Source organism: Phacochoerus africanus, chromosome X (genome assembly GCF_016906955.1).
Source record: "Phacochoerus africanus isolate WHEZ1 chromosome X, ROS_Pafr_v1, whole genome shotgun sequence".
NCBI classification, from domain to species: Eukaryota; Metazoa; Chordata; class Mammalia; order Artiodactyla; family Suidae; genus Phacochoerus; species Phacochoerus africanus.
Window position 1 is genome coordinate 45,831,234 of NC_062560.1, and position 243,793 is coordinate 46,075,026.

Genomic DNA, 243,793 nt, shown 5'->3' on the forward strand with positions numbered 1-243,793 from the left:
TTCAACCTCAGTTATAATAAAAGAAAGGCAAATTAGGAATAAATTGAGATGTTATAAATATATGACAGATTTGCAAAGATTTAAAAAGGTCTGCTAACTCATCACAGTGATGAGGATGACAGAGAGATAGTGTTTGTAGCTAAGGGGCACAGCTTCTGTGTAGAGCAATTAGTCAATATCTACCAATCAAAATTACAAATTCAGGAGTTCCCCTCGTGGCTCAGCAGAAATGAATCTAACTAGTATCCATGAGAACGCAGGTTCGATCCCTGGCCTCACTCAGTGGGTTAAGGATCTGGCATTGCCATGAGCTGTGGTGTAGGTAGCAGACACAGCTCGGATCTGACGTTGCTGTGGCTGTGGTGTAGGCTGGCAGCTATATCTCTGATTGGCCCCCTAACCTGGGAACTTCCATATGCCACGAGTGCGGCTCTAAAAAAAAAAAAAAAAATTACGAATGCATATATTTATACTAAGCAATTCCACTTGTAGGAATTATCCTACAGATATACTTACACAGAGGCAAAATGATATATAAGGGTATTCATTGCAACATTAGAAATAACCTAAATGTCTGTCAATAGAGGACTGGGTAAATAAATTATGGTAATGCTATACAATGGTCTAAAATGCAGTTGTTAAAAAATAAACTACTTATATGGAATAATTGTCGAGATATGTTCAGTGAAAAAAGGCAAATTGCAGAACAGTAAGTATGAAATGCCACCATCACATGTGAATGTATTATCTACTCTAAAGACGCAGTTTCGATTATGTTAGGTATATATATGTACCTACTATTAACTTCTTGTCCACAAACTTGAGTGAAATATATACAATTTTATTTCAATAATTCAACCTAATTTCTGTCCCTGAGCCCCCATTTCAGGAGTGATACTAGCTTGGCCTTATTTCTATCTACCACCAAGATGGTGCCACAATCCTGATAGTTTATTTATTTATTTATTTAGACTTATCATTATTCTATTTTTAGAGAACAAACAGATCCATTTTTTACTTTATAAAGATTATATAATTTTCCCAATAAAGGCCAAATTAATAGTTAATACACTATATAATAGAGAATGCCCATTAGCAAGCATGTAGCATGTGATAAACAGCTTTTCTTTTCTAATTTTTTAAAATTTAAAAATTTTTATTTTATTTTTTTCTTTTTACAACTGCACCTGTGGCATATGGAGGTTCTCAGGCTAGGGGTCAAATCAGAGCTGTGGTTTGGGGCCTATACCACAGCCACAGCAACATCGAATTCGAGCCGCATCTGTGACCTCTGCCACAGCTTGTGGCAACACCAGATCCTTAACCACTGAGCGAGGCCAGGGATTGAACCTGCATCCTCATGGACAGGATGTTGGATTCTTAACCTGCTGAGCCACAACTGGAACTCCTTTTTTAAAAAATTGAGGTATAATTGATTTACAATATCATGCTAGTATCAGGTCAGCACAGCAATTCAGTTATACATATTATATATATATTCTTAAGATTCTATTCCTTTTATAGGTTTATTACAAACTATTGAGTATAGTTCCCTGTGCTATACAGTAGGTCTTTGTAGTTTATCTCTTTTTATATACCATGGTGTGTATATGTTAATCCTAACCTCCAAATTTATCTCTCCCCCCGATATTTTATTTATTTATTTACCTATTTATTTATGACCATACCCATGGCATGCGGAAATTCCCAGGCCTGGGTTCGAACCCAAGCCACAGCAGTGACAATGCTGAATCCTAACCGATCAGCCACCAGGGAACTCCCCCCTATATTTTAGATAGGGCCAGGATATCAGAGATTGGCAGCTAGTCCTCAATCACCTGTCCACATAGTTTGCTGCTGAGTAAATCTTGGGCCTTACAGCATGGAGCCTCATGGTTATCCAATGTGTCCATGCCATGTTTGGGACATGTAACTCTTTCATAATGTTGCTTATTGTACCATCTGCTGAGATGCACCACACAGCAACACAGATAAAATATGTATGAACATAGTTCCCATCGTGGCTTAGAGGTTAACAAACCCCGCTTGCGGGTTTGATCCCTGGCCTCCCTCAGTGGGTTAAGGATCCGGAGTTGCTGTGAGCTGTGGTGTATGTCGCAGATGTGACTCAGATCCCACATTGCTATGGCTAAGGCCTAGGCTGGCAGCTACAGCTCCCGATCGGACCCCTAGCCTGGGAACCTCCATAAGCCATGGGTGCGGTCCTAAAAAGACAAAGAAGACCGAAAATATGTATGAACATAGCTGATTAGACAGATATATAATCGCCTACTATGTGTCAGGCACTGTACTGGGCACTGGGAATACAGCAGTGAACAAAACATGAAAATCCCTGTCTCCATGGAGCCTATATTCTTTTTTTTTTCTTTAATGGCTACACCTGTGGCATATTGAAGTTCCCGGGCCAGGGATTGAATCCCAGCCACAGCTGAGATCTGTGGCAGCTGTGGCAATGCCAGATCCTTTAACCCACTGAGTGAGGCCGGGGATCAAACCCGCATCCTCATTGACACCATGTCGGGTTCTTAACCCACTGAGCCACAGCAGGATCTCTGAGCCTATATTCTAGTGGAAGAGAAGATGCCTACCTCTGGTCCTTTTATGAGGAGGCTGGCACAGAGGTTGAAGCCCATCTTGCCAGTGGAGTCATAGACAGAATTTGGTGGTTGGTAGGAATGAGAAGTGGGACTGAAGACAGGGGAATGGATTATAAATATATCTATGGAATAGATGAGCCTGTCGCCTGCCTCCCCACCCCAACCCCAAATACACAAAAGCAGCCCAGCAAAAACTGGAAGGCTCTTTTATAAAGATATTGCGTCACTAAAGGGCTTGAATCACATGGATGCGATGAATCAGAGGCATGGGCTGGGAGGGGAGTGTGGGGAGGTATCGGGAGCATTTCCTTGGGAAAAGAGTATTTTCTCACTGATATTTATTGAGAAATGCTGATGCTTCGTGATTATAAAAAAAACAGATTGACTTTAGGTGTTTGTTTTTTGTTTTGGCCGTGCCTGTGGCATGTGGACGTTCCCAAGATCAAACCTGTGTCACAGCAGTGATCAGAGCCACAGTGACAATGCCATATCCTTACTCGCTGAGACATGAGGGGACTCTCTAGTAGTTTATTATTATTATTATTTTGTCTTTTTTTGTTGTCTTTTAGGGCCGCGCCTGTGGCATATGGAGATTCCCAGGCTAGGGGTCTAATCAGAGCTGTAGCCGCTGGCCTCTACCACAGCCACAGCAACGAGGGATCTGAGACACATCTGCAACCTACACCACAGCTCATGGCAACGCCAGATCTTTAATCCACTGAGCAAGGCCAGGAATCGAACCTGCGTCCTCACGGATGCTAGTCGGGTTCGTTAATCACTGAGCCATGCGGGGAACTCCTATTATGATTATTTTTAAATTCTCTAAACACCCCTTTATTTATTTATTTATTGCTACACAGTGCAGAAAGCTGTTCCCATCACCCTTGCCCTTGATAGGACATGACAAAGATAGAGATGTTCTCCTAGAACAAATAATATAATTTGAGACAGATTATTTGATACAATAAACCTATATCAAGGAAGTAGACTGCTTTATAGCACTTTTCAACGACAGCCAGCCCCCTCAAAATATGAGTGGTTACCAAAAAAAGGAACCAATTCAAGGGAGTTCTCCTGTGGTGCAGCAGGTTAAGGATCTGGTATTGTCCGTGCAGCGGCTCAGGTCACTGCAGTGGCATGGGTTCAGTCTTTGGCCCAGGAACTTCCACATGCTGCAGGTGAAATTGAAAAAAAACGAAAAAACACAAAAACCCCAAACCCCAAAAGGAACCACTTCAAGACCTACGCATTTAAACTAGGGGGAGATGAGGAAAAGAGAAAGGAACATAAACAAAAGGCAAATGAAGAGCATACGCAAAGAGAAGGTTTACCAAAGAAACACTGGAAGGGAGTTTCCACGGTGGCTCAGTGGTTAACAAACCTGACCAACATCCCTGAGGACGCAGGTTCAATTCCTGGCCTTGCTCAGTGGGTTAAGGATCTGGTGTTGCCATGAGCTATGGTGTAGGTTGCAGACGCAGCTCAGATCCCGAGTTGCTGTGGCTGTGGTTTGAGCCAGCAGCTGTAGCTCCCACTAGACCTCTAGCCTGGGAACCTCCATATGCTGCGGGTGTGGCCCTAAAGACACTGGAAGTATCACAGACATCATGATGGTATCTAAATACCACAAGGTATCATGATGGTATATAGTTCTTATAGGATCATGATGGCTCTTTAAGAAGAGAACAATCAGGAAATAACAGCGTCCGAAGAAGATATTCAAGACAGCAGGAGAGTAAGAAAACAAATTTATAAATTTCAAGACAAAACAGAAACGAAAACTAAATCACAAAGCCACATTAGAAGCACACAAACCCCACAACTGAAAAGACAGAAACGTGAAAAGGCACGAGGAAATCACGCCAAACGAGGTAGAAATGATCACTAGTACAGTGATTATATAGAGAATTACAGCTGATAAAGTACATGAAGCTGATGTGAGAAATCCTTCCACCCACCTCAGATGCATAAATGCTAGATGCCTGTCATGGAAACAAAGTATCTATAGCCATGTTTAGAATCAAGAAAAGGAAATCTCCAAGCACCAGAGACAAAGAGGGAAGGGCGAGCTAGATCCGTGACCCTGAGCTGAAAACGAAGGTATCACATTTTGGCATACACCAGAAGTGATAATGAGAGGGAGGTCTGGGGACCCCTGGGGGTCCCCAAGATCCTCTCAGAGGTCTGCAAAGTCCAAACTATTTTCACAAGAATCCTGAGATTTTCTTTGAATTTATCACTCCCATTTATCACTCTCTCCATCAAGCATTCAGCAGTTTTCCCAAAGCTGTGTGACCTATGATACTGCAACAGATTGATGCAGAAGCGGATATGAGAATCGGGCTGTCTTCTATTCAGCCAGACAGAAAAGAGATTTGCAGAGATGTAAAACAATGAGATTACATATTTTGCATATTGTGGAATATACAGTTACTTTTCACTAGAAGTATAGTAATTGCGTAACATGTAATGTGTTTCCAGTACTATTTTAAATGCATGAACAAGGTAATATGTAAATGCTGAATCATTTTAACTTCTCTAATAGCAAATACCGATAGATATGGTACACATACACGAAAGCTCTTTTAAGATGTTGAATAATGGTTAATTTTTATTATAAAATTAACATATAGTAAAATTGACTTTGTTGGCATACAGTTTGATAAATTTTAACACTCGCGTAGGCTCAGGCAACCATTACCATAAACAAAATAATAAAATAATAAAAATCCAGTTCTATTACCCACCCCAACCTCCCTTGTGCTATCTATCCCTTTGTCACACCATCCTCCCACCCCTAAGCCCTGACAACCACTGATCTGTTCTCTGTCACTATAGTTACATCTTTTTGATAATGCCATATAAATGAATCATACAATATGTAACCTTTTGAAACTCGCTTCTTTCCTTCCGCATAATGCCTTTGAGATCCATTCAAGTCGTGGGGCGAATCAATAGTTCATTCCTTTTTATTGCTGAATAGTACCACAGTTTGTTTATTCATTCACTCGCTAAAGGAACATTTGGGTTCTTTCCACTTGGGGGCTGTTACAAATAAACATTCATATGAACATTCATATGCAGGTTTCATGTCAACCCTTCTCTAAGGTAAATACCCAGGAATGGGATTGCTGGATTATGTGGTAAGTGTATGTTTAACTTCCAAACTGTTTTCCAAAGTGGCTCTACCATTTTGCATTTGGAAGAGCAATGTAAAAGCCTTCCAGGAGTTCCCGTCGTGGGGCAGCGGAAACGAATCCGACTAGGAACCATAAGGTTGAGGGTTCGATCCCTGGCCTTGCTCAGATGGGTAAGGATCTGGCATGGCCGTGAGCTATGGTGTAGGTCGCAGGCACGGTTTGGATTCTGCATTGCTGTGGCTGTGGTGTAGGCCGGCCGCTGCAGTTCCAATTCGACCCCTAGGCTGGGAACCTCCATATGCTGTGGGTGTGGCCCGAAAAAGCGAAAAATAAAAGAATAAAAGAGTTCCAGCCGCTCTGCATCTTTGCTAGCAATTGGTTTGGTCAGTATGTTTTATTTTAGCCATTCGAATAGGTGTGTAGTGGTTTTAATGTGTATTTTCCTAATGGTTAATGATGTTGAAAATCTTTCCATGTGCTTATTTTCATGCATATATCCTCTTTGTTGATGTGGCTGTTCAAGCCACTCGGCTATTTTTTAAAATGGGGTTTTTAATTTTCTAACTGTTGAGTTATGAGGGTTTTTAAATATGTACTGGATGTGTATATATATATATATATATGCTGGTTTTTTATAAGTGCACATCCTTTGGCAGATGTGGGAAATGAAAATATTCTGTAGCTCCCCTTATCATTTTGTTAACGGTGTCTTTCACAGAACAAAAAAGTTTTGGTTTTGGTGAAGTCCAACTTATTTTTTTTTTCCAACCGATCATGCTTTTGATGTCACGTGAAAAAACACTCTTTACCTAACCCCAGGTAAAGAGTTTTCTCCTATTTTCCTGTTAAAAGTTTCATAATTTTATGTTTTACATTTAGATCTATTTTTGTTTTTGAGTTAACTTTCATATAAGGTATGAGGTTATGGTTGAAATTCATTTTTTTGGTACATCTAAGTCCAGTTGTTGCAATTGTCATTTGTTGAAAAGATTATCCTTTTTCTCCAGTGAATTGCCTTTACAACTCTATCAAAAATCAATTGGTCAGCAGTTCCCCACGGTGGCTCAGCAGTAACAAACCTGATTAGCAACCAAGAGGATGTAGGTTCGATCCCTGGCCTTGCTCAGTGGGTTGGGGATCTGGCGTTGCCATGAGTTATGGTGTAGGTCACAGACACGGTTTGGATCCTGAGTTGCTGTGGCTGTGGTGTAGGCCTGCAGCTGCAGCTCCAATTCGACCCCTAGCCTGGGAAGCTCCATATGCTGTGGGTGCGACCCTAAAAAGACAAAAAAAAAAAAAAATCGGTCATATTGGTGTGGTCCTACTTCTGAACTCTCCATCCTACGTTGATATATGTGTGTGTCTCTTCACCAATACCACCCTGTTCTGATTTCTGTAACTTCAAAGTTCAGTTCATACTAAGTCTTAAAATCACATAGTATGATTGTTTTAACTATTTTCATTCCTATGTCTTTTCATATTAATTTTGATAGCAGTTTGTCAATACTTGCAAAAACTATTGCTTGGATTTTGACTGGAATTGGGTTAGATCTATAGATTAATTTGGGAAGAACTGGCATCTTTACGTGATAGGTCCCTCCATTTATTTAGACCTTCACTGATTTCTTCCATCAGCATTTTGTAATCTTCAGCATAGACTTTTGGCTTTGGGGACTTTGAGTCCACACCCGGTTACAGCCGAAGAAATAAAATGGCAAACTTACCGAAAATTCAGTGATACTACGAAACTCAGTCTTCCAAGATCTACTCTATAGAGTACTCAAATAGCTGTTCCATGCAGTCTGTCCGGGTTTTACACCTGTCTTTAGTGGAAAAGACAGGTTGGAGTTGTTTACTCCAACTCAGCAAAACAAAACGGTAAATTTTTTAAAGTGTCAATAAGATCTGAGATGGAAAAGTTTGAGAATCGTTGCATTTTAAGTACTGAAGTTATAATAGTCTCTCAGAGATGGAAGCTGAGGCCCCAAAGCAGGAACTGACTCCTCTTCATTAAGCCATATGCCTTTTCACACCAAGGGAACTTGTAAAATTTCACCTACAGGACCAGAAATATGGCAAGGAAGCTCACTGTTTGTCCAGGACAACAGGTAGAAAATAGTCATCTCCAAAAAAAGGGCATATAATGAATAACTTCAAAAACATTAGAGATGTTTAAAAAAGCGATGAAGCCAAGAGAGGCAGGAAAAGAGGGGTGGAAAGAAGAAAATACGATTAAAAGATAGCACAGGGACTTTCTCTTCCAAATCATGATGGACTGAAAGGAACTGGGTTTACCATCTTGCCTTAAACGACTAAAAAGAATGGATAAATGACATAAAACAATGGTTTTCAGACATTGACCATCAGGCAGTAAAGGACACTGATCCTTGAGAACAAGGAAACAAACAAAGTGAGCCCTATGATTACCTTCGCTTGCTGCCAGGAGAGTTTTCAGGTCACAGCACAGGCAGGGGGAATCTAAACAGACCTGAGCGTCTCCCTAAGTCAAGAAGACTGAGCTGAAAATTCAAGGAGGACAAGGTGATTAGATTCACAGGGCATCTGTACTGGGGTGGGGTTGGGGAGAGAGAAGGGGAGAGAGACAGAGACAGAGAGGGAGGGGCAGAGAGCAGGAGAGAGCGCAAACTTGAATGCTCTGGAAATACGTAGTAGGTTTTCCTAGAGTCTTCAGCTGAGTACCGATCAACACATGTATGTGAGGAAACTACCAAGGCCAGGAAATGAATTACAAGGAATGAGCATGGAGAACAAGTTTTTCAGGGAAAAGAGGGCTGGGAAGAGTTCATATTCCCCAGATCCAAAGTAGAAACATCTCGTGATACATCGTGCTTCGGGTAGAGTACTCAGAAGGGTAGTGCCACAGTAGAGGACATTATTAGCCTTAAACTGCTGTTCTGGGAGATCCCGTTGTGGCGCAGTGGTTAATGAATCCAACTAGGAACCATGAGGCTGCAGGTTCGATCCCTGGCCTTGCTCAGTGGGTTAATGATCCGGCGTTGCCGTGGGCTGTGGTGTAGGTTCCATACGCGGCTCGGATCCAGCGTTGCTGTGGCTCTGGCGTAGACTGGTGGCTATAGCTCCGATTCGACCCCTGGCCTGGGAACCTCCATATGCCGCGGGAGCGGCCCAAGAAATAGCAAAAAGACAAAAAAAAAAAAAAAAAAAAAAGAAAAGAAAAAAAGAAACTACTGTTCTGATCTGTTGGAGAAAAACTAAAATTTCCTGCCAGGCCAGGAAATCCTCTCCATGAATACAGAGAAGAAAGAAAATAGCTTTATTATTGAATAAGCACTCAGCCAGACTGTGATGCATTACAGGCAATCTGCTAATGAGATTGGAAAGAAAGAAAGAAAGAAATCCCATTCTTATGTATGCGATGTATCTATTACATACATGTTTTTAAATTATAATGTGTCCTTATGTAAGAGGACTTGAAAGTACTGTTTGCCACACATTCTTTCTTAGTTCATCCTGAGTTCACCTGGTAATTGGAGTAGCCGTCTGTGTTAGTTAATTGCCTTTATCTAAAGGAAAAATACAGCTTTTCATATCTGTATGACAAGCAGGTGCTTACAGCTTAGGGCAAAGCACCTAGACTAAACTCTCAGGATGACAAAGAAATATAGGGGCGCTATCTTTCTTGATGTTTACATTTCAAAGAGATAGCTCCCAGTCCCTTCAGAAAAACATTTTTGGGTTATAAGGCTAGCAAGAGTCTTATTAGTCCTTATTACATATGCATCAAAGCAAGAGGATGGATTTACAAATATTAGGTTTCTCAAGGAAAAGAACTCTAAGAAAAGGGAGAGAGAAAAGGTCTCTTTCCTTTTTGGCAATAGGGAAAGTTTAATTTTATTTTTATTTACCCTTCCAGATTTTACCTTACAAAGATTAACAGCAACCCTCAAAAGGATCAAATTCTTTCCAAGTAACTTAACTGTATCCCAGAAAAAGCTAAAGACCATTAGAAGACATACAGAAAATTTAGTACTAAACAAGAGAAAACTCACAATGTTTGGCTTCCAATAAGAAATTACCAGGGGGAGTTCCCGTTGTGGCTCAGTGGTTAACGAATCCGACTAGGAACCATGAGGTTGCGGGTTCAATCCCTGGCCTCGCTCAGTGGATTAAGAATCTGGTGTTGCCATGAGCTGTGGTGTAGGTTGCAGACATGGCTCGGATCCTGAGTTGCTGTGGCTCTGGCAAAGGCCGGCAGCTACAGCTCCTATTAGACCCCTAGCCTGGGAACCTCCATATGCCGCGGATGTGGCCCTAGAAAATACAAAAAAAAAAAAAATCCTCAGTTAAAAAAAAAAAAGAAATTACCAGGTATGCAAAGAAGTGAGAAAACATAATCAAAGGCAGCAGAGCCAGAAATGTCACAGATGATAGTTACTAGACAAAGCCATTAAAAAAACCATATGTAGAGAAAAAGATGCATCTATTAAGGAAAGAAATGGAAGATATAAAGATCCACAGTGAATTTGTAGAGATGAAAATATATGCCTGTGATATAAAATACACTAGATGGGATTAAAAGTAGATTAGAGACTCCAATAAAAAAGACTAATGAACTTGAGGACATAGCCCTTCAAGTGATTCAAAAAAGAAACACAAAGAAGAAAAGCCTGAAAATAAATAAACAGAACATTAATGAGCTATGGGACAACTGCAAGCAGCTTAATTCATGTGTGATTTCCAGGAAGGGAGAGAGAAGAAGGCAAAGAAAAATTATTAGGAGAGAAAATGGCCCCAAATTTCCCAAATATGATAAATCTATAAAGCCATAAATCTAAGAAACTCAATAGGCTCAATCTATAAAAAACATAAAGAAAACTACATGAGGCACATCAAAATCAAATTTCTCAAAAAAAAGTGATCAAGAAAAAAAATCCTAAATGATACCGGAGAAAAGACATACTGTATACGGAAGAACAAATATAAAAATGATATATATTTTTCATCAGAAACCATGAAAAGCAGAAAAGAGTGAAGTGACATCCTTAAGGTACTGAAAGAAAAAATTGTCAACATTGAATTCTATACTCAGCAAAAATATTTTTAAAAATGAAGGAAAAATGAAGACCTCTGCTGACAAATAGTACCTGATATAATTAATCACCAGCAGAACAGTACTGCAAGAAATGCTAAAGCGAGTCTTTTAGGCAGGAGGAAAGTAACAGGTGGAAACCTGTATCTACATAAAGAAATGAAGAAACTGAAAAAGGAAATTATGGGGGTAAATACAGTTTCTTTTTCTTATTTTAAAAATTTATTGAATAAATCATCGGTAGCTTAACGTAAAAAGGAAACAATGTATTATGGGCTTATAACATATGTAGAAAAAATATGTATGAAAACAATTGCACAAAGGCAAGGAGAGGGGACGTGGAAGGATGCTGTTGTAAGGTTCTTATACTATACACGAATTGTTATTACCTCAAAGCTGACTGTAATAAATGAAAGTTGTACATCCTAATACAATCAATAAAGTAACACAACAAAAAGTTATATTTAACAAGCCAAAAAGGAGATAATGTGGAATCAAAAAAAAAAAACCCTCATTAAGCTCAAAAGAAGACAATAAAAGAGGAAAATGGGAACAAGGAACAAATGGGATAAAGAAAAACTGCCAGATGGCAGATTTAAATATGATCATATCAGGAGTTCCCGTCGTGGCTCAGTGGTTAGCGAATATGACTAGGAACCATGAGGTTGTGGGTTCGATCCCTGGCCTTGCTCAGTGGGTTAAGGATCTGGCGTTGCCATGAGCTGTGGTGTAGGCTGCACATACAGCTCAGATCCTGAGTTGCTGTGGCTGTGGTGTAGGCTGGTGGCTACAGCTGCAATTCGACCCCTAGCCTGGGATCCTCCATATGCTGCGGGTGCAGCCCTAGAAAAGACAATATATGATCATATCAACAATCACATTAAAGGTGAGTGGTTTAAACACCCCAATTAAAAGACAGAGATTGCCAAACTGAATTAAAAACCATGACCCAACTATTTGTTGCCAACAAGATATCCATTCATTTTATTTTAATTAAAAAATTTTTTGAAGTATAGTTGATTTACAATGTTGTGTTAATTTCTGCTATACAGCAAAGTGACTCAGTTTTATATATATATATATATGCATACATACATGCATATACATACATACATACATACACACACACATATATATATTCTTTTTCACATTCTTTTCCATTATGGTTTATCATGGGATGTTGAATATAGTTCCCTTGTTTATCCATCCTATATATAATAGTTTGCACCTGCTAATCCCAAATTCCTAACCCTTCCCTCACCCATCCTCTGTGTCTGGGTGAGAATCTGTTTCTGTGTTGTAGTATGTTTATTTGTGTCATATTTTAGATTCCACATATAAGTGATATCATATGGTATTTGTTCTCTTTCTGACTTACTTCACTTAGTATGATAATCTCTAGGGCCATCCATGTTGCTGCAAATGGCATTACTTCATCAAGATATCCATTTAAATATAAAAACATACAAAAATAAATATAAAGATGCAAATATATTAAAAATAAAGGGATAGAATATAATGTTCTGTCTAATCAAAAGGAAGTTGGAGTGGCTATATTAATGTAGGACAAAATAGATTTTGGGTCAAAGAATTTTACCAGAGATAGAGTGTCATTCATAATGATAAAATGGTCAATTTATCAAATAACTGAACTTTGATTTTTTAAATTTAAATTTTAATTTTTTTGACTTATTAGGGCCGTACCTGCAGCATATGGAGGTTCCCAGTCTAGGGGTCAAATCAGAGCTGTAGCTACTGACCTACATCATAGCCACAGCAACGCTAGATCCGAGCCACATCTGCGACCTACATCACAGCTCATGGCAACGACGGATCCTTAACCCAATAAGTGAGGCCAGGGATTGAACCTGCATCCTTATGGATATTAAGTCAGATTCATTTCTGCCGAGTCACGATGGAAACTCCAAGTAACTGAACTTTGAAATGCATAAAGTAAAAACAGCTCTTCAAGAATAAATAGACAAATTCACAAATATGACATTTCGACACCCCTCTCTCAGTAAATGATAGAACAAGTAGATAGAAAATCAGTAAGACTATATAAGACTTAAACAAAACTATCAACCAACCTGATGTAATTAACAGTTATAGAATACTTCACCCAAAACAACAGAATATGTATTATCAAGGATCATACAGAATATGAACAAGACACCAAATTTTGAGCCATAAAAAGTCAAAATATATTTAAATGGATTCAAGTAATACAAAGTATGTTTTCTGACCATAAATAAATTGCAAATCAATAACAGAAAGATATCTGGAAAATCCTAAAGTACTTGGAAACTAATACACCTATAAATAACCCGTGGAGGAGTTCCCGTCGTGGCGCAGTGGTTAACGAATCCAACTAGGAACCATGAGGTTGTGGGTTTGATCCCTGGCCTTGCTCAGTGGGTTAAGGATCTGGTGTTGCCATGAGGTGTGGTGTAGATTGCAGACATGGCTCGGATCCTGAGTTGCTGTGGCTCTGGCAAAGGCCAGCAGCTACAGCTCCAATTAGACCCCTAGCCTGGGAACCTCCATATGCTGTGGGAGCAGCCCAAGAAATGGCAAAAAGACAAAAAAACAAAAACAAAAACAAAACAAACCCATGGGTCAGTGAAGAGAAACCACAGGGGGGATTAGAAAGCATTTTGAAGTGAATGAAAATGAAAATATGACTTATTAACTATTAGGGAAACAGCAAAAGCAGTGCTTAGAGGAAAACTTATAGCATTAAACATTTGCATTATAAAAGAAGAAAGGTCTCAAATAAGTGACTTAAGGAAGCTAGAAAAAAGAGAAGCAAATCAAAATACATTAAACAGAAGAATAAAAATAGTAAATATTAGATCAGAAATCACTGTAATATAACAGAGAGAAAAATCAATGAAACCAAAAGCAGGTTCTTTGAAAAAAAAAAGTCAATATAGCTAATAAACAACTATTCAGACTAAGTAAGGAAAAAAGAGAAGGTATAGTTTACATGAGTCAGGAATGAAACAAGGAAAAATTACTATAGATCCTAAACATATTAAAAGGATAATGAGGGAATATCATGATTAACGTGATACCAATAAATGCAGCAACATGGATAAATAAACTGAAAGACACAAACCACTGAAGCTCATTCTGGGAGAAATAGGTAACATACATAGAACAATAACTAATAAGAATTAAATTTTTGTTTACAAACCTCCCCCCAAAGTAAACTCCTGGAGAGATGGTGTCACTGACAAATTTTACAAAACATTTATCAAAAAATACAAATCCTATACAAACTCTTCCAGAATATAGAAGGTGAAGGAAGACTTTCTAATTAATGTGGGCAGCATTACTCTGATAGCCAAATGAGACAAATAAATTGAAAGAAGAAAACTATAGACCAGTATCCCTCATGAACATAGATGCAAAAATTCTTAAAACTTTAACAAATAATCTATCATGAATAAGTGATTTTTTTCCAAGACTACAAAGAGGATTTAATATTTGAAAACCAATGTCTTTCACAATATCAAAAGATGAAAAAATAACAAACCATAGGATCACTTCAATAGATTCAGAAAAAGTATTTTACAAAATTCAACATCTTTTCATAATAAAAATTCTTAGCGGGAGTTCCTGTTGTGGCTCAATGGTTAGCGAATCTGACTAGGAACCATGAGGTGGTGGGTTCGATCCCTGGCCTCGCTCAGTGGGTTAAGGATCTGGCGTTGCCGTGAGCTGCGGTGTATGTAGGTCGCAGACGCGGCTTGGATCCTGCGTTGCTGTGGCTGTGGTGTAGGCTGGTGGCTACAGCTCCGATTCGACCCCTAGCCTGGGAACCTCCATATGCCGAGGGAGCGGCCCTAGAAAAGGTAAAAGACGAAAACCAAACCAAACCAAAACAAAACAAAAAAACCAAAAAAACTCAGTGAACCAGGAAAAGAAGGGAATCTCCTCTGTTTAAGAACACCCACAAAAACCCTACATGTAACATCATACTTATGGTGAAAGATGGAATGCTTTGAGGCCAAAACCAGGAACAAGGGAAGAATATCTATTCTCTGCTTATATTCATTATTTTACTGGAGGTCCTAGCCAATACAATAAAACAAGACAAAGAGATAAAAGGAATGCAGAGTAGAAAGGAAAAGATAGGCGTTCCCATCGTGGCTCAGCAGTTAATGAAAGAATCAGACTAGCATCCATGAGGAAGCAGGTACAACCTCTGGCCTTGCTCAGTGGGTTAAGGATCTGGCATTGCTGTGAGCAGTGATGTAGGTCTCAGAGGCGACTCGGATCTGGCGTTGCTGTGGCTGTGGCTTAAGCAGGCAGCTACAGCTCCGATTGGCCCCCTAGCCTGGGAACCTCCATATGCCAAGTGGGTGCAGCCCTAAAAAAATAAAAAAGACAAAAGACCGAAAGAAAAAAAAAAAAGAAAAGGTAAAATTCTATACTCAGATAACTCAGATAACTCAGATATACTCTATACGATAGTATACATAGAGAATGCAAGGGAATTCACGAAAGAAACTTCTAGGATTAATAAGTGAGTTTAGCAATTCTGTAGGATAGAGAGATAAAAATCTAATAAAATATGTGCAAGATCTGCTCATTGAAAGCTAGAAAACATGGCTGAAACTATAAAAGACATAAACAAATCAAGAGGTATCTTATGATCGTGGATCCGAAGACTCAAAATTGTTAGGATGTCAGTTGTCTCAAAATTGATCTCAAGATTCAAAGCATTCTCAATCAAAATCCTAACAGAATTTTTTACAGATTGATAAGCAGCTTCTAAAATTCATATGTTCATTCTAAGAACCTAGAAGAGTCAAATACAATTTTTTAAGAGACATGCAATTGATTCCAAGGTCAGATCCTATCTTTATTTAAAGATTTATATTTTATTCAATATCAATTGTATGTTAATTTAGATTTTTAAAAAATATCACAATAAGCCACCATTTGTTTCTGAGGTTTTGGTGCCTGCTAAATTTTTTTCCTAGGTTTTTTTAAGATAAAGTTGACATATTACATTGTGTAAGTTTAATGCGTACGATGATTTGATACACATATTCAAATACACTTTTGAAAAGAAGAATAAAGTTGGAATACTTACAACAACTGACTTCAAGACTTGTAATAAAGGCACAGTAATCCAGACAGTGTAGTATTGGCATGGATATTGGTAAATAGATCAATGGAACAGAATAGAGAGTCCAAAAATAGGCTCACAGAATTGATTTTTGACAATGATGAAAGGCAATTCATTAGGAAAGGACAGCATTTTCAACAAATGGTGCTCAAATGATTAGATGTCTATATGCAAAAAAGTAAACGTTGATGCCTGCCTCTTCCCATTCATAAAAAATTAATGCAAAGTGGTCATAAACCTAAAGCTATACAATTTCTGGGAGAAAACACAGTAGAAAGTCTTTTTTTTTTTTTTTTGACCTTGAGTTAGGCACATATTTCTCATATATAATGCCAAAAAAGAATAAACTGGTGGAGTTCCCACCATGGTGCAGTGAGGCTAGGGATCGAACCCGCATCCTCATGGATACTAGTCAGGTTTTTAACCAGCTGAGCCGCAACGGGAACTCTCTATATATGTTATTTTAAGTAAAATACTGGTTTTAGATTTATTCCTAGGTACCTTATAGCGTTTTTCCTTAATATTGCAGCAGTTCGGGTTGTTGTGGAAGCATAGGTTCCATCCCCAGCTGGGTGCAAAGGGTTAAATGATCTGGCTTTGCTGCAGCTGTGGCATAGGTCGTGGTTGCAGCTCAGATTCAATCCCTGGCATATGAAGTTCCGTGGGTGTGGCCATTAAAAATTAAAATAACATATATATATATAAAATACCATTTAAAATTTCTTTTTCTCCCTCCCCCTTTTTTGGGGTCTTTTTAGGGCCTTACCCGCAGCATATGGAGGTTCCCATGCTGGGGTGGAATCAGAGCTGTAGCTGCTGGCCTACACCACAGCAATGCCAGATCCAAGCCACATCTGTGAGCTCACAGCAACACTGGATCGTTAACCCACCGAGCGAGGCCAGGGATCGAACCTGGGTACTCATGGATGCTAGTCAGATTTGTTTCTGCTGAGTCACAATGGGAACTCCCCTTAAAATTTATTTCTATTTCATGATTTATACTTTCGTCTTCATTCAATCAAAATATTGAGTACCTACTACGCACCCGGCACTGTTGTTGTCAGGGCTGTAGATGTAATGATGAATGAAACAAAGTTCTAGCCTTCATGAAACTTACATTGTAGTGGGAGGAAGTGATAACAAATAAAATAAGCAAAATACATAGCCTTGTAAAAAGTGCTTGAAGAAAATATAAATCAAGGGGATTGATATTTTAGAAGGAGTGGTAGAAGGGAAGGATAAGATGTGAATAGAGGCCCAAATGAAGGGAATATCAGGTAGGGGTGGAGAAGGGAGGGAAAGCTTTCCAGGCAGAGAGAGCAGCAAGTGCAAAGGCCCTGAGGTCGAAAAGCATGGCAGGTCTAAAACAGCAATACAGAGTTAGCACCTCTAGAGGAGAGTTGTGCAGGAAACAGATCATAGGGCCTTTCCTGTAAGCCATGATGAGGTGTATGGATGTTTGAGGAAGATGGGGAAGTTAATGGAAGGTTTTGAGCACAAAAGTAGCATGATTTGATTTGTGTTATAAAAGGATCACTTTGACTTCTGTGTTGTGAGTAGAGACCAGACATCTTTATCCATCTATCTGCTGATTCGACATTTAGGTTGCTTCCATGTCTTAGCTATTGCGAATAGTGCTGCTATGAAGACTGGGGCGCATGTACCATTTTGAATTATAGTTTTTTCCAGACATCCGCCTAGGAGTCTTATGTCTTACGACAGGATACTGAAGATAGTTCCCTGTGTTATGCAGTAGGTCTTTGGTCGTTTATCCATCCTATATATGGTCGTTTGCACCTGCTAATCCCAAACTCAGTATTTTCCTCCCCCCACAGCAACCACAAGTCTGTTCTCTATGCCTGTGAGTATGTTTCTTTTGTAGATAGGTTCCTTTGTGCCATATTTTCGGGTCCCCATATAAGTGATAGCATATGTCTTTCTCTTTCTGACTTACTTCACTTTGTGTGATAATCTCCAGGTCCATCCACGTTGCTACAAATGGCATTACTTCATCCTTTTATATGGCTGAGTAGTATTTTGTTGTATGCATATATACCACACCTTTATCCATTTATCTGTTGATTAGACATTTAGGTTGCTTCCACTTAGCTATTGTGGACAGTGCTGCTATGAAGACGGGGGTGCATGTATCTTTTTGAATTGGAGTGGGCTTACTGGATCATACGGTAGTTCTATACTTAGTTTTTTGAGGAATCTCCATACTACTGTTCTCTCTAGTGGCTGCACCAATTTACAGTCCCACCAACAGTGTGCGAGGGTTCCCTTTCCTCCACACGCTCTCTAGCATTTGTTATTTGTAGGGAAGTCATCAGCATATTAATGGTAATTAAAACCAGGAGACTAGGTGAACTCGCCTGGGGAATGTTTGCAGAGAAAAGAAAAGAGGAATAAGAGACCTCGAGTAAGTAGTTCAGCAGCATCTTAACCATTCTGTTCTTATGCAATTACGTTTGTGGATCTAAGTAGTGGACTCTATTTTTTCCTATTTGGCTTGGTATTTTCTACGTTTGTCAAAGTTAGTGTGTGTTTCCCCATGGTTTGCTTGTTTTTTGCTTTTAGGGCCATATCTGCACCTTATGGATCCTGTGTCCTCCAGAATTATAGTCCTGATTTTCCCAGGACGATGCCAGCTTATACATGGTGTGCCACCATCCTGCCCCGTTTACCTTGTCATTCTCAAAAACATTCCAGATTGGATGATAAATTATATAGTCACCTTCTCTAGAACTCAAAGTCTTCAGCAAATCCCCCTGTATCCTTTCCTTGTTTGCTAAGCATTTCTCTCACCGTCTTTTTTCGGGGGGTTGGGGTATACCCACAGCGTGTGGAAGTTCCCAGGCCAGGGATTAAACCTGTGCCACAGCAGCAGCCTGAGCCACTGCAGTGACAATGCTGGGCCCTTAACCCACTGAGCCACAAGGGAACTCCCCCCTCGCCTGCTTAATCTGACTGAAATCTGGATCTACTCAAGGACCTTACAGCCCTCTTAGGTGATGGTTATTTTTATTCCAACAGCTGGAGGTCCATCACTGCTATTTTCAAATCATTCTTCCTTTCTCCTCTGGAAAAAGCCCCATCTTTGAATTTCCTGTCACAGAATGTTTTATATATAATATATATTTTATAAAAATATATATTTTAGCTTCTGTCTCACTGTAACTCTCTTCAATTAATTCTACCAACGCTCTGTGATTTCAAAATCTCAATACCTGATCCTTCTAACATCCTAGCCTCTCAGTGCCTTGAAATCCTCTCTTCCAGTTTTGTCTTCCACCCATTTTGTCATTCCTAATAATTCCCACCCCTCTCCTATATGCCTGGAGCGGAACATGGCTGGAGAAAAACACAAAATGACACTCTCGCTTTAAATTCAAGACCACGAATCTCAAGTGGGCACTTAATGTTGCCAGGAAATCACATAATATTATCCTAGTCCATTTACTCTCCCGGTTTCCTAGACAACTATTTCATACCTTCTTCTCTCCCTTCAAACCTCGAACACCTCCGCACCCGTCCTCACTCTCAGCTCCTGACCTTGCTTCCAATTTCACTGAGAAAACAGAGGCAATCTGAAAACAAAGCTCACAAATTTCTACCACTGCATCTACTTACCTACATATGTATTCTAAATCTACATATGTATTCTGTCCTTTCTCCTATGACTGTGGATGAACTGTCCCTGCTCTTAGCTGAGGCCAACCCCTCCATTCCTGCTTGGGCAACTCTCTCCTCTCTTGCCCCTCAAGCATGATTTTTCTTCTACAGGATCTTTCCCATCGGCTTCAACCATGCTATGATTGCTCCCGTTAAAAAATTGTACACATCTTGGAGTTCCCATTGTGGTGCAGTGGAAACGAATCCGACTAGGAACCATGAGGTTTGCGGGTTCGATCCCTGGCCTTGCTCGGTGGGTTAAGGATCCGGCGTTGCCGTGAGCTGTGGTGTAGATCACAGACGAGGCTCGGATCAGGTGTGGCTGTGGCTGTGGCTGTGGCTGTGGCGTAGGCTGGTGGCTACAGCTCCGATTCGACCCCTAGCCTGGGAATCTCCATATGCTGCGGGTGTGGCCCTAAAAGGACAAAAAGACCAAAAAAAAAAAAAAAAAAGGCAGAGGGAACTCTACCCAATATTCTGTGATAACCTATATGGGAAACGAATCTGAAAAAGAATGGATATGTATATGTATTTCACTGAATCACTTTGTTGTACAGCAGAAATGATTACAGCAGTGTAAATCAACTATACTTCAATACAATTTTTTAAAAATGGAAAAAAAAAATACAGAACTCGTCCATCGCACGCAGCTCTCCACTCCCTGCTCTCCCTCCCGTTACTCCTTTCTAGTCACTCCCCTTCCATCACCAGTCCTCATCCATGGCAACCACTAATCTCTTCTCCATCTCTATAATTTTCTCATTTCAAAAATCTTCCGTCAATGAATTCCTGTAATGTGTGACCTTTTGAGATTGCCTTTTTACAACCCACATGATGTCCTTGAAATCCATTTAAGTTATTGCATTTATCAGTCGTCCCCCCCCCCCTTTCCCCGTTTCCCTGTTTTATATAAAAAGGGGGTGGGAAACAGTACACCGGGGATGGCAGCTTCCCTGGGTCTAGAAGTGGGTGGTGACACCAGGGTCTCTGTCAGGTCGGCCAGGACAATGCTGGGCATGGTGCTGACCCCCAGGCCAGCTCGCGGGCGCTCAAGGGTTCCGAAGTGAACACAGTGGTTGAGTAGCTGGGGAGAGAATGGTCCACACCATTTTTGTAGGACGTGACAGTCCACGCTCTGCATCCATTTGTCGTGGGGTCGAGGCAGCTGCTGAAGCCCAGGGCCACCATCCAGTGTGACAAATCAAGTGTGCCACCATCCAGTGTCTCCCACAGCACTGATGTTCTGCTGGGCCCCTAGGTGGCCCTCCACGCAGGGCCCTCCAGGTCGTGTTTGCTTGGGTGCCCACCACAGCAGACACAGGTCCCTATCACTCTCCTTGGCTTCTGGCAGGTACGGGTAGACCATGAACTTGCAGTCTTGGGCAGACACACTGAGTCTCAGCTGGGCACTGTCCATGATGAGGTCAACACTCTACACCTCGAGGGGCTTGTCATCCTTTTAGCGGAGGCTCAGAGTCTTGTCCTCCTGGTAGCTTAGCAGCAAGATGCTTTTCATGAGAGCCATGGCCAGGATGAAATGCTTTGCATTGATCATCTGGTGGAAATACAGTTGGGTGCCAATGAAGGCTGTGCCACTCAGGTTGCTGGCCCGCAGGCTCTTCTGGCTGATGGCCACCTTAGGTGGCAGTTGCAGTGACACAGGGCAGTCATGACCAATCCCTTCTGTTTCTTCTCATATAGGACCTTGAGCTTATTCTTGGTCACATGGTAAGTGTATGTTTAATTTACTAAGAAAACAGTAAGAGTTCCCATCGTGGCTCATTGGTAACGAACCCAACTAGTATCCATGAGGAGGTGGGTCTGATCCCTGGCCTCGCTCAGTGGGTTAAGGATCTGGTATTGCTGTGAACTGGGGTGTAGGTTGCAGATATGGCTTGGATCCCGTGTTGCTGTGGCTGTGGTGTAGGCAGGCAGCTGTAGCTACAATTTGACCCCTAGCCTGGGAACTTGCATATGCCGTGAGCGTGGCCCTTAAAAAAGAAAGAAAGAAAGAAAGAAAAAGAAAGAAAGAAGAAAGAAAAGACAGCAGAGATAGGAGGAATAGAAGCCGAGGGTAAGGAAGGAAGTTACCTCCCTCCCATCCCTTCCTTGCCTGCCGTCATCTTCCGTCCTTCCTTATCCTACGGAAGAAACAATATTTTCCAGAGTGGCGGGAAAATTTTACATACCCACCAGAAATATATGAAACATCCAGTTTCTCCACATCCTTGTCAGCATTTAGTATTATCACTTTTTTTAGCTTAGCAGTTCTAGTAAGTGTCTAGTGGTGTCTTGCTATAGTCTTAATTTGCATTTCTTTAAATGCTAGTGATGTTGAGCATCTTTTTAGGTGTTTATTTACCTTCTTGTATCCTCTTCAGTGAGATGCTTCTTCATGTTTTTTACTCATTTTCTAATTCGATTATTTATTTTACTGCTCAATTTTAAGTGTTCTTTATATATTCTATTCTTTTAGCACTTCAAAAAAGTTCTACCACTTCCTTCTGACTTCCACGGTTTCTGATGGGAAATTTGCCTTCACTCAAATAGTAAGGTGTCATTTCTCACTTGGTGCTTTCAAGATTTTTTTCTTTGCCTTTTCTTTTCTTTTCTTTTCTTTTCTTCCTTCCTTCCTTCCTTCCTTCCTTCCTTCCTTCCTTCCTTCCTTTCCTTCCTTCCTTCCTTCCTTCTTTTTTTTTTGTCTTTTTAGGGCCACACTGGCAGCATATGGAGGTTCCAGGCCAAGTGTCGAATTGGATCTGGAGCTTCTGGCCTACATCACAGCCACGGCAACACAGGATCTGAGCTGCATCTGCAACCTACACCACAGCTCACAGCAATGCTGGAGCCTTAGCCCACTGAGCAAGGCCAGGGATTGAATCTATGTCCTTATGGATGTTAGTCAGATTCGATTCTGCTGGGCCACTATGGGAACTCCTGCCTTTGGTTCTCAAAAGTTTGATTATGATGTATCTTGGTGTGGATTTCTTTGGGTTTATTCTGTTTGAGGATTTCTTGGCTATTAGAGCTATAGGTTTATGTCTTTTCCCAAATTTTGGAAAATTTCAGCCATTATATTTTCCAGTTCTAAAATTTTCATTTGGCAATTTCTATCAAAATACCCGTGACAGGAGTTCCCTGGTGGCCTTGTATTTAAGGATTTGTCATTGTCACTGCTGTGGCTTGGGTTTGATCCCAGACCAGGAAACTTCTGGATGCCATAGGCATGGCCAAAAAAAAAAAGCAAAAAAAAAAACCTGTAACATTTTCCACAGACCTAGAACAAATAATCTTACAGTTCCTATGGAACCACAAAAGACCCCCGAATTGCAAAATCAGTCTTGAGGGAAAAAGAACAAACTTGAAGGTATAACCTTCCTAGACTTCAGACTATACTACAAAGCTACAGTCATCAAAACAGTATGGTACTAGCACAAAAATGGACACATAGCTCAATGGAACAGTATAAGTAAATAAACCCACACACCTATGGTAATTAATCCATGACAAAAGAAGCAAGATTATACAATGGAGAAAAGACAGCCTCTTCAACAAGTGGTGCTGGGAAAAACAGACAGCTGCATATAAAACAATGAGATAAAAACATTCCCTTGTATACAAAAATAAACTCAAAATGGTTTAAAGATCTAAATATCAGAATAGAAACCATAAAATGCTAAGACGAAAACATAGGCAGAACACTCTTTGACATAAATAATAGCAATATTTTTTTGATCGGTCTCTTAAGGCAAAATAAATAAAGGTGAAATAAATAGGACCTACTTAAATTTAAAAGCTTTTGCACAGCAAGGGAAACCATGAACAAAATGAAAAGACAACCTACAGAATGGGAGAAAATATTTGCAATAGATGTGACTGACAAAGAATTTCTAAAATATACAAACAGCTCATACAGCTCAATATAAAAAAAAATAAACAACCCAATCAAAAATCGGGCAGAGGACCTGTATAGACATTTCTCCAAAGAAGACATACAGACGGCTCACAGGCACATGAAAGGATGCTCAACATTGTTAGAGAAATGAAAATCAAAAACCGCAATGAGCTATCACCTCACACTTGTCAGAATGGCTATCATCAAAAAGCCTACAAGTAGAGTTCCCATCATGGCTTAGTGGAAACGATTCTGACTGGCATCCACGAGGACGCAGGTTCGATCCCTGGCCTCGCTCAGTGGGTTGGGGATCTGGGGTTGCTGTGAGCTGTGGTGTAGGCTGGTGGCTACAGCTCCAATTCGACCCCTATCCTGGGACACCCCATATGCTGTGGGTGCGGTCCTTGAAAAAAAAAAAAGTCTACAAGCAACAAATGTGGGAGAGGATGTGGAGAAAAAGGAACACTTATACACTATTGATGAGAATGTAAATTGGTGCAGTCGTTATGGAAAACAGCACAGAGGTTCCTCGAAAAACTAAAAATAGTACTACCGTATAATTCAGTAATTCTAATTTTCGGTACATAGCCAGAAAACAATGAAAACACTAATTTGAAAAGATACATGCATCCCAGTGTTCATAGTAGCACTGTACAATAGCCAAGACATGGAAGCAACATAAGTGCCCATCAACAGATGACTGGATTAAAAGATGTGCTGTGTGTGTGTGTGTGTGTATAATAGTATTCAGCCATAAAAAATAATGAAATTCTGCCATTTGCAGCAACGTGGATGGACCTAAGAGAATATTATGCTTAGTGAAATAAGTCAGAGAAAGACAAATATTGTATGGTATCACTTATATATAGAATCTAAAAAAATACAAATAAATGTACATGCAAAAGAGAAACAGACAGATATAGAAAACACTTGTTAGCAAAGGGAAGAGGGAAGAGGGGAGGGACAAATTAGGGATATGGGTTTAACAGATACAAACTACTATGTCTACAGTAGATAAGCAACCAGGATATACTGTGTAACACAGGGAAGTAGAGCCATTATCTTGTAATAACCTATAATGGAGTATAATCTTCAAAAATACTGAATCACAGAGTTCCCGTCCTGGCTCAGTGGTTAACGAATCCGACTAGGAACTGTGAGGTTGAGGGTTCGATCCCTGGCCTTGCTCAGTGGGTTGAGGATCTGGCATTGCCCTGAGCTGTGGTGTAGGCCGCAGACGCAGCTTGGATCCTGTGTTGCTGTGGCTGTGGTGTAGGCTGGCAGCTACAGCTCTGATTAGACCTCTAGCCTGGGAACCTCCATATGCCACTGGAGCAGCCCTAGAAAAGGCAAAAAGACCACACACATACACAAAAAAATACTGAATCTCTATGCTGTATACCGAAAACCAACATAACATTGTAAATCAACTATATTTCAGTAAAAAACTGTACTAAGGATAACATTTCCATTTAGTTCTCTTTTTTTTGTCTTTTTTTGCTATTTCTTGGGCTGCTCCCGCGGCATATGGAGATTCCCAGGCTAGGGGTCCAATCGGAGCTGTAGCCACCGGCCTACGCCAGAGCCACAGCAACGCGGGATCCGAGCCGCGTCTGCAACCTACACCACAGCTCATGGCAACGCCGGATCGTTAACCCACTGAGCAAGGGCAGGGATCGAACCCGCAAACCTCATGGTTCCTAGTCAGATTTGTTAACCACTGCGCCACGACGGGAACTCCTAGTTCTCTTTTACATCATCTATTTCTTTGCTGAGACTTTCCATTTTTTCATTCACTTCAAGCCTGTTCAGAGCTGCTCTTTGAAGCATATTTACGTTGAATGTTTTAAAATCCTTCTAGGAGTTCCCGTCGTGGCGCAGTGGTTAACAAACAAGACTAGTATCCATAAATACACGGGTTCCATCCGTGGGTCAAGGATCTGGCGTTGCTGTGAGCTGTGGTGTAGGTTGCAGACGCAGCTTGGATCCCAAGTTGCTGTGGCTGTGGTGTAGGCCAGCAGCTGCAGCTCCAGTTCAACCCCTAGTCTGGGAACCTCCATATGCCACAGATGCGGCCCTAAAAAGACCAAAAAAAAAAAAAAAATCCTTCTACTATAACTCCAACATCTGTGACATAAGTCTTGATGTCTCTCGGCTGATTTTTCTTGTGTGAGATTTTCCTGTCTCTTGCTATGATATTTTCATTTGTATCCTGGACATTTCTGATGTTATGTGATAAGACTCTGGATCTTATTTAAATCGTCTGTTTCACTGACTTCTTCCGATACCACGATACCACGTCAGAAATGAGGGGCGGTCTTGCTATCACCAGGTGGAGGTGGAAGACCGTGTTTCCTACCTTGTTTTCACCGTGGGGCAGGAGAGGCACCTGTTCCTATTGGGAAGGAGCAGCCACTGCAAAAAGAGACCACAAATGCACTGATCCCATTTCTAAAGGAGGAACCTTCTCTTCCCAGTCATGTTCTTTACTCCACCGGTAGATGGCGCGCATTCCACGCGATTAGATTTCAGCGCGAGCCCTTCAGGGCGGCCCTTCTAAACCGAGCCTAAATGTAATCAGAACCATTCTTCCCGAAGTATGTACCCGGCTATTTGCATTCACCATTTAGTTCTTAGCTCAGCTTTGTGGACAAGCTATCATTATCCCCACTTTCGAGATAGGGAGACAGGCTCTTGCTCAAGCCTGGATTCCAAACCAGCTCTCTGATTCGGGAATCTCTGTTCTTTCCATCACCCCATCACACTGGGCTGTCTTTGGGAAAGCCCAAGGCAAGTTTCTCTAATGGGTGGAATTCTTAGGCGGATCCCTTTGACTGGAGGGCTTTCTTTTCTTTTCTTTTTTTCTTTTTTTTTTTTTCTTTTTTTTTGGTCTTTTTGCTATTTCTTTGGGCCGCTCCCGCGGCATATGGAGGTTCCCAGGCTAGGGGTCCAATCGGAGCTGTAGCCACCGGCCTACGCCAGAGCCACAGCAACGCGGGATCCGAGCCGCTTCTGCAGCCTAACCACAGCTCACGGCAACGCTGGATCGGTAACCCACTGAGCAAGCGCAGGGACCGGACCCGCAACCTCATGGTTCCTAATCGGATTCGTTAACCACTGCGCCACGAGGGGAACTCCTGGAGGGCTTTCTTAATGCCGCTGCCATGACGTGCAATCGGAGCCAGAGACTACTTTGGGCTGTTTCAGAGGAGGCAAATCACTTAATCTGCAGGCCTCATCTTCCTCTTTGGTCAAATGGGAATGATAAAATCTGCTCACCTTAATTCTGAAGGTGGTGTGACAGAAGGAGGGGGAGAGAGATGTGAAAACACTCTGCAAGGGAGAAAACACTCTGAGAACGATGCATTCAACCCAGCATTTATGGAATGCCTCCTAGGAGTGGGCACGGTGGTGAGCCTGTGAGGCAGGGCTACTCAAAGTGTGGGCCGTGGCCCAGTGCCAGTCCACAGACTGTTTCTTGCCAGTCCGTGGCCACAGTTTTGAGAGAATATGTTTCGAAACCCTAAGAAAAATTTGACAGAGTCACTGGATGTCTGTTGCGTATAATCCCAAAGGAATTGGGCTTTTATTGTGTATGTGAAAGGTTTTGAGTTCAGTTTTCTAGTAATGCATTTTCCTTGCAGTTTATAAAAGGATTGGTACACGATGGGTGTGGGGGCAAATGGTTCTTTGCCACAAAGAGTTCGGAAAGATCTAGCTGTGCCGAATATAAAAGAAGTATAGGACAAGGCGCTCTCAGGGTAGTGGGTGAACGGGCATCACAGTGGTTCTGAGAAACCACCACTAGTCCATGTGCTTCCACGTACGTGGAACAGAAGGCTATAGAGAGTAGGGACCTGCAAATCCTCGAAACTGCACTGTAAACGAACTCGCATATTTGCCCTCCTTAGATTCTAGCAGCTCTAATCTAGATAGAACTGAACTGCTCTCAGACAGATGGTGATCTGATATGGAATTTTTATTTCTTTTTATTTTTTACTTTTTAAAAATTTGACATGTCATTGGAGTTCTCTTCGTGGTGCAGTGGTTAACGAATCCGACTAGGAACCATGAGGTTGCGGGTTCGATCCCGGGCCTTGCTCAGTGGGTGAAGGATCCGGCATTGCCGTGAGCTGTGGTGTAGGTCCCAGATGAGGCTCGGATCTCGCATTGCTGTGGCTCTGGCGTAGGCCGGCGGCTGCAGCTCTGATTCAACCCCTAGCCTGGGAACCTACATATGTTGCTGGAGCGGACCTAGAAAAGGCAAAAAGACAAAAAAGAAATTGACATGTCATTGATTTACAAGGTTGTGTTATTTCTGCTGTACAGCGAATTAATGTGGTTATACATATATATATAAAATATATATTCTTTTTTCATATTCTTTTCCATGATGGTTTATCACAGGATATTGAATATAGTTCTCTGTGCTATACAGTGAGACCTATATATACCAGCTTGCATCTGCTAATCCCAAACTCTCACTCAATCTCCCCCGCCCCTTGGCAACCACACGTCTGTTCTCTATGCCTGTGAGTCTGTTTCTGCTTCATAGATAGGTTCATTTGTGTCATATTTTTATATCCCACTTATTAGTCATATCATATGGTATTTGTCTTTGGCTTCACGTAGTGTGATAATCTCTAGGTCCCTCCATGTTGCTGCAAACAGCAGTATTTAATTCTTTGAGTAATATTCCATTGCATATATACACCTCATCTTCTTTACCCATTCTGAGTAATATTCCATTGCATATATACACCTCGTCTTCTTTACCCATTCTGATATGAGATTTTTAAAAAGTAAAATTTCTGAGAAAAACATTTGTCAAAAATTCTGCTGAGGAGTTCCCGTCGTGGCGCAGTGGTTAACAAATCCGACTAGGAACCATGAGGTTGTGGGTTCAGTCCCTGCCCTTGCTCAGTGGGTTAACGATCTGGCGTTGCTGTGAGCTGTGGTGTGGGTTGCAGACACGGATCGGATCCCCAGTTGCTGTGGCTGGCATAGGCTGGCAGCTACAGCTCCGATTCGACCCTTAGCCTGGGAACCTCCATATGCCACGGGAGCGGCCCAAGAAATAGCAAAAAGACAAAAAAAAAAAAATTCTGCTGAGTCCAGTGAGAGAACTATAAAGACTGAGATTTTTAATTTTTTTTATTATTTTTTTTTGTCTTTTTGCTATTTCTTGGGCCGCTCCCGTGGCACATGGAGGTTCCCAGGCTAGGGGTCCAATCGGAGCTGTAGCTGCCAGCCTACGCCAGAGCCACAGCAACGCGGGATCCGAGCCGCTTCTGCAACCTACACCACAGCTCACGGCAATGCTGGATCCTTAACCCACTGAGCAAGGCCAGGGATCAAACCTGAAACCTCATGGTTCTTAGTCGGATTCGTTAACCACTGCACCACGATGGGAACTCCAAGACTGAGATTTTTTAAAAATGTTGTCTTTTTAGGGCCACACTCATGGCATATGGAGGTTCCCAGGCTAGGGGTTGAAACAGAGTTGTAGCCTCTGGCCTACACCACAGCCACAATACCACCAGATCCAAGCCATGTCTGCGACCTACACCACAGCTCATGACGTCAGATTCTTAACCCACTGGTCAAGGCCAGGGATCAAACCTGCATCCTCATGGATGCTAGTGAGATTCGTTTCTGCTGAGTCATGATAGGAACTCCCCAAGACTGGGATTTTAAAAATACTAATTCTTAATTTTTTTTTTATTGACGTATAGTTGATTTACAATGTTGTTTTAGTTTGGGGGTATAGCAAATTGACTCAGTTATATATATATACATGCACACACACACACACACACACATATGTATATACACACACACACATATATTCTTTTTCAGATTCTTTTCCATTATAGGTTATTATACAATAGCGAATATAGTTCCTTGTGCTATACAGTAGGACCTTGTTGTTTATTTTATATATAGTAGTTTGTACCAGATATTTTATTTTAAAACTAGTATCCCTAGGGGCTAATATAGTACCTGGCACAATAGGAAAGGCTCGAACTAAATGTGGAAAAAAGAGTTCCCATCGTGGCTTGGTGGTTTAACGAACCCAACTAGCATCCATGAGGGCACGGGTTCAATCCCTGGCCTTGATCAGTGGGTTAAGGGTCTGGCATTGCCGTGAGCTGTGGTGTAGGTCACAGACGCGGCTTGGATTCTGCGTGGCTGCGGCTATGGCTGTGGCTGACAGCTACAGCTCCGGTTCGACCCCTAGCCTGGGAACCTCCATATGCCGTGGGTGTGGCCCTAAAAAGTAAAAAAAAAAAAAAAAAAAAAAAAAGATGTGAAACAAATAAACAACAATACCAGAAACATTCACTTACTACTTTACATGGCTATGCACTCACATAACCATTTCAGTCTGGATTTGCAATGACAATTTCAAAAGTAAAGATGAAGCTACTTCAGTATTTACGATAGCCAAGACTCGGAAGCAATCTAAATGTCTATCAATAGATGATTGGATAAATAAGATGTGGTGTGTGTGTGTATACCACATCTTATGCACACATACATACACACAATGGAATATCACTCAGCCATAAAAAAGAATGAAATAATGCCATTTGCAGCAACATGAGTGGACCTAGAGATTATTATATGCAGTGAAGTCAGACAGAAAAAGACAAGTATCATATGATATCACTTATATGTGGAATCTAAAAGATGATACAAATGAACTTACAAAACAGACATAGACTCACAGACTTAGAGAACAAACCTGGTTACCAAAGGGGATTTTTTTTGGAGGGGGAGATAAATTAGGAATTTGGCAAAAGGTGAAAGATTTATATGATCTGAAGAGAAGAGGAGTTCCCGTCATGGCTCAGTGGTTAAGGAATCCGACTAGGAACCATGAGGTTGCGGGTTCGATCCCTGCCCTTGCTCAGTGGGTTAACGATCCGGCGTTGCCGTGAGCTGTGGTGTAGGTCGAAGACGTGGCTCAGATCTCATGTTCCTATGGCTCTGGTATAGGCTGGCGGCTACAGCTCTGATTAGACCCCTAGCCTGGGAACCTCCATATGCTGCGGGTGCAGCCTTAGAAAAGACAAAAAAAAAGAAAAAGATCTGAAGAGAAACCAGAGTATTAAATTAGGAGTTTGGAATTAACATATACATGTAATACGCATTATATGTTATGTATATACATATGTTATACATACCCATATATGTTATATATATATAACACATTATTTATATATATTATATAATGTATATGGTCTTTTTAGGGCCACACCCATGGCATATGGAAGTTCCTAGGCTATCGGTTGAATTGGAGCTATAGTGGCCGGCCTACGCCACAGCCACAGCAACATGAGATCTGAGCCATGTCTGCGATCTACACCACAGCTCGTGGCAATGCTGGATCCTTAACCCACTGAGTGAGGCCAGGGATTGAACCTGTGTCCTCATGGATACTAATTGGGTTCATTACTGCTGAGCCACGACAGGAACTCTGGGATTAACATATAAAATAGGTAAAGAACAAGGATCTACTGTATAACACAGAGAACTAGATGCAATATCTTATAACAACCTATAATGGAAAAGAATCTGAAAAAGAATATATATGTGTATGTATGTATAACTGAGTCATTTTGCTGTACACCTGAAACTAACACAACATTGTAAATCAACTATACCTCAGTATTATAAATGGTTTAAAAAAAGATAAAGATGCTTTAGACATTGACAGTGTAGCTACCACCATGACCTATTGCTCTGGAGATTTTTCTTTTGCAAAATTAGCTCTAAACTTCTATCTTTTGGGGAGTTCCCATCATGGCTCAGCAGAAACAAATCTGACTAGGAACCATGAGATTGCGGGTTCGATCCCTGGCTTCACTCAGTGGGTTAAGAATCTGGCGTTGCCATGAGCTGTAGTTTAGGTCGAAGATGTGGCTCAGATCTGGTGTTGCTGGGGCTCAGGCATAGGTTGGCAGCTGTAGCTTCGATTAGACCTCTAGCATGGGAATTTCCATATGCCACAAGTATGGCCCTAAAAAGCAAAACAATAAACAAAAAAAACCCCTACCTCTTACTATACAGAGAAATTCACTGTTTTATTCTCTCTTTATAATTAACTTTTAATATCGCATTGTGTTTACTCTTTACTTTGTAAGGCGGGAAAGGGCTTTTGACCCGAAGTCTCTTGACCACTCTGTGGGGCGGGGAGGGACATTTTTTTCGAGTTTTACCAAAGAAGGGGAAGAGAGCAGAGGGTCTCATTAATGTCGGTTTATGTACACACTTTTGGCCAGATCCACTTGTGACCATGTGCACACACTTTTTGGGCACCTGGCTAAGGTTCTCACGGGGAAGAGAACAGAGTTAACAGAATCCATACCTCCTGATTAAATTATTAACTTTGCCTCATTAGCACCACACTCTAACCACTTCACTTGGGGAGGTACAATTCTCTAGGCATTTATTCCTCACCGCATAAATAACTCCTGCAAAACTTATGGATCCAGAGGAAACTTCTTAATCATCATCACCATCAATAGTAGTACTAGCTCACATTTATTGAGCGTTTAATCTTTTCCAACCACTTAAATCCATTAATACATTTTCTCTGTTCATTTTACAGATAAGCAACCTGAAGAAGAGTGAAACTTGCATGAGGTGACACAGCTAATAAGGGTCTGAGTCTGGTCGGTTCTGAGCCCAGGAAGTCTGGCTCCAGAGCCCACTCCCATAACTGGTTTTGTTTTGCAATTCGCAAACGATAGAATATTCTTTTTTGAAGTGTACTCCTGAAGGCAACGAGCCCTCCAAGCTGTCGGCGGTCAGTGGCGACACCACGTGGTAATCTCGGTGTACTGCAGCCCTCGTAGTCTTCATAAATCACTCCCGCCCAAACTCTTCCAAATAAAGCTATATTGCAGATAAAGCCAGTATTTGCTCGCTCTACAGAGGTAGCTTCCAACCAGATTGCCATCCTTCGACCTTATTTTTCTTCTTTCATAGGAAAAGGTGTCTTTTCCAAGCTTAGCTTGTATTTTCCATCTCATTTCTATTTTTCCACGTATTTTACCGCATTGTTTATCCCCTCCTTTTCTCGCCTCTTCAATTGCTGTTTCATCCTTGGCTCTTCCTGCTCAATCTACAAAGAAGCTCTGATTTCTCCTATCTTGCAATGACAAAAACACATCTCTCCTTGAACAATTACCCCAGATTCACCTTCTTAAAAAAGAGTCGCCAGGAGTTCCCTCTGTGGTGCAGCAGAAATGAATGCGACTAGGATCCGTGAAGATGGGGGTTCAATCCCTAGCCTCGCTCAGTGGGTCGGGGATCTGGCGTGGCCGTGAGCAGTGATGTAGGTCGCAGGTGTGGCTCGGATCCGGCATTGCTGTGGCCATGGGGTAGGCCGGCAGCTGTAGCTCTGATTTGACCCCTAGCCTGGGGACTTCCATATGCCGCAGATGCCACCTTAAAAAAAAAAAAAGAAAAGTGACCGATGTTAACTAGACTTATTGTGGTAATCATATTGCAATATATACAAATAGTGAGTCATCAGCACACCTGAAACTAATATAATGTTATGGGTCAATTATACTTCAATTAAAAAAAGGAAGCCTTCCTATAAAGGAACTACCTTGCTCAAGAACCTTCATTATTTTTCACTTTCTGAGTTAAGTACAAATCTCAGTTCAACGTTCAGGATCCTCCAAAATTGGGTTTCAATTTACCTTCTAGTTACATCTCCTACAACTTCCATACACTTCTTTATCCTAAGATTCCACTACAGAGGACTACTCAGAGGTCCTTATACGATTTCCTGCCTGAATATCGTTGTACAAGGTGTTAACTCCAGCTGCATTTACCACCATCAGAGGACTCAGCACAACCTGCCCTGAGTATTTCTAGTTACCTGTGGCTCTCCCTCACCCACCCACCTCTATACCATGAGGGTCTGACGGCAGAGACTACATGTTACAAGGTGAGAAAGTAAAAATTCACTTGGACTGAGAAAGCAAAAACCTGGCCATTCATCAGGCCGGAATAACAGACACAGATAAAACCAGCTGCAAATTGAACAGGGAACAACAGTTCTCCCAAAGACATGCTGCTGCGGGGAGATAACAGCCTCCTATGTGAGTGACCATCTTGTTTTTTTTTTTTTTTTCCTTTTATTCACTGAGAAACTTTGTTTTCTACAATCACAGACTATCAGGAACCTTGCTGCTTGAAATGGTATCTGTGAGACTAAAACATCGCACCTTTGTCTGGAGGACATAAGCTTCTTGGACCCAGGGAAGCAACCTTAATTTCCAATGCAGGTGCAGAGCTTCAGATAAGGGGTATTTGGAGATGACATTCCACCTCTATCTTTACTTTGTGGTTCCCAAGGAAACAGGACTCTGGGTTCACTTCCAAGTCCAGACCTGCCATTGACCCCTCCACACAGCCCTGCTTTGAGCTTACGAAAACAATGCTTGGTTTAAAATTCACTTAAAACCCTTCCCCCCAATACCATAATGACTCCTGCTTTAGTGAGATGCTCTGTGGTTTCTCTGGTGTGCAGTCTCCCTTGTTGCCGAGGGTCCAAAAGCCTGACTTTACTGATTACAGATTTGTCCTTGGTGGCCTTGTCTTGACTGGGCTAGGATAGAGGTTTTGTACCCCTCACCACTTAGCTTGCCCAACATAGGTGTTCAAAATTGTTCCCTACAGTAGACCCTGAATTAGAGTACTGGGGGTCATCTGGAGTAATTATACACGTTCCTGTGTCAGTTCTGCCAGTAAATAATTAGTTGGATCGTGTCAAATAGGTCAACGCACCCCACTGGCCTGTTTCCTCCAATCCTAGGATAAGGGGCTTTGGAGTCAGGGAGACCTAGGTTGGAATCTCAGTTCTACCTCTTACTAGTCCTGTGATTTCCGCTTTCCTGAGCCTCTGTTCTGTAATTATTAAAATAGAGACAGGAGTTCCTGTTGTGGCGCAGCGGAAACAAATCCCACTGGGAACCATGAGGTTGTGGGTTCGATCTCTGGCCTCGCTCAGTGGGTTCAGGATCTGGTGTTGCCGTGAGCTGTGGTGTCGGTCGCAGACATGGCTTGGATCTGGCGTTGCTGTGGCTGTGGCATAGGCCGGCGGCTGCAGCTCCGATTAGACCCCTAGCCTGGGAACCTCCATATGCCGCAGGAGCGGCCCTATAAAGAGAGAGAGAAAAAAAAATGGAGACAATACCAAAAATTGCAGTGTAGATTTTCCAGTGTTACTGAGGATCGAGTTGGCTGTTAACACGCATCCCTATATTTGATCACTATTCCTACTACTACTATTATGTGAGCTCGGACACGTTACTTAACCTTTCTGTGCCTCCGTTTCCTATGAATAAAAGTGGAGAAGTAACAGTACTATCCCAGTGGGGTTACTGTGTGCATTACATGAGATCAAAAAAGGTAAAGGGCATCCAACAGTGTCTGGCGTATGGAGGTTCAAGATGAGTGAGCTAATGTAATTAGTATCACATTTCTACTACTAACTATTCTGTGAGCCCAAAGCTCAGGGCCGTCACTTTCGTTCTAAGAACAAAACCCCCCAATATGGATCGCAGGCCCGAAACTGAAAAGGAGCATTTCTTTTTTAAAGGCAATTGATACGCCCACCACTGAGTTAGGCCCCGCCCAGTCCTCATTAAATATGGCAGCGAGCAGGGCCGACCTACTGCGGCTGCGCGCGCGGAAACTCCTCCCAGCACCGTTCTCGTGGCCGCTCTCCCCGCCCTGCTGCCTCCCCCGCGGGCATCACCTAGTCCCCGCCTCCCACCTCCTCCCCGCCTCCGCCGAGGTGTGGGGAGAGGGCTGGCCCGGGCGCGCACGCGCAGACCGCGGCGGTGCTTGGCCGAGCCTTGCGAGGCGCCTGTCACATGAGCCGCGCGCCCGCTCCGCTCCCCCTCCTCCTGGCTGGGCTGTGAATGAAGCTCTGCCGGCTACGTGGGGCGCTAGCTCAACTCAGTGTCCCGGACGCCAGAGCCGACTGAGCGCTCTGCCCGCCGGCGGCGGACACGGGCTCCGCCGCTCCGGACCTCGGCGACAGGTAAAGACAAACGGGCTGTCCCTACCCCAGCAGGTCCTTGGCGGGCCGCTGGCCCCCACCCACCCTCGGAACACCCCCTGGGCGCAGCGACACAGGGGAAGCGCTCCCCCACTGGCTCGGCCCACGGGAGATGGGGGTTCCCCGTGCCTGGCCGCCGCCTCCTGGTACTCGGAGGAGTTAGACCGGCCAGTTCTAGCCAGTGCAGGGCGGCATCTTCCAGGGAGCCCAGCCCTGTTCTCCGAGCCAGGGTCCCTGCGCTGTCCCAGCGAAGTTTTTTCGCGGAGCCACGCCAAGCCCGCCCCGCTTTTGAATGGGGGAGGTTAGCTCCAGGCATCCCCTTTCCAGGACTGGGGCAGGGTGGCTCTGGCTGGTTAAGCCCTGTCGAGGCCCCGTTCTTATCCATCCTGCCCTGGACTGGCAAGTTTGTGTGGGTCGTAGCGAAGCGGAGTCCAGACTCTCAGAAAAGTGGTTGCTGCGTTTTCCTTTTCCCACTTCGCTCTCCAGACTTTCCAGGCTTGCGCTTGAGCGCCTTCGCCCCAAGGGGAAAACTTTACCTTCACATCGATGCGCATTTTACCACATTAACGTTTCAGAGCAAATCATTTTCCTGGAGTGCCAAGTGAAGTTGTACGTGTGCCCGTGTGTTAACGTCAGTTGTGAGCTACCCCGAATGAGGGAGGGGAATCCAGATGTGTGGAGCATAACAGGCCAGTAGGAATCTGCTTTACGTGAACTTCATATATTTATTAGCAACTACTTGGGCTTGACTTGCGAAATGTTAAATTCTCCTGCTCCCACGAGGTGCAGATCAGTGCTTTATCACTGCACGCTAAATAAGAGAGGAAAAAAAAAAAAAAAAAGACAAGTCAAGACAGACTGTCCCTGGTTCCAGATAAGTCATCAGAGCGCTTTTTTTTTTCCTGGTGAATTCATCCTGGGACTTTTGTGAGTTCCTACTTTTCTTGGACTTCTCTAGCCTTTCCTTATCCAAAGCACTGTCATTCCTCTGTTGGCTTTTGGGGATGAGTGTACACTCTCACACGTTTGTCCTTTAAAGAAGGCATTAAAAAAAGGCCAAAATGGGAGTTCCGGTCGTGGCTCAGCGGAAACGAATCGGACTGGCATCCACGAGGACTTTGGTTCGATCCCTGGCCTGGCTCAGTGGGTTAAGGATCTGGCATTGCCATGAGCTATAGTGTAGGTCACAGACGTGGCTTGGATCCCGCATTGTTGTGGCTGTGGTGTAGGCCAGTGGCTACAGCTCTGATTGGACCCCTAGCCTGGGAACCTCCATATGCTGCCGGTTCGGCCCTAAAAAGGCAAAAGATAAAAAAAAAAAAAAAAAAAAGCCAAAATGATGGCTTTTAGGTTCGCATTAGTCTTAGGGAAGTATGCCTTAGGGCTTTCACTTGGGGGGGGGTGGTGGAGGTGTTGCTTTTGTGAAACTTATGGAAATAGCAATCTACTTGGAACTTCAGGTCAAAAAAAGTGAAGACTTTCTTAGGAAAAAAGCCAATTGGCTTGTATGCTACATAAGGAAGACCAGTTTACTAATGAAGAACTTGTTTAAATGGACAAGCAAAGGGGTTAATGCATTAGACTCCTGAATCAGATGGAGTCAGACCTTTCATTTTTTTCTCTCCCATTCTGAGCGCCTTTCGGAGCCTCGCAGCTTTTGTCCTAAGACTGAATTTGACATTTTAAAAATCGGGATTATCTGAATTGCTTTGGTTTTACTTAAATTAGTATTCCATGAGATTTTTTTTCTTTTCCTTTGGTTCTTTTCCTTTCTGATTATAAGAGCCGTCTAGGCTCCCTACAGGACACTGGCGAAATGTGGGAAAATATATTGAAGCGGAGAGGAAGCACCACGACCCAGAGGGCTTTGCTCTTCACTTCTCATTCTGTCTTCTTTCCTTTCTTTTCCTCTGCGAGATTGGTTTTAAGACTTCCATCGCAAAATTTTCCTCTCCTGTCTACAAACTTTTTTTTTTTTTTAATGTAGAGTTGGGTGTTGGGGGTGGTGTTGGGAGGGCATCGGCTATCACGCGATTCATTTCCCCAAAGTGTGGCACTTCCAGGTAGGAGAGACACTTAATGATTATCTCATCCAGCCACCCTGCCTTTGAGATTCTGAAATGCATTTACTGAAGATCCAGTGATTCATGCAGAATCGGACAGCAGTCACTGGCCGTATTAACCGGCTCCACATCTCCTCATTCTTCTTTCAGCAATACCTCGCTGCCTAGACGGAAACTTGACACTGTCTCGATCCGCTTATCTTTCCAGAGAGGTCCAGGAGATACTTTTCAAGGATTTGAATGTTTTTTTTTCTGTCGATGTTTTCAGGTTCTGAGCTGGAACACCTTGCCGAAAAACCAGACGGCACAGCTGCTCGTCCATCTACGTCCCAGTCAAGCCTGCCTACAAAACTGGGGCGGGGGGGCGGTCTGGGAAACTCTGAGCTTGTGACCCCAACGTGGGAGAGAATAGGATCAAGATGGCCATGTGGCAAGGTAAGAAGTTCGCACGTCTTCCTCTCACTGGTTTTTTCCTCCTCTATCCTCCATCCCAACCCAAACCCCCAAGCCCATGGCAGGCCGCCAGCCAGCTGTTTCTTTAATTTAACCCTTTGTCTTCCCCAGGACAAAGCATATTAGTTTAAAAGGAGTTGCTGCTAGCTGGACGTTCAGAGTATTTTAAAGTAGGGGTGGAGGGATGTGTGTGTGTGTGTGTGTATGTGGGGGGTGTAGGTGTAGCAGGAAAATGTAGCGCCGGAAGCATTTTCAAAGAACTCCCTTCATTCGAACATGTGCTCCTGGGAGGTGATATGTAAGGAGACAGAAGGTGGTTTTTTTTCCTTTCTCTTTTTCTTTTCTTTTTTTTTCATATTTTTGTTTCTTATTTGTTTCTGGCAAATTTCTATCATCAAGTTCTCCAAGGTGGGGGAGTCAGATGTCAGCACTTCCCTGGCTTCCTCTTCCCAATGGAGACTTGAAAGCATATTTAATGTTATAGTGTTTATATTTGATGATAGAAGGAAAATGCCTGTTTTAATACTGTGGAATGACCTCAAAGCAAAGCTCAATGATATCTTGCCTGATGGATTCCATCTCTTATGAACCCATGAATTCTTAACCACATGCAAAAAAAGTTAATTTTTCTTTTTGCTGGGGTCGGGGATTGGGCCTTTTGGGAGAGTAGCAGAATCTCCAGGGGTGTGTGGGATTTTGATGTTTATCAAAAGGAAGTATGGGAGTTCCTGCTGTGGCACAATGGGCTCGGCGGTGTCTCTGGAGTACTGGGATGCAGGTTCGATCCCCGGCCCGGCACAGAGGGGTTAAGGATCCAGCTGTCACAACTACGGCTCAGATCTCTGACTCCTGGCCTGGGAACTCCGTATGCCACAGGGCAGCCTAAAAAGAAAGCAAAATTAAAAGGAGGTCTGGGTTTAAGAAACGGTAGGCAAAAACAAGAACAAAAAGAAATGGTAGACAGACACTACCCAGATTGGTCTGTGACCCACAAAAGGTTAAGGACCATTTAGATGGAGTAGAATGAAAGGAGCTCGAATGTCTGTAAATATTCAACAAGTAGGTTTGTTGGTGGTCAAATGTATCTTTTAAAACTGGCTCCTGTTGGTTATGGTTTGTGACAAATATTTTTGATGTGCGCCGTCAATTTAAAGATACTCATTGAAATGAGGTTTGGCCCCATATGCCTGCTTTTTTTGCGGGGGGGGCACACTTTTTTTAGGGCGTATGGAAGTTCCCAGGGGAGGGATCCAACTGGAGCTATAGCTGCTGGCCTACACCACAGCCACAGCAATGCAGGATCCTTAACTCACTGAGCAAGGCCAGGGATCAAATCTGCATCCTCATGGATACTAACTGGGTTTGTAACCCCCTGAGCCACAACAGGAACTCCCCCGAGTGCCTGCTTTGACTCCCCCAATGGGCATTTATCAGGAGCAGTTTGGATATTCTTGTTTAAGTCCTGAGACATTCTTTCATTCGACAAGTAGAATGCAGAGATGGGTAAGGTGCAGAACCCTAGAGGGTTCCTTGTCTTATGGCGGAGACATAGTTATAAACAAATAACTGTGTCGGGTTGAATAAGTGTTAAAATAGGGAGATGCGCAAAATGCGATGGAGGGCCAGAGAAAAGCGAGATGGACGGTGAGTTTTGAGCTGGGCTAAGGAAAATGAGTGGGAGTTCGCCAGATGGGCAAATGAGAGAATTGCGTTTTGGGCAGACAGAGAGGCACTGTCAGGGGAACTTGCAAGTTGCTCTGTTGGCCTCATGTGAGGTATGTGGGCTGCAACCTCAGACAAAGCAAAGAAGGTAGTCGGAGGCCGGGTGATAAAAGAACCTTACATGTTCGGAGTTCCTGTCGTGGCTCAGTGGTGAACGAACCCCCCTAGGAACCATGAGGTTGCGGGTTCGATCCCTGGCCTTGCTCAGTGGGTTAAGGATCTGGCGTTGCCGTGAGCTGTGGTGTAGGTCACAGACATGGCTCAGATCCTGCGTGGCTGTGGCTCTGGCGTAGGCTGGTGGCTACAGCTCCAATTTGACCCCTAGCCTGGGAACCTCCATATGCCACGGGAGTGGCCCTAGAAAAGGCAAAAAGACAAAAAAAAAAAAAAACCCTTACATGTCCTAGGAAGGATTTTATACTTTATCCCAAAGACAGAGATTCTAAACAGGGAAATAACGTAATCAGATTTTGTTGGAGGATAATTTCCTTGGCAGCAGTGTTGAGGTGGGATTGGAGCCGGAGAGAATGAGAGCCTAGAGCCAGCTGGGAGGTTTCTGGCAGAGCCGTTTCAGGAAGAAATGCTGAGGGTCTGAGCAGAAGCAGGAGCAGCAAGGCTAGACACGTTCTGTGACTGGATGTGGAGGGGGAACCTAGCTTGGGTTGATACCCAGTTTGGGCACCTGGGGCCGGTGGTGCCATTCACTGAGATGGGGAACATGGGAGGTGGCGAGCAGGGCATGGGGGCGGTGGGAAGTTAGTGTGCCTAGTTTGGTCTGGCCTGTTTTGTTTGAGACCCCTTGCAGGCTGTCAGGCCGATGTTTAAAAAGATAGCCCTCGGCGTTCCTGTCGTGGCACAGCAGAAACGAATCCGACTAGGAACCATGAGGTGGCGGGTTCGATCCCCGGCCTCACTCAGTGGGTTAAGGATCCGGCGTTGCTGGGAGCTGTGGTGTAGGTCGCAGATGCGGCTCAGATCCCGTGTGGCTGTGCCTGTGGTGTAGGCCGATAGCTGTAGCTCCAATTGGACCCCTAGCCTGGGAACCTCCATATGCTGCAGGTGTGGCCCTAAAAAAGCAAAAAAAAAAAAAAAAAAAGACAGTCCTCAGTGTATGGAATTGGAATTTGTGCAGGTGGGGAGCTAAAGTTTTTGTTTCTAATGATGCATAAAGAGCTGGTGTTTTTTTTTTTCCCTCTGTTTAAGGGGAATGTCATTAGTAGTTAATAATTTATTTTATAATGAAAACATTTTAATTCTTAATAAAATATCATAATTTCTTAATAAGTAATGTATTCTGCTGTCTCAGGCCCTGGAATCTGATCGGCTTAAAAATTACACTGGAGGAGTTCCCAATGTGGTGCAGTGTGTTAAGAACCTGACTTCAGCAGCTTGGGTGACTGCAAAGGCACGGGTTCAATCGGTGGCCCGGTGCAGTGGGTTAACAGATCCAGTGTTGCCGCAGCTGCAGCTCGGATTCAGTCCCTGGCCTGGGAATTTCCATGTGCCTTGGGAATGGCCATAAAAAAATTACACTGGAGGAAAACAATTCTAGCATCATTAAAGAGGGCAGTATTCCACACAAGTAGCTGCAGCTCATTCCTTGATTCGTGCAACCTCTGAAGTGACAGGCATAGTACAGTGATGGTTTGGGTGGCAGTATGGTGGAGTGGTTAAAAGTACGGGTTTAGGAGTTCCTGTTGTGGCGCAGTGGTTACTGAATCTGACTAGGAATCGTGAGGTTGCGGGTTCGATCCCTGGCCTTGCTCAGTGGGTTAAGGATCCGGCTGTGGCTGTGGTGTAGGCCGGCGTCTATAGCTCCGATTCGACCCCTAGCCTGGGAACCTCCACATGCCACGGGTGCAGTTCTAGAAAAGAGAAAAAGACCAAAAAAAAAAAAAAATGCAGGTCTAGGTTCACTTTCCGTTGGTTCCATCACTTGGTAGCTGTGAGATCTTGGGCAAGTCCCTTCACCTCTCTGTGTCTCCGTTTTCTCCTTTGTAAAATGGGGATAACAGTAGAACTCACCTTATAAGGTTGTTCTGATGATTAATTAACTTAATATTAAGCAGAGCACTTGGATCACAGTATGTGCCTTCTAAGCGTTTGCTCTTAGTATTAGTAGTAAGACGTTTTGAATGTTGTTCAGCATATAATAAGTGCTCAGTAAAAGTTAGCAATAGCAGTTATTGTTCCCGCTATTCCTATTACTGCTATGATTATTATTATTATTGGCTCTAACTTGAAGTGGGACTCAGTAAAAGCAATAGCTGTTATTGTTCCTGCTATTCCTATTCCTATTCCTGCTATGACTATTATTATTATTATTGGCTGTAGCTTGGAGTGGGGCTCAGTAAAAGTTAGCAATTTTTGTTCCTATTCCTATTCCTGCTATGACTGTTATTATTATTAGCTCCCCCCTGTTCTGTGGGGGGGGGATATCTCAGGTTGTCTTTAGAAGGTCTGCCCTGTAAGCAGTCTGTTCGGGTGTTTCGGTAGAGGTTTAGATCTGAAAAGATCCTTAGAAAACATCTAGCCCAGCCCCTAGATGCTAAGCGACATGTCTGTGGTCAGAACAGGTTGGTGATGGTGATAGGACTAAAACCCAGGTCTCCTGATTCCCTCTTATCATTTTCATTCTGTAGCCTCATGGAAGAGGGAACGTGTGGGTCTGTCCCCAGCTCAGGGAAGCGCTGAGTCAGTCTCTGGAGCTGGTAGAGGAACTCTAAGAGCTAAGAGGAAGCCAAGCGTCATGGGTCTCTAGGGTCGGTGCTGTCTAGCTCCTCCGTGGAGAATTTGATCGGAATCCCCATACCTCTTAAACATGGCCAGCATTATTATTTTTGACTTCGATTGATGGAATCCTCTAAGACACTTCCTGGCCACTTGAAACAGAGTGTACTGAGCATAATTTACTATCTTTGAGAACTCAGGGTCATCATTAATAACACCAGTGTTATCAGTCTGCTGGTCAAGAACATATTGAAGAGAAATCTAACCAGTGTGGGGTGGGATGAGGGTGGAGACTTGTGTTGTCAGGTGTCATTTCATTATACAATTAACATCAAGCACTAGTTGTGTACTGGGCACGAGGGCTGAGCCCTATAGGTGCAATGCTCAGTTAAAAAAATAGATGTGAGGAGTTCCCTTTGTGGCTCAGCAGTTCACGAACCCAACTAGGATCCATGAGGATGCAGGTTCGATCCCTGGCCTCGCTCAGTGGGTTAAGGATCTTGGCATTGCCCCGAGTTGTGGTGTAGGTCGCAGACACGGCTCAGATCCTGTGTTGCTGTGGCTGTGGTGTAGGCTGGCGGCTACAGCTCCGATTGGACCCCTAGCCTGGGACCCTCCATGTGCCACCAGTGCGGCCCCAAAATAGCAAAAAAAAAAAAAAAAAAAAAAAAAAAAAAGATATGGGCTCTACTCTCATGCAACTTACCGACGAGGATCAAGGTAGCATTTCAAATTTATGAAATGCTTTATTTAACAAATGTGCTGAAGTAATTTGGAAGAATGATACCAATGTAAATTTAGAAGGGTTAAAATAATGTTACTTAACAAAGGAGGGGCGGTGCGTGGGAATTGCCTTTTAAAAATATTCCTGCTCAGGTCTCATCCCCCCCAAATTGTGCATCAGTCTTAAGACCTGAGCATTTTAAAAAAGTTCCGTAAGCAGTTTTGATGTGTAATCCTGTTTGGGAACAGCTGCATTAAAGAATTAAAAATTAAAAAAACCAGAGAAATGATAAAGAACTCAGAATATAAGAGAATTCTTATGTAATCTTGGGGTAGGGAAGATATTTGCATGCATAATATGAAAGGTAGAATAATAAAGAAAAAGTTTAATATAATCAACTATATGAACATTTAAAATTTCTACCCAAAGCCATAAATAAAGTTAATGAGAAAACTAGAAACAATTGCAAAAAAATTGCATTATCCTTAATATATAAAGAATTACAGCACAATAAGAAAAATGCAGGTATTCTACTAAAAAAGTATGCGAAGGATGGGATTATGAAAATACATAAGAAATCCAAACAGCTAATAAACATGAAAAAAAAGTTCTGGAGTTCCCATTGTGGCTCAGCAGTTAACGAACCTGCCTAGTATCCATGAGGATGCAGTTTCAATCCCTGGCCTCGCTCACTGGATTAAGGACCCGGTGTTGCTGTGAGCTGTGGTGTAGGTTGCAGATGTGGCTTGGATCCTACGTTGCTGTGGCTGTGGTGTAAGCTGGCAGCTGCAGCTCCGATTGGACCCCTAGCCTGGGAACCTCCCTGTGCTGTGTGTGCGGCCCTAAAAAGACAAAAAAAGGTAGAATGACCCCATTTTAATATATGTGTTGTGTCCATGTCTGTTTCATATAAAGAAAAGTCTGAGGGGAGAGACATAAAAGTATTAACAAAAATTATGGTTAACTTCATTTTTGCTTATTTGTATCTTCCAGTTTTTCTGTACATATCATGGGTTCTTTGTCAATTTTTAATAGTATAATTTCGGAAGGAAATATCAGATATATGTACACAGCTTTATATACGAAGGTGTTTATAAATAGTGAAAAACTGAAGACATAATTTCCGTAGTAGGGAATGTGAGTAAATTCTGGCAAGTCCACAGAGTAAATTATCTGGCTATTAAAAGTCAAGGCCGGGAGTTCCTGCCATGGCATAGTGGGATAAGAATCCCACTTCAGCGGCCCCGCGGGTGCGGTGGGGGAGCTGTGGAAGTGCAGGTTTGACCCCCAGTCTGGCATAGTGGGTTAAAGGATCCAGTGTTGCCATAGCTATGCCGTAGGTCACAGCTGTGGCTCGGATTCAGTCCCTGGCCCGGGAACTGCCATCTGCCATGGGTGTGGTCATTAAAAAAAAAAAAAAAAAGATCAAAACCTATGCTGAGGAAAATCTTCAGGATATAATGGAATAGTAAGGGGCTTATTCCATTTCTGTCTTTTCAGTTTGAGTGTGGGTTTATGTATATTTCTGTGTGTTTACAGGTTACGCATATACCTGTAATGATAAATACAGAGTGGATGGCTGTCCCCAGGTAGCAGGATACCTTTATATTTTTTTCGCTTTTTATACTTTTATTTTCCAAATGTCATACAATAAATACGTATTGCTTTTCAATGAGAAAACCAGTTATTTGGAAATGAGGTAGAAAATAACAGTGACTTCAACAAGGAGTGAACGGTGTGGGCACCTGGACAACTGTTTGGGCCTCTCTGTGCCCCCCTCTGCCTCCAAATTAAAAAAAAACAAAAACAAAAAAAACAAAAAAACAGCCAGCAGCCAAACCCCTGAGGGTTTGGTTAGAGCAGGTTTTTTTGTTTTTTTTTTTTTTGCTGTTAACACTTCCTCAAGTACTCTTGCAATTTTTGGCTGTCCTCTCTCTGCAAAAACCCTTTGGGGAGTGAGATTGGGGAAAGGGAGAGTGTACAGAAATGGGGAAATTACCCTTAATCTCGTATGGGGGTTACATAATAAGGTGAGGCGGCAAAGTGTGTCCGAATAAGTGTGAAAGTAAAACAGTTGCAATGAGAAACTGTTCTGTTGGCCTCAGATCCAAAGGAAGTATATTTTGACCTTGTGGGTTTTTTTGGTTTTGTTTTTGTCTTTTTTTTTTTTTTTTGCACATCACAGTGTATTTGTAAACACCGTGGTGATTTAGCTACCACTTGGGGGCCACGGGGAGCATCACGAAGCTGTCAGTGAATTGATGACAGAGCTTCATTGTGTGGCTTGATAGTTGGACCACGGTCACCTAGGAAAAGCCATCTGGTCTTGCTCTGGTGACCAAAACGTTAGTATCGGCGTGACGCAAACAAAAAGTCCTGTTGTCAGCACAGGAGTAAAGAAGCATGGAGTTTCCATCGTGGCTCAGCGGAAAAGAACTTAACTAGTATCCATGGGATTGTGGGTTTGATCCCTGGCCTCGCTCAGTGGGTGAAGGATCGGGTGTTGCCGTGAGCTGTGGTGTAGGTCGCAGATGCGGCTTGGACCCTGCGTGGCTGTGGTTGTGGTGTAGGCCAGTGGCTGTAGCTCTGATTGGACCCCTAGCCTGGGAACCTCCATATGCCGAGGGTGTGGCCCTAAAAAGCCAAAAAAAAAAAAAAAAGAAGCAGCAGCAGAACCCCCACTCCCCTCCTTTTCAACGCAGTATCCTCATCCACAGCAGGTACCAAAAAATGAGTTCTTGGTCTCTCTGCATCATTGCCCGTTCACCATGCCTTAGCAGGGCTGAATTGGGGTGGAAGGAATGGATTATGAGGAAAAATGTTGAGTAGGGGGGTAACCCAAAACAATCTCTGAGAAAAATGTTCTTTAAGAGCCAGCCGTTCCGGCCCAAGCATGGAGTGTGGAAGAAACATGGGCCTTGGAATCCGATACACCTGGATCTGAACCCAGCGCTGCTAGTTGGTAGCCAAAGGTACCTAAGCTCCAAAAGCCTCTATTGTCTCATCTGGGGTCAGGTGTAGTCTCTGGAGGCAGACTCCCTGGGTCTGTATCCTGCTCTGTCACTGCTAGCTAGTGGCAAGTGAGTTCATCCCTGAGCCTCACCCACTTCATCTGTAACATGGGTTTAATCTAATCAGTCCTGAAAGGGTATATGGCACCTTTCTGTACTCTTTCTTACAATTGCACGTGAATCTACAAATAAAGTCTTTACCTCAAGGAGTTCCCACTGTGGCTCAGCAGAAACGAATCCGACTAGGAACCATGAGGTTGCGGGTTCGATCCCTAGCCTCTCTTGGTAGGTTAAGGATCCAGCGTTGCTGTGAGCTGTGGTGTAGGTCGCAGATGTGGCTCAGATCTGGCATTGTCGTGGCTGTGGTGTAGGCTGGCAGCTGTAGCTCTGATTCGGTCCCTAGCCTGGGAACCTCCATATGCCGCTGGTGCGGTCCTAAAAAGAATAAAAAATTAAAAAAATAAAATTTTGCTTAAAAAAAAGAAGAAGAAGCGAACAAGGACTTTGTCCTACATAACAGTAATAGCATTTGCACTCAAGGAATTATCATCTATGCGGTAATTTTTTTTTTTTTTTGGTCTTTTGTCCTTTTAGGGCCGCACCCACGGCACGTGGAGGTTCCCAGGCTAGGGGGTCTAATCGGAGCTGTTGCTGCTGGCCCACACCACAGCCACAGCAACACCAGATCTGAGCCAAGTCATTCATCCAACAGTTTTTTAGCCTTAAATGGAGATCTTTACCTGAATGGTTGAAAAATGGTAATTTTTCTAAGTTTATCATCCCCTCACCTCTGCAGTGACCTGAGCCGCTGCAGAGACAACAGCGGGTCTTTAACCCACTGTACCACAGTGGGAATTCCTCACACCTCTTTTTTTAATGCTGGAATTCATCTGTATTGAAGAGTTCCCCCACATTTAAAATTTTTATTTTTATTTAACTGTAGTTGATTTATAATAATTGTGTTGGTTTCAGTTGTACAGCTTCAGATTCTTTTCTGTTATAGTTTATTACAAGAAATGGAATATAGTTCCCTGTGCTATACAGTAAATCCTTGTGTATCTGTTAATCTCAAACTCCTAATTTATCCTTCCACCTTCTCTTTCTCCTTTGGTAACCACAAGTTTGTTTTCTGTGTCTCTGAGTCTGCTTCTGCTTTGTAAATAAGTTGATTTGTACTATTTTTTTAGTTTTTTTATTTTATTTTATTTTTTCTGTCTTTTTGCCTTTTCTAGGGCCACCCCTGCAGCATATGGAGGTTCCCAGGCTAGGGGTCGAATCAGAGCTGTAGCTGCCGGTGTACATCAGAGCCACAGCAATGTGGGATCTGAGCCGCATCTGCAACCTACACCACAGCTCACGGCAATGCTGGATCCTTAACCCACTGAGCAAGGCCAGGGATCGAACCCACAACCTCATGGTTCCTAGGCGGATTCCTTAACCACTGCGCCACAATGGGAACTCCTGTACTATTTTTTTTAGATTCCACGTATAAGTGATATTATATTTGTCTTTCTCTGTCTGACTTCACTTAGCATGATAATCCCTAGGTCCATCCGTGTTGCTGCACTTGGCAGTAGTTCATTCTTTTTTGGCTGAGTAGTATTCCATTGTGTGTGTGTGTGTGTGTACCACACTGTCTTTATTCATTCATCCATCGGTGGGCATTTAGGTGGCTTCCGTGTCTTGGCTATTATTAGTAAATGCTGGGGTGCGTGCATCTGCTCGAATTAGCCTTTTCATCTTTTCTGGATGAGTGTCCAGGAGTGAGATTGGTGCATCGTATGGTTAACTCTATATATTTTCAGTTTCCCAAGTACCACCAACAGCGTAGGACCCCCACATTTTTAAATTAAGAGAAACAAATTGCATCCCGAAGATACATGCTCATTTTTTTTTTCTTCTTCTCTTGGGCGCATCTTCTTTTTTCATTGTGGTAAAATGTATAACCTAACACTTGCCATTTTAGCTATTTTAAAGGGTACAACTTAGCGATGTTTAGTACACACACAATGTTGTGTCCCCCCCCCCCCCGGCTACCATCTAGTTCCAGAACATTTTTATTACTCCAAAAGGAAATCCCCTACCCATCATCGTCATCTCTACTCAGAGGATTACTGGGAGGATGAAGTGAGTTAATATCCATGGATACAGTCTTTGAACACTGACCAGCACTTGTGAAGCACTCACGAATGTTAACTTTTACTATTATATCCTTTTCTTTTTTTTCTTTTTTTTTTGGTCTTTTTGCTATTTCTAGGGCCACTTCCTGAGGTGTATGGAGGTTCCCAGGCTAGGGGTTGAATTGGAGCTGTAGCCACTGGCCTGCACCACAGCCACAGCAACTCGGGATCCGAGCCGCCTCTGCAACTTACACCACAGCTCACGACAACGCTGGATCCTTCACCCACTGAGCAAGGCCAGGGACCGAACCCGCGACCTCATGGTTCCTAGTCAGATTCGTTAACCACTGCGCCACGATGGGAACTCCTTATATCTTTTTAGATATTATAATATTTACCTCATATGGTGGTAGACGAGAATGAGAATCACCAAAATGCCTAGTCTGTCGTGGCTGTTCTGATTGTATTATACTTGTGACGGAAAAAAAAATCAGCATGCTCTTGAAGGAATTTCTTTCTTTTCTTCCTTCCTTCCTTCCTTCCTTCCTTCCTTCCTTCCTTCCTTCCTTCCTTCCTTCCTTCCTTCCTTCCCTTTCTTTCTCCCTCCCTCCCTCTCCCTCCCTCTCTCTCTCTCTCTTTCTCTTTTTCTCTCTTTCTTTCTTCTTTTTAGGGCTGCACCCGAGGCATATGGAAGTTCCCAGGCTAGGGGTTGAATCGGAGCTGCAACCACCAGCCACAGCCCCAGCCACTCGAGATCCGTGCTGTGTCTGCGACCCACACCACAACTCACGGCAATGCCAGATCCCTGACCCACTGAGCGAGGCCAGGGATTGAACCCGCATCCTCGGGGACCCTAGTCGGATTCGTTTGCACCGCGCCACAAGGGGACCTCCTTGAAGGCATGTATTTAAACTGGAAGGGATCTCTGGAGGTGATCCGTTTGCAGCGTCTCATCTTGCAAAGGAAGAAACTGAGACCCAGGGAGACTCCTTCTGGGTCATGCAGCTGCCACATGGGGCAGAGAGCCAGGAGTAGGCCCTGGGCTCGATCTTCAGAACCAGCCTGTCTGCCTGTGCAGTCCCACCGCGTTACACTGCCCACCCCCCCCCCCCCCCCGCCCCCGGCTTGGCTAGTTTATAATTTTTTTTTTTTTTTTTGCTAAATCCTAGTCTTTCCTTACTGTTGATCTCCTTACTTTATTACTTCTTTGGAAAGTTTAGTCATTTTTTTTTCTTCCCCCCAAAGAATTGTTTTGTCATTGAGGCTTCCAGGATGTGTTTATTTTCTTCCTGTGCCTCTGTTAGCATTTTTTGAAATAAACTATAGGTTCTTAGGTTTTAACCAGAATTATGATTCAAAGCTTCCTGTTTCACATAACGCTGTCCTGTGTCTGGCGGGGGAGGGGGGGGCCTAGAAAGTCTCACTGCGGGTGGCAACAAATGCCAGATTCTTCTGCTTCTTGGTACCTTCTGCTAACCTGCAGGTATTTATAGACCTGTGGTCAGACCAAAGAAGCTGTTGGGGAGTTAATAGGATGAGGTAACCCCCTTAGAAATGACATATTTTCATGCTTTTCAGCCCAGTACCATTCAGGGGTGAGGTAGCATTTTATTGTATTTATTTAGGATTTCTGCCCTGACTCCTTCCATGAAGAGCAACACAGAAATTGCAACACGGGAATAAATCCAGGACAGGGACCATCTAGTGGCAATGAAATAGATGTTGCCAGACGGGTGAGATGCTCTGAGCACCGAATTTTTCTTTTTCTTGTTTTCTTTCCCTTTTTCCCTCCCTCTTCTTTTTTTCTTCTTGCCCCCCCCCCCCCCCCGAAGACATCTTCAGGCCAACAAAATTGTCCAGATGTAGAGGAACCCTTGGCCTTGTCTAGCCTAAGGCTTCTGGTCCTTCCTCTGGCTTCCCTTAGCCTGGCCTGACGGGTGACTACGTATGACTCAGCGCTGAGTGTTCCCAGGTTTGAAATCGTGCTCTTTCCTGTTTAGCTCAAGAGCCGTGACAGGCAGGTGGGCAGAGGAGTGGTCAGCACCCAAGTGCCCGACTCAGCCAAGGGTGTCTTTCCTTTGGCTCCTGGACCCTGGGAATAAGTAATAATAATAGACCCCCTTCCCCTTATTCGTCGTATTGAAGCACCGAACCACCATCCACCCAGATATCAAAGCCAGATGTCTGTGTGGCATCACACAGCCCTTGCTCTTCCCCACGTGCAGTGCCCCCTTGGTGGCCTAGGGCATAGCAGGAGGTCACATTCCTGGCAGACATCTACTTCCTTTGCAGCCGTCAGCTCAGAGGTCGGCTCTTCTCTCTAGCCTTTCCTGAAATCTTGCCCAGCCTCTGGGAAAATTCGCCTTTCCTTTTGTGTGTTTCCCTGCTCTATTGTGTATCCCTGGAAGGCATTGGCTGTATTTGATCAGTACTTTCATTTCGGTGTCTGATGTGTGCCCGGCACTGTGTTTTGGGTACGTGTGTTGGGTAGCTGCTGGGGGTATCGTGGTGACCTCTGAAGCCTTGCAGTCATGTCGGGGAGTTGGAATGCAAACGAAGAAATACACAAATATTTTGTGATGAAGTGTTGCGAGTGCTCTAGGATCCCCTGAGAAAGACGAGTAATTTATTAGAGGGGGGATCTGCTAAGACACGATGAGTTTGGCTGCGACTGAAAGATGAGCAGGAGTCACCCAGGCGAAGAGTTGGGGGCAGAGCATCCCAGGCAGAGAAAACAAAGTGGAAATCCCTGAGGTGGAAAGAACCTGGATTCTTCCCCCACGTGGCCCAGTATGGCTGTCTCATAGCAAAGGAGGTATAAAGGGACACGGGATGAAATCGGAAGCACGGGCAGGGGGCTGGTCACACAGAGTTTTGTAGGCCCTGTAACCATGTATCCCAAGGGTGGTGCGGAGGCTTTGCAGAAAGATCAGACAGGGTAGGAGATCAGTGGACGAGAGAGGAGTGCCTCGTTCGCCTTCGTGTACCAACTGTCGAGCAGAGAACACCCAGCACATACTATGTGTTCATCCAGCCTTTGTTTAGGGAGTAATACTTGCCTGGCCTCCCTGCCAGGGTTGCCGTGAAGATTACCTAAGGTGAGGGAGTTCCTGTCGTGGCTCAGTGGTTAATGCATCCGACTAGGAACCATGAGGTTGAGGGTTCGATCCCTGGCCTTGCTCCATGGGTTAAAGATCTGGCGTTGCCGTGAGCTGTGGTGTAGGTCACAGACATGGCTCAGATCCTGCGTGGCTGTGGCTCTGGGGTAGGCCGGTGGCTACAGCTCCAATTGAACCCCTAGCCTGGGAACCTTCATATGCCGTGGGAGCAGCCCAAGAAATGGCAAAAAGACCAAAAAAAAAAAAAAAAAAAGATTACCTAAGGTGAGATATACCAGCGTGCTTTGCAGAACGTAAAATACTGAACAAGTGTTAATCCAGATGTAATTCACCTGATCCTATGTAGGGATGCTTGCAGATGTTCACTATCATTGGAAGAAAAAAAAAAAAGCCAACCTGATTATTAAACGAGTAAAATCTCTCAACCAGCTCATTCCCATGCCATGAATGTCCTGACATACTGATTTCTCACATATTCAAAGTGCGCCTCCATTGCCGATGCCTTTAACTAATTATGGGTGGTGCATGGAAACTCCCTGATAGCACAGCCATCATGCAGCACTCCTGGTGTTAGGGTTGATTGTGTTGCCAGGAGCAGTATAGGTTCCTCTTCTTTGCTGAATCCCTCAATAAAAATCGCTGAGCAATTCGTTATTGCAGAGCTGGATGAATTGTGAGGAATAGCACCCTCTGATTTTGCTATTTGGATGGGGGCAAGGCTAATCACAGCAAGATGTGGCTCCTGCCAGCTGTGGCACTTGGTTTTCTAAACTGCGTTACAGTAAAAGATGTAGCAAAATCATCAGCACGCTGCTTCTTTTGGTTCCTTCTTTTTAGGGCTGCACCTGCGGCGTATGGAAGTTCCTGGACTAGGGATCGAATCGGAGCTGCAGCTGCCGGCCTGCGTCACAGCCACAGCAACATGGGATCAAAGCCACATCTGCAGCCTATGCTGTAGCGTGTGGCAACGCCAGATCCTTAACCCACTGAGGGAGGCCAGGGAACGAATCCGCATGGATACTAGTTGGGTTCTTAACCCACTGAGCCATAACGGGAACTCAGGACGCTGCTATTTTTGTGTTAAATATCTAGTTCCTTATTTGAGCTGCAGGAACTTCAGACCCGGTGATTGATTTATTTTACTTTATTTTTTACAAATTTTATTGACGTATAGTTGATTTACAATGTCGTGTTAATTTCTACTGTACAGCAAGGTGATTCAGTCATACACACACACATATTCATTCCCATATAGGTTATTACAGAATATTGATTTCCCTGTGCTATACAGTAGGTTCCCTTTGATAAACCATTACATGTACAAAAGTGTGCGTTTGCCAGTCCCAAGCCCTAACCCGCCCCTCTCCACCTTCACCTTTGATAACCGTAAGTTTGTTTTCAAGGTCTGTGAATCTGTTTTTGTTTTGTAACAAAGTTCATTGGTATCACTTTAAAAAATTCCACACATAAGTGATATCATATATTTGTCTTTCTCTATCTTACTTCACTTAGTATGATAATCTGGGTCCATCCATGTGGCTGCAAGTGGCATTACTTCATTCTTTTTTATGGCTGAGTAATACTCCATTGTACCACATCTTCTTTATCCATTCCTCTGCCAGTGGACATTTAGATTGCTTCCATGTCTTGGTTATTGTAAATAGTGCTGCAGTGAACATTGGGGTGCATATATCTTTTCTTTTTTTTTTTTGTCTTTTTGTGGCTGCACCCACGGCATATGGAGGTTCCCAGGCTAGGGGTCTAATTGGAACTGTAGCCGCCAGTCTGTGACACAGCCATAGCAATAGCAGATCTGAGCTGTGTCTGCAGCCTACACCACAGCTCACGGAAATGCCAGATCCTTAACCCACTGAGCAAGGTTAGGGATCGAACTCGCATCCTCCTGGTTCCTAGTCGGATTCGTTTCCACTGTACCACGATGGGAGCTCCATATATCTTTTCGGATGGTTTTGAAACCTAGGCAGAACACTCTTTGACATAAATTGTAGAAATACCTTTTTTTTTTTGCTTTTTAGGGTTGCACCCGCAGCATATGGAGGTTCCCAGGCTAGGGGTCCAGTTGGGGCTGTAGCTGCCAGCCTACGCCAGAGCCACAGTAACGCCAGATGTGAGCCCAGTCTGGGACCTACACCAGAGCTCATGGCAATGCCGGATCCTTAACCCACTGAGCCAGGCCAGGGATCGAACCTGCAACCTCATGTTTCCTAGTTGGAATCGTTTCCACGGAGCCACGACGGGAACTCGAGAAATAGCTTTTTGGATCTACCTCCTAGAGTAATGAAAATCAACACTAAAATAAACCAATTACACTTAAAAGCTTTTGCACAGCAAAAGAAACCATAAACAAAACGAAACGACAATTCACAGAATGCGAAAAAATACTCACAAATGAAGCGACTGACAAGGGATTCCTCTCCAAAATATGCAGACAACTCATGCAGAGCAATACCAAAAAAAATCAAACAACCCAACTGGTGATTTATTTATTTATTTATTTTGTCTTTTTGCTATTTCTTTGGGCTGCTCCCTCGGCATATGGAGGTTCCCAGGCTAGGGGTCTAATCAGAGCCGCAGCCACTGGCCCACGTACGCCAGAGCCACAGCAACGCAGGATCCGAGCCGCGTCTGCAACCTACACCACAGCTCATGGGAACGCCAGATCCTTCACCCACTGAGCAAGGGCAGGGACCGAACCCGCAACCTCATGGTTCCTAGTCGGATTCGTTAACCACTGCGCCACGACGGGAACTCCCCAACTGGTGATTGATTTAAAGCTCCCTTGCCCCCGCTCTCCCTCGCCCCCGCTCTCCCTTGCCCCCCGCCCCATGCTTCATTATTGGTGGGAGTGTCAATTGTTAGAGCCCATTTGGAGGGCATCTTGGAAGCCCTTAGAAAGATGTAAAACACGTATTATACCTTTTGTTCTGGTGCATAGAGTCTGAAAAGGACCTGTACAAAAGTCACTTGGAACAAGGATGTTTGTTGCGTTGTTGCCGTGTTTTCACCATCGATCATCACGATGTCCATTATGAGAGGCTGGTTAGGTTAATTAATAATGGTGTAGGTGCCCCTCGGAATGGAGTTCGTTAAAAAGAGTGAGGTACAGGAGTTCCTGTTGTGGTGCAGCAGAAGTGAATCTGACGGATATCCATAAGGATGCAGGTTCGATCCCTGGCCTTGCTCAGTGGGTTAAGTATCCAGCATTGCTGTGAGCTGTGGTGTAGGTCTCAGATGCGGCTTGGATCTGGCATTGCTGTGGCTGTGGTGTAGGCCAGCCGCTGGAGCTCCAGTTGGACTCCTAGCCTGGGAATCTCCATAGGCCGTGGGTACGGGTCCCCCCCCCCAAAAAAAAAGAGTGAGGTGGCTCTCTCTATAATGACAGAATGATGTCTATGATACATCTTAGGTGGGAAGAAAAAGGTGCAGAATGGTATTGTATGATCCCAGGTGCACAGCAGAAAGAAGGGGAAGGTATAGGATAGATAGATATAAGCTTGTAAATATGTATTCTTACACATGCATGATATTTTCTGGAATGATGCAGACAAAGCAATTATCAGTTGTTACCTTGTGGATTAGGGACAGCTAGGGGTTTTTCATTTTCACTTGACACTTTTCTCTACTGCTTCACTTGTTTACAACAGGCCATAATGCCTGTGAATAATAAACTTTTTTGCTTTTTAGGGTCGCACCCACTGCATATGGAAGGAAGTTCCCAGGCTAGAGGCTGAATCAGAGCTGCAGCTGCCGGCCTACACCACAGCCACAGCCATAGCCACATGGGATCCGAGCCTCATCTGTGACCTACACCACAGCTCACTGTAATGCCAGATCCTTAACCCACTGAGCAGGGTTAGGGATGGAACCCGCATCCTCATGGATCCTAGTCGGGTTCGTTAACCAGTGAGCCGTGAAGGGAACTCCCAAGAATGAACTTTAAATAAAACCCATACCTCACTCAATTGTTTTCTTAACACAATTATTCTAAGAAATAAAAGCTGTCATTGTAGTCAAGGTGAGAGGTCAGGTCCGAAGCACAGGAGGCAGAGTCTGGGCAAATCAAAGGCCTCAGAAAGCTAGTAGGGAATTATTGTGACCAAGAGGCTTGCGGGTGGGGCAGGGATGTGTGTGTGGTTTTTGTTTAAAGCTTAGTGCTAAGAAAATGAGATAAAATTAGGTCAAAATTGTGATTTTTGTTAGGGCTTTTTACTTTTTCTTGAATGAAGCAATTTTAATTATGCCCTTAGTTTTGATCTGTGGGTATTTTAATACCCAAGTTGCAGAGCAATTGTATTCTAGGCCCCAATTAAACAATTAAGTGTCTCAGTGTCTGGATAAATAGTTGTTGTTCTTGTTCAGCTTGTTTAAATATTGTAAGTGAGTGCCAGGCTACAGTTTCTCGAGCTTTTTGCTTAAGGACCTGAGGAGGAATAAACTACAGTCTTACGTTTGAAGCAGGGAAGATGTAAGTTGCCTATATTTGCATAATCAAGTTTTGATTAAATTCAACCCTCAGTGCTTCAATGTCGTTTTGGCCCCCTCTCTCCCCCACCAAAAGAAGACTTTTGCCTGAGATACAAGAAGTAAAAGGAGGGGAGTTCCCGTTGTGGCTCAGTGCAAATGGATCCCTGGCCCCGCTCAGTGGGTTAAGGCTCCGGCGTTGCCATGAGCTGTGGTGTAGGTTGCATACACAGCTCAGATCCGGCGTGGCTGTGGCTGTGGAGTAGGCTGGTGGCTACAGCTCTGATTTGACCCCTAGCCTGGGAACCTCCATATGCCGTGGTTGTGGCCCTAAGAAGACAAAAAACAAAACAAAACAAAAAGAAGTAAAAGGAATGTGGAGCTTCATGTCCCCTTGATTTGGTCTAATGACTAGGTTCCTTCACTCCGTGCTGTGCGTGTGGAGACAGAGAGTGACTAGCCCGTCTTAAACCACCCTGGTTCTCTCATATTTGGAATTTTCATCAGGAGATAGATGGTAGAGACTTAACAATGGATTAAGAAGGAAGACAGGTTTCACTCTGGGATGTCTGTCTGTCTGTCTGTGTAGTCGGGCAGGTGACAGAGGCTGGCGTGAGGGAAATGGCCAGGAAGGAGAAAGGCTAAGGAATGTCAGGCCGTCGATGGGCACAGACGGGCTAGAATCGTAAAGAGTGTAACTTTTGAGAGAAGTTGGCAGCCATTGAGCATGAGGAGCTGCCTGAGTTGTGGCTTTAGGTTGAACCTGGACCTGGACCTGGAAGTTCTGCTTAGAGCACCAGACAAGAGGATTCTCATCTCTGCTGGGGAGCAGAGAAGCTGTTAGAAATGGCCCCAGTGTGGGAGTTGCCGTTGTGGCGCAGTGGTTAACGAATCCGACTAGGAACCATGAGGTTGCGGGTTCGATCCCTGGCCTTGCTCAGTGGGTTAAGGATCCGGCGTTGCCGTGAGCTGTGGTGTAGGTCACAGATGCGGCTCGGATCCCAAGTTGCTGTGGCTGTGGTGTAGGCTGGCAGCTAGAGCTTGGATTCGACCCCTAGCCTGGGAACCTCCATATGCTGCAGGAGCGGCCCTAGAAAAGGCAAAAAGACAAAAAAAAAGAAAAAAGAAAGAAATGGCCCCAGTTTGGACTAGGCGTAAAGGAGGGAGGACCTGGGAGCAGAAACAGACATCCTAGGAAGACAGGGGAGGCCCCGAGTGACATGTGGGCTGGACTTTGTATCTGCTGAGAGCCCTGAGTTGACTGCCCTGTGTAGGGTATGTTGCTGAGAAGCCTCACGCTATCGTAAAGTAGTCTGACTTGACTGAGGTCGAGGAAGAGAAGAGAACAAATAATAACAGCCTTCATTTGGAGTCCCCACTGGAGCCCAACGGGATCGGTGACGTCTCTGCAGCACTAGGTTGCAGGTTCGATCCCAGGCCCCAGCACAGTAGGTTAAGGATCCAGCGTTGCTGCACCTGCGGCGTAGGTTGCAACTGCGGCTGGAATCTGATCTCTGGCCCAGGAACTCCATGTGCTGAGGGACAGCCAAAAATGAAAACAAAACAAAACAAAACAGCTCTCATTTATCCAGTACTTCTTGTGTGTGTTTTCCATGTGCTTTATATGCATGTTGAACTGGTAATTGGCAGAGCCTGGATCCAAAGCAGTGTGGCTCTGGAGCCCTTGCCGTCATGCTAATGAGCACGTGAAATGACCTCAAGGGTGTAGGAAACACAGAAACAAACAGCCGATGGCTAAGTGCAGTGGAATCCTGTGGCCAAAATTCTGGCTTCTTCCTAAAGTGATGTGGTGAGTATCCCTTGTGTGAAAGACACTGCGAGGTGTCACACGTGGGACTGAGAGGACTCGGAAGTGGACACTGTCCTCCCCATAGCTAACCTCTGAGGAAGTTCAAACATGTGCAGAAATAACCCAAGCTGGTGTTACAGCCCCATGGTCAGAGGGGTTTAGAATACCGTAGGAGGAAGACAGAGGTCAGGAGGTGGCGTGTGGGTTGCACCACGTGGTACAGGGTAGGGTCTTCTATAGTTTTCGATGTTGGAGATGCGATTTCAGGCAGCAAAGTAGGAGGTAGCTTTGAGAGAATGAGAAAAGAAAGCATCACGCCAGGCCTGTTAAAATGATCCGCACTGTCTCATTCAGTCCTCATAAACAACCCTTTATGGACTAAATGCTTTTTTGTCAAAAATGAGGACTTTTTTTTTTTTTTTGGTCTTTTTGCCATTTCTCGGGCCGCTCCCGCGGCATATGGAGGTTCCCAGGCTAGGGGGTCTAATCGGAGCTGTAGCCACCGGCCTACACCACAGCCACAGCAACTTGGGATCCGAGCCGCGCCTTCAACCTACACCACAGCTCATGGCAACGCCGGATCCTTAACCCACTGAGCAAGGCCAGGGACCGAACCCGCAACCTCATGGTTCCTAGTTGGGATTCGTTAACCACTGCGCCACGACGGGAACTCCTGTTTTTTTCATTTTTGTCTTTTTCTAGGGCGTCTTCTGTGGCATAGGGAGGTTCCCAGGCTAGGGGTCGAATCAGAGCTGTAGCTACTGGCCTACACCACAGCCACAGCAGCGCCACATCCGAGCTGCGTCTGCGACCTACACCACAGCTCTCGGCAACGCTGGATCCTTAACCCACTGAGTGAGGCCAGGGATCGAACCCGCAACCTCATGGTTCCTAGTCGGATTCGTTAACCACTGAGGCACGACGGGAACTCCGGAAATGTGAGTTTCTATTAGCATTCTAGACTAAGAGAAGATCTGCTTCCCCACACACTTGATTTATTGGCTTATGATCCATCAACAAACTATTTTAACCCTCTTTTGCCTCCTTTACTCCTCTGTAAAATGTACTGTTGATCTTTGCCACTGAAAAGCCCCTGGGGAAAATAAAAAAGTTGAGCTTGTCTGAATGTTCTTTTTTGTCTTCCATATTTTCAGAATTTGAGAGCTTGTGCTCAAATTTAAAATTGAATCCCTGTGTTGAATACACTCACTTTTATGTTGCATCGGCAAATGGTAATCATAATGTTGATAAGGATGTGTTGTTTCTCTTTTCTGAACTTCTGCCTCTGTTGCTGCCTAAAGGTAACCTAACTACCAGATGAATTCTAACACCCACCTTATAATATCTTTTTTTTTGTTTGTTTTTTTTAGGGTTGTACCCACGGCATGTGGAGGTTCCCAGGCTAGGGGTCAAATCAGAGGTGTAGCTGCCAGCCTACGCCACAGCCACAGCAACTCGGGATCCGAGCCGCCTCTGCGACCTACACCACAGCTCACGGCAATGCCAGATCCTTAACCCACTGAGCGAGGCCAGGGATCGAACCCACATCCTCATGGTTCCTAGTCAGATTCGTTTCTACTGCGCCACAGCAGGAACTCCAAATATCTTATAATATCTTTTCTATCATTGCCTGAAACTGCTTTTTTTTAATTATTTTTTTCCTTTTTTAATTCCTTTCTCAGTTTTATTACAAAGTGTATTAAACTGTTTTTAAAATTCTTTATTATGGTTTAACTTTTAAAAATGTTTATCTTAGCTCCCCAGATAGACTGGAAGATACTTGAGGGACAGGAGCGTACATGTTTGTAATTCCTTAAATAGAGACACCTAAGAAATGGTAATTGATTTAATTTGACCAGTTTGTATGGTACAATAGGACTGCTCCTCCTTTTTTTTTTTTTTTTTTTTGTCTTTTTAGGGCCGCACCCACAGCATACGGAGGTTCCCAGGCTAGGGGTCTAATTGGAGCTGCAGCTGCCGGCCTACACCATAAACACAGCAATGCGAGATCGGAGCCACATCTGTGAGCTACACCACAGCTCATGGCAACGCTGGATCCGTTAATCCATTGAGTGAGGCCAGGGATCCAACTTGAGTCCTCATGGATACTAGTTGGGTTCTTTATTGCTGAGCCGCAGTGGGAACTCCTGCTCCTTTTGTTTTGTCCATTGTACGTTACTAATATGGCTTCAAGAAGTATTGGGTTTTTGGCAGCTATATCTTACTATGAGCCCAAGGCCTACTTCTTCTCCAAGTATGTCTCTGAGTGTCTCTCATTTTAATTGTTTTTATTTACAAAAACCTTTCTGTCTAGGCTTTTACTTAAACATTAATGTAGTTAAAATTTTATTTCTGGTTCATCTTGTTAGTTTTAGCATTATTATCATACACATTTCATAAATCTCTTTATCCAAGTAATCAATAAAATATTGCTTGGTGTATTTGTTTTCTCTTGCTGCATAAGAAATTACCACAAACTTAGTGGCTCAAAACAATACCCATTTATTATCTCCCAGTTTCTGTGGGTCCTCAGTCTGTCATGGCTTGGCTGGGTCCTTTGCTCCATTTTTCAGGCTGCAATCAGTGCGTTGGTTGAGACCACAAGTCTCATCTGAGACCTTGGGATCCTCTTCCAAGCCCACATGGCTGTTGGCAGAGTTTAATTCTTTGTGGTTGTAGGATTGAGTCCCATAGATCCCAGGGGCCACCTGTAGTTCTCTGCCACATGGCCCTCTCCCTAGCACTTCACAACATAGCAGCTTACCTCTTCGAGGCCGGCAAAGGATGAAGTCTGTATGTCGCCACAGCAAGAAGGAATCATGCATAATCATGGAAGGGACATGCCATCATCCTTGCTGTTTTCTATTGGCTCGAAGCTGGTTGCATGTCTCTCCCATGCCCAAGGCGTGGGGATTATAGACGGGCATGAACACCAGGAGGTCGGCATTGTTGGAAGTTGCCTACACGTGTCTGCTACGCTTGGCATAGAGCTGAACGAGACTAATTGAAGACTTGCAACTTATCATTAAGCCATGAATGGCCACTTATTGGGTAAGGCTGCTCTAAAGCTGTGACTCTAACTTTATTGTCATGCAGTGAATGTTTTTTTTTTTTTTTATCTTGCTTATAAGGCTCTAATGAGAGGTAATGTTCCATACTTTGCCCAATATCATTCAGCATGTGGGGCCTTCCACTGAGGCAAAGAGCGCTAGAGCTGCGGTAGAGCTGGGGAGATGGAGATTTCAGTTTGGATGCCTTAGGTGTCCAAGTAGAGATTCATCTCCCCTGGGTCTTGGGGTTTAGGAGAGGGTTTGGGCTGGACTGGAGAGCTGGGAGTCTTCCATGTAAAGATGGTGGGCGTGTGGGTGTAGCTTGAGAGGGGAAAGGTACCAAGGATGTTCTGGGGAAACCCAGGTGCCGTGAGTGAGTCCTCTGACCTCCTACTCGAACAGCCCAAATTGAAAAGGGAATAAGTTGGCCAGGAGTTCCCGTTGTGGCTCAGCGGGAACAAATCTGACTAGTATCCCTGAGGGTGCAGGTTCGATCCCTGTCCTCGCTCAGTGGATTAAGGATCCGGTGTGGCCGAGAGCTGTGATGTAGGTCACAGACACAGCTCGGATCCTGCATTGCTGTGGCTGCGCCACAGGCCAGCAGCTACAGCTCTGATTGGACCCCTAGCCTGGGAACCTCCATATGCCACGGGGGCGGCCCTAAATAGATTTAAAAAAAAAAAGAAAAGAAAGAAGTTATCCAGCTTCAGAGGACAAGTGGTCTTATTTTTGTTTGCTTCTGTCTTCCATCCCACCCCTTCCTGTCTATCCCAGGTACCACTTCTCTGCTACCCTCCCATCCTTTTCTTCTGGTATCTTTTCTCCTTTTCCACCAGACCCATTCGCCACACCTTCCATAAATATGTTGTGGTCTCCCTTTGCTGTGCCCTCTCACTGCTAATACCTATCTCGCCTGCCACCGAACCTTTCTGGGCCTCAGTTTATCTCAACTCTTGAGCATCACACAGGGCGTCATACAGGGAGAAGGCTATGATGGCGAAGAAGCCTCTTGCAGATCTAAATTCTGTTCTGCCATCTTATTTCCCCCCCCCCCCTTTCCCTTTTCAGTGCCGTTGACAGTTCAGTTCCTTTTTGAAACTTCCCTCCCTTGGCCACAGAGCTATTGTACTCTCCTAGTTCTCTTTCTGCCTGCCTCTCCTGCTGTTGCCTCTTTGCTCTTGCTTCCTTCTGCCCCCCCTAATTCTGTCCATATTTGGGAGTGTTGCGTTCTCTGCCTTTTCTCCCTTCTCCCCGGTGAGATTTTTGTCTTCTCTTCTGGCTTCACCTCTTTTGGCTTTTAATTATGGAAGCCACCCATGATTACGTGTTGGTCTTAAAAAAAGGAATATAGAAGCATCAGGTCTAAAAAGCAAAAGTCCCCTTTCAGCCTCTTCCTCAGAGGTAACCACTCCTAGCACGTTGATGTCCTTTCTTCCAGGTGTTGACTCCCAACCCCCTGAAACTTAGCTCTAAACTCTCCTTTTTCATCTATGGCCGCAATCAGAATACCCTTAACCTGGATGCTGTACTCTCAGCCTATCAAAATGAGCTATAGCCGAATGACTTCGGGCATGTGGTTGATGTGATTCTTTCTGTGGTTGTTTTCTCTTCTGGTTCTTTCATGTCTAATGTGTATTTATTTTTGTGTCCCCATAGCATTAGAGATATTCCATATATGTTTGACTGGGCCTGTCATTTTATGGCTGATGAGCTCTCATTACGACTCCTTCCCAGTTTGCTTATATATGCAGACCCAAGGAACTAGAATAACCCTCTGTCAAAACTTTATTTCATTTATTTATTTATTTGTTTATTGTCTTTTTACCGCTGCACATGCAGCATATGGCAGTTCCCAGGCTAGGGGTCAAATCAGAGCTATCGCTGCCGGCCTATGCCACAGTCACAGCAATGCAGGATCCTTAACCTCCTGAGCGAGGCCAGGTATCCTCCCGGATACTAGTCGGGTTCATTACCGCTGAGCCATGGTGGGAACTCCCGTCTGTCAAAACTTTAGATGAGGAGTTCCCTGGTGGCCTAGCAGGTTAAGGATCTGGCATTGTCACTGCTGTGGCTTGGGTCACTGCTGTAAGCAAGAGTTCCTTCCCCGGCCAGGAACTTCTACATGCCATGGGCATTGCCAAAACAAAAACCAAAAAGAAACTTTAGATGAAAAAGTAGATGTCTGGGTATAGGGACTAGTCATTGGGAACCAGAACATGTGAATGGGTAGGCGAGTCAGAGGGAGCATGGAGATTTGTTGGAGGAGAACAAAGTGATAGATGGATAGTACCTTGGAAACGATGATCGGTAAATTAAAGCCAGGGCGCGAACATGAAAGAAAAACATCATGGGCTCTAAAACTTAAACATCTTAATCTAAAATATTAGCCCCTGGAATTGCTATTTGTGTGAAAAGAAAAAGATGAAGAAGATGTATAGATAAGCACTGGCATGTAATGGGTCAGTTTACAAAAAAGTATTTCCCCCTTTCTGTATATTACATGCAAATTAACTGCCAAGGGTTTGCCTTTTGAGCCTCCAGATTGCCGGTAGAAGGTGATTACTTCGCGTTGTTTTAATGAGGCTGCATCCTGAGCAAATGCCACACTGAAAACTGCAGGCTTCATTCCAGAGGAGCTGAGTGAGGGGTCACCATTGGAGAGGATCCATAATAGTGGTTCTCACCTGGGGGGCCGTTTTGCTCGTCTGGGGCTATTTTTCAATATGTCCGGAGGCATTTTTGGTTGTCACAACTGCGGGGGAAGTTACTGGCATCTGGTGAGTGGAAGACAGGGAAATTGCTAAAGATCCAAAAATACCCAGGTCCCCACCCCCTCCCTCCCCAGCCCCCCAACAATGAATGCTCCTACCCAACAGCAGCGCTGAGGTAGAGAAACAGGGAAATTTGGGGTTGGGAGAGATCCACCCCGCTTTGGGTTTATGCTGATGTCCTGTAACACTTCCCCTTGGCGGATATGACGATTGTTCAGATTGCGGTGATAGCAGTATAAATATCAGATGAATGACCCTTATTTGCTTTTCTAGCTATTCTCATTGATTGGCTATTAAAGGAGATTATCCCCAAACTTTGTCCATATGCATTTTTTTTTCAAGGGGAACTTATTGCCAGCACAGTTAAAGAGAGAGAAACAAGAATGCTAAGACCCGATGCAATTTTATCTTGAGTTGTTGCCCTGGTGTCCTGCATTTCTAATTCTTAATCTCAAATACTGCAGGTGACCTTATCTTAAACTGAGATATAGCTCAGGAGTTTTAAGTGTGCTACCCAAGGTCACATGATGTTATGTAGTCGTAAACCCTGAGCCAGAAATTGAGTCTCTTGATTTCCAGGCCACTGTTCCTTCACTTCTGCCATCACTTCTGTGTTGCAGCCTTTCCTGAAGAGAAGAGTCAGGTATGTCAAACAAAGATCAATGGTCTTAGGTGCTGGACATTTCGTGAATTTTTGCAAGAATATTTAACCTCACCGATCATTTAAAAAAAAAAAAAAGGCAAGAGTTCCCATGTGGTGCAGTGGAAACAAATCCCACTTGTATCCATGAGGATGCAGGGTTGATCCCTGGCCTCGCTCCGTGGGTTAAGGATCCTGCCTTGCCGTGAGCTGTGGTGTAGGTCATAGACATGGCTCAGATCCAGCATTGCAGTGGCTGTGGTATAGACGGGCAGCAACAGTTTGATTCGACCTGCTAGCCTGGGAACATCCATATGCCATGGGTGTGGCCCTATAAAGCAAAAAAATAAAATAAAATAAAATAAAATAAAAGAAGAATGAAAAGGCAAAAAAAAAAATTTTTTTTTTTTAAAGTCACAAAAATACCCCAAGCTAATGCAGAGCAAAACTCAGGGAGTTACACATTTTCACCAATTAACATGGACACGGGGTTGCACAAATGGGCAGGGGAGCTTAGAGGAAGCGGTGGAGGGAAAGGACCTTTAGTGTGACACAGCTGGATGGCATTTCTCTAGCTACCATTTTGAAGAATGTTGCCTTTTGGACTGACTCCCAAACTCCATTTGGCTAGCACGTTGGAATTTTAAATGGGTAAAAAATATGATTTTCCGTTGTTTCCAGCTGCCCTGCATGGTTTAATAGATGCGTATTTAAAAGGGAATAGAACCAGCATTGATTTGCTTTATGAACTTAGGAAATATACTTCCTTCCTTCCTATGTTCAGTTCCTGCCTATAGTAAATGGAGGATGTTAGCGGTAAATTTATTGAGCCCTTACAATTTGCCAGGTACTGTTCTGAGCCCTTTTATACATATAACACTTCAGTACAACTCTATAAGGTAAATATTGTGATTCCCATTTTAAAATTCAGGAAACCGAGGGAAAGTGAGGTTAGGTAACTCTTGTTCTTCATGGCTAATAAGTAGGGCCTGATTCGGATTGAGATATGCTGTCAATGGAAAATAACCCACTAGATTTCCAAGTATTAGTGTGATAAAAAGAATATAAAGTATCACACTAATTTAAAAAGTAATTGGAGTTCCCGTCATGGCACAGTGGTGAATGAATCCGACTAGGAACCATGAGGTTGCGGGTTCGATCCCTGGCCTTGCTCAGTGGGTGAAGGATCCGGCGTTGCCATGAGCTGTGGTGTAGGTCGCATACACAGCTCAGATCCGGCGTGGCTGTGGCTGTGGTGTAGGCTGGTGGCTACAGCTCTGATTCGACCCCTAGCATGGGAACCTCCATATGCCGCGGGAGCGGCCCAAGAAATAGCAAAAAAAAAAAAAAAAAAAAAAAAAGAGGCAAAATTGGTGACTTGGATCTTGCCAGCGAGGAGCTTATTATCTAGTAAAAGAACATGTACGCACAGGACTCTACATAAAATCATATGTGATCGGTGGTAGAAATCACGGGCTTAGAATCTTAAGAGGACGAGTAGTGATTTGCAGCTGTGGTGAGGAGGAGGGCAGGCTTGGGAAGGAGGCGACATTTGAGCTGGTTGGAGAAAGATGGATGGGATTTTAACAGATGTCCCCTCTGTGTGCAAAAGGACATGCAGAAATTGGTGACAGTTCATTGAGCTGGCATGCTTTTCCGCTCACCAAATGGAGGCTCTGCGTGGCACAAGATGGATGGAGAGTGGTCTGATGCATTGAAATGGGGGTTTGCTAAGGATCCGTTTATGTTGCGGTGCCTTCCTTGGCAGAACCCTTGCTTGCACAGACCTGGAAACTTCCACTCATAGAACAGCTTAGCTATCTGAGTCTTTTCATTTCTGGTCTCCCGGATTAGCCAGAGAGCAGGTATTGCTTAAGCACATAGTTTGTGCCTGTGCATATCTTTTTAGGTATGTATAGATGGGTGGGCAGGCAGACAAGTTGTTTTAAACTGTGGTTGCAATGGGCCAGCCTCAAAATTTAGATTTAGCACGAATTTCTTCTTCTTTGATTTTTTGTTTTGCTTTTTGGGTCTGTGCCTGCGGCATATGGAGGTTCCCAGGTTAGGGATCAAATCGGGGCTGCAGCTGCAAGCGTACACCACAGCCCAGCAACACCACATCCGAGTCACGTCTGTGACCTACACCACAGCTCACGGATCCTTAACCCACTGAGCGAGGCCAGGGATCCAACCCACGTCCGCATGGATCCTAGTTGGGTTCGTTAACCACTGAGCCACGACGGAAATTCCCCTGAATTTCTTCTTATAAATTGTCATCTAGTCTCTCCAGCAAATAATGGCAGCTCCTTCCATGGGGAGGATTAAGTAAGAGGGTAGAAAGAGGCCAGAAATGTTATTCTACCAGAATGTTCTCTACCTTGAATTGGAAGAAGTACAAAAAAATTTCCCTTACCCCCCTCCCCATACCACTGTGTTCAATTCTGTCCTGTCCTTCCCCTTACCAATGGTGCACCACATTGACAGGTATGGTTTTGTGTGGGAGTTATTTGGCATTAAAAAAAAAGAGAAGACTATGGGTGGGTGGGTGAAAGAATATTGCTTTTAAGATAAAATCTCGAAGCACTCTGTAGTCTTAAGTGGTGGGGTCCCTCCACCCGGTACCTGCAGGGCCTTTGTCTTCTAGGTGGGTTTTTTGGTTTGTTTTATGCTAATAGAGTTTTGCCCCATTAATGTAGAAGATGCTGCATTGACTCCTTCCTGCTCTCCAGCGGAAACCATACAGTTTGCTGTTTTTCCCTTTTGTAGAATCCTAAACTGTTAAAGCTACCCAGGGATACTCTTATAGAATGTTAGTGTAACTGAGCCTCTTAGAAATGATAATCCATCTCTTGTCTTAAAAAAAATTCATTGGTTTTTATTGTAACCGGTTTTTAAAAATTAGAAAATACAAATAAGGAACAAAGAAATTTTGCATCCCAAATTTTAAAAGAGGGAACATTTATTTTTTGGTCTTTTTTGGGCTGCACCTGTAGCATATGGAGGTTCCCAGGCTAGGGGTCTAATCGGAGCTACAGCTGCTAGCCTACACCCCAGCCACAGCAACGCGGGATCCAAGCCGCATCTGCAACCTACACCACGGCTCACGGCAATACCAGATCCTTAACCCACTGAGTGAGGCCAGGGATCGAACCCACAACCTTGTGGTTCCTAGTCGGGTTCGTTTCCACTGTGCCACGATGGGAACTCTGAGAGAACATTTTTTTTTTTTTTTTTTTGCATTTTATGGCCGCACTGGCAGCATATGGAGGTTCCCGGGGTAGGGGTCAATTCGGAGCTGTAGCTGCTGGCCTACACCACAGCCACAGCAACACAGGATCTGAGCCGTGTCTGCGACCTACACCACAGCTCACGGCAATGCCGGACCCTTAACCCACTGAGCGAGGCCAGGGATCGAACCCACAACCTCATGGTTCCTAGTCAGATTTGTTTCTGCTGCTCCATGATGGGAACTCCAAAAGAGAGAACATTTTTAACACCCACATGCATAGCCTTCTAGGTTGTGTGTGTATCTTTAATGCAAAAATGAATTATACCACTTTATAAACCACCCTTTTTCATCCTTATGTCATGGACCCGTTTCTGTATTGTCAGCTCTTCATCTACAATAATATTTTTTTCTGAATACCCCATTGTATTGATGAACCATGATTTATTTAAGCAGTCCCTTGTTGGACATGTAAAAATTGTTTCTAGTTGTACCCCGTCATTACCAGTGTTGTCATGAACATCCTCAGAGTTAAATTGTTGTCACATCCTTAACTGTTTCTTTGGTATAAATTATAACAAGTAGAATTGGGGAGTTCCTGTTGTGGCTCAGTGGCAATGAATCAGACTAGTATCTATGAGGACATGGGTTTGATCCCTGGTCTCGCTCGGTGGGTTAAGGATCTGGCGTTGCTGTGAGTTGTGGTGTAGGTCACGGACACGGCTCAGATCTGGCGTGGCTGTGGCTGTGACCTAGGCCAGAAGCTGCAGCTCTGATTCAACCCCTGGCCTGAGAACGTCCATGTGCCACAGGGGCAGCCTTAAAAAAAAAAGTAGAATTGGACAGATAAGAGAATAACGTTTGATCAGTTTACACTCTTGAACTCTTGCCAATCTTGTGCATTATCATTTGGAAAATATTTGTGAATTTGATACATCAGAAGGGCTTTTTGTTGTAGCATCTAACTCGAGTGAGGTTGTATTTCCTTTGTGTGCTTATGTGATTGGTAATTCCTTATTGGGTTGTGGCTTTTTCACATATTTCAGAGTTATTCAGTTATTAAGGAAAGTACCTCTGTCATCATGTTGCATGTTGTTCTTCTCAGTGTTGATATTTGTTTTATAATTTTTGTTTAATGTCCACCAGGTTTCCATTTTTCTGTAGTCAAATGTATCAGCCTTTTTGTTTGTGGTTTATAAGGTTTTTGTTTGTTTGTTTTTGTTTTTGTTTTGTTTTTGCCTTTTAGGCCTGCACCTGTAGCATATGGAGGTTCCCAGGCTAGGGGTCGAGTTAGAGCTACAGCTCCTGGCCTACACCACAGCCACAGCAACGCGGGATCCAGGCTGCATCTGTGACCTACACCACCGCTCACGGCAATGCCAGATCCTTCACCCATTGAGGCCGGGGATCGAACCCACACCCTCATGGTTCCTAGTCACATTTGTTTCTGCTGTGCGATGGGAACTCCGCTTTGTGGTTTGTAAGTGTACCCATCTCTCACCACAAGGCAAGGAGCTCTAAGGGCCAAGATGTGCCCTCCCAGAACTCCTGCTGCTCAGAATCCCCTGCTCATCGGCTTCCAGGATGCCAAGGGCCTCTTCCCTGTGTCTGTCCTCCTCGGGGGGGCGGGGGGGGGGGGGGGACTGTGCCATAGGTGTGAGCTCTCCTAGGTCTAAGGGCTGGCTGTTTGGTGGGAGAAATGTGTGCGTGGAGCTTGGACACGTGGAGTGGTGTGTGCATACGTATATGCCCAAGGCCCCTAGTCGTGTAGGGAGGAGTAGAGTCAGGGGAAGGGGGAGAATAAAAAGGGGGGCTGTGAGCCAGCGTTTATAGTCTAGTCTCTGGCTTTACAGATGTCACAGTAATATTTATGCTTTTAATTACAATTCAATCTGGAATCCACCTGGCCTTTCCTTTGGGATGAGCTGTGAGGTCAAAAACGAACTCCCCTCCCTCAGATGTTGCCCCTCTTGTTTTTTTGTTGTGGGTTTTTTTTTTGTCTTTTGTTTTGTCTTTTTGTCTTTTTAGGGCCGCCCTCATGGCATATGAGGTCCCCAGGCTAGGGGTCGAAATGGGAGCTACAGCTGCCGGCCTAAGCCACAGCCACAGCAACGCTGGATCCGAGCCGAGTCTGCAGCCTACACCACAGCTCACAGCAACGCCAGATCCTTAACCCACTGAGCGAGGCCAGGGATCGAACCCGAAACCTCATAGTTCCTAGTCAGATTCTTTTCCGCTGTGCCACGACAGAACTCCGCCCCCTCTTGTTTTATACATGGGGAAACTGAGCCTTAGGTTGTCATTGTTCTAGAGTTGGCAGGTTGACTGGTGGCAGGGCTATTTTTTGGCTGCACATGCAGCGTGTGGAGGTTCTGGGGCCAGGGATAAAACTTCGTGCCACAACAGTGACCCAAGCCACAGCAGCGACAATGCCAGAGCCTTAACCTGCTGAGCCACCATAGCAGAGCTGTTTCATGCTCTTTTTCCCCCCTTTTTTGGCTGCCCTGCAGCCTATGGAGTTCCCAGGCCAACACAGTTTCAACCTATGTGCAGCTGTAACAGTGCTGGATCCTTAACCCACTGTGTTGGGCTAGGGACCGAACCCATGTCCCAGCGCTCCAGAGACATCACCGATTCTGTTGTGCCACGGTGGGAACTTCCCGGCAGAGCTGTTTCTTAGGACCAACAGACTAGTGCTCATTCCTTTGAGACCTGGGATTGATTGCCTCTGGTCTGGTACTAACTGGCCTTTCACGTCTTGTGTAGGACAGGTTTCTGATCAATCCCACCCACCCATCGTCCACCCGCAGCCCCCATCATTTTGCCCAGCTAGTGGCGTTTTCTGGGTTCCAGCCCTTGTGGTCAGTCCATACAGACCTTATACTCCTTGCAGGCTGACCCTTGCCCCTGCTTATAAAGCAGTCAAAACGCTACAGCCCTAGTCGCAACCCCTGGTCCTTAAGCTTCAGCTTGAAACCAGCAGGTGGGAACGCAAATATCTGTAGAAACACAGAAAAACACTTTTATTTTACGGAATTGGCGTGGTTTGTTTTTCTTAAGGCTTCCGATGAGCTATTCAGTTACCCCACCCCTCAGTTCCCTTGAGATGCCATAAGCATAGCCATTGGTTACAGTCTGAGATAATTTGGCTGCTTCTGAATACAGGTTGCTTATTGCGATGACCTGGGTTTATGTTGCTCTCTGTCTAACTTATTTTTTCAGAAAGTTCTCTAGATTTGACTCATTTTTATCCTGTCTCTGCTTTTAAAATCATGTACTGCATACCCCAAAGACAGTTCAGCCTAGCAACTATTAAAGTGACTTTCAACATGGCACTTTTTTTTTTTTAAATCTTTAATGAAGGAAAACCCTACTCTCTTTCCCCAGAGGTGGAAATCTCAATTTATGTTCAAGCAGAGAAAACTTGTTAATTAAAACTGTCAAAGTGTAGTGAGCTTTGTGACTTTAATATATGTTTCATCTGCTGATGGGGGCAGGGACAGAAATAGGAAATAGTTCCCAGGTCCTTTTCCGAGTCAGTTGTGGTGACATCAATCTTCGCTTAGGTCTTCAAACCGCACATTTTGATGAAGCCAAAACTGATCGGATTGAGTAGAGGACTGTACCACTACCTCTAAGGTCTGTCTTAGTTCTTTGGGTCTTATATTGCTGCCTTCGCTCCCCAACAACCAGCTTTAGAGCCTTAGAGCTAGTGTTTTTTGTTTGCTTGGCTTTGTTTAATGTGCTTGTTTTCAATGTAGGCATCACAGACAATGGGTAAGCTCTTTCAGTTACTATGTACGTTGCCCTGTGCTATTTTTCTCATTCATAAATCTAGGATAAGACCTAAATTATCGAAACATGGTCAAGGAGTTCCCTTCCTGGCTCAGTGGTTCACAAAGCTGACTAGGAACCATGAGGTGGCGGGTTCGATCCCTGGCCTCACTCAGTGGGTTAAGGATCCGGCGTTGCCGTGAGCTGTTGTGTAGGTTGCAGACTTGGCTCAGATCCCGAGTTGCTGTGGCTGTGGTGTAGGCCAGCAGCTGTAGCTCTGATTCGACCCCTAGCCTGGGAACCTCCATCAGCTGCAGGTGGGGCCCTAAAAAAAAAAAAAAAAGAAAAAAAAGAGGAATATGGTCAAAATACTCTGCAAGAAGACAAAGGAAAAGTTTTAAACTGTGGTTACAGTGGGCCAGGCTTGAAATTTAGATTTAACACGAATTTCTTCTTATAAATTGTCATTTAATCTCTCCAGAAAATAATGGCAGCTCCTTCCATGGGGAGGAGTAAGTAAGGGGGTAGAAAGAGACCAGAAATGTTACTCTACCAGAAGCTTCTCTACCTTGAAGTGGAAGAAGTAGGAAAAAAATAATCCCCTCTCCCCTCTCCCATACCACTGTGTTCAATTCTGTCCTGTCTTTCCACCTGCCAATTGTGCATCAAATTGAGGGGTATGGTTTTGTGTGGAAGTCATTAGTCATTAAAAAAAAAAAAGACTGGGTGAGGGGGATATTGCTTTCAAGATAAAATCTCAAGGGAGTTCCCGCTGTGGCTTAGTGGGTTAAGAACTCGCCTAGTATCCACCAGGACAGGGGTTTGATTCCCTGGCCTCACTCCGTGGGCTAAGGATCTGGTGTTGCAAGCTGTGGCGAAGGTCACAGATGTGGCTCGGATCCCGCGTTGCTGTGGCTGTGGCATAGGTTGGCAGCTGCAGCTCTGATTTGACCCCTGGCCTGGGAACCTCCATATGCCATGGTTGCAGCCCTAAAAAGGAAAAAAAAAAAAAAAAAGAAAAAAGTAAATAAAAGCGTGCAGACGTATAAGGAAATGTAACATAAACAGCCATGACAAGACTAAAAATATATGTGGAAGAAAGATTTTGACAGCAATGTCCCTTACCTTCCTAGTTAACTATATATTAAAAAAGTTACTTTTTTTGGGGGGGGGGACGGACTAGATCCATACCACTTCCAGAAGGGCACCACTTTGTGTTTCCTGTTCAAACCAGCCTGCCATCTAAGATCCCTAGAAAACTATTGTCTCACATTTGATTTAGTCCAGCCTCTGACTCAGGCTAGCAGTCCACTCACACTGCAGTGGCCATTTCCAGTTGCCCCATGAGTAGTTGGCTGCCTGAATTTGAATTCTAGTTCTGATACTTGAATAGCTGTGGTTATAGCCTTGGACAGATTTTTTTCTAACCCCCCTTATACATGAATTCTCTCATCTGTGACACGGGGATAGTGGTACCCACCTCACAAGGCTGTTGGGATGACTATATCAGATAATGTATAGTACTTATTATGGCTACTCGCACGTTCTTGTTGCCTTTTTTTTTCTTTTTTTTTTGGTCTTTTTGCCTTTTCTAGGGCCGCTCCTGTGGCATGTGGAGGTTCCCAGGCTAGGGGTCGAATTGGAGCTGTAGCCGCCGGCCTACGCCACAGCCATAGCCACGCAGGATCCAAGCCGTGTCTGTGACGTGCATCACAGCTCACGGCAACACCGGATCCTTAACCCACTGAGTGAGGCCAGGGATCGAACCGGCAACCTCTTGGTTCCTAATCAGATTCATTAACCCCTGAGCCATGACAGGAACTCCTCTTGTTGCTCTTACTGATAATTGTTTTTTCATTGTCATGAAGGTGGAAATGTTGCACATCATCCTTCTCTGTTTTGAGCTGAAATCTGTCTCTTTGTAACCTCCAACCACTGCGCTGCACAGAAAGAAAAATAGTCTAACCCTTTTTCCTTACTTGCCAGCCTTTCAGATATCGGGCGGGTAAGGACACAGTGTGAAAGCATTTTGTAAATTGTAAAATGCCATGCTACCTCCAACGGAGTATTTAAATGATGTTTATTTTTTCCGTTATAGCTGGTTTAGTGTTCTGTCAATTTTCTACTGTACAGCAAAGTGACCCAATCACATGTACCTATATACGTTCTTTTTCTCACATTATCCTCCAAAGGAGTATTTAACGTTATATCATGGTCTACACTAAAATTATTATCTAACTTGATCCTGGCACCTGCCGTATCTTATCTTCTCCAGGCTAAATATCTTGTGTTCCTTCTAGTGTTGTTCATATAACAGGATTTCTAGATATTTAACCATCTTAGTTGCCTAACTTGGGATATAAAGTAGTTTATTCATGTCTCCTTTAAAGCATGGCCCCTAAGATATGACTTGGTCCTATATATGCATTCAGATTAGTGAAGAGCAAAATGATGATATAATATTTACCTCTATCCTCCCTTAAAAATTATATCCTTTGTGGAGTTCCCTGGTGGCTCAGTGGTTTAAGGATCCAGTGTTGGAGTTCCCATTATGGTTCGGTGGAAACGAATCAGACTAGTAACCATGAGGTTGCAGGTTCAATCCCTGGCCTGGCTCAGTGGGTTAAGGATCCAGCGTTGCCATGAGCTGTGGTGTAGGTCACGGACGTGGCTTGGATCCTGTGTTGCTGTGGCTGTGGTGTAAGCCGGCAGCTGCAGCTCCAGTTAGACCCCTAGCTGGGGAACCTCCATATGCTGCAGGTGCCGCCTTAAAAAAAAAGCCAAAAGAAGGATCCAGTGTCCTCACTGCTGTGGCTTGGATTGCAGCTGTGGCATGGGTTTGACCCCTGGCCCAGGAACTCCTGCATGCCATGCCAGTGGGTGGGGAAAAAAATTACATCCTTTGTTATGAAGTGGAAAATTGTGTCAGTTTGAGTGAGCATTATCAAGGACCTTTTCTGATGAACTCACATTAAACTTGTTGAGTATTTTTCAACTTGTTGTCTCTTATTTTTTAACCCTTTTTTTGAGCCCTTGTCTTAGCAGCAAGCACTGTGCTGTGTGCTGGGGATATAGTGTGGTGGGCTCTAGCTTTGTCTCGATTTTATTTCAGTCCCTAGCTCAGCCTGTTGATATTTTTGGATTCTAGTTCTCTTTGAAACCAAATGTAGCTGTTTCTGTGTTTTATATCCTTCACGCAATTGATCAAAATGCTCGCTCTCCCTTCCCTAAATTGTTGGGTTAAAAATGGTATCTCAGGCGTTCCCATTGTGGCGCAGCAGAAATTAATTCAACTAGGAGCCATGAAGTGAGTTAGGGATCTGGCGTTGCCGCGAGCTTTGGTATAGGTTGCAGACGTGGCTCAGATCCTGTGTTGCTGTGTCTGTGGCGTAGGCCGGCAGCTGTAGCTCCGCTTCCAGTTTGACCCCTCGCCTGGGAGCCTCCGTATGCCACAGGTGGGGCCCTAAAAAGCCAAAAAAAAAAAAATCTCATTTTTGACAAGTACAGAGCCTGAGATGAGCAGCTAAATCTCTTTTGGTGAGGTTGACATTGATCTGTTACATAGGGTTCCTTAAAACACAACTTTTTGTTGTAAATTCATTATGGATCCATAGGACGTTGCACAGAAATGCAGAGGGAAGTCCTGTGTCCCCTTCCCCCAGTTTCTCCCAATGCTGACGTCTTATACAACTATAGTCTGATATCAAAACTAAGAAATTGAACTTGGTACAATCCATAGAGCTTAACTCAGATTGTGTGTGTGTGTGTGTGTGTGTGTGGCCCTATGAAGCTTTATCATATGTGTGGCTTTGTGTAACCAGCACCACCACAATCAAGATACTTAACTCTGCCATCAGTACAAGACTCCCTTTATAGCCACATCCCTTCCTTCCCTCTCCTCACGCCTAGCCCCATGTGGCACCTGTTCTCCATCTCTGTAATTCATGTTGTTTTAGGACTGTCACATATGTGGGATCATGCACCATACATCCTTTTGAGATTTTTTTTTCCCACTCAGTGCAATTCCCTTGTCGCTCATCCAAGTCGTTGCATGTATCAGTAGTTTGTTCTTTTTTGTTGCTGAATAGCATTCCATTAGCATTCTCTTTGCCTAAGGTTATTCAGTCAGTCCTAAATCAGCCTACTTGTATTAACAGTGCAGAGCACATGTCTCACGTGAATGTATTCTGTTGGGGGAAAATGTTTTAAAGGACTTACTGAAGCACAAAAATACTAAGTCAGTGGCATTACCTCAATATACCAGTCGTGCTACCCACCCGGTCATTGCTTGTAAACCATCCGTTTAATACCCTGTTGTAGATTTTTATCCCCCCCCCCCCCCAAATCAAGATCAGTGGTCTTTGGTTTCTGAGCTGTTTGAGAAGTATCTGACTTTTGACAGTTCGGCTGTTAGTTGTCCAACTACAGGCTTTTTTCATTTTTGTAGTTGGCTTTGATTTTTCAGAGATTACCACTCGTGGCTTCTCCATCAGGAATGTTGGGTATCTCAGTAGCATGGGGTATCCTTGATGTGGGCCCACAGACCCAAACTGACTTTATTATTATCTTTTTGGCTGTACCTGTGGCATGCAGAAGTTCTCGGGGCAGGGATCGAACCCGAGCCACAGCAGTGGCAACACCAGACCCTTAACCCACTGAGCCACCAGGGAACTCCCAAACTGACTTTAAACTGCTTTAAAAGTCTCGGTGTTTCAGTATCTGTTGGGCTCTGCCAAAGAATTATTCTTATTTGCGCTACCGTTTCCAATTTGAAAATTATCCTTATCCTTTAAGATGGAATCGAAATAGGAAGCAAGTCACCCCACTGGTATTTGTGCTCGCTCACTTGCTCTCTTTGTCACCTGTTCCCATAGATCTTCTATTTAGGGTCGATATCTTAACCTTGAAAATCTGAGCTTGCTATATAGCTAGCTAGTTCCCATGGCCCACTGGCCTACCAGCCTGTTTCCTGTGTAGCTACACTGCGTTCTTTAGTCAGTTCTCCTTTTTTCCTTTAGGGATCATGGGAGATTGATGATCTTATGAGCACTTTCCCCCTGAAATCTTTTATTCCTCTTAAATAGTAGTCCACTTAAGAGCCCTTGTGCTCTCTGGTAGTAATGTCCACTCTCAGTGTCTGGGTAATATCTTCGTACCTATCCCACTTTTTTGTCCTTGGTCATAACCCAACAGTACTTAAGAGGGCATGGCCATATTTCCTAAGGTTTCTTTCACTTCTACTTTTACCAATCAGTTCTTCTTTCTTGGTCAGACTTCTACAGAGTTGTAGTTCCTCTCGCTGCTTCCTGAGCATCCCAAAGGATGAAATTTCCTTCTTGTAAGTTCAGTACAGCCCTTCCTCTTTCATAGGCATGTTGTTTCCTGGCTGACAGTCTCGTCTCAGATCCCTTGTGGCCTCTAGAACTCCTCTTCTTTGTTTGTTTGTTTGTCTTGGCTTTTTGCCTTTTCTAGGGCCACTCCCATGGCATATGGAGGTTCCCAGGCTAGGGGTCTCATCGGAGCTGTAGCCGCCGGCCTACACCACAGCCACAGCAACACAGGATCTGAGGCACTTCTGCGACCTACACCCCAGCTCCCGGCAACGCCGGATCCTTCACCCACTGAGCGAGGCCAGGGATCAAACCTGCAGCCTCATGGTTCCGCGTCGGATTTGTGTCTGCTGTGCCAGTCACGACGGGAACTCCGGAACGCCTGTTCTTTGGTCAAGAAATGTCCGTATATTCTCAACCATTTTTCTGGCACTCTTTGCCTTGATGACAGTATTTTCTTCATGACTTTTTTATTTTTTTCAATTGCAGTATAGTTGATTTACAGTGTGGTGTTAATTTCTGCTGTACAGAAAAGCAATTCAGATATATATATATATATATGCTGAATATATAGATATATATTTTTTTCTTTTTTACATTCTTTTCCATTATGGTCTATTCCAGGAGATTGGGTATAGTTCCCTGGGGTGCGCCATAGAACCTCGTTGTTTATCCATTCTATACCTAGTGGTTCGCCTCCCCTCATCTCACGCTCCCCGTCCATCCGTCCCCGACTCCCCTCCCCCTTGGGCAGCCACAAGTCTCTTCTCTATGTCTGTCTTCACTGCCCTGCCCTCCTAAGTGGAAGCTGTCCATGCTCTCACAGTTCCTCAATTTCAAAGCTCGCTTCTGCTGCCAGGATATTGTTCAACACCTTCCTTTTCCCTTCGTCTTGAATGCGCACGCCTTTGGGTTGTGGCCCGCCTCTCTTCATGGGCATCAACGGACCGCTGGCTTACTTGCTCCCATTCTTCGAGGCCTCTGGCCCCTGGCTTAGCGTCCTGGGCTCTCCTGACTCCTGTTATCACCCCAGACCGTGTCCGTGGCCCCACCGCTGCTTCATCCAGTGCTTCGGCATAGCACATCCTTGATTCCAGTACTGCGACCTTCATTTTCACACTGCCTCAGTCACTTTGTCCTGTGTGGTCACACTTGGGGCCTTGGTACTAACTGGAACTGTTCTACTTCTGCTATTTCCAGCCCTGAAATTCAAGTTTTTTTTTTTTTTTGTCTTTTCTAGGGCTGCTCCCGTGGCATATGGAGGTTCCCAGGCTAGGGGTCGCATCAGAGCTGTAGCCTCCGGCCTACACCACAGCCACAGCCACAGCAACACGGGATCCGAGCCGCGTCTGCGACCCACACCACAGCTCCTGGCCACGCCGGATCCTTCACCCACGGAGCGAGGCCAGGGATCGAACCCGCCGCCTCATGGTTCCTAGTCAGATTCGTGAACCACTGTGCCACGACGGGAGCTCCTGAAATTCAACTTGTTGACGAGCACCTCTCGCCTTCCACGTTCCGGATCCCTTTCCTCTCCCAGAACCTTTCTGACCGCATCGACCCTTCTGGTCCCTTCTCTTCTCTTCCTGACTTTCAGCCCTCTCCCCCTTCTGCGGTCTTTCCCACTCATTCAGCCGTTTCCCCTTCTCTCCCCCACTGCCCCTACCCACACAATCCCCGCCAGCCATCTGATACTCATTCCCAGCAGTATCCTCAATTCCCTCACGCCCCTCTGGTGCCTCTTGTTCCCCTGCACCTGCCCTGCCAATCCCCAGGCCTAGACGGACTTCAGCATCTGCTTTCTCCCGTCCTGTTCCCAGGCCGCTGTGCAGCACTTCGGAAAACCACCCCAGCATGCCAGTGATATATCCATGACCAAACTGTGATTTCTGACCACAGCTGGATCCTCCACGGCTGGTCGCTAATCCTCTTCTGCTCATTCCCAGTTGGTTCCTTTTCCAGTTTCCCACAGCATCTGCTCCATTTTCTTACCACACCCCTCGAGGGCCCCCCGACGTGGCCTTCACCATCCCCAGCTCCCCTCAGCAGATCATCTAGTTACATCCTTGCCTGAAAAGATAGAGCCCACTAGTCACAAGCTCTCTTTCCCTTGACACATTTCTGTCCGTGGCTACTTTTATCTTCATTCTTTGAATATCATCTTTTCCCAGGCTTTTTACCTCTTCCCCTCATGCCTCCTTCAAGAGAGTCTGTGTTCCACTAATCTCTTCCTTCTCTCTCGTATCTTTCGTATTTTCCTCAAAGAATTCTTTTTCTTCTGTCTGCACATATCCAAGAATCCCTCTTGTACCTACTTCCCGAAAATCTACCATCTCTGTAGATGAACAGGAAATCTTTTTTCCTTCATTTTATCTGAAAATGTCTTTTCTTCTTCTTTTTTTTTTAAGGGCTGCACCTCCGGCATATGGAAGTTCCCAGGCTAGGGGATGAATTGGAGCTGCAGCCGCTGGCCTACACCACAGCCACAGCAATGCCAGGTCTAAGCCACGTTTGCAACTCATGGCAACACCGGATCCTTAACCCACTGAGCAGGGCCAGGGATCAAACCCGTGTCCTCATGGATACTGGTCGGGTTCTAGACCTGCTGAGCCACATCGGGAACTCCTATCTGAAAATTTCTTGAAAGAGTCATCTCTGCTTTCTCACTTTTCAGCCTTTGACTCTTAAAATCTGGCTCGTGCACCCTTCCCTTTACTAAAAACTGACCTCTCATAGGTCAGCATTGACTTTGATATTCAGGTTGGGGTGGATTGGGTGTCCTGTGATAGAGAAAACAGAGGAGGGAGGGTGTGTATGTGTGTACATACAAACTTGCCCATGCTTGTTTAGAGGGGGAAAGAAGTATGATGGAGGGGGATATAATTCAATACTGTACCTTACTTCTGTTCCAGAGAAGTTAATAAATAATGTTAATTCACTTCATTCTCTTTGCTGTGACTCTCAACCATTATTCACTGTGTTTCCACCATCTGGTTTATTAAATTCCATAAGAAAGTACCGCCTTTTAAAAATGATGGTGATGAAGGAGTTCCCGTCTTGGCTTAGTGGTTCACAAATCCGACCAGGAACCATGAGGTTGTGGGTTCGATCCCTGGCCTTGCTCAGTGGGTGAAGGATCCGGCGTAGCCGTGAGCTGTGGTGTGGGTTGCAGACGCGGCTCGGATCCTGCGTTGCTGTGGCTGTGGTGTAGGCCGGTGGCTACAGCTCGATTGGACCCCTAGCCTGGGAACCTCCATATGCCTCGGGAGCACCCCTGGAAAAGGCAAAAAGACAAAAAAAAATGATGGTGATGATGGTGATATCGGCCGCCTTTGGGATGCTTCCTCTGTGCCTTATACTGTGATTGATATTTGAATGCATTATGGCCTTTGGTTTTCGTAAGAGCTTATTAGTGAAATAAGTGTTCTAATGTCCATTTTATGCATGGGCCAGGGATGGTTCAGAGGGCAGATGTTTTGACCAAGATCACATGACAACCAAGAGCCAGCACCTTGGTCGGCCTGGCATTAAACCTCTCCTTAACCATTATATTCTCCTGCCTTCTATGACCTAGAGCCAGATGCCATCTCACTAGCTCTCGAGGACAGTAACTGTGCGATCATGCTTGCTTTCTGGTGTTTCACGTGCCCTGGTGACTTTGTTTCTGATGACGACTCTTTACATCAGTCTGAGAACTGAAAATCAGCCTGATGTCTAGCTCTTTTGTCTGGTTTGGAGTGGAGGGTATCTCTTCCATCAAGTTTTTCTTTCTATGTCGCATTTTTGGCTGGTATTTTTTTTTTCCTTTCTTTAAACCTTTTCTTTTGAGTCCATGTTGGTTATGTTAGTGAAGCTCCCGCAAAATCATTTCTTCCTGGTCTGTGAAATTTCCCCCAGTCCTTGCTGGAAGTTCATCATTCTCAGATCTTCAGTGATTATCCAGAAAACCACATCCTATTCTTTGACGTCATCTAAGTAACAGTATATTCATTTCCCATATCTTTCCTTCTGGTCAGAAGTCATAAGCTTCAACAGGAGGAAGAAGTTAAAAAGCTCCCACAGGTCCCTAAAGTCTTCAGTTTTCTACCTCAACTTTCACAGTCAGTAGATAATAGTCCAGGTTCTTCTTCATTTCGTAATTTGTTTCCAGACCTAAACATTCCCAGGACAAAAAATAAACTGAAAGGAGTTACCACTGTGGCTCCAGTGGGTTAGGACCTGACATTGTCTGTGTGAGGACGCAGGTTCGATCCTTGGCCTCGCTCAGCAGGTTAAGTATCTCGCGTTGACGAAAGCTGTGGGGTAGGTCGCAGATGCAGCTTGGATCTGGTGTGGCTGTGCTATAGGACCATAGCCACAGTTCCAGTTTGACCCATAGCCTGAAGACTTCCATATGTTGCAGGTGTAGCCATAAAAAGACAAAACGGAAACAAACGCAAAAACCAAAAATAAACTGGAAGATATACAGCATGCCTGTTCATCTCACTGCAAGAGTAAAAAGCACCCCAGAATGGGAGAAATTTGCTGGGACTGAAGAAATAGTCAGCTTTTGCTGTTAATTAGGCAGGGAGGATAGACAACAATAAAGACAAGCACAAAGGTAGCAGAAAACATTGTTTTGTTTTTGTTTTTGTTTTTTTTTACCAAAGTCAGGAAGCAGCTGTAACAAAGCCACAAAGACACCCTCTTTCAGCGAATCCTGCTTTCTTGTTAATGATGCCCTAGACCCACTCTGCTCTTCCCATCTATTACTGGGGATTCCCACTTGCTGGGCTGCCCCTGCCTCAGAGGATCACCCCATCCCTAGTTTATTCCCGCTGCTCTTAATCCTGCCTCAGAAATAAACACCAACCCAGAACTGATCCTCGCTTTCCTTAGGCCCTCTTCGTGATGTTGCAGTCATTCAGAGACATCCCCCCAAAATGCGTCCCTTCTCCTTCTTGTTGACCAGCATCCCAGGGTTCCTCTGGCATGCCGTTCCTTACGATGAGTGAACAGATCTGACTTTGTCAGATTGTGGACTTGTCCTTGGTGACCTCTAGGCGATTGAGCTTTAAATGTCATTCTCACCTCGAGCTTCCCCCGAATGAGAACTTGGCCTACGTAATTAAGTTCAAGCCTGGCCCAGTTCCATCTTGAGACTGAATGTCCCCACCCGTTTCCTGGCTCAACCCAGGTGTAGTGGCAATAACGGACTGATACGGTGCCATCTTAGTCTCGAGGCAGCAGCCTGAGCTGAAAAACCAGTATTGAAACGAGATTAGAGACCTGAAATGCTGGGGTCATTACTATACATGGTGGTAAAGGGGGGTGCGGACTTAATGAGCCACTAGCCAGTGACTCCAGAAGGAGGTTAAGTGGTGAAAAATGTGAGGGACATACATTGGTTTTAAAAATATGTCAAAGAAGGTGTTGGACTTGGGATGGGGTAGAGGGGGCAAGAGCAGGTGAGTCCTGGTAGAGCAGACTGACTTGTGTAAAAGGATGGAAGCCGGAATGGACGGGTCATATTGGAGCACTAGCCTTTCTGTTGAGCGTGGAGAGGCAAAGAACAAGAAAGCCTCAGTTTGTTGATCTCTTTTCTCAGTGAAGTGCATGGTTTTGTGGGCTGGAGAGAGGCTGATTAGGATTTAAGAAGAGACGATTCCAGCAGGTGGCCATCACAGTGATGTAAAAGTAGTCTAGGAAGGAGGAGGAACAGCAACGTCTGGCGGTACCACTTAGATACTTCTTTTGGGGACGCTTTGCTTGCTCCCTGTGGAGAGGATGCTTTCCATTTCTGCTCACCTGGACCACTCAAAGCAAGGAAATATTTCTCCCTGCTTGATCTTTGCCTTACATTAGGAAGAAGGGCATTTGATATCTCTCCTTAGAAGGTATATCAGGACAAGCGTTACAAACCAGGTCAGTATTCTCACGGGACAGATGACAGGTGAATTTGGCATCAGTTATCGTGAAGACCTGTGCTGTTTCCAAGGAGACCATTTAGGGTACAGTCCATGTTCTTCCTGTTTGTAGACCATTAAGTCTATCTTTTTTCTTTTTTCTTTTTTTTTTGCTTCCCAGGGCTGCACCCGAGGCACATGGAGGTTCCCAGGCCAGGGGTCCAATTGGAGCTACGGCTGCCGGCCTACACCACAGCCACAGCAACGCTGGATCTGAGCTGTGTCTGCGACCTACATCACAGCTCACAGCGAGGCCAGGGATCGAACCCGCAACCTCATGGTCCCTAGTCGGATTCGTTTCCGCTTCGCCATGACGGGAACTCCTCTTTTTTTCTTGTTATCTCCAAAAAGTGCAAAGGAATGCCTGCATTGCATCATCGTTTTGGATGAAACCAAAGCCTTAATTCTGCTGCTTTTGCAGTGAACTAACACCTTTCTTATCTTGGGCAACTCCATTGAAATTGGTTAACCAGTTAAATGGTAACGCTACCTTTCTTGGTGTTATTTTCCGTTTGGATGGGATATATGTTGCATTTTTAACTCCAGCTATAAAAACAATAATATTCAGTATGGTAAATTTGCTTTGGTCTAGAAGAGTATTTGTTCAGCAGCCATTTGCTGAGCATATGCCAGAAAGTGTCGAATGATGTTTTGAATAATGGAGCTGTTTTTTGTTGAAGTTAGAGCAGCAAACAAGATAATGTTCATTTGAAAGAACTGTGACAGGACGAGTAGGTAGGTGAGAGATTCCTTCTTGAAAAAGCTTCATTAATTCCATCCAATTATAAGTAAAGTATACTTTGTGTTTTAGCAAAAAAGTATAGCTTGAAACAAACTTTTGCCAGTTAGATCTTTAACGAACAAGTAGCAATTTAGTGCCAGGCTTTGTTCTCGGTACCTTGCAAAATTAAATCATTCATCACTCCCCCTCCCCCCGCCAAAAAAAAAAATCTATGAGGCAGATACCATTTTTACCTCAAAAAAATGTTTTAAAAAAATTTTTTTTTAAATTTTTTGTCTTTTTGCCTTTTCTAGGGGTGCTTCCCACGGCATATGGAGGTTCCCAGGCTAGGGGTCGAATCAGAGCTGTAGCCACCGGCCTACGCCGCAGCCACAGCCACGCGGGATCCGAGCCGTGTCTGCAACCTACACCACAGCTCACAGCAATGCCGGATCCCCACCCCACTGAGCAAGGGCAGGGATCGAACCTGCCACCTCATGGTTCCTAGTCAGATTCGTTAACCACTGTGCCATGACGGGAACTCCTCAAAAAATGTTTTTAAAGGTCACACCTGTGCCATGTGGAAGTTCCTAGGGGTTGAATTGGAGTGGCACCTTTTGGCCTACACCACAGTCACAGCAATGCCAGTTCCAGGCTGCGTCTGCAACCTACACCACAGCTCATGGCAACACTGAATTCTTAACCCATGGAGCATGGCCAGGGATCGAACCTGCATCCTCATGGATACTAGTCAGGCTTGTTACCTATGAACTACAACGAGAACTCATTCGCCTCAATTCTGTAGGTGAAAAAAATGGAGTCACTTAGAAGCTTGGCATCTTGCCCAAGGTTATAAGATATTAAGTCATGATGTTAGGATTTGAAATACAGGCAGCCTGTGCTACCTGTGTTTAGCTGCAGATAACTTCTTTTGGAAGGACCCGTGAGTTTTAATTTGCTCAAGTGGATTTATCATGCCTCCTGAAATCCTGCTTATGCTGTCAATGTGTTTATCCACCTCCTTCATCCCTGTATGAAGCTATTTTTCTCCCCAGCTGTAATCCACGTCATGACAGGTTCTGAGTTAATGGTATTTATGTTTAAATTTTGTTATTTTTATTATATCTTTTGCTAATTTTTTAGTCACTTGTCTCCAGGGCTCATTCTTTCAGCCATCAGACTGTTCAGTTCCACAAGCCCTCTCTTCCGTTGCTCCCCCGACAGCAGATTCCCACAGACTCCACACAGGGTGACTTTATTCTGCCTCAGTCTATTAGTGACCAAGTCTCCCAAGTTCAAGGAGAAACCTCTCTTGACCTATATCAGCATGTACATGACTGAAAATTGTGTCACATACAGCAAAACATATGTGCTTCCAGGGCACCCCGCAGCAGGATTAAAATAGGTCTGTCTTGTGTTGTCTTATGCTGCTTGTTCCCCTAGGAAGGTAACCACAAGGGGTCATTCTCCTCAGCTTAAAACCAGGGGCATCAACATGACAAAAGGGCTGAAGAATGTGCCTGGGGTTGATTTAATGATTTGTGAGATTCTGTTCAGCCTTGAGACCATGTGATTTTTATCTGTCTTTATCCGCTTTATTGAGACATACTGACACCTAATAAACAGCACATGTTTAAAGTGTACCATGTGATAAGCTTTGAAATATGTATATGCTTGTGAAGCCATCACCGCTATCAAGCTAATGAAAAAGGTCATTACTGGGAGTTCCCATTGTGGTGCAGCGGAAGCGAATCTCACTAGTGTCCGTGAGGACTTGGGGTTCCATCCCTGGTCTCGCTTGGTGGGTTAAGTAAGGATCTGGCGTTGCTGTGGTTGTGGCATAGGTCGAAACTTCCATGTGCTGCAGAAAAGCCAAAAAAAAAAAAAAAAGTCTATTACCTCCAAAAGTTTCTTCCTGGTCTTGTGTCAATTCTTCCCTTTTTAGCCAGCAAGGACACGCCGTCCCCCAAACAAAAAATCTATTACTGTGTGTTAATTTGCTTTTCCTAGATTTTTTTATTTTAGGACTGTACCTGCAGCACATGGAAGTTCCCAGTCTAGGGGTTGAATCAGAGCAGCAGCTGCTGGCCTACGCCACAGCCACAGTAATGCCGGATCTGAGCTGCAGCCAGCTTGTGGCAACGCTGGATCCTTAACCCACTGAGTGAGGCCAGGGGTCGAACTTGGATCCTCGCGGTGACTACGTTGGGTCCCTAACCACTGAGCCACAGTGGGAACTCCTGCGTTTCCTAGAATTTTATGTAAGTGGAATCACACAGTATATAGTTTCTTTTGTTTGGCTCCTTTCGTTCAGCATAATTATTTTGAGATTAATTCACGCTGTGCATACCAATCATTCGTTGCTTTTTGTTATCTTGTTTTATGGACATAATACAGGTTATTTATCCGTTCCTCTGCTGATGGACATTGGAGTTGTTTTGGATTTTCAGCTACTATGAGTAATGCTGCTGTATGTATATTTGTGAGCAAATCTTTCTCTGGACAGATGCTTTCATTTCTCTTGAGTAAATAGCTAAGATTGGAATGACTGCATCCTATGGTAAGTGTGTGTTTAACGTTTAAGAAATTGCCAACCTGTTAGCTGAAGTGGTTGCTGATGGGAATGAAAATGGTAGAGTCAGTAAGTTGTAGCTGTTCCACATCTGTCACAATACTTGATATGTCAGTGTGTTTATTTTTAGCCATTCTAGTAGGTGCTATCTCATTGTAGCTTTAAATTGTCTCTTCCTTTTCACTTATTTTATGTCTTTGTATTTAAAGTGAGGTTTTTGGAGTTCCCGTCATGGCGCAGTGGTTAAGGAATCCGACTAGGAACCATGGGGTTGAAGGTTCGATCCCTGGCCTCGCTCAGTGGGTTCAGGATCCGGCGTTGCTGTGAGTTGTGGTGTAGGTCACAGACGCGGCTCAGATTCCATGTTGCTGTGGCTGGTGGCTACAGCTTCGATTCGACCCCTAGCCTGGGAACCTCCATATGCTGCGGGTCCAGCCTAAAAAGCAAAAAAAAAAAAAAAGCGCTTCATTGATTTTTGTGTATTGACCTTATTTCCTGCAGTTTGCAGAATTCATTTGTTAGTTCTAGTAGTTTTTTGGTGCCTTCCTTAGGATTTTCTGTGTACATGGTCATGCCATCTGTATTTACACATAGTTTTACTTCTTACTTTCCAATCTGGCTGCTTTTAATTTCTTTTTCTGCTCTAACTGCCCTGGTTAGAACTTCCAGTAGAATATTGTATAGAAGATTTGAGATTGGACATCTCAAATTTTTCCTGATTTTAGGGGAGAAAGCATTCAGTCTTTCACAATCCATTATGATTGTTTTATGAGGGTTTTTTTGTTTTTGTTTTTGTTTTTTTTTGGTAGCTGGATTTAATTAAGGAAGATCTCTTCTATTCCTAGTTGATTGATGGTTTTATCTCAAAAGGGTGTTGTAGCCTCTGCCCTAGGAGTGACTGGTGTGAGGGTGATCAGGGCACGTCGTTCTTGCCTCCTGCACCGGGTGTCTGCCCTACAACTGTGAGCTGGGTGAGGGAAAGGAGTCTTGGTGGTCTTCTTGGTTCCACTTGATCAAAAGACAACTTCTGCAACATCAGGGCTGGGGAATGAGGAGCACCAGCGCCCTGCCCCTCCCAGGGTGAAACTGGGAGCCTCGAGGGGAAGGAGCCCCCATCTTCTTGGCTCCCCGGGATAGAGCCTCTGTCACACAGCCATTTGGGGAGTGTGATCAGGCAGCAAGTCATAGCTTCAATGTCATCCACACTCACTGTTCTTTTTTTTTTTTTGTCCTTTTTTGCCATTTCTTGGGCCGCTCCAGCGGCATATGGAGGTTCCCAGGCTAGGGGTCGAATTGGAGCTGTAGCCGCCGGCCTACGCCAGAGCCACAGCAACGCAAGATGTGAGCCACGTCTGCAACCTACACCACAGCTCACGGCAACGCCGGATCCTTCACCCACTGAGCAAGGCCAGGGACCGAACCCGCAACCTCATGGTTCCTAGTCGGATTCGTTAACCACTGCGCCACGACGGGAACTCCTGCACTCACTGTTCTTGCTGAGATGTAATAGATTTTCTTCAATGGGTATTTCTCCTTTTGCAGTACACCCTTAGGACAGTTTCCAGAGGCTTACAACGATTGCTTTTAAAAATTATTTTTACCAGGTAAATTGTTGCTTTGCTAGGGAGACAGTGGGCCAAGCTCCTTATCCCACATTCTATAAGTCCCAACCAATGATGAGACGTTCTAATTTAAAAAATTATTTGGGGGAGTTCCTTTCATGGCTCAGTGGTTAACAAACCCATCTAGGATCCGGGAGGTTGAGGGTTCCATCCCTGGCCTCGATCAGTGGGTTAAGGATCCAGCGTTGCTGTGAGCTTCGGTGTAGGTCGAAGACAAGGCTCAGATCCTGTGTTGCTGTGGCTGTGGTGTAGGCCGGCAGCCGTAGCTCTGATTCAATCCCTAGCCTGGGAACTTCCATATGCAGAAAGTGTGGCCCCCAAAAGACAAAAAGAAATGGGGTGTAATTTTACACATACTAAAAATTTGTAACAATAACAAAAATACAAAGACCACTCTTACACCCTTTACCCAGATTCACCTACTGTTAATGTTTTACTCTATCATTTATGTGCATGTGCATGTGTGTGCATGTGTGTGTGTGTGTGCACATATGTTTTCTGCACCATATGAGGGTAAAGTACGTACATCATGGCCCTTTACTCCTAAATAATTGAGTGTATATTTCTTAGGAATAGAGATAATCTATTGCAGAACTGTAGAATAGTTAGCAATTTCAGTAAATTTAGTATTGATTATTTATCTAATCTGCCATAGAACCCAGTCCTGTATTTGTACCTCATACTTCCACCCTCTGTTTTACATGTTTTTTTTTTTTTCTTTTGATGGCCACGCCTGCAACATATGGAAGTTCCTGGGCCAGGGATCGAATCGGAGCTGGAGGTGCAGGCCTGTGCCACAGCCACGGCCACGCTGGATCCAAGCTGAGACTGCAACCTATGCCACAGCTTGTGGCAACCCACTGAGCGAGGCCAGAGGTCAAACTTGCATCCTCACAGAGACTCCACTGGGTCCTTAACCCACTGAGCCCCAATGGAAACTCCTGTGTGTGTTTTATATTGTACATAATACTCATACATGGGAATCCATATTTCAGTGTTTTTCTGTTTTTTTAAGCTTTATTTTATTTGAACTTTAATTTTTCCACTCTGAATTTTAATTTTGTTTTTAAAATTTTTTAAAATTGAGGCATAGTTGATTTACAATGCTGTGTTAGTTTCAGGTGTACAGCAAAGTGATTCATATATATATTCTTTCTCAGATTTTTTCCATTATAGGTTTCTACATGATATTGAATATAGTTCCACATGCTATACAGTAGGTCCTTGATGATTATTTTATATATAGTAGTATGTATTTTGTATATAGTAGTAATCCCAAACCCCTAATTTATCCCCCTCTCCAACCTTTCTCCTTTGGTACCCATACCTGTGTTTTCAAGGTATGTGAGTCTGTTTCCGTTTTGTAAATAAATTCATTGTATCATTTTTTTAGATTCCACGTATAAGTGATATATGATTTATCTTTGCCTGACCTCACTTACTATGATAATCTCTGAGTCAGTCCGTTTGCTGCAAATGGCATTGTTTCATTTTTTATGGCTGAGTAGTACTCCATTGTATATATGTACCATATGTTTATTCACTCTTCTGTTGATAGACACTTAGGTTGCTTCCTTGTCTTGGCTATTGTAAATAGTGCTGCAGTGAACATAGGGGTATGTGTATCTTTTTCAGTTATAGTTTTGTCCATATATATATACCCAGGAATGGGATTGCTGGGTCGTATGGTAGTTCTGTTTTAGTTTTGTAAGAAACCTCTGCACATAGTTGGCTGTCCCAATTTACATGCCCACCAACAGGGTAGGAGGGTTCCCTTTTCTCTGCACCCTTTCCAACATTTATTGTTTGCAGACATTTTGATGATGGCAATTCTGACTGTAGTTTTGATTGGCATTTCTCTCTCTATATATATTCTTAGGGATTTCCCATTGTTGCAGAGTGGAAACGAATTCGACCAGTGTCCGTGAGGATGCGGGTTCGATCCCTGGCCTTGCTCGGTGGGTTAAGGATCTGGCGCTGCTGTGAGCTGTGGCGTAGGTTGCAGATGTGGCTTGGACCCTGAGTTGCTGTGGCTGTGGCGTAAGCCAGCAGCTGCAGCTCTGGTTCTACCCCTAGCCTGGCAACCTCCATATGCCACAGGTGTGGCTCTAAGAGCAAAAAAAAAAAAAAAAAAAGAATATATATATTCTTTTTCAGATTTTTTTCCTGTTTTTCTATTTACACACATGTGCAATAAAAAGGCTTGTGAAGCAACCCATCCAGAGTTTGACAAAGTGCTTTCACCATCAGCTCAGCTGATCCTACCACCACCTTGTGATGCAGGCAATGTGTATTTTCGCACCCTTATCAAATATGAAGAAATCACTGAGGAATTCGCTAAAGCTATAAAGCTTAGCAAGTGTTAGACCTGTGGGCCTCAACCCCAGGACTTCTGACCCCAGAGTTCATCTCTTTCCACACCATGTGACCTTGCTGAATAAGCTCTCAGCTGTTTACATGGGACTTTTCTATGTAGGAATTTGAAAGCAATTTCAGATCACATGATTCTAAAGCCTGTGCCAGATGCCTCCAACATATAGTTTTGAAGACACTGTGGCTCGGTGAGGTCAAGTGGCTGTCACTTCCTTAAGCAAAGTAGGAAAAAGGAAGCCTTACTGCCATTTTCTTTCCTCCTCTCACAGTGACCACCCCCCCCATTCCCAGAAATGTTTCACTTGACTAACAGCAACATTTATATGGTGCATTAACCAATTCCAATGCATTTAAAAATTTTCCATCGTTTTGGAGTTCCTGTCAAGGCGCAGTGGTTAACGAATCTGACTAGGAATCATGAGGTTGCAGGTTCAATCCCTGGCCTTGCTCCGTGGGTTAAGGATCCAGCGTTGCTGTGAGCTGGGATGTAGGTCGCAGACGCGGCTCGGATCTGACGTTGCTGTGGCTGTGGTGTAGGCCAGTGGCTACAGCTCCGATTCGACCCCTAGCCTGGGAACCTCCATGTGCTGTGGATGCGGCCCTAGAAAAGGCAAAAAAAGAAAAAAAAAAAAAAGAGGAAGATTGCAGTCTTCAGAGTGGAATATACAAGATAATCTACTAGGATGTAGGAAGGAAAGAATAAGAATTTTTTTTTTCCATTTCTCTAACTGTTCTTCTGTTTGCTCTTTTTTTTTTTAACAGCTTTATTAAAATTCACATACCATCAACTCACCCATTTAGAGTATATGATTTGATGGGTTTAAGTGTATCCATCACCCCCCCACCCCACCCCTAGGAAACTGCTATTCTACTTTCTGTATCTATAGATTTGCCTATTCTAGACATCTCATAAAAATGGAATCATACAATATGTGGTCTTTTGCGTCTGGCTTCTTTCCCTTAGCGTAATATTTTCAAGTTTCATCCATGTAACTGTAAGTCATTCTTTATTGCCTAATAATATTCCATTGTATGGATCTACCATATTTTGTTTATGCATTTTCCAGGTCATGGATATTAGGGTTGTTTCCACTTGTTTGCTTTCGTGACTAGTGCTGCTCTAAACATTTGTCTATATTTCTTGGTGGACATACATTTTCATTTCTTTTGGTTCCTTGATGAGCATACATGAATGGGATACATGGGAGGTGGAAGGGATGGCAGATAAATATAGAAATAGAACCTGGGAGTTCCCTGGTAGCCTAGCAGTTAAGGAGGTGGTATTGTCACTGCAGTGGCCCTGGTCACTGCTGTGGTGGGGGTTCGATGCCTGGCCCAGGAGCTTCTACATAGCCGAAAACAAGCAAACAAAAAAGAAGTACAACCTGGAGTTGCCGTCGTGGCTCAGTGGTAACAAGCCCACCTAGTACCTATGAGGACAGAAGTCAATCCCCGGCCTCACTTAGTGGGTTAAGGATCTGGTGTTGCCGTGGGCTGTGGGGTGGGTCACAGACGGAGCTCAGATCTGGCATTGCTGTGGCTGTGGTTGTAGGCCAGCAGCTACAGTTTCCAACTTGACAACCTAGCCTGGGAACTCCCATATGTCACAGGTGGCAGCCCTAAAAAAGCCAAAAAAAAAAAAAAAAGTAGAACCTGATTTGGGGAAGGAAGGTGTTGGTGAGTGTTCAGTTTGGGACATCTGGAATTCGAGGGCATCATTCATTCAGGTGATATTTGAGCGGCTTATTTGTGCCAGGCACAGTTCAGGATGCCAGAGATATATTGAAGGAAGAGACAGCCAGGGTCCCCGCCCTAATGGAACTTGTGGGCTTAGTAGGGCAGACAGACAGAAGCAATTATAGCCAAGTGTAATGGGTGTCATGGTAGAAGCGAGAAGAAGGGTTTAATTCAGGCGCCTGGAAAGAGTGATTCTATAAGACGCTGTGGTTAGTAGAAAAGTTTAAAATTGCTATAGCTTGGAGTTCCCGTCGTGGTGCAGTGGTTGACGAATCCAACCAGGAGCCATGGGGTTGCGGGTTCGATCTCTGGCCTTGCTCCGTGGGTTGAGGATCTGGCGTTGCCGTGAACTGTGGTGTGGGTCGCAGACGTGGCTTGGATCCCTCATTGCTGTGGCTGTTTTGTAGGCTGGCAGCTAGAGCTGCGATTCGACCCCGAGCCTGGGAACCACCGTATGCCGCGGGAACAGCCCAAGAAAATGGCAAAAAGACAAAAAAATAAAAATAAAAAGTAAAATCGCTATAGCTTAAGGTAGAAGTAGGGAGAAGGACAGAGAATTATCAGGCATGGATAAAATATTAGAGTTCATAAGATAATATTGTTGGAGTTCCCGTAATGGCTCAGTGGTTAACGAACCCAACTAGTATCCATGCGGACATAGGTTTGATCCCTGGCCTCCTCGTTCAGTGGGTTAAAGATCCAGTGTTGCCGTGAGCTGTGGTGTAGGTTGCAGATGCGCCTCAGATCTGGCATGGCTGTGGCTGTGGTGTAGGCCTGTAGCTACAGCTCCAATTTGACCCCTAACCTGGGGAACCTCCAGTTGCTGGGAGTATGGCCCTGAAAAGACAAAGACAAAAAAAAAAAAAGAAGAAAAAGAAAGATAATATTGGTTTCCCCTACTTTCCCCCTTCCTTCCCACAAGGGGGAAGAAAAAAGGATGATTGCCTGCAGCTCCAGGGAACAACTAGCAGTTCCCTGACTCTCTTGCTTTGTTGCCCCCGTGCCTTTGAAGGTGCCCTGCCCTCTACTGGGAATTTTCCTCTCCCATCCCTTTTGTCTAGCCACCTCCTGCCCATCTTTATGATCATCTTTCAGAAAGCTTGATGTGACCCCCTGTTCCATGTCCCCCACAGTCTTCTGGGCCTACGGACTACCCTCTCTCTTCTTCTATTTCTTTTCTTTTTTTGGTCTTTTTGGGGCCGCAGCCACGGCATATGGAGATTCCCAGGCTAGGGGTCAAATCAGAGCTGTAGCCACTGTCCTACGCCTCAGCCACAGCCACGCCAGATCCAAGCTGCATCTGCGACCTACACCATAGCTCACGGCAATGCTGGATCCTTAACCCACTGAGCAGGGCCAGGGATAGAACCTGTGTCCTCAAGGATGCTAGTCGGATTCATTTTCACCGAGCCACGACAAGAGAGACGGGAACTCCTCTCTCTTGTGTTAGTTGTATGTGCCCTAAGAGCAGGGGTCTGTTCATCAACCTAAGTAGCCCCCCCCCCCAGTGCTTTCCCTATAGTGGGATGGATGAATTAAACAAAAATAACCACCTCTGGAGAAAAATCTGCCTTTTGTGAAAAGAGGAGGAGGCTCATCACTTCATAAAAAAGGAGCTTCATTGTGAATCTAACTCAGTTGTTTTTAACCTGGGCCGATTTTGACCCTTATCTCTCAACCCCTCCCACCCCAAACATTTGACAGTGTCTGGAGACATTTTTAGTTGTGACAGTTGACTGGGGGAAGGGAGCAGGTGGCTGGCATCTAGTAGAGGACAAGGATGCTGTTAACACATCCTACAGTACACAGGAGAACCCCCCACAACAGTTATCCAGCCCCAAATATCAGTAGTGCTGAGGTTGAGAGACACTGGTCTAATGTAGTTCAGCTGTCTCTCTCTCTCTTTTTTTGTTTTTGGTCTTTTTGGTCTTTTTTTAGGGCTGCACCTGCGGCATATGGAAATTCCCAGGCTAGGAGTAGAATTGGAGCTGTAGCCTCCAGCCTTCGCCCCAGTCACAGCACCGCAGGATCCGAGCCTCGTCTGCAACCTACATCACAGCTCATGGCAACGCCAGATCCTTAACCCACTGAATGAGGCCAGGGTTCAAACCAAGTCCTCGTGGATGCTAGTCGGGTTTGTTAACTGCCGAGCCGACAGGAACTCCTAGTTCAGCTCTCTTTTACTCAAAGCACTGGTTCTCAAAGTGTGCCCTCCTCTTGGCAGTGGCAACATCCACCGGGGAACCGTTCGAAAGGCCAATTTGGGGTTTCCGTTGTGGCTCAGTGGGTTAAGGACCTGATGTAGTCTCTGTGAGGATGCTGGTTTGATCTCTGGACTCAGTCAGTGGGTTAAGCATCCAGTGTTGCTGCAAGCTGTGCCATAGGTCACAGGTGTGGCTTGGATCCAGTGTTGCTGTGGCTGTGGTATAGCCCAGCAGCTGCAGCTCCGATTCGACCCCTAGCCCGGGAACTTCCATATGGCGCCGGTGTGGCCCTAAAAAGAAGAAAAAAAAAAAAGTCACATTCTCGAGTCCCAACACAAAGCCACTGAAGGAGAAACTCTGACGATGGTACACTCTGTTTGCACAAGCCCTCCAGGGGGGTTCTGATGCAGGCTGGCGTTTGCGAACCACTTCTAAAGTCAAAGAGTGGTTGGGAACAGAGCCAGAGCCGGAGCCCCAAGAGACTCCCAGGGTGGTAGTGGTTAAGGAATCATGTTAGAACAATCCACAGGAAGTGGCGGTTTCCAGGGCCAAGTGGTCTTTGGGATCAGATGTTCCTGAAGAGTTGCCGTATATGAGAACAGGCAAAGGGCAGTGAGCCTGCTGCTTGGTTATGTCTCTTGAAAACAGAGGATAATGCCATTCAGAAGGGAAAGGTTTGGTAGGGGGTGACCTGAGCTCTTTGAGTTTGCAGTCATCTCTGCAAAAGAGGCACTTGTTCAAGTTTATATTTAATGTTAGGCTTTTGGAAGTAACTTGCCAGGACCCTCACCCCTCTAACACAAGAGCTCGTAATCTTTTCTTTGTGTTTTATTTCAGTCTTTTTCTATGTACACGACTGTTTTTTACAGTGGTGTTGCTGTCACAGTAAATAAAATGGTCTTTTCAAAGGTTGTGCCGGATCGGTAGGCAGCAAAGGTGACCTAGATCCTCCAGCCACTTTGTTCTCCTTGGGGGCAGGGTACTTTGGTGGAATCGGAGGTCCTAGGAAAAGCCGGGCAGGTGCCTCAGGCTAATTTTGGTTCTCTGGGAAGAAAACAATAAAAAAAGCTAACTTCAGAACAGAAATTTTTCTCAAGCCTCATTAAGGAAGCCACGGATACAGATAAGACAATGGGAGAGGAAAAGTCTCCTTTAGGGGAAAAGCTTGTATCATAAATAGGAGTTACTCAGAGCTATTTGGATCGGGTCGTTTCCTAAAGAAGCTTTTTACTGAGTGGGCATGGCAGGGAGGAAAGAATTTTAGAGCCTTGGGTGTGTTGGGGTAGGGGAGAGTTAAAGAAAATAGGTGCTGGCCTTAGGGATTTGTTTCCCTAACAAGTCGAGTATGTTAGCGAAGTGCTCCCTAACATTGCGAATAAATTTTTCTTTTTTTTTCTCATTTTTTTTATTACTCAAATGAATTTATCACATCTGTAGTTGTATAATGATCATAACAATCTGATTTCACAGGATTTCCATCCCACAGCCCAAGCACATCCCCCCACCCCCCAAACTGTCTCCTCCGGAGACCATAAGTTTTTCAATGTCTGTGAGTCAGCATCTGTTCTGCAAAGAAGTTCCGTCTGTCCTTTTTTCAGATTCCACATGTCAGTGAAAGCATTGAATGTTGGTGTCTCATTGTATGGCTGACTTCACTTAGCATAATAGTTTCTAGGTCCATCCATGTTGCTAAAAATGCTGGTATTTTGTTCCTTTTGATGGCTGAGTCATATTCCATTGTGTATATGTACCACCTCTTCTGGATCCACTCCTCTGTCGATGGACATTGAGGTTGTTTCATGTCTTGGCTATTGTAAATAGTGCTGCAATGAACATCAGAGTACATGTGTCTTTGCGAGTTGTGGTTTTCTCAGGGTAGATGCCCAGGAGTGGGATTGCTGGATCAAATGGTAGTTCTATGTTTAGTTTTCCGAGGAATCTCCACACTGCTTTCCACAGTGGTTGCACCAATTTACAATCCCACCAACAGTGTACTAGGGTTCCTTTTTCTCCACACCCTCTCCAGCACTTCTTGTTTGTAGACTTTTGGATGATGGCCATTCTGGCTGGTGTAAGGTGGTACCTCAGAGTGATTTTGATTTGCATTTCTCTAATAATGAGTGATGTTGAATGTCTTTTCATGTGTTTCTCGGCCATCTGTATGTCTTCTTTGGAGAATTGTCTGTTTAGATCTTCTGCCCATTTTTGGATGGGGTTTTTTTTTTTTTTTTTGGTATGGAGCTGCAGAAGGTGTTTATAAATTTTGGAGATTAATCCCTTGTCAGTCGATTCATTTGCAAAGATTTTCTCCCATTCTGTGGGTAGTCTTTTTGTGTTGTTTAGGGTTTCCTTTGGCGAATGAATTTTTCAAAAGCACTCATTTTGCATAGAAGACCCGTCTTACTCTCTTTCAAAAGAAGCGTCATGACTGGAGTTCCCGTCGTGGTGCAGTGGTTAATGAATCCGACTAGGAACCATGAGGTTGCGGGTTCGGTCCCTGGCCTTGCTCAATGGGTGAAGGATCCGGCATTGCCGTGAGCTGTGGTGTAGGTCGCAGATGCTGCTTGGATGTGGCATTGCTGTGGCTGTGGTGTAGGCTGGTGGCTACAGCTCCGATTTGACCCCTAGCCTGGGAACCTCCATATGCCGTGGGAGCGGCCCACGAAAATGGCAAAAGACAAAAAAAAAAAAAAGAAAGAAAGAAATGTCATGACTATGGGTGTGTCAGGCGAGGTGCAGTGGATCTTTAGGCGCACTTGGTAAACCAGGGAAATTAATGGAGGTATCCCCACTTTATAGCATGAGGAATGTTAGGCTCCAAGAACTAAAATGTTGGGACTTGAGGCAGACAGCAGCTAACCACCAGGGCTAGACTTCTTTTTTATTTATTTATTTATTTTTTATTACTCAAATGAATTTATCACATCTGTAGTTGTATAATGATCATAACAATCTGATTTCACAGGATTTCCATCCCACTGCCCAGGGCTAGACTCCTAAACCCTGGTATGTTTTTCCGCAAGGCTACAGTCATTTCCACAGCAACGGTGTTGCCATAGTAAATCCATTTCTTAGAGGCATCTGAGATCTCTTCATACCTTTCCTTATTGGACTAGGGTCAGTCCCCAAGGTTGTATATCGGGACCACATGGGGTTTTTCAAAATATATATGGAGGGAGACTTAAAAAAAAAAATCCAACAAAAACCCACCTCCCCCCCACACCCCTACTTCCTCCCAGTGCCTCTTCTTTCCCAGAAGCCAGGCTATGCAAGGGCTGATTTTAGAGTGTGGAGCAGGTGGTGGGCAGGGCTGGGCCAGCCAGCCTCAAGCCCATTCAGCTGTGATGGTGACAGCTGCTCCTCTCCAGTTGCCCATAACTTAGCGGATCTCCATCACCTGGAAGAGGGACAGGGCGCACAAGGGTCTTTTGTGGCCTTGGGCAACTGGCGTCAAGCTTTCTGGATTCAGATTTTCTCTCTGTTGCACACCCACGCTGTGACCTTGGGTAAGCTGATCTCGTAACTCCTTTTTTTTTTTCAAAGCAGTTACTCTGCATAGAAGACCAGGAGGCAGGATAAAGTAGGGGTTGGGTAGGCCTGGCCTGTAGACTCTCTCAAAAGGATAGACATTTTTTTCCAACCAATGTGGAAGATAAAGGTAGGAACTAGGTGTCTATGGCTGAGGTGGGAGGAAGGGGGGGGTGGCGGGTGGGGCGTGTATGTTACTTGAGGGGACAGCAAGATTGAAGGAGTGTTCGTGGTTCTGTTTTCAATGGGCGGAGTGGGTTACATGTGTCACTGGAGACATGGGGGGGGGGTCCCTTGGAGACAGCTGAAGGCACAGGCCCCCACAAAGGTGAGGAAGAAGATAATCGAAATGCAAGATAGGGGGCCAACTTTTGAGAGGATTGGGGGGGGGGATTTCATCGTCTGAAACAAGCAAAAATGGATTGAAGATAATGTGATGTTTTTCTTTACTGTGTGCTGACATACCTTAAGAAGGCCCCCACAGAGCACTGGCTATTTATACATCTTTATATTTATATATGTATATTTATACATTTATTTGTGTCTTTGTCATTTTAACCAAAAGACAGATATTTTGTCTTTTCTCGTCATTTTGTTTGATTAAAGTCTTGCCCGCAGCCCACTTCTCTTCACACCTTCCACCGCAGGCCACACGTTGATCATTTTTTATGTCTGATGGCCAAATTTTAGTCCATCACTGATATACCAGCGTTTAACCACTGACTGATTTTCAAACTTTGGGGAAGCAGACAATTTATTTGAGATCATGAACTCGTCCACAGTTGTCTGATATTGCTCGTTCCTGTGTATCACAGGATAGTTCTGTAGCTTTTTATCTGCCTTGAATTATTTCTGTCTGTTGTCCAGACTCAACGAAATAGAATTCACTTTCAGCCCATCATACATATCTACTTGTTTGGCAGTGTCTCTGCGAATTTCAAAAAATCTCCTCCAGTGGTAGGTAAGCGTTCAGGTTGACTTTTTAGCTTTTCAGCTTTTCTGCTTGCTGTACTTCTGTAGCTATGCTTTCTGTACGTTTTCTTTTATATTGAAGCAACTTTATTTTTATAAATACTAATTAGTTACCTTAAAGGTTTAGTACTGTCTACTGTATTTAGGGTTAAAGATATAGGTATTCTTATGATTATGAATATTATAAAATATGACACCAGATTCATATAACATGAATTAATTATATGCATGCGGTCTCTTAGTTTTATATGAGTTAAAATAACATTTTTTTTCTTTTTTTCTTTTTTCTCCCCGCTGTACAGCATGGGGACCAAGTTCCACTTACCTGTATACATTTTTATTCCCCACCCTTTGTTCTGTTGCAATATAAGTATCTAGACATAGTTCTCGATGCTACTCAGCAGGAGCTCCATGTACATCCATTCCAAGTTGTAAAATAACCTTTTTTTAAAATTGATATAATTGACATATAACATTGTTCAAGTTTCAAGTGTGTAGCGTGTTGGTACATTTCTGTGTTGCAATATGATTACCACAGCAGTGCTTGCCAACACCTCTGTCAGAAAACAAACTCCAAAATCTAATGCCACCTTTAGAATAAATTCATCCCGTTTTTCAACCCTGTTGGAAGCTTTGTTTCTCTTTATAATATGGGCTTTAGCGAAACAAAGTAATTTTGTGAACAACCCCAGGGGCCTCTTTCAAAAGTATGTTTTAAATGGAAAAATCGCCAGCAAGTGTACCAAAACTATTGGTCGATAAATAAGCCAACTTTCCAAAAGCAGTGTCATGCAATGGGAGAAATAAAATGGGAGAGATGTTTCTGAAGGATTGCCAGACAGATTTTTAAATGATTAAAAATCTGAAATTAAAAAAAAATCACTAAAGGAGCTGAAATGCTAAAAACATGCACTAAAAGTTGCAGAACTGTCATAGTGGCGCATGGAAATGGTCAGTATGCAAAATGACTGAAAAATATGGATTTTTCTTCTCTTTGTTGCTTTAACTAATTCACCTGAAACCAATAGAGTATTGTATCGTTAAAAACTAGTATCATTGGAGTTCCCATCGTCGTGTCTCAGTGGTTAACGAACCTGACTAGTATCCATGAGGATGCAGGTTCGATCCCTGGCCTCGCTCAGTGGGTTCAGGATCCCGCATTGCTGTGAACTGTGGTGTATGTAGGTCGCAGACGTGGCTCAGATCCTGCGTTACTGTGTCTGTGGCATAGGCCAGTAGCTACAGCTCCGATTAGACCCCTAGCCTGGGAACCTCCACATGCCAGGTGTGGCCATAAGAAAAGACAAAAAGACCAAAAAGAAAAAAAAAACAACAAAAAAACCTAGTATCATTTGTCAGGAGAATAAAGTGTAGATGTAGCACTGATTTCTATTATGAACCTATTAGATATGAAGGCTTTAATTGCTGATGAGGCTAAACAGTTTTCACTGTTTCTTTCTTGGTGATGTAATATTTTTATATTTTTTAGCCACTTACCCAAAGGAAAGTAACTCTCAGATTGTATCAGATCCCAATTATTATTTTCTGTATTAAGTTCTTTTTCCATCAAAATCATGGCTATTTTTATCTGTATTGCTTTCCTTTTACACTTTGTAGTATTTTTTAATGTATAAAAAGCTTTATTTCTCTCTAGTCATATTCATCACCTATGGGTGATAATTTCTTCTTTCGCTTTGACATTAATAAAATTCTTTTACACATTGAGTATAAAGGCACCTCTCCATTTTCTTATGGTATCTCATAATTTTTTTTTAAAAAAAGTTTGAATCCTTGACTCATCTGGAATGAATTTTAATCGTTTTCCCAAAAGCATTTATTGAAAGTTCCTTTCCCCAATGAACCATCATTTCTCACAGTAAAATCCAAAGACACTGTGTGAATTCTTTTTCTACTCTCCATTCTCCTGCATAGTTGAAGTTGCTTGATTCCTATTCTGATTTCCGATTTCATGGTATATGCATTCCTCCATCTCTGATCCATCTACATATCTTTCTCTACTTAAAAAAAATTTCCCCTACTTTTTAATCTGGAAACGGAACCCTTCTATGATCCCCTAACCAAAACATAGTGATTAAAACAAACAAAAAACTGCATCTTGAAATTGCATGGAAAGACACCATGGGCATTTTATTTTATTTTCCGGTGCTGCAGCCTTAGCGTCTCAGTCTTGGCAGATTCTGACTCTAGTTAGTTACTTTTTTTTTTTTTTTGTCTTTTTGCTATTTCTTTGAGCCGCTCCTGCGGCATATGGAGGTTCCCAGGCTAGGGGTTGAATCGGAGCTGTAGCCACCTGCCTACACCAGAGCCACAGCAACGCGGGATCCGAGCCGCGTCTGCGACCTACACCACAGCTCACGGCAACGCCGGATTGTTAACCCACTGAGCAAGGGCAGGGACCAAACCCGCAACCTCATGATTCCTAGTCAGATTCGTTAACCACTGTGCCACGACGGGAACTTCTAGTTACTTATTTTTTTAAGTGACGTTCTTAAGTACGGAAGTCATGTCTTTCAAGATTCAGGATTTAAATCCAAATATTACTAAATTCATTCCATTCTATTACTAGCAGCCAGAGAGCAGCAGCTGTTGAGCTTTTGAGAGAATAGCAAAAAGAACACAGAGAAGAATGCTTTTGGACTGCTGTTAACTGTGTTCAAGCTGAAATACGAAGCAGAAACTGATCTAAGAAACCGTCTCAGGAGTAAGTTCACTGAACTCTCAGTGGCATCATTAAGGAAATCAGTCGAAGTCCTTGGGTCCTGTGTTCTTTGCCTCTGAGTCTGAAGGCTCTGTGATGCTAATAACTGGAGCCAGTGGCCAGGGAACCTGGGGGAATTACCTTGGCTTAGGTGGCCGGTCCTCTTTTCTCTTTGACTGCCCTTATCACCCAGGCATACTTCTTCCTCTGTTTCTGATCTCCTAATTTTGAGCTGTGTTTCAGAGTGGCACCAGAGGCGAAATGTTGTTTTTAATGCAGGACATTTAGGAGCAAAATAAGTTAAATGTTTTAAGATTCAATGTAGGAGTTCCTGTCGTGGCGCAATGGTTAACGAATCCAACTAGGAACCATGAGGTTGTGGGTTTGGTCCCTGGCCTTGCTCAGTGGGTTAAGGATCCGGCGTTGCTGTGGCTGTGGTGTAGGTTGCAGACGTGGCTTGGATCCTGCATTGCTGTGGCTCTGGTGTAGGCCAGCAGCTACAGCTCCGATTCGACCCCTAGCCTGGGAACCTCCATATGCTGTGGGAGCGGCCCAAAGAAATAGCAAAAGACAAAAAAAAAAAAAAAAAAAAAGATTCAACGTAAAAGCTCTGTATGTCTTGAAGGGCCAGAGGGAGCCTAACTGTAGAGGAGCCTCCTGCTCCCTGGTGGGAAATGTGTAATGCGGTCCTTGCCAGATTTTTTTATACATTCCAGCGAGTAGCCTCCTATGAAACAGGACGGAGGAACTGTTATTTTATTTTTTTTGTCAAGGGCCACTGACCACCTGAAAGATTTCAGTTAAGGATCACAAGTTTAAAAAAAAGCACCTCTTCAAAAGTCAAGAAATATAACCAGTTCCATTCCTCTGGTTTTAAAATTAGAAAAAGGGAACATAAAAGTCCTCATTCCGTAATTGCAGCAAGCAATTTACAAGGAGCATTTGGGTTTTCTGTTATTGGCAGAAGGGAAATAGAGAAGGAAAGAGAGGGTGTACGGAGTTACATACACATAAAGGCTGGTCTCCCTCTAAAGAGCAGAAATAGAAGCAGCTAGTAATGCCAGCCTTTGCCATGGAAAACATTATAAAAGTTGGAGTGCAAGTTTGTATGCATGTATGGAAAACTGTTCCACAGATTTAAAGCACCAGCTGTCTGTATTATTGTCCATTTCTTACCCATTCTTACTCTCTCCTTTGTTTGTATTCATGCACGCAGAGAGAAACAGCTTTCCAATTGCTTTTACCATTGGTTATGCAGCTTCTTGTTTTTGTCGTTGATAGACCTTTTCAGCCCACGTTAGTTTGCACATTTCCGTGTATCAGGTGGCCTGCTTATAAACATTTATTTAAATGTTAAGTAACATCACCCAAGATCCTTGAGACCAGAGGCTTACATGTTTTGTTCATGGGAGTATGACTCGAAATGAACCATCAATGAGTGAGGGGAATAAATGCTATATCAGAGTTGGTTTACTCACATCTGTGGGACTTTGAAAAGACATTATGAATGCAGCTGTGATGAACATCTGTGGCACAAAGCACTCTTCTTACGTGGGAGAGGGGAGATCTCATTTGGGGGGTGGGGTGGGGGGCAACCTGTTCCTGAACTGAGAATTCTGGGTCAGACACTTGGGTTTATGGGGGTAGTATAGTTAGCAGTGTCTTGAGTGTGTCTTCATTATCCCAGTAGCTCCCAGTTATTTAGGAGCTAACACTAACCCTATATCTGTATCTATATATACATACGTGTATGTGTATACACACACACACACGTAACTGAATCACTTTGCTGTACACCTGATTCTAACACAACATTGTAAATCACTACACTTTTAAAAAATCCCCCCAAAAGAATAATGTTGACTTCTTTCAGACGTATCATATTAGTAATTAAAAGAAAGTCTTTCTGTGGGAGTTCCCGTGGTGGTGCAGTGGTTAACAAATCCAACTAGGTTGTGGGTTCGGTCCCTGGCCTTGCTCAGTGGGTTAAGGATCCGGCGTTGCCACGAACTGTGGTGTAGGTTGCAGTCACAGCTCAGATCCTGCGTTGCTGTGGCTCTGGCGTAGGCTGGCGGCTACAGCTCCAAATGGACCCCTAGCCTGGGAACCTCCATATGCCGCAGGAGCGCCCCTGGAAAAGGCAAAAAAGACACACACACACACACACACAAAAAAAAAGACAAAAAAAAGGAAAGTCTTTCTGCTCCTAAAATCAGAAATGAATGTTGAATTTTCAATTTTTTAACCCGTATTTATTCACTTAGTTTTATTTTTACTATTTTCTCATGAATCACTGGTCTTATTTAAAATCAGCCTTGTGACTTCAGGCCAAAACCTGAATAACCACGAAGATCAGTTCTTTTAAAATGCTGGTGTATGGTTTGCTAGAATTTCATTTAGAATTTTCCATCTGTGTTCACAGCTAAGACCCATCTATAATTTTCCTTGTCAGAGTTTAGCCACTAGTCAGGTTTAGTAATCAAGCTGACATTCACCTTATGAAAATGAATTTGATAAAATACTTTTAGGAACCATATATGTAATAGGATTTTTATTCATTTAGTATTTAGACATTTAAGGGCCATTTTTGTTTCTTTTGAAGTTTGTTGATAATGTTGCTTATTTCTTTGGTCTAGGTAGATTCCTTATTTCACTTTGGGTACTTGAGTTTTTCTTTCCTAGAAAGTTATTTCTTTTCTTTAAAAAATCTGCATATGGGACACCCTAATAATTCATTTAAATCATCTTTGCATTAATCATGTATCTTTAAAAGTCAATAATTTGTGTGCTTTTCTCTTTTGTTGAATTGTACTAGCACTTTATCAATTTGTTAGTTTTTTTAAACTTCCCTTTCTTTTTTTTTTTTTTTGTCTTTTTAGGGCCACACCTGTGGCCTATAGAAATTCCCAGGCTAGGGGTTGAATCCGAGCTGTAGCTGCCAGCCATGGTCACAGCCACAGCAGTGCCAGATCCCGGCCATGTCTGTGACCTACACCACAGCTCATGGAAACATCAGATCCTTAACCCACTGAACGAGGCCAGGGATCGAACCTGCGTCCTCATGGTTACTAGTTGGGCTCATTACTGCTGAGCCGCAATAGGAATTCCTGGTTCAATCACTTATAAAGCTAGTATGAAGGTTAAAAGACAAAGGTAGTAAAAATAACTATGATTGCAACAATTAGTTAAGGGATACACAAGATAAAGATGTAAAGTGTGAGTTCAAAAATACAAAACATGGTGGGGGGAGAATAACAGTGTTGAGCATTAGGATGGGATCAAACTTTAAGTTGTTATCAAGTTCCGATAGACTGTTAACATATATAAATTGCTGTGTGTAAACCTCATGGTAGCCATAAAGCAAAAACCTATAATAAATACACAAAGGATATGGAGAAAGGATTATAAGCATACCACTAAAGAAAGTCATCAAACCACAAAAAGAGAGAGTAAGGAAAGAAGAAAGGAACAGAGGGGAACTACAAAAACAGATGGAAAATAGTTAATAAAGTGGCAGTACACACATACTATCAATAAATACTTTAGGAGTTCCTGTCGTGGTGCAGTGAAAATGAATCCGACTGGGAACCATGAGGTTGTGGGTTCGATCCCTGGCCTTGCTCAGTGGGTTGAGAATCCAGCATTGTCACCGTGAGCTGTGGCATAGGTTGCAGATGCGACTTGGATTTGGCATTGCTGTGGCTCTGGTGTAGGCTGGCGGCTGCAGCTCCGATTAGACCCGTAGCCTGGGAACCTCCATATGCCACAGGTGCGGCCCTAAAATGACAAATAAATAAATAAATAAATACTTTAAATATAAATGGGCTAAGTTCTCTATTCAGAAGACATAGAGTGGCTGAATGGATTTAAAAAAAAACTAACAAACAAGACCTATCTATATGTTGCCTACCAGATACTCACTATAAATATAAGGACACACACAGACTGAAAATGAGGGAATATAAAAAAAATATTCCATGCAAAGGGAAACCAAAAGAAAGCTGGAGTTTCTAGAACAAGAACGAACACAGCCCAAAGTTAATAGAAGGAAGGAAATAATAAAGATAAGAGCAGAATTAAATGAAGTAGAGACTAAAAAAAAAAAAAAAAAGAAAAGATCAATGAAACTTATTCTTGAAAAGATAAGAGCTTATTCTTTGAAAAGATAAATAAAATGGACAAACCTTTAGCTAGACTTACCAATAAAAAAGAGGTCAAAGAAAAATAGAAGTGAAAGAGGAGATGTTACCACAGATGCCACAGAAATACAAAGGATCACATTATGAACCAATTGCATGTTAACAAATTGGACAACCTGGAAGAAATGGACACATTCTTAGAAAAATAAAGCCTACCAAGACTGAATCATGATGAAAGAGAAAATCTGAACAGACCTATGACTTGCAAGGAGATTGAATCAGTAATCAAAAACCTCCTAACAAGCAGAAGGCCAGGACCCGATGGCTTTCAGAGAAGATGGCTTCATTTCATTCAAAGAAGAATGACCTTGATCCCCAAACCAGATAAGGATCCACAAGCAGAGAAAATTAGAGGCCAATACTCGTGATGGACATAGATGTAAAAATCCTAAGCAAAATATTAGCAGACTGAATTCAGCACTGCCTTAAAAGGAACATAGTGGGATTTAATCCCAGGGACACAGGGATGATTCATCATCAGCAGGTCAGTCAACATGATAGACCACATTAACAAAATGAAGGATAGAAATCATGAGATCATCTCAATAGATGCAGAAAGAGCATTTGACAAAATTCAACATCCATTTAGAATTAAAAACTCTCAACAAAGCAGATATACAGAGAATGTACCTCAACATAATTAAAGCTGTATGTGACAAGACCACAGCTAACATCATACTCAACAATGAAAAGCATTTCTTCTAAGATCAGGAAGAAGATGATGCTCAATCTCACCATTTTTATTCAGCATAGTACAGGCATCCCCTGTTTTATCACACCTTGCTTTATTGTGCTTCACAGATATTGGATTTTTTTTTTTTTTTGTCTTTTTAGGGCTGCACCCGTGGCGTATGGAGATTCCCAGGCTAGGGGTCAAATCAAAGCTGTAGCTGCCGGCCTACGCCAGAGCCACAGTAACGTCAGATCCAAGCCACGTCTGTGGCCAACACCACAGCTCATGGCAACGCCAGATCCTTAACCTACAGAGCAAGGCCAGGGATTGAACCTGCGTCCTCATGGATGCTTGTCAGATTCATTTCTGCTGAACCACGACGGGAACTCCGATATTGCGATTTTTAGAAATTGAAGGTGTGTGGTGACCCTGTGTCAAGGAAGTCTCTTGACACCTTTTTTTCTAATAGCATTTGCTCACTTCCTGTCTCTGTGTCACATTTTGGTAATTCTCACAACATTGCAAACTTTTTCATTGTTATTTGTTATGTTGATCTGTGATGTTATTGTTGCAGCTTTGGGGGATCCCACAAATTGGGCCCATATAAGATGGTGAACTTAATTGATGAAAGTTGTGTATGTTCTGACTGCTCCACTGACCAGCTGTTTCCCTGTTTCTCTCCCTTTCCTTGGACTCGCTTTTCCTTGAGACACAACAATATTGAAATTAGGCCAATTACTAACCCTGCAGTGGCCTCTAAGTGTTCAAAAGGAAGGAGAAGTCAATCAATGAGGCAAACTGTTGTTTTGTTGTAAGAAATTGCCATAGCCATCCCAAACTTCAGCAACCACCACCCTGATCTGTTGGCAGCCATTGACATCGAGGCAAGACCCTCCACTGGCAAAGGATTATGAGTTGCTTAAGCCTAGATGATGGTAAACTTTTAAAAACAATATAGTATTTTAAAAATTAAGGCATGTACTTTTTTTGGACATAGGGTTAATAGTATTTTAAAAATTAAGGCATGTACTTTTTTTAGACATAGGGTTATTGCATACTTAATAGACTACAGTGTAGTGTAAATCTAACTTTCATATGCACTGGCAAACCAAAAAAATTCATATGACTTTTATTATAATATTTGCTGTATTACTGTGATCTGGAACCAAACCTGCCATATCTCCAAGGTATGACTGTATTGGAAGTGCTTGCCAGAGCAGTTAGGCAAGAAAAAGAAATAAAAGGCATCCACATTGGAAAGGATCATTTAAAACTGTCAGTATTTTCAGATGACATGATATTATATATAGAAAACCCTAAGATCTCCATCAAAAAAGTGTTAAAACTAATGAACAAATTCAGTAAAGTTACAGGATGCAAAATCAACAGTCAGCAATCTCTTGCTTTTCTATATACTAATAAGGAACCACCAGGAAGAGGAAATAAAACAATTCCATTTACAATTGCTTCAAAAAGAACAAAACACTTAGGAATAAATTACTAAGGTGGTGAAAGATCTGTATATTAAAAGCTATAAGACAGCAATGATAAAGAAATTAAAGATGAAATACAAATAAGTGGAAAGATATTCCATATTCATGGGTTGGAAGACTTAACATTATTAAAATGTTTGTATACCCAGAGCAATCCACAGATTCAGTGCAGTCCCTATCTGTGATAGAAATAGGACAAACAATCCTAAAATTTGTATGGAACCATAAATGACCCCAAGTAGACAAAGCAATCTTGAGAAAGAGGAACAAAGCTGGAGACATCAGGCTCCCTGCTTTCAAACTATATTGCAAAGCTGTAGTGATCAAAACAGTATGGTATTGGCATAAACACACACACATACACACACACACACACACACACAGATCACTGGAACATAATAGAGAGCCCAGAAATAAACGCCTGCAATATGATTAAGGAACCAAGAATATGCAATGGCCAAAGGACAGCCTCTTCAATAAGTGGTACTGGGAAAATTGGACAGGCACATGCCAAAGAATCAAGCTGGATCACTGTCGTGCACAGTGGATTAAAAGCTTGTACATATGACCTGACACCGTAAAACTTGTTGAAGAATTACATAGGCAGTAAGCTCCTTGACTTGGTCTTGGCAGTCATTTTTTTTTTGAACCTGACACCAAAAGGAAAAAAGCACCAGCAGCAAAAATAAACAAATGGGTCTACATCAAACTAAAAAGTTTCAGTTCAGCCAAGAAAACCACCCACGAAATTAAAAGGCACCCTACTGCTTGGGAGAAAGTATTTGCAAATCACATATATGATAATGGGTTAATATCTGAAATACATTAAGAACTCATACAACTCAACAGCAAAAAAAAAAAGAAAAGAAACAACAACAACAACAACAATCCAATTTAAAAAATGGGTAGAAAATTCAAATGGACATTTTTCAGAGAAGTCAGACAGATTGTCAACAGGTACATTAAAAGATACTCTGCATCATTAATCATCAGGGAAATGCAAATCAAAACCACAGTGAGAGGGAGTTCCCATCGTGGCGCAGTGTTCAACGAATCCGACTAGGAACCACGAGGTTGCAGGTTCGATCTCAGGTCTTGCTCAGTGGGTTAAGGATCCGGCATTGCTGTGAGCTGTGGTGTAGGTCGCAGATGCGGCTCGGAAACTACGTTGCTGTGGCTGTGGTGTAGGCCGGTGGCTTCAGCTCCGATTCGACCCCTAGCCTGGGAACCTCCATATGCCATGGGAGCGGCCCAAGAAATGGCAGAAAGACAAACAAACGAACGAACACCACAATGAGATATCTCACACCTATTAAAATGACTATTATCAAAAAGACTAGAAATAACAAGTGTAGGAGAAGATGTAGAGAAAAGGGAACCCTTGAATTACAGTTTTTTTTTTTTTAAGTTCTTAGTTTATCAGGCCCCTCATGAAAATTTTGCACAATCACCACAGACAGTCACTGCAGAATCTTTACTCCTTCTTTTTGCCAGCACCACCATTGGCCTTTGCAGTTCACCTGACTTTCTTCATCCAGTTCTTGCGTTCTTTTTTTTTTTTTTTTTTTTATAATGGGCCACTCCCTCGGCATGTGGAGGTTCCCAGGCTAGGGGTCAAATCGGAGCTGTAGCTGCCGGCCTACACCACAGCCACAGCAACGCGGGATCCAAGCCGCGTCTGCAACCTACACCACAGCTCACGGCAACGCCGGATCGTTAACCCACTGAGCAAGGGCAGGGACCGAACCTGCAACCTCATGGTTCCTAGTCAGATTCGTTAACCACTGAGCCACGACGGGAACTCCCCTGTTCTTGCGTTCTTTTCTCTGTTTTCTTGAGGTCTTTTTGCCGTGTCTTGCAAGCCTGTGTTTGGGCTCATTTTTCTTTGCATAATCCAAGGAATCATAAATCATGCCAAAGCCAGTTGTCTTGCCACCACTAAAATGGGTTCTGAATCCAAAGACAAAGATGACATCTGGTGTAGTCTTATATATTTTGCCTAGTTTTTCCCGAATTTCTGTCTTAGGTACCGTTGCCTTCCCAGGGTGAAGGACATCGATGACCATTTGTTTCCGCTGAAGTAGTCGGTTGGTCATGAACTTCCTGGTCCGGATAGTGACTGTGTCATTCATGATGGTGGCTGGCCTTCAAGCAACCAGGGAGGAAAAGAACTTGAATTACTGTTGGTGGGAATGTAAATTGGTGCAGCCACTATGGAAGCCAGTATGGAGATTCCTCAGAAAACTAAACATAGAACTACCAGGAATTTCCCGTCATGGCTCAGTGGTTAACGAATCCGACTAGGAACCATGAGGTTGCGGGTTCGGTCCCTGGCCTGGCTCAGTGGGTCAAGGATATGGCGTTGCCATGATCTGTGGTGTAGGTTGCAGACTCAGCTCGGATCTGGCGTGGCTGTGGCTGGGGCTGTGGTGTAGGCCGGCAGCTGTAGCTCTGATGTGACCCCTAGCCTGGGAACCTCCATATGCCACAGGTGCAGCCCTAAAAAGCAATATATATGTAGCTCTGATGCGACCCCTAGCCTGGGAACCTCCATATGCCGCGGGTGTGGCCCTAGAATAGGCAAAAAGACAAAAAACAAAACAAAATAAAATAAAAATAGAACTACCATATGTTTGATCTAGCAATTCCACTTCTAGGTATTTATCCAGAGAAAGTGAAAACACTTAACTTGAAAAGATATTTGCACTCTTTTGTTCATGGTAGCATTATTTACAGTAGCCAAGATGAAACAATCAAAGTGTCCACTGATGGATGAATGGATAAAGAAATTGTATACATTACACATACACACACACACACACACACACACACACACACACACACCCACACACACACACCCACACACAGAGGAATATTTTTCAGCCATAAAAAAGAACGAAATCTTGCCATTTGCGACAACACAGATGGATCTTGAGGGTAACGGTGCTCAGTGGAATAAGTCAGACAGAGAAAGACATTATATGATCTTTCTTATGCGTGGAACCTAGTGTGTATATAATACCAAGCTTATAGATACGGAGAGCAGACTGGTGGTTGCTAGAGGCAGGGGATGTGAGGTGGGAAAAAAGGGTGAACTGTTTTTTGATTTTGTTTTAGTTTAAATAAATAAAAATAATTTTAGAAATAGGGTGTTGAACTAAGCATTGTGCTCATGAGCTTTATTAGGCGTGGTGCTAAGAGATTTACATGTTATCCCTCCAACTCAAGAAATAAATAGTATTATTATCTCCATTTTATAGATGTGGAGAAGAAAATCAGAGTCATTGCATCCTATCTTGATTTTTTTTTAGTTAATAATACTTGTTATTCTTTAAGACTCAGGAAAAAGCTTTGGTGTGTTTAATTTCAAAAGAGCTCTTGTTTTGCCATTTGCTGAGATGTCTGGCTTCTTGTACAGCTTTAGTTATTCATTTTATCTATTAACAGTTAATATGTTTTTAAAACATCTGTGGATTTTTTTTTTTTTTTAGGACATGAAAATAAATTGCTTTTCCCTTCGTGAAATGTATGTAGGGATTTTTTTGTTTACATTTTAAAAACCTTGGAGTTCCCTGGTGGCCTAGCAGTTAAGGACTTGGTGTTTTCACTGCTGTGGCTTGGGTTCCTGCTGAGGCATGGGTTCCATTCCTGGCCCGGGCATTTCCACATGGCATGGGTACAGCCCCCGCCCTCCAAATTTTTTTTTAAATATCTTTATGTGAGCAGGTGTGATACTTGGCCCATTCATAGGTGTCAAACCTTTAAAGATGATTGTTTCCCTTCACATTCGTGGTTTCATTGTCTTTCTTTTCTCATCATTTTAAATTAATTAATTACTTAATTTTTTTGCTTTTTAGGGCCGCACCCGTGACATACAGAAATTCCCAGGCTAGGGGTGGAATCCGAACTACAACTGCCAACCTATAACACAGCCCACGGCAACACCGGATCTCCGACCCACTGAGCGAGGCCAGGGATCAAACCCACATCCTCCTGGATACTAGTCAGATGTATTTCCGCTGAGCCGTGACGGGAACTCCTTTTTTTCCCATCATTTTTAATTTAGAAAAAAGTTATTGAAGAAAACATGAGAAATCTACCTTCCTCTCTGCACTAGCAGATTTAATAAACTGTCTTAAAATTTAGCAGAATACAGCAGTTTTTCCCTAAAAGCAGAGTGACTGTATTGTCTTTCAGCTTGCTCTCTCTGTGTCTTAACATCTAAAAATAAAGTTTGGAGTTCCCGTCGTGATGCAGCAGAAATGAATCCGACTAGGAACCATGAGGTTGCGGGTTTGATCCCTGGCCTCGCTCAGAGGGTTAAGGACCCAGCATTGCTGTGAGCTGTGCTGTAGGTCGCAGACGTGGCTTGGATTCCAAGTGGCTGTGGCTGTGGTGTAGGCTGGCAGCTGTAGCTCCGATTAGACCCCTAGTCTGGGAACCTCCATATGCCATTGGTGCGGCCCTAAAAAGCAAAAATAAATAAAAAAATAATAATAATGAAAAATAAAATAAAATTATAGGAGTTCCCATTGTGGCACATCAGAAACGAGAATGACTAGTATCCATGAGGATGCTGGTTCGATCCGTGGCCTTGCTTAGTGGGTTGAAGGATCTGGAGTTGTTGTGAGCTGCGGTGTAGGTCACAGATGTGGCTCAGATCCCGCATTGCTGTGGCTGTGGTGTAGGCTGGCAGCTGCATCTCTGATTGGACCCCTAGCCTGGGACCCTCCATATGCCACAGGTGTGGCCCTACAAAGCTAAATAAACAAATAAATAAATAAGATTATATATAAAAATATTTGTAACACTAATAGAAATGTATATATTTAGAAGCTTTAAAAATGTATTCTCAGTCAGGTCTTTGTGTGAAGGGATAGTTTGTGGCTAAATTTATATCCTACCTGCTTTCCTCCTGCTGCCTGTCTGATTTTTTAAAAATGCTCTCTGCCAGTGTCAGGAATTAAAATGTAAAGTATGGAAAGTACAGCTGGGAAAGTAAAGATACTTTAAAAATATGAAATGAATTCCAATACCTAGTATAAATAACTTTTAAAATATCTGCTTTTTTCAAATGAAATTATTATCCCTGCCACACATTTCACCTTATTCAGATGCATCTGAAACGTTTTGTTTTTGGTCAGCATAATAGAAATTTAACAGAGATACAGTGCTAGTATGATGTATTTTTCCAAAAACTTCACATGAATCCTTTTTTTCCCCTGCTAGTAAACTACTTCATTTAATTTTTTTGACTTATAAATGTGAATTTTAATTTAAAATCCTTAAGCACCAATAATTATAATAATATTTATATATAAATGTTATATATTCATTAATAATTTTGTTATTAATATTTTGAGCCTCACTTTGTTAAAATATCTGAATCTATTTATATTCCATTCCTTTCCTCCGATTTGGGAAGATTTTTGGCTATTTCCTCAAATATTATTTCCACCATTTTTTCTCTCCTTTTGGGATACTTCGTTTAGTTTTTATTTTAAATGCTGATGTTAAAATAGTGTCCTCATGCACCCACATGTTCATTGCAGCACTATTCACAATAGCCAGGACATGGAAACAACCCAAATGTCCATCCACAGAGGATTGGATTAGGAAGATGTGGTATATATACACAATGGAATACTACTCAGCCATAAAAAAGAATGACATAATGCCATTTGCAGCAACATGGATGGAACTAGAGAATCTCATACTGAGTGAAATGAGCCAGAAAGACAAAGACAAATACCATATGATATCACTTATAACTGGAATCTAATATCCAGCACAAATGAACATCTCCTCAGAAAAGAAAATCATGAACTTTGAGAAGAGACTTGTGGCTGCCTGATGGGAGGGGGAGGGAGTGGGAGGGATCGGGAGCTTGGGTTTATCAGACACAACTTAGAATAGATTTACAAGGAGATCCTGCTGAGTAGCATTGAGAACTTTGTCTAGCTACTCATGTTGTAACAGAACAAAGGGTGGGGAAAAAATGTAATTGTAATGTATACATGTAAGGATAACTTGATCCCCTTGCTGTACAGTGGGAAATTAAAAAAAATCACAATTAAATTTAAAAAAATAAAAAATAAAAAAGATAAATAAAATAATAGAGGCGTACCCTTGTGGTATAGCAGGTTAAGGATCTGGCGTTGTCACTGCAGTGGTATCGCTGCTGTGGTGCAGGTTCAATTCCTGGCCCTGGAACTTCCATATGCCATGGGCATGCCCCCCCCCAAAAATGATAGAACTTGCATTTATATGATATTGAAATTTATTATTTTAAAACAATATCACCTTTCACAACTTCAAAAAAAAAATAAATAAAATAGTGTCCTTAGGCAAGACAGCACTTCTTACACAAAACCATGTTTTCCATGAGGTTTCTAAGCATTCTAAGAGGAGGAAAAAGCACTTTCTGGTCATTTGCAAAATGACGAGGTTGGAAGTTCCCTGGTGGCTCAGTGGGTTAAGTATCCGGTGTTGTCACCGCTGTGGCCTTGGGTCATTGCTGTGGCATGGATTCAACCCCTGGCTCAGGAATTTCTGTATGTTGCAGGTGCAGCCAAAAAAAAAAAAAAAAAAAAGGCGAGGTAAATGAGAAGTTTAATGGACCTTTATTGTGGAAGTTCTCAGAGCTTTTATTAATACATTAGTGTATTTCCCAAACTTTTTTTTTTAAGATCATACTTAACAATCATGCTTAAAAATTTTTTTGGAGTTCCTGTTGTGGCACAGTGGGATTGGTGGCATCTCTGGGGCAATGGGATGCTGGTTCGATCCCTGGTCCAGCAAAGCGGGTTAAGGATCTGGTGTTGCTGCCTCTGTGGTGTAGGTCGCAACTGGGGCTCTGATCTGATCCCTGGCCTGGGAACTCCATATGCTGCGGGGCAGCAAAAAGAAAAGAAAAGAAAAAATATTTTTTGAGGTAACATCTCATATAACCAGTGTTCCATATTTCACAGTTTAGAAAATGCTAGTCTAAGGAATATGTACTTTCACTCATTCAAAAGAAGCTGCTGGACTTGATAATCTTCAAAAACAGAAGATTATGTAATAAGCAGAAATGCCAAGACTCACTCAGTAACCGTTAACACAGGTATAGGATAGGTCAAAAGCTTGAGTGCTGACAAGAGAACCAGCTTCTATTGCCAACACATTTTTTTTTTTTTTTTTGGTCTTTTTAGGGCCGCACTGGTGGCATCTGGAGGTTCTCAGGCTAGGGGTGGAATCGGAGCTACAGCTGCTGGCCTACACCACAGCCACAGCACCGCCAGATCCAAGCCGTGTCTGCGACCTACACCACAGCTCACGGCAACCCCGGATCCTTAACCCACTGAGTGAGGCCAGGGATGGAATCCACAGCCTCATGGTTCCTAGCCGGATTCGTTTCCACTGTGCCATGATGGGGACTCCGTGCCAACACATCTTTGAAATGACTATTCTCTCATCCTCTTAGGCGCCCCCACCCCACCCTAAGTCTCTTAAATATTTCTTTGGCAAAACTCCATTGACATTGCCTGTTTATTGAAGTTTCAAGAAATTTGACCTCTTAGGAGACATTAACCCCATAATCCTTTCTTATCTTCTAAACCTGTCCAAGGTTGTTTGTGGTCCACCCTCCCCTTATCCCCTTCTTGTGAGTGGTGTAAATAACACATTTCTTGTATGAGAAGGATGGTGTCTTATCTGATAAGACCTTTCCAAACAAGAGTCTGGGAGCCATTTGTGTGTATATCCTTTTCGGAAAATGACTAACAGTAATGTATTTATATAAAAGCAGTTTGTTAAAAACTGCTTATTAAATCCACTAGAATCAACTCCTGACAGATACAAGTATGGCCAGGGGGAAGAAAATCACCACCCTCTATATAAGATATCTTGAAAGTCCTTATGCACCGCACACCCAGTGTTAATAGACTGGTGGTGTTATAATTGTAAACTTTATGTGAGGTTGCTTCCAAGGCATTATAAAGCATTTTTCCTGGAAGTCCTCAAGCAGAGAGAGGGCATTTTATTTTATTTTATTTTTTGGCTTTTTTTTTTAAGGCCATCCATGTGGCATAAGGAAGTTCCCAGGCTAGGGGTCAAACGGGACCAGAGCCACAGCAACTGGGGATCTGAGCTGCACCTGCGACCTACACCACAGCCCACAGCAACGCCGGATCCTTAACCCCCTGAGGGAGGCCAGGGATCAAACATGCATCCTCATGAATCCTAGGTGGGATCGTTAACCGCTGAGCCATGAAGGGAACTCCCAGAGAGAGGGCATTTTAGTTAGACTCTGTTAAATCTCGGAAAATATTCTAGTTGCCTGGGCCTGCGAGAAGGACACCCAGGGAAGCGCTGCCGTTTAGACCCTTACAGAAAGGCCCCTTTCCCACAGTACAGCCATTTTAACAGACACTAACTCCAGTGCAGAGCAATCGCAGGGTAGAAACTATATAGGTAGGTTTATAGGTGGTACAGATTCTATGAGGTACAGATACATAGTCTGAGTGTTTAAAGTGTCATTTTTCAGAGTTCCCTTGTGGTGCAGCGGGTTAAGGATTCGGTGTTGTCACTGCAGTGGCTTGGGTCACTGCTGTGGCGTGGGTTCAGTCTTTGGCCTGGGAACTTCTGCGTGCCGTGGAGGTGGCCAAATATATGTATATGTATAATCCAGTGTTGCTTTTCTAGACCTTTGTTGTTTCTCACGGTTATACCCCTCGTCTCCCTCCACTCCCCAGAAAAAGCCCTCCATACTCCAGATAAGTGTTTTGGGTCCCCCACGTTCCTTCCTAGCCTGTCTATATACCTGGCATCCTAGGTCAAGGCTTAGATTTTCCTTTTAGACAAATGAGGTCTCTTTGTGTCTGGCCTACAGCAAGAAGCCTTGGAGTCCTGTTTCACCCCTTGTCACCCTTAGATAGCCAGTGTACTAAACTTTGTCCCTTGCTCAACAGGGCAGTTGCCCATCACCCCAGGCTAGGGGGGAATCAAATTCAGCTTCCTCACCAGCTTTCCAAATCACTCTAATCCCTTTATTTCCAGGGAGATTGATCTCCCTTCCAATCATACCCAATCAGTGGGCTCTGTCCTGCAAAATAACTGCTTTCTTGTTGATGAGCCTAGAGTGACTTTCCAGTGCTTATTGTCTCCAATGTAAACTCCTCCATGTGCATGGGTTTCAAAATCTTCGTTACCCTTTTTTTTTTTTAGGGCTGCACCCCTGGCCTATGGAAGTTCCCAGGCTAGGGATCAAATCAGAGCTATAGCTGCTGGTCTACACCACAGCTACAGCAACGCAAGATGTGAGCCACGTCTGTGACCTACACCACAGCTCACGGCAATGCTGGATCCTTAACCCACTGGGTGAGGCCAGGGATCGAACCTGCAACCTCATGGTTCCTAGTCAGATTCGTTTCCTCTGTGCCACGATGGGAACTCCATTTTTTTGTTTGTTTATTTGTTTGTTTGTTTTTTCTTTTTAGGGCCGTACCCGAAGCATATGGAGGTTCCCAGGCTAGGGGTTGAATCGCAGCTACAGCCGCTGGCCGTGGGATCTGAGCCTTGTCTTCGACCTACACCACAGCTCACAGCAACGCTGGATCCTTAACCCACTGTGCAAGGCCATGGTTCCTAGTCAGATTCCTTTCTGCTGTGCCATGATGGGAACTCTGTATAATTTTTTTTAAGCTTCTAACCCATCATGGAATGATACTTTTGCATAATATAATCAAAATCATTAGGAGAATGAAATTATAAAGACATAGAAAATAAAAACATACAAAGCTTCATATTTATTACTAGAGTCAGGAAACATAAAATTCCTCTGTCACATTACTAAATGCTCCCTTACTTAATATCTAGTTTCTAAATGCTTACTAATTTCTGAATGTGTCTTGGTGAACACTGGTAATAAAGTTTGGGGATTGGCACTAGGCCTCATTCAATGGACTAAGGATCTGGCATTGCCACAAGCTTTGATATAGGTCCCAGATATGGCTCAGATCTGGCATTGCTGTGGCTGTGGCATAGGCCAGCAGCTACAGCTCTGATTCGACCCCTAGCCCAGGAACTTCCATATGCCTCAGATGCGGCCCTACATGTGCCTTCCTCAATATATAGTAGGCACTTAATTAAAATGTATTTTATTTTTAAATTTTATTGATGTGTAGTTGATTACAATGTTGTGTTAATTTCTTTTGTACAGCAGAGTGACTCAGCCATATATAGATATACGCATATCCATTCCCATATAGGTTATCACGGAATATTGAGTAGAGTTCCCTGTGCTACACAGCAGATCCCCATTGATCATCCATTCCATATACCATCGTGTGCATATGCCAATCTCAAGTTCTCACTCCTTCTCTGCCCCCCGCTTTGGTAACCATAGGTTTGTTTTTGAAGTCTGTGAGTCTTCAAACATGTGTTTTAAAAGTACATTAAATTGGGAGTTCCTGTTGTGGCGCGGCGGAAAGCAATCTGACCAGACCAGGAAGCATGAGGTCGCGGGTTCCATCCCTGGCCTCCCTCAGTGGGTTAAGGATCTAGGGTTGCCGTGAGCTGTGGTGTAGGTCACAGATGCAGCTTGGATCTGGCGTCGCTGTGGCTGTGGTGTAGGCCCGTGGCTACAGCTCCGATGAGACCCCTAACCTGGGAACCTCCATATGCCGTGGATGAGACCCTAAAAAAAAAAAAGAGAGAGAGAGAAATAAAATAAAAGTGCATTAAATTGGAGTTCCCATTGTGGCTTAGTGGTTAACGAATCTGACTAGGAACCATGAGGTTGTGGGTTCCATCCCTGGCCTCTATCAGTGGGTTAAGGATCTGGTGTTGCTGTGAGCTGTCGTGTAGGTCGCAGATGTGACTAGGATCCTGAGTTGCTGTGGCTGTGGTGTAGGCTGGCGGCTACAGCTCCGATTGGACCCCTAGCCTGAGAACCTCCATATGCCGTGGGTGAGACCCTAGAAAAGACAAACAGACCAAAAAAAAAAAAAGTACATTAAATTGACTATAGTTTGGGCACATACAGAGGACTCACTTTCCAGTATCACCGTTTCAGTAGCTTTTGGCCACTGTATAGGGTGGATTGTGGCACAGGTTTTGGTTAGATGTCCTGCCTCACCTAGGCATTTCCTGCTGGTTCAGACCAGTTATTCTTGGCCTTGACTGGATGACTCCATGGAGTGTCACATGTTAAGAATATTGTGAAACTTCAAAAATTGATTCCTGTTTACCCAGTTTCTATTCATTTTGGTTACACATTCACATGCCATGCAGTACTTTTTCTTTTTCCCTTTAGAGGTTAGAGGAAACTCTAAGCTGAGAGAGTATTACAGTTGCCCCCAATTTAGAAATTATTGAAATGACCTCTTCTAGGTTAAGTGGCCCAGTCTGCACACCTCTTAATCAATGAATTTCTCCCTATGCACTTAGATGCAGGGTTGGTTCTTAGAGCCTACAAGCAGTTATGTTTTTCTCTCAACCAGTGTGTCTGTTCCACACGACTGCAACACTATGCCATTTAAGCATTTCTGCAGCAGCAAGGTGTTTAATGATGCTGCTAGTTTAGTCAGAGGGCTCTGGGAAGTTATTTTTTTTTAACTCTTCTATGATAATATAACACACGTGCAGAATTGTGTGCAAATCCAAAGTTACAGTGTAGTGATTTATCCCCAAGTGAACATGCCTGTGTAACCAAGAGTGGTGAGAATTTGACTGGGAGCTTGCTTTCCTTCCTGTTCACAACCCGGGTGAGAGTTTCTTAAACATATGGCATTAGTGGGAGTGTACGTTATGAAGTATAAATTGTAATCCATGTGCAGAGGTGCTGCTCAGTTGAATGAATTAAGCCTTTGACTTGTCTCATTGTCCTGAGAGCATTGACGCCATCTGTCTGGCAGCAGCGATCCTGACAACGATCCAAATCTATAGGGTCTTTCAGTAATTTCTTAAAAAAAAAAAAAAAAAAAGCTTTCCAGGTGTCTTGAATTATATTTAGTTGTGGTTAGTGGCAAATTTATGAGCTGGCTGGCTACATCTTCTTGACTTGTGCCATAGAATCTGCAAAAGGATCTTGGGTTCTGTCTGTAAACCCTACACCCTGCCCCAACCACCGGCTCTATTTTTTTTTTTTTTTTTTGCCTTCTGAAATTCATCTTGGGAAAACTACACAAAGTTTCCCACATCCCTCTCTTTCCATGGTTACTATTTTCTTGGGGTTTGCAAAGGATGAATTCTGACATACCCTGTTATGTGTCCTACAGTGGGATTAGATACAACACTCCTAAAGTTCCTGTGCTAGGAAACTTGCTTGTTTTCTTCTTCGAAGTCCTGTGTAGCTTGCAGTGTTGGCATCGTACTCAGTACCCAGTGACCATCCAGGTGAACCACTGGCAGAATCTCTAAAACGTCTGTTTAGAAATAAAACAAGAATAAAGAGAAGAGGAGTTCCCATTGTGGTGCAGTGGAAGCCAATCTCACTAGGATCCATGAGGATGCGGGTTCGATCCCTGGCCTCGCTCAGTGGGTTAAGGATCCAGTGTTGTCGTGAGCTGTGGTGTAGGTCACAGATGCAGTTTGGATCCCGTGTTGCTGTGGCTGTGGTGCGGGCTGGCAGCAGTAGCTCCGTTTCGACCCCTAGCCTGGGAGCTTCCATATGCTGCGAGTGCAGCTTACCACCCCCCACCAAAAAAGAGAATAAAGAGAAGAAATACTTAAATACTATGGTTTATGTCAAGGAAAAAAAAGGGCTGCTAAAATCTCTTACAACAGAAATAGCACTTTGCTACAACAATATGCTGCATGTTCTGCAGGTGGTTTTCTTCATTTTCCCCCGAGCAATAATTTCTTAATGCGATGATATATTCACTTTGCAGCAAGCCAGCTACTTTTTTTTTTTGTCTTTTCTTATGGCCACACCTGGCATGTGGAGGTTCCCAGGCTAGGGGTCTAATCAGAGCTGTAGCTACCGGCCTACACCAGAGCCACAGCAACGCAGGATCCGACCCGCATCTGCAACCTACACCACAGCTCCCGGCAACGCCGGATCCTTAACCCACTGAGCAAGGCCAGGGATCGAACCCTCCACCTCATGGTTCCTCGTCGGATTCGTTAACCACTGCACCACGATGGGAACTCCCCGCCAGCTACTTTTTTAAAAGATTGTTTTCAATGCACGTAATTTGCTTGCCCTTATTACTCAAGCAGGGATGTCTTGAAGTTCTAAAGCTTGGCATATATGTGGAGCTAGAATTTGTCCTCGGTTTATAACGTAGTTAACTAAATTCTACGGGCCTCCCCAAACTGAGCTGTTGCGGTTCCTCTTCGGTGGAGTACCGAGATGTGTGTGACTGGCCTCTTGTTTCCTTCCACTAACTTGGGAGGGCTTGTTCCTTGGTGGCCGGTGGGTGTGAGGAAAAGCGATCGAATAGCTTAAACAGATTGAAGCGTATAGCAAGATGCATCAGGAAATGAGACCGCCCCCCCCTCCTTGAATTGCTGGCATTAGAGAAAGATGTGCTGGGTCCCAGCGGATTTGGGTCTCTTCCTCCCTTGGCTTGAGCCCTAGCTTCTAGACATGGAAGCTTTCCTCCCCACACCCACCTTCTCCACCACCAAGGTCAGCCTCAGAGCAGCATTTCCCCCAGGGCCTGGAAGAGGAAGAGTTTCCGGTTGTCCTTGCTTTTCAATTTAAGGGCTTTGTTTAACCTGAAGGGGGGAAGAAGCCGTTTTTCACAGTTAAGGGAAGTGGCTGTATTTTGTGGTCCTCTGTTCCTCGAGTTCTCCAATTACAGACTTTTCGTATCATAGGCAGGGGTTTATGTGTGACGTTTGACGTGTTAAAGGCAAGGGGAGGGGTCGGGAAGTGGCCCAGAGGGTCATGACTTGCTTAGGCTCTTTTACACCCAATGTATGATCACTGAGGAAGAGAAGAGCAGAAGCTTTCCAATTAAATAATATAGTTTTTTTTTTCTTTCTAGGGCCGCACCCACGGCATATGGAGGTTCCCAAGCTAGGGGTCTAATCGGAGCTGTAGTTGCTGGCCTACAGCATGGCCACAGCAACTCAGGGTCCGAGCCACGTCTACGACCCACATCACAGCTCATGGCAACGTTGGATCCTTAACCCACTGAGCAAGGCCAGGGATTGAGCCTGCGTCCTCATGATTGCTAGTCAGATTGGTTAACCACTGAGCCATGACAGAAACTCCTAAATAATATAATTTAAACATTAATCATTGTGAGCCGCAAAGCATTTCTTGAGCAGCTGCTATGTGTCTAGCACTGTGGAAGGGGTTATAAGAGAAAAATGCCCTAAACTCAGCATTTCTTGGGCTTATTATTCAAGAAACAGTGAGGGGGATGGGATGGAAGATGTTATAATACAATCAAGACATGAATAGTATTGTCTTAAAGAACCTCGAGGAATACTGTCGTCAAAGTGAGACTTGAGCTGCTGGGCCTTTAAAGACAGTTAAGGTAGGCGTTCCTTTTGTGGCTCAGTGATCACAAACCTGACTAGTATGCATGAGGATGCAGGTTCGATCCCTGGCCTTGCTCTGTGGGTTAAGAATCCAGAGTTGCTGTGAGCTATGGTGTAGGTTGCAGATGTGGCTCGGATCCGGTGTGGCTGTGGCTGTGGTGTAGGCCGGCGGCTACAGCTCTGATGAGACCCCTAGCCGGGGAACCTCCATATGCCGAGGGTGTGGCCCTACAAAGACACAAATGAGTAAATAAATACAGACAGTAGAAAGGGGAGGTGATGGTCCAGTCTGGCCCAATAACACAAGTCTGGTTGGGGGTGGGTGGGGGTTGACTGTGAGGAAGTTGACTTGACTGAGCAAGAGGATTGTAGAAAATTTTTTTTCTTTTTAAATTTTATTTATTTATTTGTCTTTTGTCTTTTTAGGGCTGCACCGCGGCATATGGAGGTTCCCAAGCTAGGGGTCTAATCCGAGCTCCAGCTGCCAGCCTGCACCACAGCCACGGCCACACCAGATCCTAGCCACGTCTGTGACTTACACCACAGCTCACGGCAACACCGGATCCTTAACGCACTGAGCAAGGCCAGGGATCAAACCCTCAACCTCATGGTTCCTAGTCGGATTCAAGTTTCTAGTGTGCCACGACAGGAACTCCTATTTTTTTTTTTTATTTCAAAAACAAACATGCACTTGGACATATATCTCTAAATAAATGAGATCAAATCATTTCTATTGCTTTATAAAACAAAAGGATTGTAGAGATTCTGAGAAGCAGGGTGGAGGAGTCTGGGATTGAATATGGCAGTAGGGACTGGTCTTGGAGAAGAATAGCAGATCATGAAGGGTGTAAAGCAGCCAGGGCTGGACTCCAGTGAGAATGGTGGAGATAGAAAGTAAAGGAACAAATATGACGCACTGCAAACCAGGAAGTTTGGACTTGGTAACCAATTAAATACAGGGATTACAGTAGGAGGGAGTAAAAGATAATGAGCATTCTAAATTGGTCAGCTTAAAATAGCAATGGCGACTGCAGGCAGCTTAGGGGGGAAGGAAATTTGCTTTGTGGAAAGGTAATGAATTTAGCTTTAGTTATTTTTTATTTTTAGGCATCAGCCTTTTTATCTTGTGATAAACGGCTTGAAATATCCTGTGGCTTGAATGGGACAGCAGGAATAGATACTTAGAATTTGAGAATCATGACGTCTGAAACCTGAAATAGAATTCAGAGAGATGATTAGAAAGCTGAAGATGTATTCTTCGGGGAAGGAGGGAAGACACACAGTAGGAACCTTGGACAAGGAAGGGGTGACAACAAAGATTGAAAAGAAGGAATGGGAGTTCCCGTTGTGGCTCAGTGGTTAACGAATCCGACTAGGAACCATGAGGTTGCAGGTTCGATGCCTGGCCTTGCTCAGTGGGTGAAGGATCCGGTGTTGCCATGAGCTGTGGTGTAGGTCGCAGATGCGTCTCGGATCCTGCATTGCTGTGGCTGTGGTGTAGGCTGGCGGCTACAGCTCTGATTCGACCCCTAGCCTGGGAATCTCCATATGCCTTGGGTGCGGCCCTGAAAAAGACAAAAAAAAAAAAGAAGAAGGAACGATCAGTGTAGTAGTAGAACCACACAACAGTATAGAATAATATAAACGAAGACAAGGGCATTTCAAGAATTGAGGAACCATCTTATGTGAGATGCTGAGAAATAGATTTGAGGTAGAGTAGAAGTGTAAAAAATTCCCTTTAGGAGTTTCTGCTGTGGTGCCGTGGGATCAGCAGCGTCTCTGGAGCATAGGGATGCAGGTTTGATCCCCAGTCCGGCCATGCCACAATTGTGGCGTAGGTCACAACTGTGGCTCAGATCTAGTCCCTGGCCCAGGAATTCCATATGCTGCAGGGCAGCGGGAAAGAACATTTATAAAAAGAAGAAAAAAAATTTCCTTTGGCTGTGTTAGATTCTAGTGCATAGTAAGCCCTTTCGACCATGTGAAGTTAGACTCTCACTGTAACACAACCTATAATGGTGCAGAATTTGATGTGCCCCTATTCAGTCTTGTATTCCACTGCAAGAAGATAGATATTTTTATTTACTGATTTATTTATTGCTTTTTAGGGCCATACCTGTGGCATAAGGAGGTTCCCAGGCTAGGGGTTTGAATTGGAGCTACAGCTGCCGGCCTACACCACAGCCACAGCAACGCAGGATCCGAGCCGCGTCTGCGACCTACACCACAGCTCATGGCAACACCAGATCCCCCACCCACTGAGCAAGGCCGGGGGTTGAACCCACGTCCTCATGGATACTAGTCGGATTCATTTCCCTTGTGCCACATTGGGAACTCCCAACATAGATATTTTTAGAAGAATCTTACCCATGACTCCATTCTGCTACAGAAACCCTAGGGGCAGCTCAGACACAGTTTTATGCAGATTGTCTTCAAATATATACAGTAGGTTGCAAAAGTTAAATAAGATGGGGTGAATTTTCCCACAGAGTTTTGATAGACTGTTTTCTCCCCCAAACAAATCTTTGGCCTTGTCACCATTAGTACGAAGCATCTAGGATGCAGAAGTGTCAGCCACTTGCTTTCAAGACTTCAGTCAAGTCAAGCTATAGGATGGGAATTAGAATTCAGTTCCCCAGATTGGTCAGTTTTTTTTTTTTTTCCTATAGCCCATTGAGAGAATAAGGATTAATCTTCAACTCTCTGTATCCTCTATCTTATCTCTTGGACCTACATTCGGATCAAGACTTGTTCATAAGCAAAAAAAAAAAAAAAAAAAAGACAAAGAGTTCTGCTGTGGTGCTGTGCATAAAGGATCCAGCATTGTCACTGCAGCAGCTTGCATCATTGCTGTGCACAGGTTCAATCCCTGGCCTGGGAACTTCCACATGCTGTGGGCCTGGCCAAAAGAAAAAAAAAAAAGATTTGTTTATAAGCTTACATTTTGAATTACAGAGTGAGATGTAGGCGGTATTTGCCAGGCTAGTAGTCACCACGCCTTGGGTGGGTGGTTAGGCGGAATAGTGGCTGAAAGATGGAGTGTCCGTGTGTATGTGTGCCCAAACCTGACACGCCCTGCAATCTTCCTGAATTAGTAAATCATCTTATCCATGTCTTCTTGCACAATAACGGGGAAAGGGACATAATTCGAAGAGCTGCATAATTTGGGGCCCTGGTAATGGCAATACTTCAAACAGAATCCGAGCAGCTGTACTTTGCCGAAAAGCAAACAGACTCATTTCGCAGATAGTTATGGAGCTTCTGGCCCTGTATCTGAGACCTCCAAGCAAAGTCAAGGTCAGTGGCTTCCCTTTCGGGGGTGGGGTGGGGGAGGAGATAAGGCACAGTGCCAGTGACTGAATGCAAGGCCGAATGTGTGTAGGTGCTAAGGGAGCCAGTCAGAGAGGAGAGGCAGTCTTAGAGTGGGTTCCTGGAGGAAATGTAGAGTGCAGAGGCCTGACAGCTAGTAAGAAAAGCATAAATGAAGAGATAATGACTCCATTCATTCTGCCAGTCCTCCACGTTGCAAGACGTAATAAGTTTATGTACCAAATGAATGGTGTAACTGTGCCTATTTTTAGAGGGGACTTGAGCTCATGAGTCAAGTCCTTCCAAGTTGTCATTTTTTTGTTTAACTTTCCCGTGAGCAGTAAAATACAATTCACTCGACTGCCAGTTTTTTTTTTCTTTTCTTTTTGCCTTTTTCTAGCGGCATATGGAGGTTCCCAGGCTAGGGGTCGAATCGGAGCTGTAGCCGCCAGCCTACGCCAGATCCCAGCTGCATCTGCAATCTACACCACAGCTCACAGCAATGCCAGATCCTTAACCCACTGAGCAAGGCCAGGGATCGAACCCACAACCTCATGGTTCCTAGTCGGATTCGTTAACCACTGAGGCACGACGGGAACTCCTCGACTGCCAGTTTTGTCATGTGTTACAGCTTGGCTTTTGAGCCACAGGGCTTGGGAACTGAGGGAACCGTTAACGTTTCATCTTGGGCACACCAGCACAGGTAGGTAGCTTGCTCAGAATTCAGAGCTGCAGAAATGAATGAAATGCCTTGGTGTCTGTGCAGCAAAATATCCTTCTCTTGTTTACTGCTTTGCAAGACAACGTGACCATTTCTGCGAAGGATGCTAAGCCCCCAAATACCTAATGCTTAGCCCAAAGCCATTATCAGTGTGTCAAGACTGGAGTCCTTGGCGTTTTCTGAGGTCATCTTGCCTCAGCTTCATCACCCTAGCTCTGGAGATTGTTTCAAGGGTCCCTCATGCCCATCGCATTTCTATTGGCTCAGCCACCACCCTCATCAAGCCTTGTTCCCAACACTGTCAGCGAGAGTCCTTTTCATAAAAAACCACACAGAATGCGTTGCCAATTCCTTGCTCTTGGCATGTACCTAACCCTCCTCACCGCCCTGCCCAGCATCGCTTCCTCTCGCAACCCTCAGTTGTGAGGGCTGAGCTTTTATGTGGATCCCCCTTGTGCCAATCCATACTTCCGCTTGCTACCAGACTAACCTTCCTGAAGAAGCATGTTGTTCGCCAACTTATAAAACTTTGGGGAGTTCCCGTCGTGGCTCTATGGTTACCGAATCTGACGAGGAACCAAGAGGTTGCGAGTTCGATCCCTGGCCTCACTCAGTGGGTTAAGGATCCGGCATTGCTGTGAGCTGTGGTGTGGGTTGCAGACGCCGCTCGGATCCCGCGTTGCTGTGGCTGTGGTGTAGGCTTGGCAGCCTACAGCTCCAATTCGACCCCTAGCCTGGGAACCTCCATAGGCTGTGGACGCAGCCCTAGAAAAGGCCAAAAGACAAAACAAAACAAAAACAAAAACAAAAACATCCCAAAACTTTGGTAACTGTCCGTGGCCTGCAGCTGTGTTTCACAGGCCTCTCAGTCATTCGCGGACTGCCTACAAAGTCTTCAAGCCCCTCCAGCCTGTTTGTCTCCCTCTGAATGAGCTCATTTTAAATATTAAATCTCTCTTTTAGCCTCATCTCGGCCACTGAACTCCATACACATGCGAGCTGGGGTAGGTTTTAGTTTATTCCTCTTGACACTCAAGGGAACACACATTAAGAGAAACACGGATGGGTGAGCCACGGAAAAGTTCCCTCTCAGAAGTGGTTGCTCACCACACCGATGGTCTGACTCTTTTTTTTTTTTTTTTGTCTCTTTAGGGCAGCACCCGCAGCATATGGAGGTTCCCAGGCTAGGGGTCGACTCAGAGCTGTGGCCGCTGGCCTTCACCACAGCCACACAGGATCTGAGCCACATCTGTGACCTACACCACAGGTCATGGCAACACTGGATCCTTAACCCACTGAGCAAGGCCAGGGATTGAACCTGTGTCCTCATGGTTGCCCGTCAGATTCGTTTCCGCTGTGCCACGACGGGAACTCCGTAGCCCGACTCATTCTTCTTCTTGTAGCATTTAAGGACCACAGCATGGCCTCGGCCTTATTCACCCTCACCCTCCTGGCAGAACTCTCCACTCCAGCTCGACTGGTTTATTTGTGGCCTCTTAGGTGGCGCCTGTGCGTATTCTCCTCCACCTTCTGAAATACCCTCCTCCGCCTCCTCTTCCTCCTGAACTGCCAGCATCGTTCCCATCCTCTTGGGTTGCTCTTCATACCAACCCATCTGGCCCACAGCCGTGTCCCTCCTCTCTTAATTCCTACGTTTTACATTTCACACCCACTGCCTTATATCACTAGGTCAGCATTTTACCTTCTCCAGCTGAAGTCTGTTCTCATGGCATCACAGTCTCCAAGCTGGAATGGAGCTTCCAGAACTTGGCCTGGGACTTTCTTACTTGGTATGGAGATTGCACGTTGCTCCTCAAGGACAGCAGTCATGCTTGTACTTACCCATACCGAACATATGGCTCCTTTTTAGCATCTGTCTGTCTGTTTGTCTTTCTGTCTTTCTTTCTTTCTTTCTTTTCTTCCTTCCTTCCTTCCTTCCTTCCTTCCTTCCTTCCGTCCTTCCTTCCTTCCTTCCTTCCTTCCTCTCTCTATCTTTTCTTTTGTTTTCTTTTCATTTTTCTTTTCACTTTTTAGGGCCACACATGCAGCATAGGGAGGTTCCCAGGCTAGGGATCCAGTTGGAGCTACAGCTGCCAGCCTCCGCCACAGCCACTTCTATACAGGATCCGAGCTGCATCTTTGACCTACATCATAGCTCACGGCAATGCCGGATCCTTAACCCACTGAGTGAGGCCAGGGATTGAACCCACAACCTCATGGATCCTAGTTGGGTTCTTAACCCACTGAGCCACAATGGGAACTCCTCTTTTTAGGGTTTTCTGCACTCTGGATGCCATTAAATGTGCCACTGGCTCATGATTTTTCAGGAGCTCATTAACTAGCTTATCCTGCCGATCATCAGTGTTTCCGGGAAAGCCATCAAAGTCACCACTTTATTATGTCACCTCCCACGTGTTGTGTCCCTGTTGCACTGTCTCTGCCCTTCACCCTTACCTCAGTGCCTCTTCCGTCACCACCCCCCGCCCCCGAACACATGCACACAGCCAGCTCAGTCTCCAGTCTGTTTTGCCAGCTTCTCCTTTACTTCAAAATTAAAATAGTGAATGAACATTTTAATGGACTCTCCCACCTCTGGGTCTCTGTCCTTAGTTCTCCCTTTTTCTTTCTCACTTTGCCCCAAGTGGCTGAGCATAGAATGAGGCCTGGGCCTATCTGCCTTGAGCTGCACCCTTCTGGCCGTAGACAAGGGAAGAGGTGATCAGTTCGGGTGGCCCTTCTCACTTACCCTGGTACCACCTGCCACTCTGTGGCGAACCCACAGATCCCCACACAGAGCATGCTGCCACAAGGACTTCCCCATGCGCAGCCCCACGAAAAAGGCAGAGAAACAAGGCTGCTCACTTCAGGCGTGTAAGTGAAAGACACCCACTCTCTGACCTGCTTGCTACATCATGGGCCTTATATATGCCAGAGTAGGAGTTCCCATCGTGGCGCAGTGGAAACGAATCCGACTAGGAACCATGAGGTTGCGGGTTCGATCCCTGGCCTTGCTCAGTGGGTTAAGGATCCAGCGTTGCCACAAGCTGTGGTGTAGGTTGCAGATGCGGTTTGGATCTGGCGTGGCTGTGGCTGTGGTGTAGGCCAGCAGCTGTATCTCCGATTCAGTTCTTAGCCTGGGAACCTCCAGAAAAGAAAACAAAGCCTTTTTTTTTTTTCTGTCTTTTTAGGGCCTCACCCACAGCATGTGGAGGTTCCCAGGCTAGGGGTCAAATCAGAGCTACAGCTGCCGGCTTATTCCGCAGCCACAGCAACTTGGGATCCAAGCCTTGTCTGCGACCTACACCACAGCTCACAGCAACGCCGGATCCTTAACCCACTGAACAAGGCCAGGGATCGAACTCGCATCCTCATGGATACTAGTCAGATTTGTTACCACTGAGACACAATGGAAATTCCCCATCACCCTTTCTGTGGCTTGACCGCAAGAGAGGGAACTTGCCAGATCCCAGCTCCATGTGCAGAGTTTGCAGGACAGTGAGCCTTTGCCCAGCATGCAGGACGGGAGATTCCTTCATGCCTCTCTCATAGGCATGGTGCACAAGAGAGAACTTTAGGACAGCAGTGCCCTCCCTGCCCCAATGCACACTCAGGGATGATGCGCCCCAGCAGGTGAGAGGAGGAGGCTCCAGATTCTGCCCCACCCCTCGCCCCGCCCCCTCATACCTGTGTCGGTGCACGTCCTCTGGGAGTAACAGCAGCCTCCTGACCTGTTTGGTGTCTCCTGCCTCTCAGGTCGGGCATGAGCTGTCTCAAGTCCCCTCCCACACACAAGCTTTACAGGTGCACACACTTTCTGAACAGTGCCCAGTCTCTTACACCCAGCATACCTTGCAGTTCCCTTCCCACAGACATGTTGCCTAGGACAGCGGTGACTTTATTATTGTTATTATTTTGCTTTTTATGGCCGTACCTGTGGCATATGGAGGTTCCCAGGCTAGGGGTCGAATCAGAGCTACAGCTGCCGGCCTACACCACAGCCACAGCAATGCTGGATCCTTAACCCACTGAGCGAGGCCAGGGATCGAACCCGCACCCTCATGGTTCCTAGTCAGATTTGTCTCCGCTGAGCCATAGCGGGAACTCTGGACAGCAGTGACTTTATAAGAGCTTTGATCAGGCATCCTTCTGATTGTTAAGTATTTGCCTTGTATGGTGGAGAGTGTGGCGGAATAAAAACTATCTGCCCATCTTAGCAGGGAAAGACAAAAAAGATCAAAAACTGGAGTTTATCTTTCAAGAATGGCAGGAAACTTCTCAGATTTAACTGGTTGGCCCACAAGATGGAAGACTAGGAGTCCTTGTCGTGGCTCAGCGGTAATGAACCTGACTAGTATTCATGAGGACGCGGGTTCACTCCCTGGCCTCGCTCAGTGGGTTAAGGATCTGGTGTTGCTATGCACTGTGGTGTAGGTCACAGACATAGCTCGGATTCCGAGTTGCTGTGGCTGTGGTGTAGGCTGGTGGCTACAGCTCCTATTCTACCCCTAGCCTGGGAACTTCCATATGCCACAAGTATGGCCCTAAAAAGCAAAAAAAAAAAAAAAAAAAAAGGTGGAAGACTAAAGAACAAGAGTCAAGGCGAAGTCCACATTGGGCTCCTAACACGCTAATTAATGCTGTCAAGCAGCTGACATCTAAGGAAAAGAATATGAGAATTATCCTCCAGCTCATAAGTTTGCCTGCTTAGTCTGGTTTCCAGGACTCCACGCTCTAGGTTGGTTGTCCTCTTGCCTCACCAGCCTCTCTTTCTCAGTCACTTTTTTTTTGTCTTTTCTAGGGCCGTACCCGCAAGATATGGAGGTTCCCAGGCTAGGGGTCGAATCGAAGCTACAGCTGCTGGCCTACACCACAGCCACAGCAATGCTGGATCCTTAACCCACTGAGCGAGGCCAGGGGTCGAACCCACAACCTCATGGTTCCTAGTGGGACTCATTAACCACTGAGCCCTGATGGGAACCCCCTCAGTCACTTTTGATGGCTCCTTCTCTTCTTCCTGAATTCTAAACCTTAGAGATATAGGGCTTAGTCTTTGGATGTCTTCTTTCCACCTCTCACTAGTCCTCAGCGGTTCTCATCTTGTCCTGTGGCTCTTAACACCATCCTACGTGGATAACCACGTACTTATATTTGCAGACGGCCTGCTCTCCCTCTCTCCCTGGCTTTCTCCTCTCTCCCCCCCACCCCACCTCTCCCCTCCCCCACACCCTTTCCCATTTCTGGTTCTGTCTCTTTCCTCTCACTGGTCCCTTTTCCCACACTCAGCTTTCCTCTGGCCCCTTCCCCATATGCAGTTTGAGCAAAAAGTGGGGCTCATTGCAGTGCCTCCTCTGCCTTCCAGCCACCATCACACATGCTTGGTGCAGGGACGCAGGCTTGCAGGGCTATGAGCCAGGGTATTGGCCCTGGCCTTGCTGCTCTACCCCCCACTCATGGCTCATGCACTCCACTTTTTTTTTTTTTTTTTTTGCTTTTTATGACCACACCCATGGCATATGGAGGTTCCCAGGTTAGGGGTCCATTTGGCGCTACAGCTGCCAGCCTATGCCACAGCCCCAGCCTCTCTAGATCCGAGCCACATCTGCGACCTACACCACAGCTCACCGCAAGGCTGGATCCTTAACCCACTGAGCAAGGCCTGGGATCGAACCCGCAACCTCATGATTCCTAGTTGGATTCATTTCCGCTGTGCCACAACAGGAACTCCTGCACTCCCCTTTTTTCCCCCCGCATCTTGCTTGATGCGTGTGCACACACACCCACAGACATACACATGAGTACTCAGGGGAGTGAATCATCTCCCCTCCTTTGCGTGCTTCTTTTGCCTGGTGGAGGGTGCACTTTCTGAAACCACTCCTGATCGGCAGGAAAGGGAACATGGCCTTGCCTTGCTCAAGGCGGTTCTTCCGCTCTCTCTCTCTCTTTCTTACATCCTTTGCCGGTAGAAAGCTACACTTTTTGAAGCTCCCGCCTATGATCTGGCACCAAAGGGAACCTGTTAGCAAGTTGATCACCTTGGCACTCCCTCTGACACCCTGGTGCTCTGTCTTCCTGCACCCAGAGCCTATCCTTTTCCATGGCCCTTGTGTAGGGGCATCGGCTTGAACACCTCCTGTGAGCAGGCATGCAGGAGAATGAGGCTCCCTGTTGCATCTAAAACACATGGAACCCAGATCCCCTTGCCATCATTCTCACACCCACATGTCTTTCCCCTCCACGCAGCGTGAGGGGAACAAGGCTTGTGTTTTGGGTGGCCTAGGATTCCTGCTGTCCTGCTCTCTCGCTCTCTCATATGCATACAATTGTGGGGAGACTCAGCCTTCTTTGGGGGGCTTCTCTCTAAATAGCAGCGTGCAGGATTCTGAGCTCTCTTACCGTGGGTCCTCTCTGCAGGGTCCAGTGTTGTTTCATCTATAAAATAGGGAGAGTGATGACTACCTTGTAGGTATTTTATGGGAATTTCATGGGTTAATTCATGAAAAGCACGTGGAACAGCGCCCTCCAAATAATAAATGCCACACGGAGGTTTGGAAGAAAAAGAAAGATGGGAAAAAATAATAGGCAGTAGATTGTGAACATTCTTGAAAGTACATATTGCGAATGGACACAGAGACCTACTTTCTCATTAAAATCTAAACGCGTTTTATGCGTGGGGCATGGTCGCATTCATACCTGTCCAGAGTATCTGGAACACACACACACACACACACACACACACACACACACACACACACACACTGTACAGGAGAATGAACCTCCTGGCTTGCTTTCTCTCTTACATGCCTTGAGTGTAGGACCGTTGGCATCTGAATACCCTCCCACACCCAAGGCTTGCAGGAGGGCCAGCCTTCTTCCTCCCCTGCAATGCCTAAGCATGGACACACACACACACACACACACACACACGCAAGTGTTTGATGGAGCCCCTCCTTCCTAGCCCCGTGTGTGCTACACCAACCCCTTCCCCTGCCCCCAGCGGCTGTCGCACACCATGTGTGCCCCTCCTGCCTTACCCACCAGCACTGGTCCCTTGCTCCTTTGTGGCATCTCGCTTTCTAGAGGGCACCCACACCTCGTGCCAAGAGAACGAGCCTTCCCCTGCTCCCTCTCTCACATCCCTTGCATGGTGGAGGGTGAGCTTTCTGAAAACCCCTCCCACGTGCAGGGTTTGCAGGATGGTGAGCCTCGGCGTCCCTTGCTCTCTTGTGCCTGTGCGCACACACACCTACCTTCAAAAAAGGCAGATACGCACATACCAGCAGTGGGAAGGAGGCCGACCCTCTGCCCTGCATCCTTCCCCCCAGCTCAGTCATACCTGGGTCTTGCTGGAGGGGGAGTTTTCTCTTACCTTTATCTTGTGCCCAGTGCAGGTCCTCCCACTCAGGGATGAGGACAGCTCGGAAGGAGGGAGTGAGTCTTTTGACCTGTTCCTTCCTTGTCAGCGCCTCGTGGGGAGGAGGCGAGGGAACCTTCTCAGGATTCTCATCCATGGGGTGTGATGTAAAAGGAGCCTTCTAGCTAATTCCCACAAACACAACGTGTGAGGGAAATTAAGAGGTTTTTGTTGCTTAACACATATGGAAGTGTGCATTCACACACACACGCACACACAGTGCAGGAAATGGGATTGCCTCCCTATCCCACGCCTTCCCAAATGCACATTTATTTGCACAGCAGGGTGTGTGAAGTTCTATTTTCTTAGATGTTCGTCTAAACTCGAATCTGAGTAGGAGCTTGCTTTATTCTCTTCTCAGATGCAAGGTTGGCAGCTGGTTTATTCAGTGAGCCATTCATTCAGCCATTCATTTAGCAAATACTTACTGAGCATCTACTATGTCGCTGGGCAGTTTCCTTCCCACCAGGGCTACTTCAGTGGTCAAAAGACAAGAATTCCTTCCCTAGTGGCGGGGAGACAGGCAGTGAACAAAGTAAGAAAACGCATAGTGTGTCAATCAGTGGTAAGTGCCCTGGAGACCTGGAAAGCAGGAAAAGAGGGTTAAGGAGGGGGTCAGGCATTGGTGCTGGAGATGGCGGTGAGACATTTAAGGGTCATATAGGGCCATCAAGAAAGACTTACTGTGTTCTAGAAACAACAAAGAGGCCATTGTGGCAGATGTGGTGGGGTGGGAAAGAGTAAGATCTGATGGAGGAAATGGAAAGCCGATGATTAGTATATTTTCCTAGAAGGTGAGAACTCAGGTTTAAAAAAAAAAAAATAATATCAGGGAGTTCCCGTCGTGGTGCAGTGGAAACGAGTCCGACTAGGAACCATGAGGGTGCGGGTTCGATCCCTGGCCTCGCTCAGTGGGTGAAGGATCCAGCGTTGCCATGAGCTGTGGGGTAGGTCATAGACACGGCTCGGATCCTGCGTTACTGTGGCTGTGACATTGGCCAGCAGCTGTAGCTCAATTTGCTCCCTAGCCTTCGAACCTCCATAAGCTGCAGGTGTGGCCCTAAGAGGACTAAAGACAAAAACAAAAAAACAAAAAAACAAAAAAAACCCCTCATAATACCATTATCACATTTGATGATTTTAGTATCATCAGATATTCATTGTTCAAATTTCTAGTCTCAAGAATACCACAAATTGGGGAGTTCCCGTAGTGGCTCAGTGGTTAATGAACCCGACTAGGATCCATGAGGACATGGGTTCGATCCCTGGCCCCACGTAGTGGGTTAAGGATCCAGCGTTCCCATGAGCAGTGGTGTAGGTCACAGACATGGCTTGGATCTGGCATTGCTGTGGCTGTGGCATAGGCCAGCAGCTACAGCTCCGATTCGGCCCCTAGCTTGGGGACCTCCATATGCAGTGGGTGCTGCCCTAAAAAGAAAAAAAAAAAAAACCCAAAAAAGAATACCATAAATTGGGATCCAAATAAAGTCCCTACATTGCATTTGGTTGATAGGTATCTGAAGTCTCTGAACTATGCTTTCTCCCACTATCTATATTTTTTCTCTGCTTGTAATTTATTTCTTGGAAGAAAGTACGCCCTTTGTCCTATAGTTTCCCACAGGCTGGATTTTTCTGGTTGCATCCCTCTGGTATAGTTTACATATTCCTTTTCCTTGTTTGTATTTCCTATAAATTGATAGTTGTATCTAGAAGCCTGATGAGATTTGGGCTTAATTTTGGGGAAGGAGGCAGAAGTATTTCCATTAAGAGGCACAAAACAACTGGTTGGCTCTCATTCTGTGATGTTAGTTGCCATTGATGCTCAATTCCTAGAGGCATTGTTTCATTACATTTGCAAAATAGTGATCTTCTAATTCTATTATTCTCTCTTCATTTATTACCCGAAATACTTCTATAAAGAAAAACTTCCCTCAACTACTATTTGATTACCCAGTGGTACAGTTTTATAGGAAAGGTGGAATAAATGCTTAATTCTCTTTACTTATCAGTACTCAAAATAATGAGCTGGCTCACCCACTTACCTCAAAGAGGATCTTTTAAAAAATTATTATGATAAGCTCATGGGCTTAAATATATTTGATCTTTCCTTTGCAGTTCTTGTCCCCAGTAAGCTCAAATGTTCCATGTTTAGCCAGGAGAGCTTCCTCAAATTGGTTCATGAGTTATTTTGTCATGGCCCTCAAAAAGAAAGCTTCCCTGCCTTCTGGATTGAAAAAATATTCCAGGCTTATCTCAGACATCATCTTCCCTAGACCTGAAATCTGGCACATCTTTAATAAGCCTTGGTTCCTTTGATTAGACATGGTATTTATTTTTATTTTTTTATTTTTTTTGTCTTTTTGCTATTTCTTTGGGCCACTCCTGCGGCATATGGAGGTTCCCAGGCTAGGGGTCAAATCGGAGCTGTAGCCCCTGGCCTACGCCAGAGCCACAGCAACGCAGGATCCGAGCTGCGTCTGCAACCTACACCACAGCTCACGGCAACGCCAGATCTTTAACCCACTGAGCAAGGGCAGGGACCAAACCCGCAACCTCATGGTTCCTAGTCGGATTCGTTAACCACTGCGCCATGACGGGAACTCCAGACATGGTATTTAAAGACCACATTCTAGGCCCTAGCGGTGCTCATTGTCTCTGGATGGGTCATTGTTTTCAAGCTTCTTCAGTGAACAGAACAAAAAAATGTTTTGTTGGCGTTCCTTTTGTGGCTCGGCAGTAATGAATCTGATTAGTATCCATGAGGACGAGGGTTCAATCCCTGGCCCAGCTCAGTGGGTTAAATGTCTGGTATTGCCATGAGCTGTGGTATAGATCAAAGACATGACTCAGATCCTACGTTGCTTTGGCTGTGGTATAGGCCGGCAGCTGCAGCTCTAATTCAACCCCTCGCCTGGGAACTTCCATATGCCTCAGGTGTGGCCTTAAAAATACACAAAAAGATAAAATGTGAGTTCATTCTTACACTTCCAATTCAGAATCGGATCACAGGGCTTTTACATTGGTGGCCTGTCTACTGTGCTGGGATGCAGGTTTGATCCCTGTCCCGGCACAGTGGATTAAGGATCTGGCATTGCTGTAGCTGCAGCATAGGTCACAAGTGGGGCTTGGATCTGATCCTTGGCCCAGGAATTCCATATGCCATGGGGTGGCCAGGAAAGGAAAAAAAAACAAACGCCTCCCTCCAACATGCTGGGTTTTCAGGAGGGCAAGCCTTGGCTTCCTCATCTTCTGGTATGAGGGGTGGCATGTGCCCCAATCCACCCCGTGCATGCTGAACCTCATGCATCCCCAGTACAAAGCACAGGCCTTCTGACTCCCTTGCTCTTGCAATTGAACACTGAACTTCCTAAACTGAATTCCTAGGGTTCCATGGTCGCTCAGCAGGGTTAAGGATTTGGCATTGTCATTGCTGTGGTGTGGGTTGGATCCCTGGCTTGGGCATGTTTGCAGGCCACAGACATGCCCAAAAAACAAACCCATTCCCATATGCCACATTTGCACCAGGGTACATCTTGTTGCAATGGTTCCCCCCTGTGCCTGTGCTCACTCCCCCGCCAATGTACACACCGAGGAGAGAGAAACTTCTGATGTTTTCTCTCCATATTCTTTTTTTTTTTTTTTGTCTTTTTGCTATTTCTTGGGCCGCTCCTGCGGCATATGGAGGTTCCCAGGCTAGGGGTCCAATCGGAGCTGGAGCCACCGGCCTACACCAGGGCCACAGCAACGCAGGATCCGAGCTGCGTCTGCGACCTACACCACAGCTCACGGCAACGCCGGATCGTTAACCCACTGAGCAAGGGCAGGGACCGAACCCGCAACCTCATGGTTCCTAGTCGGATTCGTTAACCACTGCGCCACGATGGGAACTCCTCCATATTCTTTTTGTTGTTGTTGTCTTTTTTTCTTTCTTTCTTTCTTTCTTTTTTTTTTTTTTTTTTTTGTTTTTAGGGCCTCACTCACAGCACACGGAGGTTCCCAGGCTAGGGACTGAATCAGAGCTGCAGCTGCCAGCCATAGCAACACAGGATCCGAGCCACATCTGTGACCTACAGCACAGCTCACAGCAATGCCAGATCCTTAACCCACTGAGCAAGGCCAAGGGTCGAACCCAAGTCCCCGTGGATACTAGTCGGGTTCATTACTGCTAAGCCACAACGGGTACTCCCACTTCCATATTCTTTACATGTGATGGGGCGTGCACCTTGTCGATAACTAACGGAGACCAAGGGAGAGACAGACTTGTCAGCTTAGGTGTGTGCAAAGCACTCAGGAGAATGAGTCTATTCGTTCTCCTGCTGCAGGTCCTCCGTCTCACAGATATTCAGGCCTCTTTCCTCTTACATGTCACTTGCATGCTATCATGTGACCCCCGCCTTAAAAATGCACACTCAAATACACAAACGTGGCTAAGTGGCGGGTAAGAAGTACAAGTAATGATAGCCGTGGGCCGGGTGCTAGGTGCCCCTTTGTGTTTTGTTATCCTGTTCCGTTGTCTCAGCACCATGCGGAGGAAGGCTTTACAGCTCATCCCCATTTTTCAGATGTGTCGATTCTCTAGGCTAATTTGGGGTGGAGCTTGGATTTGAACCAGGGTTTTGTGGATGCCAGACTCCATGGTTGTCCCTCCATACCGCTGCAGGTCCAGACCAGCCGTGGCGGCAGCATCTCCTGGGAACCCGTTAGAAATGCAAACTCTTGGGTCCTTCCCCAGGCCTATGGATTCAGAAAACCCTAGAACTGGTATATGACCAAGCTCTCTGGGTGATTCTGATACATGTTGACGTTGGAAAACAACAAGATAACGAGAGAGAATGAGCCTCGGTGATATTCATCTTCATTCTCTCTTTCGTCTCACAATGTTGTCTCATAGGTTGACACTTTTTTGTTGTTGTCTTGGTACCCAAGAGAACAGACAAAATGTGTTCAACTAGACATCTTTTTAAAATTGAAGAAGTATAGGGAAGTTCCTGTCGAGGCGCAGTGGTTAATGAATCCGACTAGGAACCATGAGGTTGCGGGTTCAATCCCTGGCCTTGCTCAGTGGGTTAAGGATATGGTGTTGCCGTGAGCTGTGATGTAGGTCGCAGACGTGGCTCGGATCCTGCGTTGCTGTGGCTCTGGCGTAGGCTGGCGGCTACAGCTTCGATTCGACCCCTAGCCTGGGAACCTCCATGTGCCGCGGAAGTGGCCCTAGAAAAGACAAAAAAAAAAAAAAATGAAGAAGTATAGTCGATTTACAATGCTGTGTTAAAAGTGTACAGCAAAATGATTCAGTTACACATATACGCATGTATTTGTTCTCTGATCCTTTTCCCATAGAGTTTATTGCAAGGTATTGAGTAGAGGCATTCCCATTGTGGCTCATCGGAAACGAGCCGGACACATATTCATGAGGATGTGGGTTTGAGCCTCGCTCAGTGGGTTAAGGAGCTGGTGTTGCCGTGAGCCGTAGTGTAGGTTGCAGGCGTGGCTCGGACCCCCCGTTGCTGTGGCTGTGGTGTAGGCTGGTGGCTACGGCTCTGATGCGACCGCTAGCCTGGGAACTTCCACATGCTGCAAGTGCGGCCCTAAAAAGCAAAAAAAAAAAAAAAAAAAAAAAAGAGAGAGACTGAGTGGAGTTCCCTGTGCTGTATAATAGGTCCTTGCTGTTTATTTTATATATAGTAATGCGTATCTATTAATCCCCAAATCTCAACTCCTAATGTATCGCTCCCCCGCAGTGGCTCTCCTCTCTGGTAACTATATGTATGTCAACTAGACATCTTTACCATGAAGCTCAAGAACCTTCTTTTTACTTCTGTATCATCATAAGTAAGCACCTATTGTGAAGATGAGTGAGCCCTCTCATTAACCCCTCCTGTTCTGGCTCCCCTCTCTAATCCTTGCTACCTGGGTGAGAGTGCTGTCTGAATGCAATGCACCTGGGCAAGGATTCTGAGAGTGAGAGCATCATCTTCATACAAAGCCGAATACCTTTCCAGCCATCCCACCAACATTTATTGATCACCTCTTCTCTGCATGGTACTGAACTGGATCGAGACCCTACAGTTGATGACAAGGCACACCGTGTTCCCACTCTCACATTGCTTCTGTGTTGAGGGAAAAGAATGAAATTCCGCATCAGCCATGGTACCCACGTGCCCCGAGTGTGGGCGGACTTCTCATTGCTGCCATCACTCACAAGTACACAAAAGCAGGAATCTTCTCTGATCTCACTCGGAAGCCTCTCTGTATAGTCATTCATCAGTGTGTAGACATTAGATCAAGACTCTCTGCCATAGTGCGTGCGCACGTGCGCGCGCGCGCGCACACACACACAGCAGGTGCCTGAGCCTTCTCGTCTGCTCCCCCTCTCAAATCCTTGGAACCTAGGTGTGAGTGCTGCTCTAGTGCAACACACCTATTCAAGGATTCAAAGAGGCTGAGCCTTGTCTTCAAAGAGAACGACCGAGTATCTGTATGTCACCTCTTCTGCCTTCCCACCATCTTTCAAAACGTTTGAGCTCCCCGTGAGGCTCGCTGCTCTGAGTGTTAGAGATTCACTGGCGAGTAAGATGGACTGGCCCAGAGCCCTTGTCCCTGGGCTCTCTGGAAGACACGTGTGGGAAAAAAAGGCATCATACCCTGTGGCCAGGCTTACACGGTGTTAGGGCATGAGCGTTCTCTTGATTCCGGCTCCCCATGATCAGACACCGTAACGGGGAGACATACAGTGGGTGAGGCGACTCCTACCACCAGTAGTTGCCCTCCCTGAGCTTCTAGTTTAGCAGACAAACGGAAAGTAGCCCCTTTACTGTATCAGGACATTTGCGCCCCCACCCCAGATCGCCCCAGCCTTCTCGTTAACCCCCAAACACACGGCCAACACATGCCCACTCTCACGTCCAGTCTGAAGAAGATGCTCTTCACAGCCCACATCCAGACGCTCTGTCTGTGAGAGTGGCCGTGTGACCTCATGCGCAGAGATGAGTCCAAATGCATGCGCTTGGGAGAAGGATCCGTCTCATTCAATGCACATGGTGATGCTTTTTGGGAAGGGGACCGTGAGAGTTAAATATGTCCCTCTGTGCACATACAGGATGCAGGCGCCAGTGTTTTCTGCTCTATCCCCCCCCCGCCCCCGGCCGCCCCCTCTGTCCCCGGGTGAGAGCGCTTTCTGTGCGTGGGGCACCAGGGCAGAGGTTCTCAAAGACACGCCTGCCCTGCATGAGCAGAACAGAGGCTCTAGACATCACCTCTCAGTTGCCTGCTGCATGCTTGCCTGCCATCTGTCCCTTATTTATCCTTTCCTTCCACAACTAATATTTATTAGGTGCTGTGCTGGGCATGGGACATGGAAGATGGACAAGGCAGACTTGGCCCCTGCTTGCCTGGATCCTGTAGTCCAGGGAGGAGAGTGGACTTTGTCATCACCCATCACCCCTGCATGCACCCAGGGCAAGTGGGCCACATAGGTGCCCTCCCCCCCAACTCACAAACAAGCGTGACACTTCTCATTGCCGCTCTCATACTGATACCTGTAGGAGAACCGTCTCTGAATCTTAGTTCCAGCCTCCATAAATGGGCAAGAATGGTGAGCTTCCCTGTTAAACACACATGCAAGGCGTGCAGGTGCTGGAATCTTCTGTTCTGGCTCCCCCTCTCTAATCCTTGCTACCTGGGTGAGAGTGCTTTGTGAATGCAGTGCACCTGGGCAAGGATTCTGAGAGAGGGAGCATTATCTTCGCATAGGACAGAGCCACCTCCGTGTCCTCTTTGCTGCTGTCTATGACTAGCTACTGAGACCTACTCTATCTCAGGTGCCGGGCTGGGCAACTGGCCCACAACACAGCCAGCCCTGTCTGGCCCTCTCGCAGGTTGGAGAATGGACTTCTTTTCAGGGAAAGCTGTTTAGAAATGCAAATTTTTGGGCCCTGCCCCTGACCTACTAACTTATGAACCACAGCCATCCTTTTTCTTTTTTTCTTTCTTTCTTTTTTCTTTTCTTTTCTCTTTCTTTCTTTCTTTCTTTCTTTCTTTCTTTCTTTCTTTCTTTCTTTCTTTCTTCTTTCTTTCTTTCTCTCTCTCTCTCTCTCTCTCTCTCTCTCTCTCTCTCTCTCTCTCTCCCCCTCTCTCCCCCTCCCTCCCTCCCTCCCTCCCTCTCTCTCTCTCTCTCTTTTTTCTTTTTTTTTGTCTTTTTAGGGCCCTACCTGCGGCATATGAAGTTCCCAGGCTAGGGGTCGAATCAGAGCTGCAGGGCCTATGCCAGAGCCACAGCAACTTGGGAACTGAGCCGCATCTGCAACCTACACCACAGCTCATAGCAACGCTGGATCCTTAACCCACTGAACAAGGCCAGGGATTGAACCTCATGTATACTAATCGGATTCTTAACTCGCTGAGCCACAATGGGAACTCCAGCCATTGGTAGTCTAACAAGCCTTCCCACTGACTCAGGGTCGCTCAAGTTTGCGGGTCACTAATTTAGTGGAAGTGCCGGGGACACAGTGACAAGCAAGTCGGCCTCCAAGGGACTTGGCCCATAGAGGATGGAAAGGAACTCGCTTTCTCATTCCTTATGCAGTGCCATGTCCCTGCAAGCTGTGGCAGAGGCTACACCTGCTCATGACTCTGCCTACCTCCTCCAGAGCCACATGTGTGGTGAGCACAGGAAGTGAAACTCACAGCCAAGACTCTATCCAGGCAGAGCCTTATCATTACTTTTGAGGGTCTGCACTTCACACACACACACACACACACACACACACACACACACACGCACATACAATGTGCCGAAGAACGAATTGCTCCTTCTCCCATACCCATTGCATATCGGAGTTGTGAATTCTCAAAGCACCTCCTATATGCATGGTTTACAGGAGGGCGAGCCCTGTCAGCGCAAAGCTTCTGCCAAACCATTCAGTCAACACATACTGATCGATCACTTGTGCTGGGCCACACACTGGGCTGGGAGCATTGTGCCGAATACGAGACAGCGTCCCTCTTTTACAGGACTTCCTGTCTGGTGGAGTTGTGTGGTGAATGAACTTCCTCAAGCCTAGAAAACAGGCACACAGGGTGAGCCAGGAATCGAGGCCTCTCGTTCTCCTGCAAATACCCATGTGCCCCTGTGTGCACACACTTGCAATAGACCCACCTAAATGTCGACACATTTCTGCACAAAACCGAAAGGCAGGAGAGAGGCTTTGTTATTCTTTATACTTGTCTGTAGATGCACTAACTTCCTTGTTTTGTACACACACTTTAAAGCGCGTATGGAGAGTTCCTGGTGTGGCTCAGTGAAAATGAATCTGACTAGCATCCATGAGGACGCAGGTTCGATCCCTGCCTTTGCAGGGATCTGGTGTTGCCATGAGCTGTGGTGTCGGTTACAGATGCAGTTTGGATCTGGCGTTGCTGTGGTGTAGGCCAGCGGCTACAGCTCTGATTTGACCCCTAGCCTGGGAACCTCCATCTGCTGCAGGTGCGACCCTAAAAAAAATAAAAATAAAAAAACAAAAAAACAAAAAGCACAGGGAATTCCCGTCGTGGTGCAGTGGAAATGAATCTGACTAGGAACCAAGAGGTTGCGAGTTAGATCCCTGGCCTCGTTCAGTGGGTTAAGGATCTGGCATTGCCGTGAGCTGTGGTGTAGGTTACAGACAAAGCTCCGATCTGGCGTTGCTGTGGCTGGGGTGTAGGCTGGTGGCTATAGCTCTGATTAGACCCCTAGCCTGGGAACCTCCATATGCCACGGGTGTAGCCCTAAAAAGACAAAAAAAAAAAAAAAAACCAAAAAAACCCAAAAACAAAAAAAAAACAAAACCCAAACACAAAAAGCATGTATGGGAGAGTTCCCGTTGAGGCACAGCTTCTCTCGTTACAGTACTAAAAGGTTAAGGATCTGGCGTTGTTTTTGTGGCAGCAAGGGTTTGATTTCCCAGTCTAGTGCAGCGTAGGTCACAGCTGTGGCTCAGATTTGATCCCTGGCTTGGGAACTTCCACATGCCTTTGGCGTGACAAAAAAAAAAAAAAAAAGGCACAGAGAGGGCGCATGTCCCCAGACTGTGGTTTTTTTTTTTTTTTTTTTTTCCTCTCTTCTCTGCCCCTCTCCTTGCAGCCTAGTGTGAGGGCTGGCTCAGTGCAGTGGGCTCAGGCAAGGATGCGAGATTGGGAGCCTGGTCTCCATGCAGGACAGAACCTATGCCTATGTAGCCCGCCCTCCTGTTCTTTGCTGTTCTTTCAGTTATTGGTGCGTGCATTTCTTTGTCCATCCATTTAACACATGTACTGAGCTCCTGCTGTTGGCAGGTGCCACAGGGACCTAGCCAGTCAGGGACGCCAGCCTCACTGTCTAGGGGGCGCCCAGGACAGTCAGCTTTCTCATGACAGTGCCTGTGGCTGCTTGCTCAACTTCCCTTTATCGCCTCACCCAGATGTGCCTGTGGTGCATACCTCCTGAGACTTCTGCTCTGCTTCCCCTTTCCTGGCCTTGCCACCCAGATGTGAGGGCTAGCGCAACACAGGGCACCTACCCCAGGACGCCGGGCAGGGGCGGGGGGCCGCTTTTCTGCAGGTAGAAGGACAGCGTGCCCGTGAATCACTTCTCTTTCCTTTCCTCTCCCCCCTCCCTTCCCCAAGTGTTCATTGAACAAATGTGCTGGCACGGGGCCAGGCAGTGGGCATATGATGCCCACAAGATGGGCATGGTCCTCGTCTCGAAAGATAGATGGAGGAGAGCAGACTTCCCTGTCACCTGACATCCCTGCCTGTGCTGAGCTTGGGAGGGCTGCAGAATGAGGCTTCTTTTTTTTTTGTCTTTTTGCTATTTCTTGGGCTGCTCCCGTGGCATATGGAGGTTCCCAGGCTAGGAGTCCAATCGGAGCTGTAGCCACCGGCCTACGCCAGAGCCATAGCAATGCGGGATCCAAGCCGCGTCTGCAACCTACACCACGGCTCACGGCAACGCCGGATCCTTAACCCACTAAGCAAGGCCAGGGATCGAACCTGCAACCTCATGGTTCCTAGTCCGATTCGTTAACCACTGCACCACGACGGGAACTCCCAGAATGAGGCTTCTTAAGGATCTCCCAGCATTCACGTCGTGGCGCAGCAGAAGCGAATCTGACTAGGGACCACAAGGTTGTGGGTTCGATCCCTGGCCTCGCTCAGTGGGTTAAGGATCTGGTATTGCCGTGAGCTGTGGTGTAGGTTGCAGACACGGCTTGGATCCTGCATTGCTGTGGCTGTGGTGTAGGCTGGCAGCTGTAGCTCTGATTGGACCCCTAGCCTTGGAACCTCCATATCTTGCGGGTACGGCCCTAGAACAAGACAAAAAGGCAAAACAAACAAACAAACAAACGATCTCCCTCCCAGCGCCCACATGTGCACACGCCTCCTTCCTGCTCTAGCACAGACGGCGGTAAGAGAGCCTTTTCTGTGTTGAGGGCTGCAGGTGCATGAGCCTTCTGCCCTGTTCCCTCTCTCTAATCCTAGCTATCTGGGTCCTAGTGCTGTCTCGAAGCAATGCACCTGGGCAAGGATTCAGAAAGGGTGGGCTGAACTGCACTGAGAAGGACAGAGCTTATAGGTCACCCCTTTCCCTCCTTCCTTCCCTCCCTCGCTGTTTCCTTCTTTCATTCCCTCCATTCCACCTTCCTTCTCTCCTTCCCTTCCTCTCTGTTTCCTTCTTTTTCTTCTTCCCTCCCTGCCTGTTTTCTTCTCTCTTTCCCTCCCTCCTTGTTCCCATTCTCTTTTCTCCTCGCTTTTCCTCACTCCCCTCCCCTCTTCATCCTTCCCAGTAAGAGTTTTTTTTTTGGGGGGGGGGGCGGGGCTTTTCTAGGGCCGCACTCACGGCATATGGAGGTTCCCAGGCTAGGGGTCTAACTGGAGCCGTAGCTGCCAGCCTACACCACAGCCACAGCAACGTCAGATCCGAGCCACGTCTGTCTGCAACATACACCATAGCTCACGGCAACGGCGGATCCTTAACCCACTGAGCAAGGCCAGGGATTGAACCCGCAACCTCATGGTTCCTAGTCGGATTCGTTAACCACTGTGCCACGACAGGAACTCCCCCAGTAAGAGTTTTTGAGTGACTGGTGGAACTTGGGAAAGCACCAAACAAATAGTAAGGGATTTGGGGCTCTCTGTCTGGTGGGCTTGTCTGTGTTCGAAAATAAATGTCCTTATTCAATAATGTCAGAGTTCCCATCGTGGCTCAGCAGTAACGAACCCGACCAGTACCCATGAGGATGCAGGTTCAATCCCTGGCCTGGCTCAGTGGGCTGAGGATGCGGTATTGCCGTGAGCTGTGATGTAGGTCGCAGATGCGGCTCAGATCTGGTATTGCTGTGGCTGCGGTGTAGGCTATAGCTCTGAATCCATCCCTAGCCTGGGAATTTCCATAGGCTGCAAATGTGGCCCTAAAAAGCTAAATAAATAAATAATATCTATGAGTTCCCGCTCTGGCATAGTGGGTTAAGAATCTGACTGCAGCAGCTTGTGTCACGGTGGAGGCGCCAGTTCATTTCATTCCCTGGCTCGGCAAGGTGGGTTAAAAGGATCTGGCATTGCCACAGCTGTGGCTTGGATTCAGTCCCTGGCCCGGGAACTTCCATACGCCTGTGGGTGTGGCCATAAAAATAAAAATAATGTCTATGTGCTCAGGCATGCAGCATGCTCGAGAGTGAGCTTTCTCTTTACTTCCTTCCTGCCTTCCACACACTTAGGATGGTGGGCAGGGACCAGAGCCTTCCCACCCACCCCCTTCCTCTCACCCATTCAGCCTAGAAGTGAATGCTCATCTGAAGTTGTCTCCAGTAAGGGCTTCTGAGGGAGAGGGGGAGGGAAAGGGAGCCTTGCCTACCTATAGGGCAGGACTGAGTGCCGTTCTGTCTCCCTTCTTATCTTACTGAATTTATACAGAGTCCCCGCCATGTGTGAGGTACTGTGTTGAGGATACAGTAAGGAACAAAACAGAGTCACTAGGAGTTCCCGTCGTGGCTCAGTGGGTAACAAATCCGACTAGGAACCATGAGGTTGCGGGTTCGATCCCTTGCCTTGCTCAGTGGGTTGAGGATCCGGCGTTGCCGTGAGCTGTGGTGTAGGTTGCAGACGCAGCTTGGATCCCGCGTTGCTGTGGCTCTGGCGTAGGCCGGCGGCTACAGCTCCGATTGGACACCTAGCTTGGGAACTTCCATATGCTGTGGCTGTGGCCCTAGAAAAGCCCCCCCCCCCCCCCCCCCCCCGCAAAAAAAAAAAAAAAAAGACAGAATCACTGGAGCTACCCTTTGGTGGGCACCTTTAGGAGCACGGATTAAATCCAGATCCACAGTGCAGGTGGGTGAGGTTGTTGGGGGTGCTCAAGAATGACCCTTGGCTCTTCCCCTGACCCGTGGAGGGTGCCCTCACCCTCTGCCTGCTGAGGATTCAGAGATGCAGACAGTGGTGAAGCTTCCTACCTACAGGATGTGTAGGAGTTTGCACTCAGAAGCTGTCCCTTATCTCTCAGGACCTAGAGACAGGATTGTGAGCTTCCTTAAGATGCCCGCCACAGACTCTTCTTGGATGGGGGTGAAGGGCAGTGGGCCCCTTCTTATTTCTCATCATACACCACGCAGCATGGAGATGAGTACAGCCTAGGTCTTTTTATTACCGTACGGTCTATTTCTGTCTCTGTCTGTGTCTTCCTTGTCTCACCTAGTGTGTGCAGGTGCATGTTCGAATTGACTCCATCTCTCCTGTTCTTGGTACCCAGGCCCGAGTACTCTCTGTGTGGTGCTCCAGTACAAGGATTCTAAGAGGGTGAGCCTTGTCTGACATGGATAGATGCAGAGGGACCTTGGTGTTGCCTTATCTCCCATTCATTCATTTATTTATTATTATTTTATATTATTATTATTATTTTGTCTTTTTGCCATTTCTTGGGTCATTGCCGTGGCATATGGAGATTCCCAGTCTAGGGGTCGAATCGGAGCTGTAGCCGCTGGCCTACGCCAGAGCCACAGCAATGCGGGATCCAAGCTGTGTCTGCAACCTACACCACAGCTCACAGCAATGCCGGATCCTCAACCCACTGAGCGAGGCCAGGGATGGAACCCGCAACCTCATGGTTCCTAGTCGGATTCGTTACCCACTGAGCCACGACGGGAACTCCTCATTCATTTATTTAAAAAAATTTATTGGAATATAGCTGACTTACAATGTTGTATTGGTTTCAGGGGTACAGCGAAGTGAGTCAATTATACATATATCCATTCTTTTTTGTTTTTTTTTTTCACATGTAGGTTATTACAGAATATTGAGTAGGTTTCCTGAGCTATACAGTAGGTCATTTCTTGGATAAATACTGACTGCGTGGATTCTGGGTACGGGGGGGGTGCCGTGGCCATACTGTCTAGTGGGTTTGTGTGAGAATAAACGTCTTCATTATCATTGTGTCCACATGCTCGGTGTCGAGGAAATAAGCCTTGGGTTTCTTCCTCCCCATGCACAGAAAGGCAAATCTTTGTAGCAGACTATTGAGAGCATAGAGAAGAGTGGGTTTCATTGTTATCTGCTAGGCACCCAGGTAGCAAGTTGGGACGGGCTTTGTCATTGCAGGCAGAAGAGGTGCTTGCACAGGTTTGCACACACCCGCTGTTCCGAGTCCTGAGCCTTCCAGTTGCCTTCCTCTCTCATATTCTTTGCCCATAGGTGCTAGGCTTTCTGAAAGTGAGATTTTTTTTTTCCCCGCACTTTTTATAGCTGCACCTGCAGCATATGGAAGTTCCCAGGCTAAGGGTTGAATCGGAGCTGCCGCTTCGGCCTCTGCCACAGCCGTAGCAATAGTGGATCTGAGTCGCATTTGTGACCTATGTCACAGCTTGCAGCAATGCCGGATACTAACCCACCGAGTGAGGCCAGGGATTGAACCTGCGTCCTCACATCGGGTTCTTAACCTGCTGAGCCAGAGTAGGAACTCCGGGTGCCAGGCTTTCTGAATCCATCATCTTAAAAAAAAAAAAATCTAAAAAAACGTGCATCGTGATCATATAGGAGGACTGTTCAGCTTTTCATCACTTCCCTCAGATTGTCTTCCTTCCCGCAGTTCTTTAGGGAGCATTTACTCTGTGCCAGTCACTGTGCTGGTTGCTAGAAAAACTGGGAGCGGGTGGGGGGGGGGACACAACGGATGGCATTGGCTGTTTGGCCTTGCAGGAACGTATAGGAGTTTGAATTTCTTACTTGCATCACAGCTGTGGCAATGCTGGATCCTTAACCCATTGCACTGAGCCAGGGATGGAACCAGTAATACCAGAGACAAGCTGGATCATTGACCTACTGCACCACAGCAGGAACTCCTCCTAAACTCTTCATGTGGTCTCCATCCACCTTTTAACTTCGTACATGGTTGAGTGTCAAGAGAGGCAGAGGATATTGTCCCAGAGTTCAAAGTTGCGTATCGGCAGCATTTTTTTTTTTTTTACTTTTTACTTTTTTAAATTTATTTTTTATTGTTATTTCCCCCAACACACTTTTTTTCCCCCCACTGTATAGCTTGGGGACCCAGTTACACATACATGTGTACATAATTTTTTCTCCCACTGTCGTGCTGCGTTGTAAGTATCTAGACATAGTTTTCAGTGCTACGCAGCAGGGTCTCATCGTAATCCATTCCATGAGCAATAGTTTGCATCCGTTGACCCCAAGCTCCTGATCCCTCCCACCCCTCCCCCTCCCCCCTGGCAACCACAAGTCTATTCTCCAAGTCCTTGATTTTCTTTTCTGTGGAAAGGTTCATTTGTGCTGTATATTAGATACCAGATATGAGTGATATCATATGGTATTTTTCTTTCTCTTTCTGACTATTTCACTCAGTATGAGAGTCTCTAGTTCTATCCATGTTGCTGCAAATGGCATTATGTCATTCTTTTTTATGGCGGAGTAGTATTCCATTGTGTATATATACCACATCTTCCTAATCCAATCCTCTGTGGATGGACATTTGGGTTGTTTCCATGTCCTGGCTATTGTGAATAGTGCTGCAATGAACATGTGGGTGCGTGTGTCTCTGTTAAGTAGTGTTTTGTCCGGACATATGCCCAAGAGTGGGATTGCGGGGTCATATGGAAGTTGTATGTATAGATTTCTAAGGTGCCTCCATACTGTTCTCCATAGTGGTTGTTCCAGCTTACATTCCCACCAACAGTGCAGGAGGGTTCCCTTTTCTCCACACCCTCTCCAGCACTTGTTATTGGTGGACTTATGAATGATAGCCATTCTGACTGGTGTGAGGTGGTATCTCATGGTGGTTTTGATTTGCATTTCTCTTGTAATCAGGGATGTTGAGCATTTTTTCATGTGCTGGTTGGCCATCTGTATCTCTTCCTTGGAGACATGTCTATTCAGGTCCTTTGCCCATTTTTCCATTGGGTTGTTGTCGGCAGCATTTTTTTGTCTCCTGGATATGAGTGGACAGTTCAAGGAGTTATGCTGTTTAGGATCAACCTCTAAAAGAAAAGTGGGAAGGGGTGGAGGATGCAGATTTAGTCTAGCATTTTTAGGTGACCTTAGCAGTATTCTCCAAGGCACTCTGCACTTCAGTTAGGCTGATCTATTCATTCCTACCTTTCTTAGTGCCTTTGCCCACTGCCCACTACAGATTTATGATTTTCAGGTCAGCGTAGCAATATAGTATGACAAATAGTGAGAGAGAGACATAGAGACAGACACACAGAGTTCTCAAACAAACTTGTCCTTCTCCCCTAACTTCTCCTGATACTCTCGGCAAAAAAAGACTCAAGTCAGGGAGTTCCCGCTGTGGCTCAGCGGTAATGAACCCGGCTAGTATCCATGAGGATGTGGGTTCAATCCCTGGCCTTGCTCAGTGGGTTAAGGATCTGGCATTGCAGTGAGCTGTGGGGTAGGCCGGCAGCTGTAGCTCTGATTCAGCCCCTAACCTGGGAACCTTCATTTGCCACGGGTGTGGCCTAAAGAAGAAAAAGACTCTAGTTAGTTAATATGTGTCTGGTAACTTTTTGTGTACCTTTTTTTTTTTATCATTTTCTTTTCATTTTTTCAAGTTTTACTGAAGTGTACTGCTCAACCTTGCTCTTATTTTTCTCAGACTTTGTATCTTTCTTGATGCACAGGGTCAGCAGCATCAGTATTCCCTGGGACCTTGTTAGAAAATCAAATTGTCAGGTCCCACCTCAGATTTAGGGAATCAGAAAGTCAGGGATGGGGTGGAATAGGGGGCCCAGTCTGTATAAGCTCTCCAGGGGATTCTGATGCCAGCTAAACTTGGAGAACTACTTGTTTAAAAACCTTTATTAGAAATTTCTATGTTCCACGGGATTTTTTTTTTTTTTGGCTAGCCTGCAACATGTGGAAGTTCCCAGGCCAGGGCTCAAACCTGAACCACAGCAGTGACCTGAACCACGGCAGTGACAATGCAGGATCCTTAACTGCTAGACCATCAGGGAACTCCCACAGGATAACTTTTATGAGTCAAAATTTCCAGGGGTACTCATTGTGGCTCATCAGGGTACAAACCCAATTAGTATCCCTGAGGATGCAGGTTCACGGTCCCTGGCCTCGCTCAGTGGGTTAAGGATCCGGTGTTGCCATGAGTTGTGGTGTGGGTCGCAGACATGCCTCAGATCCTGCATTGCTGTGGCTGTGGCGTAGGCTGGCAGCTGCAGCTCCAATTGGACTCCTAGCTGGGAAACTTCCATGTGCCTCAGGTGCGGCCATAAAAGGACCAAAAAAAAAAGAGTCAGAATTTCTTTATGTGTAATCTGACATTTCAGTCTCCTTTGATTTTTTTTAACTTAATAGACTTTTTTGGGGGGCAGTTTTAGGGTTACAGAAAAATTGAGCAGAAAATACAGAGAGTTACTATATATTCCCTTTCCCCCAGTTTCCTCTATGAACATCTTGCAGTTAATAAAGTACATTTGTTACAATTGATGTGCCAGTATTGACTATTATTATGACATTATTAACTACAAGTCCATAGATTACATTAGGATTCCCTCTTTGTGTTTTGTATTCTGTAGGATGAATGTATAATGACATGTATCCACTGTTGTAGTATCATACACAGTATCTTCACTGTCCTAAAAATCCTCTGTGCTCAGAGCTCCCGTCGTGGCACAGCGGAAACGAATCCGACTAGGAACCATGAGGTTGTGGGTTCAATCCCTGGCCTTGTTCCCTGGCATTGCTGTGACCTGTGGTGTAGGTTGCAGACGAGGCTCGGATCTGGCGTTGCTGTGGCTGTGGCGTAGGCTGGCGGCTACAGCTCCGATTGGACCCCTAGCCTGGGAACCTCCATATGCTGCAGGTGTAGCCATAAAAAGACAAAAAGACCAAAAAAAAAAAAAAAATCCTCTGTGCTCTACCTTTTCCTCCCTCCCTCTTCCCACACCTCTGGCAACCACTGATCATTCTTCTTTTTCCATAGTTTTGCCTATTCCAGAATATCACATAATTGGAATCATACAGTATGTAACCTTTTTAGAATAACTTTTTTTACTTCATTTATAATTCCTCCAGATATTTTCATGGCTTGATAGCTCATTTATTTTTAAAAATTTTTAAGTATTTTTAATTTTTTGCTTTTTAGGGCCCTACCCACAGCATATGGAGGTTCCAGGCTAGGGGTCCAATCAGAACCACAGCTGCTGGCCTACACCACAGACACAGCAATGCAGGATCTGAGGCACATCTGCGACCTACACCATAGCTCACTGCAATGCTGGATCCTTAACCGACTGAGCAAAGCCAGGGATCGAACCTGCAACCTAATGGTTCCTAGTCAGCTTTGTTTCCGCTGTGCCACGATGGGAACCCACGTTTATTATTATTATTTTTAATCACTGAGTTATATTCCACTGTCTGGATGTACTGTGGTTTGTCTATCCATTCACCTACTAAAAACATCTTGATTTTTCCCAGTTTTAGCAGTTATGAGTAAAGCTGCTGCTGTAAGCATCTGTGTGCTGGTTTTTGTGTGGATGTAAATTTTCAAATCATTTGGGGAAATACCAAGGAGTGTGATTGCTGAATTGTATATTAAGAGTACATTTAGGAGTTCCCATCATGGCACAGTGGAAATGAATCCGACTAGGAACCATGAGGTTGCAGGTTCGAACCCTGGCCTTGCTCAGTGGGCTATGGATCTGGCGTTGCTGTAAGCTGTGGTGTCAGTTGGAGATGTGGCTCGGAGCTTGTGTTGCTGTGGCTGTGGCCAGCAGCTACAGCTCTGATTCGACCCCTAGCCTGGGAATCCCCATATGCCAAGGGTGTAGCCCTAAAAAGACAAAAGACAAAAAAAAAAGAAAAAAGAAAATAAGAAATCATCAGTCTTCCAAAGTATCTGTGCTCTTTTTTTTTTTTTTTTTGTCTTTTTTGACATTTCTTGGGCTGCTCCCACGGCATATGGAGGTTCCCAGGCTGGGGGTGGAATAGGAGCTGTAGCCACCAGACTAAACCAGAGCCACAGCAATGCGGGATCCAAGCCTCGTCTGCAGTGTTTTTCATTTTAGCCATTCTTATAATCATGTAGTGGTATCTCCTTGTTTGTTGGTTTGTTTTGCTTTTTAGGGCCGCACATGCAGCATATGGAAGTTCCCAGGCTAGGGGTCAAATTGGCGCTGCAGGATCCGACCCACATCTGTAACCTATACCACAGCTCCCAGCCATGCCTTATCCTTTAGCCCACTGAGCGAGGCCAGGGATTGAACCCACATCCCCATGGATAATACTTGGGTTTGTTTCCACTGAGCCACAATGGGAACTCCCGGTATCTCGTTGTTTTTAAATTGAAATTCTCTAATTACACGTGATGTGGAATACCTTTGATATGCTTATTTACCATGTGTTAATTTTCTTTGGTTAGGGTCACATATTTTGCCCATTTTTGAGTTGTTTTTGTAATTGAGTTTTAAGAGTTCTTTGTATGTTTTCAATACCAGTCCCTTATCAGATAGGTCTTTTGTAAATATTCTCTCCCATATGTGACTTGTTTTTTCACTGTATTAGCAGTGGCTTCTGCAGAGCAGAGGTTTTTAATTTTTAATAAAATCCAGCTTATCAAGTTTTTCTTTCATAAATCGTAACGTTTGGTGGTGTAGCTAAAAAGTTAACTCCAAACCCAAGGTCACCTAGATTTTCTCCTGTTATTTTATGGAGTTTTGCTTTTTACATTTAGGCCTGTGATCCATTTTGAGTTAATGTTTGTGCAGGTTGCAGATCTGTGACTACATTCATTTTCTCTTCTGCATGTAGATGTCCAGTTCCAGTACTGTTGGTTGAAAAGATTCTCCTTTCTCCATTCAATTGCCTTTTGTCCTTTGTCAAAGATCAGTTGAATGTGTTTGTGTGGGTGTAGTTCTGTTTCTTTGATCAATTTGTCTGTTCTTTGACCAATATCACACTGCCTCAATTACTGTAGCTATTTATTAAGTCTTGAAGTCAGGTAATATCAGTGCTCTGGCATTGTTCTCCTTCAATGTTGGAGCTATTTCCCCCTCCATATAAACTTTAGAATCAGTTTCTTGGTATCTACAAAGGAACTTGCTGGGATTTTGATTGGGATTGCATGGAATCTAGATCAGTTGGGGAAGAACTGATGTTTTGACCATATCGAGTCTTCCTATCCATGTGTATGGCCTCTGTCTCCATTTAGTTAGATCTTTGATTTCTTTTCTCATATAGATCTTGTACGTATTTTATTAGATGTGATATAATCATTCCTTTTGGGGGTTGCTAATATAAATGACATTGTGTTTAATCTTTTTTTTTTTAATTTTACAATTTTATTCGGGGCCAAATTCAGGTGTGTGATTCTGAAGCAAAGACTTAGCACTGCTTTCAAGTTTATAATCCTCCGTGGGTGGAGTGAAGGAGCAGCTTGATCCTCAGATTTTCCAGATGTGAAAACCTGGAATTTAGAGAGGTAGAGCCACCAAGGAGGAAGAGACAAGGGACACAGTCAGGACTGGGTTTCCTAACAGCCGGTCCCAATCTCTTTTCCTCCTCTCCAGCCCTTTAAGTGTGTTTTCCTACTATGCTAGGCATTTGCATCTCACTCCATCAATCTCACTACCAGCTTTTTTATTTTATTTTATTTTATTTTATTTTATTTTTTGTCTTTTTGCCTTTTCTTGAGCTGCTCCCGTGGCACATGGAGGTTCCCAGGCTAAGGGTTGAATCGGAGCTGTAGCCACTGGCCTACACCAGAGCCACAGCAACACGGGATCCGAGCCGCGTCTGTGACCCACACCGCAGCTCACGGCAACGCCGGATCCTCAACCCACTGAGTGAGGCCAGGGATTGAACCTGCAACCTCATGGTTCTTAGTCGGATTCATTAACCACTGCACCACGACGGGAACTCCTCACTACCAACTTTTGATGCTGGTGCATGTGTTTAGGAAAACACTGCCAGGCTCTCTGTAAGAGTGGTGTAGAAAGAGTCTCCTTGACATAATTCTATTCCTAGATGACATGCATTGTGGAGAGGCTTTCTGCCCTCCAAGCACAATGACTTTCTGGGAATCAATGTTGTTACAGTCCACTGACCAGTGTCTCTATAGCCACAGTCTCCAATTGAAAAGCTTTATTGGAATTCCCGTCATGGCACAGTGGTTAACGAATCCGACTAGGAACCATGAGGTTGCGGGTTTGATCCCTGGCCTTGGTCAGTGGGTTAAGGATCCGGCATTGCCGTGAGCTGTGGTGTAGGTCGCAGACGTGGCTTGGATGTGGCGTTGCTGTGGCTGTGGTGTAGGCCGGTGCCTACAGCTCCAATTCGACCCCTAGCCTGGGAACCTCCATATGCCGTGGGTGCGGCTCAAGATATGGCAAAAAAAAAAAAAAAAAAAAAAAAAAAGACAAAAAAAAAGAAAAGCTTTATTTTTAAGCTCTTTCAACTACCCCAGAGTGGCTGTTCATGATACAGGCAAGAAAGATAGGTTCCTATGGTATGAACTCATGTTGGAGATTCTCCAGGCTCAAAAGAGCAGTGATCTCTGATTTGTTTAGTGCTTCCCTGAAAGCAGCTCATTTTGAAACAGCTCTAATGGCATTGTGCTTTTACTTTGAAATTCCGCTTGTTCTTTGCTGATGTACAAGAAAGTAGTTGATATTTGTATATTAACCTTGCATCCTGCAACCTTGCTAGAGTTGCTCATGAGTTCGAGGATTTTTTTTTTTCTTTTTTGACTGATTCTTTGGGATTTTTCTATGTGGACGATCATGTCATCTGTGAACAAAGACAGTTTTATTGCTTCCTTCCCTAATCTGTATACCTTTTGTTTCCTTTAGTTGTTATTGCATTAGTTGGGACTTCTAGTACAATGCTGAATAGGAGCGCTGAGCAAGGCATCCTTGTCTTGTTCCTGATCTTAGCAGAAAAGCATCTAGTTTCTCACCATTAAGCAAGTTGTTAGCTTTAGTTAATGAAGTTCCCCTTCATTCCTTGTTTGCTGAGAGATTTTTTTTATCGTGAATGGGTGTTGGATTTTGTCAACTGCTTTTTTTTTTGCATTGATTGATATGTTAGTATGATTTTTCTTCTTTAGCCCTACTGATGTGATGCATTGTACTAACTGATTTTTTTTTTTTTTTTTAGTGTGTGTTAGACCTGCCTTGCATGCCTGAAATAAATCATACTTGGTCATGGCATATAACTCTTTTTATACATTGTGGGTTTGATTTGCTAACGTCTTGTTGAGGATTTTTGGAACTATGCTTATGAGAGATATTGGTCTATAGTTTCCCATTCTTGTAATGTCTTTGTTTTGTTTGGGTATTAAGATAATGCTAGTCTCAAAGAATGAGTTAGGAGGTATTTTCTCTGCTTCTGTTTTTTGAAACAGATTGTGGAGAACTGATATAATTTCTTCTTTAAATGTTTGGTAGGATTCACCAGTGATCCTATCTGGATCTGGTGCTTTCTATTTTGGAAGGTTATTAGTGATTCAGCTATTTTATTTAATTAATTAATTTATTTATATCACATCTGTAGTTGTACAATGATCATCACAGTCCAATTTTATAGGATTTCCATCCCACAATACCAGTGCATCCCCCCACCCCCCAAACTGTCTCCTCCAGAGACCATAAGTTTTTCGAAGTCTGTGAGTCAGCATCTGTTCTGCAAAGAAGTTCAGTCTGTCCTTTTCTCAGATTCCACGTGTCAGTGAAAGCATTTGATGTTGGTGTCTCATTGTCTGGCTGACTTCACTTAGCATGATCATTTCTAGATCCATCCATGTTGCTAAAAATGCTGGTATTTCGTTCCTTTTAATGGCTGAGTCATATTCCATTGTGTATATGTACCACCTCTTCTGGATCCACTCCTCTGTCAATGGACATTGAGGTTGTTTCATGTCTTGGCTATTGCAAAGAGTGCTGCAATGAACATCGGGGTACATGTGTCTTTGCGAGTCATGCTTTTCTTGGGTAGATACCCAGGAGTGGGATTGCTGGATCAAATGGTAGTTCTATGTTTAGTTTTCTGAGGCATCTCCATACTGTTTCCCACAGTGGTTGCACCAGTTTACACTCCCACCAACAGTGTACTAGGGTTCCTTTTTCTCCACACCCTCTCCAGCACTTAGTGTTTGTAGAGTGCTTCAACTAATTTAATAGGTATAGGCAAATTCAGTGATCTGTTTCTTTTTTGTGTGAGTTTTAATAGGTTCTATTTTTCTAGGCATTGTCCATTTTTTCTATATTATCAAATCTAGAGCTTAGACTAATAATCCTTTATTTATTTATTTATTTATTTATTTATTTATTTATTTATTTATTTATTTATTATGGTTGCACCTGCAACATATGGAAGTTCCCAGGTTAGGAGTCGAATCAGAGCTACAGCTGCCAGCCATAGTTACAGCCTCAGCCACAGCGATGCCAGATCTGAGCCGTAGCTTGTGGCAATGCCAGATCCTTAACCCACTGAGCAAGGCCAGGATTGAACCTGCATCCTTATGGATACTAGTCAGGTTCTTAACCTGCTGAGCCACAATGGGAACTCCCTCCTTTATTATCTTTTTAATGTCCATATGATGGATAGTGATAGTTCTTGTTTCATTTTTGATATTATTAATTTGTATCTTTTCTCTTTTTCTTAGTTAACTTGGCTAGAGGTTTATTAATTTTATCACTCTGTTAAAAGAGCCAATTCTTGGTTTTGTTGATTTACTTTATTGATTTACTATCTTCAGTTTCACTGATTTTTGCTCTAATTTTTATTACTTGTTTTGTTGTGCTTACTTCGAGTTTAATTTACTCTTCTTTTTCAACTTTCCTAAGGTGGAAGCTTAGATGACTGATTTTAGATCTTTCTTCTTTTCTAATATATGCATTCAATGCTATACATTTCCCTCTGAAGCCCTGGTTTTGCTGTTGTCACAAACTTTGATGTTATTTTTAAATTTTCCTGTACTTCAACATGTTCGTTAATTTCTCTTGTGACTTATTCTTTGACCCACATGTTATTTAGAAATGTGTTGGTTAGTCTTCAAATATTTTGAATTTTTCCAATTACTTTTCTATTGTTAACTTCTGGTTTAATTCCATTATGATCCAAGAGCAGACTTTGCATGATTTCTGGTTTTTTTTTTTTAATTGTTAAGCTGTATTTTAGGGCCCAGGATGTCATCTGTGTTTGTGAAAAATCCGTGTGAGTTTAAGAAGAATATGTATTCTGCTGCTGCTGTTAGATGAAGGATTCTGTGCTTGTCAATTTGATCCAGTTGACCAATGATGTTGTTTAGTACAACCATGGAATTTCTGATTTTCTGCTGCTGGATCTGTCCATTTCCAGTGGAGAGGTCTTAAAGTCTCCAACTACAACAGTGGCTTTATTTCTCCTTGCTGTTCTATCAGTTTTTGCTTTGTGTATTTTATGTTCTTTTGTTATGCACATGCATAGTAAGGATTATTATGTATTCTTAGAGAATTGACCCCTTTAGCATTATGTAATGTCCCTCTTTATCCCTGATAATTTGCCTTCCTCTGAAGTCTGATTTTTCTCAAATTAATAACTATTCTAACCTCCTTTTAATTAGTGTCAACATCGTTTCTTGTGGGCAACGTAGTTGGGTATTGTATGTTTATCTACTATGGCGGTCTCTTGTCTTTTAATTGTTATATTTAGACCATTGATGTTTAAAGTGATTACTGATATGTTGAGTCCACATTATCTACCATATTTGTTACTGTGTCCTATTTGTTGCCCTTATTGTTGTTTGTTGTTGTTTTGTCTTTTTTTTTTCCTTTTTTCTTTTTGTCTTTTCAGATGGAGGTTCCCAGGCTAGGGGTCTAATCGGAGCTGTAGCCGCTGGCCTACGCCACAGCCACAGCCACAGCCACAGCAACGCCAGATCCAAGCTGCATCTGCGACCTACACCACAGCTCACGGCCACGCTGGATCCTTAACCCACTGAGCGAGGCCAGGGATCGAACCCGCAACCTCATGGTTCCTAGTCGGATTTGTTAACCACTGAGCCACGACGGGAACTCCACCTTGTTGCTTTCTTATTTTGTCTTCCATTCTTTCTTTGCCTTCGAGTGTTTTTTTTTTTTTTTAAATCTATGTATTTTTCAGCCATGTCTGCAGCATGTGGGACTTGGCTCAGGCCAGGGATTGAACCCAAGCCATATCTGTAACCAGAGCCTCAGCATTGAGAACACTGGATCCTTAATCTGCTGAGCCATGCAGGAACTTGCCTTCTAGTTTTAATTGGGCAGTTTATATGTGTCCATTTTTTCCCATCTCTCTTAACATATTAAATATATTTTCCTTTAAAAAAATTGTTTTAGTGGTTGCCTTATGGTTACAATATACATTTACAAGTAATCCAAGACTTCTATCAAATAACCCAATTCTACTTCTTGAGTAGTGCAAGCACCTTATTTTCAGAGTCTTACCACTTCCTTCCTTCTGTCCCTTATAAAGTTCTTGTCTTTCATTTCACTTATCCATAAGTTATCATCATCAAATTATTTTTGCACAAACTGTTATCTGTTAGATCAATTAGGATTTTAAAAATATTTTATTTGGCGTTCCCATCATGGTGCAGTGGAAACGAATCTGACCAGGAGCCATGAGGTTGTGGGTTCGATCCCTGGCCTCGCTCAGTGGGTTAAGGATCTGGCGGTGCTGTGAGCTGTGATGTGGGTTGCAGACACAGCTCGGATCCCACACTGCTGTGGCTGTGGTGTAGGCCAGCAGCCTCAGCTCTGATTGGACCCCTAGCCTTGGAACCTCCATATGCCACCGGAGAGGCCCTAAAAAGAAAATAATAATAATATTTTATTTTACCTTCATTTATTCTTTCTCTGGCATTCTTCCTTTCTTTACATAGATATGGGTTTCTAATCTCTATCATTTTTCATTTTCCTAAAGAATTTCTTTTAACATTTCCTATAAGCCAAGTCTACTATTGACAAGTTCCCTCAATTTTTGTTTTTCTGAAAAAAGTCTTCATTTCTCATTCTTTTTTTTTTTTTTTTGTCTGCATCGGTGGCATGTGGGAATTCCTGGGCCAGGGATCAAACCCACATCACAGCAGCTACCCAAGCCACAGCAGTGACAATGCCGGATCTTTAAACCTGCTGCTCCACCAGTGACCTCGCTCATTCAGTTTTGAAGGATAATTGCTCTGAATTCAGAATTCTGGACTGGTGGTTCTTTTCAACGCTTCGTATTTTTCACTCTTCTTGATTGCATGGTTCCTAAAGAGAAGGCTGATGTAATTCTCCTCCTTGCTCTTCTATAGGTAAGGTGATTTTTCTTCCGGCTAGTTTCAAGATTTTTTTCTTTGCCTTTGATTTTATGCAGTCTGGTTATTATATCCCTAGTGTATTTATACTCCTTTGGGTTCTCTGAGCTTCCTGGACCTGTAGTTTGGTGTCTATCCTTAATTTTAGGAAAGTCTCAGTCATTTTTGCTTCAGATATTTCTTTTGTACCTTTTCTTCTTCTTCTCTTATTCCTGTTATGCACATTTTACAGCTTTTGTAATTGTTCCACAGTTCTTTTTTTATTTTTATTTTTTTGTCTTTTGAGGGCCACACCCATGGCATATGGAGGTTCCCAGGCTAGGGGTCTAATTGGAGCTGTTGCTGCCAGCCTATGCCAGAGCCCCAGCAACACCGGATCCTAGCCATGTCTGCGACCTACACCACAGCTCATGGCAACACCAGATCCTTAACCCACTGAGCAAGGCCGGGGATCGAACCCATAACCTCATGGCTTCTAGTCAGACTCGTTTCCACTGGGCCATGACGGGAACTCCTGTTCCACAGTTCTTGATATTCTGTCCATTTTCTCATTCTTTTTTTTTTTTTTCTTGGCATTTCAGTTTTAGAAGTTTCTATTGGCATTTCTTCAAGCTTGCTGATTCTTTTTCTCTGCTGTGTTCAGTCTGTTGATGAGCCTAAGACATTCTTCAGTTCCTTTACAGCATATTTCCTTACAGTTTCCATCTCTGTGTTTATATTACTCATCTGTTCTTGCATGTTGTCCACCTTTTCCATTAAGGCCCTTCGCATATTAATCATAGTTATTTTAAACTGTTATTCTGAAAATTCCAACATTCCTTACATATCCGACTCTGGTTCTAGTGCTTGCTCTGTCTCCCCATGCTGGTTTTTTTTTTTTTTTTTTTGGTCTTTCTTCTTAGAGCTGCACCCATGGCATATGGAGGTTCCCAGGCTGGGGGTCCAGTCAGAGCTGTAGCTACCAGCCTACACCAGGGCCACAGCAACGTGGGATCCGAGCCGCATCTGCAACCTACACCACAGCTCACAGCAATGCCAGATCCTTAACCCATGGAGCGAGGCCAGGGGATCGAACTTGCGTCGTCATGGATGCCAGTCAGGTTCGTTAACTGCTGAGCCACGACGGGAACTCCTTTTTTTTTTTTATGTTTTGCAATTTTATTTTTTGAAAGCTGGACATGACATACTGGGTAAAAGTAACTAAAGTAAATAGACCTTTAATGTGAGGTTTTATGTTTATCTGGATAGGGATTAGGATGTGTTTCCTGCTTGCTACATCTGTATGTGTCAGAGGCTCAAATTTTCTCTGCTTTTGCTTTTGTCTCGCCTGTATCTTTGGGTTTGTGCAGTTCTTAGAGTTGTATTCCCCTGTTGTTATTCATGAGCCCTATAGATGTATTAGTAAACTGTAGGGGGTGGGATGTGTTCTCTAGTCCTGTGATCAGGTTTCCATCTTTTAGTAAGCCTGCAACCCTTGGTTGTGAACTTCACAAGTGCTTCTCAGTTTTGTTTTCGTTTGCTTTTTTTTTTTTCCTCCCCTACATGAGACAGGAAGGCTAGATAGAGGGAGCTAGAATTCAGCTTTCCTTTCCCCTAAGTTGGTTAAGCGCTCATAAAATAGTTTCTTGGAATTCCCATCATGGCTGAGCAGTAACGAACCTGACTAATATCCACGAGGATGTGGGTTTAATCCCTGGCTTCGCTCAGTGGGTTAAGGATCTGGCACTGACATGAGCTACGGTGTAGGTTGCAGACGCAGCTCGGATCCTGCATTGCTGTGGTGGTGGTGGTGGTGGCATAGGCTGGCGGCTACAGCTCTGATTCGACCCCTAGCCTGGGAACTCCCATCTGCCGCAGGTATGGCCCTACAAAGACAAAAAATAAATAGTCTATGTTAAGGGCCATCCTTGTTAAGAACAGAATGCTTCATCATTTTCCTGCCTCCTGCTTGAAGTGCTGAGGGGATTCTTCTCTGGTCTTCAGTGTGAGAATCTAGTAGGGCTTCTGGAGGTAAAAGGTATGGAAACGTATGGTGCCCCTAAGACTAGGCCTTCGCAAGTTCTTAACTCTCAAACTTGTCCACACTAAGCCTCCAACTGTTCTTCAGTTACAATGTAGGTTCTCCTGCCCTGGGACTGGTTCTCACAGAGGCTTCTGCTAGTGTAAGCTGAAATTGTCTTTATCCACTTGTCTCCCTAAGTTTGGGGACAGCAGTTTGCCCTATGAGCCGAGTCCTTGGATGGATCTAAGGAGAGCTGTTGCTTTTCAGCATATTCAATTTTTTTTGGTCTCATTGTGAGGATGAGAATGACTCCCAAGCCCCTTACGTGCTTGACCGGAAAGCAGAATTCCTCCTTTTATTTTATTTTTTATTTTTTTGGTCTTTTTTTGCTATTTCTTTGGGCCGCTCCCGCGGCATTTGGAGGTTCCCAGGCTAGGGGTCGAATCAGAGCTGTAGCTGCCAGCCTACGCCAGAGCCACAGCAATGCCTCCTTTTATTTTTACTAGGATATATGCATCCACCTTTTCTTGTTACCTTTATCAGTGATGACACAGATTTGTTCCCTTTCCGTTCTTTTCACTTCATTGAATTGGATACATCCCTTGATGTTAAAAAGTTATTTATTTTAGAACATATGAATGAATCCATTTTTTGTTTCTTTCCATCGTCAGAAATAATTTGGTATGTTCACCACATCTGGGATAAATATCCTATTTTGGGTTCTTTTAAAAGTCAACTCTAGGAGTTTTCTTGTGGTGCAGAGGGTTAAGGATCTGGCATTGTTGCTGCAGCAGCTTGGGTTGCTGCTGTGGGGTGGGTTCAGTCCCTGATCTGGGAATTTCCTCACGCCACAGGCGCAGCTAAAATAAAATAAAATAAAAAACAAACAAACAAATAAAAATCAACTCTAAAAGAAAACCATCTGGAATGTATTGCACTGTGGTGTATGTTGTAAGTGGATATTGTTTTCCATTTTGATATCTAGGAGTCCCTCAACTATTTACTAAAAAGTGATTCTTTCTTTATATTTGTGTTATTTCTTCTGGTTTATCACCTATCAAATTCTTTATCCATTGGTAGCATCTCTAGCTATTTTTTTTTAAACCACGTCCTTTTAAAAAATTATTGGAGTATAGTTGATTTACGGAGTTGTATAAAATCTCTAAATCCAGTGCCATGAGATTCGTTTGTTTGTTTTTACATTTTTTTGACCATACCCATGCATGCAGAAGTTCTCTGGCCAGGGATGGAACCCATACCATAGCAGCGACCTAAGCTGCAGCAGTGACAGTGCCAGATCCTTCACCCACAGAGCCACCTGGGAACTCTAATAAGGTTTTGATGATTTTTTTTGGTAAAAGATTAAAATCTGACAGGGTTAGGAGTTCCCATTGTGGCACAGTGGAAATGAAACCAACTAGGAACCATGAGGTTACAGGTTCGATCCCTGGCCTTGCTCAGTGGGTTAAGGATCTGGCGTTGCTGTGAGCTGTGGTGTAGGTCGCAGACTCAGCTCGGATCTGGCATTGCCGTGGCTCTGGTGTAGGCCACCAGCAACAGCTCCGAGTAGACCCCTAGTCTGGGAGCCTCCATATGCTGTGGGCACGGCCCTAAAAAGACAAAAATAAATAAATAAAAAAATAAAATCTGAGGTTATTTTTCCCATATTTACATTTAAGAAAATACAGGAGTTCCCGTTGTGGCTCAGGTGGTTAAAAACCTGACATAGTATCCATGAGGATGTGGGTTTGCTCCCTGGCCTCCTTCAGTGGGTTAAGGATCCAGCATTGCTGCAAGCTGTGGCCTAGGTTGCAGATGTGGCTTGGATCCGGTGTTGTCCTGGCTGTGGTGTAGGCTGGCAGCTGCAGCTCTGATTAAGCTCCTGGCCTGGGAACTTCCATATACTGTAGGCACCACCATAAAAAGAAAAAAAAAAGAAAATACATATGCTAGTATCTTTGCCTTCTTAGTCTTCTAGATGAAGTTCACTATCCATCTTTCACGTTGTGTAAAGAATGCCCTGGAGACTTTCACTATGTGGTTGTCATATAGTTCAAATTAGTATCTGTTTCATTCTTGCTGTATTTAGACTTTCTCTCTAGGAGCATGATCCATCTTTGTTGATTTATTTCATTCTTTTTTCCCTCCTATTTGGATTTTGTAAGTTTTAAAGTAATATTGTGTTTCAAGTTTATGTCGCTTTCGTAGATAAATTACTGTATTTTTTCGTTCTGTGGTAGTTCATGGGAATGCAGGGTGTTTCGGTCTATTTACTTTATACTTGCTGAATTCATTTATTACCCTTAGTTATTTTTAGTTAATTTTCTTAGAGTTGTATAGATATGTGTTCATGCAATCCAAACATCAGAATGTGATGTTTCTTCCTTCTCTGTGTACATTGTTCATTTTTTTCCTCTTAAAGTTTTCTTTTACCATGTTAAATATAATAGGCAATAGGAGGCGTCATTGTCTTCCTGTATTAGGGGGAATGAGGTTTTGCTTCTTGGTTTTAATTTAAATATTCTGGGAGTTCCCATCATGGCTCAGTGGTTAACGAATCCAACTAGGAACCATGAGGTGGCGGGTTTGATCCCTGGCCTTGCTCAGTGGGTTAAGGATCTGGCATTGCTGTGAGCTGTGGTGTAGGTTGCAGACGTGGCTCGGATCCTTCGTTGCTGTGGCTCTGGCGTAGGCTGGCCGCTACAGCTCTGATTCGACCTCTAGCCTGGGAACCTCCACATGCCATGGGAGTGGCCCTAGAAAAGGCAAAAAGACAAAATAAATAAATAAATATTCTCTATCATACCCATATCAAGAAATAAATCTTCCATCTTGGAATATTTTTAAAAATTTTATTCTGAAATAAATGTTAATTGTAAAAAAATCCATTCTTGACATCTGTTGAGATAATTATGGCCTTTAAAATTTCCTCTGTTAATCTGATAAATGATGTTGACAGTTTCCCTTGGGATCTCAATCTTGTGTTCTCGGAATAAACTCTCCTTATTTATAGTAGGCAGATCTTTCAATGTAACCCTATATTCAATTTCTTAAAGTTTATTTTGGTAATTTACTAATATATTTCAAAGTGAATGTGATCTATAAAATTTGAGGTTTTTTTTTCGTCTTTTTTAGGGCTTTACCTGTGGCATATGGAAGTTCCCAGGCTAGGGGTCAAAATGGGGCTACAGCTGCTGGCCTACGCCACAGCCACAGCAACACGGGATTCGAGCCACATCTGCCACCTACACTGTAGCTCACAGCAATGCTGGATCCTTAACTCACTCAGTGAGGCCAGGGTTTGAACCATTGTCCTCATGGATACTAGTTGGGTTCATTGCTGCTGAGCCACAGTGGGAACTCCTGAGTGGTGTCTTTGTCAGGCCTGGCAGGCTCTTGTCCTTGAACTTTAGGGTGCTTCTCTAGCCATCTTGTTTATCATTCTTTGGAAAGCCTTTCTAACAGAGGTTATATTTACAGTATCTCTGAGATAAAACCGAAGAAAAAGTTGATCTGCTAAGGGAAGATAGCTTATTATTGTATCAATTTTAATTTCTCTGACTTTTTACTTTTTTATTAATTTTTTTGCTTTTTAGGGCCACACCCACAGCATATGGAGGTTCCCAGGCTAGGGGTTGAATCAGAGCTACAGCCGCTGGCCTATACCACAGCCACAGCAATGCCAGATCTGAGCCACGTGTGCGACCTACCCCACAGCTCATGGCAAGGCCAGATCCTTAACCCACTGAGTGAGGCCAGGGGTCGAACCCGCAACCTCATGGTTTCTAGTGAGATTCGTTTCTGCTGCGCCATGACGGGAAGTCCTCTCTGACTTTTTAAAGGCCTTTGTTTGTCTGCTAATATTTATTGCCCTTTCATCTGTTGAGATTCAGGTTTTGTGTGTGTGTGTGTTTGTTTGTTTGTTTTGGCTATGCCTGTGGTATGTGCATGTCCCCAGGCCAAGGATCAAACCTGCACCACACCAGTAACCAGAGCCACAGCAGTGACAATATTGAGTCCTTCACCTACTGAACCACCAGGGAAAGTCTGAGATTCAGCTTTAATAATTTGAACAGTCTCTTTATATATCAAGGCTGTTTCTCCTTTGGAAAAATACTTATAGAAAATACTGTTTTGTTGTTTGCTTTACTTCCACATCTGTCAACAGTGTCTCGTCTGACTGGTTTGTCTTCTTCCTCCTTTTTCCCAATCGTGAGGGTTGCCCAAGTACGATATCTCCATTCTGTGTCCTTTCTCTCCTTTAATATTTCTCAAAGAGTGGTCTGGGCTTCTTGAGACGCTTTCATGGGGTCTGCACCGTCAAAACTATTTTCATATTAATATTAAGACCTGCTTTGCCTTTTTCATTCTCATTTTCTCATGAATATACACTGGAATTTTCTAGAAGCTGTATGACAGGTGCTGTCATTATTCTGATGGCTAAGGGAATAAGTGACCTCTGAAGGCAGACATTACAAAGATTTGCAGGAGTTCCCTGGTGGTAAAGCAGGCTAAGGATCCAGCATTATCACTGCTGTGGCTCGGGTTGCAGCTATGGCACCATTTGGATTCCTGGCCTGCGAACTTCTGCATGCCATGGGTGGGGCCAAGGGGAAAAAAAAAGATTTGCAAAATGCCTCTCACTAATTTTATTTTTGCTGTCTATAATACATTTATTTATTTTATTTTTTATTAAAGTTTAGTTGATTTACAGTGTTTCCTCAATTTCTGTTGGATAGCAGAGTGATCCAACCACACACAGTTGCCTGTGCTGTACAGTAGGGCCCCCTTGCCCATCCATTCCAAATGTTACAGTTTGCATCCACCAACCCCAAATTCCCCATCCATCCCACTCTCTCCCCCTCCCCCCAGCAACCACAAATCTGCTCTCCATGTCTGCGATATGTTTCTATTTTGTAGATAGGATCATCTATGCTGTATTTTTGATTGCACATATAAGCCATATCACATGATATTTGTCTTTCTCTTTCTGACTTACTTCACTTAGTATGAGAATCTCTGGTTTCATCCATGTTTCTGCAAATGACATTATTTTGTTCTTTTTCATGGCTCAGTAATAATCCATTGTATATACGTACCATATCTTCTTAATCCATTCATCTGTCGATGGACATTTAGCTTGTTTCCATGTCTTGGCTATTGTGAATAGTGCTGCAATGAATATTGGGGTGCTTGTATATTTTTGAATGAAGGTTTTGTCTGGATATATGCCCAGCAGTGGGATTACTGGGTCATATGGTACGTCTATATTTAGTTTTCTGAGGTACCTCTATACTGTTTGTGTGTGTGTTTCCATAGTGGTTGTATCAGTTTACATTCCCACCAACAGTGAAGGAGGGTACCCTTTTCTCCACACCCTCTCCAGCATTTGTTATTTGTTGACTTGTTGATGATGGCCATTCTGACTGGTGTGAAGTGGCACCTCACTGTAGTTTTGATTTGCATTTCTCTAATAATTAAAGACATCGAGCATTTTTTCATGCACCTGTTTGCCATCCGTATGTCTTCTTTGGAGGAATGTCTATTTTAGGTCTTCTGCCAGTTTTTCAGTAGGGTTTTTTTTTTGTCGTTGTTGAGTTGTAATAGTTATTTATATATTTTGGACACTAGGCCCTTGTCTGTTGCATTGTTTGCAAAGATTTTCTCCCATTCTGTGGGTTGTCTTTTCGATTTTTAAGTGTTTCCCTTTGCTATGTAAAAGCTTTTATTTTATTATTATTATTATTTTTTGTCTTTTTGCTATTTCTTTGGGCCGCTCCCACAGCATATGGAGGTTCCCAGGCTAGGGGTCCAATCGGAGCTGTAGCCACCGGCCTATGCCAGAGCCACAGCAATGTAGGATCCGAGCCGCGTCTGCAACCTACACCACAGCTCACGGCAACGCCGGATAGTTAACCCACTGAGCAAGGGCAGGGACTGAACCCGCAACCTCATGGTTCCTAGTCGGATTCGTTAACCACTGCGCCACGACGGGAACTCCTGTAAAAGCTTTTAAGTTTAATTAGGTCCCATTGGCTTATTTTTGTTTTTATTGACCTTATTCTATGAGGTGGATCAAATAAGATGTTGCTGTGATTTATGTTGAAGAGCATTCTGCCTATGTTTTCCTCTAGGAGTTTTATAGTATCTGGCCTTATATTTATGTCTTTAATCCACTTTGAGTTTATTTTTGTGCATGGTGTTAGAGAGTGTTCTAATTTCATTCTTTTACATGTAGCTGTCCAGTTTTCCCAGCACTGCTTATTGAAGAGACGATCTTTCTTCCACTGCATAAGTTCTTGACTCCTTTGTCATAGATTAGTTGACCATAGGTTCTTGGATTTATTTCTGGGCTTTCTCTCTTGTTCCATTGATCTGTATTCTGTTTTTGTACCAGTACCATATTGTTTTGATAACTGGAGCTTTGTAGTATTGTCTGAAGTCAAGGAGCCTGATACCCCCATTTCCATTTTTCTTTTTCAGTATTACTTTAGCTATTCAGGGTCTGTTATATTTCCATACAAATTTTTAGATATTCTCAGAGTTTCCATCGTGGCTCAGTGGTTAACGAATCTGACTAGGAACCATGAGGTTGCAGGTTCGATTCCTGGCCTTGTTCAGTGGGTTAAGGACTGGGTGTTGCTGTGGGCTGTGGTGTAGGTTGAAGATGAGGCTCGGATCCTGCATTGCTGTGGTTCTGGCGTAGGCCGGCAGCTGCAGCTCCGATTGGACCCCTAGCCTGGGAACCTCCATATGCCGCAGGAGCAGCCCTAGGAAAGGCAAAAAGACAAAAAAAACAATCAAAAAACCAACAAAAAACCAAATTTTTGAATATTCTGTCCTAGCTCTATGAAGAATGTCCTTGGTAGTTAGATTGGGATTGCATTGAATTTGTAGATTACCATGGGTAGTATAGTCATTTTGACAATATTGGTTCTTCTAATCCAAGAGCATGGTATAGCTTTCCATCTGTTTGTGTTATCTTTGATTTCTTTCATCAGCATTTTATAGCTTTCAGAGTGTAGTTCTTTTGTCTCTTTAGGTAGGTTTATTCCTAGGTATTTTATTCTTTTTGAGGTAAATGGGATGGTTTCTCTGATTTCTCTTTCTGATCTTTCATTGTCCGTATATAGAAATGCAATCAGTTTCTGTATATAAATTTTGTATCCTGCAACTTTGCCAGATTCATTGTTGATTCTTTTTATTTCTTTTTCTTCTCTGATTTCTGTTGCTAGGACTTCCAAAACTATGTTGAATAGTAGTGGTGAAAGTGGGCATCCTTGTCTTGTTCCTGATCTTAGTGGAAATGTTTTCAGTTTTTTTTTCCACTGAGAATGACCTTAACTGTGGGTTTGTCATATATGGCTTTTCTTACGTTGAAGTAGGTTCCCTCTCTGCCCACTTTCTGGAGAGTTTTTTTTTTTTTTAATACAGATTTTTTTCAAAGGTTAATATTAACATACAATGGGATGAATCTTGTTATATTTGAATATATGAACAGGTATTTATCGTAACATTTCCAGATTTAAATTTCTAATTCAATAAATATCTATAGCTAGAACACATATAAGTAAAAGCTCTTTAGGTCCCTCAATAATTTTGAAGACTAAATGGATCCTGAGACCAAATAGTTTGAGAGGAGTTCCCTAGTGACTCAGTGAGTTAGGATCTGGGGTTGTCACTGCTGTGGCTCAGGTCAGTGCTATCGTATGGGTTTGATTCCCTGGCCAGGCGGGTGCAGCCAAAAATGTTTGAGAACTGCTACCCTCGTCCTGTGTTTTGAGTCCTGTCTTTTCTCACAACCCTTACTCATCTGTGAGGATGACTCCCCGATGAAGATCATGCTGTGAAAAGAAGCACTATTATTTCCTCCGGGGACTTTTTACTCAAAATTTTGACAGGTAGTGGAGGTGCTTTGGGTTAAGGATTGTTCCACACCCCTGAAATAAGGCACCTTGGAGACTCCTCTCCAAGATTTGCATTTCATTTCTACCTCTCAAAATAAAGTAACTGAAACTGGAATTGGAGTGGAAACTAGATTATTTACTGAGCTCTCTCTGTGTGTCAGGCACTTAGGAACACAGGTTTAAGTCACCCTGTCTGCAAGTAGCTCAAGTTATAGTGGGCAGAAGGAGGGTGATTTTATGTCTGTGCCAGTCCTTATCACCTTCCGTGTTTATGTTGAGGGTTGACCTAATGTTCTATTTTTAATGATTTTATCATTAGTATTAATGATAGTCTTAATGATAATACTCTTATCTTGGTAAATTTTATAATGCCTCTCAACCCTTTCTTCCTCTTGCCTTCTCCCTTTTCCATGTTTGCGATGTCTAGCATATATCCCTTACACAGAATGCCACTTGCAGGTCAACAGTTACCTTTGTTGAGCCAAAAAAAAAAAAAAAAAAAGGAGTTCCCATTGTGGCTCAGTGGGTTACAAGCCCGACTAGTATCCATGAGGATGCAGGTTCGATCCCTGGCCTGGCTCAGGGGGTTAAGGAGCCAGCATTGCCCTGAGCTGTGGTGTAGGTCGCAGACGCGGCTCGGATCCTGCATGACTGGGGCTGTGGTATAGGCCGGCAGCTGCAGCTCCGATTGGACCCCTAGCCTGGGAACCTCTATATGCTGCGGGTGCAGCCCTGTTACCATGGGAATATGTGATATACTTTATACTTTTATTTGAAGGGTTATGTGTCAATGAGCCTGCCTATTCAGGTTTGTACATTTGTTTTTGCCAAATGGGCTAGTTGGGATGGAAATACTAATTTATTTGTACCAACACGTGTCGCTGTCATTAGTTAAACAAGATGCTAGTATGCCATACCACAAATTAGCACCACCCGACCCCATCCCCACCTGGCTCTTTCCTTATAACTGTTGGGAACATGTGCTCCTTCTCCCCCTTTCTCCCCTTCCTCCTCTTGCCCAAATCATCTACAGCGAAACTGGAAATGGCAAACTGCCTTCCTAGCCCTTTCCTCCTTTCTCACTTCCAGTCCACTGCTGCCGCTCTTACCTCCTAAAAGTATTTTTTTTTTTTGTCTTTTTGGGGCCGCACCCATGGCATATGGAGGTTCCCAGGCTAGGGGTCCAATCGGAGCTGTAGCTGCCAGCCTATGCCAGAGCCACAGCCACACGGGATCTGAGCCGCGTCTGCAACCTACACCACAGCTCACAGCAACGCTGGATCCTTAACCCCCTGAGCGAGGCCAGGGATCGAACCTGCAACCTCATGGCTCCTAGTCAGATTCATTTCCGCTGTGCCACGATGGGAACCCCAAAGTATGCTTTTTTATCATGTGGCTCCTAAGAAACTACACTGACTCCATCGGCTTCACAGACACTTCCCGATCTGTCTCCATCCATTTGGTCACAGCCAGCCAGTGCTCTCGTCAAGCACAAGTGCCAGCCTCATTCTCATCTGGAGCCTCTGGCCATTATATTTCCTGGTCCTGGCATACCCTCTTTCCTCCACGAAGCCTTCTCTAGCTCACCATCTCCTCTCCGTTTTCTCAACGCCACTTTCCCTTTTATTCTAACAGTTTAACACTTAGCTGCTGTGTAGTTGCATTCTATGAATGTATCCTCCCCCAGCTTGACCGTAAATTCCTTGAGGGTAGTGACAGGGTAACAAATGCTTTTTGTATCCTTCATCCTCTCCTCCTCATAGGGCAAGGCATAAATTTATTGAGTGACGGCCCCATAAATATGTTGATTGGCTATTAACCCTTCCTCCCCAACGAGACTCCCCCTGAGTAAGCATTTATCGAATACCTTCTCTGGAACAACACTAGAGTTGTTGGGACAACAGAAATGAGAAGGACATGGTGTAGTCACAAGACTCCAGTGGAAGAGATTATGCAATCAACATAGATGTCTGGACAAAGGGGGGCTGAGGGAAAAGCCTGTTTGAGCTGGCCCTAGACGGATTGAATGGGATTTCACCCGGCTGAAAAGAGGACGGGGGCGGGGGTGGCTGGATAGGATTTAAGACGGAATATCTGGCCTGAGCAAAGGCATGGAGGTGTAAAAATACATGGCCTCTGTGGAGCCTAACAAATCTGGTGGCAGAAGATACGTCTCTCTGGGGGAATGGGATCTAGATTTGAAAGGGCTCTGAATGCGATGCAAAGAAATAGAAACTTGACCCAAAAGGCCGGGGGGAACCAGCTTATGATTTTAAGCAAGAAGGTGACAGAAGACACTGAAAGTGTCAGCTATGTAATACAGATGTCGACCAAAGAACATCGCCCCCTGTTGGCCCAGCCCCCCCCCCCCCCCCCCGCCGCTCCGTTGGCCCTCCCCATAGCCCTCCATTATATGACAAGCCCTATAGTAATCCACTAGTTGGGATAAAAAACCAAATCCTGTTCCTTTGTTCCTGATCAACCCTAACGTCTGGTTGACCTCAGGCTTGTGACCATCTAGAGGTTTGACTTATTCCAGATATTCCATTCCCTGGACTGATATGTCAGTACAAAGCCCCAAAGTGTTGGGGAAAGAGCAATAGGCTTAGAAGCCAACTAAAGGCAGAATCCAGTCGCAGCTTTGAGGAACTTTAAGTTGTTTCCTCATTATCCTGCTGCTTTAACTTTTTCTTTGGAACTTTTTAATGTCTGCCAATTAAAACCAAAGACAACCAGAGCAGATCATCCACGGGTCCCTATGACTCTGAGTTGCCCTGATTATGGGTATTTTCTTGGTTGGACTCCACTTGGTTGCATCTGTTTCACATGATGTGCTTGCTGCTGCTACTTTTCTTTTGTTGACCCTTTATTTCTCTGTACTTGTTAAGGAAGCACTTTATAACCCAAACACTGCACCAGATAGCTGCTCCAGGAAATGTTTGAAATGAGGCACCTCAATTTAGCTGGAGTGTTCTGTGTCAGTGGGTTACAGGAAGGAGTTTGTAAGGTCCCTATGGGGAAACGGAAAAGTTTTCCAACTTCTCCTTTGTTGAGTCTTCATCTTGTAGCGTCATTATTTTGTTTTAATGAATTCCCAGAACAATATGTTCACCCTCTGAAAATACAACTACAGGACATATTCCAAAGCCAACTATAAATTTTTTTTGGACTCCTCATACTTTTCCCTCCTATGATTTGTGTGGCTAATGTAGAGTTCCTGGAACTGTGTATTTTAAAATCATTTCCTGGAGTTCCCATCCTGACGCAGCGGAAATGAATCCAGCTAGGAACCACGAGGTTGTGGGTTCGATCCCCGGCCTCTCTCAGTGGGTTAAGGGTCTGGCCTTGCAGTGAGCTGTGGTGTAAGTTCCAGACGCAGCTCGGATGTGATGTGGCTGTGGCTGTGGCACAGGCCAGCAGCTATAGCTCCGATTGGGCCCCTAGCCAGGGAACCTCCATGTGCTGTGGGTGCAGCCCTTAAAATAAATAAAATAAATAAATAAATAAATAATTTCCTGAATGAAACAGGGAACCAGTGAAGAGGGAGGGAAAGGATTCTGCATCATTTTGCAAATGTTCTTGCCTACTTTCAGGGCTAGTCCCTGGAATTCACCAGCATTTAATGAATTTAAACAGAAAGAAAATCTCTCCAGTTGTATCATGATATTAGCCTCAGTTCTTCTCATCAGCTAAAAACGGTGTTTATTCTCTGTTAAGATTTCTAGAACCCTGGCATACCTACTCTTGAGATTGAATGCTTTTATAGGTTCACTGAATGTAGTTCATATTTGTAGACAAATATCAACTGCAAATATTGACTCTAATGCCACTTGCATTTGAAAGGGAAAGTCAGTGTGGGGGTGAGGGCAGGGAACATGGCTTGTTTGGATTTTATTATTTGTGCTTAGGTCAATGTTATTTCTGCTTGTTTTTCATTTTCATCCGGTTGAGTTTCAAGTGGCAACAGAAGTGTCAAGTGGAATTCTTGGGCATTCAGGACTGGAGCTTGAGGTAGAGGTGAGAGCTAGAGATAGTAGGTTTCCTTAAAGGATAAGATAAAGGAAATCTGAGCAAGGCAGGGAAGGATCTGTTATCTCCGTTGGATCCAGAAAGCAAAGTAGAAAAGCTATTTTTTTTCTTAAATAAAGGCACTTCTGGAATTCCCATTGGGATTCAGCGGTAACGAACCCAACTAGCATCCATGAGGATGTGGGTTCAATCCCTGGCATCACTCAGCGGGTTAAGGATCCGGCATTGCCGTGAGCTGTGGTGTAGGTCACAGATGCGGCTTGGATCCGGCATTCCTCTGGCTGTGGTGTAGGCTGGCAGCTACAGCTTGATTCGACCCCTAGGCTGGGAACCTCCCTATGCTGCAGGAGTGGCTGTACAAAGCAAGATAAATAAATAAATGAAGACACTTCCTGGATGACAGGCGGGAAGACTGTGAGATTCCGAATTTCCTTGGTGGTGTTAGTCATAGCAAAAAAACTGCCAAGGATCCTGTGGTAGGTTAGACTTAGAAGAGGCAGCGGAGGCAGGGAACTAGTTAAGTGCATTTTTGCAGGTGTGCTGGGAGGAGGGGGGTGAAGGGATTAGGAGAGAGCAGGGGAAGAGTCCCGAGAGGATGAAGGATTGGCTGGCAGTGAGGGAGCTTGGCTGAGCCTGCAAAGCATGGCTTCTTAGTATCCTAGGAAACCTTGGATCCCAATAGAAGGGTTAGAGATTTTGTAGCTGAGGAAATAGGTTTCTGATGGATAATTTTCGACCCTATTCGTACCTGTCGGTAAAGAACCCTGCCTTCTCGACCTGACCACGTGTCACCATGGAAAGCATGGTAATATTCCTGGGGAACCTGTTATTTTGGTTCCTGTCTGCACAGAGTTCACCACCCTATTGGTGGGTACTAAAGAAGGTTACTGAGAATGCATTTCTTTTATTTATATTCATCCTTATCCATAAATGAATGGCAGATTTCCCTTGAAATATCTGTTCTCTTGGTTTTAGCCCCCACCATGATGTCGATAACTCCCAAGTCTTTACCTCTCAATCTTCATCTCATCTGGCCTACCCAGCATCATTTTTCTATTTTTCTTTTTTCCTTTTTTGTCTTTTTGCCTTTTCTAGGGCCGCTTGCATGGCATATGGAGGTTCCCAGGCTAGGGGTCGAATTGGAGCTGTAGCCACTGGCCTACACCACAGCCACAGCAACCAGGGATCCAAGCCACATCTGTGACCTACACCACAGCTCACTGCAACGCCGGATCCTTAATCCACTGAGCGAGGCCAGGGATTGAACCTGTGTCCTCATGGATGCCAGTCAGATTCGTTTATGCTGAGCCATGATGGGAACTCCTTTCTTAAAACACTAACTGGACAAGTTACTTAGGCTCTCTGAGCTTCAGTTTCCTCATCTATACTAGGAGTGCTAATTAATGCCAGAGCATAGAAACATTGGAAAAATTAAGTAAAAGAGTTCACTTTAATCGCATAGCCCAGGGACTGAAAATTGATTGAAGTCCTGGTAAATGTTGGTTCTTTTGGAGTTCCTGTCATTGCTCAGTGCTTAACAAACCTACTAGTATCCATGAAGATGCAAGTTTGATCCTTGCCCTTGCTTAGTGGGTTAAGGCTCTGGCATTGCTACGAGCTGTGGTGTAGGTCGCAGATTCGGCTTGGATCCTGAGTTGCTGTGGCTGTGGTGTACGCCGGCAGCTAGAGATCTGATTCGACCCCTAGCCTGGGAACCTCCATATGCCGTGGGTGAGGTCATAAAAAGACAAAAGACAAAAAAAAATGTTGGTTCTTTCTCCTTTATGCTCAAGGTTTAAGATATTTAATGTATCTGCTGTGATTCCAGTTTTTTAGGCCTAAGATTTAATTTAATCTGTTTGGTCTTTACCACATTCTTGCACATAATTCTGATAACCCAGAGTAAGAAATTTCTTAAAAGAGTTGTAAGGAGTTCCCTTGTGATGCAGTGGGTTAAGGATCTGGCATTGTCATTGCAGTGGCTCAGGTTGCTTCTGCAGCATGGGTTTGATCCCTGGCCTTGGAAGTTCCACATGCTGTACACGCAGCCAAAAATAAAATAGAGGAGTCCCATCGTGGCGTAACAAATCCGACTAGGAACCATGAGGTTGCAGGTTCGATTCCTGGCCTCACTCAGTGGGTGAAGGATCCGACGTTGCCATGAGCTGTGGTGTTTGTTCACAGACATGGCTCAGATCCTGTGTTGCTGTGGCTGTGGTGTAGGCCGGTGGCTATAGCTCCGATTCGACCCCTAGCCTGGGAACCTCCATATGCCATGGGAGCGGCCCTAGAAGAGGCAAAAAGACAAAAAAAAAAAAGAAAGAAAACAGTCGTAATACCTCAAAAGGAATATGATTTGCCTAATTCAATAGAACTTTGTTGACTATGATACTCGATCAAGATTTCATCAAAAAAAAAAAACGAAAGGGGGAGTTGAGTTCCCTTGTGGTGTAGTGGGTTAAGGATCCAGCACTGCCACTACAGCAGCTTGGGTTGCTTCTGTGGCACAAGTTTGATCCCGGCCTGGGAACTTTCACACAGCCCCTGCATGCCCCCCTGCCCCAATGGAGTAAAGCAGGGCTAAATTTGGCTGTAATGCAGGGTTTTTTTTTTTTAATCAATGTAAGATTTTTTTGGGTAAAATTTGATAATCTGAGGATTCCCACTTGGGACGTAGAAAGTATATCATCCTAAATATTAAATTCTTGAGCAGAAAACAGCATTGAAAGGCTCAGTATGCCTCTTTTTCCCAGTATTTCTGTGCATCTATATTGTGTTAGGAGCGCTGGGAGAGTCAGGCATGAAATGTTTTTCCACTCTGAAACAGCTAGCGCATTTCTCAATACCGATATCTAGTTTTTATTTTGGCTGATTACTTGTGAACTCCCATGAACTTTGTATGCCTGTCCTCATTTGGTTTGCTCATTAGCATGGTTCTCAAAACACTGCTATCAACTACATGGTAAGCACAGTAGTGCATTTATCTGGAAGGTATCTGAATATGCTAAGTAGTTTGCATGTCTATATTCTCAAAATAAGAGCATGAAACAAGACATATGAATAATTGGTAACCCAAAAGGTGAAAACTACCCCAAATGTCCATCAACTGATAAGTGGATAAAGGAAAATGTGGTATGGCCTGGGAGGTAGGGATAAAGTAGGCGGTTGGGATTAACATATATATACACTGCAATATATAAAATAGAGGAGTTCCCATGGTGGCTCAGTGGTTAACGAATCTGACTAGGAACCATGAGGTTGCAGGTTTGATCCCTGGCCTTGCTCAGTGGGTTAAGGATCTGTCGTTGCTGTGAGCTGTGGTGTAGGCTGGCAGCTACAGTGCCGATTTGACCCCTAGCCTGGGAACCTCCATGTGCCACGAGAGCGGCCCTAGAAAAGGCAAAAAGACAAAAAAAAAATATATATATATATACACACACACACACATATATATATATATGTATATATACATATATATATAAAATAGATAACCAACAGGGACCTACTGTATAGCACAGGGAACTATATTCATTGTTTTGTAATAACCTATAAAGGAAAAGAATCTGAAAAAGAATGTATATATTTTGCTGTAAGTGAATGGCAGGTTTCCCTTGGAGTATCTTTTCCTTGGAATATCTATCTGTATATATGTATGCATGTATGTATGTGTGTAGGTATACCTGAACTACACCTGAAATTACACAACATTCTAAATCAACTACATTTTAAAAAATGTGCTATATCCATACAATGGGTATGATTCAGTCCTAAAAAGAAATGTAGTACTGATAGATGCCATAGCATGGATAAGCCTCGACAAAATTAAGAGAAGTGAAAGAAGCCAGACACAAAAGGCCACATATTGTCTGATTACTTTTATTTGAAATATCCAGAACCAGCCAATCACAGACACAGAGAATAGAGGCAGATCCCCATCGTGGCGCATCGGAAACGAATCCGCCTAGGAACCATGAGGTTGCGAGTTCCATCCCTGGCCTCTCTCAGTGGGTTAAGGATCCAGCTTTGCCAGGAGCTATGGTGTAGGTTGCAGATGCGGATCGGATCTGGTGTTGCTGTGGCTGTGGTGTAGGCCGGCAGCTGTAGCTCCTATTCAGACCCCTAGCCTGGGAACCTCTATATGCTGCAGGTGGGGCCCGAAAAAGACCAAAAAAAAAAAAAAAATCAGAGAGAGAGAATAGAGGTTATAAAGGGCTGGGGAGTTATGTTTATGGGGTAACAAGTTTCTACTTGGGATGATGAAAATTTTCTGGAAATGCTTAGTGATGATGATTGCACAACAGTAAATGTTCTAAATGCTACTGAATTGTCTAGTTTAAAATGGTTCAAATGGTAAGTTTTGTATTATGTGTATTTACCACTATAAAAAAAAAGAATAAGTGGTAAGGGGCCTGGAAGTCATTGTAATAAGCCTCCTGCTTTTCTTTCTGCACAGGAGCCATGGATAACAGGGGCTTTCAGCAGGGAAGTTTCAATAGCTTCCAGAGCAGCTCCAGTGATGAAGACTTGATGGACATACCAGGGACAGCTATGGATTTCTCCATGAGAGATGATGTGCCTCCCTTAGATGGAGAAATAGAAGGTATCATTACTGCTGATGACAATTTATCTTTATCTTATTTTATTTTCACCTTTTTTTTTTTTGTCTTTTTACCATTTCTTGGGCCGCTCATGCGGCATGTGAAGGTTCCCAGGCTAGGGGTCCAATCGGAGCTGTAGCCACCGGCCTACGCCAGAGCCACAGCAACACAGGATCCGAGCCGAGTCTGCGACCTACACCATAGCTCACGGCAACGCCGGATCGTTAACCCACTGAGCAAGGCCAGGGATTGAACCCGCAACCTCATGGTTTCTAGTTGGATTCGTTAACCACTGTGCCACGATGGGAACTCCTTATTTTTACCTTTTTAAGGCTGAACCGGTGGTGTATGGAAGTTCCCAGGCTAGGGGTCGAATCACAGTTGCAGCGGCTGGTTTATGCCATAGCCACAGCAGTGCCAGATCTGAGCCGCATTTGTGCCCTCAACCTGCGGCAACTGCTGCCTGCAATCGGGGCCAGGGATTGAACCCTCCTTCTCATGGATACTAGTCGGGTTCATTACCGCTGAACCATGACAGGAATTCTGACAATTTATCTTTATTTATTTATTTGTCTTTTTGCCTTTTCTAGGGCCACTCCTGCGACATATGGAGGTTCCCAGGCTAGGGGTCAAATCAGAGCTGTAGCGGCCAGCCTACACCAGAGGCACAGCAACAAAGGATTCTAGCCACATCTGCAACCTACACCACAGCTCACAGCAACGCCAGATCCTTAACCCACTGAGCAAGGCCAGGGATCGAACCCGCAACCTCATGGTTCCTAGTCGGATTCGTTAACCACTGAGCCATGATGGGAACTCCTATAATTGGGTTTTTGTTATCTGGAATATATTTATCAAATGAGAATTCCCCTTATTGATTATTTGGTTATCCAGTAATGGCATCCTTTTCAATGGCTGCCTTCAATTTCATGGTATAGCTTTACCATAGTTTACTTAACCAAGCTTCTAGTGATATACATTTTATTTGCTTTCAGTCTTTTGCTATTACAAACAGTGCTGCAGTGGACAGCCTTGTGTGTGCGTGTGTGTGTGTGTGTGTGTGTGTGTGTCTTTTAAGTGTATGAAAGTATTTCTGTAGCATGAATATATAAGAGTGCTTATTTCTCAACAGCCTTACTGGTGCTGAATATTATAATCCTTTTTTCATCCTTACAATATGATTACATGAATAAACAGATTCCTATTATGCTTTAATTTTTACTTTTTAAAATTCATGAGGTTGAGCGTATTTTCTTATGTTTCTTAGCCATTTCACTTTCTTTCTCTGCAAGTTTCCTGTTCACATGATCTTACTTTTCTAATGGGCTGATTATCTTATTTTCTATAGAAGCTTTTTGTGCTATTGTTATTTTTTCTCTTTTCTTGGGTTGCACCTGCGGCATATGGAGGTTCCCAGGCTAGGGGTCTAATCGGAGCTGTAGCCACAGGCCTACACCACAGCTACAGCAATGGCAGATCTAAGCTGCATCTGTGACCTACACCCCAGCTCACGGCAACACCAGATCCTTCACCCACTGAGCAAGGCCAGGGATCGAACACGCAACGTCATGGTTCGTGTTGGATTTGTTTCTGCTGCGCCTCAATGGGAACTCCCAAATATTTAAAATTTTTATATGACTAGGTATATCACCCTTTTGTGACTTCTGAGTTTCTTATTGTATTTAGAAAGGAGTGTATCAGTTTAAGATTAAGTTCAAATAATTAAAACTATTGTCTCATTCTTCAAGTGATTGGCATTGCCATTCTTAAAGTGAAGTCAGGGGACAAGAAACTACTGTCCAAATTCCTTTTCTTTTTTTTTTTTTCCTTTTAGGGCTGCCCCTGAGGCATATGGAATTTCCCAGGCTAGGGGTCAAATGGGAGCTGCAGCTGCCAGCCTACACCACAGCCACAACAACGCGGGATCTGAGCTCTGTCTGTGGCCTACACTGCAGCTCAGGGCAATGCCAGATCCTTAACCCACTGAGTGGGGCCAGGGATTGAACCCCCATCCTCATGGTTACTGGTCAGATTCGCTACCCGTGAGCCACAACAGGAACTCCTCCAACTGTCAGAATTCTTATTTAGCAAAGTTATATTAAGGGCATATGACATTGAAGATATTTTGCTAGGTTCTGGGAATTATCAAGGCTTTAAAGCACCATCCATGACTTCTTCTTTTTTTTTTTTTTTTGTCTTTATTTTTTTTTTAGGGCCGCACCTGCAGCATATGGAGGTTCCCAGGCTAGGGGTCAAATTGGAGCTGTAGCCACAGGCCTACACCACAGTCACAGCAACACCAGAGCCAGATCTGAGCCGTGTCTGCGGCCTACACCACAGCTCACGGCAATGCTGGATCCTCAACCCACTGAGTGCAGCCAGGGATCGAACCCGCAACCTCATGGTTCCTAGTCGTATTTGTTAACCACTGCGCCACGACGGGAACTCCCATCCATGACTTCTCGAATGTGATTGTAGCTAGCCAAACACTAAATACCTTACCTTATGAGAGTACCTACCTCTTAGAGTTGTTTTCAGGATTAAAAGAGATAACATATAAAGTGTTTATGTGTCTGGCATCGAGTTAATGCTCAATGAAAATTAGCTATTATTATTAGTAGTAGTAGTAGTAGTATTATTTTACTTCTATTACAACCGTATGTTATAAGTGCTATAGCTCTTATAAGAACTTAACAGAGGATTCATTCTGTGTGTATATAGGATTGGAAAAAATTTCGCACAAAAGTTGTGTCTGAGAAGGACCTCGAAAGTTAAATTACTTGGTAGGAAGAAGAGCATTCAACGCAGAATAGAAGCTTTTACAGAGCTAACAGGAATACTATACAGAAGAATAAAAAGACAGACTATAAGCCCAATTAAGTAAATTGGGGCCTTGAATATTGTGCTACGAAGTTTGAGTCATGAGGACAAACTCCCTCATGTACTCATTGGACAGGCACTTTTTGAGCACCTGCTATAAACCAGGCATTCCTATAGGCACTGGGGATACAGAGGCAGGCTTAACATAGATAAGAGCCAAGCCGATCTGGAATTTAGATTTAGATGACTAAGTGAATAAACAGATTCCCGAGTTAACTGCCCCATTGTGATAAGTCCTAGGATGGAAATAAGCTGAATGACAATAGATGATAACCTGGGAGTAAGGCTTTCGTTGGAAAGGTCGGGGAAGGCTTCTCTGAGGGGAGGTGACCAGCTTGGTATAGGTGAATGTACCAGTGTGGAAAACCACAGGTTCAAAAGCAGAACATGACATTTGCCTGGTAAAGATACCTCAGGGCAGCGACAGTAGAAGAGAGCCGCTGAATTTAACGTTCAAAAAAGAAAGGTACTCATGGTTTGGTATTTGATGGTTTTTCCCATTTGCCTGCTAATATAAAAGGAATGTGTGTGTTACTTCCATTATTGTGTGATTATAACCATAGTGAGTCAATTGTACCAATTACTGGTTTCTAGGAGGTGGTCAGTTAGGGTAGCCATAAAGTTAAACTGGCTACCTCTACTTAAGGCTTCTGGCTAAACCACAGTGGTTTAGCCCAATTATCATTATTGCTTCTTTTTTTTTTTTTTTTTTTTGCTTTTTAGGGTCTCACCTGAAGCATATGGAGGTTCCCAGACTAGGGGGCGAATCGGAGCTGTAGCCACAGGCCTACACCACAGCCACAGCAATGCGGGATCCGAGACATGTCTGCAACCTCCACCACAGCTCACGGCAACACCGGATCCTTAACCCGCCGAGCGAGGCCAAGGATCGAACCCGCCACCTCATGGCTCCTAGTCGGATTGTTTCCACTGTGCCATAACGGGAACTCCAGAAAATTTTTTTTTCAAATATTTTGAACTGTCGTTGGTTGAATCCATGGATGTGGATCTGTGACCTACACCACAGTTCACGGCAATGCTGGATCCTTAACCCACCCAGCCAGGCCAGGGATCGAGCCTGGGTCCTCATGGATGCTAGTCGGATTCATTAGCCCCTGAGCCATGATGGGAACTCCATCATCATTGCTTCTAAGAGAAATTGATTTCTTATAGCAGCCATGTGACTTCTTGTGTGTTCACGTTGCTCTCAGTAGGTAATTGGGTGACTATCCATTATTCCCATTTAAATAAACTAGAAAACGGAGACAGATGGGATTTTTTGACCTTGCTTATGACTGGAATGTGGTTTTACGTGCATAGTCCTTTACCAGCTTTTCAGCAGCCTTTACAGGGGAATTACTCCTTGTGGTTTCCCAACATCTGACCATATAATAATGAGGCTGTTTTCCATGAGCCACACACAAAAATCAGTCCACTTACACTACTCTATGGTGATAGAATTTTCCTGCTTTGCTTTTAAATTGTTCACACTTTATTAAATGTTCTCGCATGGGATTTCCTAACAAACACAACAACAGGAAAAAAAGGTCATAAAGTCCTTGATACTTGGTGGTGAAACTGTGCATAAAATCTACATTTTATACCAGGCACAATGGCACGTACTAAAAAGATTAGTTAAAAGGAGCTTGAAAGGGCCGTAGAAGTGGTTCTTGTTTTCCAGATGGCTCGAGGGATTGATTTATGAGGAATGAATAAATAAATTATGCATGGCATGGTTAAATGCATCGGAGGTAGTGTTATAGTAGTCTGTAAATTAGAGGAAACATAAACACAGAGACCTGAAAAAAAGGGGAGGAGAGGGGAAAATAGAAAAAGGGCTTGAGTAACAGGAAAACATTCTGAGCTGTTCTCATAGTGCATCTGTTCTCACTTGCCCGCCTCCGCAGCCTGGAACTCCTGGTCGGCAGTTCATTCACTTATTCGGTGTTTTATGGGAATATCTAGATATGAGCCCAGCACTGTGCTGTTGCAGTACTATTCTTGGATGCCCTCCCTCCCCTCACTTCCTTGTCTTTCTACCTGGCATGCTTTGCCACACACAAAGAGGAGACATTCCTGGCAAAGAAAGCCACCCAAGTGAAGACACACAGCAGTGTCTTTCCTACTCCAGAAACCGTCTGCCTGTCTGCAGCCTGAGGCTCCCAGGGTGGAGAGGGCAGATAGGGTGGGAGATCAGTTCTAGGTGTGCTTTGGGACCTTATCTTGAAACCAAGGAGTCATCAAATGGTTTAAAAACAGAGGAATGATCTGATCAGATTTGTGTTTTAGAGAATTTATGGCCGCGTGGAGGATGGATTCAGGGAAAGAGTACACTGGAGACTGGAAGACCGGTTGAACTGTTCATTTTTTTAAAAAACTATCCAGGAGTTCCCATCGTGGCGCGGTGGAAGCGAATCCGACTAGGAACCATGAGGTTGTGGGTTCGATCCCTGGCCACACTCAGTGGCTTAAGGATCTGGCATTGCCGTGAGCTGTGGTGTAGGTCACAGGTGAGGCTTGGATCTTCCATTGCTGTGGCTGTGGCGTAGGCCGGCATTGTAGCTCCAATTCAGATCCCTAGCCTGGGAACCTTCATATGCTGTGAGTGTAGCCCTAAAAAGCAAAATAAATTAATTAAACAAACAAAAACAAACAAGCAATGTAGGCAAAAGCGCAAAGGCCCTGAATTAAGACAGCAGGGACGGATGATAAGTGTAGATAATAAAAATGCTCGAGAAATTTCTGAGTGGGGATCAATAGGACCGATTTGACATGGACAATAAGCCAGAAGCATCACAGATGACTTCAAAGCCCAGGTGGAGTAGGAGCAGGCCATCTCCCCCTTGCTTGTGAGAACGTGCCCAGACCACCCCTGCGAGCCTCAGCAAAACCTCCCAAGGTCCCAGGGAAGGGAAAAAAAACAAAGCTCTTTTAAAATGAAAAACATGATGGTGTACAAAATCCACCTTGTAAGTTATGAAACAGTTTTTGTTTGTTCTGCTCCTCTGTTAAAAAAATATATATATCATGGGGAGTTCCTGTCGTGGCTCAGTGGTTAACGAATCCGACTAGGAACCATGAGGTTGTGGGTTCGATCCCTGGCCTTGCTCAGTGGGTGAAGGATCTGGCATTGCCGTGAGTTGTGGTGTAGGTCGCAGATGCGGCTCGGATCCTGCGTTGCTCTGGCTCTGGCGTAGGCTGGCAGCTACAGCTCCGATTCAGACCCCTAGCCTGGCAACCTCCATATGCCGTAGGAGCGGCCCAAGAAATGGCAAAAAGACAAAAAAAAAAAAAAATCATGATATTCCTTAAGAGGGAAACAGAAAGCTTCTTGGGGGTCCAGCTCGTGGAGAAAACTTAGCATCATCATCTCGAGCAATTATCGAACCATCGCCCTTGAACTTCCCTAAACACTTAGCCTAAGAGAGTGGCAGTTGTCATTGCTGTTTTTTGAGCTTAGGAGGAAAAGAAGTAGCTCATATCAAAAGCTCTGTGGGACCATCAACTTCACCGGTTTTAGATGCCGAACCCTTAAAATGAAGCCTATGATAATGGTCCACAGGCTTAAAGGCTTCCTTTAGGTTCCTTTAATGGGAACATACCTGGTCAGATTTTAAAGCGTATGCCCTCTCATCTCTCATATATATATATATTTGTATTGAGTAAAGTATCCATTTTATTCAGGTATACTTCATTTTTTGCCTAATGTCTCATGCAGGATTCCCCACCACTTTTATTTTTTTAAATTTTTTTATTATTATTATTTTTTGTCTTTCTGTCTTTTCTAGTGCTGCACTCATGGCACGTGGAGGTTCCCAGGCTAGGGGCCTAATCGGAGCCATAGCCGCTGGCTTACGCCAGAGCCACAGCAACACGGGATCCGACCTACACCACAGCTCACGGCAACGCTGGATCCTTCACCCACTGAGCAAGGCCGGGGTTCGAACCCACAACCTCATGGTTCCTAGTCGGATTCATTAACCACTGAGCCATGACGGGAACTCCTCCCCACCACTTTGTCTCCTCGGGCTTCCCCTTCCTTGGCTGTGATGGTTTCTTAGCCGCTTTGTCTATGGTGACCTTGACAGTTTTGAGGATTACTGGCCGGGTATTTATAGAATGTCCCTCAGTTGGGCTTTGTTTGATGTTTTTCTCATACTTCCACTGGGGTTTGGGGGAGGAAGACTGAAGGTGAAGTGTAATTCTTATCACATCATATCAAAGGTATATGCCGCTGCCAGTATGACTCATCCGTTACTGCTGATGTTGACCTTGAGGCTGAGGCAGTGTTTGTCAGGTTTCTCCACTGTGAAGTTATTACTGTTTTTTTTTTTTTCTTCATCCCTTCCATAATGTGTGCTTTGGAAGGAAGTCACTGCATAGCCTGCACTTGAGCAAGTTTTGCTCCACCTCCTTGAGGGTGACGTGTCTACCGAAACTATTTGGAATTGTTCCGCATGGGAAATTTCTCTCTTCTCTCCCATTTATTTATTCAATCACTTGTTTATATCAGTAGGGACTCATTTGTTTACTACTTGGGGTTATAATCCATGATTATTTATTTTATTCAAAGTTTCTAGCTTTGCATCTGGAACTCTTTGAATGGGCTCTGTCTCCTTCCTCAGTCCGAGAACCAGCCAACTTCTCCAAGGAGCTCTGGTTCCTTTCTATGGAGACTGGTATTAGAAAGCAAGATCTGGACACTGGGTGTGCTTTTTTTTTTTTTCCTTGTATTGGAGGATTGTTGCTTCTAGGCCCTCTCAGTAAGGAAATATAAATACATGTATATACTGACCTATGTATAGTATGTATGCATAACTATATGTAACCATCTGTGTCTATATTAAGGTAAACATGAGATCATATGGATATCTCTAATTCCAATCCATTATGACATGGATCATTCTTTTTTTTTTTTTGCTTTTTAGGGCTGCACCTGCAGCATATGGAGGTTCCCAGGCTAGGGGTCCAATTGGAGCTACAGCTGCTGGTCTACACCATAGCCACAGCAACATCAGATCTGAGCCGTGTCTGCGACCTACAGCACAGCTCACGGCAATGCCGGATCCTTAACCCACTGAGCGAGGCCAGGGATCGAACCTGCAACCTCATGGTTCCTAGTCAGATTCATTTCTGCTGCACCACGAAACTCCTACATGGATCATTCTTGCCTCTTCCCCTTGCTTGTTTGTAAGCTTCCTTTCCAGGTAGTGAGAAATGCACCTCCCACCCTCCACCATCCATTATTTAACTGTTCATTTCCAGGATATAAACATGGAGTTTCAAATTGTTAACCCTTAGCCTTTGCCTTTACTCTTATGAATGCCACTCATTTCCAGGTACTTGACTCAGCGTCTTTTCCCTCTACCCCTTTTAGTGAGGCTCTTTCACATATTTGTAATATAATTAGGTTCTTTCGTCACATTCTGCATTCCATCCTGGGATTTTTTTTTTAAATTGCATACATTAAGGTTCACTCTTTGTGCTGTAAAGCTCTAAGGATTTTGACAAATGCATAGTGACATGTATCCACAGTATCATGCAGAATAGTTCCACTGCCCTAAAAAATCCCCTGTATCTTATCTATTCAATGTCCTTCCTTCCTTCTGAGCCTCTGGCAAGCATTGATCCGTTTTGATCTTCCTAAATTTGTCTTTTCCAGAATATCTTGATACATGGAATCATACAGAACCTAGACTTTTCAGGTCAACCTCTTTCACTTAGCAATATGCTTTTAAGGTTCTTCCATGCCTGTGGTTGAGAGCTCATTCATTTTCACTGCCAAATAATATTCCAGTGTCTGAATATATCACAGTTTGTCTATTCATTCACCTACCTACTGAAAGACATCTTAATTTCTTGCAGTTTTTGGCAATTATGACTACAGCTGTTATAAACATCTGTGTGTAGGTTTTCCTATATGCATGAGTTTTCAAGTCAGTTGGGTAAATATATAGGTGTGCGATTGCTGGATTACTTGAAAAACTATGTTTAGTTTCGTGAGAAAAATGCCAAACTGTCTTCTAAAGTGGCTGTTCTATTTTGTATTTCCACCCGCAATGAATGAGAGTTCCTTTCCCTCCACATCCTTGTGAGCAATTGGTATTGCCCGTATTTTTTTGCTGTTTTAAAGATTTTTATTTACTAATGTCAGATGTTATGCAGAAGTCAAATACCTTTATTTTTTATTTTGCATTTTAGGGCCGCACCCGAAGCATATGGAACTTCCCAGGCTAGGGCTCGAATCGGAGCTGTAGCTGCCGGCCCAACCCACAGCCACAGCCACAGCAATGCTAGATCCAAGCCACGTCTTCGACCTACACCACAGCTCACGGCAATGCCAGATCCTGAACCCACTGAGCGAGGCCAGGGGTCGAACCTGCAACCTCCTGGTCTCTAGTTGGATTCGTTTCCCCTGAGCCCTGACGGGAACTCCAGTATTGCCCGTGTTTTGGATGTGAGCCATTCTAATAGGAGTGTACTGGGATCTTGTTTTAATTTGCGTTACTCTAATGACAATGATACTGAGCATCTTTTCACTTGCTCTTTGCCATCTGTATATCTTCTTGGGTGAGGTTCAGATCTTTTGATTTTAGACTTTCCAATATATACATTTAATATATAAATTTCCCTAACGAATGCTTTCTCTGCATCCCACAAATTTTATGTTGTAGTTTCATTTTCATTGACTTCAGAATGTCCACTCATGGGTTATTTGGAAATATGTTGCTTAATTTCCAGGTATTTGGCATTTTCCAGCGGTTTTTCTATTTCTGGTTTGGTTTAATTCCCTTAAACTACTAATTTAAGTAGTCACTTATGCTAGTGACTGGTTCTAGTTTAATTCCCTTGTGTTAGGATTTATGTTAAACTCTCTAGAAGTCGGGGGCGGGGCGGGGGGGGGGGGCGGCTGTGTTTCATGTTTGGTGTAATTATTCGCGCCAGGGGGTTAAATTCCTGTAGTGTCCTTGTTTTTGTTTCCCGTCTTGGTTTTGAGTTTCCTTAAATACAACTCCTTGAGAGAGATTCTGTGTCTTGCAGCTGTAATCCATGGTTCTTAAGTATATGGGAGCCCTATTTGATGTGGTGGTATGGTTTGGGGGAGCAGGTTTTTTTTTTTTTTTTTAACAATCTTCTGATTAAATCCCGTGTCTGGTGTCTTTGACCTTCACAAGATAGAATCCAGTGGTGTAGCTTTTTGTTCTCCCTGCCCCCTTACTCCTTTCCCTGACCTCAGCATTCCCAACCCATCTCTTGGAAACCCAGGCCCCTATTGACTTTGCTTTTTTCCCTTAGGTGAGACTGGAAGGCTGGGATGGGGGCTGGAGCTGGAAGAATGCCCTTCCCCCACAGGGATGAGGCTCCAACAAAATATTTTCCCCTGGAGCATAGGTCTTTGTCATAGGGAAAGCTTGGGCCTCTTTCACAGTGATAAGTCTTAGCTTCTCCTCCTCCTCCGAGGCAGGAGAGGAATCTTTCTTAGCCTTTCACTTTGAGCGCTTGGTGGGGTTCCTGAAGACAATACCTGCCAAAGCATAGGATCAGGAGTTTCTGATTCTCACACAAGTCCACCCTCAGCCTTCAACAGTCCATCACAGTTGCCATTGAAGGGTCCCTACCAGTTATGATTCCTGCATTTTCTACTCCAGGTAAGCAGATCTCTCTTGTGTCTTGCTGGGACAAGCCCCTCTTTTCAGATCTGGGAAGGTTGTGGTTTCCCTTGCAACCTTAATTCTCTGGTGGGTCCAAGAAAAGTTATTGATCTTTCAGATGGTCTAGTTGTTTCTTGTTGGACAAATGGGAGCAACAATTTAACTTTATTTATTTCTTTTAATTGAAGTATAGTTAATTTACAGCATGGTGTTATTTTCTGGGGTACACCAAGACAGCTTCTGAGCTGCTTACTTGCCAGAGCTGAATCTGGAAGCCCCCGACTTATTTGCTAATTAGTGCAACCCCTTTGATCCTCTCTTGAAGGAAGAAAAAAATCAGAGTCCATTTGCCCTCTAATACATCCTGAGTGGATTATTTTTAACTTCACCTTGTTCCAGTTTATGGCATTTATGGCATTTTGAGGTAGAGGAAAGGGTTGCTGTAATGTTTCAGGAGTGTGAACCGGATGTTTCCAGCATCTGGCTAGCAGATACCCCAGATACTGGGGCCATGTTGGTGTAGGTCTAGTTAGCCATGTACCAGAAGCGATGTGTTATATACGTCAACTGCTGAGCTGAGTCTTGCTTTTTCTAAGGATTGGTAGTACCATTTTACGATCTTGCCAGAAGAGTGTTCTCTGATAACTGTGCAATCAAAATACCATTTGGAATTCCTCAAAGCTTAAGGTCTTCTCCAAAGTCATTCAGCACAATGTAATAAATGACCCACAAATAGTTATTGCTAAAGTGGTAGAGCATGAGAATTGGAAAGGACTGTAACATCATACGTGCTCATACCCTCTCGTTTTGCAGATGAAGAACTTGAAATCCACAGGATTAAGGCAGTTGCCCAAAGTGACACAAATAGTAAGTTATGGAGCTAGGGTTGGAATCTGAATCTTCTCACTGCTGGACAATGGGTCTGATCTGTCAAAGACTTCTTCCCATCGAATTTTGCTTAAAAATTTAGTAAGCCGTCTTCCTTTTAGTGCTTTTCTCCTGGTATTTGCCAGAAACTGTCACCTGTTTTGTTTCTAAATACCCCAGTGGTCTGCCCTTCAGAATGGAAGTCTTCCCTTTGCAATGTCCTGTGTCTCTTCTTCTAGCAGCATTATCATTGTTTTTCTTTTAAGAAACACTTATATGACACATAAATACACCTCACTGTTGAAGATTCAAACAATACACACATATAAAATGTGAAAGTCCCCCCTCTCCTTCCCACGCCAGAGACTGCCCTTTGAAATCACTCAGTATGACCCTTTCCATTATTTTTCTATCCGGTTAACACAGAGACACACTCTTTAATTAAAAAATTCTACTTATTAGTTTGTAACTTGCTTTTTTCACATAATAAGTTTGGGAGATTTTTCTGTTTCGGAACACATCAGTCTCCTTCTTTCCTTGTACTATTTATTCTCCCATTACTGGACCTTCTCATTTCCAGTGCTGCAGTGAAACAATGGGTGCACGGGTATGTTTCTTTAAGAACCATCCCTAGATTTTATATATATATAAAATATTTGAATATCACTCATTTGAATATAACTCATTTTCCTATCCATGACATCACACTATTTCCATGAATCCAAGAAGAATCTCCTACTTGGTATTTCCTCTCTAGAAGGATTTCCCCTGCCAAAGAATAATTGCTAATCTCTTATCCTCAACTTCCTTTTGGGGAGTAATAGAGAAAAAACAATGCAGACTTAGTACTGAGAAACTGGAGCATTGCTGCCTCCAAAACAATAAGTACAAGTTTTTTTTTTTTTGCATGTGTTTCCTTTCTTTTTTTTAAATTACTCAATGAATTTACTACATTTATAGTTGTACAATGATCATCACAATCCAATTTCATAGGATTTCCATCTCACAACCCCAGCACATCCCCCCACCTCCCTGAACTGTCTCCTTGGGAAACCATAAGTTTTTCAAAGTCTGTGAGTCAGTATCTGTTCTGCAGAGAAGTTCATTGTGTCCTTTTTTCAGATTCCACATGTCAGTGAAAGCGTTTGATGTTGATGTCTCACTGTCTGGCTGACTTCACTTAGCATGATCATTTCTGGGTCCATCCATGTTGCTAAAAATGCCGGTATTTCGTTCCTTTTAATGGCTGAGTCATATTCCATTGTGTATATGTAGCGCCTCTTCTTGATCCACTCCTCTGTCGATGGACATTTAGGTCATTTCCATGTCTTGGCTATTGCAAAGAGTGCTGCAATGAACATTGGAGTACATGTATCTTTGCGAGCCATGGTTTTCTCGGGATAGATGCCCAGGAGTGGAATAAGTACAAATTATTACACAGGATCATACCAGCTGCAGGATTTCTCAATGTTCTAGAGTGTGATGTACATTTAAGAGCAGGGTCTCCTTACCCATTACATTTCCCAGTCCTCTTGCCCATCCCATGCATGTGTAAATTTGAGAAGGAAGGAATGAAGAGCAAATAATGGGACAGAGAGCTATTTTCTTTTTTTCTTTTTTTTTCTTTCTTTTCTAGGGCCGCACCCACGGCACATGAAGATTCCCAGGCTAGGGGTCTAATCAGAGCTGTAGCTGCCGGCCTACACCACAGCCACAGCAACGCCAGATCCACGCTGCGCCTGTGACCTACACCACAGCTCACGGCAATGCTTAACCCACTGAGCGAGACCAGGGATCGAACCCACAACCTCTCATGGTTCCTAGTCGGATTCGTTTCCGCTTGCGCAGGGACAGGAACTCCAGGTTATTATTTTTTTTTTTTGAGGGCTATTTTCTTTATAGGGACAACCCTCTCAGCAGCGTTGTCAAATCTCACCCCTCGACTTTGTTTCTGTCTTGATCTCATACAGCGAGAGTCTGCAGATAGCGCGTCGTACGCCTCAAGTAATTCTTCCTAAGACCGGTCACCCGGGCAGTTAGTGTCCAGGCTTCCCTGGTAATGAACGTGGGTTGGGTGGAGGAACTTCCAGATTAGAGCAGATGTTGGGAAGAGAAGGCATAAAAGGTCAAGCAAATATCTACAGCCCAGTGGGCACAGAGCTGTGTCCAGTGGGAACCAAGGAGTTCGAAGGTGGTATTAGAATCTAGATTCATGCTTATCTCCAATGCCTTTTCCCATCCTTCCATTGCCCACCTTCCTGTGTATTCTCACAACCCTCATTTTAATAGTACGCATCATGGATGTGTTACTGTTTTTACAGTTCTGTTAATTCACCTCTCTCAGCACCTCCTTTGTTGTCTAGCTCTCAGCAGAGCTGGGATAGAAAGTTTCCTCTTTGTTGTCCTTCCTGCCTATTAGACAGCTTCCCATCTTAACGTGCTGTGAGGTGGAACCAAAGCAATCAGTCCTTAGATGAAATGGATGCCGGGGTGACACTCAAAACGACATGGGCAGTGACCTGCCAGATCGGATGTCCGATACAGCTCTGGGGAGTGTCCTGGCGCCTCCGAGCATTCCAGCTGCTACATCATGGGAACATTCGGGAGCTTCTGGGGGATGATCATGAGAGGAGAGGCTTCCGGAAAGGGTAGTTATTTATCTACAGCCAGAGAGATATTTCCCTATTTAACACCCCGTATGGCTGTTCAGATGTGTGTCAATGGAACAGTTGCCCCGAATAAGCATCCCAGGGGCCAAACTAAGTACATGAAAGCATACGGAACAGGATACTCGCTAGGACTTAGATGGGAGGGCTGCTTGACCAGAGTTTGGTGAAACCACTGGCTTGGGGTCAGTGGGAAAGCCAAATAGAAGCAACATGGAAGCACAAGTTGATCCATAGGAAAGGTCCTAAAAAAGTTGATTCGTTACTGGGTGATGATAATAACGTTGACACATTCAGCCGTGATGTATTCTCAAACATAGAGGTGGATGGAATTCACATTTTTCACAAGGGTTCATGGCTTGCGGGACCATTCAGAATGGCTGAACCAGTACAAGAAGGGAAAAGGGTGCAGGTATGGAAGTGACAAGTGGCTTACAACAGGCTCTTAGTACGTGCTGTTGACTGAAGGTAACATTTAAAAGGTAGTCTGAGATGAGAACATTTAGGATTTACTCTCTAAGCAGCTTCCAAGTATAAAATAAAATATTATTAACTATAATCACCATGCAATATATAAGGTTATCAGGAGTTCCCATCGTGGCTCAGTGGTTAACGAATCCAACTAGGAACCATGAGGTTGTGGGTTCGATCCCTGGCCTTGCTCAGTGGGTTAAGGATCCGGCGTTTCTGTGAGCTATGGTGTAGGTCGCAGACGCGGCTCGGATCCCACGTTGCTGTGCTGGCGTAGGCTGGTGGCTACAGCTCCGATTCGACCCCTAGCCTGGGAACCTCCATATGCCGCGGGAGCGGCCCAAGAAAAGGCAAAAAGACAAATATATATATGTATATATGTATATATATATATGTATATATGTGTATATATATATGTATATATGTATGTATATATGTATGTATATATATGTATATATATATATGTATCAAATCAATGCACTGTACACCTTAAACTTACACAGTGTTATGTCAATTACATCGAATAAAGCTGGGGGAGGAGTTCCCTTTGTGGCTCTGCGGTTAACGAACCCAACTAGGCTCCATGAGGATGTGGGTTCAATCCCTGGCCTCCCAGAGTGGGTTAAGGATCTGACCTTGCTGAGAGCTGTGGTGTAGCTTGCAGACGTGGCTCAGATCTGGCGTGGCTGTGGCTGTGGCTGTGGCTGTGGCTGGCAGCTGTGGCTCCGATTTGACCCCTAGCCTGGGAACCTCCATATGCCACAGGTGCAGCCCTAAAAAGCAAGGAAAAAAAAAAAAGCTGGGGAAAAATTGGAAAAAAGATAGTAGGAGAAAAAGAATATATGTGTGTGTGTGTGTGTGTGTGTTTGTGTATGGATATGTATGACTGGGTCACTATGCCGTACAGCAGAAATTGACGCAACACTGTAAATTAAAAAAAAAAAAAATCACAGGATGAGTATCTGCTGATGTGTGCTAGGAAGAGTGCTGACTTTTTGTATATGTGTTTTTCGTGTTGTAAAACTGTATAAACCGAAATACATTATAAAAACGGGACGATTTTCAAGTCCTGTGGTGCATACCAGAGCCCTGCTCCAGTTCTTTGAGTGCTACTTTCTTTCTGTAGGCTGTTGCCTATACGTAAGCCCTCATGCAGCTGTGGCATCGCTAAAGCAGTGCTTCAGGTTCGCATGAGGTTTCTCCTCTCCTTCCCCCCTCCCCTCCCCTGTGTTCTTGTTAGTGTTTAACTAATTCACTTAATTAGTTACTGTTCAGCGCCCCCCCCAGCTAAATGTCTAATGGCATATTGGTTAGGGATTGAAAGAAACATGATTCTCAGATTGGAATTTCTTTTCTCGTGTTTTAAAGGGTTTTCTAGTTTGAAGCATCATGTGATTTTTTAGAAAAAACGAGAAGGTGGTTTCCATGAAGGGAAATGAGCTAAATACATCAATTTATATGCCTCCTCATACAAGCAGTGTGTGTTTAAAAGACCTATTAAATTTTTAAACCTAAATGTGACCCACCCGGAAAGCTGTTGCAAGGTTGACTTTTTTTTTTTTTTTTTTTTTTTCCTCTGACTGGTTTTCTGTACACGTCTCCCCAGACTCAAGCAATACAGATTAGCCTTTGAGGACTTTTCCGTTTCTCATTCGAGGTCTAATTGTACTTTAACTTGAATCATTTTCCTGCAAGAGCATTAAATGATTTTATAGATTACTTATTTTGAAGGGCACACTATACCTTCACAAGTTACCTAAGTTGTACTTTTTTTTTTTCTTTTTGGCCGCACCCATGGCATATGGAAATTCCCGGGCCAGGGGTTGAACCCAAGCCACAGTAGTGACAATGCGAGGTTTTTAACCCGCTGCACCATGAGGGAACTCCGTGTGTGTGTGTGTGTGTGTGTGTGTGTGTGTGTGTGTAAAGACAAAAATCTAGACTTGCCTAAGCACCTTAATCTGATATTTAGGGTCATTGTTTAGTTTTATTCTTCCTTCCTTGGCAGAGTATTTACACACCAGAAGCTTAACTCTTCTTTTTTAAATACTTAAAATTGAAGTACAGTTGATTTACAGTGTTTCAGGTATATAACAAAGTCACTCGGTTTATATATATATATATTTTTTTAAATTTTAATTTTATTTATTTTTTTGCTTTTTAGGGCCTCACCTGCAGCATAGGGAAGTTCCCAGACTAGGAGTTGAATCTGAGCAGTCGCTGCTGGCCTATGCCACAGACACAGCAGTGCCAGATCTGAACCATGTCTGCGACCTACACCACAGCTTGCTGGCAATGCCAGATCCTTAACCCACTGGTCGAGGCCAGGGATCGAACCTGTGTCCTCAGGGATACTAGTCAGGTTCGTTACCACTGAGCCACGACAGGAACTCCAGTTTATATTATTTTTCAGATTTTTTTCTATTATAAGTTATCATGAGATATTGACTATGGTTCCCTGTGCTATATCGTAGGTCCTTATTGGTTATCTAAAGAAGCTTAATGCTTAATACACTGTTTTTGGAAAAGCCCTTTACATTTTTTTTTTACATTTTTTTAAATTTTTACTTTCTTTGTACCTTAGTAGTTGGTCCTGATTGGAATAATCTCTGCTGCCATTCTTGACAACTTAATTTTATGAATTTAGTGTTTCTTTCCACTATGTAAAAAAAAAATGCTAAGAAATGAAACCAACTGGATGTGGAATAAGACCCACAGCTTAAGCTATTTGTCATCAAGTCAGATATAGATAACTCCACAAAAGTGTGAACAATTTTTTTTTTTCTTTTTAGGGCCACATGTGTGGCATATGGAGGTTCCCAGGCTAGAGGTCAAATTGGAGCTGCAATTGCTGGCCTGCACCACAGCCACAGCAATACCAGATCCGAGCCGAATCTGCATCTGCAACCTCCATCACAGCTCACACCAACACTGGATACCTAACCCACTGAGTTAGGCCAGGGATCGAACCTGCATCCTCATGAATACTGGTTGGGCTCGTTACTGCTGAGCCACAATGGGAACTCCAAGCACGAACAGTCTCATCCCTCTCATTGAGGAAACCTAAAAAAAGTAGTAGTATCATTATCATCATCCTTAGTATACATTTTAAAATATTTTTTCCTATTCAAAAACTTTGATGAGTATTTTATAATTCCTGGCCCACACTTGTGCCAAATGCCCATTAAGTAGTCTTCCTGTGTTGAAAGTTTTAAAAACATGTTGCAGGAGCCATGAGTATTTTAGAAACAGAAAATGATCTGATCACATCTGTGTTCCACAAAGATAACTCTGTCCTCAAATATTAACTTTATCATTGTGGTTTTATCATGGGATGCATTAAAATTGGTAAGCATTTCTTTTATTTCCATAATAAGGTCAATTGACCTACACTTGACAGTCTGTATACAGAAACATGTGCTAGAGATTACAAATTTGGCAGAGAAGGGAAAAGAAGGATGGAAAACAGTAAAAGGAATCTGCCAAATTCTGAATCTTAGTGCCTCATTTCTTTTTCTTTTTTTGCTGTGCGGCATGTAGCAGCTTGACGTGGGATCTCAGTTCCCAGACCAGGGTTTGAGCTTGGGCTTCAGCGGTGAAAGCACTGAGTCCTAGCCACTAGACCACCAGGGAACTTCATTTTTTTTAAAAAAATTGAAATATAGGGGTTCCTATCGTGGTACAGCGAAAATGAATCCGACTAGTATCCATGAGGATGTGGGTTTGATCCCTGGCCTCGCTCAGTGGGTTAAGGATCTGGCGTTGCCATGAGCTGTGGTATAGGTCACGGATGCAGCTCGGATCCCATGTGGCTGTGGCGTAGGTAGGCAGCTGTAGCTCTGACTTGACCCCCAGCCTGGGAACTTCCATATGCCTCAGGTCTGGCCCTAAAAAGCAAATAAATAAATAAAATTGAAATAGAGTTGATTTATAGTGTTATGTTAGTTTCTGGTGTATAGCAACAGCAAAATGATTCACATATATATATATTTTTTATATACATATGGGTGTAAGAGAGAATTTGAGTACATTCACCAAATTAAAGGACAAGAACACGCTGTAGACATGACTTAAGACAATTTAGAATCATAAGCAAAATGTGAAGTAGACTGACTAGTGAAATTCACCAAGTTTTGGTTAAGACAATTTTACAGTAATAAAGCATTACAAGTGCCTCCTTTTCTAAAAATCACAAAAAGCCATTGCATAAATTACAGTCAAAAATTGAGTGGTATAATTCTCATTATAATTTTAGTGTATACATAATATGTGTATATATACTTTTCAGACTTGTTTCCATTATAAGTTATTAGAAGATTTTGAATATAGTTCCCTGTGCTATACAGTAGGTCCCTTGTCATTTACCTGTTTTGTATTTAGTATGTGTAACTACTGACCCCAAACTCCTAATTTATCCCTCTCCTTTTCCCCTTTGGTAACCATTAGTTTGTTTTTTCTCTGTCTATGTGTCCGTTTCTATTTTGTAAATAAGTTCATTTTATCATTTTTTTGATTCCACGTATAAGTGATCTCATATGTCTTTCTCTGACTGACTTCGCTTAGTATGATAATCTCTAGGTCCATCCATGTTGCTGCAAATCCAGTGCCTCACTTCTTAATCTGAATTGTAATTAAATCTCATTTTAGTTTCAGGACTGTGTCATTGCTACCAATCCTCTACTTTTTAAAAGAGGAAAACTTACATGGAAGAAAAAAGTTCCTCCCCTAGAAGCACTGATGGAGCGTTTGCAAAACACACGAACTTTCAACAAAAGTTAACGTGGAAAAAAGTGATTTTAATTTATTTTTTTTGTCTTTTCATCTTTTCTAGGGCCGCTCCCGTGGCATATGGAGGTTCCCAGGCTAGGAGTCCAATCGGAGCTGTAGCCACTGGCCTGCGCCACAGCCACAGCAATGTGGGATCCAAGCCATGTCCTCAACCTACACCACAGCTCAGGGCAACGCCGGATCTTTAACCCACTGAGTGAGGCCAGGGATCGAACCCGCAACCTCATGGTTCCTAGTCGGATTCGTGAACCACTGCGCCACGACGGGAACTCCTGGAAAAAAGTTATTAACATGGTTCTAGTTATGCAATCTAATCGCTGTACATGGAAGAACTATAGTGTTTAAAGTATCAAAAAAGATAGTATCTTAAGGTATAAAATAATCTAATATAATAATATAAGTCTTATTAAAGTAAGAGAATTCTGTAGCAGTCCTTAGGTACTACAGGTGGAATCCTATTTAGTAAAGTAACTTTGCAGGAGGCTTATGAGGTTGTCTGTGTCATCCTCTTTAAGTAAGATATACATAGTTTTCTTTCTTTTTTAAGAAATGATTTTAATTTTTTCCATTATAGTTGGTTTACAGTATTCTGTCAATTTTCTACTGTACAGCAAACTGACCCAGTCACACATACAAATACACACACACACACACACTGTTTTTCTCACATTATCATCCATCATGCTCCATCATAGGTGACTAGATATAGTTCCCAGTGCTATACAGCAGGACCTCATTGCTTATGCATTCCAAAGGCAATAGTTTGCATGTATTAACCCCAGATTCCCAGTCCATCCCACTCCGTCCCCCTCCCCCTTGGCATCCGCAAGTTTGCTCTCCAAGTCCATGCGTTTCTTTTCTGTGGAAAGGTTCACGTGTGCCATATATAAGATTCCAGATATAAGTGATTATCATATGGTATTTGTCTTTCTCTTTCTGACTGACTTCACTTAGGATGAGAGTCTCTAGTTCCATCCATGTTGCTGCAAATGACATTAGTTTGTGCTTTTTTATGACCGAGTAGGATAAACATACTTTTCTAAAAGCATAATTGTATAAGACAGTCACACTTGACCATAGCTTTTGCTTTTTAAGCTTATTGGTTCCCTGCCACAAAACTGTCAGTTGCCACTGCATTTTAATTCTCACTAATGCTCGGATAGTTCATCAAGAGACTGAGGTGTTATAATGATAATGGGCCAGACCAAAAACATACAGGTTCCATGAAGTGCCTCACATTTCATAAGGTTTTGCTGTATTACCGTTTCAGGATGCATTGGGCCTTAAAAATTGATGAGAGTAATTATAGCATTTTAAAGCCCTTCATATAGGTCTGATTATTGGAGCACACTGACTAGATTAATCTTTAACAGTGGCTGTCCTGTGGATTCACTTAGGGAGCTGGCAGGTGGCAGCTTTTTTTCCTTTCCTTTTTTTTCCAGTTTTATTGAGAAATAATTGACATACATCACTGTGTACGCTTAAGGCATACAGCATGATGCTTTGATTTACATGTATTGCAAAACGATCACCACAAGAGGTTCAGCTAATAGCCATCTTCTCACACAGATACAATAAAAGGAAAAGAATGAAGAGAAGAAAAAAGGAAACAGTTTTCTCCTTGTGATGAGAACGCTTAGGATTTACTCTCATACTTTCCTATAGGCCATACATCAGTATTAGCTGTAGTCAGAGATGGCAATTGAATTCTTTACTAGATGAGCTTTGTTACACAATTAATTAAGACCTGCTTAAAAATAGCCTTTGGAGTAGGACCAGGGAAGGGAAAGCCTTTAAAACAATGCAGATGCAGTAGTGAATTAATTTGCATGGCTGAAATAGCTGCTTTTCTTGACTGCGTTTTGAGTTTTCAAAGTTACTAGGTGGTATTAAAGAACTGACCTGGTTTAGTAAGTTCATAAGTGGTTCCTGTTTTCGTATTTTTCTCCATGAAGCGTGCATAGAAAGCCATTAAACGTATGTGTACAGTTTAAAGAATGATAATATGAATATACAGGTATATTTTTCCTGTTACCCAGATCAAGAAAAATTGCCAGCCAGCCAGAAGCCCCACCCTCACCATGTGCTCCATCCAGATGGTGACCCTCCCCACCCCCACCCCTGCTCCGGTTAGCTACTATCTTTACTCGTGTCATTTTCGTGCCTCTCTGTGTAGTAGTGTAGTCACCTTCATTTGTTTTTGGCCATGCAAAAGTTCCTGGGCCAGGGATCGAACCCACGCCACAGCAGCCACCCAAAGCCGAAGCAGTGACAATGCCAGGTCGTTACCACACTGTACCACAAGGGAGCTCCTAGTCACTTCCATTTATATCGTAAAATAATATAATTTAGGATTGCCTAATTTTGAGCTTATGTGAATCATGTTATATACTCTCTCATGTCTGGCATCTTTCACTCATTTCACTAATTTAGCTCATTATGTTTGTGAAATTTTATCCGCATGGTTGATATCCAGGGCATTTCTTAAAAAAGCCTTTCCATGTGTGCCTGTCTCTTCCCCCCGCTCCCGCTTTTTTTTTTTTTTTTAAACTTAGGGTACCTGTAACTCTGAATGCTTTCTGATATTTCTCCTTTGCCTTCTTAGATGTTCTGCCAAATGAGGTCTGAAAGCTCAAACTTGTCTGGATCCCAGTTTCCGAACTGACCTGACTGCCCCCCACTCTGATGGTTTTTGTTTCAATGAGACTACATCTTTAAGGCTTCTGTGCTCAGTTAAAAATCTTCCTTTCTCCAAGGCTGGTCCAAGGGTCTGGTCACGTGATTCCAAGAGTGACATCACATTCTGACCGCCGGGGAACACTGGTGGTTCTTTAGGTGGCGTTTGTTCCTGTGAAAGGCAGCGAACGCAGCAAGTGCCCTTCTCACGCAGCTCAGACCGGGGCTCCTCCTGTTAAAAGCTCCTCAACTTAAATGACCAAATGCGGGCTGCCAAGGTTATTTCTTCCTTGAGGCAGAAAAAAAGAAAGCTGTGATTGAAGGTAAGCAGACTTGAGCCTGGCCAAGGACCGAAGCGTGACCCCAGGGAGAAAGGGGATCTGGAGAATCACAAGCAGTCTGTTGTCGGATTCTAATCACTGTCTGCTCTTTTAGAGCCGCCTGACAATTTGCGTTTATAATAGGAGACTGGCTACAGAGAAGGATGATGCAGTGCTCATGTTACCTAGTGATGTAAGAGGATTTTTTTTTCTTTCCTGTTAAGAAGCTGTTGCAGATCTTCATTTTGTCTTAATATCTTTCGAGCTGGGGCCTCGTTGAGCTATATAGCGTCACATGAGATAACTGTTGGAGGCTTTAAAAAAAAATCCATTTCATGGCAGCCTTTGAAAAATCTCTCCCGAGAGGAGCACACTCAAGCCAGAGCAAATTCAATGGAAGCGTTAACCTGCTTTCCAAAGTGAATTGCTGGCGGGTCGGTGCCCCTGGGTTCCTGTCAGCATTTGGCCGGAGACTTGAAACAGTGGCGTTCCCCCCTGCCCCACATACTTGAGTATCTTTCTGCCCTCCTTTGCTCGCTGGCTCTTTCCCTCCAAGCTCTCAACCAACACACCAGCATTAATCTTTATCAGTATGCCACTGACATGATAGGAAACGCTGGGCTGGTGATTCAGCAGCCAACCATTTTACAGCCAGGTACTTTTGAAGATATGGGGAGGACTTTGGTTAAGGGTTTTAAGATTAACTTGTTCACCTCCTCCACTCCCCTCCCACCCCCCTCCCCGCCCTTACTACGCTTTGGATTCTGCAGAGCACGTTTGGCTTGTGAAAGGTACGGCCCCCGAACTAGGTACTCAGAAGACTTCGACTTTTTCGTAATCCAGGTTCAGCTTGGGAGGTTAGTTGAAATTTAGCCCTTGAGAGTGCCGAGGTGGTCTGTTAGGAGTTGAGGGTGAAGGCGGGGAGGGGGGGTGGGCTCAGCTCAGGGCCCCTCTGGCCTTCTCTGCAGACGGACTCCTCACCAGACGGTCTGGCTTAGAGCTTTGTCCCTGCCAAGGTTGATGCTGCAGAGGTGCGCTGTGGCTGGTGGAGTTCAGTTGGTGGCATTACTCTGCATTTTTCCTCAGTGTGCTTTCGCACGCGTTCCTGCAGACAGTTCTCCGTTTTGTGCGTAATCGAGAAATCTCGTTCCGCCAGAGGATTGTGGAAATCTCTTGAAGATGTTTGCTAAAGCCGTCCCACGGAACCTCGTGCCAGCGCAACTTCTGAGGCGAGATGTTGCTCCCTCATCCCAGCTGTTCATCAGACAAACTTGGGTTCAGTTGGCGTTTCTTGGGTTGGGGCTCTGGCTTAGACGCTGGAGAAGGCAGTGGCGAGTCAGATACAGGGCTTACCCCTCAAAAGCTTCGCGTCTAGAAAGGAAGAGAGGCATTTGCACAGTTGTCATAGAAGTGCTCCGAGCAGTGCAGGTAAAGGGCTGTGGTTGTTGGCCAGATGGATATGTTTCTTCCAGTCGAAGGGTCAGGGAGGGCTGTGCTGCTGCTGAGCCATGCACTTTTCTTGCAATCTCTCCTTGTAAATCTTTGTCTGTTCTGGCATATTCAGTCAAAGTTTCTACAAGCCCATTACCTCAGGGATCAAAGTCTTCTATCTATGGAAGGGAAATATGTACATCCAGCCAGCTGGCCTCTAGAAGACATGCTTTCTTTGGAGTCCCCACTCAGGCACAAGCCACCTCTTAGGATTGAATTACTGCTTCATAAATGTAAAATGGTTTCTGATGTGATGTGTCTGCCAAGACCTTTGACCCTTTTTGTCTTCCTCCCAGAAGAGAAACTGAAATCCCTAAGCGGCTCCAAGCTCCTGTCTTTTTTTTTTTTTTTAAGTTTTTTTTATTATTTTTTATTATAGTTGATGTGCAGTGTTCTGTCACTTCGGCTGTACAGCAACGTGAGCCAGTCATGTATATATACATGCTTTTTCTCCCATCATCCTCCAGCAAGTTCCATCGCAAGTGACTAGATAGAGTTCTCTGTGCTATACAGCAGGATCTCATTCAAGCTCCTGTCTTTTGTATCACGGATCCTTTCCCACTACACTTATCATCACGCTCATCTGTCCCTTTCCATTCACGCTGCCTTGAGATGCTCATAATTTCGTGCCTAAATCACAGAAACCTGAATGAGATGCATGTGCCTACCACGTGGTTATTTTGTAGGTTAGGGTCTGATCGTTTAAGGGCACCTTCACTTCTTGGTGCTCAGAAAGGGAGGTACGAAAAATGTCCAGTGTTGGAGTTCCCCTTGTGGCGCAGTGGAAACGAATCCGACTAGAAACCAGGAGGGTGCGGGTTTGATCCCTGGCCTCACTCAGTGGGTTAAGGATCCATTGTTGCCGTGAGCTGTGGTGTAGGTCGCAGACGAGGCTCGGATCCCGTGTGGCTGTGGTTGTGGTGTAGGCTGGTGGCTACAGCTCCAATTCGACCCCTAGCCTGGGAACCTCCATCTACCGTGGGTGCGGCCCTGAAAAGACAAAAGACAAAAGACAAAAAAAAAAAAGTCCAGCATCTGAAGTACTAACGTCTGTTTTCTGTTCAATACAGAGGACAAGTCATACAATGGTGGAGGACTAGGTTCTTCATACAGGATGATGGACTTCTTGGAGGAGCCAATCCCTGGCGTGGGGACCTATGATGATTTTAATACAATTGACTGGGTGAGAGAGAAGTCTCGAGACCGGGATAGGCACCGAGAGGTAAGAGGAAAGATGCTGTGCAAGTGAGTGTTAGGAAACATCAGGAGAGGAAGTTGAAGATTATATGTATATGTATGTTCTTTATATGTATTCTTTCACTCAACCCAGGAGGTGGCCAGATCTGTTTTCTGTTGGCAATGTAGGGTTTTAATTTTTAATGTATTTCAACTTTTTGGGGGGTCTTTTTAGGGCCGCACCTGCAGCATATGGAAGTTCCCAGGCTAGGGATCGAATCAGAGCTGTAGCCACTGGCCTACACCACAGCCACAGCCATGCAGGATCCGAGCCGTTTCTGTGACCTACACCACAGCTCACGGCAACACTGGATCCTTCACCCACTGAGTGAGGCCAGGGATGGAACCTGTGTCCTCACGGATGCTAGTCAGATTCGTTTATTCTGAGCCATGATGGGAACTCCTAGTTTGATTTTTAAGGCATCTGGTATATGTTTGTTTGTTTTTGCTTTTTAGGGCCCCATGTGTGGCATATGGAGATTCCCAGGCTAGGTGTCGAATTGGAGCCACAGCTGCTGGCATGTGCCACAGCCACAGCAATGCCAGATACCAGCCGTGTCTGTGACCTACACCACAGCTCATGGCAATGCCAGATCCTTAACCCGCTGAGCAAGGCCAGGGATCGAACCCGCATCCCCATGGATACTAGTCGGGTTCGTAACCTGCTAAGCCATGATAGGAACACCCTGGTATGTGATTTTGAAAAGAATTTATATGGAATGATGATTTATCTTCCAATAGTAAGTGGTTGAAAAGGATCCTGGGGTATAAAGGCCTTTGCAGAAAGGTGAAAATGAAGTTGGTGGGAGGGACCAAAATGCACTTCAAAGGTCTTCCTTCCCCATCTCCTCTCTTTCATGGTTTTCCCTTGAAGCAGGATTTTTTAGAACTAAGAAAAGTAAATGGGCTCTATTTAAAGGAATAAAAAAAAATCATCTCAGAGCCTTAGTGTTTGCTGAAGCTTACAGGATAAACCCGTGATTATAGGTCTTGTACAGCCATAAAACCAAAGCAAATTTATGCGTTCAATGCAAACAAAACTGCAAGGCCAATCAAATATGAATTAAGTATATTAATGATAGTTAATAGATGGTACTTAGGGCTATGGCCGAGTTTCTTTTGAATATGACAAGAGACTCTCCCTACTTTGCTCTTTTCAAACTGCTGTGAAACCTTCTTGGAGTTTCCATTGTGACTCAGTGGTTAATGAACCCGACTAGGATCCATGAGGATGTGGGTTCGATCCCTGGCCTCGCTCAGTGGGTGAAGGATCCAGCATTGCCGTGAGCTGTGGTGTAGGTCGCAGATGCGGCTCAGATCCTGCATTGCTGTGGCTGTGGTGTAAGCCGGTGGCTACAGCTCCGAATGGACTCCTAGCCTGGGAACCTCCATATGCCACAGGTACAGCCCTAAAAGGCAAAAAAAAAACACAAAAAACAAAAAACAAAAAAAAAAAACACAAACAAACCAAAAAAAAAAACCTTCTCAGAGCAGTCCACCAAAGGTCATTTGCCTTTAACTTACTGCTGTGTATCATTTAAGTCAGGGAATCAAATTTCTGGTTTGTGTAAGGAGCACATGTAGAGCTTACTCAAAAGGTGTGGCCTATCATTGTACAACTATAAATGTAATAAACTCATTGAATAATAATAAAAAAAAAAAAAAAAGTAGAGCCCCAGCCCAAGTCATCCTGATTCAGTAGCTGATCCTCTAGGGAAACCTTTCTTCAGCCAACAGTAGGTATTATTTTTTTTTCTTTCTTACTATTTTTCTTTTTTTTTGTCTTTTTGCCATTTCTTGGGCTGCTCTCCCGGCATATGGAGGTTCCCAGGCTAGGGGTCGAATTGGAGCTGTAGCTGCCAGCCTGCACCAGAGCCACAGCAACGTGGGATCCAAGCTGTTTCTGTGACCTACACCACAGCTCACAGCAATGCCAGATCCTTAACCCACTGAGCGAGGCCAGGGATCGAACCTGCAACCTCATGGTTCCTAGTCGGATTCGTTAACCACTGCACCATGATGGGAACTCCCTCTTACTATTTGTTTTGAGTCCAAATTTCAAATATGATTTTTTGGGAGTTCCCATTGTGGCTCAACAGTTTCAGGATCCAACGTTGACTCTGTGAGGATGCAGGTTCAATCCCTGGCCTCCCTCAGTGGGTTAAGGATCCCATGTTACCAAAAGCGGCAGCGTAGGTTGCAGAAGAGGCTCGGATCTGGCGTTGCTGTGGCTGTGGTATAGGCTGGCTGCAGCTCCAAGTTGAGCCCTCACATGGGAACTTCCATATACCACAGGTGTGGCCATAATAAAATAAAATTTGGGAGTTCCCATTGTGGTCCAGTGGTTAACAAATCCGACTAGTATGCATGAGGTTGTGGGTTCGATCCCTGGCCTCGCTCAGTGTGTTAAGGATCCGGTGTTGCCATGAGCTGTGGTGTAGGTTGCAGACACAGTTCGGATCCTGAGTTGCTGTGGCTCTGGCGTAGGCTGGCAGCTGCAGCTCCGATTGGACCTCTAGCCTGGGAACCTCCATATACTGTGGGCATGGCGCTAAAAAGACCTAAAAGAAAAAAAGACCAAAAAATTTAATTTTTGAAGTTGACTCCATTCTCTCCCGAATTCATGACGTTCTCCTCTCTGACCTGAGTGAATCACCTGAGTAGTCAAGTTCAAGATCCCTTTTCCTTCTTCCCCAGCTCCTGACTCGGTTTCTTTCTCATGGACCCCCTGAACCCAGGAGTAAGATTGTCCCAGATTCAGGTTTTGAGAAATGTCTTTATAATCCCCAGATTTGTCATAATCCCAAGTTTTCTTCTCCTAACTCAGAAGGGTGATCTCTATAAAATGGTTTTTTTTTTTTTTTTTTTTTTTTACTAAGATTTTGCTATTTGGGGAGTTCCCCTCGTGGCACAGTGGTTAATGAATCTGACTAGGAACCATGAGGTTGCAGGTTCGATCCCTGGTGTTGCTCAGTGGGTGAAGGATCCGGCATTGCTGTGAGCTGTGGTGTAGGTTGCCGACTCGGCTCGGATCCTGTGTTGCTGTGGCTCTGGTGTAGGCTGGCGGCTGCAGCTCCGATTCGACCCCTGGCCTGGGAACCTCCATATGCTGCGGGAGCAGCCCTAGAAAAGGCAAAAAGCCAAAAAAAAAAAAAAAAGATTTTTCTATTTGGGAACACACACACATATTCTTTCTATTATATCAATTCATTCGTCAGGCTTTATTTTATTTTATTTTATTGCCTTTTCTAGGGCCGCTTCCTGCGGCATATGGAGGTTCTTCGGCTAGGGGGTCTAATCGGAGCTGTAGCCACCAGCCTACACCACAGCCACAGCAACGCAGGATCCGAGCCACATCTGCGACCCACAGCACAGCTCACGGCAATGCCGGATCCTTAACCCACTGAGGAAGGCCAGGGATCGAACTCACAACCTCATGGTTCCTGGTCGGATTCTTTAACCACTGCACCACGGTGGGAACTCCCATTCGTCAGGCTTTAAAACATAGACTCTTACGGCTTTAGAATTTTTGCTGTCTGTAAATCAGAGTTCATTTTGTCACTTGCTAATTCCACATGTTATTCAGGTTGTAAAAGCCACTTGTGATATGCCAAGGGCACATTTCTCATGATATCAAAATGGCTGCATCTGAGACACATTTTATCAGCTAATAATAATTCAAAATCAATTAAAATGTGTTTATCATTTGTTCAAAGGAGACCTGCTTTTTCTTTTTTTTTTTAGCATGAACTATTCATCATCTAGATGGAAACACTGTCCCAGGGAAAAATGTCACCTCATCTCCTTTTCAGCACTTACATTGGAAACATAAAGGCATAGTTCAAAATGAATTTTTATTTTATTTTATTTTATTTGTTTATTTTTATTTTTTTGCTTTTTAGGGCCACACATGTGGCATATGGAAGTTCCCAGGCTAGGGGTTGAATCAGAGCTGCAGCCACCGGCCTATACCTCAGCCACAGTAACTCGGGATCAGAGCCACATCTGCGACCTACACCACAGCTCACAGCCACGCCTTAACCTTTTAACCCACTGATCGGGGCCAGGGATCGAACCCGCACCCTCATGGATATTAGTCAGGTTCGTTTCCGCTGAGCCACAACAGGAACTCCTGAATTTATTTATTTATTTTTTTTGAAGGAGGATAAAAAGAGCTTTATTGCTTTGCCAGGCAAAGGAGGTCACAGCAGGCTAATGCCCTAAAGACTGTGCCCTCTCCAAATCAATGTTTAAAGTGCTTTTACATTTTTATAGTAATTTTTACTTGTGCTGTCACTGTAGATCAAGACGGGGTAGCTATGCTATGGTTCCAAAGATAAGAAATAGAGGTACAGAGAAGGGGGAAGTACCAATGACAAAGCTGTCAAAATGCTTGGTTTTGTTTTGTTGTTGTTGTTGTTGTTGTTTTGTCTTTTTGCCATTTCTTGGGCTGCTCCTGCGGCATATGGAGGTTCCCAGGCTAGGGGTCGAATCCGAGCTATAGCCACTGGCCCACGCCAGAGCCACAGCCACGCGGGATCCGAGCCGAGTCAGCAACCATACACCACAACTCATGGCAACGCCGGATCTTTAACCCACCGAGCAAGGCCAGGGATCGAACCCGCAACCTCATGGTTCCTAGTCGGATTGTTTCTGCTGCGCCACGACGGGAACTCCAAAATGCTTGGTTTTGAAATGTGGGCATTGCAAGGTTAAATTGACAAGGGTAGAGCCTAAAAGGTAAAAAAAAAAAAACAACAAAAAGTTTCTGCACCTCTTGATAGCCACACCTATTCCCAGCAGGCTTTTGAAAATGCAAAGCATCATCCCTGCCATCATTTGGCATCTATGATCGATCACCATACAGTTAGGGGTTTGTGGGATCGAGTCTTGGAATGTGCCTGACCTGGGAAGTAAACCTCCAACCATACTTTCACCACTGACATAAGCCCATGTTTGCTTATTCTTTGAAAAACAATCAAGACTATTTGCTGTGAGTCAAGAGACCATCTTTGGAATATCTGAGGGTCCAGGTCAGAAAGAGACCACTGCCATAAGCAAACCACACTGATGCCATAGGAAAATAGCAGGTGAACAGAGCCGCCCTGAAGCGGTACCTGTAGGAATCGCAGTCCTGCAGATGAAGGTGGGGTGCAGTTAAGACAAGGTTCAATACACTGCCAAGTTCTCAGTGATGTTGGTTTAGCCAAAGATGCTTTGAGAAAGTAACTCCACATTGGTCTCTATTACCAAAGAATAGGTTTGTCTTTGTCTTTGTGTGTGTGTGTGTTTTTACTGTATTGCACATTTTGAGGTGAAAAAGCCAGGGTGTGCGAAGAAGGTATCAATGTTTTCTCATTTCTCCTTAGATTACCAATAAAAGCAAAGAGTCAACATGGGCCTTAATTCACAGTGTGAGCGATGCTTTTTCTGGCTGGTTGCTGATGCTCCTTATTGGGCTGTTATCAGGTATGGCCAACTATGTTAGCTTTCTAACCCAATCTCCTAAAAGCGTGGTGTGCCCTTCCCCCCAAGTCATGAACTGAATTGAAGGCTGCCCTTCAGCATCTCCCTATGTGAAAGGAACTGCTAGGGGACCTTTTGGAAGCTTGATGTCCCCATCGGTAAAGAAGGGTTCATACCTCATATCCTTCCTTAAATAAATGGGGTTTAATGAGGAAATGCATTCAAATGTGTTTGTGTGCTATTAAGATACTGTATCCATGTTAACGTGCTGTTAGCAGTGCCTTCTGGTGCCTGTCTTGAGGAAGAGCCTTTCCATTGGAGGCTGTTTTTTTTTTTTTTTTTTTTTTTTCTTTTTAGGGCTGCACCTGCGGCATATGGAAGTTCCCAGGCTAGAGGTTGGATCAGAGCTGCAGCTGCTGGCCTGTACTACAGCCATAACCACGCCGGATCTGAGCTGCGTCTGTGACCTACACCGCAGCTCACAGCAATGCTGGATCCTTAACCCACTGAGCAGGACCAGGGATCGAACCTCATGGGTGCTAGTCAGGTTTGTTACTACTGAGCCACGATAGGAAAACCCCCCCTCTGCCCCCCCCCCTTTTAACACATATGACAAGGGGTTTAGGAAAGAAGATGTAGAGAGGACTTACTGAGAGATTTTTGTCGCTATTTCATTCTTTCTTTTTTTTTTTGGCTACACCCATGGCATATGGACGTTCCCAGGCCAGGGATTGAATCTGAGCCACAGCTGCAGCAACGCCAGATCCCTAACCCACTGCACAAGGATGGGATCAAACCTGCACTTCCACAGCCACCCAAGCCACTGCAGTCAGGTTCTTAACCCACTGCACCACAGAGGAAACTCCTATAGCTTTCTTAAATATCCACTTTCTCATTTGAGGGTAAAGAAAAGCATGTCAGATATGGCTCCTGTGCTCGAGGAGCCTACACTCTTGTCCTTTCATGGTGGCTGGGGAGTGGGATGGTACCATCTTTTCCTGTTCCCTCCATCAATATCCCAAGCCACTCAAAATAATACACATTCTAACTAGGAATGATACACTTGCTATGCAGTAAAGCTTTTTTATTTTATTTTTTTTTGTCTTTTGTCTTTTTAGGGTCACACCCATGGCATAAGGAGGTTCCTGGGCTAGGGGTCAAATCAGAGCTACAGCTGCCAGCCTACGCCACAGCCACAGCAATGCCAGATCCGAGCCACATCTGCGACCTACACCACAGCTCACAGCAATGTCGGATCCTTAACCCCCTGAGTGAGGCCAGGGATTGAAACCGCATCCTCATGGATGTTAGCCAGATTCATTTCCACTGAGCCATGATGGGAACTCCTATGCAGTACAGTTTTATTTTTTTATTTTATTGTCTTTTTCCCTTTTCTAGGGCCGCTCCTGTGGCATATGGAGGTTCCCAGGCTAGGGGTCGAATCAGAGCTGGAGCCACCGGCCTACGCCACAGCCACAGCCACGTGGGATCCGAGCTGCGTCTGCCACCTACACCACAGCTCACAGCAACGCTGGATCCCCAACCCACTGAGCAAGGCCAGGGATCGAACCCACAACCTCATGGTTCCTAGTCAGATTCATTAACCACTGTGCCACAACGGGAACTCTATGCAGTACAGTTTTAAAGCAAGTTCTCAAGCAGGCTTCCCCTCCCATGGGGGAGGCAGAAAGCCAAGAATACCAGGCAGAGATGCTGAGAGTTATATCCTTATGGCATTAACAGATGGGCCTAGGAAGATCTGGAATCCTGGGCAATTGGGAGGTGGTTGGGATAGGGATGGTAGTTAAGAGCATAGGCTCTAGTTTGTGGCTACCTGGATTTGAGTCCCCACCCCAGCGCTTGCTAATTTGGGGACGTTGGGCGAGTTTCTTAGGCCTTGGAATCTGTATTTTACTGACTTGTAAAATGGGGATGATAAGAGGACCTATATTGCGAGTTTGTTGTGAGAATTGAATGAAATACAACACACATCACACTCAGCACGGTACCCAGTTGTTCACGCCACTGCTGCTGCTATCTAGAGGTAATTTTTTTTTTTTGTCTTTTTGCCATTTCTTGGGCCGCTCATGCGGCATATGGAGGTTCCCAGGCTAGGGGTCCAATTGGAGCTGTAGCCACCAGCCTACACCACAGCCACAGCAACGCGGGATCCGAGCCGCATCTGCAGCCTACACCACAGCTCACGGCAATGCCAGATTGTTAACCCACTAAGCAAGGGCAGGGACCGAACCCGCAACCTCATGGTTCCTAGTCGGATTCATTAACCACTGCGCCACGACGGGAACTCCAGATCTTTTTTTTAAATGTAGGCATTCATCCCCATAAATTTCTCTCTTAATCTGTTATTGAGCCCTTCTACTGAATTTTTAAATTTGGTTTTTGTTTTCTTTTTGTTGTCTTTTCAGGGCCATACCCTTGGCATATGGAGGTTCCCAGGCTAGGGGTCGAATCGGAGCTGTAGCCGCCGGCCTACGCCAGAGCCACAGCAACACCAGATCCGAGCCGAATCTGTGGCCTACACCATAGCTCATGGCAACGCCGGATCCTTCACCCACGGAGCAAGGCCAGGGATCGAACAGGCAACATCATGGTTCCTAGTCAGATTTGTTAACCACTGAGCCACGATGGGAACTCCAATCTAGAGGTAATTTTTGAGCCGTGGGGTGTCAAATGATCACAGCAAGTGAGAAGTGTTTCTTCCATAGCTGAGGGTTCAAAGATTTTCTGGGCCTGGGGTCAGTAAGCTTTTTCTCTAAAGACCAGATAAGTGAGTATTTTAGGCTTTGTGGGCCAAATAGTCTATATACCACAAACATAGTCATAGACAGCAGATAAAAAAACAAGGTGGATTGTGACCAAGAAAAACATTACTTAAAACCATAGAAGCAATGGAGTTCCCATAATGGCTCAGCGGTTAACGAATCTGACTCATATCCATGAGGATGCAGGTTCGATCCCTGGCCTTGCTCAGTGGGTTAAGGATCCAGTGTTGCCATGAGCTGTGATGTAGGTTGCAGACGTGGCTCGGATCCAGCATGGCTGTGGCTGTGGCGTAGGCCGGTGGCTCCAGCTCCGATTCGACCCCTAGCCTGGGAACCTCCATATGCTGTGGGTGTGGCCCTAAAACGACAAAAAAACAAAAAACAAAAAACAAACAAACAAACATGGAGGCAGGAGTTCTCTTGTGGCCCAGCAGGTTAAGGATCCAGCATGTTCACTGCAGTGGCTTGGGTCACTGCTATGGTGCAGGTTCATTCCCTGGCCTAGGAACTTCTGCGTACTGTGGGTGCAATCAGAAAACCCCCCAAAAAACATAGAGGCAGATTTGACCCTCGGGCCATAGTTTGCCAACCCATGGTGTGTGCTGTGAACACTGCCCCTTCTCTGGCTCGCACAGAAAAGAGGAGTTGGTTCTGGATGATTTCGAGCCAGCTAATAATAGGCTGAGTGGCCTGTAATGTCAGGTACTGCAGAGAGGCTGGCGAGAAGGAAGGGGGCTGAGAAAAGGTCACTGCTTTGGCAGTTAGGAGGATATCTGAAATATTGTCTCAGTATAAATATTAGGAGCCAGTTTTCAAGGGGATGGACCATTGTAGACATTCTGCAGGTACTGGGTAGTCAGTGAAAGGAGAGGAGGTCCAGATGCTCGAAACGGTAGCATGGACAAGGGGAAGCATTTCATTCTCTAGGTTTGGGAAACCCACTAAAAAATTTTTTAACCAGGGGGAGTTCCCGCCGTGGCTCAGTGGGTTAAGAACCCAACATAGTGTCCATGAAGACGCAGGTCGGATTCCTGGCCTCACTCAGTGGGTTAAGGATCCAGCATTGCCGGAGACTATGGCTCAGATCTGGCCTTTCTGTGGCTGTGGTGTAGGCTGGCAGCTGTAGCTCAATTTGACCCCTAGCCTGGGAACCTCCATATGCCGCAGGTGTGGCTGTAAAAAGAAAAAGAAAATTGTGACCAGGGAAGAAAGAGCCGATTGGGAAAAGGAGAAGGAGACGTGGAAGGGAAGATAGGATTGCGGGTGCCGATGTTAGGTGGAATAAGACACACATGTGTGAACCAGCCAGAGCATGAGCCGAACTTTTGAACATCCTGTTCATTTTCTGAATCCAGGCAGTAAGTGCAATCGGAGTTGGAAGGAAGGAACGGCAGGGGCTGGAGTGGCCAAGAATAGGTGTCAAACAACGTGTTAAATTCGACTAGGTTATTCCAGTATGTCAATAACCTATGTTAACACTCGTAGCACCTCCCAAACATACTCATGACCCAGGCTGCAGCCAGTTGGAACGTAGGCGTAATAGTCTCAGCTTTTTAATGTATGTCTTGTCCCTAGGTGGTCGGTGAATATTTTTCTTTCCCTCGAACACACAGCGTATTTTGTTTTTTAAGCATCGGAGAGCAATAATGGAAGCAGTGTGTCTGAATGCAGGAACAGTCTCGGAATTCGGGGGCTGTGAATTTTATGATGTCTTTGCGATTTCCCTAAAGCACCATTCTAGACCATTTAATTTCTTTATGCCAGAGTTTCTTCATCTGGACAGCAGAAATGATGAGAAGGCCAGAATCAAAAGTGCTATCACTCTCTTAACCCTATCAGTCTATTAGCCACGGTGCATATAAGTCCCCATTCACGGTTCATTTTCTCCTAATTTTCTCTGAGGAGTGCTGTGTGTGAAATATTATTTGCTCCTTCTCCCTAAGGAAACTTCCTAATGTTCACGTCCCAGGCTCAGGAGCCTTCAGCCCGTCTACAGCTTCATCTAAGCTCCCACGTACATCACAGTTGGTGCTTTTATAAATTTACTTCCCTTAGCCTACCATGCCTTCCTGCATCGCTCAAATTCCCTTGTCCCTGAAGCCAAATTGCTATTCAGACTGAGCCCTTCTCATAGTCATCAGCTGCCCTCTGCAAACCATCTCCAATAAAAATAATATTCTTCAACGTAGGCAATTTACATTTTCTCAGTTTTATGTGTAAAGGGAGCGTGAAATAATCTTTAATAAATGTGACCATCTTTTTTTTTTTTTTTTAATCTTTGCCGCATTCTCAGCATGAAGAAGTTCCCAGGCCAGGGACCAAACCTGTGCTGCAGCAGCGACCCGAGCCTCAGCAGTAACAAGGCTGGATCCTTAACCACTGGGCTGCCAGGGAACTCCTAACATGACTGTCTTTATGGATTAGTATGCATCACTTCTTAAGTCAAAGCAGAGTCTTTGCCACATGGAGCAGCTAAAAGTCAAATCCACACCGCTTGTTCCCACCCACCCACTTTGCTCTCCCCTAAATTTCCCCCATAGAAAGACAGTGTTTAATGCAGGCAGTGTTTTGTTTTTCCTCCTCTTAAACAGGCATTTAATAATAGGTAACTTCTACTAGAGATGCTAGGTGAAAAGCTAACAGGCGGACACTCAGAAGGAGGTTGCAGATGGAATGAGAAATTACATACTTGTCCATCATTTTTTTTTTCGTCTTTTTGCCTTTTGAGGGCCGCTCCTGTGGCATGTGGAGGTTCCCAGGCTAGGGGTCAAATCGGAGCTGTAGCCGCTGGCCTACACCACAGCCACAGCAACGTGGGATCCCAGCCGTGTCTGCGACCTACCCCACAGCTCACGGCAGCGCCGGATCCTTAACCCACTGAGCAAGGCCAGGGATTGAACCTGCAACCTCATGGTTCCTAGTCGGATTCGTTAACCACTGAGCCACGACAGGAACTCCATACTTGTCCATCGTTTTGATCCTTTTTCCCTTATTACCTCTGATGACTGTGGTCTTTCCTTCCCTCCCCTCAAATCAGGTTCCCTAGCTGGCTTGATTGACATCTCTGCTCACTGGATGACAGACTTAAAAGAAGGTATATGCACAGAGGGACTCTGGTTTAACCATGAACACTGCTGCTGGAACTCCAAGCACGTCACCTTTAAAGACAGAGATAAATGCCCCGAGTGGAATAGCTGGTCCCAGCTTATCATCAGCGCAGATGAGGTAATGTGTTGTGAGGATTTCTGAACCACTGCCTTCTCTTCTTAGATTTACTTCATTGCATATACTGTCCTTGTTAGCAATTGCGGAATCTTCCTTTCCTTTTCATGAAAAAAGGGGAACCAGTGCCAGCTGCTTTTCTCTGTGGTTTAGGTGCAACCCTGTTTCTCTCTTGACATGTGGAGTTGTTTGATGCTTACACAATAACTTAGATTTTTTGCTTGTTTTAAACAAGCCTGGTGTTTCTCCTTAGCTGTTAGGACACCATGTGACTGAATCTATCTTTCTCTAGTGATTTCAATAGAAATGTCAAAGTCGGAGTTCCCATGGTGGCGTGGCGGAAACAAATCCGGCTAGGAACCGTGAGGTTGCGGGTTCGATCCTTGGCCTGGCTCAGTGGGTTAAGGATCTGGCATGGCCCTGAGCTGTGGTGTAGGTCACAGACGCGGCTCGGATCCCGTGTTGCTGTGGCTGTGGTGTAGGCCAGCAGCTACAGCTCTGATTGGACCCCTAGTTTGGGAACCTCCGTATGCCTTGGGTGCTTCCCTAAAAAGCCAAAAAAAAATTAGAAAAAAGAAATGTCAAAGTCAGTCAACAGGTAAGCTATAATTGGTAACAAAGGATGGAGTGGGTTAAAAATGCATTTATTGTATAGACTCCAAAAGCAGTTTTTCCCTGAGCATTGCATTAGAACATTAAAAATATTATGGTGTGTTCCATAGCAAAATAACAGAAACCCTGGAGTAAAATTGCCCATAGTCCCATTTTGAGGTTAAATTAAAATTTTCATTAGTCTTGTTTTCTTGCTTATCTTTTTCTTTCTTTCTTTCTTTTTTTTGTCTTTTTGTCTTTTTGTCTTTTCTAGGGCTGCTCCCACAGCATATGGAGGTTCCCAGGCTAGGGGTCTAATTGGACCTGTAGCCACTGGCCTATACCACAGCTCACGGCAGCGCCGGATCCTTAACCCACTGAGCAAGGCCAGGAATCAAACCCACAACCTCATGGTTCCTAGTCGGATTTGTTAACCACTGAGTCACGATGGGAACTCCTCGCTTATCTTTTTCAATGTAAAAATGATTTTCTTGGTTTCTTACCTTTCTCTTACCATTTAGTGTGTATGTTAGATCTCTCCTGCAAAAAAAAAAAAAAAAAAAGCACACAGGAGTTCCCATTGTGGCACAGTGGGTTAAGAATCCGACTGCAGGAGTTCCTGTCATGGCTCAGTGGCAACGAATCTGATTAGTATCCATGAGATCGCAGGTTTGATCCTTGGCCTCGCTTAGTGGGTTAAGGATCCAGCATTGCTGTGGTGTAGGGCGCAAATGCGGCTCAGATCCCCAGTTGCTGTGGCTGTGGTGTAGGCCAGCGGCTATAGCTCCAGTTTGATCCCTATCCTGGGAACCTCCATATGCTGTGGGTGTGGCTCTAAAAAGACATAAAAAGGATTCTGACTGCATTAGCTCGGGTCACTGCGGAGGTGCGAGTTCACTCCCTAGTCTGGTGCAGTGGCTTAAGGTATCTCCATTGCCGCAGATGTGGCGTAAATCACAGCTGCAGCTCAGATTCATTTCCTGCCCAGGAACCTCGATGTGTCACAGGTGCAGCCGTAAATTTTTTTTTTTTTTTTAAAGCACACAAGGAGTTCCCGTTATGGCTCAGTGGTTAACGAATCCTACTAGGAGCCATGAGGTTTCTGGTTCCATCCCTGGCCTCGTGCAGTGGGTTAAGGATCTGGTGTTGCTGGGAACTGTGGTGTAGGTTGCAGACGTGGCTCGGATCCGGCATTGCTGTGGCTGTGGTGTAGGCCAGCAGCTGTATCTCTGATTAGACCCCTAGCCTGGGAACCTCCATATGCCATGGATGTGGCCCTAGAAAAAGACGAAAAGACAAAAAACAAAAACAAAAAAAGCACACAAAACAACCCTCAAATCTCAATTCCCTCTGTGGTGCAATGGGATCAGTAGTATCTCTGCAGCACTGGGATGCAGTTTTGATCCCCAGCCCAGCCTAGTAGGTTAAGGATCTGGCATTGTAGGTCACAACTGCAGCTCAGATCTGATCCCTGGCACAGGAACTCCATGTACCCCCGGGCGGCCAAAAAAGAAAAAAAAGTAAGAAAATAATAAAGTCAGAAATAAGAGTGTTACGTACATATCTGACTATGAATATTGGCTTTGGGAAAGAATTCAATAAAATGGTCAGATACGTTCTAAATATGTGAGAGGGTTTAAGTCTGCGCTTCTCAAACTGGGGTAAGGTCAGCGTACCAGAGGGTATGGGAAACCTCAGGGTACGTGCCACGTGCCTACCCAGATTATCGGGTTTTCCTGAATATTTGGAAGAAATGTTTTTCAGAAATTAAATGTAAGCAGTCATTCAAAAGGAATGCAAAATTCTCATGTTTAAGATAAAACAAAATCTTATTTCAGCTCTGCTCCTGGGTGCTCCACCCTCTATCTTCTCTCTTAGATTAGGAGTGCATGCTTGGATAGAAAAATTTGAGATGCCCTGAAATTTAGGATGAGAGAGAGTGTGTGTGTGTGTGTGTGTGTGTGTGTGTGTGAGAGAGAGAGAGAGAGAGAGAGAGAGGGAGAGATGCCCTTGCTTTTTTTTTTTTACTCTTTTATATATATATTTGCTGTACCCTTGACATGTGGCAGTTCCTGGGCCAGGGATCAAACCCATGCCACAGCAGTGACAATACCATATCCTTAACCTACTGCACCGCAAGGGAACTCCTCTGGCTTTCCTTTTAATGAATGAAATCCTTGCCTGGGCAAAGAGTCTGTTGGCTTTTTATTTTATTATTTATTTATTTATTTATTTTTTGCTTTTTCAGGGCGGCACCCATGGCATATGGATGTTCTCAGGCTAGGAGTCCAATTGGAGCTGCAGCTGCTGGCCTATACCACAGCCACAGCAATGCAGGATTTGAACCGCATCTGCAGCCTATACCACAGCTCATGGCAACACCAGATCCTTAACCCACTGAGTGAGGCCGAGGATCAAACCTGCATCCTCATGGATACTGGTTGGGTTCTTTTCCACTGAGCCATGGTGGGGACTCCCAAGAGTCTGTTAGCTTTTAAGAAGAGTTATCCTGCTGAGAACTTGGCCTCTAGCCAGTTTCAACCACTTTCCCTTTCATTCCCTTTCCCTCTTTGTTTCCTGCATCTAGAGTCTTCTTCCTCTCTGGCTACATTTGTTAAGGCCAAGAGAGAATTTGTTCCTCTGAAGGACTAAAATAATGAAAAACCTGTGTCAAAATCATAACTCAGAAAAATTGTGAGCATTTTGGTTCTCCTTGCTAAGGAGACGAATTATTTTGTCTAAGTCAATGAATTGCTTTGATAAGGTTTTAGGCTTTGAAAATTCAAGAATGGGCGTTCCCTTCATGGCTCAGTGGTTAACAAACCCGACTGCGATCCATGAGGATGCAGGTTCTATCCCTGGCCTTGCTCAGTGGGTTAAGGACCTGGCGTTGCTGTGAGCTGTGGTCGGGTTGCAGACTTGGCTCTGATCCTGCATTGCCATGGCTGTGGCTGTGGCCAGCAGCTGTAGCTCTGATTCAGCCCCTAGCCTGGGAACTTCCATATGCCTCAGGTGCGGCCCTAAAAAGAAAAAAAAAAAGTCAAGAGTCCTTTGAGCTTTGTGTTTCATGTAATTTAAGTGCATTTCACCTTCTTATTATTTCTATCAGCACGCATAATCTGCTAATGTTCAAGATCTTTTTTTTTTTTTTTTCCCAGTAAGGCATAGCCGTTTGCAAGTGCTTTAATGTTGGCACCCTTATTAGTGGTCAAAATTAGATTTCTTTTCTAGCAGACTTCATTATGATGGGGGATAGTCTCATAAATATATTCTCTCCATTTTTAAAAATAGCTGTCGTGGAGTTCCCATTGTGGCCCGGTGCGGTTAAGAACCTGGCATGGTGTCCGTGAGGTTGTGAGTTTGATCCCTGGTCTCGCTTAGTGGGTTAAGGATCCAACGTTGCTATGGCTGTGGCATAGCCTGGCAGCTTCAGCTCCGATTTGACCCCTAGCCCTTGAACTTCCATATGCCAAGGTGCAGCACCGCCCACTCCCCCCCATAACTATTTCTGCTTTATTCTTTGGCATAGCTGGCATCTGACTGGCTTTGTCTGATGGTCAGAACCCCAAACTTCCTACTGCATCTTTTTGTTGCTGAGTTGACTCAACAACTACACCTTTGCTAATACTATACAAAATTCTCTCAAAGATGTGGTCCTCTCTATAGAAGGCAATTGGGATTTGGGTTTTTTTTTTTTTTAATCTTTTTTGTTTAACATTTAATTTTTTATATTAAAATTTTTTGATTTTTACAAAGTATTTGTTTATTTTAAGAAAAACACCCAGGAATTGTAGATACTCTAACCTCCTATGAGACCTTGGTAGCAAGGTAGGTAGTAGCCAATGATGAATTTAGTGCAACCTCTGAGCCAGTCTTTACTTCATAGGTATAGCCAAGGTTCAGCCATTCCAGTGAAAGGGCTGTTAAGGCCCCCCCCCCTTTTGTCTTTTTGCCATTTCTTGGGCCGCTCCCACAGCATATGGAGGTTCCCAGGCTAGGGGTCCAATCAGAGCTGTAGCCACCGGCTTACACCACAGCCACGGCAACTCGGGATCCGAGCCACATCTACCACCTATACCACAGCTCACGGCAACAACGGATCCTTCACCCACTGAGCAAGGCCAGGGATTGAACCCACAACCTCATGGTTCCTAGTCAGATTCATTAACCACTGAGCCACGATGGGAACTCCTGTTTTTTTGGTCTTTAAGGCCATGCCTGTGGCATATGAAAGTTCCCAGGCGAGGGGTTGCATCAGAGCCACAGCCACAGCAATACCAGATCCGAGCTTCATCTGCGACCTACACCACAGTTCCCAGCAACACCAGATCCTTAACCCACTGAGTGGGGCCAGGGATCGAACCCGCATCCTCATGGATACTAGTTGGGTTCATTTCCGCTGAGCCGCAATAGGAACTTCAGGGCTCTTGAGCCTCTTAATAAAGATTGCCAGCGTATCATGTATATTTGACTACAGAATCTATCAAAGCTCTCACAGAGAGAGTGAATTTGCTTCTTCATTCTTGTGCATCCTTAGAAGCCATTGTCACTTTCCTTTGGCTTTAGCGAAGGAAGTGGGCTGACAGCGTTTCAGTGGTTGCTTCGCTGGCCATCTGGGAAGGAACATCTTGAACAATTCAATATTTTTTTTTTCTGACCTCCTCTGCTGAAAACCCATTACTCAGAAGAACTCATGGAGGCTGTCTGAGCTAAAACAAGCTTCTTTCTTTTTTTTACCCCCCTGTTCCAGGGCGCCTTTGCCTACATAGTCAATTATTTCATGTACGTCCTCTGGGCTCTCCTGTTTGCCTTCCTCGCTGTGTCTCTTGTCAAGGTCTTCGCCCCTTACGCCTGCGGCTCCGGAATCCCTGAGGTAAGTCTCTAAAATGGGATGCTAACGATCATGCATCCTTTTCAGTTCAAACCGTTTAATATGTACTCCAGCATAAACCACAATTGCATAGTAAACAGCACCAGATGCCGAGGCACGCTAGGGCCTCTCTCCCAGCCTGGGCTACCTGGACATTAATAAAAGGAAGTTGATTCCTAGCCTCCTGTGGGTTCCTGCTGAATCAGGTCCCTGAAGACCTCCCCGACTCCCTACCCAAGAATCTCCTAGGGTAGATCCAGATTCTGGCCTGCAAAAATGGTGGTACTGTCCGTTTGTTCGAGCAGAAGACATCAAACTATTTTGCTGCATTTGCTGCAATGTGATTTGGGCTGGAAGGAGAGTGATTAAACCCCTCGTTCTAGGGACTTTGGGTTTTGATTGCTTGACCGTGACTGAAACCCCTGAGATTTTAGGTGACTGGGATGACCTTGCCCCTTTCTGTTTCCTTTTTTTTTTTTTTTTTCTGTTTGCCTTTTCTAGGGCTGCCCCCGCAGCATATGGAGGTTCCCAGGCTAAGGGTCTCATCGGAGCTGTGGATGCCAGCCTTACGCCAGAGCCACAGCAGCGCGGGATCCGAGCTGCGTCTGCGACCTACACCACAGCTCACGGCAACACCAGATCCTTCACCCACGGAGCAAGGCCAGGGATCGAACCCGCAACGTCATGGTTCCTAATCGAATTCATTAACCACCGAGCCACGACGGGAACTCCCCCTCTCTGTTTCCTGACCGAGTCATGGTTACAAATTTCTTGGCAGACAGTCAAGGCTCTGCTTGTCTGTAAGGATATGAGCAAGGAAAATGCCCTCCCTCTCCACCCCCGCTTTCTCGGTATACAGGTACTCCCAGTACTTGCGATACTCCCTTGCCCAGTTGTCACTTGCCCCCTTGCCCACCCCCCAAAAAGGACCATGAAGGTTTAAAGAAGAGTTTTCACTTTCTTGGGCCCCTGGGCTCCCTCCCAAACCAGGATTATCACTGTGGCTTGGGCATCGGGCTGTCACTTGTTCAAAAGGTGCAGTTTCTAAAATGAGGACCGGAGTTAACCGTTTCTAAGCCTCGTTTCCTTACTTAGTCTGTATGGCACCTCTCTGTGTTTGACCTGCAGATCAAAACGATCCTGAGTGGTTTTATTATTAGGGGCTATTTGGGTAAGTGGACCCTGATTATCAAAACCATCACGTTGGTACTGGCAGTGTCATCTGGCTTGAGCCTGGGCAAAGAGGGCCCCCTAGTGCACGTGGCTTGCTGCTGTGGGAACATCCTGTGCCACTGCTTCAACAAATACAGGAAGAATGAAGCCAAGCGCAGAGAGGTAATGACAAATGGCCTTAAGAGCCTTTTTTTTTGGTGGTGGTGGGGGGTGTCGTTGTTGTTGTGAGAGTGGGAGTGGTACAATCTTAGGAAGGAGAGTTTGGGGACCCTACCAGTGTTAAGGCAGATACCCTTTGACCCAGCTGTCCCACTTCTATGGATATATCCTACAGACATGCTACCGTGTGTGCACAGAGGCATGTGGGGGTAAAGGATGGAGCATCTGTCAACACAGTAAAAAACTGAAGCAATCAAAATGTCCATGAACGAGGCACTGATTGAATAAGCAATATTCTAGAATACTATGCACCTGGTGTTTTGTTTTGTTTTTGTTTTTGTTTTTATCTTTTCTAGGGCTGCACCTGTGGCATATGGAGGCTCCCAGGCTAGGGGTCCAATCGGAGCTGCAGCTGCCGGCCTACACCACAGCCACAGCAACGGGTGATCCGAGCCGAGTCTGAGACCTACACCGCAGCTCACGGCAATGCTGGATCCTTAACCCACTGAGCAAGGCCAGGGATCGAACCCACCACCCCATGGTTCCTAATCGGATTTGTTAACCACTGAGCCATGACGGGAACTCCGGGAATACTATGCAACTATTAAAGAGAAAGCTAGCACTCTGTATACTGACATGGAATGGTGGCTGTAAAATACCATTAAAGTTTCAAAAGCCAATTTCAGACTAATGTGTATAGTAAAAAATCAGTTCATATTTTGGAAAGGGCGCATATATGCACCTAGAATGAAAATGCCTGGGAAGTGGTTTTACCCCCAAGGTCTTAAGAACGTCTGCCTCTGGTGAGGGGAAAAATGAGGTGGCAGTGAGGGAAAAGTAAGGACTTTAACTTTTAATTCTATGCAAGCATGTGCTATTTCTATTACAAAATAAGCTCCAAAAACATGGGAAGATTTTTTTTTTTTAAAAAAAGAAGTTGTTTGGAGTTCCCATTGTGGCTCAGTGCTTAACGAATCTGACTAGGAACCATGAGGTTTCGGGTTCCATCCCTGGCCTTGCTCAGTGGGTTAAGGATCTGGTGTTGCCATCAGCTGTGGTGTAGGTTGCAGACATGGCTTGGATCCGGCGTGGCTGTGGCTGTAGCATAGGCCAGCGGCTACAGCTCCGATTCAACCCCTAGCCTGGGAACCTCCATATGCCGTGGGAGCAGTCCAAAGAAATAGCAAAAAGACAAAAAAAAAAAAAAAGAAAGAAAAGACAAGAAAAAAAAAGAAGTTGTTTATTTCTGTGGACGAATGTAAATTCAGCATGTGTTTTGGATGCCAGCTTTTTTACCTTTTATTTCTACCTAACGGCATGGTGCCTCAGTTTCTCTGGGTATCGGATCTCTCTCTGTCTTCTGCCTCAACCCTGCTAAATTAGTCCCACTGCAGCATCTTCGTTGTTCTTGTGTTCATGCAGCTATTAATGTGTGTATCATTTTGAGGAGGAAGAACTATTTTCTCAAATAGTTCCAAGTCATTGGTTACTTTCGTCCCGCCATAATTAAGGATTTAAGAAAAAAAATGGTTCTTGCTCTGTTTTCCTGGAATTACAAAGAAACCACATATGGAATGGGTCAAGACCAAGGGCATTTCGTTAGAAAGGATTTTTCACAAAATTGGAACCTAGTGATTTATTCTGAAAGCAAAACAAAACAAAATGCGCTGTAGGAGTTGCCATTTGTAGCTCAGCGGTAACTGATGGATGAGTATCCACAAGGCTGTGGGATTGATCTCTGGCCTCGCTCAGTGGGTTAAGGATCCGGCCTTGCCTTGAGCTGTGGTGTAGGTCACAGACACGGCTCAGATCCCATGTTGCTGTGGCTGTGGTGTAGGCCAGCAGCTGCAGCTCCGATTCGACCCCTAGCCTGGGAACTTCCATATGCCACAGGTGTGGCCCTAAAAAAAGCCAAAAAAAAAAAAAAAACCCCACAAAAAAACAAAATTCACTGTAAGACTTGGAAGGAATCTCAAAGATGCTAAAATTTCAAACATGGGATACATTTTGATAGTTCATGGGGGAAAGTTCCTGGTAGGAGAGAGAGAGGGGGGAATCTGAGTAGCTTGTTTAGCTTATCTGTCAAGTGTAGAGGGACATAAAGGCAGTATTAAACTGGTGAGGTTGTTAGACAGGAAAAATGTACAACAGAATCTAAAGAGATGAAGACAAAACAGTTTATTTATTTATTTATTTTTGTCTTTTTTTGCCATTTCTTGGGCCGCTCCCGTGGCATATGGAGGTTCCCAGGCTAGGGGGTCTAATCAGAGCTGTAGCCGCCGGCCTACACCACAGCCACAGCAACGTGGGATCCGAGCCGCATCTGCACCCTACACCACAGCTCATGGCAACACCGGATCCTTCACCCACTGAGTAAGGCCAGGTATCGAACCCGCAACCTCATGGTTCCTAGTCAGATTCGTTAACTACTGTGCCACGACGGGAACTCTGACAAAACATTTTAACTGGCAAGAGTAAAGTGTTGATTGTTGCTGGTTTTGCACGGGTAGAGGTGACTTGGAAGCTAGATTACTGGTTGCTTTTGTTCCATACAAGAGGCATTTTTGTTCAGATAGTTCCTTAGAAAATGAGAGCAGAGTTTGATTTGTCTGTTTCTACAGATGCCATATATTTCTCTAACTAAACGTGTGAATCTTTGACCATGTCATTCATTTCCTATTACTTATTTAGACTTGGTAGTTATTTATTTTTATTTATTTATTTATCTATTTATTTTTGTCTTTTTGCCTTTTCTAGGGCCGCTTCCCGCGGCACATGGAGGTTCCCAGGCTAGGGGTTGAATCGGAGCTGTATCCGCTGGCCTACACCAGAGCCACAGCAACTTGGGATCTGAGCCGCATCTGTGACCTACACCACACAGCTCACGGCAACACCGGATCCTTGACCCACTGAGCGTGGCCAGGGATCGAACCCACAACCTCATGGTTCCTAGTTGGATTCATTAACAACTGCACCACGATGGGAACTCCATTGACAGTTATTTTTTTTCTGTTTTTCTATTTTTTTCTACCATCAGCCGTAATTTTATGTCCCAGGGTCTTGTCAAAGTGGCCAGATGGTTGAGAGTAAAATAGAGATTGGAGAAGGCAGGGCATAAATAGACTCCATCCTACAACCTAAAATTAAAGTTAAACTGGCTGCCTTGATTCTTTCTTCTTCCTCACAAATCATCCGACTCGAAATCACTGAAATCCTCTTTCTCAAGTTCTGAGTTGAATGTCCTTATCTTTCTCAGACGAAAGCCACTGCAGCCTTGGGTTTCAAAGTCCTCCCCAGCTAGCACCAGGGATGACCTTTCCCTGCTTCATTTTCCTAGGCCATCCTGCGCTCCCAGAGAAGCCTGCCTATTTATTTTGCCAGGAACTATTTTATTCTTCGAAAACTTTTTTTTTTCTCTTTTTGGTCTTTTTATGGCCATACCCGCGACATATGGAGGTTCCCAGGTTAGAGGTTGACTAGGAGCTGCAGTGGCTGGCCTGCACCACAGCCACAGCAGTGCAGGATCCGAGCCGCAACTGGGACCTACACCACAGCTCACAGCAACGCCGGGTCCTTAACTCACTGAGCGAGGCCAGGGATCGAACCTGCATCCTCATGGATGCTAGTTAGATTCATTTCTGCTGCACCCCAAAGGGAATGCCTGTGAGCCAGTTCTTCCTTCCGTTTTGTATCAGTAGAACCTTCTTTAAAACCTCATTTTAAAAGATCTTCCCTGTAAAGAAAGTGCTCTGTAAATACATCACTGTAAGTATTTTACTTAGGGGGTGACTAGGTCTCCAGACTCAAAAATCCATTCCTGAATCGGGAGTATTGGGGATCGGGGTGTAATTTGGAATCAGGTGTCAAGTAACTTGGAATCACGTCTAAGGAGATTGCACGGGAAAGGCCCTTCACCTGTTCCAGCATGTGAACCATGTATTCAAAATGCAGCATACAGTGTTCACTCTCAAAGTCAATATAAACTGAATTTCATTTTTGATAAGGTGGACATGGAGCATGTAAAGGTTTTTTGTTTTTCTGTGTGTGTTTTTTTTTTTTGTCTTTTTAGGGCCACACCCGTGGCATATGGAGGTTCCCAGGCTAGGAGTCAAATCAGAGCTGCAGCCACCAGCCTATACCAGAGCCACAGCAACACGGGATCTGAGCCACATCTGCCGCCTACACCATAGCTCCCTGCAGTGCCGGATCCTTAACCCATGGAGCGAGGCCAGGGATCGAACCCAAGTCCTGAAGGGTGCTAGTTGGGTTCGTTAACTGATGCGCCATGATGGGAACTCCTTAAGGTTTTTTTAAAAAAATCTTTAGTAACCACTACCATTCCTTTTTTTTTTATATTACTCAATGAATTTATTACATTTATAGTTGTACAAGGATCATCACAATCCAGTCTAACATTCCTTTTTTTAAACATGTGATTGAAGGTTGGAAGGTGGCCTTATCCTATGAAGTAATTTTGAGTTTTGGATCGTAGGTCTTGTCAGCTGCTGCCGCAGCCGGTGTGTCTGTGGCCTTCGGGGCACCTATCGGAGGAGTATTATTCAGCCTGGAAGAGGTAACAGCTTTTATCTGTCTGTGGAACACACCCCTGATTTTGTGCCTGGAATTCTGGGCCACTGCCTCTACACGTTGCAGTCCCGACATGCACCGCCCAACTCCAGTGCTTTGCCCTGGGACCCCAGATCTCCAGGCAGTTTTCATGCCCAGCTCAACTTCCCACAGCACCGATTTTTCATCCCAGACAGGTTCTGCATATTGACTGAGTTGACCTTCTCACTGTCTTACAGGTCAGCTACTACTTTCCCCTCAAAACACTGTGGCGTTCGTTTTTTGCAGCCTTAGTGGCCGCGTTTACCCTTCGCTCCATCAACCCATTTGGCAACAGCCGCCTGGTTCTGTTCTATGTGGAGTTTCACACCCCGTGGCATCTCTTTGAGCTCGTGCCCTTCATCCTGCTGGGCATCTTTGGTGGCCTGTGGGGAGCCCTGTTTATCCGCACCAACATCGCCTGGTGTCGGAAGCGGAAGACCACCCAGTTGGGCAAGTATCCGGTCATAGAGGTGCTCGTCGTGACAGCCATCACCGCCATCCTGGCTTTCCCCAATGAGTACACCCGCATGAGCACAAGCGAGCTCATTTCCGAGCTGTTCAATGACTGTGGCCTTCTGGACTCCTCCAAGCTCTGCGATTATGAGAACCGTTTCAACACAAGCAAGGCTGCTGAGCTCCCCGACAGGCCGGCTGGTGCGGGCGTCTACAGTGCGATGTGGCAGCTGGCCTTGACCCTCATCCTGAAAATCGTCATCACTATATTCACCTTTGGCATGAAGGTGAGGAGATTCCGTTGGTCCTCGGTGGTTATGTGTATGGCTGGAGGTTCGGAGGGCGAAGCTGGGACCTACAATTCTTATGGCTCGTTTGGCATGTCAAGCTGCACCCAGTGTTCTCCCCCTCCCCACCCCCCCCTCCAAGCCCTTCCCCCCCAAGCCCCCCCCCCCCCCCCGACCACCCCACATGTCCTCATGACTCCTTAGACAGTTGTACTGCTATGCGAAATTGTCCAAGCCTAGTTTTAGGCCAAACGCAATCCCCGCTGATGAGATTTCAAGTAGACATGGGTCTTCTCCTTTTCTGTGGAGGGCGTATTTTGCCCCTCAAAAAGGATGGCGAGGCATTCCCGTCATAGTGCGGCGGACACACATCCAGCTGGGAACCATGAGGTCGCAGGTTCGATCCCTGACCTTGCTCAGTGGGTGAAGGATCCGGCATTGCTGTGAGCTGGGGGTGTAGGTCGCAGCTGTAGCTCCCATTAGACCCCTAGCCTGGGAACCTCCATATGCCGCAGGTGTGGCTCTTCAAAAAAAAAAAAAGGATGGCGAGGTATTTATTCCAGTGCATTTTGGATCAGAAAACTATCTGGCCAATGCATTTTTAGTCCTTATGAGGTAGCTTTTGAGTTTACCCATAAAGCAAAATCTTAGGCTGAACCAAATCAAGTTGCTGACCTTTTTGACCCCTGAAATCACAATTTCATAGGGTTCAACCCAATAGATAGCTAAATGTATTCTTACAGTGGTTTTCCATGTCCAGGTATTCCAGGAATTTCACAGGCAATCCATTTAGATGATCAAAAGCAGGCATCAGGCCAGCACCTTTTTTACTTTAAGTACCTGTTATCATTTCCATGTGTCAGAAGGAACCAGAAAGGAGAGTTTGTTAATGTATTATCCTCCTTCTTCCTTGGTTTTTATTTGTTTTTTTTTTTCTTCAGCACTCACCTACCAAGGTATTTCCCTCTAAGGGAACGGTGATTAAAACCAGAAAATAAGAACCGGCCACGCAATTTAGGCAGAACTGTAATCTCTGAATTAATACCCATCTTTCTCAGCACCTGGACAGATTTGCGGTGCTTCCAGAACTCCTTTTCACCTCATGCTTCATTCTTTCTTTTAGAGTGAATTTGCAGACCATCAGATCCACCCCGATTCAAATGTATTCCAAACCAAATACAAGCCTTTTTACTTTGTGTAATTTTTTTTGGCCACGCCCACAGCATGCAGAGGTTCCCAGGCCAGGGATCAAACCCAAGCCATAGCAGTGCCCCAGGCTGCTGCAGTGAAAATGCTGGATCCTTAACCTACTATGCCACAAGGGAACTCCAAACGTAAGTTGTGTTCAAATACTCTGCTCTCAGATTATCGCTGCCAACATTAACCCTCTCTTACTTAGCACAGCAAATTGAGAATGCCTCCCTGTAACCTAGGAGTCAAAAAAAGAGTGGGGAGACAGACGCTTTAGAGTTCCTTTTTGGGATAGTCATGGGACCATAGTCACTACCTCCTTTTAAAAATGTAATCATTGACTCTTTCTTTATACTGTGGAAATACACTGCAACCTCATGCGCCATCCTTTTTGTGTGAGCAATGGGTCAGGATTCGATACATGAGAGTGGTTACAAGCGTTGCATTTACACCCCAGCACCAGTGTGTACTAACTCTCGGCCTTGGGTGAGTTCCTTACCCTCTCTGCACCTTAGGTCCTTTGAGAGTTGGGAGTAAGAGCACCTGCCTCCTGGGGTGGTTTTAAAGAACCTGTGAAATCCTGTCTGTAGAGCATCCAGCATGGATAGAACATGGTAGACAGTCAATAAAGGGTAATTGATACTGATAAAAGTTCAAAATTGGGGAAAATGTCTGCATATATGAGAAACTCCATCTATTTTCCTTTTTCTTTGGGAAAGGCTTAATTTCTGCCTCCAGTTCTGTGTTGGTCTGGAGAGTTCAGGCTCTTGCCTGATGGACCCCGAATCAGGGTAAGCGTCTTTGCAGTCGTACTTGCCTGCACGTACGTCCCAGAGAACCTCTAGTCCCTGTAGTGTCACACAAATCTTTGCAGCCACTTGCTAGCATAGTGCATAGTTCAATTGTCATTGGCCTGTTTGCTTCGCAGAGGGACAGTCCTCTACCCCTTACCATATGCCAGGCGATCATGTCACTTCTCAGTGACCATCTTTTGCTTTCTCTTTGCAGATCCCCTCTGGCCTCTTTATCCCTAGCATGGCTGTTGGTGCTATAGCGGGTCGGCTTTTGGGAGTAGGGATGGAACAGCTGGCTTATTACCACCATGACTGGGCCATCTTCAATAGCTGGTGCAGTCAAGGAGCGGACTGTATCACCCCTGGCCTTTATGCCATGGTTGGGGCTGCAGCCTGCTTGGGTGAGTACTGTTTGCATTGATTTCGGAGAGATCGCCACACAGGTGACGTGATAAAGACAGTGATATTAAACACAATTGACTGTAGTTTTTTGTTTTTTGTTTTTTTTAAATGACTGTTCCTGGTCGGGTTTGACATTTTCAGTTACTTTAAGGAAACATCCCTTTTTTTTTTTTTTCTTTTTAGGGCCCCACCCACGGCATATGGAAGTTCCCAGGCTAGGGGTCGAATCGGAGCTGCAGCTGCCGGCCCAACCCACAGCCACAGCCACGCGGGATCCTTAACCCACGGAGCGAGACCAGGGATCGAACCCGAATCCTCATGGGTACTAGTTGGATTCTTAACCCACTGAGCCACAATGGGAACTCCAAGGAAACCTTCTTTTACCATATATCTACATTCCTCCTCTTTGAGAGTAATTCTTCCCTCAAATTCTATCATATTAAGGAAATAATTCAAAATTGGGAGAGATATCCGCACACGAATGTTCATCATGATGTTATTTATAATAGTAAATAATTGGAGTCAACCTAAAAGCACAATAGGGGACTGGTTAAATAAACTATTATCCATATAATGTAATACTATGCACCCACTGAATGTGATACTATGTTAAGTGTCTTTAAATACAATATGAAATAAATTTGTTCTAATACACAAAGTGTTCCCACCATAAAGTTGGGAGAAAAAGCATGGTGGGGAATTAAATATAACATGCGCTCATGTGTGTAAGAACATACCTTTTTGCATAGTAAAAAACTTGGAAGACATTGGAAAGTTTTACTCTGCGTATTTCTAGGCAGTGAGCTTATGGATAATGACTTTGTTTTATATACTTAAAAATATATATTTTTCTGGAGTTCCCGTCGTGGCGCAGTGGTTAACGAATCCGACTAGGAACCATGAGGTTGCAGTTCGGTCCCTGCCCTTGCTCAGTGGGTTATCGATCCAGCGTTGCTGTGAACTGTGGTGTAGGTTGCAGACGTGGCTTGGATCCCGCATTGCTGTGGCTCTGGCGTAGGCCGGTGGCTACAGCTCCGATTCAACCCCTACCCTGGGAACCTCCATGTGCTGCAGGAGCAACCCAAGAAATAGCAAAAAGACCAATATATATATATATATATATATATAATTTTCCACAGTGAGTACACATCCCAGAAAACCTCTTGGATCTATAGTGTTACGTAAATGATGGAGTTTTTTGGGTCTTTTTTGCTCTTTAGGGCCACACCCGCGGCACAGGGAGGTTCCCAGGCTAGGGGTCGAATCGGAGCTACAGCTGCCAGCCTACACCACAGCCACAGCAACATCAGATCCGAGCCACGTCTGCGACCTACACCACAACTCACAGCAACGCCAGATCCTTCATCCACTGAGCGAGGCCGGGGATCGAACCCGAAACCTCATGGTTCCTAGTCAGATTCGTTTCTGCTGCGCCATGACGGGAACTCCTATAAATCATAGCAATCTTATGCAATTACTTTTATAATTGGGAGTGGGGAGGAACAGACCAGTTAAAGAAGACTGAAGGAGGCAATTTGTACTTTTGTAGAGGTTATTCTGAGAGATCTGACTCCTGTCCATTGTAAATTTGCTTGAATGCAGTTGCAAGGGTCTGTGCAGTTGTAGGTGAGGCCTCTTTTTAGTGATGTTTCTTTCTTTCTTTTCTTTTCTTTTTTTTTTTTTTTTGCCATTTCTTGGGCCGCTCCCTTGGCGTATGGAGGTTCCCAGACTAAGGGGTCGAATCGGAGCTGTAGCTGCCTGCCTACGCCACAGCCACAGCAATGCCAAACCCGAGCTGCATCTGCTACCTACACTACAGCTCATGGCAACGCTGGATCCTTAACCCACGGAGCAAGGCCAGGGATCGAACCCGCAACCTCATGGTTCCTAGTCAGATTCGTTAACCACTGAGCCACGAAGGGAACTCCCTAGTGACGTTCCTGATAACTGGCTTTTTCTGGTTGGGGCCTAGGATAGGCTCATACCTGCAGTGACTCCTCTGCTCGCCTGCCTTTGGTATGTAGTCTGTGTCTGATGTTTTAAATTGTTTTTGTGCAGGTGGGGTGACTCGGATGACTGTTTCTCTTGTTGTCATAATGTTTGAACTGACTGGTGGCCTGGAATACATTGTGCCTCTGATGGCGGCAGCCATGACAAGCAAGTGGGTGGCAGACGCTCTCGGGCGGGAGGGCATCTATGATGCCCACATTCGTCTCAATGGATACCCCTTTCTTGAAGCCAAAGAAGAGTTTGCTCATAAGACCCTGGCAATGGACGTGATGAAACCCCGGAGAAACGATCCTTCGTTGACTGTACTCACTCAGGACAGTATGACCGTGGAAGATGTAGAGACCATTATCAGTGAAACCACTTACAGTGGCTTCCCAGTGGTGGTATCGCGGGAGTCCCAAAGACTTGTGGGTTTTGTCCTCCGAAGAGATCTCATTATTTCAATTGGTAAGGATTTCAGAAAGGGCCTGAGGGAGTCCACTATGGAAAGAAATAAATATGCATTGCGGGGAGGGATAATTAGGAGTTTGGGATTACCGTATATACGCTACTATATACAAAATAGGCAAACAACAAAGACCCACTGTATAGCATAGGGGACTATACCCAACATATTATAATAACTTATAATGGAAAAGAATCTGAAAAAGGATATCTATCTATCTATCCGTCTACCTATGATATATCATACCATATCATGTAATATATAATCATTTTGCTGTACACTTGAAACTAACATATTTACATTGTCATATATATATGTATATATATATATGACCGAGGGAGAGGGACTAGTTAGGGGCCAGAAGGTTAGAAACAGTCCTTCCTTTTTCAACCTTTTTTTGCACCACCCCCCAACTTTTCAACTAGAAAATGCCCGAAAAAAACAGGATGGAGTTGTGAGCACGTCCATCATTTATTTCACCGAGCATTCTCCTCCAATGCCCCCATACACGCCGCCTACCCTCAAGCTTCGGAACATCCTGGACCTCAGCCCCTTCACTGTGACCGACCTGACACCCATGGAGATCGTGGTGGATATCTTCCGCAAGCTGGGCCTGCGCCAGTGTCTGGTTACGCACAATGGGTGAGAGCTCTTTGGTGCAAAGCTGGTTGGAATTGGGGAGAGAAGAGAATGTAGAGAGAGAAAGAAAGAGCCCAGGAATGTCCAGGAACATCAGCAGCATGTCTAGACCTTTCGGAAGCTCTGAGATGAAGGCAGATGTGTCTTTCACTGTCAGGATTCATAGGAAAGGGTGTTGGGGAAGATAGTGGGTTTGAGAGACGTGAACTGCTGGCCACACGTTGCCAATAACTCCGTTCCTCCCCTGCGAAGGAAACAAGTCTGTTCTTAGAAACAGGCGGCACTGAAATCATTGGATTCAGTAGGATGTGTACAGTATTTGGTCCTTATGGTACCTTTGTTATTATATTTGAGGGTAAGAAATCCAAGTTCCAGTGAGGTTTAAAGATTATATATGCAAGGACCCCCCTGTTACCATCTAGTAGAGGTAGGCTTTAAATATAAGTCTTCTGACTCTCGAGGCTAAGGCTCTTTCTTTTTAGGGTATTTCTTTTCTTTCTTTCTTTCGTTCATTCGTTCATTCATTCATTCGTTCGTTTGTTCATTCGTTCATTCGTTTTTTGGTCTTTTTTTTTTTTTTTTAGGGCCACTCCCGAGGCACATGGAGATTCCCAGGCTAGGGGTGGAATCGGAGCTGTAGCCGCCGGCCTTCACCACAGCCACAGCAACGCGGGATCTGAGCCACATTTGTGACCTATACCACAGCTCACGGCAATGCCGGATCCTTCACCCACGGATCCTTCACCCACGGAGGAAGGCCAGGGATCGAACCCGCATCCTCATGGACCCTAGTCGGGTTTGTTAACCCTTGAGCCACAATGGGAACTCCTTTCCAGGATATTTCTTATCCAGTCAAGAAAGCCCTGCTCTTTTTATTGGAAAGCAAAGGAAGTTGAGGTGAAGGGGGACGTGTGTGTGTGTGTGTGTGTGTGTGTGTGTGAACATGGTATGTTAATCCAGCAATTATATAAGAATTTCACCCTCAAAAATTTCTGGATAGTGTAACAGATGTCTTGCAGGATTGAAACCAGTAGGGGGACTTTTTCTAACTGATTCCTTCAACCTTTCCCGAATCTGTACTTCATGTACGAAGGTATTCCACTAGATTCCGGGGAGAGGCAAAAGTGAATGAGACCCTTCTCTGCCCTCAAGGAGTGTGCAGTGTGTTATAGGGAAGCCGAACACACCCAGGTGCTTATAGTACAACAGCAAACAGGACAAGTGCTACGGAAGAAGTGTGCACAGAACATGCTGTTCCTAGGAGGAGGGCACAGTTATTGCCAGCTCGTAGGATCAAGGAAGGCGTTCTAGAAGAGGGACATGTGAACTGGCTTGCAAAAGGTGAGATTCATACACGTAGAGAATGATTTTTTTTTTTGCACTTTTTTTTTAGGGCTGTACCTGCCGCATATGAAAGTTCCCAGGCTAGGGGTCGAATCAGACCTACAGCTGCCGGCCTACACCACAGCCACAGATCCGAGCCAGATCTGAGCCGCTTCTGTGACCTACCCCACAGCTTCCTGCAACACTGGATCCTTAACCCACGGAGCAAGGCCAGGGATCGAACCCGCATCCTCCTCGATCCTAGTTGGATTCGTTGCTGCTGCACCCCAGTGGCCACTCCGAGAAGAATGTTTAAACCACAGGAAATAGCAGGATATAAGACCTAGAGGTAGAAATACGTAGAGCTTGCTTAGGGACCCACGCATTGTCCCATTTGCTGAGTACATGTAACCTAGTCCCGTTATCGCCTCATTCTCTCAGGGCAGATAGTGTTCAAAGACAAAGTGGGAAAAAGCCTGAGAAGGAAAAGGTCACCTTTGAGGACATTGTGTTAACTACAGACTGATGTGTGTTTCATTGTCTTGTTTTGTCTTTTAGGCGATTGCTTGGAATCATTACCAAAAAGGATGTGCTGAAGCACATAGCACAGATGGCCAACCAAGATCCCGATTCCATTCTCTTCAACTAGAATCACAGGGTTGTTACTGGATATAAAACAGGAAGGACAGTGCAGACCATGGATATATTTTATTAACTGGGTACTCAAACCACATTTCCCACATTTGGATGGTGAAGTTATATTAGTGTGTTGTCTCTTTCCTACAAGTTAACCAGTTGCACTACATAATCTCTGGAAATTAATCTTCTCTTTAGGAGAAAATTCAGTAAGGCTTCTGTGATATTGCATTAGGAGGATTTCATGAAAGCGTGAACAAGATTGCTATGGTTTTAATTCTTTTTCTTTTTTTTAAGATTTTTTTTTTAATTTAAAACATAATCGTTAGCCAATATGCAATCACTGAAAACTATGCAAGAAAAATTCCAGCCGTCCTGACCTATAGCCTGCAGGAAACTCATGAAAAAGTCACTTTTGGGGACTCTGACTGTCATTGGTGGAAGATGAAGTGTAAACTAAGGGGCTTTGCTTTTTCCAACCACAGAAAGGAAAGCCAGAAGGAAAATAGTAATGGTATTTTCCAGACTGTGAATTCAGTTCAAATGTTAATCCTATTCCTGTTACAATATTTAGCATTATTAGTTTATGTGTGTGTATGTTAATTTTAATATCTGATTATAAGACAATGCTGCTTTGGTTAATCTCCTCTAAATGAATTTAGAGAGGTTGACTTTTATAGCTTGCTTGTTCCTGGTACTCTTTTGAAGTGCACAACAAGTTATAGAATTTTCTCCTTGTCTGACAAAAAGGGTAATTTTCCAGATTGGTTAGCTCGTAGACAAGGACTTGGCCATGAATGTCTTAGTAGCAAGGAAACGATTTCTCCAGCTTCCTTGAAATGAATGATTAGTCAAGTTCTAAGCAAAGTCACCGACTAGGAATTTCACATTTTGGTGAGGTCCCCACCGATCTGCTCATCCAGATGCCACCTCCACGAGTGATGGTGCTCTCGGCTTCTGGAGTATGTAAGACTCGTAAAGGGAACCACGTCGAGACTGCATACTGGTAAAGCTGGGACGATTCCGAGCTGTGTCTGCGTTCTCATGCATTCCTTCGTAACAACCACCAGTACTAGGATAACTGGGCACCCATGCCGCCTCCCAGTGTTAAGTACGTCGAACAGGCCAGTGTTGTCCCCGTGATCGTGAATTTAGGCTCTGAGGTACTTGCAAATACATTCAAGGCATCGGAACAGGATAGGCAGCTGTGACTCCCTTGAGGCTCCTTGGAATTCTTAATACAACCCTATTCCTAATCCTAACCCGTCCTCAGACCCAGGGGTGTGGACAAGGCCTGGTGACACCAAAGGTGCTTGCAATCCACTCGAAAAGGTGCCTGTCTCCATTTCCCACTACCTTGACTGCAGTAGAAGACATCACGCGCTAGGGACAGCTGGTGGCATTACAGAGCCACCGCCATCATTCCGACTCTGGTTTCATCTTCTACAGGTTTGCCCACGTGCAGTCGTTCCCCCTCCTCTCTTCTCCCTTTCCCCCGCCTCAGTCCTGAGTCCCCTCTTTGGGGTTGAGCGCTCTGCCTGGTTAATGATTTCCTGTTACACAAAACACCCCCCCCCCCCGCCCCCCCGCCCAGGGCTAGTTAAATTGTCAACCAAGCCTCCGCAATCTTAACGGCCCCTGGACCAGAGGACCATTTGCTTTGCCCTGGAGCTCAAGTAGCTGCCACCGCACCTCCCTTTCCACGCTGCTACCCACAGCAGTGAGACTCCAACCCTAGTGGGGAGCATTGAGCCTTTCCCGTTTTGTGAATCTGTCCCCGGCCCTCCCCACCTTCGTTCTGGCCGAGAATCACCAGTCCCTCGGCCTATCCTCTCCCACCCTCTGCATACCTCATTTTAAAAGTTGCTGATCTCTGAGACTCAGCATTTTGTTTTTTTTTTTTTTGGTTGTTAACCCCTAGTTCTTATCTCTCCAAAAATCTGAAATTCTTTTACTGCCCAGAACTGGTGAGCCAAAGCTTATTTTGATATTTATCTTTAAAAAGGCGGTCACCAGACTCTCTCCTTTTAAGTATATCACTCTAGCATTTTAATGAAAAAGACAAAAAAAAAAAAGCCCTCCCTAGGTTATCTTATATTATAGTCATGCCTCAGTAACTTCACATCTCTCGTCCATCCTGTGCCACTGATTCCCTCACACACGCTGAGGCTGTCTGCCTGACTACCCTGTGTATTGTGTAGCAAAGTTCTTACGTGTGTACTTCTGGTTCATTACCTATCTTTCTCTTATCAGCTGTCCAGCTAAAGTTTGCAAAACAGGAAAGGGTAGCATTTCTGGTATTCGATGACCGTGAAAGGTTTGGTCGCATTTCATAGGGCAGCAGGTATACGGAGGGTGTCTGAGTTTGCCGTTGTGTTTCTTGTAGGCTCTGTTCTCGCTTTTAGACAGATGAGCCGGTGTTAAGGTGCTACTTCCCAGAAAAAAAAATTCAAGAAATCAGATAACACTGTGCCAAGGTATACTTTCTAGATGTTAAGCACCCATTGGCCCTCCAGAGAATAATACCCCTTTGATACCTCACTCCTGATAAATCTCACTCATTAACCTCAGCTTCTCAGGAATCCTCGTGACTCAAAGGCTAGAAGTAGCTGTAGTGTGTGGTGTTCTATGTCCATTAGATGTCCATTCCTATGGTTTGGCTCAAAGGTTGGCTAATTGTGGTAGAGCCCTCCGTTAGACTGCTAGCTCAGCACCTTAACCCTCAAGAAGTTCTTGTCTCGAGGCCTAGAAAAATGTTCTTTCGGCCATTGCCACTTCAGCAGTTGGACACACTTAAACCAACAAAGCTGATCTGGTGGTCGGTGTGTGTGGGGGGAGTGTCAGTAGCCTCAAGTGGCCACATACCTCAGTGGCAAAAGACGAGATAATCTGTGATCGAATAATTCGTGTGAGTCGAGACTAGTTGATCCTGGTATTAAGAAAAAAAAAAAAAAAAAAAAAGATGGCCTGACCCAAGGAATTTACAAAAGAATGCCAAGAAGTGCTTCCGCAGAGTTAAGGTTTTCCAAGACAGAGTATGTGGGAGACATCCAGCCATGAAAGGAATGAGAGTCTATAGATTTGTAAAAAAAAAAAAAAAAAAAAAAAAAAGCAAAAACCAAAAAAACCCCCAAACTAACTGCTCTATTTCATATCTTCAGATCTGCCATGTAAAGAATTAAAGCAGCTGAAATAGTTAAGGCAGGGGACTAAACTGAACAGGCAAAATAATGGCCGCTTTCCAGATCACTTGTGTTTGGATGTTTATTCAGACGCTCTCTTTTCTGGCTCCCGGTGGAACATCTGGCTCAGCCCAGCTGTGGCGTTAGAGGTGATAAAATCCACAGCGCACAGCTCCTCTGGCGGATGATCTGACGTGGGTGATGCTTTGCATTTGCCAGTCAGCAGAGCAGACCATTGATTTGCTGATGGAACTGCAAAGCAGTTCACGTGTGTGGGCACCAGAGGCTGAATCTGAACCCTTGGCAGGTAGAGCAGAGCGCAGCATACATGCCTCTGGCAAGTCTTCAGTTGTGTTGGAACCCGAGAGTGAGAAAGCAATGGAGACTCGGTGTGGTCTGAGGCTACGCAGTAATTCTTAACTATGAATTTACGAACCCATTCAGGTGTCGGGGGCAGGGAGCAAACAGGTGCTTGAAGCCAGCGTGCAATAGAATCCACCAGAGAAAGTAATATGTATTGGAATCCACTGTCCCGGTTGGGTCTTGATTTTGGTTGGTTTTGTGAGGTGATGCGTAGGAAGGCATCCTGATTACCGCATGGCAGCTTTTGGGTTTATTTTTTAACAAAACACAGGGAGTGCAGTTTTTGAGGTGGTGTTCTTAAGAAATGAGAGTGAAGACAATGACCAAAAATTTGAAATGGCCAGTGCGTCTTATGTTGCCAAAGTACTGCCTGGCGACTGACCACATTGTATTGGGAGGAATCCGTTTGCGTTCACCGGATCAGAGCCGAACGCAGGCCACTCATCTGTTCAGAGAGAGCAGGAAAGCATCTTTCATGGTGGTGTGGAGGGTACGGAGCTCTTGAAAACCCTGAGAAAAAAATCAGGATTTTTGCAAGCAAAGGGGAGGTGGAATATTGAGTCCTTAAAAAAAAAAAAAAAAAGACCACCTAAATGTGTGGTCTGTATTTAAGTATCCTACAACCTTGATGATTATTATTATAATTATTATTTGCTTTCTAGAGCTGTACCTTGTGGCATATGGAGGTTCCCAGGCTAGGGGTCGAATCGGAGCTGTTGCCACCGGCCTACGCCAGAGCCACAGCAACGTGCCAGATCCAAGCTATGTCTGTGGCCTACACCACAGCTCACGGCAACACCGGATCCTTAACCTGCTGAGCGAGGCCAGGAATGGAACCTGCAACCTCATGGATCCCAGTCAGGTTCATTACCTCTGAGCCATGACGGGAACTCCCCATTTTTTTTTTTTTTTAAATCACCTCCAGGATTACCTGGATTCCCTTTGGAGAGAGAATGGAAAGTCTCATAAGAAACTATATGAGGTCTTGCAGGGTGGTGGGAGGAAGGCCATTCCATGCCCCTAGCCAGATATCCTGGCCTTTCTCATCGGCTTGATCACGTGCCTCAAGGGGAGAAAAAATGAGTAGCCTCCCAAAGACGGGGCTTTCCAAGCAACCAAGAGGCTCAAAGCAGCATTTGGCTGGAGGCAGTCTCCTTTGATGGAGAGGGCTGACCTAAAACCAGATACATGAAGAGGGCGGCATCCACTGCCATTGCCTCGATGCTAAGCTGCAGGTAGATTATCTTGAATTTTGTTAGCAAAATATTTACAGATGTTCCACTGTCAGCCTCCTGCGTATGTACGTCTTGTACATGAAAAAGAAAAAGGTGAGGGTTTCTCAGAGCTCAGGGACTTGGGTCAATCTGAAGTGCAATCCATATAGTTGGATCCGAGGCAGCCACTCAACTCGGCTCCGCCTCACTCTCGGTTGTGGGCGCCGAGGAGAGACGTTCTTGGCCGGAATAATAGCAGGTGGTAGCCAGGTCCAGTTACTGCCCCCAGGTTTGCTGGCCGGCGTCTCTCTTCGAAACATCTGGATCTGGGCAACGTCCTCAAGTGATGCAGGGAGCAAAAACGGTTTTTCCACTGTGTGGTCTGGTTTGGCCAGATCACAAAAGAAAAGAAAAGTCTGCGACGTGCGGAGTGGGTGTTCCTTTGGGGTGGGGGGGGAATGACCTCTCCAGTCACCCAGCTCAGTCTCGCAGTCATCAGTTCCTACCTCTAAGTTCCTGCCAAAGGGTCTTCGGCTTCTGTGTGCACATGCATGGAATGAATGCCCTGCCTAGAGTGTGGCCTTTTCAAGAGAAAAGGCAGGTGATGGTATAAAAAATACGAGAGGTTTTTGTTGTTGTTGTTTTGTTTTGTTTTTAAAAAGGGGGTCTCTGCCTCGCCCGCCTCTGTCTCTCTGTCTCTCCGCCTCCCCTCCTCCCCATGCCCTATGTTCAAATTTTTCTCAGTTGTTACATGTGTGTGGTTTTGAAGGTGGATCTTTGGAGAGGGAGAGGGTCCTTCGGAGAGCAGAGCATGGAGGATACGTCCGCATTGCTGGGGGCCAACAGGGCTTTGCTCCACTGTCGGGGCTAAAGCCCACGGTACCTGTTGGGAGGATGCAGGGCTGTAGCCTCTCAGGGCAGACATAGGACGTATGCATTGCTAAATATGAGTTCTCGTCCAAATCTGTCGGAAGGCAGAGGCAGTCTAGGATTTGGGGCGCGAAGTGCCACCTGACAGAATGGGGATGAGCGGTGGCCCGCAGTGGTTTAGTCAGGATGCGAATGTTTCGCCTCCTTCTCTTGAGTGTACCTCCAGATACATGCACCTGCAAGAGTGCGCCTTTCCCCCCGCCCCCCGCCGCCTCTGTTTCACTGTGTCCCTTCTTCTCTTTCCCATTGTCCTGCCTTTTTAGTACTCAGATTTTTTTAAAAATAAATATTTACTTTTTTATGATATATTTGGTCCCTTGGGACTATGTCATGATTCAGAATTAATTTCCTTCTAGGTAAAAACAAAAAAACAAACAAACAAAAAAACAAACAGATGTATTTAATATGTTTGTTCTTTTAAACTGTCTTTTGAAGCTATGCTGCTAACCAGCTACAGGCCAGAAGGGAGTTGGGCCAGATAGACCGCACCCTGGTCATGTCACTTGAGGATGACATGGATGTTTTGATGGTAACTCTTCTTCATTTGACCAAGGCCAGTCTCCTGCTCTGACCTCTGTCCATTCATTTCTCGCTGTGGGGAGACTCCTACCTGTGGGTGAGCCAGTGAGGCCAAGAGGATCAGAGCGGCCGGGTTCCAGCCCGTGGGCCACTCTATTCATCTCTCTGTAATAAGCTCATGTGTAGCCAAAGAAAACCTGTCTGACTCGACATTTTAGTTCCTGAGAGTTGGTAAAAGTTCAGCTGAAGCTGAGGTATAGCCATCAGCAGTAGCTAGGCGTCCAGAGACCACCATCAACCAAAGCTAATATAGCCTGAGTTTCCCCAGGAAGCTTGGTGCTGAGCTGTTCAGAGCAATTATTTCTCTGAGTGTTGCCAACCCGTTAGTCACGCTTTCTTAGCTTTATTCTAACTTTTGGAGACGTCGGTCCCCGTTCATAGGCACAGCCTGTACCAAAGCTGTACCAGCCTGTACCACTGCATACTTCATTCTGCTCCCTGGTCAAGCATAGCAGCGTAGTCTCAAAAGGAAGATGTGGGCTGGGGAGTTAGGAGACCTGGTTCCTATTCCCTATGCTTCTACTATACTAGCCTCGAGATCTTTAACCGCTCTGTGCCTCAGTGTTCCCATCTGCAAAATGGGGATAGTGTTAATTGCCCTACCTACCTCACAGGGTTGTTGTGAGGATAAACTGAGACCACGAAAGGAAAGTACTTTGACAAGTGCTATGCAACTTACAAGAAAGGGAAACAATCACGTTCAAGGCAATGGGATGGACATTGGCAGAAGGGTTAATGGGACTGTCCAGCCCTTTCTCTGTGTGGCTTAAACCCAGGTTGCCATTGCTTTATACATTTTTTCACTTAGCACAGATTTGTAATTATGCATGTAATAAAGCACAGCCTTATCCGACTTGGCGTCTGGTGTGTCTTTGAAGACCCTAAATTTGTGTGTGTGTGTGTGTGTGTGTGTGTGTGTGTGGAGGGGGTGCTTGAATCATGTTTGGTTCAGAGGTAGGTGGTAAATCCTGTACTATCTCTAACACTTGTGGAGTTCCCGTCGTGGCTCCGTGGTTAACGAATCCGCCTAGGAACCATGAGGTTGTGGGTTCGATCCCTGGCCTCGCTCTGTGGGTTGAGGATCCGGCGTTGCCGTGAGCTGTGGTGTGGGTTGCAGACATGGCTCGGATCCCCCGTGGTTGTGGCTCTGGCGTCGGCCGGTGGCTGTGGCTCCAATTCAACCCCTAGCCTGGGAACATCTAGATGATGCCGAGGGAGGGAGAGGCCTTAGAAAAGGCAAAAAGCCAAAAAAAAAAAAAAAAAGACTCATGAAGACTCGAAATTTCATAGCTATTGCTTTCTGATCATAAAAGCGGGGGCGTGGAGATTGGGGGTTGGTGATAGAAAAGGCACCGCCTACCTGCAGGCTCACTTCTCAAAATGATTTATTAAATACTTCATTCTGTTTTACGTTTCCAGAGTTAGGAATACTTTTTACTGTAAGAAGACAAACGAGCACCTTGCGTTTCTGGAGCGATTCCAGATACCTCCTTCATTATGGCTCCTTAAATGTTCCTTAAATGTTCCTTAAATGTTCTTGTCTCAGATACTGGTGATACTTTCCTGGTGAAATAAGGATTAACCGGGAGCTGTATTTCTTTGTCTTGTTTTGAGCTTTTAGTGATGGAAGGATGTGGGATTTTGACAAGCCTCCTGCTTACAGTTAGTTCTTCCATGGAGCAGGATGGGTGACAGAGGTGGCCCTGCAGTGAATGGTAGGGCGAATGGTACCTTGTTTATGGTGTGTTGGGATTGAACTGTCTTCCATGGGAAACGCTTGGAAGTGACTGATGAGTGAGAGGCTTCGGGGACGTGGTTGAATATTCACCCGTGTCCTTTTCAAACCTTGCTGAAACCCAGAAAACAAAAGAAGGTTATGCTCTGAATTAGGGTTTCCCTACTTTCTCACTCTATTCTCCCTGAATCTGATTCCTGCCCTCCCTCTCTGTTAGCCAGACCACTAAGAAGGCAGTTCAAGGTGTGTCCACGGTTTCATTTAAATTTTTCTCCAGGAGTTCTCGTCGTGGTGCAGTGGTTAATGAATCCGACTAGGAACCATGAGGTTGCGGGTTCGATCCCTGCACTTGCTCAGTGGGTTAACGATCCGGCGTTGCCGTGAGCTGTGGTGTAGGTTGCAGACGTGGCTCAGATCCCGCGTTGCTGTGGCTCTGGTGTAGGCCGGTGGCTACAGCTCCGACTTGACCCCTAGCCTGGGAATCTCCATATGCCGCGGGAGCGGCCCAAGAAATAGCAAAAAGACAATAAATAAATAAATAAATAAATAAATAAATAAATAAGTAAATAAGTAAATTTTTCTCCAGTGGACATTTGATTACTCTGCCCCAGGGGTGTCTTAATATCTTGTTGCTACTAAGAACTTTAATGCCTTTGGCCTACTTGGTATCATTTCAGGAAGGACACTTCTATGTAAAAATAGCTCCCTCAGGAGTTCCCACTGTGGCGCAGCGGAAACAAATCTGACTAGGAACCATGAGGTTGCGGGTTTGATCCCTGGCCTCGCTCAGTGGGTTAAGGATCCGGTGTGGCTGTGGCTTGGCATAAGCTGACAGCTGTAGCTCCGATTCGACCTCTAGCCTGGGAACCTCCATCTTATGCCATGGGTGCGGCCCTAAAAAAGAAAAAAAAAAGTAAAATTTAAAAAAATTTAAAAAATAAGTAAAAATAACTCCTTCATAAGCATGAAATTCCACAAGGAATCTCAGCTTTTGATGTTAGTTATCATTTTACTGGACCTCCTTCTACGCTATCA

The 243,793-nt window shown here is 44.5% G+C and overlaps 1 protein-coding gene across 2 annotated transcripts; it reads left to right on the plus strand.

Annotated features, from left to right (window-relative positions):
- Positions 1 to 35,427: 35,427 nt before the first annotated feature.
- On the plus strand, positions 35,428 to 237,739 carry CLCN5 (chloride voltage-gated channel 5). Of its 2 annotated transcripts, XM_047764833.1 has the most exons (14): positions 35,428 to 35,615; positions 37,965 to 38,131; positions 178,512 to 178,658; positions 203,538 to 203,689; positions 209,073 to 209,172; positions 214,990 to 215,177; positions 220,516 to 220,638; positions 221,764 to 221,970; positions 226,460 to 226,540; positions 226,773 to 227,315; positions 229,515 to 229,701; positions 231,761 to 232,159; positions 232,583 to 232,799; positions 234,678 to 237,739. In XM_047764833.1, exons 2-14 carry the CDS (start codon positions 38,116 to 38,118, stop codon positions 234,766 to 234,768), a joined length of 2,451 nt encoding a protein of 816 aa, XP_047620789.1. In that variant the 5' UTR covers positions 35,428 to 35,615; positions 37,965 to 38,115; the 3' UTR covers positions 234,769 to 237,739. The 2 variants fall into 2 exon arrangements, with proteins under 2 accessions (XP_047620789.1, XP_047620790.1); XM_047764834.1 differs by lacking the exons at positions 35,428 to 35,615; positions 37,965 to 38,131; positions 178,512 to 178,658 and adding an exon at positions 200,594 to 200,979.
- The last annotated feature ends 6,054 nt before the right edge of the window (positions 237,740 to 243,793 follow it).

Bases quoted from the DNA above. Each gene is read 5' to 3' on its own strand.
- CLCN5 (XM_047764833.1), top strand. The intron at 226,541-226,772 runs GTAACAGCTTTT...ACTGTCTTACAG, and splicing joins TATTATTCAGCCTGGAAGAG to GTCAGCTACTACTTTCCCCT. The intron at 227,316-229,514 runs GTGAGGAGATTC...TTCTCTTTGCAG, and splicing joins TATTCACCTTTGGCATGAAG to ATCCCCTCTGGCCTCTTTAT.